Raw genomic sequence first — 288,358 nt, forward strand, 5'->3', positions numbered from 1 at the left:
GGATTTTATAATTGTACTACAAGAATAGAGGTACTAATGTATGTCTTGATTTCATTTTACTAGCCACCCTTTTTTGAGTAGCAGAAAGGAATGACCCTCTGGGACATTGGTAGGAATGCATCTGACAGACTGCCAGTGTCTGTACTGTTGTTAAGGCAGGGACAGAGCAGAACAATCCTTATGATTGATTATGGTCACCCTTTTGTTTTAGGATAAGTTATAATGTCTACTATGCTTTCCTATATGTTTTACAAATTAGGCACTCTGGTTAAATATACAATTCATTGTTTTTAAGGTTTAGTTAGTAAAAGACAGGATCTTGTATTGTGTCTATGTTAAGAAGATTCAAAATAAACTGACACTGTTTGTATTCTCAAAGGTCTTTGTAAAAAAACTTTGTGTGAATGAGGAATGTATGCATCAGGAAAAGATAAGGTGTGAAGGCCATTGTTATAGCCAGATGGTCAAGGAAAAGGGAGTAAGGAGAACTAATGACACTAGAAAATCATCAACGCGCATCCATAATGAAGGAAGGGCAAATTGACAACCCTGAGGTGAAGCCTGGCACCCCTAAAGACAGGACAATTGATTAAATCGGACCAGGACCGGATAACCCTCTTGGAGGTGTATTGGAATGTTTACATCAAAAGATACACCAATTAAGGAGTAACCTGTCACAAACTGACACAGCAAAATCCATAGACTTCAACAGAGAAAAAGAACTATAAGAACTGGGTGCTTTGCCATGGGATTTTGGGTTCGTCTTGCCACTACTTCAGGAGCTTCGGATCGCAACTGACAAAGCCTGGCTTCCCTGTGCGACCAATCTGGCTGGCCACTAGATTGATCCAGACTCCAGATTAGTAACTATAAAAACATCAACTGGCAGGACTGTGTGCATGATGTGTATGTGTGTGTGACTGAAAAGGATATGCTAACTGTTGTATTCTCAATAAATATGGCGTATTTGCCGTCTCTCTTATAAAAGATCCCGTACAGCATCACAGTAACCACACTGTAAATCCTGCACTTGGTATCTGGCAGAACTTAGTTAGTTTCTACAGGTTTTCTGTTGTGAAGATGAAAAGGAAGTTGGGCTGGAGCAAATCCAGTTACATTGTATGACATGCTGCAACTTAATCTAAGTTAATTGCAGCAACAACACACATTGCAACAGAAATGTAAAGAAATCACATTGATTTTGTTCATTGTGTATGTAAACTCTGTGCATAAATATCATTCTATGACAAAAGGCATCAAATTATTTGTATGTGTATTCAGCACCATAAATGTGTGAGTGTAACCTGATCTGGACAAAAATCCACATCTTTTTTGTCTTTAGGATGGATTACCTGGTCAACTGCTGAATTTCATGTGACAAAGAAATAAAAAAGTGGGCTGGGGAGGGAAACTTCTAGGGCCATCCCTACCCTGTTCCAGGATTTTGTAATAGGGAAATTGCAAGGGGAATGAGGAAGACAGCCACTGAGGAAGTGTTCTTGGGAAAGCATTAGAGTTTTGAAAGTAAATTCATACCTGGGTTCTATTCTTAGCTCTGCCACTGACTTCCTATGTAAGCTTGGACAAGTCACTTAGTCTCTGTCTGTCTGAATCTGTAAAACAGGGATCATTTATACTTAGGAGAGCTGAGTAAGTGATTGTCGATAAACAACTTACTCAACTGTCTAAATGGGCCATCTTGATTATCAGCTCCCAAAGCCACTCTAAATTGTGCTTCTGTTTCAGTGGTCCCAATGGACCATTATTGGAGTGCAGGTCCACCCCATACACTCTGCATTCCTTTGAAATAACTCTGCTCTGGCCAACGACCCTGAGCCACAGGATTCTTGCAGAAGTGGGGCAGAGCTTTGCACAGCCAGTTTTGCACATAGTACAGGGGCCCCATGTCAGTAGTATCTCTGGGGGGAAGACCCTATGCCTTTCAGCTAATGCAAAGGGGCCATAGAACAAGGATGAACTGGGCCCCTTGCTGTGTGAAGCAGAGTCCTTTCCCATCTAAAAGGTATCACTTACAGAGTGAACCTGCAAGTTTTTGCACTTGTTACCTGCAAGCATTCGAGCGAGTAAAACTTGATGGCTGAAATATCTGCAGAAAGTGAATGCAAAGATGGTGTGAGCATAGCTACAGCATTTTAAAATTTGAGCTGATGCTTCTGGAAAGCTTCCTGCAGTATTCACCCACCTCCAGCACTTACCCTCCTTTGAAAACTGCGTTGAGATCTTTAGATAAAAGGTGAAACATACTTTTCAGATTTGTTTATTGTTATCATGTTTGTGCTTTGGCATATTCTCCTTCTCAGCCTCATGGGGTGGATCTTATTCAAGCTGATCTCTCATTGCTATGTCTGCTCCAGCAGTATTTCTTCTGATCAATGCTCTGACTTTACTATCCATGTGAAGCAGAGACCTAGTTACTCTATATAACTACTGGTTTCAGAGTAGCAGCTGTGTTAGTCTGTATTCGCAAAAAGAAAAGGAGTACTTGTGGCACCTTAGAGACTAACAAATTTATTTGAGCATAAGCTTTCGTGAGCTACAGCTCACTTCACCGAATGCATCCGATGAAGTGAGCTGTAGCTCACGAAAGTTTATGCTCAAATAAATTTGTTAGTCTCTAAGGTGCCACAAGTACTCCTTTTCTATATAACTACTGTAGAAGTAGACCTGGTGATGTTGGAGCAGTGTGAAAGTGCTTCCAGTACCATGGGCCCTATAAAGTGAATTTTTAAAATAGCTACATAAGCAGGAAAAAGAAAGTAAGAAAGGTGAAGTAAAGGCTGGCTAGTTCTGGGAATAGAGGGAAGTTCTTATTTTGCCAAAATGAATTGTAGTTTTAGTGCTCCTCTTTCCTTTTTCTTTTCTAAATTCTGAATAGTCCTGCTTCATGGTTCTCTCTCTCTCTCTCTCTCTCTCTCCCCTCCCCCATTCCCGCCCCCTCAGATCAGGAAGGTGTTATCTTGCTCTGAATGTTCCCTTGTGTTCTCTCTCAGAAGAAATTTAAATTTCCTCCTAGTTCAAATGCATTGGCTCCTTTTCAGGCTAATGATGAAAGGTCAGGCTGAACTGAGCAAAAAGACTAAGTCCTTGGCTCTGAGTGGCAGTACCTTCTTCAGGAACAGCAAAGAATTCTAGCGAACAGCTCCTGAAGCTTTGTTAGATCAAAGTGGAATTCCTATAGAAATGCTTGTGACATCCACACAAGCCCCAAAGGTGAAATCTTGCAGCCTTTACTGATGCAAATAGTCTTTTTTCTCATGTGTTCTGTCTTGTTATCACCAATAACATTACTAATGTTAGTAAGACCTACTTCCATGAGTAAAGTTTGCAGCAGTGGGTTCCAAAGGAGTTAACTGTGATTTATATAATTATACCATATACTAGAGATGTAACTGGAACCTGGATCCAAACTCTCCTGAAGTTTAGGAATTTTTAGATTGTTTCCAAATTTTGTGTCCTGGACCCATCTCCAAAGGCATTATTAATGCTTAGGATATTATTCTAAATAGTTATCACAATGTTTTTACTAAGGAGGTGCTATGAGGAATTGCTACATAGAATCACGGAATTATAGACGTGTAGGACTGGAAGGGACCTCAACAGGTCATCTAGTGCAGTCAAGGAAGGACTACCTAATAATATATTATATGATATAACATACACAAAATAATAAAACATATAATGAGGAATGCCAATATAATCCATGCAAACTTTCAGACTGGTAGAAATGTTTTCCATGAGACCACTGAACGTACACTGTTCCAAATAACACCCTTATATATTCTGGCTAGCACATCCAACTATTATTTTTTTAATTATCGATATTATTCTAGTCATGGAACATGCAGACATACCACTCTTCTGTGGAGCACATTCTGAATGTTGTTTGGCAGTTCTGATTTCAAGCTCTGTCTTGTACAGAGAATCTCTGTAAATTCTGCTCAGAAATGTCATTGTAAAAAAAAAAAAAGAACCTGGGGAGGGGCAGTTAAATATTAATATTTTCCGGAAGTGTCAGCCTTCTGACTTATCATTCTCTAACGGAAACAAGCCAATACCTAGTTACTGAATATTTTAATTTTCAGTGCTCTGTATATTTACTGAGGGATTACAACAAACTTCTACACTTTATCTACATTTTAATAGGTCAGTGGGAACATAGGAAGTATATTAAGGTGGACTGCCCCACTTATTAAACTTATGTGAATCCGTCAAAAGCAGTTATATGCAGTAGGGACCTGACAGCCATACGTGATTGAAGTCATGCATCTAGCCAGTTTGTAAGATGATCCCTCTATACTGAGCCATCAACCGTCCTTAGCATAGGGGCGCACTCATACACACATTCCTGTCAAGTCATCTTGTGAAAGGCAGCCTGCTTCCAGCTTGGCTTGAATGTGCAACCTTAATAAAACTCTCTGAGGTCTGAGAGAAAATAGCAGTTCTGCAGCAGATAGTGTAGGGGAAAGAGACTAGGACATGCATATGCAGCTAACTAAGGAAGGCTACATGCTGGACTGTAACAGAGAGGAAACAATAAATCTTAGCTACTATGCAATAAATATTTCTAATTTTAACTAAGGAAGCTATCATTATAGTGAAATAAAAACCATTTTAGCCAAAGCTGATATTTAAATACTCTTCTCCAATTCTCTTTCCAAAGATTTTTTTTTCTATAAAATAAAGAGCAAATTAAAAGACAGAGGAGGTAAAAGTTTCTATAAGAGCAGGAAAGGAAAGTAGTAATAACATGACAATTTTTTTTTCTTTTGCTTTCCTGGCTGCTCTTCTGGCTCACATAGGATGCAGTAACCAGCGCCGGAGTCCAGAAACCACTGGTAGAAGATACAACCGGATTCAGCATGGGCAGTGCACCTATACTTTCATTCTTCCAGAACAAGACGGGAACTGTCGTGAAAGCACGACAGACCAATACAACACAAATGCTCTTCAGAGAGATGCTCCTCACGTGGAACAGGATTTCTCTTCCCAGAAACTTCAACATCTGGAACATGTGATGGAAAATTACACACAGTGGCTGCAAAAAGTAAGAGTTTCCCTTGAATTCTCATTGAACTGATTATTTATCGTGCTTCCCTGTGTTGTTCACAGTTTGCATGTCCTTCTCTGAGAACTGAGATAATGTGGATTTGTCTATTTCCATGTTATACATGGTGAGAAATGTTGCAGCTAGAACTCACCCTTTCTTCTTTGGGCTTGCTTTTGGGAGCAAAACTTTCTTCACTTTGCTGGGCTATGCATCTTTTTTAAAGTGTGATCCCAGGGGACTAAGAATGTTTTGAGAGCCACAGTGTATAATAATCCTTCAGAGACTTCTAATGATGGAACACTTTTCATTAAGTATTCTCATAACCTCTATTTATAGTTCTGGGCTTCAGATCAGATGTCATGAAGGATACCTGGTACCCACAGCAAATGTGCGCACTTTTAAAGAAATACTAACATGACTGCCTAAATGTGATTAATAATTTGAAGGCAATGTAATGAGAATATTATTATTCTCCCCAAAACAGATTCAGTTGTATTACCACAATCAGCTAATTAGTAAAAAGTAACAATATGATATTTTTAAAAAATCAAGTATGACTTTTTAAAATGTATGGATTACATTGGACATGAAATAGTCTATATAAACTAGTACTGAAGGAATATCAGGAGCTTTTCTGAGTAATACAAAAATAAATTCTTTTTAGTAATTTGTGCTAAAAGTGTAAACTTTCAAATGAACTTTTTTGTAGTTAAAATATAATTTGGGGCTTTGGTCCTGCAAACTGATGCAGGGCTTTGGTCCTGCAGACTGATGCAGGTGAATAACTTTACTCATATGAGTAATCCCATTGACTTCAATAGAACTACTCATGGGAGTAAAGTTACCTGTGGAAATCTTTGCAGGATCAAGCCCACAGCTTGGTAATGAGAATTGGCAGTGAGTTATGATCCTGCACAACTGATAATTTCTATCAAAAACATATATTTTTCTCTGTATTGGTGGACACACAGTTATTACTGCTGTCCCTAAGACCTGCTTAATGTTACTTTGCCAAGACTCTGCAAGCCACTTAAACAATTGGTGAAATGTTTAATCAGCTAAGACTGCACTAAAAAAATTGTCTACATCTTTTGTATTCCATGAGTTACATGTTTCAGTTGTAATAAGAGTTCACATTTAGAACAAATACTGGATATACAATAAAAATGCATATTAGTGTAACTGTTGACAGCTGTATCATTTACAATTCAAATCCCTGTCCGCCACTGCAGAAAAGATTTAATGCCTTTTGTTTACAGTTCTGTAGTTAGTGTGCTTATTTTCTTATCGATTGAACTGTAGTTACTATGTGTTTTGTGCTAACGATATAAGGATGGTTATGTGCAGTAAACTCGTGTGTAAAAGAAAATATACATAATAAGATAAACCCAGTTATGTATCTTTCATTTTTATTTCAATCTTTCTTTCTTTCAACTGTACATGGAATTCTTTAGAAAGATGAAAGATTAGAATTGGAGGCTTATCTCTTTCTAGAGCGTAAGATTTCTCATTCAGTTATCACTCTACCTTTCAAAGCAAATGCTATGGAAAGGAGAAATGTCGTCTGTGTTCCCGCACTCATGATTTTACTTGAGCAACTGCCTGCTGAATCATGCTTATGAGATTGTTACTTATTCAGCATTTGTCCACTAGGGACTGAACTAAGATCACTGTTTCACTTGTGAATTGAACAAGAAGAAAAATCTATTAGAGTATAAGTTTTTGTGTGCTACAGACCACTTCATCGGATGCATGAAAGCTTATGCTCTAATAAATTTTAACAGGTTTCAGAGTAGCAGCTGTGTTAGTCTGTATTCGCAAAAAAAGAAAAGGAGTACTTGTGGCACCTTAGAGACTAACAAATTTATTTGAGCATAAGCTTTTGTGAGCTACAGCTCACTTCATGTTAGTCTCTAAAGTGGCACAAGTACTCCTGTTCTTTTTGCGGAGACAGACTAACACGGCTGCTACTCTGAAACCTGTCAAGAAGAAAAATGAGTCTCTAGAGTTTTAAAGTCTGAATTAGAGCTAGTATTCACATTTTAGGGGGAGATGGATTAACAGGTAGATAGTCAGTGTAAATGTTACATTTGAGGTCTGTGCACTTTGTCAATGATCAGAACTTGGACTGCAGGTGAAACCTTCCCCATAGTTTACATGATACATGCAGCAGTGAGCACTTATCTGAATGTGTCAGTTTTCCACTAGAATGAAAGGACCTGTTTCTCATTGTGAAGGCAAATGACTCTGACCTGACTACATTATTACAACTCTGAATATTGAATTTGCTTTGTTGGTGCTGCCATTGCAGGGCATTTCAGCAATAACTCACCTCCCTTTCAAAACAAGGAACATATAAAAAAAACCTCAGTTCTATCTCCCCTAATGATTTTCCCCTAAATTTGTAATGTAAGATGTAGTTAATATACTATTTGTCCAATGTTTTCTAATGCACCTGCTATGAACATGGTAAATGAGAAATATTAGTAGTTATATGGCTATGACCTAAATCATGCAATTATAATCATTAGAAAATATATGTAGAACTGAGCATTTATATCTTGACTTATGTAAAAGAAATGTGTTCATTACTCTACAAAGTAATATATAACATTCATTAAACTCTGTATAGGCAATGTTTGCCAGAACACTGTATTTGTAATAGAATATATAGAAAACACTAACTTGATCATTTTGGAAGACAGATTGCTAGCAATGTTTAGTATAAAAAGAATTCAGTATACATTGTTTAATTAGTAAGTGGGTGCTTTTAGTTTATCTAATCAAGGATAAATGTATTTTTATCTTTTTTTTTAAAATTAGCAGATTTCTGAAAACAAAATAAATCTTAGAAAAACTTTCTTGCAATGAACCACCAGTTCAAATCTAGCTGAAAATGCCCTTGCCTGGAAAGCTAACTACAGGCAATTAAGTTTCAGCATTGTCCAATGGAATTTACATATGTATTGTTAGCATTACTGTGATTCATTGGCAATCCAAGGATGCAGCAAAATGCTCTCCATAGAAATTACTAAGAAGATAGCTTGGTAAACATTTTCAGAGGTTTTCTTAGAACTGTTTATTTGAATACTGGATAACGTTCCTCATTGTGTAAGCTTGGGTTTCATTTCTGCGATATGTTTATTTTAATAGTTGAAAACAGACAGTGCATGTCATTTTTTTTCCTAACAGTAACTGGCTGGCACGCTTGGTATTGAACTGTTCAGTACTTAATGATGGTATTTAAATATTCTCAGAGGAGTCACATAAAATTTTATCTTGGTAATCTACTCAGGAAATATTTTTCATAGTCAACTAGTGTAAATTTATGGTATTGATGGGATAAAAATACATTCAGAATGGCTGCAGATTTATGTGTATGGAATCCATTTAGCAGTCACTATGCATAATAGTGGTAATAGCTTTGAGTGGGTGAAGCTTGGCACCATAAACAGTCTATATATCTTCTTTGTTCTCTCACTTACTTAAACTATTTTATAGTATGTTGAAATGGCATATTTGATCATTATACATTATAAAATTCTAATGCCAAATTATAGCCTTGGATTTAAAGGTCAATCAAAATCTTTCTAACCTGCCAAGACCCAAATTCATGATTTTGTCTTTCTCTTGCAACTGTTGATTAACCCCACCTAAAGCAGATGCAGGGAACTTCTTCTTTCATTTCTCTCATTTATTAGTGCTGTCATCAGCTGTAGTGGAGGCATGCTGAACTTGGGCCCTGGCAAGTAAGTAGCAGAAGAAAGAATCTGCAACTATATTATCTTAGTATGTATTTATTTAAAATCTACTCTATTTATTTAAAGACTATCCTTACTGTATGTCTGGCAAGTTATTTGTACAAGACAATTGCTATCCTCACAGTTCATCATAACATTTTCCAACAGCTTCTGACCAATGTGCTCAGATTTTAAGTGCCTTTCCTACAGTGTGAAAAGAGGCTGGCTTTTAGGTGTGGCCTTACAGGACAAGTAGAGGAGGCTGACTTTTGAGAAAGTGGCCTTATTTGCAATTTACATGTAGCCTGATTACCTTTAAAGGGCTCAGCTTAGTTGCCACCTGTCCTGTTTTTCCATGTAGCTTTTTTGTGGTAGCTGTCCTGAGAAATCTGTCCTGTTTTTTTGTACCTCAGAGGTGGCAACCATAAATGCAGAATGCTCTCCTTTGTCCCCATGCCAATACACCATGGCCATCAAGGTCCACTTTCCATCATGGAAAGATGGAGTTATGGCTCCATATGCTCTCTATCCCTCTCTGCTCTCTTTGGGGCCTTGTGCACTGCCAGTAATGTGTTAGTAACCCTGCACTTCCCTGAATGCACCAGCTGGAATTCCGTTTGGCCCGCCTATGGGGTACTCAAAAGTGGAGGAGGCTCCTTATACACTGACCCTGCAGAGCGGCCATTCAAGGGCCAATCAACATGTAACACTAGGAGCACAATGTCTTAAAAGCTGGTGTAATTGACTGAGAAAATGTGTACTACCATGCAATGGCTATCTTAAGTATAAGGACAGAAATGTGAGTCATGGCTACTGTTGTGACTTACCTATGAATCCCATTTTCCCAGGTGTCCACAAAGATTCCTGAGATCCCTGGGGTTTGCTTTAGCTGAAGTCTTGGGCAAGTAAACAATGTGGTTCTTTCATTTTGCAATTTAAATGCTATACAAGTGTACTTGCATATGCTTCAGGCATTTAATACAATAAAAAGTATTCCTCTTAAACGAGATTTCCATGTTTTGGGAAGACATTTACTTATGAGATTTTTCAGCACCCTTCTGATGTTTGTTTGTTTAATGTGGAACTTTTAAATGGTAACCTGTTTATGTGCAAAAAGTAAAGTCATATACTGCAAAAATGTATATTTTACTCATGTGAGTAGTGGGTTCTGCTTCAGTTACTCATGTGCCTAAATGTTTATAGGATCATCCCTTAAAAGTTCTGAATGTGCATCATCCCTGGTGAAGTGACTCAACTACTAATTTTCACATGCGCAGAGCAGGCCCTTCATGGACAGATTCTGTCACCCTTAGTATTGTGTTAATAGGCCCATAGGGTGAAGTCCTGGGCCTATTGAAATCAATGGCAAAATTCCCACTGACTTCAATGAAGTCAGGATTTCACCTTTAGTTCCATTGAAATCAATAGGATTACTTGCATAGTAAGGTTCTATGCAGTGGAAGTAGGGATTTAGGAATCTGGCCCTTAAAGAGCAACGACAACTATCTGGAAACAAAACTGTTCTATTTGTGTCCAAAAATAAAACTGGCTTTTTTACCCTTTAAAAAATATATTTTTCTTGCATTCATATGCCTGCATTTTGTTAAGAGCTTTATATATTCAAATTCCTGTAAACCCTAGAGATGCATGGAGGTACCCACAAGAAAGACATGGGACCTCAAACATGGAAACGTCTGAGAACTGCTAAGTATTGGGGAGTTATATATTTAGCAATATTAAAAAACAAACAAACAGAATAGTAAAATTCAAGCCAGTCTCTCTTTTTTGCCACATTTTCTAGCAAATGACTTTTTAAAATAGTTCCCCGGCTTTGATAGAAAGCTGTGTCATACTGTGCAATGTAACCTAAATGTATGTATTTTCATAAATAACAGCCATAGTTAGGAACTTTGGTAATAATAAAGCATTAAAAGTATTGGTCATCCTTAAAAATGTCCCACCAACTTTCCCTTTGGAAGATCTCACCTGCTTAAGAGCACTGGTATATTTTAAAAATTATATAGAGATATAACATAAGGCCACATGATATTTCAGGTGCTCTGAGCATTCACAGTTGCCATTGACTTTAGTACCTGCTGCAGGCAGGCAGTACCTTTGACAGGCTTGTGTGCCTCGGAAAAAGGGCTAGTCCATGCGAGAAGAGGATAGAACTGGGTGTCAGCAGATTTAGTTTCCATTCCTGGTGACCTTAGGCAAGTCATGGTCTGTAACCTCTTCATGTTTCCCCGTCTGTAAAATGGATCTAATGATAATTCCCTACTTTCTAAGGGTGATGTGAGACTTAATTCATGAATATTTGTAAAAAGTTTTGAGATTATAGCACTATTAGCAGTATTACTTATTATAAAGACGTGTCTAGTGTTTACTGAAAATGATCATTTGAGATTAGGAATTTTTTGGAGGGGAAAATAATTAAAATTATGTTCACTGCAAACAAATAAGAATTAAAATCTGTGGCTGATTCTGTAACACTGAATCAGATTATCAATATGTTCTATAGGTAAACCTTGATTAAATGGCCTCTGGCTAATGTGTCCCTGCTGTCTCTGAAGGCAGGGGTGCTGAATCAATTTGTATATTGCAGGTGCTAAGAGCCAATGATCCAAACTGTAAACCCCTGTTTATGATGGAAACCACTTTAAGATAGGGGATGCGGCAGTACCCACAGCACCCCCTAGTTCCAGCACCTATGTCTGCAGGAGTAATCTTCAGCCTGCTGGAGACTTAACCCTAGGAGAGCTGTTGCCTGCTCCTTCCTATATAGCATGTATGTGTTATGGGAGGAGAACAGGAACATAGTTTAGCCTCGCAAAGTTTAGGTGCTCCACAGATCTGGAACTTCCAAGTTCTCCAACCTGCTACTTTGAAAGTTTTGAATGTACTTTAAAATCTTCAGATAATTGGGATTCACCTATATACTTTATCAAAGGGTAAATCCTGAAGCACATTTAGATCAGCTTGTTATTAGCCACGAAATCTACAATCCAGCATGGCTTGATTATTTTTCTGTGCTTGCAATATCATCAACCAAAGTCAGATGCTAGTAAATAAAAACTGATAGAAACTTTTTAAAATAACATCACAGTCTTTAGCAATGTCATGAACCTGATCCTCAGGAGCAACAGCTTAATCTGAAATAGGCATTTTGGATTGAAAGCCTTCCCAGTGGGATGAGGTTTTCACTCTTGTTCAAGAGGTTAAGAGTTGATCAGGAAAAGGAAATTGAAATAGTATCAAATTTCTTAGGAGGTTTTTCTTATGAAACATCTTGTTATTTTAAAACAAGGTTTTTCTTCTGTAACCTGAAGTACATATTTTAGGAAGTATTATGAAACATCAGGGTGTCTTGTATACAAGGGTGATGGATTCATTAGAAATAAAATGCCATAGACAAATTGTACTTTTACACTGCTGTACCATTTTTCATTATTGTTGTTGCATAAGGATCAAACTTTGCTAAGATAATGTTAGTCTTTTCAAAACAACTCATATTTTAAAAAAGGGAACAAAGAGGGCTAATACACAAAATATATATTGTAAAATATATAATTGTGCCATTAATGAAGTCTCTTCTGAACACTTCAGTCCATTAAAGGTAGCAATATCCTGAATAATCTGGGTAGATATTTAATTCTAATTGTATTTATGAGAAATTGCTCTTAACATGTGCTGCAGTGTCAAATCTCATGTCAACATTTTATTTGTAGTCATTGTTTATATGACAGTACTGTCTAGAGACCCCAATCAGAGGGTTGTCTATATGAGAAAGTTGCACTGGTTTAACTAAAGATCAAATTTAAAATCAATTTTAAATTGATTTTAAAAAGTTAAACTGGTACAAAAGGCTGTGTAGAAACTTATTCTGGTTTAAACCAGACATTGTTCTGGTTTATCTTAAGTCAATTGGGAATCACTTTAAGTCAAACCAAAATAAGCCACTCCTAAATTGAAATGAGTGTCTACCCAGGGGGATGCACTGGTTTAACTAATCTAGTTTAGCAACTGATTTAAGTTGAACTGGTGCAATTTTCTTGTGCACACAAAACCCAAGATTGGGGTCAGTGGGGAAAGATGCACAAGCCGCATTATTGCACATTTATTTAAATATATTTTGCTTCCTGAAAACTGTTTGCCTATGAGAATTTTACAAATAGAGCTAGAGAATTTTTTTTAACCGAAACCTGGTTCATCAAAAAATGCAGGTTCAGCAACACTGAAACATTTTTGCTAATTTTTTGTTATATTTAAAAAAAAACAATTTTGTGGGGGTTTAAAATGACTTTTTGTTTACAAATTTCCTTTCATTTTATTTTTAAACATTAAAAAAAACATTTTAAAATGCTTGATATCAAACTTTGTGAAATTTCCACCAAACAGAAAAATCCATTATTCACCCTGCTCTGCAAATGAAAGTAGCGAGGAGTACCAATATTCAAAGCTTTGGAGGTACGTAATTGAAACACATTGCTTGTGGGCTTGTGACAAGGTGAAAGGGTAAAAAATGCAAGACACTCCATGGACAAAAGGGGGCAGTGTTAGAAAACGCTGTGGATTTGTGTAAGTAGGAGATGAGTGTTTTGGTGAGTCACTTTGAAGGCCTGTAACAATTTCACCTCTTCATAACAATTTCATACCCCTCTCCCTTTCTTTTAAGGGCCAAAAATAAACCAAACTTCCAAATCTGACCATACCTGAACTTGGAAGAAATTCTGAAGTAGATCCAAACTCCGTGACTAACCCCTGTTTAAATAACAGGCCAAAGCAAAACTCTGGAAGAGCATTCCCCCTCACATACCCCTCAACACAACCCCTCCCCCACACACCTGAGCTTTGGGGGAAAAATCTGCTTCTAAACTTTGTGGCTTAACTCCAGTTCTACTTTTTATGCAAGCTTGACTGCTATGAATCACTTGTCATCTTGGCATTGGTTCTTTGGCTCAAAAATGTAACAGAAGAGTTGTCAGTAAGATGAGACCTTTGCATTTAGAATATGCATTAATCCTATCTGTTCTAGTTCTCTTTCTATACTGCCTATAAATTAAAAGCATGCTTTTCATGTAGCCCATTTCATATTACAAATGGGTGCAGATATTCTAATTCTTTATGGAAAAAATACTGAAACCTTGTGCTCTCCATTCCTTGATGTGCAGTTGTCCATATAAAGCTGTGGACATGTCCCAAATGTTGTGTACAACTTTTGTGATTCACATCTTCTTTACAGAATGGAGCTCAAGATAATGCAAATGTGTATGTGTTTCCTGAGGGTACTCGGCATAAAATACCTTTAAATATTTTTTGGTATTTGCTTTTTAGTTGTTGGAATCAGATTTTGTCATTTGTCAGATTTTTTGACTGTTTACAAATAATAACCCAGGCATACCTTCTGCAGGCCAAACCCATGGAGAGGAATGAAAATTCTTGAGTTTCAACTCACAGAATTGCCATCTGATCAGACATTCCATCTAAAGGTCTTGGTTAAAAATTTCTTAATGTGGATTGAAGAGGGGACATGGCCTCAGGAGGACTTGTAGAAAGAGGATAAGCACTATGGGTCAGATCTGTAAAGTTATTGATGCCTAAATCAATGGGAGTCAAGTGTCAGAATATCTTTAAAAATCTGTCATTGTGTGCTCCCCAGGTCATAACAGCAAATCTATGGCACTGTGGAAGTGCAATGGAAGGTGTAGGGGGAGAAAAACTGACCAGGATATTTTGGTCCTTCCTGATAGCACATTTTCTTTAAGATTTCAACACTGGCAGTCAGATTGGAACCAATTTAGCTGAGTGCTAAACAATTTGGAAAATTGGGCCCAGCAACAACACTTCTATGTGCTGTGTGTTGTTATGGGACCCCACTGCCAAACCTCCAACAAGGCCAGTGTTTAATTTGTAATGAAAGAGGTGCCAGGGCTCAAGCAATTAGGTGCTGTGGCATAACTGGTGCAGCAAGCCCAGAAGTGCTGGGGCTATGAACTGCCAAGCCTAGAGGTGCCAGGGATCAGCCCTGGTAAGCCCTGGCACAAATTAAGCCCTGATCAAGGGTTTCCTGTGTGAAAGGGTTTTTTCTTGTAAGATATTATCAGCATTATAGTAGGAGATGTATTTTCACGGGGCCTGAGGGGGATAACATTGTAGGATGGCCATTCTTCTCACAGAGCGTCCTTCTGCCCACATCATAGTCCTGAACCTGCAGAAGGAACTTCCATGAGCAACAGGAGGACAGTGCTGATGCCATTTCAAAGCTTCTACCCACCCATTCGTGGCATAATGGCCAATTACATGATTTAAGGCCCAGGGTCTGCAAAATGGTACTGGATTGAGGGCCCATGGTCTTCAAAGTAGAACTGGCGCTTGCCCTAAATGGGTAAATTTATTTGATTATTTTGAGATGTACTTTAAGTCTTGACCTTTAGGATATTCCAGATCCATGGAACACATTTTAACAACCTAAAATGTCATAGGAATAACTTTGTGCAATCTCCAAAGCAGCTTTTTAATTTGCCCTTTGGGTAGGTGGCGAGGGGAGGTGCGGTACCTGTTTCCCCTTTGGTTCATGTTATTTATGAATGCTCTAAAATTGTCAGCCAACATGTAGAAAAGTTATCTTCTTTCCTGAGATACCATGTCATCATTAAATACTGCCATACCCAAAGTAGTAGAGAGCAGTTGTCTGTGGATATCAGTTCACTCTTCACAATGTAGAAATGGAGCCTTTTGAATGAGGGCATTGATCAAATTCCAATATAGTGAAAGGCTTTCATTTACTAGGAGACTATTCTTTTTCTAAGTGGAGATATAAAGTGGGGAAAAATCAAAGTAATTGCTGTTAAATTGTGATTCTATAGTATTAAGAATGTATTTGTCCTTGAATGGATTTTGCTGCGATTGGAGGAAACTTCAGGTTAGGTTAAATCACTTATATCCTCTGTTTAAATGTTGATTTTTAGTTTCCTATGTGGATAGCTCTGGGTAGCTATAGCAACAAACTTTTCTCTTATAAGTTAACTCTCATGCAAAGAACTTTTGCAAAGGGGGAAAAAAGCTGCCTTACAAATCAGTTAGTTGTTTTAAATTCTCTCATCAGCTTAGTACTTGGGTAACAGTGAAAGGAGATGAGTTAAATGAATAGATATACCAAGCCAAAGTTTTCCAGCAATGTATCATTTGCTTTTGGCCAAAAGTTTTAAACGTAGCAGCCCAGATGTAGGCTCTTTATAAGTAAGAATTTCAAAAGTGAATAGTGATTCTGAGTGTGTCAATTTCTGGGTGCCCAATTTGGGACATTTTAAAGGGGTCTGATTTTTGAGAGGGTGGGTGCTATTCTTTCTGAAAATGAGGTCCTCTACGGTGTCTCAGTTTAAGCATGCAAAATCACTAATGGCTGTTAAAAAACATGGCTTTATTTCAACACCTAAATAAAAGTGGCCTGATTTTCTAAAGAGTTAGGCAGCTATCAAAGCCCACAGAAGTCAATGGGAACTGGAGTTGCCTTTGAAAAAAATCAAGCTACTTTTACCTTTGTGTTGATACCTATGAGTGGATTTAGATAGGTTTGAAAATGTTGGCTTTTTGTAAAGAATTTTTCTACTATTATCTGTTAAGTGCTGAGTCCATTTATGAGGGGAATAGTCACATACTGCACGTTACTGTGCCAATTCAACAGGAAATTCCTGTGGCCTGCTGGGCCACACAAGCCTCAGCTGACCAATCCATTAAAGGGCAAACCCCTGCATACAATGCCTCCAGCAGGAAGTTGAGGAGCTACTTGGAAGGGAAGAGAGCTCAAAAAAAGACCTCATCCTCTCTATTTTAAAGCCATTCCTCTATGTTCCTTGTGCAGGAACTGTAAATCCCACAGGATTTTCTGCAGCCCTGGGATCATCATTCTCTGTGTGGCTTACCAATGTGGAGGGGAATAGGAAAGAGACATTCCCACATCACTGGTCTGCTGCTAATAGAAAAGGTGTTTCCTCCATCAATGATCTGCTAAAGAAGCTTCCCAGTGGCCAATCTTCTTCATCAGTCTGGCTGTCAGCTCTACAACGATCAGCCAGGGAGATCTTAATTTAGGCTGTAGCCCTTCAGATTTATTCTCTCAATGACACATACAGACAGCCTGCCGGGCGAGGGGAGGAGGGGACATTTCCCATATTGGGAATTTTGGCAGACTTGTTGAACATATGTAATAAGTTCCCTGATGTCATTCCAATGACGCCAGTAGAGGACAGTAATAAGGGACTGTGTAACACCATTTCAAGCATCACATGGCTGCTACTAATTACCTAGAAAGATGTGTGAAATGTTCACAGTGTCACTTGATTCATTTTCATGGCTTGAGGATTTTCTTGCATTTCATTACAAATGCAAAAATTATCCTGTAATTTGTCCAATTTGTAACTTGTACTAATCACGGGTGACACAACAATAGTCCCTTCGTCTAATTAAGTAGCTCAAGTTTCCAGCTAGAGATATTCATGCCATGCTCTCTGGGAAAATAAATCAAAAGAGTCAGCCTTCCCAATTTGGTATTTCCTAATTCCACCAGCTATGAAAGATAATATATTCCCAAACTGGGACACAATGAAGTATGTACTTGACATCAACACCACTTTCTCAAATGATCTTGTGTTTGCCTGGAACACAAGGACAAGCAATATCTAACCATCCATACCACTGGAGCACATGATGAATGACCTGTCTTTTTTAGGATCCTTCAAGGAATTATTATTTTTTAACATATTGAAGTAGCACCTAAAGACCTCAATCAACTATTGCCCCAGTGTGCTAGACACTGTACAAACATATAATAAATCATAGTCTCTGCCCCAAAGAGTTTACAGTCTAAAGGACAAGATGCAATAAGCAGATGAAGAACACAGGGTGGCTGGAGCTGGTTTGTGGAGATTCAGAGATGCCAAGGCCAGAAGTGACTCATCTAGTCTGACCCCCTGTATAACACAGACGATAGAACTTCCCAAAAATAATTCCTAGAGCTACATATCTTTTAGAGAAACATCCAGTCTTGATTTAAAAATTGACAGTGATGGAGACTCCAACATGACCATTGGTAAGTTGTTCCAGTGGACAACAAGTAGATATAATAGGATATACGGAATTCTGAGCTAGTCAGAGGTAGCTCCCCACCTGCCTAGCCTTTATTAGAATGTACATTACTGTATGTATCATGGCACAGGTGAGTTTGAAGAATGACTTGAATGAGAATAAAGTGGTGGTTTTGACAGGGAGCTTTTCCCACTCGTAAAGGGCAGCATGGAAGAAATTGCGCAAATGTTTGTCAGAGGTGGAGAATCAGGTAACCTAGGCTGGCATCAGTGGCAGAGAGAAAGCAGGAGATGACCTTGTGATAAGATAATAGGTTGGATTGATAGGAAGGGATTAACCTATGGAGGGGTTTAAAGTAAGGACAAGGAGCTTGAAGTTGATGTGGTGGAAGAGGGAGTTAATGGAAGGATTTAGAAGTGGTGAAAGTTGTTGTGATTTATTTCCTAAATTTGTTTTCTGCCCTACTAAATACCCTGTTTAAGGTATACGGAAATAAATTAGGCACAGAGTAGATCTGAGGTGTGGTAAAAGAACCCCGAGTGCAGCGACAGAAGAGTCAGAGCAAAATATTCAGGTGCGTAACAGGACAATCCCAGTGCCTGTCTCACTCTGTTCTTGCAGAAATACAGATAGAGCCCATTTATGGGCTGAGTCATTTTACAAATGCTCTAGTAGCTGCAAATCTGAGCAGGACTATAGTCTATTTAAAAAGAAAATTAGGAAATTTGGGGAATTTTTTTCTCAAAAATAGAGCTATTTTGAATAAAAATAGACCAGTTTTTCAGCAGAAAGAGCATGTTTCCAGGTGAAAATATTTGGGGGCAAAGTAATCTTTTCAGCGAAAATATACAGATATGTATTTGTATGATTACAATGAGAACAGTGGCCATTTTTCCAAATTTCTGGAAAAGCCAGAGATTCAAAGGAGCAAAATCCCTCAGAATGAAATGAAATTCACATTTAATAATGTGAAAAAAGTTCACTGCTTTTGTACAGCTCTAGTGTTCCCCTTGTCAGGATAAAGAACACCATTTGTGATAGCACATAGTTCATGGACTGTTAATATGTTTATTTCTGCTAACCAAGCATGTCACTGCCCCATGTGATATTGCTTCCCTATCCACTTCCTGTTAAACTAATGGTATCTAGAAGAGTCAAAATTCAATTCTGGTTTTTTTAAAGTAGATAATTCTAAAAAAGCACATAATTTACAAGCAGATAATTTAGCAATGACCTTCCAGAGTTTGTGGAGAATAAGAAGGCCAACCGCTATAGGAGGTGCATTTGGGCTGAATAGGGCTCCCTCAGTTGTTTTTGTTTGTTTGTTTTCCCCAATATATAGGGGTTCAATGTTCAAGGATGCCAAGTGCCTCCTATTGAGTGGAGGATGCTTAGCACTTCACAACAGGGTTGGTCTATATATAACAGATTGCTCACAGTACTTGTATGTGATAACAACTGTGCCTCACTATAACAAGACTGCAAATTGTTCAGTATCATGAGCTATGAGAGACATTTCAGTATTGCTGAGTTTTTGTTAGGGTTGAACTGAGAGGACATGGAGGGTTCCACAAGTATTTGGTGTTTAGATCCCGTGACATTAATGTGCTTAGCAGGTTGTACCCAACCCAAGTTCTGTAGCAGGACATGGTGACATACTCCCAACGGAATAAAGCCAAAGTATTTCAATGAGTCAAAATCCATGGAATTTCAGTTTCTTACATAATTCACATTGGAGATAACTTGACCCAAATATCTATACTCCTAATGCGTTCCAACCATGTTGGTACATATTGTTCTTACCGCTTTGCCTCTAAGAACAGTTTTCAAAACGGTTTGTTTTCTACAAATCCAGTGGATACTTTTTAAAACACATCCACATGTGCCAAGAAAAAAGAGCTGTAAAATTTAACACTGAGAGAAATGAAGGAATTGCTGTGAAATCCAAACCTTTACAGCTAGCTTTATTGCATTCATTTTAGAATTAACCAGACACCCCAAAAAAGCAGCAGCTCTTACCTTTATAAACTTTTTGGAGACTTTAAGCATTTTTGCCCTTTCACTGCAACCCTCCCTCCCCCAAATAAAAAAAAAACTGTATTGTGATCTCTAGAATGAGAAAGCATGTTGCTAGATTCAGTATTGCAAATAAACACTTTGCACTCCCACGCATCTTGGAAACATTTAGTAACTTAGCCCTCTGACCCTCTGGGGTATTTCACAAAAACAGAATTAAGAAAGACTGAAAATGTCTTTGTCACTGTGGTACAAATATAACAACATGATATGCATGTTTTAGAAATTATGTGAAATATGGTACTTTTTTTGTAGATTTCAAAGGTCACTTTACCATTGTCATTCACTATATTGTTGCCAAAATCATGCTGAAGATATGAAATTTATGAACAAAAATCTCTTGTCCTGAGTCACTAAAGTTTTCTTTGTTCTTTATCTCTGAGCAATAAGTTAATCTGTTGAGAAATTAGAAATATGTTTTAGAACAAATATCCTATTTTAAATTCTTGCTAAGCTCCAAACTGGATTTCCTCAGTCTTAGATATGGCAGTGTGGTTTTGAATGTTGTCATGTTTTCACTCCCACTATAAAGTAATTCTGAAAGAGTACAAGAAAGTTGCAGTGAGACTATTTTTATAATATTATATGCATTGCAATACAAGCTTTCTATTTTACAGACCACTTTCCACCATAAATCAGAATGATTTTTATGCATGCATAACAGAAAGGTAGTTGCTTTTGGATTTTTTCTAAAACTTTCAATACATTTGGTACTTTATAAGGTGATCCTACTAGGAAAACTTCTGAGAACCTTAATAAAAACGTACAACTAAGGAAAAAAATAATTTCCTTTAGTCATCCTTAAATAACCCCCTGACAAACTCACAAACTGAAAAGGAAATAAAAATGTCTTAAGTCTTACCAAGAAGGATGAGACTGGCAAACCCTGGTGTATTAAGACCTGATTTTGCTCACAATCAATCTGTGGCAAAACTCCTGTTGACTTCAGCTGGGTCTGGACCATAGAGAAGGAAGCATTCCAAAATTGCAAACCTTTAACGAAGATGATCCCGCCTGCACTGCTTTCTGGAGTGTATCATGGGATGGCAAGTAGTTCCAATCCTACTTTTTTTCAAGTGCTGTCCCTTTAAACCCAGACCCTTTAATATCCCTGTGTCCTACAGTAAAGGAATGTCTTATTATTGGAACTCAGTGCTGTTCAAATTAATTGACAGGACAGGAAATCCCCTGGTAGTAAGGAGGAATTTTAAAGGGCCAAGACTGAATATGGCAGGATGCTAGTCCGACAGTTATGGATTCTGAAGTCCATCCACAGAACAGTACTGGCTGGACACCACCAGCGTATGCGTTCCCACAGTCTTCTCTACATCTGCACCGGTGTGTTTTAATAATACTCTACTGAGGCCATCTCAGAGGGAGAGAGGATAGTTCAGTCTCCATCCCTGTTCAGTTCTCTCCCAAAAATGCCCACAAGGTTTCCAGTTAATGACAGTTGCGGTGGCAGTTTTATAACATGGACACCTGACTACTGAAAACTAGATTGTATCTGACACTTACACCACGTAAATTAGAAGTAACCTCACTGACTTCAATGGAGTGACTGCGGTGTCGAACTGGTGAAGCTGAAAGGAGACTCAAGCCCTATCTGTTAAATGCAGAAGTACACAGATAATAATAAGAAAAGGAGTACTTGTGGCACCTTAGAGACTAACAAATTTATTAGAGCATAAGCTTTCGTGAGCTACAGCTCACTTCATCGCATCCGATGAAGTGAGCTGTAGCTCACGAAAGCTTATGTTCTAATAAATTTGTTAGTCTCTAAGGTGCCACAAGTACTCCTTTTCTTTTTGCGAATACAAACTAACACGGCTGCTACTCTGAAACAGATAATAATGCAGCTTTTTCTCGACTTAGGAAACAAAGGCTTGTGCATAACTTGTGTGTTCTGTGAACATCAGACCATTTGGAGGTTTAATTCCGATAACCATCCAAAATGTCCATGCTTCTCCTAACCCTCCTTGGTCTTGAAAATGGGCTGCATTTTCTTATGAAAACAATCTTTCTTTAGAGATTTTCAGAATTTCCTCATTTTAGTCACATCAGAAATACCATAAAAACAACTTTGCTTGTGATCTTTTTCAGTATTTCTGTTTCCTAACCCAGAAAACCCAGGAGGATCTGAGGTGCACATTATAATTCTGTTCCGGATGTGACCCATACCGCTAGCTGTCCACCAGATTGCAGTGAAGGCTCCCTTTGTGATGGATCCCCAAACACTTCAGACGTCTGGAACCTGAATGGAGCTCAGCCAATAGAGAAGGCAAAAGGGCTGCACAGTCAAAATGGTGTCTGTAACTTGACATAGGTACATTCAGGGAGTTAATAATCTCATTCAGAATTAATAATTGATACAGACAAATCCCCCAAATCTTCACATATGCACATAAACAAAATAAACCAGAATCTTTTCAACGTGAAAAACCTTTTGGATACCATTTACTTTGAGATTTTAGAGAAGATTTATGTTGGTTCTGATTGTACCTGGGCTTGTTTGGCCTCTCATGCTAAAGCTGGTCAGAAAAATGTTTGGTTTTTTTCCTTCTAGAATATTCTAAAATATTTGTTATCATTGAAATTTTTCCCAGTAAATGCTGACTGAATATTTTTTGAGAGATGTAGTCTTGCCAGGAAGCCTGACACGTAGAGAATGGAGACCCGAGGCATTCAAATTGCAGTTCCCATGAGGCACCAGGGCAACATTCTCAATAAGAAATTTTCAACTAAAACTTTACAGTTGTCAGGTTTTGGTTTTTTTTGAGAAAGAGTCAAAAGCAGACATCTTTCATGGGAATTTTCATTTTGTTGAAAACCCAATTTTCCCAAAACAAAAAAATGTTTCAACAGAAAATTTTTGACTAGCCCTGTTTCATGACCATGTGGATGAATGAACAGACTTGGACTTCAGTGAACTATGACTCTCTAGTATCAATGTATAGTACTAGGCCAATAACTGAGATTTTAAAGAGGGATGCACTGCATTGCTCTATACTTGGGCTCACTTTCCTGCCTTTTAGCTGGGAGTGTTTGCCTCTGTGTAGCTCTTTTTAGAGAGAAATATGCATATGGAATGTTGTTGATATAGAAAAGATTATGCAAACTATCCCTATTGAACTAAAGGCATCCAGTTCAGAGAGAACTATTTGTAACTTTTCATCCGCTGCCCTGGTTTTTGTTTTAATTAAGAAAAATATTCTTTAGCTGACTTATTTAGCTCATGTTAAAGAGAGAAATGCACCATACTGCCTAAGAAAAACCTCCCCTAAATGTGTGGAGAAATAAACAAGTAGATGAATGATGAGTGTGCAGTAATATGTCGCAGCTCTGTTCAGTGCTGTTCTGAAAATGCATACTTGGACTTGTTGGAGAAAATCTGAAAATGAAGGGCCATATTCTGAATGAAATTGCATCATATAAATCTGGAAAACTCATTAATTTTAGTAGAGATTCTCTGTGTTTACACCAGTATAATTCAGATTGGAACAGATGCAGTGTGGAAACTCCAGGACAAGAAGCAATGAATATCATCTTTCTGGCACCTTTTTCTTATGAACATGTCCCTTTTAATGCTTCATTTCAATCACAAAGCCATGCACGTTTTGCCTCTCTGTTTCCCCACTGCAAAAATATTGACAAAAGAACCTAATGTGGGGGAGGCTTTCAAGCCAGATACAATCAAAAAGATGAAAAGAATCACTTGTGCAGAATGATTCTCCCAACTAACTATCCCTTTTAGCACTCTAGCACTTTAGATTCTTATTCTTGTTTTTCATCTTGTGTATCCTTGCTCACAGGAAAGGGAATGCAGACACTTTCCAATAGCTTCTGAGATTCTCTAATGGATATAATGGCTTTTTGCAAAATGACTGCTTGGCAAAAGCAGCATCTGCCAAACAAAGCCTATCCATTAACACCTTCCTTTAGTAAAATGTTTGCCCAATTGAGAAAATAACCCCTTAAAATAATCTGGTCCCTTGAAGCAAGTAACTATTTTCCTATTTGCTTGATTTTGACACCATGAAAGGTCAGAATTACCTTTTACACACGACAGTTCAGAACAATTAAATAATGTACGTTAAATACAACATGTGGGAGGCATGAACACCTCTCCTGCTAATCCTGGTGATTTGAAATCACAATAACAATTTTAAGGATTTTACCCTAGTACAAAGTATAGTTATAGCCACATTTTGAGTTTAAATATGATAGGAAAAAGGTTAGACTGATTGTGTCTCAGATTAAAAAAAACAATTTACTCATATTTTCTAATTTATTAAAATACAAGAGGTGAAATATTCCTCCCAAAGAAATCAATGGCAAAACTCCCAATGATTTCACTGAGGTCAGGATTTCATCTTAGGGTTTGCCAATTTAATTCCAGGCTTTTAAAAAGAAATAATGCTCATGCCCCATTCTCAGTGCGTGTGCATTATACAATTCTTGTTAGTTTTAATGGAAGTTCTGAACTCGCATTGAAATTTTATCCTTATTGTCCTATATTCAGTTTATGATTTTTATAATAGCCACAATATTTTACACTTATATAAAGCATTTTGCCATCGAGGATCTCCACACACTACAAACATGAATGAATTAAGTTTCACATTCCCCCTGTCAAGTAAGTATTTTATTACTCCCCATTTTCCAGCCAGAAAAACAGTGGCATAGAGAGGTTAGCTGACTTGTCCAAGTCATACACACAATCCATGGTGCAGCCAGGAATAAAATTTAGATCATTGGAGTCCACTTTTGGGACCTTAACTGTAAAGTGCATTTTCTATCCCTTTTAGCATTTAAAATCTTTGCCTACGCTGAAAATATTGTATTGTATAACAACTCATTGCTTACTATCACTGTGTAGTACATTCAGAATCAGCTCCATCAGGATTAATCCTTAAGCTTTTAAAATGAAAGGCAAAACCTGGAACTTGTTGACAATGCTTTACAATATGCTGTATAATTTATTATAAGCAATGAAATTATTCTCAACAGTGGTTAAATGTGGTGACAGATAAAATATAGAGTATTTGCAGCCTCACACAAATCACACAACTTCTCAAAATGATTCATAAAATTAAGAGACTCACTGTAATGTAACCTAAAATATGTATAGTGTAGCTCTAATTAATCAACTCTAGGAAAATTACACAGTTCAGCTGCATTTTTAAAGCAACTTTTAATTTTTCTTTTTAATTTGTACTGGTTTTGGTTTGGGACTATTTAAAGAAGATCCCATCAGGTCAAAAAGCATGAAATCTGTGAGGTAAAAAACAATATAGAGCATGATTTTCAGAGATGTTCCTGTGACTTCAACTGAAATGTTGGGTGTTCTGCACTTCTGAAAATCAGGAACATAGGCTTCAATTTTCAAATATTACTAGTGATTTATGCATGTCCTACCTTAAATGGTTTTAAGCAGGCTGACCATCAGAAGGTAGGTGTGAGCAGTTTCTGAAAATAAGGCCCTTGAAGAACTCTCAGGTTGGGAACCCAAAAACAAAGGCACTCAAAATCACAAGTCCCTTTTGAAACCTTAGACCATCATGCAAATCTTGCAACTGTGTGGGTTTACTTATACCTGTTAGTTTTATTGCTTGGTTCTCAATTTTTTAAAAATGTATACATGTGTATGAAAAACTGTTTTAAAAATTAATGCTGGACATAATTGTCAGGATGTATACTCCCTCTACTGCACAGAGCAGAGTGGGAAAGCAAACATAGCCTAATTGTGGAGACTGGGCCAGGAAGTTTTCATAAAGCACAATGGTGGCTACCCCAAAGCCTCCACAAGACTGAATTCACACAATGCCTTTTGCTGGCTTCCCATCTATGTTAAGGGGATTGAAGCAAGCATTGGGTAAGGACTGTAAACTGCACAGTCTGTGGATCTATGAACAAATCTCTCTGGTCATAGAGTCCAGCACCAGGAGATACTCCCTGGTCCTCCACTTCTCAAATTGGAGAAAGTCCAGAGAAAAGCAACAAAAATTAATAAGGGTCTAGAAAACATAACCTGTGAGGAAAGATTGAAAAAAACTGGGTTTTGTTTAATTGGGAGAAGAGAAGACTGAGAGGAGACAGTTTTTAAGTTTTAAAATGTTGTTACCAGGAGGAGGGTGAAATTTTTTTCTCCTTACCCTCTGAGGATAGGACAAGTAGCAATGGGCTTAAATTGCAGCAAGGAAAGTTGAGGTGGGACATTAGGAAAAAATTCCTAACTGTGGGTGGTTAAGTACTGGAACAAATTGCCTAGAGGGGGTGTGGAATCTCCATTACAGGAAGTTTTTAAGAATAGGTTGTACAAACACCTGTCAGGAATGGTCTAGCTATTACTTAGTCCTGCCTTGAGTGCAGGGGACTGGACTACAGGGCCTATTGAGGTCCCTTCCAGTCCTTCACTTCTATAATTCTCTTCCTATGGCATGGGAACCATTTTGCCATTACCATCCCTGATCATCCTTGCCCAAAGGTTCCCTCCCTGAAAGGTACAGGCATGCAGAGACCATTACTATGGCTTGAAGATACAGTAACTCCTCATGAATATATGATCTGCTATTTACCTGGTCCCCAGGGGAGCTGCCTTGGAGAGTAGCTGCTTCCCTGGCCATACCCCTGCATACCCCATCTTAACCTGTAGTCCTGCAAAGGAGAGACCTCTATGGACTCAGGGTCAAGGAGGGAGCATGCTGCAGATAAGCTGCCCTCCATTACCTGGTCTCTGCCTCAGTTACTCCTACTTCTGCTCTTCTCAACCCATGAGCTGAAAAGGAGAGGTGAAGTCATGGGGATTTTCCACAAAAAATAAAACGTAACCAAAATGAATTATTTGGACCAAATGCATCCTAGTGCAATTCTTATAAAGTCCACAGAGTTACACCAGGGATGAATCTGGTACATAATGTTTTAAAAAGGCAAAAATCTTTTATGGGACTTAACTCCAGGCATGTTGTGGCCCAAATTCCTCAATATTATTCTACTTAAACACTATTGCCTGATTAATGAAAACAAAAATTAATTTTGTTCCAGGAAAGGAAAAGAAAAACTATAATAGTGTGGAAATTTAATCTAACTTTGTTTCATTTATAAGGGTATCTGAGGAGGGCAGAAATTCCTCCAAGGTCCCCATTAAAGGCATCATATTTAGTGAGTTTTTAGACAGTTATGGGGAAACTATGTATTTCTGTACACAGTTACTGTATACATCTTTCTAAATTAAACATGTTTATTATATCGTGCTCAGTTTCAGCACATACTTCAAATGTGTCCATGTGTATTCTATTATAGCAAGTACATTAGTGTTTCAATGAAGACAATGTCTCTAATGAACTACAGCTCAATTTACAGTATTTTCACAGTGACTTCTGGTTTGGGGAGAAAAAAAGTTTACTTCACTAGGCCAACACATTGTCACATGCCATGAAAGCAAATGAACTGTGTAAAAGCAAATTACCTCAACTCCAGAACACGATGCTAAAACTGTATTGAGCTTCAGCAGACCCTTGGAAAAGATATGGCCCAACTGATGTGTAGAAAACATGTCAAACTGATCCTAACAAAGAAAAAGATAAACAAGTTCCAAATAGTGATGTTTTTCTCAGTCCGAAGAAATGTTAAAAACTTTTCAGCCATCAGTACAAATTTTAGTCTTTTTCTTCCATGTCTCAAGGTTTTCTGTAGAGAGAGTCCTGAATCTGTCCCTATTATTCAATAACCATGTTCATTTTGCCTGCTCAATGGGATGCTAACCCCAGTGTCATTGTGAATAATTTCACAGCGAGAGTAGACATATGCTTTGTATTGGTTTAAATTGTCACTAAAATCAGTGTTTTGTTTCACAATTTACTATTTGCAATGACTCTGCTCCATGTTACCCATGAATCAGTGTATCCAAATTAACATTCTGTGATTTGGCAGGATTCTCATGCCTTGAGATCAGGCACAGAGCTATTACTGGGATGAGGATTCCACTGTACACAGGAAAGTCGCTCACACTTAGGAAAGACCTTCTGATTTTGTATTGGTTTTATTAGCACAGTTAGCAATATCACAAACATTACAAACCAGCAAAGTAGACTGATATAATGCAAATGTCCCCCACCCTCCTTTGGGTGGACCTAAAACCAGTGAGACAGGTGATCGATTCGTCCTATCTTTGGCATGCTAGGAAAATCCCTTTGGGTTAGGTCATGGCTAGTCCTTTTATAGGCTTATATGGCTGCCCCACTATCCATGTCTAAGCTTCCTCACCCTAACAATACTGGGATGTTCTCCTGTCATACTTTATTATGTCATTTACCTGACACTTATTAGCATATATGTCAATTGGTTATAATAGCATTTTTTCAGTTGAACATCTACTGATGTTCTTATCTTAAAACATACAAAACTAGCATCAACTGATATTTTGGGGTTACTTACCAGCAATTTAACCATACTTGTTTGTTACAACATTCTATCTTGTGACATCTTGTGATGTGGGCCACTCTTGGTTAGTTGCTTTTGCTCCTTTTAAGCCTTATGCTTCAATTAGTTTGGTTAACTTATTGTCCTACAAGCTTTAAGACCTGTAGGCTTTTTGTCTGACTGCCTTAACTCACACCTGCATCCAGGGTGAAAGTAAACCGAAGGCTTACTGGTACGGGGGCTGGCTCAGGCCCCCAGAAGAGGATGGGGCCTCAGGTGGAAGGGGCGGGGCTTGGGGGTCAGCTTCCCCCAGCCAGTCCTTCCATGCTGCCTGGCCCGCGCCGCCCTGGTCTCCAGTGGCAGCAGTGGCCGGAGCCCCAGACCCTTTTAAATCGCTGGCCCTGGGGCAGCTCCTCCTTTTGCCCCCACCCCTCATCAGCTGGACTGCTGGGTCCTACCAGCAGGGCCACCAACAGGAGGGTGCAAAAGGGGCAGCGATGTTAAAACACTGCCGTGGCAGCGTTTTAAAGTCAGCTGGGTACAGGCTGGTACTGGCGGCCACTTTTACTGGTATGCCCTAGCGGCCTGTACCGCCTTACTTTCACCCCTGCCACATCCTACCTAGCAAATACTTATACCTATGGCTGCATTCAGCAGCACCCAGGGGACTAAAATGACCATGAAGGGGCATCTGGTGAAATCCATTGAATAGAGGCACCCCCAGCTGGTGTAGAAACAGTACAGTTCTTCTATCATAGGGGAGAATACTGAGGGTGGAGAGATCATAGAATATCAGGGTTGGAAAGGACCTCAGGAGGTCATCTAGTCCAACCCACTGCTCAAAGCAGGACCAACCCCAACTAAATCATCCCAGCCAAGGCTTTTTCAAGCTGGACCTTAAAAACCTCTAAGGATGGAGATTCCACCACCTCCCTAGGTAACCCATTCCAGTGCATCACCACCCTCCTAGTGAAATAGTGTTTCCGAATATCCAACCTAGACCTCCCCCACTGCAACTTGAGACCATTGCTTCTTTTTCTGTCATCTGCCACTACTGAGAACAGCCTAGCTCCATCCTCTTTGGAACCCCCCTTCAGGTAGTTGAAGGCTGCTATCAAATCCCCCCTCACACTTCTCTTCTGCAGACTAAAGAACCCCAGGTCCCTCAGCCTCTCCTCGTAAGTCATGTGCCCCCAGTCCCTAATAATTTTTGTTGCCCTCCGCTGGACTCTCTCCAATTTGTCCACATCCCTTCTGTAGTGGGGGGATCAAAACTGGATGCAGTACTCCAGGTGTGGCCTCACCAGTGCCGAATAGAGGGGAATAATCACTTCACTCAATCTGCTGGCAATGCTCCTACTAATATAGCCCAATATGCCATTGGCCTTCTTGGCAACAAGGGCACACTGCTGACTTGTGTCCAGCTTCTCGTCCACTGTAATTGCCAGGTCCTTTTCTGCAGAACTGCTGCTTAGCCAGTCAGTCCCCAGCCTGTAGCAGTCATGGGATTCTTCCTTCCTAAGTGCTGGACTCTGCACTTGTCCTTGTTGAACCTCATCAGATTTCTTTGCCCAATCCTCCAATTTGTCTAGGTCAATCTGGACCCTATCCCTACCCTCCATCATATCTACCTCTCTTCCCCTCCCCCCCCCAGCTTAGTGTTATGAGTGAACTTGCTGAGGGTGCAATTCATCCCATCATCCAGATCATTAATAAAGATGTTGAACAAAATCAGCCCCAGGACCAACCACTGGGGCACTTGATACCGGCTGCCAACTAGACATCAAGACATTGATCACTACCTGTTGAGCCCAACAAACTAGCCAGCTTTCTATCCAGGCATGTTTGATTTGGCAATCCTCACTAGTATAGCTGCCCCTAGAACACTATTACAAACTAGCCTACATTAAAGCAGCTTGGGGGGCTGCTTTAACTTTCTCTGGGGCTAAACTGATCCCTAGCTGCCCACAGGACCAGGGCATGTGTGTCCATGTAAATATGGTATAACATCAATTTTCAATCCCCATCCTACCAAGATGTGCTAAGCAGAGCTCTGGTATACCCAAGGAGCTCCCAGTTTTAAGGAGATATTTTAAATGTAGGGAACATTTTTCATTTTGGACCAGTGCATCAGAAATATCCAAATTATAGTATGTTAGATGTGCACGCTTTCTATAGGGTCATGGGCAAGAAATTATATACCAAACCTGGGAATGTATGCACATGGTGTAAGGAGACTATTCAGACTGAAGATAAATGTCTAGAATTCTAGATTAAGGACAAATTTTCAATATGTAACTATTAACATGTGCATTTACCTACAAGAAGAAAATCTGGGTCATGAGTGCATGAAAAATATCAGGTTTGAGTCTGAGCATGTCTACTCTTTACCACCTGAGAGTCCATCAATATTGATGCCTGGAGTAATGTTAACCAATCATGTCACAGAGGTGAAGGTGTATCTCTTAATTACAATTCAATGAAAACTGGTATTTAACTCTAAATTAATCAGAAAGTATATGCAAATCTCTGCTTTCTGACTAGTTTATTAGAAGTGAATAATTTGTTTTACTTGTTACACTTAAAATTGAGAGCTGTAATACTGTTTTTTCAGTTACCATTTTAAGAAAAACTTAGGAAATTACATATGAAAATACTATGTTCAAAGAATATTTTTAAGATTGCAAAATCAAGCACTCAAATGTTAGGAAATTCCAGAATTGCCTGGGCAATCACAATTCCATCCCCTTATGTGTATGAGTTATAATGCAGTTGTTAATTAAATGATTCCATAGTATTTCAGATTTTTTCCACAGGACCCCTCTCTTATTCACTGCATAGAATGGACCTGCTCGGGGATGAGACCCCAGAGACTTTGTGGTCAGATTTACATGGGAGCTGGGCATTCACAGCTTCATCTGAAGTCAAATGCAGTGGGGCTTTGAATATATGACGGGCTACAAAGTGCTAAGTACTTTGAAAAAATTAGGTCTGAGGTGTCTCAAATTGGTCACCCAAAATTAGTGGATGCTTTTGACCCCAATCTCTCTGTGACTCAGTTCCCCATTTTTTAAAATAGGGATAATACCAGCCCCTCACCTCACAGGGATGTGGTGGAGATAAATTAATTAATGTTTGTGAAGCACTCAGATACTACAGTGATGAGTGCCACAGAAAAGTCCATGAGGAAATTAATAATTTGGTATTTAGAAAAAGGTTGGAATAGTCTACAGTAAGTAAAGCCTAAGGCTACACATTGAACAATGAACATAAAACAAAATACAGAGTAGCTGCTCATTAATTGAGCACTGTCCATTCTGAGCACTGAATGAGGCTGGGGTCTTGTGGAAAAAATAATGTGTGATCATGTAATTAAAGACCTTGTCAAGAGCTGTGCAGAGAAAGGTCATTCCATGTTATGGAGGATTTTGAAATTGGGCTTTGTTCCGATTTGGAATGAAAACAAAAAATTTCAAAATTCTCCATGAACAGGAACACAGCCACAGATCCAGTAACCCCTAGGATCTCAGGTTCAGAAGTAGTCCATCTGGTGGGTTGCCCTGGAGCCATAGCTCCTGGAGATATGTCTACACTTCAGCTGGGAGTGAGCTTCCCAGCCCAGGTAGACAGACTCGTACTATCTGGACTCAACCTAGCATGCTAGCATACTGTATCTGAGCTATCTAAATCTCTTGAGTCTGTGAAACTTGGGCTGTAACTATCATGAAAAAAGCCTTTTCCCAGCAGCTGAGGGCCTGGTGGGCTTAAGAACGTGAGCTGCAGCCTGAATCACAACATTCACATTGCTATTTTCAGCATACAGCTTGAGCCCAGTTAGTGTGAGTCTGTCTACCTGGACTGGAAGCTCCCTCACAGCTGCAGTGTAGACATACCCGGGGAATCCATGCTGCTGAGTTGCATGACTGTGGAAGCTGCCCCCAGAACATTCAGGCTCCCAGCTCCTCAGCAGCCTGCCTAGCATGGCAGGAAACCAAGGAGGTTCTCTCAGAACCTGGCCTGGGTACCATCATAACTTTGCCAAAATGGAACCATCTCTAGGAAACATTTCAATTTGAATAAATCAGCATTCTCTGGTGGAAAATTGTTCCGCTGAAGAAATTCCAATGGGCACTAGTTGTATCAGAATGCTCACACACAACAGGCTGAATTAAGGTTGTACAGGCAACCTTAATTCTGGCATATCCTAACATTTGAGTGCTTGACTTTGCAACCTTAATAATGTTCTTTTAGCATAGTTTATTTGTGTGTAATAAGTATTTATGTAAGTATTCCACATAAAGGTGCCAATCCTGCTCCTACTGAAGTCAACAGTAATTTAGCAATGTGTAAATGGGATTTCAATTGTAACAGGGTTGGACTTTAATTCAGAAATGAACAGACCATTATTTTGAATTGACAAGCACTTCTTTTCATGGTATGGTTTTGCTGCCGTTTAAATATGGAGTCTGCTTTGTATAAATGTACAGATATAAATAAAATAGGAAACAGCTTGAAAATGGAAATGGTGGGGTTGTTAATGTACCAATCACTTGGATACATACTATTTTTTGAAATAGGGAAGGGAGAGAATGTTTTCTTTTTATGAAATTGAATTGCTATAATTACACATGGGCCAGTCACTCTTCGGGATAGGATCAGAGTTCAACTTCAGTTTGGATGAATATCCAAACATTTGGATGCATACTGTATCTGAGCTATCTAAACCTCTTGAGTCTGTGAAAACTGGGCTGTGACTCTCATGAGAAAAGCCTTTTCCCAGCGCCAGAAACCCTCATGAGAGCAGACTTCCTTGCTGTATTTCAGCGCTCTTACCAATTCTTGCCAGAAACTAGGGAATATGATCTGATGGGGGCAAACAAACCCAGCTTCAGTAAAGATAATTTGTGCCTTTCTGATCTGGGAATTCTTTGAGGGGGGTCAACAGAATAGTGGTATCTGCCAGTGCAGGGCCTTGTGCTCCAAGACCATGCCTTTGGCATCCTACAGCTATCTCCAGCTTCCAAGAGATTCAGGCTGGAGGGGGTCTTCACAGGAAAGTTAATACTACCTATGTATTCCCAGGCAGAGACAATGTGTGCTCGCCTGCTCCACCTCTCTCCGTGCATCCAGTCTACAGCAGCAAGAGCTAGTCAGGGATAGATCTGTGTGAGTAGTGTCCCCTCCAGAAACATCTTGTGACCGAATGCCACTTGTGCTCTCAAACGCAGGCATTTCAATCAAGCTCAGCTAAGAATTGTATTTAGCAAACAGATCACCATCAATTAAAATAGTACTACTCGGGATCTGACTGTTCATGGGCAAACAATCTTTATAAGAAGTTTTAATACAAATAAAAAGGTTTTATTGGACATTTGTTTAAAAATCAGCAACTGGGGAACCAGCTAAAATCCTTGGGAGACACTGAAAACCTGTTCAGAGACCTCATTGGACTTTTTTGGGGGTGGGGGGAGGGGGAAGTGTGATGTAGCGTGAGTGCCTAGAGCAAATGTTCAGGCTGTCCAAGCAAGCAATGTAAGCCCATATATGGAACCCTGAGGAACAGAGGGATAATTGTAGCTTAGAAGAAGCCCCCAGAATTACCTGTGGCAGAATGTGATTATTAAGATGGATATTAAAACAAAGTGCAGGAAATGTACATTTTGTGCAAAAGCAAGGAAAATGGAATTAATTAAACAAAGTGTCTTGGGTAAGCCACAAGTCCAGTGCCAATTGCATCATTTCATCTTTGTTTCTAAGGCCCCAGGTCCGTAAAGTCTTTAAGTACAAGTGTAACATTTAGCATGTGCTTAAGTCCCATTCAAGTCAATGTCATGTGCTTGAGTGATTTGATGAACTGAGGTTCAAATGAATATCAGTTGTAAATTTTAGAATTGCCAGAGTAGTTATAGGGTCTGATTTAAATACAGTTTGATATGTGGGGTGAAATCTTTGAAGTCAGTGGTAAAGCTCTGATTGACTTCAGTAGAGCCAAGATTTCATCCTGGTGTCAGTATAAAAACCTAAGAATATATCCTCTTCCTGTTAAACAAATTCCCATTATCCTGACTTTAATGGAGCACTGTATGCTTCTAATTAAGGATGAAAATAATTCAATGCAAAATTAAGTTTGGAATCAATTGTAATCTCTTCCAGTTTACTCCATGCAAAGCATCAAAAATACTGTGGTCTGGGGGATGGGTTTTTTAAGACCAAAAACAAACAAACAAACAAACAAACATAAACCTGGAAGAAAGATGCAGACCAGATATTACTACCATTATATGTGAGCCAGCACATGCACTTCTTAATTTTCTACACTGGTTTCTTATCAAATCTCTTATTGGCTTAAGAGAGTTTTACTTGAGAAAGGACTGTAACATATGATTAATTACTGTTATGTTTTATACTACCTATAAAAGCATAGAACCAGTGACAGTGCCTTAGGCACTTAGGATGTAAGTTTCCTCTCCATGCAGATCCATATGGCACTACTTTAGCATTGAGCTCAACCTGCATAAGCAAGGATGTCAGTGGTAATATTGTCCAGTATGCAGATGGACATTCTGAAAGACCTGCGGCTGCATCATGGAAAAATGTAGAAATCTGTCTATTGAGAAACAAGTCTGAAAAGGCAGTATATAGCATTCCAAATACTTAGCACACATCTATGCCCTTTAAACCACACAATGGCAAAATAGCTGGTAGAATACACAAGCAGAAAATGAGCACAAAACTCTTAGATGTGTGTGTATAAAGACAAAAGATCACAATGGTGTGTTAGACCCTTAGGTCTTGATCCATTACTACGTTACTTCAGGGGGTTTTTTTGTTTGTTTGTTTGTTTGTTTTTTGCTGATATAACTCCTCCTGTGGTTAAAAACTGGTGTTAAGCAGTGGTGAAGAATCAGGCCCTTAAACATCAAGGTATATTTTAAGGCTGATTTAGACACAAAGAGCTAGATTCTTTCCAGTGCCAAGAACCCAGATACAGGATGTTAAGAAAGCTAGTAAAGGCTCCCTTTGTGGGCTCATCTGCTCCAATCTCTGTATGAGAACAGCCTAGAACCAGCTGGGGTATGGATCCTGAAGGATCAGCCACCAGATGAGAAATAGTGGAGCTTGGGTGTGGCTCCATCACCACCTCCCAGCATGCCTCCTCCTGTTTCTGAACACAGGGCCTAGACTATGGGACCAAGTAAGCCTGCTGGGATTCTCCTTCTGGATGCATTCTGATGGCCAACTATGGCCAGATTTCAGCTTCTGGAGCTGGTTTGGAGGAGAGAGTCTGTCCCCACATCACTTCACTGTATTAAAGCAATCTGCAGCCATTCCCCAGCATTGCTGGAAATAATACCATGATATTTTCTAAACACTCAAGGGAAATTGTTTATATTTAAAGGATTAGATTCCCCTGAATTGGTTTCAAACCAAATGCTGCAGTGTTTTTATAACCCCTACAGATTACTGTGGCAGGAGGCTCTATCCCCAAAGAGCACATTTCCAGATCTTGATGAGTGGAGCAAGATGGTGAACTCTAAGGCAGTGCTCTTTGAGTAGTTAAAAAAAAATGGTGGGGTACTAGTAGCTTTAAAACAGCCCTGAAGTCAATGGGGCTTAGTGCAGATGAAGGGATTTATCTATGTGGAGATCCTTGCAGGATCAGGGCCTAATTTAGCAGTGTACCTTTTTATCCACAGAGGTGAGCATGGAGTTAGAAAAGGGTCTAGGAATTACAGACTGGATTATAAAAAATAGAAAAGAGCAGTGACAAAGACATAGGAGTGACCTAGCATTGGGATAATGATGGCATTTTGAATATTTAGAAGTCTGTGCAAAAACCTCTTTTGATTTGTTGCACCTTGTCAAAATGTATCAGACTATTTCTTTTGTGTAGCATTTCCTCCTGTTTAACATACTGTTGCCAAGTACATAATTGACCAAATATTATACAAACAAAGTAGCAATCCCAAATATTCTTTGAAGTGTGTTTTGTGCCGGATGCCTACATTAATGGATATGTCATTTTTTGTTTGATTGCTATTATTTTGGGTTTTAGAAAAAAGATTACTGTTCAGGAGGACCTTAAGAATTCCTTACATTATTTACAATATTTGCCCTCTGGTTTCTGTCAGTTCAAATAAACAGCAGGAAAACATCCTCCCTCCAGTTCATTTTCAGTATTGTGAGAATGTTAATGAATGGCAATTCCTTTAAAAGTTTCTAGACTATGACCAAAATTTTTGTACACTAATATTAGGTCAATTAAATTTGATTTTGTCTATATTGTATTTTTTTTTTAAAAAAAAGTGGATTGAACAAATACTTTGGTTTAGATGTCATGCGCTCATTGACTGGGACTGAAATCATTTAATGTGTATGGTGCATAAACAGCCAAGTCACTAGGAAATCACTAGCCATGAAGAGATAAGATTACTAGAAAAAACTGAAGAAGCTGTATTTGGGATGCCACTTAAATAACAATAATAAATGTCCACTTTAAATAAGACACAGCATTAACATGCTCCCATACTTCCCATCCGTGGCTATGAAACTACTAAAGGAAGGGAACAGGTTAGTCCTACCTGAATCTTTCTTGACATAGCCATTTAGAAAGTCAATCCTTCTCTTATTTGGCTAATTTTCATACAATAATTAGCATATCTTTAAATAGCAAACTTTTCCTTTTTTAACTTTTTATTGGTCTTGCAGGATTTGAATATAGGAAACACATTTTAAATGATATAATGGGAGAGGATAACATTTTGACTTAACTTCCAAGTTCAAACTAATTATAAAGGGCTACTAATCTTGACCTGCTACAGTTTAAGGTTCATAATATTTTCCATTATAACCATTTGCTTTGAATTGCTCTTCACTTTCTGGCCTACACAGAGTATTATGCAGGGATACATGATACTTATGCATGTTTATTTTAGAAAAAAAATGTTATATTTTATTATTTTAGATGAAATAGTGATCAGTAATGGATATGTGATTTTATATATGATCATATAACCACAGTGTATATTCACACGGAGGCATGTGTAATTGTAGTATTGACCTTCCTGATTTTGGGGAGCTTACTCTCATGTTTGAGTCATGATGTGCAACCTTAACACAGTTGTGGGTTTTGACTATAAAAGGTGATCACAAATGTACTGCAAGTGACTGGTTACTCTTAGACATAAGGGAAAAAAAAGTATTTCTTGGTGTGTATGATAACAGTCCAATATGTTGAAAGATTTCGGAGAGTTATTTTTGGATCCATTTGTTCTGCTTCTATCTGTCAGGAAGCAGGGCCTGCAGCAAAGCCTGTCTCCAGGCAACCTAATGAGTGCAGCTGGCCTGTAGAAGGCTGTCTGATTGGCTGCAGCACTTGATTGGTGGGAAGAGTCAGCAGACCAGCAATAAAGCACAGCAGCAGCAGTTGTTTGGTGGCTGCTCAAAACATTTGCCCATGGCTGTGATTGCTCCTGAGCCTGCTTGTTCCCAGCCTTGCTCCAGTCCCGTTTCAGCCCTGCTTTTGCCTGGGACTCAGCCTTGCCTCACTCCAGGTGACCTGGTTCTGGCACTTGGTTCTGACTCCTGACTTCTGGCTCTGACACTTGGCTCTGCTGTCTGACTTCAACTCTGAATCTGACCGTGGGCTTCTTTCCTATCTATCAACTTGTGCTCCAACTACTAGGAGTGACCTCCCACATCCTGGCCCCTGGCACTATCTGGAAAAATGCAGGATGTTCTTGTGACTAGGCTATGGGACTGAGGGTCAAGATGCCTTGGATCTTTGCCTGGATCTTCAGTAGACTCCTACTTCCTTAGAGAGGTTATTGTGATACTAAATTAATTGATCCCTCTCAACTGCTTAGAGACCTTAGTCTGGAAGGTGCCAAAGAAATGCAAAATATTCTTTTTCTTCACATGGTTGTATTCATGAGTATTGAGTATGTTAGGTCAGATCCCACTTCTTGATGAGAGCATAGTCATTGCGTTAGACAAAGTAAAATGCATAAATTAGGTCTGTTAAAAGGAACTTGTCCCCAAGACAAGTTATATGCTCAACTCACAAGCTTCTCTAACAAAGTCAACTACAGTATCCACTGGGCTACTTACATTCTTCAGTTAAGGGAAGCCACAAACTTTCACATAAATTAACCTCCAGAGAACACCCACATACTGCACAGTAGCCTCATAAACAACTTATTAACAATGCCAAAAATGAAGTTAATTAACTTTCAGTGCTACCGAATGTACTTTATGTACATCTTTATGGACCTGTGATTGTAATGAAATGTAGATATGATGTTATATGTACATAAAGGATTTAATTAGTAAAGAGGTGAAATATTTGGTCTTGGAATTATATAGTTCAAGCAGCATGCACATTAGATTATTACAATTTCTGAATCAATCTGATACTATTCAGTATAACTAAGGGTATCTTACTTGCTAAGTAGATCCACTGAAATCAGTTTTCAGAGTAGCAGCCGTGTTAGTCTGTATTCGCAAAAAGAAAAGGAGTACTTGTGGCACCTTAGAGACTAACAAATCAATGAGACCACTCATGGAGTAAGGTGCTACTTAACATGCACAAAGGTATCCGAATCTGTCCGTCTGTAAGTAGGTGGGCAATTTTATTAAATTCAGACTTAGTTTACTATGTTTACTGCCTTAGAAAAGGGTTAAATTATTTTCATCTAGTACATCAGTTTCTTTTGTTGCTGAAGATAATCCTGCAGCCCAGGTTCCTGTGAATAGTCCCATTGATTTCAACAAGACTTCATGCTATTAGGGGTAGGAATTTTTTTTTTAAAACATACTGCCAATATTCATTCACACTTCAATTAATTAGCTTTGGTTGAAATTTAATTTACTTTGTGATCATTTTAATTTACTTTATGTGATCATTTATGCAATGCGGATTTTCTCATGAATGCTCATGAAATATGAATATGTTTGAATACTCCTGAAAAGGAAAGTTTAAACTGAGTTTCCATGAACATTCATCCTATAAACTTGATTATGTGAACTGTTCTCATCCAATCAGGAAACAGAAATAATATCATGTGACTTATAAGCCAAATCACAAATAAGCAATGCCTCTCAGATTATAATTTTAAAACAGCAACCCACAGTGTAAACAAATTTCCATTGTGTAAACTAATTTCCTGAAAAAAAATTATTGAATGTTTTTAAATAATGGTTATATATGAGCATTCAGATCTGTTCTTAGACATTGTACAAACAGAAAAGGAGGCAAAAATTAGTATTATGCACATATATAGGATTTCACATAGTTTAGTTTTATATTAGTACTATATATATATATATATATATATATATATATATATATATACAGACACACACATATATATTCACATATACAGGATTGAGACCCAAATAATGAGTTTTAAGTCATCCAATATCACATGGTAACAACATCTCCCCCACCCCACTCCACTCAATTTACCCCCCCCCCCCCATAAGGGATTTTGATTAAAAATATAGATCTAACAGGATTTTGATTCACTTAGGTTATGCAGCAATTAGTGAATTTACTGCGAATTTAGTCTTGTTAAACAGCAGAGGGCACCATGTTTTTCTATGAATGCAATAAAAGCATATCTTAATTGCAAAGAAATATTAATAAAAAAGCATATGTGAAAGCTACAGCAAATGAACAAAAACCAATATCAGTACATGTATCATGCTGTATAAATAATGGAAATACTGCCAAGATCCACACACATTTGAAAAAACAGACTTAATTTACTGTATGTTGTGTTTAAAATAAAAAATGCTGAGTAGGAAAAATACTAATATTTACTATTTTTTGGCTACAAGCATCTATATATTCTGTCCAAAAAAGGCTTTTTGCCCATTTAGTTACAGTGAATAGGTTTATACAAAACCACACACACACAAAAGTTCCAAACACTTATTAGTGTCAAAGCAATACATAGATTTCATTTCAAATTCACTCATTATAAAAAGTACAGATGACAGTAGTGTTTAAAAAAACCCACAACAACCCATACACAACCTTGGCAACTGCAGCCAGTAGTGTGACTCAGCTAATTAAGAATTTCATATCATTATTAGCCTTTGGACACAATACTGCAGGTCTCACTCAGGCAAAACTCCTACTGAAATCAGCAGGACTTTTGCCTAACCAAGGGTTTCAGGATCAAGCATGCTGTCAAGCAGACATGCAAAAATTCCTGGAGTCTAATTTTCAAAGCAGAAGGTCTGTGTCCTGTAAATAATCCAATATTTTAACTTATCCATTTATTGGTTTGTAAAATTATAAGTAAAAAAACACATTTATGACTAAATAATTTAGAAATGAACATCTGGAAACTTTGGACAATGGCAATTTGAGAGTAAGGTGGTTGAAGAAACATCTATGTCTGTTCTTTCCATTATCTGATTGGTGTTAGAGGAGATATTGAATTTGCTTCCCAAAGCAGGAATGCAAGCCAGAGCAATGGTTTTCATTTGTGTACAAATGGTGCATGAAGAGCATCATTATTCATCATTATTTAGTTAAGTGAGACCCATAGGTTGTACACGCAGCATGGATTTTTCCTGTTACAAGGGAGGATAAGCACATCAGGTCTGTTAGGTCAGAGGTTGGATCGGAAAGGCAAGAGACCATGCAGGAGTTCCCACCACTGTGCCCCATTTCTAAATTAATAGAAGATTTCAGTCTCCTCTACTATCAAGCCTTCTCTTTTCACAAATGCTTAATTCAGCAGCACAAATAGGGTTGTGTGGGTTTTTTTTTTATCTTTTAAAGGGAAAAAAATATGTAAAGACACCTACAGATCTTCTTCTGTGTCTGCCAGTGCCTATCTGCCTTTCTTTACCATTTGTGATGATTGATTGCTTCTGCGTTTCATCAATTTAAAAATGTTTTTGAGTACAAAGTCTTCAGTGATACTCTTCAGCATGTTTAATAGAGTCTGGTTAAATAAACATCCTCCACGAAACCAGCAAAAGTAGAGCTTAAAATAAATACTGCTACTGTGCCAAGTTCATAATTACTTGCACATTTAGCACTTTACCCATGTCCTAAGCATGTCTGAAGCATCAAAACCAGATTTGTGTACTCACTGTAAGTGTCTTGAAATCATAGTCAGTCTCAAATACTGTAAAATGTTTACATTTTTGGAATATTTGTTCTTCTAGTTTATATAATACCCAGAATTTGTTTCAAAGAGTATCTCTTGGGATGATTGGTGATACAATACCAGAGTGTCGTGAGATTAATTTTTGTTAGCCCAGAAAATATATTTCCAAGGTAAGAATGTGAAATGATCACACATATCTATCACTCTTAGGGCTACAGGGCTTGGTTAAAAATATGGCACCAAGAAGTCAAGGCATAATTTTACCTATTGGTCTCTTTCAGGATTGTCCCTTTCTGGAGGCTTTTCACCTGTTAGGAGTCAGACAGCCCACAGTGATACTGACAATTGGGTTATCGTATTTAAAAATATCTCATTGAGAAGTTTCATGGTTAATTTTTTTATATATATGAGGATACACAAAGTAGAAAGCTGCTTATGCAGAATATTTCATGCCCTTGAAGTAATATAGCTAAATATTAGCCTAATTCTCATTTGCATTACAGCAACCTGGCAATGCAGAGGAGTCTTGGTATATATGTATATATATATATATATAATCTAATCATCTGACCTACTGGGACTTTAATAGTAATTAAGAAACAATTCTAGAATTCAGTCACTTGGGGAAGGGGAATAATTATTAGCTTCTTAAATGAAGTTTTAAATCTGACAGGTTAAAGAAAAAAATTGTTGTTCAGACCCTTTAATAAAAAGGTCTGTAATTAGTATGTGAAATGGGTGGGAATTTAACAGACCTAGTAGTTGTAGGTAATACTTTGATATATTTAGATGTTAGTGTAAAGCATTTGATACTGTGTCACATAAACTTTCACTTGAAAAAATAGATCAGATTGCTTTGGACGAGGACACTGTTAAATAGATTGAAAACACACTGATGGATCTTAAGGCAACAATAATTATGAATGATAGTTTAGTTTAGTTAATGTATAGTGTGTGTAATGCCAGCCTCCTGGGTGGGTTGTTGACAACAGGAACTGAACCTGGCATTTCTTGATCTTAATTCAGGAGCTTCTATGACCTGAGCTAAAACACCCAGCTTTTGTTAGCCAGGCCTGTAGCAGGCTCTTCAGTCTCTACTTGCCTAGCCAGCACTAGAAGGAAACAGAGTGCCACAGTACCAGGAGTGACTTACATACTTCACCTGGCTGGGGATGCACATCCCAAGCTTCAGAGGCATCCCAGTTCAACTCCTCCTACAGGCCACCACTTGTAGCACCAACACCCCTGAGTGGGTCAGCAACAGCAGGGATTGAACCTGGGATTGAGGCATGGCTTACATATGGTACTTAGGTACCGACATATTGGATCATCCCCAAGGTTCATTTAGTCCAGTCTCCTGTCCTTGAGCCTAGCCAGTACCAGATGCTTCAGAGGAAGGTATAAGAACTTCACTGCTGGCAGTTGTGGGATAATCTGCCCTGGATATTGGATCTCATCCTGATCCTTAATAGTTTGACTGGCTGAAGCCTTAAAATTCCTTCCAAAATTTCTTCATCATTAATTATGATGGTAACTCTGAGTATTTATGTTAAACAGTATATGTCCACAAGATACAATGCTGAGTCCTATTTGTTTTGTAAATGCATCAATGAACTGTAAAAAAATTTCAATTAACTTTGCAGATGCTCAAGTAGAAAGAGCTGTAAATAAAGAAAAGTGAAAAGAGACCCCGTAGTTAATTAGAGACACTGGCATAATGCAGTAAATGAGATTAAACCTGGAACAATGTAAAATCATAAATTGGGCAGGAAGCACTGAAATACAATGAGAAGGAGATACTTGAAAATCAGAAATGCCAAGAAAGCACTAAATGTGATATGAAAAAAACAAAGTAGAAATGAGCTAGCAAAGCAATAACATGACACCCAAAAGAGAATGATATATTAAGGTATAGATGCGTTGGTGTGTATATACAGCATGTAAACCAAGGAGCCACTTTTTACAATAAAAGAAAAGGAGTACTAGTGGAACCTTAGAGACTAACGAATTTATTTGAGTATAAGCTTTTGTGAGCTACAGTTCACTTCATCGGATGCATGCAGTGGAAAATACAGTGGGGAGATTTTATATACATAGAGAACATGAAACAATGGGTGTTATCATACACGCTGTAATGAGAGTTATCAGGTAAGGTGAGCTATTACCAGCAGGAGAGACGGGGGATGGGGGGGAACCTTTTGTAGTGATAATCAAGGTGAGCCGTTACCAGCAGTTGACAAGAACATGTGAGGAACAGTGTGGGGAGGAGGGAAAAAAACATGGGGAAATAGCTTTACTTTGTGTAATGACCCATCCACTCCCAGTCTTTATTCAAGCCTAATTTAATGGTGTCCAGTTTGCAAATTAATTCCAATTCAGCAGTCTCTCATTGGAGTCTGTTTTTGAAGTTTTTTTTGTTGAAGAATTGCAACTTTTAGGTCTGTAATCGAGTGACCATAGAGACTGAAGTGTTTTTTGAATGTTATAATTCTTGACATCTGATTTGTATCCATTTATTCTTTTGCGTAGAGACTGTCCGGTTTGGCCAATGTACATGGCAGAGGGGCATTGCTGGCACATGATGGCATATATCACATTGGTAGATGTGCAGGTGAATGAGCTTCTGATAGTGTGGCTGATGTGATTAGGCCGTATGATGCTGTCCCCTGAATAGACATGTGGACACAGTTGGCAACGGGCTTTGTTGCAAGGATAGTTTTCTTGGGTTAGTGTTTTTGTTGTGTGGTGTGTGTTGCTGGAGAGTGAGTATTTGCTTTAGGTTGGGGGGCTGTCTGTAAGCAAGGATTGGCCTGTCTCCCAAGATCTGCGAGAGTGATGGGTCGTCCTTCAGGATAGGTTGTAGATCCTTGATGATGCACTGGAGAGGTTTTAGTTGGGGGCTGAAGGTGATGGCTAGTGGCATTCTGTTATTTTCTTTGTTGGGCCTGTCCTGTAGTAGGTAACTTCTGGGTAATCTTCTGGCTCTGTCACTCTGTTTCTTCACTTCAGCAGGTAGGTACTGTCATTGTAAGAACGCTTGATAGAGATCTTGTAGGTGTTTGTCTCTGTCTGAGGGCTTAGAGCAAATGCGGTTGTATCGCAGAGCTTGGCTGTAGACAATGGATCATGTGGTGTGGTCTGGATGAAAGCTGGAGGCATGTAGGTAAGTATAGCAGTCAGTAGGTTTTCAGTATAGGGTAGTGTTTATGTGACCATCACTTATTAGCACTGTAGTGTCCAGGAAGTGGATCTCTTGTGTGGACTGGTCCAGGCTGAGGTTGATGGTGGGATGGAAATTGCTGAAATCATGGTGGAATTCCTCAAGGGCTTCTTTTCCATGGGTCCAGATGATGAAGATTTCATCAATGTAGCGCAAGTAGAGTAGGGGCATTAGGGGACGAGAACTGAGGAAGCGTTGTTCTAAGTCAGCCATAAAAATGTTGGCATACTGTGGGGCCATGAAGGTACCCATAGCAGTGCCGCTGACTTGAAGGTATACATTGTCCCCAAATGTGAAATAGTTATGGGTGAGGACAAAGTCCCAAAGTTCAGCCACCAGGTTTGCCGTGACATTATCGGGGATACTGTTCCTGACAGCTTGTAGTCCATCTTTGTGTGAAATGTTGGTGTAGAGGGCTTCTACATCCATAGTGGCTAGGATGGTATTTTCAGGAAGATCACCGATGGATTGTAGTTTCCTCAGGAAGTCAGTGGTGTCTCGAAGACTGTAACAGAGACTTTTGGCCAAGATTTTCAAAAGTGACTAGTGATTTTGTGCCTTGATTTTTGGAATGACCAACTGCAGACATGTTAAAGAGACCTGATTTCTGAAAGTTAGGTGCTCAGCATGCTCCACTTTACTTTGGCCCTTAATGTCAGGTAATTTATAAGGACCATTTCCTACATTTTAACTCTGTACAGACCTCCTATTTTTATTATTGGTGAATCTGTTGTGGAACAAGTGTAGTACATAGCACTAATTTTGTAGAGTTTGCCTATGGGCCACATTAAAATCATGCAACTCTGTCGAGTGAGAGTCTGAATTAGTCTCTGGAACAGTGGTAGAATAGCTGACACTGAGGATCTGTGGACCAACTTCATCCCATCTATGGAGTCCTATGTATCCAGGAAAGATGGACCAAAATCAAAACTCCAATGTTGAGAACCCCCCACATTTTATAGAAATTTGCCTGCGATTGAGACCTTTTCTAAATTTAGCAGTTGTAGCTAAATGCCTCTCTGGCATATCTGGCATATGACATGGATGACTCAGTATTCTACTATCATGTGAAACTGAATTTCTCATCTTCCTCTCCCAAAGCTGTCCCACTCTTCCCATTCTTTGTCATTGCTAAGATATCCATTATCCAGAGTTGTAATCTCTCTAGTCCACAAAATGTTGAGATACAAGTAGAGAGTATATAGGGGAATAGAGAGCCAATAGAAATGGGCACAATATACATATCTAGAGTGTGTTACAAGAATACTCTGCAAATTAAACATGTCTGCATATACCTAAGTAGTTAGTTAATAGATCAAGTGCCAGCGGATGGCATTCAAGCACATGTAGTCTAGTTTCTGGGGTTTGTAGAATCAGTAAAACTATTTGTTGTGCACTGCAAATGGCTACTTGTGTGCAGTTTTAGATGGAGACATAAGAGAGAGAGAGTGTATGGAGTGGAATGGAGAGAATTATTAAAAACCAGGAGGACATTAGCTAAAGTGACCAAGTTATACACTTCCTTCTTTCACAGAATCCATGTTAAGAAGCATAGATGCCTCAGGACTGCTCTAACTTGGTCTGCTTGGAACAGCCTTCGTGGGGCCATTTTGCCAGAGCACTCTCCCTTCTCTCCAGTCATGCCTTTCCCATGATGGGGGAGTAGGGAGGAGAAGTTAGTGTCTATGGATTCCTTAGGCTGGGGAAATTAACTGGCCAGCTGGCCCATTAACCATCTAAGCCAAGAATCTAGGCCCAGGTTCACTAAATAATACATCAACTCTTGTCCTAGAAGTCTGTACAAACAAAAATGTAAATGTGAAATTGACTGCTGTTGACCAACTTTATGTTTTTGTTTCTGGTTATGTTGTCAGTGTCCAGTTTCTTACTCATGAATTGAACTCTGTTATACCTTGTGTAATTTGCAATCCAAGGCAGTAGAGGTGGGGAGAGCTGTTTTGCAGCAAAAGCCATTGACAAGTTAATTTAAGACAGCCTAAGATAAAGGAAGAGGATATAAAGATGACTCATTCTATCTTTTACCTTCTTTCAACCTGCTGTCAGCTGCTTCTCCTGCTTTACCAGCTCCTCTTCTACCCTCCCCCCCCCCCGACCTTGGCTTGTAAATTACACTAACTTAAACAGTCCTACCACCAGCAAGACCTAAAACTAGTCACCACACACACCCACACACAAAACCCAGAAGAAACTAAGCAAAAAATTCAGTGTGGGATTGTCTTGACTTTGTCTTACAGCAAGAGAATATATCTCACACGTTTAAATGTCCTCCTGGTAGTTGCTGCTGCTGCTCCACCCTCGTTAGTCCCTCATGTTCAAGTTACACTGAACTACTCATGTGTACCTTACACCACCATTTATCATCACCTCTGAATTTAACCCAGTGAATCAGCGTAGTGTTAGAATACTCTACATTTCCAAATATTCGCAAAAATCCACTTAATAAAAATAATATTGCCCTACAAGCAGGTGCTGTGGGGTTTAAAAGCAATGACGACTCCATGACTTAGCATTCATAAAGACAAAGGAAATCACACACTGATTAGGGATCCAGCACAGGGAGCAGGTTTTCAGATTCTGGGGTAGACCGTCTTACTTTGCTCAGGGTCCCAATTCCTTTCCAAAAGATAATTACAAATGGAAGAGAAATAATTAACTCTGTATTAAAAAGCATTTCACTACAGCCCCTTCCTGCTGTGCCTATGTTACATATACAGAAAAACCTTCTTTAGGAGCTTCTCATTCCTGTCCTCATTGATTAGTGACACTCATTCTCTTGATAAAGGTCCTTGAAACTTTAAGCTGCATGGAACAGGATAATTAGAGAGGCAGTTTTCAGTTGCTTTTTGTAAAAATTTGTTAACTGACCTGTTAAGCAATGCAACTGTGATTGCCAAAGCCTCCGTTCACTGCACTTCACCAATTTCTTTCACTCTGTGACTACTAGCCTCATACTCTTTCTTCTTTGTGCTTTTTTTTTTAAAGCAGATGCATTGTTTCATTGCAGAGCTGTGAAATTGCAAGATACAACATGTACGTGCTTTTTAATTAAAAGAATCAATTGCAATTCTTTCAGTTGTCCTTAACTAACATAATGCTTCCTTCTGCTAACAAAATAGAATGGTAACAATTGGATAGAGGTATTTGTACTACAATTAAGCAAATGGGTAAAAGCACATTGAATAGAAGGCTTTTTTCCCTGACACTTTGTTTTTATATTTGCCAGAAGTTATTGTATATTTAAACCAGTCCCATGGCTAGTGTCCTATATTATCTCTGACTAATATAACTGTCCTATTATTTGGAATGCAGGCCCAGCATACAATGAGCAATGACTTCCCCAAACATGCTTTAGACATTGTCAGTGGGAACTCTTACAGTAGTCTGTATTTGCAGTAGTTGCCTTTGTATTCATGCAGATGCACTCCTGCTTTGCATAAGCACTACCAGATGTGCACGTGTAAATCATTGATTTGGTGAAGTCAGGGTTAGATAGATATTTATCCAGTCAAGTGTGTGCACAAACAGGAAATGTGTGTGCATATGTGTAGGCCTACATCTGTTTGGAAATAAATGGGCACCTACAAACTTACTGGAAGTCACACACAAATATGCTTTTCGCTAAAAGCACCAGAATTGGACATGGAAATAAACACAATTGTCATGCTGGGGATAATAGTTTTTGGGGAACATTGGAGAAAAAATATTTATCTTTGAACTCAAAAGAGGGAGAGATGAGTGAGGAAATTGCTTGGACACAAACTCATGGGGAATGGAGTCTTCTATCTGCTATCATGAATGGTGCCACTAAATAGCTGGCAAAAACCAGTGTGAGGCACAAGGCAATACCAATTACCTGAATTGAGCAAGGCCTTGTTACAGTGTTTACAGATTGCGATTTACGTATTTTATTTGCTGTTTCCTACCTTGCATGCAAACATATGAAGCATAGTGTTATCTACCGAAAGTACAAATTAGAACTTTAAAAGAAGTGACTAAAAGTGGAAACCTGTGTGTGATTCATACTTATATGTAATCAGCTGTAACAAGCCCCTAGATACTAAGGGTCTGAGCCTGCAAACACATGATTAATTTTGTCCCATGTAAATATTCCCATGGAATTCAGTTGTATTGTTAATGAGAAAAGTATACAGATGGTTTCAGGACTCAGCCCTAAATCTGAAACTACAGCAGTCCCCGATGGAACAAAGTCTGGGACTCAATCCTGAATTCTTTGTGTTAGGCCAAAAGTCCTAACTCGAAACCGAGGATGGAGAGACTTTGACCATGCCCAAATTTCCCTTTGAAGTCAAATTGTTACATTTCAGTGGGAATTTTGGGCATTCAAGGAATGCAGGTTGAAGCAGACCTCAGGACAGAACTTGTCACAGTGTCCAGCCAAGCAGCAGCAGTCTGACTCTGGGCCAGACTGGTTCTGAAGTGCAAGTTAGAGCAGCCTTCTTTAAGGTAGAAAGATGCAAAATTGCCCTAAAGATCTGCTCTCTCCTCCCTCCCCCCGATAATGTTTAAAATACTTGAGTTCCTTGGATGAAAGTCATTAAATAAATGTCACTATTGTTTTAACTATCAACAGACAGCCACAAATACAATTTTCATGTATTTTAATTTTATTGTACAAGTGCCCCAGTAATAAGCGGCTTGTGTTTATTATAAATATAAGCAGCAAGTGTTTAGCTGGGCAATGTAGCATACGACAGTGTAGAGCCAATAAGATTAATCCAAAATGCCCACTTCTTGCTTAATACAAATACTGTAATCAAGCCACTTCCTTTATGAATGGTCACAGTGCTGCTCTCTATCTTCTCATTCTGCTTAACAGGAAAGGCCTACTTTGAGTTACGATGAGAATGTGCTAACATGCTACAGACAGTGCTTTTAAGTGTGCAGGGTCACAACAGGTCGCAGACCCAGGAAATACAATGTCTAAGTAGCAAGTCGGGTCACTGAGGGTTGCACGTTTTTCTTACTGTCTGGAGGAAACTTTTCTGACTGCCTTCTTTCCCTGCCTTCTGGGGAAAAGCAGCCAAAGAGGGCTGCTGCAGGAAGCAGTCAGACTCTCTGCTGCCATCAGGAGATGAAACCATTCGCACAGGAGGGGCCCCGGAGAGGAGGGAGCAGAAAATACCCAGCAGCTTCGCTTGCTTCTCCCATCTTGCAAGCAGTGGGACAGCTCCTTTTATCCTCCCCTTTCCTTCCCTGCAACATCTAACCTGGAAAGGATGAGAAGTGGACCCCACTGCAGTCCCACCTCCAGGCCTTGGAGATGGGGTGGGGAACCTTAGGAGCTGCAGGAGGACCAAAAGTGAGGCTGTGGAGGGCAGCTGCAGGACTGATGTATGAGCAGAATTGAAGGGGGAAGATTTGATAGAAGGCTGGGGGGCTGAACAAATGTAGAAGCAGAGTGAATGTGGGGATTGGGGGATTGGATGACTTTGGGGTTGATGGACAAGCAGATGTAGGGGTTATGAAAGTTCTTTTTCAGAAAGCTTTGAGCACTTGGGTGAAGTCTGTTTGTTCTGTGTGTCATTTTTGTGAGTTCAACAAAATCCCACTTTTCTACCTACTTACATGGCCCTCTGCCCTGTAGTATCTGAGTTCCTCATAAATAGGAGTGAAATTGTCCTCATGTCACCCCATGAGGTACGGCAATATTATTTTTCCTATGGGGAAACCAAGGTACTCAGAGATTAAGTTCCTTGCCCAAGGTCACACAGGAAGTCAATGGTAAAGCAGGAGATGGAATCTAAATCTCCTGACTCTCAGTTCAGTGCTTTTAACCACAAGACCACCAAGCGTCAGCCTTGGTCAGACCTTCCTGACTGAAAGAATTCAAAGCAAGCCCCATGAGTTGAAACTTGCAGGGTTTTCAATTTCCGTACACAGTTTATTCCCAAGCAGGGTTGAATGGGACGCTTGGGATAGGAGACTTAAAGGAAAAAAACAAGGGTTCTACAGAAAATGATGTAAGGGATTCAACAGATGTCACTCTTCCTCATGAGACAGCGTATAAACAAGGTTATAGCATGGTTTTCATGGACTCTGCTGCAGAATGTGCCTGCTTTCAGGTGAAATATCAGATTGGTTTCTGACCGACTGCGGTGATTAACAAAAATCCTATTGGACCCAGAATCAATCAGAATGGTAGCATTCTACATCTACTTTGCTCAAGTGTATCTGAGTACACTCGGAAAAGAAGGAGAGAAGCAAGTCCTGGAAGTCTTGCAGCCCTGATGAAAGCTGAAGCTTTTTGAGATTCACCATCTGGCATGCAATGTGGAGTTGAGTGACACACAAGATACACAATATGCTCTGTTTAGGCTCACTGTGAACAATCAAATATTTATTACTTATAAAACACCTGAATCCAAAACTTCCTGGAGAACTTCTGGTTTCAAATTCAGCTTAGACTCTGTAGCCATCATTAGATTGAAGTTTAAGATGTTTTAATTACTAGTTATTTTGATTAATAATTTAGTTCTGGATAGCAGGAGACAAGAAGATACAGCCTGTCCAGATACACTAAATTAACAGAGAACAAATGAGACACTATAGCAGTTTCTCCAGTTTCTTTTTCTGGGACAAGGTTAGTACAACTTGAACCCCTTTTGCTGACCAGCTATTGAATTTTTGTTCTGATTTATAATCTGTGAAATGTAATGTTGTATTTTTATAATACTACGGCAGCTAATTAGTTCTTGGTTGGCTGCAGTGGTTTAATACAGCAGAAAGTGGTGGTTTGTTTTTGTTTTGTTTTGTTTTTCTTAAGAACTGCAGCAAAGTACTAAAATGATTAATCCTTGTCTACGGTGCCCAGGAGATTTGAGGTGACACTGAGAGTCAGTACATTCTCTCTCCATCACATCCCTGAACTTTCTAAAACTAATTAATTGGCAAATTATTGTATCCATAGTACAACCTCACTACATATGGAACAAACTCAAAAAGTGAAGTCGAACACATACAGAAGCAGTGTTCCCAACTCTCATGATTTTATTGCGAGTCTCCCAGTTTTTGATGATTTTTCTCAAAGCCTGAGCTCCTAGTGTCATATGACAACGAAAGCTGATTCTTTCATATACAAATTTAAAGGTAAGTTATCTGACCCTCATGGTTGTGGAGAAAAGCATGAAAAAGTGACCTCTGGGTACCCTAAAATACAGAAGGGCAAACTGAAAAATAACAATCAATTTTCAGTTTTTATCCCATGATTTTTGGAGAATAGACTCTCAATTTCTGAACCATTGTGGTGAGGAATGCTGCAGAGGGTACCATTAACATTCTGTATTTCCTGCACATTATATCTCAGGTACAATAGTATTTTCTTATTTTGAGTATGGGGAAATGTTTTGGTATTTCAGGCACTATCATGTAGTAAATTTTGCTAAACATTAATTTTTAATGGCAACCACTGTGTACGTTGCAGACACATCTTTATATTGTTCCAAAATTCTGTGCATATAATTCCTACCAGAAGCATAGATATTCTGTTCAGAGAATAGGCAAATACACATCATACTTGATCCCTCACAGCTGCCCCAGAATTCTCTCTCATGGCTGCTCCTAGTGCAAAGGCCTGAAAAGTGATCTCTCCATAGATTTTGGGAAGAATCGTGATGAGAAAGGTGGTATCTCCTCGGTAATTCCTCATCAGTGCACAGGTTACCTTATGTTCAGCACCTGCCAGAACTTGTCTCTCTTAAGTGGTGGCTCAATATGAGAACAAACATTACGGTTTAATGTAGTACATTGAAATAATTCCAGACTTTCATTCTATAAACTGAGTTTTACCATCAGTGGAGTCCATCGTTTCCCCATACCGCTCACTGATGACCAGTAATCCTTTTTTTAAAAAAGCTCAGCTACTCATCCAATTGGAGATTGTCTAATTAATTGGAGTGTATTAAATCTTGATGATATACTGAATACTAAAGGTGTCAAGGCCAACTTGATTGCCTCATTGAGAGTCAAAATAGAAGGTTAACACTGTGCACCAAAACACTGAAAATAACACTTTGAAGGATATTTTCTCAATAAAAAGAACAAGAGACTAATTCAAATCCCAGTGACATGAATGGGAGTCTATCCATTCCATATCAAGAGCTGCACCAGGTACTAACTAAGAGGAGAGAGAGGACAGCAGGGATTAACAATGTCAGGTTCATAAAATCGTCAAACATGTGTTTTATACCTTTAATGGAAGCTGTCAATACAGAGATACTGTATAAAATAAAAAATCTAATTAATTCAAATAACAAATTAAAGTCTAACTTAATTGATTTTTTTTAGCTTCCCTTTGGCATTTAAAAAGTCTTCAGTGTTAAGGGACCCAAACCGAAGTTCTAGATCTCAACACCGACGCACTTCTTGGGGTTTGGAATCTGGGTTTGGAATCTGAACCCAAGTCCAAAATCCAAATTCTAAAGTAGAGTAAAAGGTACTTTCTGTGCCCAATGTTTTGGGACAGAAGCACTCAAAATTCAGATCTGGATTTGAATGTTGTATCTTGGCACTGTTTCTGACAGTTGCCAGTACCAGATGCTTCAGAAGAAGGTCTTAGTTTATTTTTAACTCTGTTGATAGGAGCCATCTGGTTCCTGAATATTTGAACTAAAGAATAACTCAGTTGTGTACTTAATAAATAACTGTAATTAGCTTAGCTTAGCTGAGCTGAGCAACTTCAGATTTATCTAAGCATTTTTGAATTGCTATTTTTTTCTTTTGGTTATCTAGCTATATAACTTGTTTTAGTGTATTCATTAAAGACATGATGCTATAGATGTATTCAATATAGCTGAAATTTGGAAAAGAGCAAAACAAGCAAAACTAAAACTTTTTTATATACTGTATAATATTATATCTCAACTGATGTTCTGACCCCTTACTCACATCTAGTGATCACAGTTTGAAGAAGTGTACCAAGGACAAAACAAGCAATTCTGAGTATCTAGTATTTCCCTTAAATTAAGACAATCCCCAACTCTTTATTTAGGAAATACCTCTTTCAAATCCTGATCATGCATCTCAACTTCTAATTTTCTCTATATAGATTGAAATGTGCTCTTTACCTGTAATAGTTCACATGGTCTAGCTGTTGGGGTAAATTGATTAATTTATAAGTATCTGCATGGGGAACAAATAGTTAATAATGGACTCTTCAATCTAGCAAAGTAAGATATTAAATGATTTAATGACTGGAAGTTGAAATAGACAAATTCAAATTGGAAATGAGGCATACATTTTTAACAATGAGGGTAATTAGCCACTGGAACAATTTTCCGAGAGTCATGGGGGATTTTCCATCATGGACAACTTTAAAATCAAGAATGGATGTTTTTCTAAAAGATCTGCTCTAGGAATTATTTTTGGGAAATTGTATACCCTGTGTGGTACAGGAGGTCAGACTAGATGATCAGAATGGTCCTTCTGAAGTTAGAATCTCTGAATGTTCTCTGCTCTTTCTATTGTGTTTGGCAAGTTGCTTTATTCAAATCTGCCCTGGTTTGGAAATTCTCTGCAATGAGTTGTGCAATTCTCACCTAAACCCTGCAAATTTTAACCTTTGTTATTTGAATAAATACTCTATATCAGTGGTTCTCAAAGCCAGTCCTCCGCTTGCTCAGGGAAAGCCCCTGGTGGGCCGGACCGGTTTGTTTACCTGCTGCATCCTCCAGTTTGGCCGATCGCGGCTCCCACTGGCCGTGGTTTGCCGCTCCAGGCCAATGGAGGCTGCAGGAAGTGGCATGGGCCAAGGGACGTGCTGGCTGCCCTTCCCGCAGCCCCCATGGGCCTGGAGCGGCGAACCGCGGCCAGTGGGAGCCGCGATCGGCCAAACCTGCGGACGTGGTAGGTAAACAAACTAGTCCGGCCCACCAGGGGCTTTCCCTGAACAAGCGGCGGACCGGCTTTGAGAACCACTGCTCTATCTGACTCCAGCCAAAGCACAGTAGACTTGTTGAGTCCCATGAAGGAGTCAGTGGCCAGAAGAGGGAAGTGGAGGATGGGAGTATTTGTTGTGGTTATAGACAGGTACATGACCAAACTAAAATGGCCCAATGAAAATACAGAATTGGGGGAACAATAACAATATCATCTGCTCGCAGAACTTCCACTGATCAAGGGCAATTTTTAGTCCTTATTCACAATGTCCACAATATGCAAGATTTCCTAATCTATTTAGAGACTTCTACCCTATATCCATCATGTGATTGAAACTTTTGGTGTAAGTTATTAGGTACTTGATTCTTCAAACACTTAGGGCTTGTCTACACAAACTGTTAGTTTGCAGCAATATGTGGTATGAGTCTATCCTACACTAGGCTGCCATGGACTAACTGTCCATATGGACCCTGCTGATGTGCATCAACTGTTTGTTAATGTGCTTTGACTAGTCCCATTTCCAAAAGGACTAAATGAAAACACATTAACAAACTAAGTGAGCTGTAGCTAATGAAAGCTTATGCTCAAATAAATTTGTTAGTCTCTAAGGTGCCACAAGTACTCCTTTTCTATTAACAAACTGGTAGTGCATGACATAAAGGTCCACACAGTTAGTCTGCAGCAGCCTAGTGCAGGGTAGAGTCACACCCTAACTTGCCATGAACTGTTCCTGTAGACAAGCCCTTATTTAAATGTTTAACTTTAAAGTCAATGGGACTAGTCACATGCTTAAAGTGATATGTGTTTGCTGGATCAGGACACAAGTTAACTGAAGCAGATCCAAAATATTCCCTATTACGCAGCTCCCTCAAATCTGCTACTTAGAAGTTCAAATAGTTAACTTTCCTGTAAAGTTAGATTGACTTTGCAAAATAAGATGGTAGATTCTTAGTACAAGACTGACTATACCAGTGATTGTTCAGCATCTGAACACGCCTAATGTAAACTAGATCTTTCCAGAAGTCTGGGCAAACTTCAGAACGGTTGGATGTTATGTTCAGAGAAGGATTCCAAAGTTTGGATGTTTCTTAACCACTTAGCCTGAAATTTTCAAATTTGGGTGACTAAAGTTAGACACCTACATCCATATGTAGGCACTTAAATAGGTGATCTGATTTTCAAAGGGGCTCCCACTAACTTCAAATAGTGTTGTTGTGTCTCTGAAAATCAGGCCAATTATTTATTGGCCAAGCTTCAGCAAGTTTGAAAAAGTGGCTGCATTGTTCTTAAATATTGGACTGGAAATCTCATGAGAACAGGGAAGATATCTGGCACTTCCATCTCAGAGCCCAGCGGGAGTGGAGGGGAACAAGAAAATACAAATAATAGCAGGAATGCTTGCACAAATCTCCAAAATGGCTTGGTCTGAATTGGGGGTGTAGGTTCAAGTCAGTTATTTCTTTGATGAGAAGTGATTTGCTCATCTATGGATGTTGTCCTCATGATTTGGACATTCCTATAGTTCCTTTTAGTAAGAGAATCTTACTATTCCTGATCTCCTATACTTTTATGCTCTCTGTATATCATATACACCAGGAGCTATATATGGCCTTTTTCGATCTGACCAAAGCCTTAGACTCTATCAGCCATGAGAATCTGTGGAAAATCATGTCAAAATTTGGCTGCCAAAGCAAATTTATCAACATTGTAAGACTCCTCCATGACCAGGTGACTGCCTCTATCCTGTGCAGTGGCTCTGCCTCTGAGCCCTTTGTCATCCGAACTGGCGTAAAACAAAGCTGTGTACTGGCACCTACCCTTTTCTCCATTTTCTTAGTAGCTATGAAAACACTAACCCAAGACCATCTACCGCCGGTCATTGACATCCAGTGTCGGATTGACAGCAACTTCTTCAACCTTTCTTGTCTCCGTGCCAGAACTAAAGAAATATTGGCAACAATAACCAAATTCCAGTACGCAGATTGTACTGCAGTTGCACACTCAAAGGAGGATCTACAAACAGCCCTTAATTGTTTCTATGAAGCTTACAAAAGCCTAGGGCTAACTCTGAACATGGGCAAAACAAAAGTTTTCCAACAGCCAGTCTCCAGTCAATTGTTAGACCCAGCAAGGAAGATCTACATCAACAAAGAAGAACAGGAAAGTGTAGAATACTTTGCCTATCTTGGCAGCCATCTCTCACAGAGGGCAGACATAGACGTCAAGATTCAGCACAGAATTCACTGTGCCAGTCTTGCCTTTGGCAGACTTTCTTGCGGGGTGTTCAACAATCACAACATCAGAACACATACTAGATTCATAAAGCGGTGGTAATCCCAACTCTCCTCTATGGCTGCAAGACTTTGGTGACATATAGAAAACACCTGAAAAACCTGGAACACCAGCACCAGCACTTTCTTCGGAAGATCCTCAACATAAAGTGGGAGGATCGTCACACTAATGTCAGTGTCCTCACAGAGGCCAGTATCTTCAGTGTTGAGACCCTGATTATCCAGCACCAGCTGAGGTGGAGTGGGCACTGTGTACACATGCCTTATGTATGCTTACCAAAACAACTGCTGTATGCCCAACTCACCAAAGAAGAAAGGAAACGATGAGGCCAAAATAAAGGCTTTAAAGACACCATCAAGATAAACATCAAGAGATGTGGCATCAACACCACACACTGGGAGACAGCAGCCCTGGATAGGGATAACTAGTGAAGACTTGTCAGAGAGGGAACATCCACTTTTGAGGAAAATCGCCTTGTCTTGGTCACAGAAAAACTCCAGAAAAGAAGGGAAAGACAACTGTCATGCAGCTATTGCGGCCCACCTCCAATACCACCTGCAATGTCTGCCAATGAGCTTGTGGCTTAAGGATCAGACTCCTCAGTCACCAAAGGACCCATGAAAAATAAAACCTGTGAAAGAGATCATCTTCAACCTCAAGGGATCACTGACAATGATATCATTTTGATTGACCTCATCATCATATGATTGCCATTTTTCAGTTTAATTTTACACTTCATTGTAATTTAAACCAGGAGGGAGATCTTAATACGTAGCACCTTCAGGAGACATGATCCTTCTCCAAATTCCCTGCTGGGCAAGATCAGGTGCTCAGGTCATGCCAACCTCCTGCTGAGCCCCAGCTGAACTGGCAATGTGTATCCCCAACAGTGATAGGGATTGCAGAGATAAGCAGCTATTGTGTGGAGCACAGGGGCAGAGAAAACTCCTTGCACCCTTCCCTACTTTTAAATACCCACACAAAAGCCACTCATGATCTGCCATGTATTTAGCCAACTATTATGGAATCACAAACAGGGAAAAAAAACTCTTCAACTACCCTGAGTTGCCCAGCAATGTCTGGGAATTGCTAAGTGTTCCATAGACTGACACAATAACAGCTCAGTTCTGAAGTCTTTACTCAGGCAAAAGTTTCCATTGGCTTCAATGGGAGTTTTGCCTGACTAAGCACTGCATGATGAAGCCCCAAGGAGATAGAGAGGCAGGTGAGCATGAATAAATACCACGCTGAGCTTTTTTAGTGGTTGGTGTGGACGGTGTATCTGTACAGTAGGATCAAATAGAGAAATTTATGGAGTGAAATCAAGACTGACTTAAACTTGCATAAAAACAATACAGCAGTGGCACACAAGGAATTTCTCTGTATGACAAGTCTCTTTGAAAAACAACTTCAGAAAGGAGCTCTGCATGGAGCTCATTAAAATTCTGCAGTCATGGTCCACAAAGAGAGCAGGACAAATGATGAATAAGAGCCAGCACAAATAAAAAGATTCAGGGGAAAATAAGATATCTCTGTTACAAAATGAGGGGCCCAATTCTAGAGACCATACCCTCCAAGTATTCCATTGGCTTCAATCACATGGGAGAGCCTCAGTATTTGCCTATGAAAAATAACTGTCAGGCTTGCAATATTATCATGAAGATTTGCCAGCCCAAGCAAAATCTACTTGCTACTCTGTCACCATGATAGATAGTTAAAATTTTTTTTTCTCAATCAGCCATAAAAAAGAATTGTTCCAGTTTGAGCATAATTTTGCAAGATAGCTTTATTTTCTGTTGCTCTGTAAAGAAGCAGGAGCAGATTTTTTTTTTAATCACTTAAGTTCTGATCCTGCAACACTAAGTTTCTCATAGAGTCATAGGTTTTTTTTAAGGCACAAAGAGAGCATTGTGATCATCATTCTGACCATTTGCCCAATGCAGGCCAGGAATTCCTGCATCAAGCCCATATCTTATGAGTAAGCTAGAACATATTCTTAGAAAGACATCCGGGCTCCCCTTGACTTCAGAGTAGCCACCATCTGACTCCTCATCCTGATTTAAACACTTCATGTGATAGAGAATCCACATCTCTTGACAATGGCTTCATTGGGAGAAGGGTTAGATCCATGCATTGGCATAAATCATAATGGTGACATTTTGCAGTTACTTTGTACAGGCACAAATAACTACACAAGATGCAAGGTAGTGAAGAATCAGCCTCAGTGATTTTGCTTTGGTTTAACTGAGGATAGAATCTGTCCCTTAATTATATTATAATAAACCAAGCAGAATAATAGTTGGTATAAGTAAAACATTTTTCTGACAACTAATACACAACAGGGTCCTGGAAGTCCCATTCCTGTTTTCTTCACTCAAGCAAAACCCCCATTGATTTCATCTGGATTTTGTGTGAATAAAAGATCGCAAGATCTGATCCTATGGACTGCAGATGAAATAAATCCAACAGGATATCTCAGTAAGAAAACAAGTCAAAGATAATTTTTCTCTTAGTACTATGGGAGATATTGACAGAAGCTAACCTTACCAGCAAGGCTGTTTCAATGTGAGACTGTTCTCGGTAAGACTTTTTGGAGTATGTTGCTAGAGGGTTTTGGCAAAGACTCTGGACTTGCCACTGCTGCTACATTTTAACAAGGTTTGTAGGCTCTTTGAAAGTTGTGAAGCAAAGTCAGACTGCTTTTTTTCCCATTTTGCCAATTTCATTCTGGTTTGGCTGGTGGTAAGGGTCAGTTTCAAAGCCTAGTGGACATTTTTATTAGGTTTTCTACAGAAGCATTGCTTTCTTTTCCTGGCAGAGTTCCATGCCTCCTGTGTCTAATGCAGCCTCCATTGTTATTTGACAACGAGAAAAGGGGGGGGGAAGACAATCATTTTCATTCCCAAATGAGAGAAGCTGTCAGCTACCAGAAGAATAAAGACTTCAGTGTTTACCTTTCCACACAGTCCAGTGATTGCATAGCAACAACAGGACATTTTTAATGGGTTGAATGGAAGAATATGCAAAATGGCATCAATGGACTGAAAAAGTAAATAATTAACATATTCATACTAGCCATTCCACCTTTTAGTCTGTGGCACGTTGCTATGGAGACTGGGAAATATCAAATCCGAGTGGATAGAATTTAGCATTTACAATAAAAATGATCACCTTTAGGCAAACCCACAAGGCAGGTCGTTATCTCAAATGAATGTACTAAAATGAATGCCAAAGTGTCCATGCTGCTTTTCCCATTTGATTGATCTTTTTATGGCCTAGCCATTTAATCTTTACCTAGGCAAAACTCCCACTGAAATCAATGGGGCACTCTGACTGACAGGTGCTGGAACAATTTGTATAGTGGGGGTGCTGTCAATCCTGTGTATAATGAAGTCCAGTTCAAGCCACAGGGTATGGCAGCACCTCTAGCACTCCTAGTTCCAGGACCTATGCTGAGTGATCATCTACTCAGTGCCCAGCCCTAGTAACTGGTTTGGACACTGGACAGATAAATGCAGGTGGGGAATCTCAGCTCCTAGGCCACAGAGCAGCGCTACTGCTGCTAGATTAAGGCTAATTCATTCATGCACATGGAGGAAAGGATGGGGAAACAGGATTTGCACAGTAGTAGATCCCCGCTTCCAGACTCATTCCCTTCCACTTCCATGCATGCCTCTGCTTAGGGATTTTACATGGAACAGAGTTCCTAACCCTCTAGGGGCCGTGCACCCTTGTGCATTCCATATCCCCATCCAGACCTTTTCCTCTTGCCCAATGGAACTGCATCAGTTCCGCTACAAGGGGCCATGTGCCACTGGAGAAGCTGGACTTGCTCCTTAGTGTGACTATGTAGGGACTGGTTTCATCAATCACCATTGAAAACAATGGGAATTTTGCCCTAAGTAAAGCAGTGGAGGATCAGACACTTTAATTTGGGAGAGTAGATAGGACAGGTATACAATTAAATAAAAGAATCATTCAGATGAATTTATGATCTCTTTTCTTTACATTCCTGTGGGAAAATTGTATTCTTAGAGGCTAGGCTGTGGCAGGTTCTATACATGTGAGCAACAGAAAGGACATGAAGAATAGTTGTACTGGGTCAGACCTATGGTCCATCTAGCCCAGTATCTTGTCTTCCAACAGTGGCCAATGTCAGGTGCCCCAGAGGGAATGAACAGAAGAGGTGATCCATCCCATGTTGCCCATTATCAGCTTCTGGCAAAAAGAACCTAGGGACATTTCAGAGCATGGTTTTGCATCCCTGTCCATCCTGGCTAGTAGCCATTGATGGACCTATCCTCCATGACCTTATCTAGTTCTTTTTTTAACCCAGTTATACTTTTGGCCTTCACATCATCCCCTGGCAACAAGTTCCACAGGGTGACTGTGCGTTGTGTGAAGAAGTTCTTCCTTTTGTTTGTTTTAAACCTGCTGCCTGTTAATTTCATTGGATGAGTCTTTTGTTCTGTGAGTTTCTCCTTTCCCTGCACAAGAGCACAACTGCAGTCCTTACGCCCCCTGAGTTCCCCTGCACACTACTTACCCTGCAATGGAAGTAGAGTAGTCAGGACTCTTGGCTCCACTCCATTTTTCGTTCCTGGGGTAGTTACCCAGGAACAGAAGCATGTGCTGTATGGCTCCTATGATGTGTAGCAGTGTGTGCACTTCTCTTGCATGCTCGGGAGCTCCCAAAGGTACAGTGCCTCCTGCATCTCTTGCTGAGTATGCCCCACACAATGCAAGTGCCTTACATGCAGTCCTATGGCAGGGCTTTTCAGAGCCAGTTTTAGATTTTATCGAAATGATTTTTAGGGCTGAGAAGCTGTCCCGTTATTGAGACACTCTTTGTGTTGCCAGTTCTTATTCAGACAAAACTGCTGATTGGCAGGGGCAGGGAAATTTGCCTGAGTAGGATGTGGCAGGCTGGGTCCACAGTGTTTATATTCTGGCGCTCAAGCTACTTGCTGGCACCATGCCAGCGTTCGGGTAAATCGTTGGTGTTCCACCATCTTTGCACCCATATGGAACCGGGAAAGGAAATGAGGCTGGTGTAGGTTCAAATATTCCAGTACATTGTACTAACATGTGTCTTGGGTGGTTTGTTTTTGCATTTATTACAATTCAGAAGAACTTTTATTATTTAACAAAAAGAAACTCCTTTATACTTAAAAAAAAAAAAGGGAAATGCAGTTTTAAACAGTCACAGCTTATCATCGTTTCTATAGAGCCCTTCTGCCAGGTGGAGGCAGCAGCAGCAAGGGCCAGGGGTCCTCTTAACAATACAAAACAGAACCAGATTGAGCCCCCAGCCAGTACTCTGGGACAACTTACCACGACCCCGGTGCTCCTCTCAGAGGCAAAACGTCCCATCTCTCAAGCTCAGAGTCTGTGTATAACAATACAGAACTTTTATGAAAAGGGAAAAGGAGCCAAGCATTTATTTGTGAGAATACCACAGTCACCTTCAAAATCATATGACCATAAGCAAACCTGACCTCATAACACATTAGGCAGTGTCCTTTGCCTCAGTTTCCCACCTGCAATGGGAGAGTCTGACAAATTTATTTGAGCATAAGCTTTCGTGAGCTACAGCTCACTTCATCGGATGCATTTGGTGGAAAATACCGTGGGGAGATTTATATACACACACAGAGAACGTGAAACAATGGGTTTTATCATACACACTGTAAGGAGAGTGATCACTTAAGATGAGCCATCACCAGCAGCGGGGGGGGGGGGGGAGTGAAGGAGGAAACCTTTCATGTGACAAGCAAGGTGGGCCATTTCCAGCAGTTAACAAGAACATCTGAGGAACAGTGGGGGGTGGGGTGGGGTGGGGTGGGAGAAATAACATGGGGAAATAGTTTTACTTTGTGTAATGACTCATCCATTCCCAGTCTCTATTCAAGCCTAAATTAATTGTATCCAGTTTGCAAATTAATTCCAATTCAGCAGTCTCTCCTTGGAGTCTGTTTTTTTAGCATCCGATGAAGTGAGCTGTAGCTCATGAAAGCTTTATGCTCAAATAAATTTGTTAGTCTCTAAGGTGCCACAAGTCCTCCTTTTCTTTTTGCGAATACAGACTAACACGGCTGCTACTCTGAAACCCTATTGAAAAGAGGGATCCTTAACTGAGTCTACTCTTCCTCTGCCATTAAACACTGGCGAGGAAGAGGTCAAATAGTGTCTCTTTAGGAGAGTCCCACCACCAGTTCAGAACAGCTGTTCCCACCCTCTCTCCTCCTCACTGGGGGTCTGATATCCCTACTCCCTGCTTACCCCCTCCATCAGGCTAAGCACACTTCTGCTGCCTTTTACTCCTACAGTAAGGATAAAACCATTTCATTACCCCTGCATTCAAATACTAGAGTGATTTGTAACCCCAAACCAGCCAAAATGGATCATTTTGGCAAAGCAGCTCCATCTGCTGCACACCTAGGAAGGGTAGGCGCATGTATGGAAACAGTGTGTTCCTGAAGTCTTTTCCCCAAGGTCTTCACTAGATGTCAGGGGAAAGCTCATTCAGACTCGGCTGTTCTAAAGTTTGCACTGTACAACTATTAAAAAATGCCCAAATCTTAGCTATGGAGCTTATTCGGCACTATTCCTTTTAGGTTGGTTTAACAATGAGACAGGAGAAGTATTTGTCTCCAAACTAATTTCTATAGTTTGTCACTTTAAATATGTGCTAATTACTATTGGCAGATTGTTGAGAAATTGACACAATTAAAGTGAAAGATTTTTCATGATCAGTGTTCATTTAGTTACAAAAACCGTGTTCCAGAATTGCCGTTCAAGCTTGTACCACAGAGTTTTACGTTCAGTTTAAGAACCCACTTGGGTGATTACTTCATGGTGTTTCAGCACTCCAGCAGTTCAAATATACTGGTGTGGAGAAGAAATGAAACTCATCCAAGCATAATGCACTCATGTCAGTGTTAGAAATGGCTTGCTATATGTTTTGTCTGCTTCAATTCACTTATTTTGTATCTCTGGCTGCAAGTTATAAATGTGTTTTGCTGAGATGTAGAGCATACCTATAAATGGAAGCCTCCCTAACTTTCAATTTTTTGGGGTGTTGTGTGTGAAATTGCCTACATGTTAGTGCCATGCCAGTTTGATTTTGACAACATATAGTTTTAACTGTCAGAATAGTTTGAATGTTATTGCAAAATGCTAGTAAATCTGCTCCATTCTGGGATTTGGACTCCAAATGTTTGGTCCCTTGCTAATTATATTTACAGAAAAATATAGTGGATCCAAATTCCTTGAAAATATATATAGCTACAATCATATTGATGTTATTTACTACAGAGTTGATCCCCTGTTCTTAGGGGAGGAATATGTCTCCATAGCTAAAGTTATTGAATCAGTCAGATTTCTGTTCACTATTCTGTGTCTCTTGCCTGTTTTCCATGGAGTAATGGTGTTCTGTCTGACAAACGTAGGAAGATGTAACATTTTACCTGTATCAGAATACAGCTGCTAGCCAATTCTTATGTCCCGTTTCAGCAGCATGGGTAAGTTGAAGGATGATCCAGCAGTGAGGGCAATAGCCAAGGATTTGGGAGATCTAGGTTCAAGTTCCTCCTCTGCCATAGACTTCCTGTATATCTTGGTGATGTCAGGTATGTCTATGCTGCAATAATAGGCCTGTGGCTGGCCCATGTCAGCTGGCTTGGGCTTTGGAGCTATGAAATTGCAGTGGAGATGCTGGGGCCTGGGCTCTGAGACCCCACAAGAGTGAGGTCCAGCCCGAATAGCTACACTGCAATTTTTATAGCCCCACAAGCCTGAGTCAGCTGACCTGGGCTCTGAGACTCAATGCCATGGGATTTTAAACACAGTGTAGATGTACCCTGTAAAATGGAGATAGTAGCATGTCGCTACTTCATGAAGATAAATATATTAAAAAATGTTGTGAAGATAAATACATTAAAGAATGTGAGGTGCTCAGATCCTACAGTAATGGGTGCCACATATACACCTAAGATAGATAAGTATCTAGCTGATAGTGTAGGAGCATATCTTAATGAGATATTGTAATATTACTTGTGGCACCTTAGAGACTAACAAATTTATTAGAGCATAAGCTTTCGTGAGCTACAGCTCACTTCATCGGATGCATCCGATGAAGTGAGCTGTAGCTCACGAAAGCTTATGCTCTAATAAATTTGTTAGTCTCTAAGGTGCCACAAGTACTCCTTTTCTTTTTGCGAATACAGACTAACACGGCTGCTACTCTGAAACCTGTAATATTACTGTGGGAGTGTTTAAGCTGGTGCCTGTAACAAGCCTGAAGTACGGGGCAATGGAATCATGCAGAAGGCCAATTGCTTTTGCAGATGTAAGGGGACTGTTGCCCCCTTACTAACATTCAGTGAGGGTGTTTTGGTTGCCTAGCTCCCAGTTCTAAAAGGGGAAGGGTCGATGGGGAATCAGGACCCTGAGACTGACAGTCCTCAGGAACAATGGGGAGAGGCCAGTGCTCCAGGTCACACTGAATGATAGGGCAGGCAGGCTAATCAGGGAGTCGGGAGTCCAGAAGCGGGTCCCGTCCTCCCTTTGAGCTGGAATTGCCTTGGTCAGACAGAGTGAGGCAGAGCTAAGGAGAGAGCAGGGGCCCAAGCTAAGGAACAGAGCCGTGCCAGCCAGTGGGGCCAGAAAAACAGCCCAGAGAGAGCAGATCCGGTGCAGCCACAGAGCCAGAGGGGCCAGAGAAGCAGCCCAGGGGGCTTGAGGCAGAGCGGAGCTGGGGCTGGAGCTGGAGCCTGGTGTGGGGAGCAACTGGGGCCAGCCAAGATGGGACCCTGGGTAAAGGGCCCAGCGCAGAAAGACACCCCAAGCCAAGGGTCCTTGCAGGCCTGACGGGGAAGGGAATCTTAACCTGATGGGAGGCTGACGCTCGGAAGAAGGGTCCCACCACCCAAAGCCCGGAGGTGTGTGGCCACCATCAGAGCAAGTGTCCAACGCCTCAGCATCCCTGCAGCAAAGCCAAGGCCTGAGAAGGAGGCCTGGGTCCTACAAGGAACAGACTGTGAACTGCCCGGACGTTCCAGAGACACTGTTTGTGATGTTCCCTGCCACAGAGTGGGGTGATGTGTTTCCTTTAACCTTTCCCATTTTTCCTTATTATTTTTTTAATTAATTGTTGATTAAATAACTTGCATTTGCTTTAAATTGTATGTATTGATCAGTGGGTCAGAGAAGTGCCCAGTGCAGAGAGAGTACCCCGGAGTGGGGACACTTTAGCCCCTGTGGCCCCTAGGTAACCATAGCAGGGTTGGGGGTCGAGCCCCCCAGTAATCCTGGGTCCAGCCTTGTTGGGGTTACGAGGACTCTGCCAGACAGGAGAGTGGAAGGGGAGTCCTCAAGGGCAGGGAGGCCTCTGGGTAAAGGAAGTGGGAGCGAGGACTCAGATCCTTTCGCTAGCCCACCTCACCGGGGTAGTGCAGAAGCCAGGAAAGTTCCCCAAAGTAGCGGGACCATTCCCCTGCTTACACAGGGAATGGAGTGAAGAAGCAGGCACAGCTCACAGCATGCACTGATATAGGTCTGGTTGCATGTACTGGGTATGACTTTAACAGACTGTCAATATGCCCCCTGCTGTGCTCCATGCAATTGCGCTCTCTATTGCACAGTCCATTCTTCCTCCTTCGCAGTAGAAATGTGGAGTTTGCTGTGTCTGAGGGACGTTGGGGGTTGCAGGATTGGTCTGTATGTATGCAGAGCCACACTTTGGATCTAAAGTTCCTCTTCTCCAGATATTCATTCTTTGACTTCCTTTCATTTTCTGATATGAAAAGTGCAGAGTTATCCTATCTGCGTACTTGCATGGCCCTTGTCATCATAGCATCTGAGGACCTCGTAATCGCTCATGGATTTTTATCCTCACTCACCCCTCTGAGGTAGGGAAGTACTATCCCAGTTTGAAAACTGGGGGATGGAGATACAGGGTAGGGTTAATTGCCCAAGGTTACACAGAAAGATGTCTGAGCTCGGAACTAACCCCAAGTCTCTTGAGTCCCAGCTATTAAAACAAATTGTTAAATGACAGGCTAGTCATGGAAACTGATGCAGTTGTGAAATGTGGAACTGCTTTTTTGATGGTTCACTTTACGTGCCTTTGGGTTTCATTGTATTGCATATTTGTTAAATTGCTTCCCATCAAATGATGACATGCCATGACAAATGGAACACAATGTGAAGTGAACAGTTGTGACATTATTACCAAAAAGTGAAGCAGAGTGTGGTTATTATCAGACTTCAGCTACAGATTTAGACAAGGAACCCCTGATCTGCATTGTAAGTGGATTTTTAATGGATAAAGCCAAGTATTTTTAAGGAGGGTTTCACAAAGTTTTTGAACTCATTCATCATGCAACATACAAATCTCTATTAGGGAAAATTGGAGTATGGTCACTAAAAGATTAAAGATATATTCTGATGTTTAATGCAATATTTAATTAGGCTAAGATGTCATTCCATGAAATACTACTCTCATCTAGAAAATATAAAACATATTCCGTACTCTTGTGATATTTGGAGAGTACAGTGAAGCTGCACATTTATTTATAGTGCAATAAAAGTGTCAAAGATGCAGCCACTTTTGCAAGTTTTATGTGTCCTTTGTGAAATATATTATTCTTGATCAGAAGAAGTACTGAAAAATTATTTACCTTATTTTGATTTTGATATGAAGTGTTCTGTAGTAATATTAATAATAAATTACATATACTTCAAAATATCTATTTAGATAGTATGGCAATGGATGCTTTACAAAACTCTACAATAGTCTGAATGATTTGGCAAATGTTGAAAGTTTTGGGGCAAAACTTCTTTTCACCAAAGAATGCAGATGTGGGTTGATTGAAACATTTAATGAATCTGGGTCAGTTTTGACAATTCGTTTCAGCTGAAACAAAAAAAAAGAAAGAAAAAGTTTTGGAAATTTTGGATTTTTTTTGACAATTATCAAAACATAATATTTTTATTTTTCAGCTAGATTCACAAGACGAATAGCCCAATGATTAGGCCGTTCACCTAGGATGTAGGCGACCTCTTAGGCATCTTGGTGTCCTTTCTACAAGGTGTCTGCCCTAACTACAAGACTTTAGAGTCATTCTTGCTCTTTTTCTCTGGCCCAATGACTCAAGTATTTTATACAAAGTGGAACAGGAGAGATTGAGAAATACTCACCCCAGAATACCCTATCGACTGATGGTTAGGATGCTAACCTGACGGGGAGAAAGGTAGGTGTAAGTCACTGCTTCAGAATGAGGATTCATCTGTGGGTCTCCCACATCCCAGGTGAGTGCCCTAGGTGGGGAATAGAGTGCTCACTAGAGTTTGGAAATAAATGGGATTATGTCAATCACTAATTCTTATTTTCTAAGCAGACTAAATGATCCAGACAGCGTAGAGAAAATTAATATCCAGGGGTTAAAAAAGAAAATGCTTTAGAGTTGTTACTGGTTCTCCAGGGCTATCAGGATATGCCTATACAGCTCGCAGAATGAGTCTCAGAGCCTAGCTGGACAGACGCAAGCTCTCAGGGCTGTGTAGACATTGTGGTTTGTGCTGGAGCTCGAGCTCTAAAGCCTATGAACAGAAGTGGGCTTTCAGCACCAGAGCACAAGCCCTGCAAACCTGTTGACCCCATCTCCCTGGTTATGTCTACAGTGGGTATGTCTACAGTTCAATTAATCACCCATGTCTGGCCCATGCCAGCTGACTTGGGCTCATGGGGCTTGGGCTAAGGGGCTATTTAATTGAGGTGTAGAGGTTTGGACTTGGGGTACAGTCTGAGATCTGGGACCTTCCCACCTTGCAAGATCCTAGAGCCCAGGTTCCAACCCAAGCCTGAATGTCTATGCGGCAGTTAAACAGCCTCTTACCCTGAGCCCCATGAGCCCCAGTCAGCTGGCATGGGCCAGCTGTGGGTTTTTAACTGCAACGTAGACATATCCTCTGACTTGCTGCCACGGGCTGCTGCTGGCTGTTTAGACGTATCCTAAGTGTCTTTAAAAGCTCAAGTGTTTTAAGTCTAAACATACCTTTTGATATATTTTAGGAGGAAATCTTCAGTGTCTGAAACTCTACTGTACATTGATGTTGGCACTTAAAGCTATTTGCAAGGGCCAATTAAAACATTTTAAAGATTTTTTTTTAAACGGATCTGGTTTGTTTTGAGAGCCTTGGTCCCCCAAGTTCTTATTCAGGGACAAATTAATTTTTAAAAGGTTGCTAAACTTGGTAGTCATTTCATTGCCACTAGCTACATCAGAGAAATGCCCAGTTCTGAATAACAGCATTTAATAAGAGCTTTTTAATCGTACTTAGCACTCACATTCAGTCTTACATTTTCAGATGGCTGATCCAAATGTTAACCAGTTAATCTTCATTGTTTCAGATGGGAAATGGAGGCTAATAAAGCTAAGTGAGTAGCTTAAGACCACATAGGGAGACAGTAGCAAAGTCTGGTTTAGAACTCAGGAGATGCTGACCTGTGCTGCAACCACTAGACCATACTGCTGCTTCCCGCTAGGTAAAGATATAATTTGCATTTCTATAATGCCTTTCCATGTCAAAAAAATCACAATTTTAACAAACTATACGCAAGGATCCCTACTCCCCCTCTTCCTCCATCCATGCAGATATCTCTGGTGACACATGTAGCAACAATTAACAACACATGATAACATTACACAACAGGTTAACACAGGAGATGACTAACAGCTTATCTATGTGTAAACATAGAGGGATTTAGGAAAGCAGAATGTAATTACCCAGATGAAATTTACAAGGACAACAGAGTTAACACATTCATACACTTGTGAAAAGTGCTATCAGATCTTTAATGAAGGCAAGTAATCAGAATGTCAGTTTTCCATCCCCTCCAATCATGGGAGTCTTCGATTTGGAATCTTTCCGCATTACATATTGAAGATAGAGTCTTTGCTGTTCATCCACCTAGCGAAAGCTCTCCTCCAGGCTCTCATTATTTTGAGTTCTGATTACTGTAACATCCTTCTCTCTGGCCTTGAGAAATGCAGTCTTGCTCTGCCCATATCCATATCATAAAGATCATTTTCCTAGCCTGTTGCTTTAACCTCAGGACAACTCTCTCTTTGCATCCCTCCCCTGGCTCCCTCATCTCTATCACCTGAAACATATGTTACCTGTCTTCACTTTCAAGGCCCTTCTCAATCTATTCCCATCCCACCTGTCATCTCACATCTAGTATCAAAAGGTCAGTTCCCACCTCTGTTCAGCCCATGATGCCAGCCTCCATTGTCCATGTTCCATTTACAATCAAGCATCTTTGTGATTTCTCCCATACTCAGTAGAAGAAATGTAGAGAAGAATGGCTTGAAGAGAAGTACTGCTTTACAAGCAATCCTTGTGAGTGTTACGCTACTGCTGTCCACTTACCAAGTCACACATCTGCGAGCGGAAATTAAGTAAAATCAAAGTCTCACATGTATATTTATTGTACTAAAACACATGGATTTTTTTGGTTCATTATGTGACTTCAAAAAGGACAGACAGTAGTATGGGAAAACGTGCTACTTACTGCACTGGAGGCTCTCTTCTGATCTGCCGTTAAGGTCTATGTTGCCTGTTCGTGTATTTCAATAGAGAAAAGTTTATAATGGGACTGTCCCATCAAATTGCCATGATATCAGGATATATTTAGCCACTTGAATTTTTGATTGCGCTGGATGCACATCTGGCACTTGTTATGAGCTACAGATGTCCAAAAAGAAGAGAGAATGATGACAAGGCTCCAAGACACATTACAGCTGTGTAGACCTCCTCTCCTTATTGAACATTGTCAGCTAAACCCTCTGGGCCAGATTTGGAGTGACCTCTGCAAGGTTACAGAGTCATGATCAAAATCAGCACCCCCTTTAAGCAGCATTGCAAGCACCTCCCACAATAGCAATGCCTGTCCTCAGGGTGGGGTAGGGAGGGGACATAGGGATTTCTCACTCATTCCTACCCCCCTCTGGGGACGTCAAGAAGTTTTAATTTATGAATGACCTAATGTATTTGAACATTAACAAGAGAACAACCTCATACACTGTAACAAAAATAGTCAAATCTGTAACTGCATATAGTGGTGATATTATATATCACAGAATCATAGAATATCAGGGTTGGAAGGGACCCCAGGAGGTCATCTAGTCCAACCCCCTGCTCAGAGCAGGACCAATCCCCAACTAAATCATCCCAGCCAGGGCTTTGTTAAGCCTGATCTTAAAAACCTCTAAGGAAGGAGATTCCACCACCTCCCTAGGTAACCCATTCCAGTGCTTCACCACCCTCCTAGTGAAAAAGTTTTTCCTAATATCCAACCTAAACCTACCCTACTGCAACTTGAGACCATTACTCCTTGTTCTCTCATCTGCTATCACTGAGAACAGTCTAGATCCATCCTCTTTAGAACCCCCTTTCAGGGAGTTGAAAGCAGCTATCAAATCGCCCCTCATTCTTCTCTTCTGCAGACTAAATAATCCCAGTTCCCTCAGCTTCTCCTCATAAATCCTGTGCTCCAGACCCCTAATCATTTTTGTTGCCCTCCACTGGAATCTTTCCAATTTTTCCACATCCTTCTTGTAATATGAGGCCCAAAACTGGACACAGTACTCCAGATGAGGCCTCACCAATGCCGAATAAAGGGGAACGATCACATCCCTCGATCTGCTGGCAATGCTCCTACTTATACAGCCCAAAATGCCATTAGCCTTCTTGGCAACAAGGGCACACTGTTGACTCATATCCAGCTTCTCATCCACTGTAACCCCTACATCCTTTTCTGCAGAACTGCTACCTAGCCACTTGGTCCCTAGTCTGTAGCAGTGCATAGGATTCTTCCATCCTAAATGCAGGACTCTGCACTTGTCCTTGTTGAACCTCATCAGATTTCTTTTGGTCCAATCCTCTAATTTGTCTAGGTCCCTCTATATCCTACCCTCCAACGTATCTACACTCCTCCCAATTTAGTGTCACTGCAAACTTGCTGAGGGTGCAATCCACGCCATCCTCCAGATCATTAATGAAAATATTGAACAAAACCAGTCCCAGGACCGACCCTTGGGGCACTCCACTTGATACCGGCTGCCAACTAGACATGGAGCCATTGATCACTACCCGTTGAGCCCAATGATCTAGCCAGCTTTCTATCCACCTTATAGTCCATGCATCCAGACCATACTTCTTTAACTTGCTGGCAAGAATACTGTGGGAGACCATATCATAAGCTTTGCTAAAGTCAAGGAATAGCACATCCACTGCTTTCCCCTCATCCACAGAGCCAGTTATCTCATCATAGAAGGCAATTAGGTTAGTCAGGCATTACTTGGTGAATCCATGTTGACTGTTCCTGATCACTTTCCTCTCCTCTAAGTGCTTCAGAACTGATTCCTTGAGGACCTGCTCCATGATTTTTCCAGGGACTGAGGTGAGGCTGACTGGCCTGTAGTTCCCTGGATCCTCCTCCTTCCCTTTTTTAAAGATGGGCACTACATTTGCCTTTTTCCAGTCACCCGGGACCTCCCCCAATTGCCATGAGTTTTCAAAGCTAATGGCCAATGGCTCTGCAATCAAATCTGCCAACTTTTTTAGCACTCTCGGATGCAGCGCATCTGGCCCCATGGACTTGTGCTCGTCCAGCTTTTCTAAATAGTCCTGAACCACTTCTTTCTCCACAGGGGGCTGGTAACCTCCTCCCCATACTGTGCTGCCTAGTGCAATAGTCTGGTTCTATTTTATGGATATTTGTGGATTGGAATTTATTCTGAGCAAAAGACAGTTTCAGTTGAAGTGCTAGAAGCAGCAGCAGTAAAGTAACCCTGGGAACCATGCTTATGTGTAATACCTGAATAAATTATTGGACCTGAGCAGTTCATAGGGAGGCATCAGAAATCTTACAAAAGCAAATTGCATAACACTTGCAAATAGGGTGACCAGACGTCCCAATATTGGGAGCTTTGTCTTATATAGGTGTCTATTGCCCTTCATCCCTGTCCCAATTTTTCACCCTTGCTATCTCATCACCCTATTTGCAAAGGTTTTTTTAGAATGTTTCACCCCAAACAGCTGTAATTTTTTGCAGCTGTTTACATAGTGCCAGGCTGTAAGTCCCTTAATCACATTAGTGAGCAGTTATCCATCTGATTTCTTTTTCAAATGAAGCCAGTGGCAGTACTCATGATAGTTAGGAGTCACAATCTGGCCATTGCAGATACAACACAATTGCAATTGTGTTGATCTTGACAGCATTTCATGAGCATAAACTCTTCTAGAATAAAATTCCTCCAACATATTAGGCTGCAAGCAGATTTTTTTTGATCAGGCCTGAATATCTTCTGTTCTAGCTTTTTATTATTTATTATTATATTTTTGTTTTTATTTATTTATTCCTTTATTTCTTAAGAAAACATTTTTATTGTTGCCAATGCTAAACTTCCACAGTGAGTTTTTTTCTTTAGCTTCTCCTTTGCCCTACTTACTTTTTCCCAAAGCAATGATGTAACAGAGAATCTTACTAAATGTCTGTCTGTTTTTTAAAGCTTCCCAGCTTCCCAGGCTGTCACTTTGAGTCTGACTGGTAGCAGCAGCCATCTTGCTGAAAAAGTGCTGTCATCAGCAGTAAACACGTTTCTATGCTGAGGCAACAGTTTAATCAGAAGAAATGCTTCCGCGTTTAAAGAAATCAAATATTTTGTTATATTATTAAACATTAAATTTGTCCATAACATGGAAGTTTGTCTAAGGTCTCTGTACATTGCCCACCCTCTACTCAGTGAAAAGAATGAAATCACATGTTTAAGTCAAAAGGCTGCTACTGGCTGTAATTCAAGGGGTAGATCCTTAGCTTCTGCAAATCAACATAGCTCCATTGACTTCAGCTGAGCTATGCAGATTTATACCACTAAAATTTTAATCATCAAATATTTTCTAGTTTTTTCATGACACTTCATAACTTTCAAAGGTGGGAGAATACTTGGGTGAGTAAATATTACAAATATTTTTAAATTTTACAAAAATGTACAATAGATTACAAAATTTAAGAGTAGAATTATTAGCATGAAAACACCAGTTGGAGAATTTTAGGGTGAGCACCTAAGGGTATGTCTATGCTGCACACTAACCAGGTCTGTGGGATCCTGGCTTGTGGACTCGGTGTTTCCAAGCTCTTGCCTGAGCGTCCACAGTGCATTGTAAACCTGGGTTTACCATTGTTGGCTCTCAGAGGTGCCAACATACCCAGACTGCACTATGCAGATCTTCTGACTCGGGTCTGACCTGTATCAGTGCTGCAAAATAACAGTGCTTGGAAGCAGGTCTCAGCGGGAGTCAGGCTTTGACCTCTCCATCGCCAGCAGTGTCCTGAGCCACTCAGGATCTGGGTCCTGAGTGCTTGCTCACCTGAGTCAAGCTGAGTTGTGTGTAGATGAAAGGGGGGCTTTGGCTCAAACCTGAGCCAGAGCCTGGATTTAGGTAACCTTGTGTATGTCTACACTACACACTATTTGTTAAGTTCTTCGCCACCAATGGCTCACTTCTTAGGCCCCACTTCTTCTACCATTAAATACAATCTCTCTCTTGTTCTTGCACCATTATAGTAACTTAATTTTCAAACTCCCATTGATTTTAATGGGAGCAGAATTAGGCCTTTAGTCTCTCTTTGCTCTTGTAATAGAATCTTTGGGCTCTGTTTTTTTAGAATTGAAGGGCCATAGGTTGGCTTCCGTCCTTACAAGGAGAGTGCTCCCATTAACATCAGTGGGAATTCTGCATGTGGTTGCAGGATGCTACTCTGAAACCTGATGCTAGCTATGTAACTCTTATTGGCATTAATGGGATTTGCTCTGTAAATCCCCATGCCATGATTGGAGAGTAGATTCTTTTGTTGGGTATTTAATTAAAATAGCAAACACCTAATCCAAATGTCCCCTAGAAGGCAGAATAAGTAATTCACAAGAGTGAGTAAAGTATTTGGTATTCAGAGATACAGTAAAGGCAACATATTCCATGATTATGCACGTAAACAAAAGCTTTTCATTCTTAGTACATTTTTCCATTAAATACAATTTCTGTCTTGTTCTCACACCGTTATAATAAATTTGTTTTCAAGATAACAAATTGTGCTTTCACTAAGAAGTGACAAAGAGATCCCTACATAAAGAGAGATAATGATGTGTTGGAAGATAGTGGGAAACATTTTTGTTTAAACACACAAATTTGGATAGATAACTGGAGAGATAACCAAGGACAGAATGTAAGGGGGGAACTAGAGAGAGACGCTTGCCTTAAAGAAAGGAATCTAAAACAATAATTGTTAATTTCATCAGAGACATTATAAATAGCAGGGGGCCAATGATCTCTTGAGTCAAATGCCAGTAAATTCATCCTTTAAATTCAATCAGCATATCTTCTAAATGCAACTGTCCTGGCAGCCAAGAACAGGGGAAAACAGCACATGTGCCCACCCAGTTTGGCACAGCCTTCTTTCAAAATTCAAACTAAAACCTCCTAGGTTCAACTAGCCCGCTCAAACCCAAATCCTGTACACATCATCCCAAGGCCTAATCAAGTCCTCCAGCTTGTCCAATGCCTACTCAAGGCCTGCAGCCCCAATCATGAGAACTCAGGTCTCCATGTGAATTCATCCTCTTTTTGGCACTGGAGGCGTGATGCTACCTAATTCTTAGGAACGGGCTTTACCTGCAATTTTGTGAGGTCTGAAGAATCCACAACGACCCAATAATTTTGTCTCCATGGAGAACATCTGCTCATTGCTGCTAGGGTCTTAGGATAAATTTTTCAAAATCTTCCAAAACACTTTGGAGCCTAAGTGCCTATGCTGTATTTCTTCTTTTACCTTTGAAACCGTGTAGGGACTTTACACCTTTGGGGGTGGGAGCAACATGCAGAAATCCAACATATCTAGAATCTCCTTTTTGTAATGAAAATATATTTAATATAATAAGGGACTATAGCATAAAGCCGCATGATGGACAACAGATCAAGGTCCAGTGCATAGGAATCTTATGTCAAAAACATTGATGTTGAATGACAGAGTAACCTATGACGTACTGATCTGCTGATTACAGTGCTGCAATCCACTAAAGGTTTTGACCTACATTTTGTAATCCAATTTGGGGATTTAAAATTAAGCCATGATTACACTTTCAGCAGCGTGTCACCTTTTTCATAAGATACCAACTATTGTGCAGTGATTTTTAAAAATTGCCTTTTTGCTATGAAAGAACAATCAATATTTTTACAGTACTGCTTTGATAGCTGAAAGAAGCCATTAATTTCTAGTGGTCCTGAGAGTATTTTTATTTGGAAGGGAAGGGGATGGAAAGAAAAGTTCAGGCCTGTTTTACATTTAGTGCAGAGTAAAGGAATGCTCAGGAAAATGCATGTTCCACATTTGTTTTAATGACAGATGATCATCTGATATATATATAGATAGATAGATAGATATAGATATATGAATTATACAGAAATACAAGAAAAAAAATAAGCAGAAGAAAAACTGTATTATCCAGAAAAGCTGTTAGAAAGACCGTTGTTGAAAATGTCTGTATTTTGTGCTCCAATGGGAAATTCCTATGGGCTTTAGGCTTTCTGCCATCAACAAGCTGCAATATGTATTACTGATACAGCCTGAAACATTTTACAGTATTATTAGAGATGGTTTCAAATTAGGCACTTTCTTTTTTCAGGTCAAATAAATTATTATTGTGCCAGGAAAAAGGTTTTGATAGTTTTCATTCCAATTGGTAAATTCCTAATCCATATTATGGTCAAATGCTGAGCTGATCTATCCTTGATGCACTTTGGCCCCTTTATTTGGTACAGTAGGCAAACTTTTAAAGTTACTTCCATTTCTGGAGAAAATCCGCATTTCCATGTACAGTACTTGCTAATGGGTAGTAGAGGTGTATAATGAGTTTATGGATTGTTCTGTATGTCGAGAAGGTCACATCTCTCATCCGAGCCACATCCTAAACTAGTGTAAATTGGCTTAGATTCACAGAGTTCAATGGCACTACACAGATTTACACCAGCAGATGATCTGGCTCTATCAATAATTTCACAAACCAGCCCTTTGATAACTTGTTCAGCAGTAATCCTGCTTTCATGCTGAAGTTGAATGATTTAGCTACAGTCTGGTACTCTGCTCATAGTTATTTTCCTCCACATTGAGTATCTGAATCACAGGAAACAAAAGCCCCCCTACACATTGACTACTGAATGTCTTTAAAAAATTACATGGATATTTTGAATCATAGTGAAATCTTTTACATACGAAATCTAGACAACTGATGTCAGTTTGGTTTCCAGAGGGTAGTCTTATGTTGATAACATAACTTTATAAAAGATCCCACACAAGGAATTACACTATTTGGAAAAAAGAAAGTCTGCAGCTCTTTTTCATAAAATGTTAACTGATAAAGGGCAGTTCATCTGAAATCTGTTTGTACTGGCCATATCTAGCCTACCCTTTCAATGCCCCTTTTGTACAGAGAAACTGTGTTTTAGTAAAAATAGATGCTGGATCTCTTCAATTGATACGTGCGTGACTCACTACAGAATGCTGTATATCTTGGAAGGTGGACATTTCTGATGCTGATTCTCCTGGTCTGAATATGAGTGGGAGTATAGATAGGCTGATATTTCAAAGGAACCTGTAGGAGTTGTGTGCCCAACTCCATTTGAATCTCTCTGGCTAACTTCCCCAGGCTCCTTTGAAAATTCCAGCCACAATAATAAATATGTTTGTGACTGTTTGTTTGTTACCCTATTCATCCCGGATATTTTCATGAGACAGTATTGTTAAAAATGACTGAAATGCATATGTTGAATGTGAGAACTTGAGATCACACAATTGCAAGCTGAAGTTTGAATTTTGCTAAATTGATCTGCAAAAATATGTTTGGGGTCCTCTTCTCATAATCTATCCACTTCTTCTGATGCCTAACTAGGAATTTAGCTCTTTTGGAAACCTGCACCTAAAAGCTTATCCTTTTTCTTGCTAATTATCCTTTTGCATTCTATGTAAAAACTTTGACCATTTTTTTAGCAAGTTGCTTCTTGTTTGTGATAAGAGGTACTGATTAGAATATCTTTTGTGCAAAAATGGAATATTTCATTCATTCTAATGACAGATAATGGAGACTTTCCTTTAAGTTAATCAGTAGAAGCCTGTTCTTTGGCAAAAAGGCCACGTATTCTATAATCAATGCAATTTAGCTTGCTGCTATAATATATGTATGTATCTGGAAACTTATTTTTACAACATAACTCACTAGCCAACAATAGTTTTCCAGCTTTAGCCCAGCTACTTTATCACTACAGGATTTCAGTAATTGTCTCTGAAGCAAGTAATCCAATCAGTGCTAGTACTGCCTGTGCCCATCAGTGTGTACTACTGTGAGGATCATACTACTACTGAGTAGATCCAGTAAAAAGAGGGGGAAGGAAATAGTTGAACAAATTAATTAAACATTAAAAAACAGTAATTTAAATGAATATCCTTGCAAAGGAGGTGAATTAAGAGAAATGATTATGACCAAATTTATCATCATGACTCACATCATTTCTCTGTTTAGAAAAGCAAACAGCATGGGCAAAACTCTACCCTTTGTTGCCCTCTTGCATAGCATCAGCAGAACTTAGTAGAATTTGGTCCCAAGTGTACTTTTGCATTAAGTTACATGATGATTAAACTAGTTCTGACACATTTTGAAATCATGACAGATGCTGAAAGTTACCGATCATTTTCAGTGGATTTCCAGGATGTAAGATAGAAAAGATGTATTATGCCAAATAACACAACATTTAATTATTTTTATCTGTTATTCAAAAGAAGCAGACAGATTTGTGGTCACCAAAGAAGTATTTGCATCTGTTGTTTATGTTCTGACATCTTACATCAAAGCAAAGCTCTAAACTTTGACTTTGAGCTTTCCAAATTAATAATGAAACTGTGGAAAAATTATTCAGACTGAAGATAAATGGATGAAAGAGCCACAGAATATCAAATATATCAGGTGCAAGTATGAAGTTAAGGGATTGTATAGGATAAGGAGATAGGTCTCAATCCTGCAACGGTGCTGAATGCTCTGGCCCTGATCCAGCAAATCATTTAATCCCATTCTCACCTTTAAGTACATAAATAGTCCCATTGATTTCAATGGGACTACTCATATCCTTAAAGTTAACCACGTGCTTACGTGCTTTGCTAGATCAGGACCAGAATGTTCAGCACCTAGCAGGATCATATCTAGGTACCTAATTCTGCTCTCATTTAAATCCACAAAATCCTGGTGTAACTCCACATAATGGAGTTACTCTGGAATTATAGTGGTGAGAGTGAGATCAGAAACAGGCCCAAGATCTGAGTCCAGATTATCTCATGTATTTTACCATAGGAGGGGACTTTTTAATTAGTAAATGAAGTCCACCCCCTGAAACACAAAGAGAAGACACACCAAAATACGGTGGCTGCCCCAAACTCCACAGCTCCATGACTCCAATGGAACCATACTACGAGGGATTCACTAACTAGCTTCCCAGGTTTCCAAGGTAGGTAGATGAGAAAATTTTGAATTGTATTAATATTTTCATGGGTCAGAGAGAGGACAATGTGCAATTCTCTCCCTTCTGCCACTCTGGATTCCTCGTACTCAATGCCCTTCCCTCCATGGGTCCTGGCTTGCCAAGGAGATCCAGGCCTTACTAGTATTAGGGCCCCCTTTCTACACAGATGAGGGGAGATCCATGCTGGAGGGGTCCTTTGTGTGGAGATCTTGGGTATCGTGCCCTTGACATTCCTCTGTTTGTTTAGCAATGGTAGAATCTCCATCCTCCCCCCTAGATCCAAACATCCCTGAACTTTGGGAAAGTTTGGATCTGGATTCAGTTTTATGGCTTGTGGTCATCTTCACATTTGTTACTGGATGAAGTTATGACTTGGCTGGCCTTTGCCTCTACTGCAGTTTTAATAATAGTTCATGAAATCTAGCTGGAGTAGGTAGGACTGTTCACACAACTGTGATTAAAATCTTAGTTGGCCTGATTCCCATTTATACTAATGCTACTTTACACCATTCTGGAGTATAAAGTAGCCTTAAAGTGGATAAAACAACATTTACAGTCACTTCATGGATGCTTTACACTGCTAGAAAGGTGTAAAGCTGCCTTAGTCTACATTAGAATTTGGCTTAATTTCCTTTTCCTTTATAATTTTCCAGTTGCTAGCATTGAAAACAGTAAACTAAATGTACCCATGGTTATGAATTCCTTTTTGCTCTTTCCTAATTTGAGCGAAACATAATATTCTCCCCCCCCAGCTTATTGCAAATGTTTCTGTCTGAATGTTAGATTATATCTTTATAGATTTAGAGGTTCTTAGCTTATTCATACTTAATAAAAAGAAAAGGAGTACTTGTGGCACCTTAGAGACTAACAAATTTATTAGAGCATAAGCTTTCATGAGCTACAGCTCACTTCATCGGATGCATTTGGTGGAAAAAACAGAGGAGAGATTTATATACACACACAGAGAACATGAAACAATGGGTTTATCATACACACTGTAAGGAGAGTGATCACTTAAGATAAGCCATCACCAGCAGCAGCGAGGGGGAAAGGAGGAAAACCTTTCATGGTGACAAGCAAGGTAGGCTAATTCCAGCAGTTAACAAGAATATCAGAGGAACAGTGGGGGGTGGGGTGGGGGGAGAAATACCATGGGGAAATAGTTTTACTTTGTGTAATGACTCATCCATTCCCAGTCTCTATTCAAGCCTAAGTTAATTGTATCCAGTTTGCAAATTAATTCCAATTCAGCAGTCTCTCGTTGGAGTCTGTTTTTGAAGCTTTTTTGTTGAAGGATAGCCACTCTTAGGTCTGTAATCGAGTGACCAGAGAGATTGAAGTGTTCTCCAACTGGTTTTTGAATGTTATAATTCTTGACATCTGATTTGTGTCCTTTCATTCTTTTACGTAGAGACTGTCCAGTTTGGCCAATGTACATGGCAGAGGGGCATTGCTGGCACATGATGGCATATATCACATTGGTAGATGCGCAGGTGAAGGAGCCTCTGATAGTGTGGCTGATGTGATTAGGCCCTATGATGGTATCCCCTGAATAGATATGTGGACAGAGTTGGCAACAGGCTTTGTTGCAAGGATAGGTTCCTGGGTTAGTGGTTCTGTTGTGTGGTGTGTGGTTGCTGGTGAGTATTTGCTTCAGATTGGGGGGCTGTCTGTAAGCAAGGACTGGCCTGTCTCCCAAGATCTGTGAGAGTGATGGGTCGTCCTTCAGGATAGGTTGTAGATCCTTGATGATGCGTTGGAGAGGTTTTAGTTGGGGGCTGAAGGTGATGGCTAGTGGCGTTCTGTTATTTTCTTTGTTGGGCCTGTCCTGTAGTAGGTGACTTCTGGGTACTCTTCTGGCTCTGTCAATCTGTTTCTTCACTTCAGCAGGTGAGTATTGTAGTTGTAGGAATGCATGATAGAGATCTTGTAGGTGTTTGTCTCTGTCTGAGGGGTTGGAGCAAATGCGGTTATATCGTAGAGCTTGGCTGTAGACAATGGATCGAGTGGTATGATCTGGATGAAAGCTAGAGGCATGTAGGTAGGAATAGCGGTCAGTAGGTTTCCGATATAGGGTGGTGTTTATGTGACCATCGCTTATTATATACTTAATAATGCAACCGTCTCCACCATCAGTTGACACACAAGTAAGAAGCTGTCTCTCCCCACCTCTCATCAAGGCTGACTAGCAGATGCTGTTTTTCCCAGTAAATATAAATTAGTGAAGTTCTACTTGGTCTTTTTTAATAACTCTTTTTCTATGGATATCTAGAGTCAGAAAAGTTGTATAAAAGTACCTTATAAAAAATGAAGATGACTAGTAAAGAAAAAATCACTTGCTCCATTTAGATTGGTGGGATTTTGCCATTGTCTTCAGTGGGATTAGACCTTCAGGATTAGACCTTTTATGCAGAGAAATAAGAAAAAAGAAAGCAATGCATAACTTCATGACTCAAGGAGATTATTAATGGGCTAGAGATCCTTTCACAATCTAGCTCTCCAGTTAAAGTCCAAGCCAGGTCAGTAGTGGCCAAAAGTCTTTTCCATCTAGTAGTTATCAGATGGCTTTAATGCAATGAGTTGGTGGTCTAACTTCCGTTCACAGAGCACAGTCCTGTGATGAGATATGCAGGGGTGGGCCCTGCACATGTGCATGTGCATTCACACACATACATGGAGTTCATTGCAGATTGGGCCCATAGGGGAAAATAACCATCATACATGATAGTAATTTGTACCCTTGTTGGCAGTGTGAATAGAAATAGCAAGTACAGAACGGACATAGAGTCTGATGCTGCCAATTTAGGATTAAGTGTGGCATATCTGAGGCACACTGACATGGAGTAGATACATAATGCCCAAGCATATAAAGTAAACAAAATGAAAATGCTGCAATTTTCCCCTCTTCTCTTTCACATATATCCAGTTTTTGATGTTTTAACCTACTAAGGACAGTAGGTTAAAAAAAAGTTCCAAACAAAAGTATGATTTCTAAGCTGATGGCAAAATAGGGACTTAAATTCCTACAAAATGTTCAGTTCTGTTCATTGGTGATCCTATTTTTTGAATGAAAATATTGGGTTATTTATTTATGTTGGATAAACTGTACACATTTAATCTTCTTTAAGTTATTTTCATGAACAGATTTAATTTCCCTTAGTTACAGTAGGATCTTGATGTTTTTACTGAACTTGTGGGAACAAATGCAATTTTAAACAAATTTTAAGGTACAAATTTTCATAGCTTATTTGATCCCGGTTTGAGCATATTGAAGTAGCGTGGCAGGCAAGTCTTCAGCAGCAGCTGTGGTCTTCTGTGATAATATATTAAAAATAGAAATATCTTGTTTCTATTAGAAACAATGACCTCTCCTTTGCATTTTACATATTTACATATGATTTTCTATCCAGTTCTAGAATCATTAGAAAGTTATTATAATTTATAATATAATATTTAGGACTCATTTTCTTTTCCATGTTTTTTCTTAAAATAACTTTGTAATTATTTAAAATTAACTGAGGTGTCCAAGCAAGAGAAGGTAAAATTTGTGTCATTCTCTGGTCACATTTTATATAAAATTATTTTTTTTGAATTCTTTTTCAATTAACAGTACTTCCTTAAATCAAGCTTTTTAAGTATTCCTTTTGTTGATGTACTAAAAAGCAACTATTCATAGTATCCTAGAAATTAGACATGAACTAGACCTATTAGGTCATTAGTTCATCCCCTGCCAATGCAGGATTATTCCCTTTAGTATATTCCCAAATTGCCAACTCCACTGGAGCCAATTATATACTGTACATTTATTTTCTAACATTCATCTTACTCCTTTCCCAATAAAAGCTGTACAGCATATGCAAGAATTCAATAGACTTTAAATAAAAGGGAAATAACATGAAATGCCAAACTTATTAACATTTCAAAGATAGTTTATATTAAAAATCCTTTTTACTACTCTTGCTCTCCAAACCATGTGTTAAAAGATGGAGATTAGCAAGAGCCTTTGCAGTAAAGGATTTGAACGTTCTTCTTTGTGCTGGTTCGGCTGATCTACAGTATGATCTGAGCCAAGTCTCTGGCTTTGTTAAAAGCATAAATCAAATGTATCCTAGAATTTAGCCATACTTCACATTTGCCACTGGTGGCTTCATTGTTATTAAGATGGGAAATAATATTTAAAGGGGCTGGGTTTATATCTGAATCAAAAACAAAGTACTGTTTGAGACTATTTACAAACCATGCCAAAACAATATATGGCTAAGTAACAAATCTAGTCTCTTATCACCACTTACGTGGCATGTTACTCAGGTTGTGTGATTGTGTGTGTATGTGTCACTCCACACAGTGTTGATCATTAGGAAGTCAGCTTTTACCCTATATTTTGAAAAAGGAAATCAGAGCTCTCAAGTGTATTACAATTTGTGGGATGTTCCAGGTTCCTGTTCCACAAGAGAAACAGAGCCAGACTCTTCATCAAACTAACTTTTAGGCACGAGAAAAGTTCAGTGACAGAGCTAGGAGCCAAGAGTTCAAATCTCACCTATTCTTCAAACCGCTGCTTATATTTCTGTGCACTTCATAGCCCTTCTTACTATGCAAGGCCCAATTTAGGAGGTGGCCAGGTATCAGTATGAGCTTCCCTACTCCATTTTACAAATACAGTGAAAGAGCTATTGCACAAAATCATTTCTGGCAGGGCTGGAAATAGAAGTCGAACTGTCTAATATAACAGAATCAAGTCTCTTCCACTCCGTCATATTGCCATTCACATGGAATGTGCCAAATCCATGTGCTTGGTTAACTCAAGTTTAATCACAGCTCTAACCACCAAACTACACTCCCCTCCCACAGCCAGGAATAGAACCTAGAAATCCTGATCCCCAACAATGCATTAGAGTCTTTCAAAAAGACCACTATGATTATGAATTAATTGTATTTAATTTGGTAAGCTGCTATCTTGAATACTCATTAACAGGTCTCTGGAATGGGTGTCAGGAATCCTATAAGGGCTAGGGGAAGAGTGGCTGGATTCTTCTCACTCTTCTCTCCCAAAGAGGGCCAATTGAAATCTGGAGGGAATTAGGACAGGATCTGTGAGGCCTTTTCCTTCTACAGCTCTTGAATTTCGGCTTTCACAAATGCCAGCTGAGTGGTTCCTCAAAAAATGTATGTGTGACATGGTGAGGAGACCCTGCCCTGTTCCTGGTCATGTAGGCTCACACAAGTGCTCATAACAGCAGCAGAACAGAAAGCAAGAAATGCCACGTCCTCTGATCCCAGGGCTGTAGGCCTAGATAAGGAGCTTCAAGTTTGGGAACATATTTTTGTTACATCTTGAGGTTTGTTATCTGTCTTTCTGTGGCCATGCGATAGAGTCCTCCCTAGAAATGAGGATTTGATTGGCTGACCTTATGTTTTCTTCTTGCTGAATTGCTTCTTCAGCTAACAGTATGTTATCAGCATAATGTTAGAAAAAAATATATCAATTTCTTGCCCTGCTGATCTGTAGATGTGGTGGCTGCTGTTGGAATGGACCCTGTTTTGGCTGAAAGAAAAAAAAAACAGGGTAATTGCTGCTGCCAGCTGTGTTAAAGGGCTGCCAAGAGAGCTGCAGAGTGTCTAGAGACTGGCCTTAACCCCGACCCAGGATCCAAACACCATTGAACTTTGGGGAAGTTCAGATACAGTCTGGAACTTTGCAGCTCCGGCTCATCTCTATATAATCATCTCTATAGTCTTCCCTTTTAAAGAAACCCCCTGAATGGTGGACCCTCCAGTCTGTGAATAAATTAAATTAAATCCTGCTTGGTAGCATGATTTGCTGCAGATTTGGATCAGGGTAACATTCCATAAACATTGCCACCACCTTCGTCTTCATGATGGTGAAAGTCATGAACCATTTTGCACTGCATGCAGAAATTTGCCTTTCCCCTCTTCTCACAGCTGGGAATTCATGGAAGGACTATAACTTACTTCAGCTGGAACAGAAGTACTTACTGTCTAGCTTCCTTTTCATGTTTATTCCAAATGTAATAATGGTTAAAAATCCCTGTGCAAACATTTGCACTAATGTTAACAGCATCCAGTGTAGGAGAAAATAATCCTGGATAACACGGTAATAGATTTACAGTAGGATGAGAAAACTCATTACCAAATACATTATACTGTAATGAGGAAGATGGGAATTGCAGAGGGTTCACTGTATATTAAAACAATGGCATTCTGCTAATCTTTGAGAAATTATTTGGGCCAGGTTTAGAACAGAAACTAAAATGCAAATAGCGTAAAGCATGAAGAATGAAGTCCTGACCTTACTGAAGTCAGTGGCAAAATTCCTAGTGACTTCCATGGGGCTAAGATTTCACCCCTTGTTTATCTTTCATGTCTTGCTCTGATACAGAGGCCACTTGCTTGCTTTCCACAGATACATTCATAACTAATGTAAGCAGACTCCCCAAATTTAGAACACACAGAGCTGAAATCACACCTTCCTCTTAATGCAGAGGACTTTGAGCCAGCACGGAAAAGGAACCACAGAACCATATGTCCCTGGCCTATGTACATTTAGGGCCATGCTCTCCAATTCTCTCCTCCAACAGCATGGCTTCCTTGGCTCTGGTACATGCACTCCATGTTCTCCTCCAAGAGGTGCTGCAGGCATAAAGGCGAGTTAATGCTAGTTCTATCAGCAATGACACCAATGTAGATTTTTGCTGGAAAAAGTATTCTCTGTAGAATGGAGCATGCTGTGTCCAGCGGCTAATCCCTGTCCCTGGAATACCACCTTTAGTCTCTCAGAACCCTGTGGATCTCATACTCAGGGTCTTCCACTGAATCTGGAAGCAAGAGGGATATTGATGAAGGAGACGTGGTTTCCTTTTCCACAGTTTATGGACCTTTTCTGAACCACTTTGCTGCTTAGGGCCATCAACAATATGTGGTTTGCAAAAACAAAAGAAAAACTAATATACAGCTTGCCTGGGGTACCTCAGAGAGGACAGAAAGTATTGAGACAACATTCCTTCGAGAGATTTCATGTATCAGCAGTGAAGGGGTTAGCATGCCTTAAAGTTCTAACTAATGGGCATGCATATTACTGCCATCTAATGGGCAGTATGCATAAGTATTAGTGAGTAGGCAAACTACTGCTTTCATTAGGATTCATGATCACATTCTCTCTCTTTTTGTTTGTTTGTTTGTTTTTGTTTTTTGTTTAGCCAATAAAGAAGACACAAATGGTTTTAAACCCAATGCTAGTGAGCAGTAGAAATGGAGATTCTTCTTTAGCTGACATGGCTGTAGCCATAAGAATTTTAGTCCTAATTCCTAGCCTTGATATTGAATGTGTGTGGTTTAGCTGATGACCATGACATTTGCATTTATGTACTGCATTCACAGATTCAATGAAATCAAAACTAGCAGCTGTTACTCATAAAAAAGCTCAGTGCAACATGGCTATTGTTATAGAAATGAGGCAGTGCCACAGTCCTGCATCCAAACACCTAGAACTGTAAGAATATCTGGATGTGATTCTGAACTTTGCTACTCAGGGCATCTATGATTCTGAAGTGTAACAGTGAGCTTCAAGGGCTTTGAATGTTTTCTTTTTATGTAACAGTCCTATTATCTTGAAACAGTGTTTTATGTATTTCCGATTACATTGTAAATGGTTCTGAGTGATTACAAAATGGATCGTCTGGATGAGGTTTTACTTGGCAGTATAAAATAGTTTTATTATTACACACTATCTAGTTTTGGTGTATAGTAAAATTGAAACAGACTGTAGGAGAAGGGTCCAGGAAAGTGAAGCCAATTATAAAAGCTAGATGTTTATACAAGATCCAAGTGAAGGACTGAATTGAAATATCAGTGACCTGTATCATCTTTAACTTTTAGCTCTGTCAAGTTGTTGTCACATTAATAATGTCACAGGGACTCTTTTATTCTATATTTGTAAACTGTGTGGCACAATGGGACCCTGAACTTACTGAAATACAAACGATAAAGGCGTCCTCATTATCACTGAGAGATCATTAGAAATGTGAAGATTCAAAAAACAAATGTGTAGCATCTAAATAATTGGTTGAGTAGGTTTTGATGACTCGCCTTCCTGCTTACCTATGAACAGTAGGAAGATGGTTGATGACAGCAAAGCTGTGAACCTATTTCTTTGTTCAGTGGGAAGATGCTCACATTTAGAATGATATTTGGAATAGATTTCACTAAAGAGCTGACAGCTGGATGCCCATAGTCTCCTCTTACTGCAGCAACACATAGCCAGTGACTTTCATAGATCTCAAGTAGATTTATACAGCTGTTACCCAACAAATCTCCTTATTTCTTATGTTGAGTAATGGCCTGATTGCTATTTTAGAAGCCAATCTGCTGTACATTTAATTAGAATGTATTGATGTTTTATGGAGTCATGTCTCAATTTGAGTTTATTTACGGATGATTATTTTCCACCTTTTCTTGCTATGCACAGATCTGATAAATGAGAGACTGGAATCAATCTTTTTATTTTTCCTGATAAAACCGGATGTTTTCCAACAGTTACATGCCAGAAATGTGTGAGAGAGAGAGAGAGAGAGAGAGAGAGAGAGAGAGTAATCTATATCTTTGTGAAACTGTATTGATGTTCACAATAGTAACAGGAACCACACATCAATATCAATGAGGGAAAGAAAAGACCATTAGCAGTGGGAGACCAGATATGGTATTGGAGCCTAAAAGCTTTAGCTCTCTAGCATGGGATTCCATGTGATGCAAGGTGAATTTCATGGACTAACAGGAATTCCAGGTAAAATTTTAAGGCTTCTGGACCAATTGTTAAAGTGGGTTGAAATTTAGGGGGAAGTTCTCATCACCAACAGTCAAGGGAAAGGGGAAGTTGTTGAGAGGGTGCTGTTCTCCTGAGCCAGGGAGAGGAGGAGGTGACCTCTCCTTCCTTCCCCTGCACTTCAGCCACTGCTCACAGGATTCCCCTGGTACAGTCCTGAGGTACATAAGAGGTTTGTGTGCCTCTCCAATTATATTTTGAGTTTGCAGAACTTACGTAAATTCATAGACCTTACTAAAAGGCAAGAAGGAAGGCAGGAAGGAATGAAAACTGCCAAACCAAATTTCTCCTAGTTAAAAGAAAGTCTGTGCTAAGAGTTGGGCATAGATGAAAACCACCACTCTCTCACAAGCTTAATGGAGAGCTCACAGAGCCCAGACACAGGGCTATTAGCACCTTTCAGCATAATACAACTTTCTTTGCCTTTTTGAACCATCATATAGAATTTAATTGAGATGAGAGCTTTTTAAACCTATTGGAGGGTTGTCATTTTCTATTAAACTCTTCCAGTTCTATGGAATCCTACTGGTTTCATCCTTATTAAATTCTGTAGCCTTTTCCCTACAAGAATTGGGTGCTTGATATTCTGATTGTGTAGCTCAGCAAACTTCAGGTCTATACCTCCTGATTGTACAGGGATTTTCCAATCCATCAGCCTATACCCATTGATGCACGTGTGCGCTTGCTTATTTTATACAAATCTGCAAATCTGACCCAGCAAGTCCAGCAGGTAGAATAAGCTGAATTCACAATATTGATTTCAGCACTTTTAGATTTATATGCATGTTTCTCATTCTAATAGTTATAAAATTATATTTGGCTGTATAATTACAATGAAATTCTCTTAACTCATCAATTATCACAGACTTAGGAAATGGACTCCACAAGGGTATAAAAAAAGTTGTTTCTATGGTACTGTGTGTTATAACACTGGGCAAAGAATTACACACACAGTTTTCATTAAAAGTAAATGAAGTGAGGTCTGGCACTTAGAGGCTAATGTAAAAATGTAGAATTTTTGAGAATGAGAAGAAAAGGTACTGTGATTGCTACTAGTATTTAACTTTTTTATCGTTCTGTGGAAAGCTGAAATTACTAGTTTACTGCTATAGTCATTTCTGGAAGTGTTTAGTTTATTTGTGCCTTAAATTTATAAAGTGATTCCAGCAGAGGTGTTTTGAATTTGATACCATTTTCAAATATTTCTCGTAGAACTGATGTAAACATTAACATGTATCTAGGACATTCGTCATTAAACAATTTGTGCTTCAAATTGTTGTATCAAAAGTTGAGACCCATTAATATGTGCAGGCTTTACAGGACACCAACAAATATTACTATACACCAGTTTTAAGAAACTATAATTAAGGTGTGTTACGTATAAATTCATGAAATTATATGTGCACATAAATACTGTGAGAATAAATAATCCTTTGCCTAAATGTTCATTGCTGATAATCTGAAGTAGTTCAGCAAAGTACCTATGTACCTCCAGGGATTGAATAGAGGCAAGAATTTTACAATCTATGCAGCCTCTACCCATTGCCATATTAGGTGCTAACAGACAAGAAGGTCAGTCTTCAATGCTAAGTGAAATTCAAGCAAGTGTTGAGTGAGAAAGAGACTTGCTTACCATAAGATTAAACTGGTGAGCATTATGCAAGGATAAGGAGCATAAGTGAGCAGGGTTCTTTATTAAAGACCTCTTTTTCTCATGCACTGTATGAGAAAGTTTTTTCCTGGGCATTAGATTCTTGAACCTACCAACCAACCTACACTTATTGAGCAGAGGAGAGCTCAGTTGCCTACAAATACTTCGGCTGCTATGATATTTCCTAGCTTGTTTAGGGCTTTGCCACAGGGAAGCAGAAATATGGTGTGCTGCCCCAGGAGCAGACTATGAATCACATTGTGACTCTGAATCACATTCTGTTCCCCCATTTCCTATGTGAAAAAAAAGTTATCTGTACCAACACTATGCCTAGCAAAGATAACTTCCCCTGATATGCCAGCTCTGCTGTCCTGCCTGACACATTTGGGTTGGCAGTGGACACAACCCCAAAATGTTTCGACGCTTTTCAGGTCATTATGGACCAGTGGGGATGTCACACACCAATGCCAGTCCTGCATGGCTCCATAATAAGGATAAGAACTCCATCTCTGGCAACCCAGTGGCATTAGGGAACTGAATTTGTTCATGTATTGTGGTAAATGGTATGAACCAACAGCACTTTTGCTTTGAAAATTACAAATGATTAATCATAGAAACACATTCAAGAGTGAACTATAGGCTGTAACTGTGGCATGTAGATGGGGCTGTATCTGGCTGGGGTGCATTCTGTTCACACATTCCTACATTGCACTAGCGTTACAGTATTTGTAAGGTGGGACTTGTACAATTAAGCTTCTTTCTTATTTATACTTCAGCAGGTACTCAAAACTGAGACTGTAGTCTGCTGGTAATCATCATCACTTAATATTGGTATTGTGTTAATGTCTACAGGCCTCAGCTGAGTTTGGGGTCCTGTTGTGCAAGGCACTGTACAAATGTACAGGAAGACAAATCTTTGTCCGAAGGAGGCTGCAGTCTAAATATCAAAACAGGCAAAAGGGTAGCAGAAAGGGAGCATTATTCTCTCCATTCTATAGACTGGGATCTCAAGTACAGATTATTTAAAAGCCTGATCCAAAGTCCATTGAAGACAATGGAAAAACTCCCATTGGCTTCAGTAGAGTTTGGATCAGGCCCATCACATAGGAAGACTTTGGCAGAGCCAGGAATTGAACCCAAATCTGAATCTTAGTACAGTGCCTTACTTACAGGCTAGCCTCCTTTGTCTATGCTATGAGCTAGGCATGTGAATCGCCTGTGAATCCCCTGCTCGTGTACACAAAGTCATGACAGCTCTCATTGAGCTAGCACAAGTATAAGTAGCCACAGTAGCACAGGTAGTGGGAATGGAGGCATGGCTGATCTGTGCTGAGCACAAACCTGCCTGAAACCACAGTGAGGAGTATGTACTCGGCACAGCTCAGCCATACCTTCGCTCTGACTACCTCTGCTACCGTGTCTACACTGCTATGTACACTCATGCTAGCCTGATGACAGCTTGCATGAGTGTGTGTACACGAGCAGGGAAATTCAAACCCTAGCTCAGAGTGTAAACATAGCCTCTGAAAGCGTTTGCAAACATCCTTTGGATGTCAACAAGGCACTTAGATGCCATGGTAATCAGCATGGCATAAGAACCGGAACAGAATAAAAAACAGCAGCAGCAGCAAAAACTGGCGGTGCTATGTTAGCAAGTACAACATAAACTATCATCAACCAAAAGTTACATTTGGTAGTCCAAACTATGCTAAAATTCTCCCTGGTTCAATGGAAGTTTAGATATAAGTTAATAATGCTGTATGGCAGCCAAAACAACATATGCAGCTTGGGACTCACACAGGCCTCACACAGTGAAGCAAGGAGGTGATTTCATTTGGACTAACCTGGTAGTAAGCACTACATTCAGTAGCAAGCATTTGCAGGATCAGGACCTAAGCTATTCAATATTCATTTATGTGGAATTCATTCCAGAATAAGTCACTTTCAAAAAACTATTCTTGCCATATATTTTGAGTATCTTTGCCAAAGGGAATTGGTTCTTTGTTGTAGTGGATAAATACTGTGTGAAATAAAACAACTGTTCTTCTTATTTATTCAGGGTGAGATGTTAGGCATGTTGCCTCATCTACACTTAATGCCTCCCACTTCATCATATACTAGTGATGGGTCATACTTGCAGCCAACTGTATAATCAGAGATGAGCTGTGTTTATATAATTAAGTGGTTTGGAACGTTAGATGAAGAAAAATATAGTTGGCCCTCTAGCAGAATTTGTAAAGGTTAATATTAAACTGGAAATTTCTTTAAACCATAAATTTACTAATAGCAGGATAAATATGAACATGTTGTTCTGATTTCTTTTTTTAAAAAATGGCTCCCATACGGGACCATTTCATCACGTCTGACATGATTCTCAATTATGCTGCTCATTGATTTTATTACACTTTAATGATAAATAAATAAGAGATGCAATATTCTAATAAAGGTCATTGAAACTGGCCCTTTTAGCGTTTCATATGCTGCTTGTAATAACCGCAGTTAATCATAATTTAGAAATGGCAAATAGTCTCCCAGTTTTCTAGCTATTAGCCCAAAATCAAGGAGGCTTTCTGAGTGTATTTCCCTTCTCCTGAATAATTGGGTACCTACTGAAGATGTCCAGATTCCTTAGAGACTTACACAGAAAAGAAAAGATTGAATCATCAAACTGGTACAGACCAATACTCCATCTAGTTCAGTGGCCTGTCCTTGGACGTGCCAGATGCTTTGAGAGGAAGTGAAACTCAACCTACCCAAACTCATAAAGTATCCAATTATTATACCACAGGGTGAACCAAGCTGGGGATCTACTCATATCCTGAAACAAGAGGATTGATATTCCTTCATAACTTTATCCTGGCTAGTGTTACTAGAGGTGCTGTTAAGACATTGAAGTCTAATGATTAAATAAAAAGCACAAGGGGTCATATTACAATACCTTTACTCGCTTTGAGTAGTACTTTTACCCATGCATACTGACTTCAGTGGGGTACTCTTTGGTGTGAGTAAAGTTATCACGATCTGACCCCAATGCATTGGATCAATAACATTCTGCGGCAGAAAATTTTACCCATTAGTCTTGTGTATTGTATAAAACAGTATCCTTTTATCCACTTAATATTTGTTGTGTTTTCAGTTCATTGAGAGTTCTCTTCTTGTATTACATACAACAGGGTAAATAAAGGCTCCTTATTGTCTTCTCCATGGCAATTTTTTGGGGTCAAAATACTTTTGGTGTCAAATTTATCAGATTTGTTCTTAGTTTAAAGATGATTTTATTGTGGCTTTATTGTGGAAATTTTGGTTTTCAACTTTGAAACTCTGAACTTTGGACTGAAATAAATCAAAAATGACCAAACAGAACTATTTATCTGGGCCTTAAAAAAATTGATTGTTTTGCATGATTTTTTTTCTTTCATAACAAAAGTTTTACTTAATTCAAACTTACTATGGATTTAAGTTAGTTCTCAATGAGGACAAGTGCCTTTAATATATTGGAAGTCATCTGGCTTAGAAATAACAAAGCAATATGTGGTTGAAAATCACATATTGCAAATGCAGCTGTGTTTATTGCAGTGATTACTTATTAAAGTAATCACAAAGTGATTATTTGTACATCTGATCCCATATACATATGAAAATATTCAGACAAATGCACTCAGTGTGTTTATTTAAATCTCACATTAGAGATACAAATCAAGCATGTGTGATGAAACACCACTTTTTTTTTTTGGTAAACTAATTGTAATTCTACATTGATGCAATAGTATGAGTGTGATTTTAAACATACATAATGCCAAGGACTTAGTTCTTCCTAGGAGCAAGTGCCCTTGATACATCTGAAGACACTAGGCTTAGAAATAACAAAGTTATGAAAGTTTCCATTCCGATGTGTATGGATTTAAATTTGCAGTGGCATGGACATTCAAGCACACTTCATGCATTTATTTAAATCTTAACATAAAGATGTAGCCACACTGGGCCAGATACTCAGTTGGTGTATACCATGCTCCACTAAAGGCAAGGTAGTGACATAATTTACATTGGCTGAAGTAGCGAGTCTATTTATTTGAATAGGTAAATGACAGTTCATTTTTTTTCTCATAGAATATCATTTGGAAAACTACATTATTGTAGACTAGGGCTATGTTTTTTAATGCAGAAAAGCAAGGTAATTTGAAGTTATGGTTCTCTCAACAGTATTACACATATTTATTAAGGTATTAGAGCGAATAGCAATGCAAAATAATACGTGGCTTGAGTACTTTAAAAATAATCTAATATCATAAAAGAATAACTCACACAATCCAACAAGGCTTACTTTTATTATTACCTTAATAAAAACTTTGTACTCTGGGTATATTACAGTCAATAGAAGTCAAAAGTAAATAGAGTTTCTATAGCCAAACCTCTCCCAAAGCAGGAGTTCGGCTATAGTTGGAGTTACTGATTGATTGGAGTGGTTCTTTTCCTGAAATCCTGGAACTCAAAAACACAAACACTTAGGTAATGTTTCATAATCAACCATTCCTTTCTAGTACTATGCACACTATATATTCCAATCATCCTTTCTTAGAGTCTAATTTGCATATTAGTCCAGTCATAATTTAGTCCCAACAGCGATAAATACATTGGAGTATAGTTAGTGTGCATCTCCTTCTTGCACTTTAAACTGGGGCCTGATCATCAAATGCTTTCTTCCTCATATGGAACTTTCCCTGCTTCATCTGCATCCCTTCAATGGACACCCCCATGAGTCCAGGAGGGGGGCACATAGGAAAGGAATGAGAACTAATTGTTCTCTGTGATCATCACTTGCTGACCCCACAGATTTCCCATCACTTGCTGACCCCAGAGCGGATACCTCAGAAGGAGTCAGTGGTGCTTGAAGGATCATTAACTGTCTTTATATGCCCTCCATGGAGCACATGCAGTGGGTGGAATGAATAGCAGGATGGGTTCTGCTCTATGCATCAAGCTGGTCCTTTCCATGTGGATCTGCCAAACTGGTTAGCCTCATCGCCAGTGAACTCCAAACCCCTTACTCTTGAGGGGATACTTTGCAAAGAAGTGCATTGGAAACCTCAGGGCACTTTCCTGTCTTTGGCACATGGTAATTGCCATCCATGCCTTTCTGATAAACATATGACCAAGGTTCCATTTCTCAGTTTTAAATTCCTTCCCCAACCCGTACAGTTCTAAAAAAGCTTTGAATACTTCAGCCCATTAAATTCTATAGATCTCTACATTTTACCTTTCATGTTCTCCCATCTCACTTTTGAGATAATCAGGGTAGTGATTGTAAGCTTATCATTAATGCATGTTCTTCATTATACTCTCTGAAATTCTGTGTGGTGCCTGGTTAGTGGCAGTAATTTGATACATTAACCTACATTCTCATACACAGGCACTGTGTGAATATAACATCATTGGGATACCATAGCAGTACTTACAATATAATTACTATGAGTAAACTACAATAAATAGTCCCATGATCAAAGCAAGAGAAAAATATCTCATTTTATTTATAAGTCATCTGCCAGAAGTTATGATCATTTACTTATGTCCAAAGTTACTGTTTCCATTTTAATATTCCTATTAGTATTTGGATGGTTTCTATGAAGACTATTCAATAAACATCATTCAGTAAAAGTTAGATAGTCCTAATGCAAAATCCTCTGGAATTTTTATTAAACAATTATGCTGAACTTCCTGACAGTTTTATTTCTGAGAAAGTTACAACCTTATTATGCATCCAACTGAGTAATCCCACATTGCTGAAAATTCCTATAACAATTTAGTGAGTAGTACTGAAAGCAGATGCAGCTGAATTAATAGAAAGAGTAACCATTCTGGATATAAAGAGATATTCCAGGAAAGAAGGATATAGCAAAAAAGAAAAAAAAAGAAAAAGAGCTGCATTTATTTTTTAAGACACAGGGCAACTTAAATAAAGAGTGTAAAGCGGTAGTGTGCAAACAAGGAAATATTAGAGAAATAAAGAACACATAAAGTATCTTGAGCTGCTAAAATGATTCTTTCATGCATGTGTTATTTATATATTTGAAGCTTAATGGAGAATCTTTATGGAGAATGTTGTTAAGTTAAATGTGTGATTAATTAGTTCTTGAAGAGTATTAAACCCCAAATGGTTGAAGTTTGTTTGCTTTTCTGAATGTGATTTTGTGTGTTGCTTGCTATAAATCCATTCAGATGGTGTTTCGTATAAGTATCCCTTTAATCAGTGGCTAACTAATAGCTGCTATTCCTCTTAGTCAATAATACATACATGGTCCAATCCAAAATTCCCTGAGACAACAAAACAATTTCAATGGGCATTGGATCAGGCCCATAGTGTTTGACGTGAATAAATCTAATTAATTCTGGTTTTCTGTAATAAAAATAATGGGTGAAATACTGGCCCTTTTTAAGTCAATGGGAGTTATGCCAGTGATTTCAGTGGGACCAGGATTGTAGTTAGTCAGCAAGCTAAAAGAAATGGGAGAAAGTGGGACGGGAATTAATTTAATGAAACCTTCAGGGCAGGCTGATTCATTTTATGACCAAATTACTGTAATCCTAGATTCCTCCTTTCCTAATCTCAGCAAATAGTTCCTAACAATCCAAGGGCTGAGATATGTTCACAAAACTACTGTTGAGTCGTCTTGAATAACAAACATTTTTTAAAAGATGAAGTCTTTTTGTGGCTAATTTCTGAACAGGAAAAACAGCTGTATACATTCAATATATCGTTGCTGCAATAATTTACCTGGCTGTAGTCAATTTTCACTCCCATAAGGGCCAAGTTCCCCATTTCAAGTTTAGTTCTTCATATAGTTTGTGCAAACAGTCTATTTATTCAGCAATATAAACAGTGCAGTCAACTCTCATGGTTTTGCCTTGTATTGCCATAGTTGATGTTTTTCTCAAAGTCCTGTCTCCTGGAGTCAGATGAATATATGATACTCTCTGCTTCCATTTAAAAAAAAATTCTCACCATCAGAATGTGGAGAAGAGCTTGAAAACATGACCCTAAAAAGCCATAAAAATTCAGAAACTAGAAGACAGATTAAAAAGAATACTGCATTTATTTATTTTTTTAACAGTGATTTTAAGCCAAACTTCTGATTTGTGTGTGTTTGTGTGGCCTGACTCTGGATTTTTTGAATACATAGGGTGAACAATAGTATATAAACTATACACAGTTTAATGAATGCAGGAAGCAACCAATGAACAATCTGTTCAGCCTGTTCTTGTTTATAGTGACTGTCAAATAAAGATTCTGTGATGTACTGAAGAATTCTTCATTTAAACAACCCTCTCCCCACCCCCTTCACAGGGTTTCAAAGATTTTTTCCTCACAACAGCTTTTTCATCTTCTCTGTTCATTGGACTGTGACCCTCACAACAATTTTAGATGCCTAGTTCCAGCTCTGCTCTCCCAGCAGCTGTAGAAACCTGGTCTCCCAACTTGGCTTCTTGGAGGAGGTCAACACAGAAGGAAATTTCTGTTGTGATAGCATCCCATTATAACTTGTACTGTAACTTCCCTGCATTTGAACTCATCACCTGAGAATCTTCCCTTTCAGTCAGGAGGTGGAGGAGAGGAAGGAAGTTGGACATCCTATTTAGGGGCCCAATGTTTCAGATGCATCTCATTCCAGTGGCATTTTCATGTGGAATATTTATAACCATTCTGTCAGGGGACAGGTTGGAGAGAAGTAAATGTACTGGTTAAAGAAAGCCAAACAGGAACAAGAGCCTGGCTAAAAACACAATGGCCCTGGCTCATGTGCTGCATAAGATGTACCTTCAAAATATTTCTGAACATAAAGCACTGTGTAAAATCATCATGGCCCACTAAAACCATCTTTGGACTAGCTCAAAATCTTTAGCCTCTACAGTGTCCTAGTTGTGACGAGAACAAACTCATTCTGGTAATGGACACCTGGAACCTTCCATTGCGAACACGCACACATACACGAATTGTGCATCTGTTGTTAATCACTTATTACATTATTCAGTGGTAAAACTATAAATATTTTGACCATTACACTCAAACGCTCTATTAATACCCAAATCAAAGGGGCAACTTGGCAGCTCAGGCAAATATTTTTGTGGGCTGGGATTCTGAGACATCTACTTTATAACTCTGTCAGGCCAAGTGCTCAGCACTTTTCCAGGCTGAAAAATCAGATCTTAATCATTCTTACTCATAAAATATTTAACCTTGAGGTAGCAATCTTTTTCTGTAAACATGTTAAGATCAGTAGGAGATGTATGTGGACAATCAAATTTGTTGCAAATCTTTTCTGAGCTCAGCTGATGTAGCTCATCAGAATGTGTTTAACAGTTATCCATCTCCACAGGAATGTTTATAGATAAGATGAAAGCAGCCCTGCTTATTAATCACACATTGTATGTTTGACTCCTGCTCCCTTCCTCAGTCTCTAAATCAACTACATCTGGTTCTTACAGCTTAGCTGTGCAGCTTACCTTTCACAATGAAACATGCTCACTGCTACGGAAGCAGGTCCAATTTGATTAAAAATGAATTACTGAGTCAAATAGTCGTGACTAAGATCTGGGCATCAGCTAACCATAAATATGATCAGTTATAGAAAAAAGCAGTGATGGGTGTACAAGAAACCCCAATGGGTTCAATTGTCATAGTTCCATTGACTTCAATAGAGATGCATCTATCTATACCAGCTGGATTCAGGCCAGTGCATTTTCATGTTAATACTCTATAGAAGACATTAAACAAGATGTTAGTACAATGCTTGTGTAAGTCAGAAATAAAGTCAGCATTTTCTAGTGTGGCACTGTCTTTGTTGTGTGTTATGGCAGGGCCCGGGTCTAAGCAGCTAGAAAGAACAATCCAGGCCCAACTAAAAATAACAAATCAAACCAAACCAACCAGTCTTTGGGGTTTCCAGTTTATTTGGACAGTCCTTGTTCAAACAGATTACACAGCCAGCAACAACTCTGGCCACATCCCCTTCATTCAGTTCAACGGCTGTAAACTGTACACAGACAATATCAAAGCAACAACAACAGACAGTAACAATGAAGTGGCCCATGTCTTCAAAAATCCCTGTTCTGGTTTCTGGTCAACAATGCCCATCTTTCTCTCTCATTAGTATGGCCCAGCTCCTTTTTAAGCTTCTGAGCCTGGCTAGAGTCAGCTGCTTTCCCCACTGAGACTTTGAGATCCTCAGCTGGGATTTAACCCAGTGAAACCACATTGCTGACTGGCTTGGGGCCTGGGACCAAGCAGCGTCCCTTCCAGGAGATTTTGAGCAACATATACATTTCTATACATGTACAAGGCTTGATTTCTCCCCTGTAGTGAGCTCTTCAGGGCAGGGGCCATTTTGGAGCCAGTTACAGCCCCTGCCTCTCCACCACAGCTGCTCCAGCATCAGCATAATTTAGAGCAATTTAGGGGCTGCTTTCTCTTATTCCAGTTAATTATGGCACCTAAGGGATGGTAGGCCAGCTGAGAATTGGGAGACTAAAACTGCATACTCCACATGCCTCTTTCCCCCTATAATATGCCCCTTCTGCTGGGATCAAGGGGAAGAACTGAGAGCTAAGAACTGAGAGCTCCCTCATGACAGGGAAATTCTCAGCTAGGCACTGGAGCAGACTTCAGTGCTTTTATACTTCTTGAGAGACATAAAGTGGCTCAAAGAGGGGAAGACAACCAAGTCCCTTCTCCCATGCATAGATAAGAAACTTGCAGTGCTTTAAAGTCCTGATGTACTGTCATTTAGATCCGGTTAGGTGTTGTTGCATATCTATACAATTACAATAGATTCTAAAAAATAAATTAATCTATTAAAGGTTGCACAAGAGATGCACATCTGCAATAGCTGTTAATACTCTGTGGCTATTGTTTGTAACAAACAATTGTTTTGCAACAGCTCATAAAATCATTAGACTGGTCACCTATAAAAGTAGCATTCACATGTACTTTATGAATCACTTACTAATATTAACTTCAGCAATTGTCAGTCTTCAGTCAAATGTGGTGTTAATTATCAGCATGTCTTCATTTAACATATGGACAACTCTAAAATAAATTCATTTTTATTTGGGAGGCCTTGAGCGACAGTGAAAGTGTATTGAAGTAATCCACAAGGCCCCCTGCTTCTCTGATCACTCCTTGACTCCAGTGTCTCCTATCACCATCCTCTGCTCTTTGAAGTTCCCCCTTAAAACACTCTCCTGCTCTGAACCCTCTAAACCCTAGTCTTTCTGTCAAAGATGTGTTAACAAAACAGATGCACATGCACATTTTAAAAATCCTGGAGCTAACCAAACACATGCTGAATGTCACTGCTCAATTACTTTTCATAATGCCCTACTCTCCTGATCCTGTTTCCATTCATTATCTATTTAGACTGTGAGCTTTTCAGGACAGGGACTATGTTGTATAGACAGGTTTCAAAGTAGCAGCCGTGTTAGTCTGTATTCGCAAAAAGAAAAGGAGTACTTGTGGCACCTTAGAGACTAACAAATTTATTAGAGCATAAGCTTTCGTGAGCTACAGCTCACTTCATCAGATGCATTTGATGGAAATCTCCCCTCTGTTTAGCTTATGCTCTAATAAATTTGTTAGTCTCTAAGGTGCCACAAGTACTCCTTTTCTTTTTATGTTGTATAGAGTTTCACATACTTTTGGCACTATGTAAATGATAATAATATTGTTACATGTTATATTGCAAGAAGAACATGTGGTATCATCGGTAGTCATTGAGGCAATATGTAGGCTATTAAAAAGATTAGAAAAAGATAGGAGCTTATTCACACCATCTGATTTTTGTATATGAATTAACATGTTCTTTGTCACTTAGCAAGTTGTGTGTGATTGTTTGCAAGGCAAATTGCAACAAACTCCTGTTTCTGTAAAGGAAGGATTGAACCCTAAAGAACCACTCTTAGTGAGGTGATAGATGGGCTCAACACAGGGTAACTGGGTGTGGTTTAGAGTCTGTGGTATGGAGGAGGCCAGACTAGATGGTCTAGTTGTCCTTTCAGGCCATGAACACTATGACAAATGGCCCTATTATGTTATAGATTTTTATCTCCCATTGACTTCAGAAGAAGTGCCATGCACAGAATGATGGGAAGGGATGGCTTCGGTGAGAGATCTGAAACTTCTTCTAACAGTAGGATTTCTAGCTAATCATTACCCTGTCATTACAAGTGTGCACAACTGATACCTTTTCCTTAAAATGCCCTTGTTGTTACCTTTTCTTTTTCACAGCTCGAGAACTACATTGTGGAAAATATGAAGTCGGAGATGGCCCAGATACAGCAAAGTGCAGTTCAGAACCACACAGCCACCATGCTTGAGATAGGAACCAGTCTCCTAAGTCAGACGGCAGAGCAGACGAGAAAACTCACAGATGTTGAAACCCAGGTCTGTCCCGAGGGCCATATTCTAAGAATTTACTGCGGAGAACCTTCCCCACCACCTCCTTTTACCACATCATCACAAAGTAGATTTCAACACTTTCTGTTTATTGGTAGCAACAGCAATGATGACTGATTCTTGTTATGTATTTTTCTTTATACTTAATGAGGATTGGTTGGTATATTTAGCTTTTTATGTGTTTGTCAGGCTGGACTGACCAAAAAACTAACAAGCATTTGATTTCAAATAAACAGCCCAACTACAACAGTGAAAGATACAAGTGTCAAGCTAAATAAATAATTTTAGGTTAAAATATCTCCTTTGATCTATGTTATTACTTGCCACTTTATTCTGAGAAATGTTATTTATTTTCTCTGACGTGTTTCCAGACATTTGAAAAGTATTGTACATGTGGAGTTTTTTATAGGTCCAAGAGAGAGGGACAAACATTCATTCATTTGTCAAATGCTATGCAGTTGTACAATTTGTTATTCTACAAAGTTTTACAATGTGGCATGAATATAAGACCATTTCAAAGGACATAGTTTACAGAGGGCTCCCCCCATCGCCCCCCCCGTATGGTACTGAGTATTAATAACTTCAATGCAAACTAGCGGACAAATGTGCTGTTCTTATAACCAGCAATTTATCCAGAATACCATATCAGCTGAGGTCTAATGCTTATCATAGGGCAGTATATACTAATTCTTTTCTTTTGTCTTTTCTATCAGTTTACAGTTCACATTACATTATTTTTCTTTCTCCAGGGACTTCCCCTTGCAATTTGTAGTCTGTGGTATCTTTGACAGTTGCAATGCATTCAAACTGTTTATTTAAAACAAATGTATTCATGTATTGTTTTTATTTGGTTTGTTGTAGCAAACTGTTTGAGATAGATCATACTGTTTGCACTCAAGTCCTGACCCAAGTTTACAATATCATTCCCAAATTATTACATAATCACATTACAATATAAAGAAGAACAATAGCAATTACCAAAGGGAGGACACTTAATTTACTCTAGCTAGAGATGACATGCACATGGTGATGACAAAATAGTTTTACTCAGCTGCTTATTTTTTTCATACATTGGTTAATAAAAGTCACCTTCTCAAATGACCTTAGCTTTTATGTAACGGAGTATAGATTCATGAAAATGTTGGAGCAAATCAGTTCTATTGCACATAGCGTTACACATAGCAGTCTAGTATCGAACTGCAACAATACAAGTCTAGATTTTGACTTTGGACTACATGCCCTGCAGGGGAACAATGGGGTGTAGAAATGCTTCCTTATGCCTCTGCATGCGCTACCTAGACTTTGGTCTGCCCAGGGTGCAGTGGGTACTATGTGCCCATTTACTCCCTCCTGACGCAGATGGGTGGGCAAGGGCAGGGAGTAGTGGAGCCTTGGCTCTGCCCCACTTAGAATAATAGAATCTTAGAAATAGAGGGCTGGAAGATACCTTGTGAGTGCTCAGAGGCAGGACCAAGTAAACATATCCCATCCCTGACTGTGTTTGCCCAACCTGTTCTTAAAAACCTCCAATAAGGGGGGATTCCACAACCTCCCTTGGAAGCTGTTCCACAGTTTAGCTACCCTTATAGTTATATTTTTTTTTCATAATATCTAACCTAACTCTCCCTTGCTGTTGATTAAACCCATGACTTCTTGTCCTACCTTCACTTCTCCGTGGCATACCTCCCAACTAAGGCAGAAAAGACATCTCAGAATGGGTCTTAACATTTTCAAATAAATGGAGACATTATTAGACTGACTCTTCTGCTTTGTGCTTTCTCACGTGAGTTAGATTCTATTGGGAAGCATTGCCATAGAATCATATGATGATATTGACAATTACCCATCTAAAAATCTTTTTATAGTGTTATTGTGCACTTTTAAATTGACACTGCATTCATAGATTCATAGATACTAAGGTCAGAAGGGACCATTCTGATCATCTAGTCCGACCTCCTGCACAGCGCAGGCCACAGAATCTCACCCACCCACTCCTACGAAAAACCTCACCTATGTCTGAGCTATTGAAGTCCTCAAATCATGGTTTAAAGACTTCAAGGAGCAGAGAAGCCTCCCTCAAGTGACCTGTGCCCCATGCTACAGAGGAAGGCGAAAAACCTCCAGGGCCTCTCCAATCTGCCCTGGAGGAAAATTCCTTCCCGACCCCAAATATGGCAATCAGCTAAACCCTGAGCATATGGGCAAGATTCACCAGCCAGATACTACAGAAAATTCTTTCCTGGATAACTCAGATCCCATCCATCTAATATCCTATCTCAGGGGATTAGTTCTATTTACCCTGAATATTTAAAGATCAATTACTTACCAAAATCACATTATCCCATCATACCATCTCCTCCATAAACTTATCAAGTAGAATCTTAAAACCAGATAGATCTTTTGCCCCTACTGCTTCCCTTGGAAGGCTATTCCAAAACTTCACTCCTCTGATGGTTAGAAACCTTCGTCTAATTTCAAGTCTAAACTTCCTGGTGGCCAGTTTATACCCATTTGTTCTTGTGTCCACATTGGTGCTGAGCTGAAATAATTCCTCTCCCTCTCCTGTATTTATCCCTGTGATATATTTATAGAGAGCAATCATATCTCCCCTCAACCTTCTTTTACTTAGGCTAAACAAGCCAAGCTCCTTAAGTCTCCTTTCATAAGACAAGTTTTCCATTCCTCGGATCATCCTAGTAGCCCTTCTCTGTACCTGCTCCAGTTTGACTTCATCCTTTTTAAACATGGGAGACCAGAACTGCACACAGTATTCTAGGTGAAGTCTCACCAGTGCCTTGTATAATGGTACTAAAACCTCCTTATCCCTACTGGAAATGCCTCTCCTGATGCATCCCAAAACCGCATTAGCTTTTTTCACAGCCATATCACATTGGCAGCTCATAGTCATCCTATACTCCAAGGTCCTTCTCCTCTTCTGTTACTTCTAATTGATGCGTCCCCAACTTATAACTAAAATTCTTGTTATTAATCCCTAAGTGCATAACCTTACACTTCTCACTATTAAATTTCATCCTATTACTATTACTCCAGTTTACAAGGTCATCCAGATCCTCCGGTATAATATCCCGATCCTTCTCTGAATTGGCAATACCTCCCAGCTTTGTATCATTTGCAAACTTTATTAGCACACTCCCACTTTTTGTGCCAAGGTCAGTAATAAAAAGATTAAATAAGATTGGTCCCAAAACCGATCCCTGAGGAACTCCACTGGTAACCTCCCTCCAACCTGACAGTTCGCCTTTCAATAGGACCCGTTGCAGTCTCCCCTTTAACCAATTCCTTATCCACCTTTTGATGTTCATACTGATCCCCAACTTCTCCAATTTAACTAATAATTCCCCATGTGGCACAGTATCAAACGCCTTACTGAAATCGAGGTAAATTAGATCCACTGCATTTCCTTTATCTAAAAAATCTGTTACTTTTTCAAAAAAGGAGATTAGGTTGGTTTGGCACGATCTACCTTTTGTAAAACCATGTTGTATTTTATCCCATTTACCATTGACTTCGATGTCCTTAACTAATTTCTCCTTCAAAATTTTTTCCAGGACCTTGCATACTACAGATGTCAAACTAACTGGCCTGTAGTTACCCGGATCACTTTTTTTTCCTTTCTTAAAAATAGGAACTATATTAGCAATTCTCCAATCATTCGGTACAACTCCTGAGTTTACAGATTCATTAAAAATTCTTGCTAATGGGCTTGCAATTTCAGGTGCCAATTCCTTTAATATTCTTGGATGAAGATTATCTGGGCCCCCCAATTTAGTCCCATTAAGCTGTTTGAGTTTCACTTCTACCTCAGATATGGTAATATCTACCTCCATATCCTCATTCCCATTTGTCATGCTACCATTATCCCTAAGATCCTCTTTAGCCTTATTAAAGACTGAGGCAAAGTATTTGTTTAGATATTGGGCCATGCCTAGATTATCTTTAACCTCCACTCCATCCTCAGTGTTTAGCAGCCCCACTTCTTCTTTCTTAGTTTTCTTCTTATTTATATGGCTATAGAACCTTTTACTATTGGTTTTAATTTCCTTTGCAAGGTCCAACTCTACTCGACTTTTAGCCTGTCTCACTTTATCCCTACATGTTCTGACCTCAATTAGGTGGTAGCTTTCCTTGCTGATCCCTTCCATCTTCCACTCCCTGTATGCTTTCTGCTTCTTCTTAATCACCTCTCTAAGATGCTTGCTCATCCCGCTTGGTCTACAACACCTTCCTATGAATTTTTTCCCCTTTCATTCATTTTAGTGCTTGCATTTCAGCAGTGGTCTTCCCTCTCTTATATGTACTCTTGTACATGCTTTAGAACCTGGTGGGATGGAAGTTGCCACATCAATGTAAGAAATTATTACTGTCATTCTGACTGAATGTTTCCTTTTTCATTTAAGTTTTGAGCTGCAAAAATATACTTGAGTTGCTAGAATCTGTTACTTTCCATTTAAAAATGTCATTGCCATTTCAATTATACCCATTAGGGCCTGAATCTGTAAATTTTTCCATGAGGGAGATCCTTGACCCTGAGTAGAACCCCAGCAAAGTCAAAGATAACTGCCTGGAACAACTTGCAGGATCAGGGCCTCTATTATTTACACAATCTGTGTAACGATGCAATGGAGTTGACGTAAGCCAGGGGTGGGCAAACTTTTTGGCCCAAGAGCCACATCTAGACATGGAAATTGTATGGTGGGCCATGAATGCTCACAAAATTGGGGTTGGGGTGTGGGAGGAAGTGAGGTCTCCAGCTGGGGGTGAGGGCTCTGCGGTGGGGCTGTGGATGAAGGGTTTGGGGTGCAGGAGAGGGATCAGGGCTGGGGCAAGGGATTGGGATGCGGGGTGGGGGGATGAGGGCTCTGACTGGGGATATGGGCTCTGAAGGGGTGGAGCCAGGGATGAGGGTTTGGAGGTATAGGAGGGTGCACCAGGCTCGGACCAAGGGATTTGGAGACTGGGAGGGGGATCAGGGCTGGGGGAGGGTGTTGAGGTGTGTGAGGGGGTCAGGGGTGCAGGCTCCGGGCGGTGCTTACCTCAAGCAGCTTCCAAAAGCACCAGCATGTTCCCCCTCTGGCTCCTACACGGAGGCGCAGTCGTGTAGCTCTGCACGCTGCCCCATCTGCAGAAGCCACCCCTGCAGCTCCCATTGACTGCGATTCCCAGCCAATGGGACCTGCGGGGGTGGCGCTTGGAGAGGGGGCAGCGTGCGGAGCCCCCTGGCTGCCCCTATGCATAGGAGTCAGAGAGGGGACATGCTGCTGCTTCCGGGAGCTGCACGGAGCATGGCAAACCCCAGATCCCACTTCCTGGCGGGAGCTCGAGAGCCAAATTAAAACATCTGATGGTACAGAAGTGGCCTGCGTGTCATAGTTTGCCCACCCCAACATATGCAGATACTGAGTGCATGCCAACATTGCAAAAAGAGAAATCTTGAGGGAATTCTGTCATAGAAGCTCTTGTTACAAAACATCATATGCAACAGTTTGGCATGTGTTCAAATCCTGTCCAAGTACTCTTATGATCTATTCATGTGTTGTATATATTTAATCTGAGGTTTTGTATACAGTTTCCCTCCTTTTAATGGCATATTATTATTCTGCAACAACTATCACTTCAGCCTGTGTTTACTAGCACAGCTCCACTGACTTCAGTTTACACCAGGTCAGGATCTGGCCCCATGTTTAAAACATATTTTAAAACATGAACTGACCATTTCAATTAGACATCATGCAAACTGACATAAAGTAGAATAAACATGTAACTCATTCTTTGAGTCTTCAGAATGGTAATACTAGAACATTGCAAGTTTTAACGCTTTTATTTATCCTTAAGGTACTAAATCAAACATCCCGTCTTGAAATTCAGCTGCTGGAAAATTCATTATCTACTTACAAGCTGGAAAAACAACTTCTGCAGCAGACACATGAAATACTGAAAATTAATGAGAAAAACAGGTGAGAGAAAATTATTAACACCTTAAATGCTTTCTCTGTTTACCACAAATACTCTCCATTTCCACTCCTTTAAACCGCTGGGGCAAATGGTTGTTCTGAGCCTTGAATAAACAAAAACATGTAGATGGAAAGTCTAAGTAAAATCTAGATTGACAGATACTGGGAAGCATAAGGAAATACCAGCAAATCAGCAAAACCAATTCTATATGGTACTAAGGTGTGGTAGTCCCTTAAGTTTTCAGACAATTAAATATACATAACTGGGTGAAAAGGCATAAGGAAAAGAGAAGTCTTCCGAAGTACATTTATAATATTGAAGTGGAAGAACTACCATGTTATGGGCTAAATTTTTCTCTTCAGTCCTTAGTGTTGCACTCCAATTTAGTTAGTACTTGTTCTGTATGCAGAACTCCTACTTACAGCAATGGGACACTACTTATGTAATGACTGAAGGATGTACATTGAAGATCTGACTGTAGTCCAGAAGTTGAGGAGAATTTTGTCCCCTTTTTAACACTATAAAGAAATAAGGAGACAGTAGCTAGTCCTCTAAATTTGGGGGTGAAAGAAATAATATAACTTTGGGGTTACATGCAAGAAGCACTCCACATCATAGCAGCCATCTGGGTTCATGTAGTCAAAAATGAACTAAGGTTTGTGCAAGGATGTCACAATAGGGTTAGAGTTTATTATGTGTCTGGCACCAGAGGCATGAGTGACATTTCACAGAAAAATAAAATAAAAGGTTCCTGCCCTGACGAGCCTAAAATCAAAATCGACAACAAGAAGGAGTTTTTAAAGTATGTCAGGAACAAAAGGAATCTTAACAATGGTACTGGTCCATTACTAGATGGAAATGGTAAAATTGTCCATAATAATGCAGAAAAAAGTAGAAGTGTTCAATAAATAGTTCTATTATCTTTTTTGGGGGAAAAAGAGATGATGATTAAATACTTACCATTTCAATAGTAGCTAAGGATGGTTTTAAATAGCAGCTATTCATCTTAGAAATTTTTAAATCAGCAGATAACTTGCACCCAAGAGTTTTTAAAAAGTTGGTTGTGGAGCTCTCTGGACTATTAATGTTGATTTTTTATAAGTCTTGAACACCAGAGAAGTTCCAGATGACTGAAAGAAATCTAATGTTATGCCAATATTTTAAAAGGGTAAATCGGATGACCAGGGTAACTTATAGGCCCATCACCCTTACATCGATCTTGGACAAAATAATGGAACAGCTGATATGGGACTCAATTAATAAAGTATTAAAAGAGGTCATATAATTAATGTCAATCAATATGGGTTTATGGGAATTAGATTTTATCAAACTAATTTGATATCATTTTTTGATAAGATTACAAGATTGATTGAAAGCACTTAGACTCCTGTAAGGCATTTTTCTTGGTATTGCATTATATTTTAATTAAAAAAACAAGAACAATGCAAAATAAATTTGTCACACATTAAATAAATTAAAAATTGGCTAACTGATAGATCACAAAATGTAACTGTATATAGGGAATAATCATTGAATGGATGTTTCTACTTGGGTCACGCATTGATCAGTTCTTGGCACAACACTTTAACATTTTTATCAATGACTGGGCAGAAAACATAAATTTGTAACTGATATAGGTTGTGGATGACACAAAGATTGGGGGAAGTGGTAAATAATGAGGAGGAAAGGTCACTGAAACAGAGTGATCTGGTATGATAGGTAAGCTAGGCATATTCAAACTTTATATGTTTTGATGCTGCCAAATGTCAGGGTGTACATTTAGGAGCAAAGAATGCAGGCATACTTACTGGATGGGAGACTCTCTCTGGGAAAAAGTGACTCTGAAAAGGACTTAGTAGTCCTCAAATATAATCAGCTGAACGTGAGCTCCCAGTGAGATGCTGTGGTCAAAAGAGCTGAGCAATCCTTGTATAAATAAACAGAGGAATATCCATTAACAGTGTGGAGGTTCTTATAACTCTGTATTTGACACTGGTGCAACCACTGTTGAAATACTGACAGGTTTCAGAGTAGCAGCCATGTTAGTCTGTATTCACAAAAAGAAAAAGAATACTTGTGGCACCTTAGAGACTAACAAATTTATTTGAGCATAAGCTTTCGTGAGCTACAGCTCACTTCGTCGGATGCATTTGGTGGAAAATACAGTGGGGAGATTTATATACACACACAGAGAACATGAAACAATGGATTTTATCATACACACTGGAAGGAGAGTGATCACTTAAGATGAGCCATCACCAGCAGCAGGGGAGGGAAAGGAGGAAAACCTTTCATGGTGACAAGCAAGGTAGGCCATTTCCAGCAGTTAAAAAGAACATCTGAGGAACAGTGGGGGGTGGGGTGAGGGGGAGAAATAACATGGGGAAATAGTTTTACTTTGTGTAATGACTCATCCATTCCCAGTCTCTATTCAAGCCTAAGTTAATTGTATCCAGTTTACAAATTAATTCCAATTCAGCAGTCTCTCGTTGGAGTCTGTTTTTGAAGTTTTTTTGTTGAAGGATAGCCACCCTCAGGTCTGTAATCGAGTGACCGGAGAGATTGAAATGTTCTCCGACTGGTTTTTGAATGTTATAATTCTTGACGTCTGATTTGTGTCCATTTATTCTTTTACGTAGAGACTGTCCAGTTTGACCAATGTACATGGCAGAGGGGCATTGCTGGCACATGATGGCATATATCACATTGGTAGATGCGCAGGTGAATGAGCCTCTGATAGTGTGGCTGGTGCGATTAGGCCCTATGATGGTATCCCCGAATAGATATGTGCACAGAGTTGGCAACGGGCTTTGTTGCAAGGATAGGTTCCTGGGTTAGTGGTTCTGTTGTGTGGTGTGTGGTTGCTGGTGAGTATTTGCTTCAGGTTGGGGGGTTGTCTGTAAGCAAGGACTGGCCTGTCTCCCAAGATCTGTGAGAGTGATGGGTCGTCCTTCAGGATAGGTTGTAGATCCCTGATGATTTACAATTAGAATACCCACCTGCTGAAGTGAAAAAACAGATTGAGAAAGCCAGAAGAGTACCCAGAAGTCACCTACTACAGGACAGGCCCAACAAAGAAAATAACAGAACGCCACTAGCCATCACCTTCAGCCCCCAACTAAAACCTCTCCAACGCATCATCAAGGATCTACAACCTATCCTGAAGGACGACCCATCACTCTCACAGATCTTGGATTAGAAAAATTCCTTATACTGAGACACTCCAGTAGCTCAATGTCTTTAGTTTATCTTAAGGGCTGACTTGATCACAGTCTGCAAGTACCTACAAGGGGAACAGAAATGAGGGCTCTTTAATCTAACAGACAAAGGTATAACAAGATCCAATGGCTGAAAGCTGAAGCTAGACAAATTCAGATTAGAAATACGGTGCACATTTTTAACAGTGAGGAGTATTAACCATTGGAACAATTTACCAAGGGTTGTGGTGGATTCTGTGTTACTGAAAATCCTTAAATCAAGATTGGATGTTTTTTTAGTAGATATGCTGAAGTTCAACCACAACTATTGGACTTGAAGCAGGCTTAATTCAGGGAAGTCCTATGATCTGTGTTATACATGAGTTCAGATTAGATTATCACAGTGGTCCCTTCCAGCCTTAAAATCTATGAATCTACAAAATTAGATGGATCACATAATGAGCAATGGCAACAAACTATTGGAAGATAGAAGGAAAGGAAACTGATGATGGTGGAGAAAGGAAAAGATGCCCCTGAGAGTACATTACTATAAAGAAATGATTGCTAATTTTGATGCCTTTGCAGAAATGGTCAAATAATTCATTGTCAATAGTATTTGTTGTGAATGTTGGTAATTTATCAAATCTAATAATTATTTGTGCATAATTTTTTCATTTAGAAGAAGTTTAATTGAATTGAGGATTGATTAAATGAGTTTCATAGATTTATAAAATTGGAAATATGTATGTTTTAATTTCACTTTTAATTGACTGAACAAATAATTGTATTTCCATTATCTGCTTAGCTGCAAGTATTTATTTAGAATGTGCAAGGGACAGAGTCATTTATGTGATGTCTTGTGTATTTAATGTTCTTTCTTTATTTATGTATCTTAACAATGTGTCAGGGTGCAAGGCATGTGTGGCAGTAAATAAACTTGACTTGACTTGACCTTTGGGTGGCTACACTGACATTCATGATGAAATGGTCTGTGACATGATGAAATAGTCTGAGTTTGTATATGGAAATAAAGAATGTGTTGAAAAGCAACATTTAAATTGTATTGTCTCCCTTTAGAAACATTGCTGTATGGGGCAAACAGAAAAATAGGAAGGAATGTGGTCTAGTGATTAAAGCAGGGACCTGGAGTGAGGGCTTCTGGGTTCTGTCACCGACTCTTTTAGTAGCTGAAAGGAAGCATGGTATTGTGGTTCATAGATTCCAAAGCCAGCAGGGCCACTGTGCTCATTCAATCTGGCCTTCTGTATAACAGAGGCCATAGAACTGCCCTGAATTAATTCCTGTTTGAACTACAGCAGATCTTTTAGAAAAACATCCAATCTTGATTTAAAAATTGCCAGGGACAGAGAGTCCACTGTGACAGTGACTAAATTGTTCCAATATTTAATTACTTTCACTTTTAAAAATGTGCACGCTATTTCCAGTCTGAATGTGTCTAGCTTCAACTTCCTGTCTGCTAGAGTGAGGAATCCATTATTAAATTTCTGTTCCTTAGGTAGGTACTTACAGACTCTGATCAAGTCACCTTTTAACCTTCTCTTTGTTATCTTAAACAGATTGAGTTCCTTGAGTCTATCACTATAAAGCATGTTTTCCAGTCCTCTAATCATTCTCATGGCTCTATGTAGTTAAGGCCCTGGATTGGGACTCAGGAGATCTCAACAGATGGGGGCTGCTAGGAGTTGTTTCCCCAGAATATGCCTGGAACCTTTGGATTCAACTGCTGCTTCCCTTCTCGGGAACCTATCCTAGTCTGTGACAACCTATTCTTGTTGCATCCATTGTTTGGGAGATATGCACATCCCATCTAAGTGCAAAATCTGTTCAGCATTCAAGAGTAGATCCAGAAAAAGTCTATTGGTACCGGAATGTTCTAGGCCATTAAACCATACCATTTTCTGGTACTTCCTTTCTCACCAGTATTGTCAAAAAGGGACAGACAATCAACGCCACCTCTGTCTGGTCCCCCAGGACTAGGCTGAGGACATCTCTTTGACTCTCAGATTGTAGTACAGGGATCACCTTGTTATCAGCCTACAGCCATCTCTTCAGACATTTTTTCTGAGAGACTTCTAGACCCAGACAGACTCATGATCTTGATTATTTGTCCTGGTATGAGCAACACTGGTTGCCCCTCCCATTCCTTATGGACCCCTCAGTGGCCATACTGGGGCCCATAGGGTGCTTATTGTCAACAGTTTTGTAGAGTTCCCAACTACATATGGGGATCACCACAGGAAACAGTCTCCTGCTAGACCTATTCATCAACAATCTCAAACCAAGATGAGTCTTTCAAGGGACAAGAGGTGGGAGCTCATAAAGAAGTAACATCACAAACTCATATCTCCTTATACTTACCAGATGAGACTGTGTTGCCCCCTTCCCTTAGTTGTTGTGCAGATGATTTTTATACAATTTCAGGAGCTTATGAAAAGGATCACCAAATCACTTCAGATCCTTGTAGAGAAAGTTAAAGAAGAGTGCCCATATATATGAAAAAAGCCATGCTTGAACCTGCCAAAGCTATCTGGCAAACCGCAGCCACCATATACCCAGCATGTAAAAGAGACAGCCAAAAGCTCTTACGTTCCAGCTAACTACTCTGGTGGAGGGTGTGTAAATAAAAATTCAAACTTTTTGGTTTCTGATGCCATCAACAAGCGTGGCAGGCAACATCATTCTAAAGCAACATCATGATAAAGATAAAATGTCTAGATCTCTTTGGTTGCAGAAGCTACTCACCCATGAGTTCAGGATTGCTGTCACGGGATCCCAGGCTCGGTACTGTCAAACAGCTCTGAATTAACACTTGGCTTGATTCATCTCACTTCTTATCTAGCATTACAACTTCCAATTATTCCCTACTAGTTAAATCAGGACTCAGGTAGGATTCTCTACCCTGATGTGAACATTCTGCAGCTCAGGGTTTTTTTTCCTAATGGTCCTCTGGGACAGAAGTTTTCTGTTCCACAGAAGTGCCACAGGTTTTGTTAAACAGCAGAAAGGAGTTCACCATGAAGACTTATTTGCAAAAATGGAAGAGATTTTGGCATTGGTGTGTACAACAACAAGTCTTTCTTGTCTATTCTTCCCTCTGAGCTAATGTAGTTTACCTGTTGAATTTGAAGAAGCCTAGATTTCTTCTAAATTCCATTAAAGCTCATTTAGTGGTTATCATAGTCTTCCATTCTCCGTGGAGGAGTTTTCAGCATTTGCCCACTCCAAGACTTCCAGGTTCATTAAAGGGTTGATTAACCTTTTCCTACAAAACAGAAAGCCAACCCCAATGTGGGATTTAAATTTGGTCCACAATTGTTTGATGAAACCAAACTTTGAGCCAATAGCTAAGTGCTCCTATCTACACTTGCTTATGAAGATGGCCTTTTTAGTGGCTGTAACCTCTGCCCAATGAATTGAAGAACCAGGGCCATTAGTGGCACATTCCCCCCTTTACAGGTTTTTACAAGTGGAAAGATTTCCTTTAGCCACATCCCAAGTTTGTACCTAAAATATCCTCAGAATTCCATATCAGTCAGGTCATCTTTCTTCCCTAACCCACATCAAAACAAGGAGGAAGCCACCCTCCATAACTGAGATGTTAGAAGGGCATTCTATTTGGACATAACCAAACCAATTAGAAAGTCTCTCAGACTGTTGCTTTTGTGGACAGAACTAAAGGATCCATGATTTCCATCCAAAGACTATCAAAGTGGGATTTGGGATGCATCCTCTCTTGCTATGAAACCCTCCTACAATAATAGCCTATTTTACCAGATGTCAGTCTACATTCATGGCACTGTTAAAAGACATACCAATTGCAGAAATTTGTAGAGGTGCCACTTGGGCTTCTGTTCACATCTTCCCAAACACTATGTTTTAGTGCACGCTTCTAAGGCAGATGCTGCTTTTGGTACTGCAGTTCTGTTGTCACTCTTAGATCTGGCTTCAAAGCTCCCATCTCCTTGAAAGAGCACTGCTCATGAATCACTTGAAGTGGAGCACCTATAGGGGCCTTGCATAAAAAAAGGGGATAAAAAAGGAGAGTGTGACAGTCTTTACTCCTATGTTCACCCTTTTTACAAGCCTATGATACTTTTTGTATAAAGTATGCCTTGTGAGGTATCATTTCAAAAATCATAATCTGCTAAACATTATTGTCCTGGTAAAAGATGTGTGGTAACATTGTATAGAAAGTTGTAAAATTCTGCTGTATAAGACATGTTCCAAGTCTGCAGAAACAGCTTCAGAGCATTTCCCTAGAGACAAAAAGCTAGCCAACACCTCAGCCAGATGTCAACAAAATCAAATGGACTATCACTTGGTTAAGTGGCCATTCTTTGGCAGGAAGAAGGATGTGAGCAAGAAATTTACATATTGGCAAAGAAAACAGCTGCAGTTTCCCATCTCTCAAACCTCCTGTCTCCTGAACCCCAGCTGAAGATGATCTTCAAAGGGAAAAGAGAACTATGAGAAATGGGAAGAGAGGCCCCAAAACACTCCTACCTTTCTCTCTCTTCACAACATTCACAATACATGAAAGGCAAAGAAACAGTCTTGGTTGAAAGGATTCCAACCAGCGAGACTGCAAAAGCATGTGGTGAGAGAGACATTTCACTTTGAATTCACTTAGCTTGTTAAATTACGTTAGTTGTGTTTTACCTTTTATTTTCTTTGTCACCAATTCTGACTTTTATGCCTCATTACCTGTAATCACTTAAAATCTATCTTTCTTTAGTTAATAAACTTGTTTAATTGTTTTATCTAAACCAGTGAGTTTGAATTCAAGTGTTTGGAAACCTCCGTTTGAGATATCAGGGTTTGTGCATATCATCTTCTATTAATGAAATGACAGACTTTCTATGGGCTTGCATTATCCAAAAGAAAAGAGCTGTGTACTGCAAGATTTACATTTCTGGTGACAAGTCTGTGACTTGCAATTTTCTGTTGTCACTCTGCAGTATAATTCAGAAGTGTCTGACTAGAGCATTTATGTAATTCAGCTGGGAGTAATTTACATGCTAGAGGCTGTGTGTGGAGCAGATCAGGAGTGGTTGCTCTCACAGCAAAGCAGTGTAAAAGGCTGGAGAACTGAGGGGAAACAGCTGTTCAGCAGTCCAGATTATACGCTGGGTAATGTTACAAAGAGTTTACTTACCTTGTACAGTAACTGGAATTTTTCAAGATGTTTGTCTCTATGTGTGCTCCACTACTAGTCCTCCTTCCCCTCTGCCTCGGAGTCGTGGCTCATGGGACTTTGCAGTAGATAAGGAAATGAGGAAAGTTCATCCATGCTGCTCTATATACCCTTTGTATGGCACAAGGGTGTCAAGAGCATATTAGCAAACCAAATGGGCACTGAAACAAAAAATCTCTGATCAAAGGTGCATGGAGTGAATGCGTGTCTGAAGTGGATATGGTTGCCAACATCCAGGATTGCCCTGGAGTCTCCAGGAATTAAAGATGAATGTTTAATTAAAGATTATGTCATGTGATGAAAACTCCAGGAATATATCCCACCAAAATTGGCAACCATAGAAGTACCTATAGGGATAAATATCTCCAAGAACTCCAGTCACTGTACAAAGTAACCTCTCCTTCCTTTATCTATCTTGTCTTTTTAGATTCTAAGCTCTTTTGAACAGGGAGAGTCTCTTACTATGTACATATACAGCACCTACTGCAATTTGTCCCACAATCTTATAGTACATATTGGGATGATCTTGTGAAATGCAGTAACTGAAGGTTCATCTACATGGTGAGTTAGTACACAGCAAGCCTTGGTGTGAATCTATAACACAGCACTGTCCACACACTAACTCATTGTATAGACAAGTCCTTAATATTATGGTTTCCCAATAACTGTAAATATAAATGATTGTTTACGTCAGTGCAACTTATTCTTTCACAGGACATTTTAAAATAATGTGTTACATTTTGAGAATGTTCCTTGCTTTCAGTGCTTTCACTTTAAACTTTTTCGAGGAGGATGCAGGGTTACTGATGCCCATAATTGATTGCCTGCTATCTCATTTAGTATGCAACTGTTGGAGGAAAAAGGAGAATCAGAGAAATGAGCATAGACATAGCAGACTTGCCAATCTAGGCATTACACAGGAATAGGTAAACCAAGTGAAGTTTGTTTACCAAGTGTTAGCAGATTCAGCACAAGAACAGTCATACCATATACAAGGAAGATTATGATCATTTCTCCAGGAATACTTTTATTGGACACTACCTCCACTCTTGTGTGCCAGAAGTAATGAAAAACACAGTACCACTGGATGGAATTTTAGACACATATTTTGGTTTCAGTGAAGAGCTTGATTTTTCTACTCCATTATACTAGCTTTATTTCCTATGCCTTACTGTAATTCCATTGACTTCAACAGATTAAATGAAGTGGAGAATGAGGCCCCAGCATTTTACTGGATTTAAAGAAATATGGGAATATAGGTAATACCAGACCAGACCAGTGCTCCATCTACTTCTCTGGCAATGTCCAGTGCTTGATACTAGACAGGAAGTTTCAAGAAAACTTGTAGTGGACAACTATAGAATAACCTGTCCCACAGGGGATTTCTCCCTAACCTCTCACAGCTAGAAGAATACAGCTGGAGAATAAGGATTTAAATCCAATTTCTCTCTCTCTCTCTCTCTCTCTGTGTATATGGATGTGATTACATATTTGGCCAGACTTTTCTTAGTACAATGATAATACTTGTCTTTACCTGTTGAATAGATCAAAGGCAAAGTAAATCACACTGTCTATGGTTAAAATGTCCAGACTTTTTAAAGATTACTTTTAATGCGAGTGGTTAAGATAATTTTTGATGCAAGAGATTCCCATCTCCCTGACCTGATTCATACCATGTTCCCAAACACATCTAAACTGAGGCATCTCAAAATATAAGTAAAAATCCCCTTTAAGATGCTATGGTCTGGATTGGATTAGTAAAAAAACTGTGTAACTTGCAATGCAGTTTGCCTAAATAAAGCTTTCCTTCTTCCCAGGAGAGTTTCAAGAGTGCTGTCTCCATGTTCTACTTCATCACCTTTCAAAATGACATTAGCCCTCACTGGAAGTCTGTGTGTTGGCTTCGGTACTGGCCTGCTAACCTCTCTAGAATTACCAGGAAGGTTTACGAATAATGTTATACATGATGCAGTCATGCTGAACTGTCCTGCTGGCTTACATCCTGACAAATGTAACACAGCATTTGTATGGTAGAAAATAGATTACTGCCTACACTAATACAATAGAATAGACAATATACAGAAGTATGCTTAAAATGTAAGGCAAATTGAAGTTGGCTTTTTTCTGTATTGTAACTAACAACTCTAAAGATTCCCTGTCAACATGCCCAATATGTAACCTACAATAACAATAATATCCTTTTCTTTATACTATTATTCTGATACCAGAAAGACTATTTGAGCTCCTAGCTGAAGGCTGCAACATGTAAAGAAATCAACTTGCTCACAGGGTAACTTTACAGTGAACAGGTTTCAGAGTAGCAGCCGTGTTAGTCTGTATTCACAAAAAGAAAAGAAGTACTTGTGGCACCTTAGAGACTAACAAATTTATTTGAGCATAAGCTTTCGTGAGCTACAGCTCACTTCATCGGATGCATTTGGTCCAAATGCATCCGATAAAGTGAGCTGTAGCTCACGAAAGCTTATGCTCAAATAAATTTGTTAGTCTCTAAGGTGCCACAAGTACTCCTTTTCTTTTTACAGTGAACAGTGGTTTATTTTTATCAGTGTTGTGCACTAGCTGTACTTTCCTAGACTATTCCATTCTAATGAGTAGATAGGATTTAAAAATGTACAGGGAAGTCATATTCTCTGTCTACTCACACACAAAAAAAGGAGCAGAGTCATTCAAGTCACAGCTATGGCATTTTGATTGAAAGAATTATCAAGGAATAGTACTGCATAATTACTGCAATAATCAATTATAGATCATTTGGATGGTAAAGTCCATTAGAACAAGGACTATATATCCCCTTTTTGTCTTGCAGAGCACAAGGCCTTTACTTAACCAACAATAAATCATTGATATTGGTTTCATTTTAACCACAATGTCCTTGTTAGTGCCCCTTTAAAATACAGTGATGATTGAAAACTTGGTAAACTCTTTGTTCACAGACCTTCCATGAGGGTAACCTGTTAATGGTGAATGAACTTTTGAAGGTTTGTGGAATTAGGCTCGTTCTGATAAACCTTTAAAATTATCTGAATTTCTTTGAAATTGTTTGGTCTCAACACCAGGCTAAAAAAAACCCAAATAAGATTTTTGTGAGCAATTTCTACAACTTCCTTGCTGTTAAATCATGGGTGAAACTCTGGCCCCACTGGAGTGAAAGGTCATGACAGCAACCTTTCTCATGCTATTTAGATAATTCTGTCTTTTCAGACCAGTCAATTCAGAAACCTCCAATCTAAATAAAGTTTTGAGTTTTGCTCAGTTTTGAGAGATGGTTCTCCCTGGTTCTTAACAAAACTGAACCAAATTCTGTGGGCTTACATCATTGGTGAATTTGTCACAGGGAGTTCACCTGTCCTCAGAGCATATTCTTGTCCTTCATATCTTTGAGGCCTTTATATCTACGAGAAAAAAAAAAACATTGTAGAGATACAGGTCACTACATACACATTCCTTAACAATTTACGAGTTTTGCAGTATATAATACTATTTTCATCTACATAGCAAAGCATAAAGTAACCAGGCACTATGTCACCCCATCTTTGCACCACATGTTGTTGACACTATACTCATAAATATAAAGATGTGTTATTGCTAAAGCAATAAAACATCTGCAGACTGCCTCTCTGCATAGACTCCAAACAGGGAAGCTCTATGCATTGTCATCTTATTCTTCCTTGCCTGACATGGGCAATGTTACTATAAATAAGACACAGTGAACTGTCATCACTATGGATTCATTTACTGTTATGTTAAGAAACGTATGATGTAAAACAAACAATGCAGCAATCCATGTTGTGGCAGTCAACCCTTCTTTTCTATGAAAACATTAAGACATAGACACAGATGTAAAATGTTGTATGGTAAGAACTAAATTCTGTCCTATGCTGCCTGGGTGGCCTGATGGGAATTTAGAGAGCATCTAGTCTTCCCTTACACTTCAGCCTCGCAGAAAAATTCCAAACTAGCAATCTCGAGAATGCTACCAGTTACTACCCTGTCCAGCACAGCATGGCCATAACAGACGTGTTCCAGACAGGGCACATGATTCTCGTTTTCAAACTAGTTACATTATTATAAATTATAACATAATATACCATAAAAGTTGAAATGAGAAAGTCAAAATGAAACATTTCGGCCATATTGAAATGAACCATTTTGATAATTTCCCAGGAAGATTTTGATGGAATTTACAAGTTCCTGCCAAATGTTAAGTTTTGTTGCATCATCATTTTCTGACATAAAACTGTTCAGTCTTAAAATTTTTGGTGAGCCCTGGCTAGAGGAGACCTTTAAAATCATCTAGTCAGACTTAGTACATTATATGAGGCATAGAATATCACCAAATGATTCCTGAATAAGTTGTAGCTGAGCTAGAGCACCCATCAGTGTTGTTTAACTTGCAGTGATGGAGAATTAACCACATCCTTTGGCAATGTATTAAAACAGTTTATTACCTTCACAGTTAAAAATGTGCACATTGTTTTCATTCTGAATATTTCTAGCTTCAACTTCCAATATACTGTATCTTTTTATATATTTGTCAATGAGATTAAAGAGCCTTGAGTATCAGTCAACTTCTCCCTTCCAGCTGGGGGCAAGGATGATGCCAAGAAAGTGGTACTCTGCTTATGTAGCTCTGCTTGGCTTTCACAGAAAAGGATGGGACAAGCTTGCACAATATATTTTCTTGAGTGTCCTGTTAAGTACAAAATTCATAACGTTTGGGGAAAAGAGATTTGCTATTGGTTTTACTTAGGGGTTTGTTTTGTTTTATTTTTAAGCTTTATATTACTCTAGTGTGTACAGCAAATCCAGGGTCTGAGTTTAATCTTTACACTGTTATCATTTGTAACAACTCACATTAAGACCCCATGATATTTAATAGAAACAACTCCATAAGAATTTTATTACATTTCTCCGTTAGCTTAAATGACCTGAAATAAAATAGGCATTTTGCCACTCATCTATTACCCAGCAGTAAAAACCAAGGTGCGGGAAAAGAGAAAATAAATAAAATCTAGGATTAACTTGGATAGGAAGTGGCCTATTGGTAAGTTTGAGACCAATGGTGGGTTCATGATATGAGAAACACCTCCTTTGGCATATACAGTAGAATCACTGATCAGAAGTTCAGCAGTTGGGAGGTTTTCATTTCTTTATCTAATATTAATAAAAACCTTGATTTGCTGAACTCCTACAATAATGCCAAAGTGTCGGTACTGACAAGATTATAGGATGGTAGTTATATATATCCTAGCTGTCCTGTTGCATCTACAACTCCTTTTGATCTTTATAAAATGAACATGGGGCGGGGGTTGGGGGGAGAGGAAGGAGTACAAGGAGGGGGAAAGTGTTTGCATACAAACAAAAGGAGTACTTGTGGCACCTCAGAGACTAACAAATTTATTTGAGCATAAGCTTTTGTGAGCTACAGGTCGCTTCATCGGATGCATTTGGTGGAAAATACAGTGGGGAGATTTATATACACACACAGAGAACATGAAACAATGGGTTTTATCATACACACTGGAAGGAGAGTGATCACTTAAGATGAGCCATCAGCAGAAGCGGGGGGGCGGGGAAGGAGGAAAACCTTTCATGGTGACAAGCAATGTAGGCCATTTCCAGCAGTTAACAAGAACATCTGAGGAACAGTGGGGGGTGGGGTGGGGGGGGAGAAATAACTTGGGGAAATAGTTTTACTTTGTGTAATGACTCATCCACTCCCAGTCTCTATTCAAGCCTAAGTTAATTGTATCCAGTTTGCAAATTAATTCCAATTCAGCAGTCTCTCATTGGAGTCTGTTTTTGAAGGTTTTTTGTTGAAGAATTGCAACTTTTAAGTCTATAATCGAGTGACCAGAGAGATTGAAGTGTTCTCTGACTGGTTTTTGAATGTTATAATTCTTGACGTCTGATTTGTGTCCATTTATTCTTGTATGTAGAGACTGTCTAGTTTGACCAACGTACATGGCAGAGGGGCATTGCTGGCACATGATGGCATATATCACATGATGGCATATATCTTCTGGTTCTGTCAATCTGTTTGTCAATCTGAAACAGACAGAGCCAGAAGAGTACCCAGAAGTCACCTACTACAGGACAGGCCCAAAAAAGAAAATAACAGAACGCCACTAGCCATCACCTTCAGCCCCCAACTAAAACCTCTCCAACGCATCATCAAGGATCTACAACCTATCCTGAAGGATGACCCATCACTCTCACAGATCTTGGGAGACAGGCCAGTCCGTGCTTACAGACAGCCCCCCAACCTGAGGCAAATACTCACCAGCAACCACACACCAGACAACAGAACCACTAACCCAGGAACCTATCCTTGCAACAAAGCCCGTTGCCAGCTCTGTCCACATATCTATTCAGGGGACATCATCATAGGGCCTAATCACATCAGCCACACTATAAGAGGCTCGTTCACCTGTGCATCTACCAATTTGATATATGCATCCGATGAAGTGAGCTGTAGCTCACAAAAGTTTATGCTCAAATAAATTTGTTAGTCTCTAAGGTGCCACAAGTACTCCTTTTCTTTTTGCGAACACAGACTAACACGGCTGCTACTCTGAAACCTGTTTGCATACATTTATTCTAAAATTAGCCATAACGTTTGATGAAAGTAAGTCAGTTATTTTTCTACAGTTGTACTAAAGATTTTCCTGGCTGAGGAGATATAAACGATGAGAATTCAGAAGGCCTCTGGGTTACCGTATGAGTCATCATCTTCATTTTTTTGTTGTGGAAGGAAAGTTCCTTATGAGGGATTTTGACAAAATAGGGATCCCACATTAAGAATCCAACTTCCTGATTTACCTTTTGGGAAAAGAAATTCATTTGCGATATGGAAGTGGGTACTGCTCACCTGTGCAAATTTTCCTTTCCCATCTTCACAAGCCACTTAAAATCTCCCAGGACCCTACAAGTTGAGAATCACAATTATGACATCAAACAACATTTTATTAAAATTATACAAAAGTTTATAAAAGTACTGAATTGATTATTGGTTATTTTTAACTAAAGTTGTCCTATAATGCATTACATTCTAATGATCTGGAAGTTATTTGCACTGGATTGATTATTCCAAGTTTATATAAGATGTCTATATCTTGTTAGCATGCCTAGACACAAACCAGTTAAACTATCTCTTTTTCAGTACATTTTCAGCATCATTTTCTTCACTACAAAGGTGTGTAAATTTGTCAGCTGTAACTCTAATTTTCCATTTAATTATTATAAGAGACAGTGTCTTTCATATTAGACAGACTGCAGGCTACATTTCTTTGTTTCTCTCAATATTTTAGAATATCAAATCTCATGTGAAGCAATTAGAAGAGTTCACAGGAGTCTTTGAGAGGAAAACATAAGACAATGGCATGAGGGAACAATGTTACAGTTTTAGGCACTGGTCCTAAAGTCTTTGTAGAATCAAGGCCTTAGATTGCAATTTAGGAGCCTCCTGCTCTGCAAATGTAACGCACTGCTAATAATCCAAAGTTTAGGGGAGGATTCCATATGAGACCATATGATAAAAATAGATGCAAGTAGTCCAGGGATTATTCTGTGTTTCTCTTATATTCTTTCAAAGATGCTTTCCTGAATCCATCAGACTGTTGTTTAGATTTTTTGAGTATTGGCTCCATATCCCTTGGCTGGTTCCCCATTGTTCCCAAGTTTTTACCTTCTTGTGCTCACAGCTCTACACAATTCTGCTCCAGCCTACCCCACTGAGCCCATCTCTTATCACATTGCCCCATCCACTCAACCAACAACTTCCATGCCCTGTTCATCTTTTCTCCCTCTCCTGACTCTACAACATTTTTGCACATGCAAAAAATATAGTTGGAACTGCATGCCTAATTTGGATGCTTAACTATCTGCCCAAAGTGGATAACTACATGTACAAATTGCCAGCTAGGTACATAACCCACCATTTGTGCATGCAGTTCCCTAAGGTGGGTGTACAAATTAGGAATGCAATCAAGTGTACTTTTGCACATGTAACATACTTTGCACTGTTTAGAAAGCAAGATCCTAGATGGAATATACCAACCCCTTGGCTAACATTTTAAAGTGAAGTTATGGCCATGAGTTTATTGCCTTTTTTAAACATGAGTAATTCATGTGCTGAACTCTGCATACAACCAAACGATAAAATTAACACCAGCTTCTGTATCAATGTATATTAATACTAATTAATGTCTGCTGTTTTTTTTTAAAGTTTACTTGAGCATAAAATATTAGAAATGGAAGAAAGGCATAAAGAAGAGTTGGATACTTTGAAGGAGGAAAAAGAGAACCTTCAAGGCTTAGTCTCACGCCAAAGTTACATAATCCAGGAGCTAGAGAAGCAATTAAACAAGGCAACTAACAACAACAGTGTCCTGCAGAAACAACAGCTGGAATTGATGGACACAGTTCACAGTCTGGTCAATCTTTGCTCCAAAGAAGGAGGTAAGAGAGTAAAATCTTTAAAAGTCTCAGAAATTTCTTACTAGAGCAGTGGTTCCCAAACTTGTTCCGCCACCTGTGCAGGGAAAGCCCCTGGCGGGCTGGGCCGGTTTGTTTACCTGCCGTGTCCGCAGGTTTGGCTGATCACGGCTCCCAGTGGCCACGGTTCGCTGCTCCAGGCCAATGGGAGCTGCTGGAAGCAGCAGCCAGTACATCCCTCAGCCTGCAGGCAGGTAAACAAACCGGCCCGGCCCGCCAAGGGCTTTCCCTGCACAAGCGGCGGAACAAGTTTGGGAACCATGGCACTAGAGTGACACATTGGCGAGGGAGGGTCAAATTTACTTGTATAGGTCCAAAAAGAAAAGAGACTCTGACATTCTGAACTAATCAAGGACAAAATAGCTTAGGAGAACATTTGAACATGGATAGTTCTTGAGATATTGCTGAGAGTGAACCTGATGCCAACAAGTATGTTTGACTTTTTGGTTGAATAACACAGAGCTCTTGTGCCAAATCTTCTGTTGATGTAAATTGGCTCCATTGACTTAGTGATACCAAATTATAGCCACGGAGGATCTGACTCCTTATGACTTGTTGTTTTTCAGATATTGTCTGAATATTACGTTTCTCTTTGTTTTTCTACTTTTTTATTACTTGTTTGTTTCCAGTTGCACCCATAGTGTGGTACGTACTGAACAAACATGGAAGATGGAATAGGTGCTGCCTTGAAGACATTACAATTCAAACCCAGGCAGACAAAAATGGCAGAGGCAATAGGTAGACTATATGGCCAGTCATCAGGGTTATCATTGGTTACATCTTAATAAAGCATTTTAAAATTTATTATTATTAGATGTCTAGCTCTTGAGGGGCAATCTCTAGTTGCTTAACATGCTTGCAATTATTAGTCAACGCATTCTTGTAGTATCATGAAAAAATTCTTCTTCAGGAGTGATTTTAATTCTCAGAGGGAAGTGGCCTTGCAGACCAATTCAGGAGAGGCATTCCATGCATCAAAAGTAGCATGGAAGAAAACATAGAGTTGTTGTAGGAAAAAAGGACAAACAGTTTGTCAAAGGGTGACATCATGAGGTGAGGAGGTGGCGGCAGAGTGTGAAAAGGACTCAGAAGAAGATAGGCTAAGCAGAGTCTTGCAGAACAAGGACAAGAGTTGCTGAGGAGGAGGAGATGGATTCAAAGAGAAATTCCAGTGAGAATTCAAGGGGAAGATGACATGATCAGAACAATGCGTAAGGGAGATGATCTTTGTAGATGTGTTCTATATGGACTGTTGAGGAGATATTGTGGATGTCAGGGAGGTCAAAGCGGAGGTTGAAATTAAAGATATGTGATTTGGCTAGGAAGAGGTAATCAAAAACCTTACCAAGAAAATCCAGGAGCAAGTTGGAGGAGAGGTACACAAGGCAAAGGTAGCAAATTGCACATTCAGAAAGTTTAGAGATGAAGGGAAGAAAGAAGATGGGCCAATAGCTGAACAGGCAAGTAAGGCTGAGGGATGACATTCTAGAGAGAAAGTCCAAAGCATATGTGAATTGTGGTTATATAACTGATTCCTGTACCAGTGCAAGTAGATGCATAGAGATGTGCAGGTAAAAAAAAAAAAACTGGCACCTGCATCATTATAGTCTGATAGAACTAAGAGTCGAAAAGATCTAATAGATGATCCAGTCTAGTTTGTTCCCTAGAGAACATTCCCATGCCCCTTGTGATGCTTGTATCTGAATAGTTCCAGTGACTAGGATTCCACCTTCTTCCCTTGGAAGATTTTTTTCACATTCCGATCTTATTGATGGCATGCTTTTTTCTCATGTCCATTCTATATCTTCCCTTTCTCTGTTGCTTTGACTTATTCCATGCTAAACAGTTCTTCAGCACCTTAAATTAAATAAAATCTTTTTTAAACAGTATGCTCTCATACCAATAGTTCAGCATTGTGAAGCAATTCAAATCCTCTAATGTATTTTATGGTCTTCTGGCAAGGAAATCTGGCAAAGTTTTGCTCAGGCTGTTTTAACAGCGCTCAGGAGCATTTTGAAATTAATATCAATGTGAGAGAGATATTATTTTCATACAGAGATGAACTGCAAGCTGTTGTAAAGACTGAAAACAGATTTTCTAGCCATCTTGAATTAGATTCAAACAAAATATTTTCCCCCTTAATTATGGAGATTTCAGACATCAATTGGTTCTTATAAAGACTTTGAACCAGGATTTTCAAAAAAATCAGAACTTAGGCTACTGGGTCCAAATATAGGTACCGGATAAGTGAATTTTCAAAAGTGCTCAGCACCAAACAACTCCCACTAAATTCAATGAAAGCTACTACGTGCTCAGTGCTTTTGAAACTCAAGCTATTTACATATCTAAATGTAGACTTAGTAGCCTAAGTTTAGACACCTCCATCTCATTCCCCATATCTCTTTGTATTTAGTATCTGACTCTGATTCATGCTTGGATACTATGTTGATTGGCATATTGTAAATTCCTAGATCAGTTTACATAGAGATAGAGCACTTTCACAGAAATATCTGTTTGCTATATATTTAAATCTATCTGACTTACAAGTTTTAGGAAATAAATTATTTCTCAGAATTAAAAAAAGCCACAGAAAAACTTTTGTTAAAATAACAACGTTAACATAAAACACCAGACCATTTTAAAGAAATCTTGGACACTAACACATACGCTGATTTTTTAAAAAATTATTACCAGCATCAATTTGTGAAAATAATTATTATACATACTGAAGACTGTGTCAAGTACAAGGTATGCATGCTGGGAAAAAACAATTGGAACTACTGTAATTTAGCCATAACCACTCAGGGAAAATATGTAAAGTACCCTTTAGTTAGTTAAACACAAATATCTGCTATCTGTGTACTAGCATTCAAAACATAGAGTTAGGGTAAGATTTTTGAGTGATAGATAATAACAATTAAAATATTATTTATAAATTAATGGTATGCCCATATCTTTTATACTGTGCTCAGTTCTGGTTATCTGATCTCATAAAGGATATTGAAGAAATGGAAATGCTCCAGAATAGGGCAATGAAAATTATTAGAGACATGGAAAGACTTCTATTTGAGGAGACAGTATAAATATAGGTCTATTTTGTCAAAAGTGAGAGGAATAAGTTGACATGATATAGGTATATAAAATAATGAATGGTAGAAAGAAGAGCAACTGGACACTCCCTTCTTACCTCTTATTATAAACAAAAAACACGGGAGTAACTAATAAAATTAAAAGGCAATTTTTTTCACTGATAAAAGAAAATACTTAATTAACTTGTGGAACTCATTGCCACGTGATATTATTGAAACAAAGATCTCAGTAGGATTTTAAAATGATTAGACAGTTATATGAATAACAACAATATCTACACTAAAATTAGGTAGGGTGAGAATTGACAAGGGATATAAATCTTCAAACTTCAGGACAAGAATTAACTAACTATCCATTCTTGGGACTGAGTTGAAATTTACCCAATGGACATGTTATTCCATAAACGATTATAGGCAGATCACAGTTTCTTCTGAACAGAGCCAGCCTTCATAGTCCCAAAAAGTTTTAGTCACAGAATCCCTTTAATTTGACAGACCTAATAATGCAAAAGACAATCTCAGCTTTCATTTAAAAAGAATAGTTTCTAGTCTTTTTCCTTATAACAATAGCATTGTAAATGTGAATCGATGTGAACCTATTCACACTGGAGGGCCAGTGCTGTCCATACTGCTGCTGATGGTGCTAGGACCACTGCAAATTCACCCCAGCCATCTGAGTCAGCAACTCTGCTGAGCAGCTAGCATAAACTCTGCACACCGGGGGGGGCGGTAATTTAATATTTTCAAAGGCAGCATGCCTATTTGATTAAACAAGGCCCCAAGGGCCAGATTTTCAAAGACATATCAGTGCCCAAAGATGCAATAGGTGCCTAATGAGATTTTCAATAGTGCCTAACCTCTTTGGGTGCTTTTGAAAATCCCACTAGGTACCTATCTGCTTCTCTAGATGCCAAAATACCTTTGAAAATATGGTCCTAAGAGAATAAGCTCTGATACTGCCTGCCTGTTTGGCTTTTGTCAAGGTCAGATGACATGAGCCAAGTTAGATGACATGGTGATAACAATTCTTATGGTTGGTCTACAGCAGTATTTCCACTATTGCTAGGCCAAGGGGAGGAATTTCTGAAAGTTCTCAGTTTGTAAAGGCAAATGAGAGAATGGGAGTAAAGGTCACACTGCTAATCACTTCAAAAAGTAGAGTTGAACCTAAGTTGCAAAATTTGGATCTAGATCTGAATTTCAAACTCCCCAAATACCTGGGGTGTTTACATCTCTGGTTTTGGTACAGACTACATTTGAGACAGGGACCACCTGTAAAATTTCCAACCAGTTCTGAGTCTGGATTCCAAAACCAACCACTCAGGGTTGCCAGTGTGATCAATTCTATGGCTTTAGTTTATGCTGATCTGTAAAAATATATTCTCCACTAGATCAGAAAACCTATGCATAGGACAAATATACATGATATCACAGGGCCCCAGACATCTCAAGTTTGTCCCATATTTATTGCTAACAGAGTTGTCATATAGTTTGTTTAAACTTTTTTTTTTTAATGTGGCAGTGGGAATCTTGGCACCAATTCATTTCTAAAATAACAGGGCTTTCAAAAACTAGCCTTCCTGTTAAAAGACTGTGGTGCATTATGGAATTTTAAGGGAACTTGTTTAGGATTAAATCATTTTCAAATCCAGCCATAGATAAGGGCCAGAGGCTTCCCTCCCATCCACAATGCAGAGAGGAGCAAAGGAACAGGAAACTAGGGCCAAAGGCCCCCAAATCTATTGGTGACAAAGATGCATCCTCACCACTGCAGAAGCCCCTTCCACATGCAGAGATGGGGTGGAGTTGGAGCAGTGGTTGTACATGACATCGTTTGAGGATTTGGTGGATTTCTGATGAAATTCATACATGAATTAATGCCAGCAAGATCAGCTTCAAAGGAGGTATTGCCATCTGGAGAGGGGAAGCCAGTGACTGACTAGTAGATTGTAGAATTTGTCCCAACAGAAAGCAATAGAAAATCCTTGCCTAGCAAAAAATAGCCTATTATTGTATTGTGCCTATAATATTAAATTTAGTTTGCATATTATAAACAAATTTAAATATGATAGGTGGCCTACTCCTTTCCCCTCCCCCACTTAAAAGGGAGTCTAAAAACCCCCAAAGGACTGGTAGGTTCTTTATCAATGTGGTTATTCATTTTTCCTGTTGTTGTTTTTTCTTTTGTGTATCAGACTACATAATAACATAGTTGTTAAAATGTTAGGTCTAACGCTGTGTGTTTCAGAGGACTAATGCAATAGGAAAGAAAGTTTGTTCACTAATGTCTGGTTTTGTGGCCTCCTAACGAGAGAAATGAGGCATTAGCTTCCTCTTGAATGCTGACAAGAAGTTTGGCTTAAGTCTCAAAACAATACACACATATGCGAGGAATTTACTTCCCTAGAAGTGCCTACTGAGTTCACAAACTAAATCATTCAGTGAGTGGGTGAGATATTTAGGTTTCTGAAAATCACAAGTCTCCTGGGTTATGAGTAGTTTTCATATCTTACCAAATTATGCAAGAAAATGAAGTAGGGGCAAATCTTTGTTTTAACAGGATATATGTTAAAAAAGACAAATTATTTATTTATTCAAACCCCTTAACTGTAAATAGTTATTCTTTTTTCTTTGCCTTCAGTAGCTGTGATGTAACTTTAGTGTAAGCTTAAGACTGTGGGAAATGAACTGAAACTTCAAGGAAGTGACCTAAAGGTTACCACAGACACAGGGCCAAAGTTTTGGCTGGCATAACTCTGTTGACATCAGTAGAGTTACACCAACAGAGATGTTGGCCCAGTTTTCTATAGGACTTCAAAAAGAACATAGATAACATAAACCAGTGGTATAGAAAGATCCCAATCAGAAGAGTTAGTAGAATTTAGGTGACCCAAGAGGTTATTTTCAATCCTAGTATCAAAGCTATGTTTATAAAGGCAAATTTGTTATAGTAAATTGATGACAGTGTCTCTGGAATAGAATTAACTGAGAGTTGTTGTGGTTAATATGGTCAGAATGGAAAAGGAAATAGATTGAATGACATAGACAAGAACATTTGTATTCTTCTGAAACCCCTTTTTAAAATGACGATAGATTTAATTACTTTCTTCTCTGGTTAGCACCATTTCCCTAGTTATTTGTTTCCTCTCATTAAACTGTTGACTCCACTGCCCAGCCCAACCTTAATACCAGTGAGCCAAAAGTTTTTTGTTTTGTTTTTGTTTTGTTTTGTTTTGTTTTGCGGCACAGCTAGAGCTTTGCCAGCTAGACAGGGACCTGTAGCACATCCAGAGACATCATTCTTTTTTGGAAGAAACAAAATACATTTCTTTCCTGCTTCACTGACATCTATAAGATTATATTATATTTGATTGCAGCTATGAGGTACATTAGCAGTGCTGGAAACAAATTGACTTAAATGTTATTACTAATAATAAATAACACTTTGCAATTATTAATAAAACTTGGCACTCTTCATCCATAAATATCAAAACACTTTATAAAAGTGATAAGTTTAATTACTTTCCCCCATCTCATTCTTTTTTTGTATACAGATGGGGAAAGAACAGAGAAATTAAGTGACTTGCCAAAGTCACACAGTGGCTCAGTGCCTGAGCTACGAACAGTACCCATGTCTTCTGACTTCATTTCCTGTGTCCAAGTCATTCTGCCTGCCACATTAGCTCTTTTATCTTTAAACCTGACATTGATCCCCACAGTTAGAAGCAAATTACTTTTGGATGCCTAGTGTGTGTGTGTGTAAGGAGCATAAAAGCTGCCCTCTGCTCTACTTTCACAGAGTCATAAAAGCATAGGACTGGAAGGGACCTCGAGAGGCCATTGTCTAACCCGTTCTTAAAAAGCTCTAATGATGGGGATTCCACTCTTTTAGAGGTTCATAATCTATAGATAACTGGTTATACTGTTAAAAAAATAATCAATAGATGTTAAAGGGACCAAAGAAGCAACACCTGAAGCATTAACATTTTTTAAAAATACATTCCCCAAAGAGAAAATGTATGTATTGGAATCTGATGTTTACAAAAATAAAAGTAGACTTTGGTTAAAAAAGGAGAAATAAAAATATCACCTTCTGAATAAGTTTTAATGAGTTTTTCACATAGAATTCCCAAAGCTTATAGTATTCCTAGTCTGAAAGCTGTGCAAAAATGTAGGCCTAGATATCACAATGAGAGCCATTCAGATTCAGGTAGACTCCTCTACCTAACTGCAACCCCACTGACTTGGATGAGTTCCATGGCGATGTAGGTGTCAGCCCACATGAAGTGTATTACATGATCACACAGTCTGAGTCAGGACTCCATAGGTGCAATTTAGCTATGTACAGCACTGGGCACCATCAGCACTTCTGTGTGTGTGTTTCCTAGTTATCTGGTATTGGATGATATAGGACTGCTGTTTCTTTTTTGATTTATTGTATTGGTATTTGTAAGAACTGCCTAGAGGGCTCTGATAAGTACCACTTGTTTTGTATGTTAAAAAACCAATATAAATGATGATTAATAATAGCTACAAATGAAAACTTCACAGCCTCTCAGGCACGGGCAAATTTTCTTCCCAAATTGCGAACTATATAACAAATATAACAAAGCAGAGTAGTTATGTATCGCGATCTGTTCATACTGCAGGTTAGTAAAGAAACAGTAATTAAATAAATTGTACAGTGCTAAAATGTACAGTATCTAGTATTTCTGTCAGTGTCTCACTTGAGAAGCCAGGATTCAGCTGTTGTACCTGTGCTAACTTGCAAATGGTGACAGCTAGTGGTCAATATTTATTAGTGTTGGAGCAGAAATGGCTTAATAGTTTTATCTTTTCCTCATTTCAGTTAACTGCTAATTCTGAAATCAATTGCCCATTCAGTCTCAGAGAACATAACAACCAGTATCTAATCTCTCTCAGATCTGTCTTGTGAAAACAGTATTATTCACTCATGCTGAAGACATTACATGGAATATTAACATACATGAAACAACTAACAACATTGACAATATCACTCATTGCCTTGTTAATGAAACATTACTTTGTGTAAATATCATGGTTCAGTCAGAAAAATTAAATGAACGTGAGGGTGTCTGTGTGGAAACACTTTAAATGAATTAAAGAAATAGGGACACAAGATATTAAACAAAGCCTGTGCCTTTATCTCTCTTGTAGCAGCTTGTAAAAGTATCCTTCAATTTTCAGTTCTCAGCGAATGGCTGGTTACTTACAAATTTGCTGTCTCAGGCAGAAACTTACAGAATTATATTGCAGCTGGATAATTAAGTGTCTTTATATCTTTGTAAATGGGCCTTTAGGCATTCTATTTAAACTTTTTAATGAGGACCATTTCATGATATTCCTAAGTGATCTCTGTCAAATGCACTGTGAATTTAAGTATTATTGTTTTTAGCAGTCATCAAGGCTAAATGTATTGGACAACAAACTTGATAACTGTTGACAATTCTTTAGGTAGCAAATAATTATGGTCCAAGGGTGAAAGCTGAGTGTGTTAAAATAGTTTTACAAGACCAAGTCAATTTCTGCGAAGAAAGAAGGGGCATATTGTTATATATGGTATAGTTGATAGGTGGTTGGACAGCTGAGTGTTCTTTTTATGGCCTTGCTTGTTTTTCTCACTTCAGTGGTGGTGGGGGGTAATGAATGTGATTTTCTCTTCAGCTGCTAAAACTCTTTTATAAATGTTCATTTCAAGAAAGTAATCAGTGAAACCTTTCTTTCTTTCTTTCTTTCTTTCTTTCTTTCTTTCTTTCTTTCTTTCTTTCTTTCTTTCTTTCTTTTAAATGAATATGGGTCTCAAATTCTGAGATGTGAGGAACTTGCTCAACTCCTACTGCAACCAGTATTGATGAAGTGAGCTGTAGCTCACGAAAGCTTATGCTCAAATAAATTTGTTCGTCTCTAAGGTGCCACAAGTACTCCTTTTCTTTTTAGTATTGAACTGAATACTTAGCTGGAGGAGATCAGCATAGCTCCTTTGACTTTAATGGTGCTAAGCCAATTTCCACCAGCTGAGAATCAGGCCAATGTGTTCAGCACCTATCACAATCAGACCATGGATTTTTTTATAGCATGTAATACCTTAACTCCTCGTGTGCTCTGAATGATTAAATTTAGGGCCAAATCTTGCAGTCCTATTCTTTCGAAGCTCTCACTGATTCAGCAGCTGCTTGTATTTGACTAAGTATTATAGAATGTGGCCCTAAATTCACACTGTGTTCTACTTTCCCCCAAATTTTAAATACCTGTCTCACTTCAAGGCCAAATCCTGCAGTTTTAACTCAAGATGTACTCTGACAAAACTTCCATTGACTTTGTCAGGCTGTCTGGAATGGCTCATGACCCAGGAGTGCCAACATCAGGGCATACAGTTAAGAAACATGGCATAAACCCCAAATTGGTTGTGTGTTCTACAATTAGATTTGACCAACCAGGTATCAAGTGTGAACTCCTCAAGCACTCTAAAAGCCTTACACGGAGTCACAGACAGTCCCCCTGATCTACCTTGTCACCTAGGCAATCTTGCCTTTGTACCAAAAATCACAATAATATTCAGGTTACTCTGAGTCACAATCATTCCCCCCAGATCGAGTGCATCCTAGGTCTTTCACCAAAGGCAGGGCTTGTAGTCAGTCCTACAAGAAAGGTGTATTAACTATGAAAAAGAAATGAGTGTTATTTACAAGGTGAAACCAGGTAAACATTCACACACAAAGAGAGAGAAAGAGTACTTGTGGCACCTTAGAGACTAACAAATTTATTTGAGCATAAGCTTTCGTGAGCTATCCGATAAAGTGAGCTATAGCTCACAAAAGCTTATGCTCAAATAAATTTGTTAGTCTCTAAGGTGCCACAAGTACTCCTTTTCTCTTTTTTGCGAATACAGACTAACTCGGCTGCTACTCTGAAACCTGTTACAAAGAGAGAGAGAGAGAGCTTTAGGTTTCAAAAAGTAGTAGAAACTGCTGTAATGTGCAAGCTCTATATGTCTTCTAGGGCTAACCCAAGCTAAACAGCCGGAGGAGAGACAGGAACTGTTTGGTTACATTTGTCTAACATCTAGCAGTATATATGTAAATCCACAAAACCCACAATCATTATCTACTAATGTGTCTCTAAAGATTGAATCTGGGTCAATTAGCCTGCTAGTTGTAAAAAGAAAAGGAGTACTTGTGGCACCGTAGAGACTAACAAATTTAGTCTCTAAGGTGCCACAAGTACTCCTTTTCTTTTTGCGAATACAGACTAACACGGCTGCTACTCTGAAACCTGCTAGTTGTATGACCCTTTCTGGCCCTGCATCACAGACCTATTCACAGGGCTTGGGCCATGGGCTGTAGTACTTTATCTAGTCCAGTTTTAAACTCCTCATGTGATGGGGCTACCATCCGCTTCCTTTAGAAAATAATTGCATAGTCTAATTTCATCATCATTTCCTGATATACCTCTTATATTAACCTTTTGCTAGCCTAATTTAATTACCATGAATTGTATTCTGCTATCATATTAATGGGAGATCTGTTTGTGGGTATATGGCAGTAGAATACCACACAGGGAAAATCATTATCACATGAAGCCTTTCCACCGTAAGAATGACACAACACCAACACCGCTTCCTACTTCTGAATCACTAACAAACACAAAAGACTCCATGTAGCCTATTAGGGTCTTTGCTATTGCTATTGATTACAAGTGGAAGATGCTCTGAAACTATGGTGATGGGTGGCAGTATAAATCCCTAAAATATATAGATTTGTTAAAAAAGCCAAGTACTAGCTGATCAGTAATAAACCAAAACCATAAACAATGATTTTTTTTAACTGTTACCTTTGACATCCCGGAACAGAAATTTAAGTCCCAGTATAAATTGTATAAATTAAGAGTAACTCACTAGTGGTGTGCGTGCAATACAGGACTTCCTTTGTTCAGATCCACAGAAGACATGAGTTAATTCAGTCACCAGCTAAAGAGCTTTGGCTCCAGATATATCACCTCATAAACTCCATGGAGTAGCACAGAGGGGACCTTGTAACGCATGCTCACCAGTGGGTTACATAATTCCGCTTCTCAACAAAAAGCTTGTCCTACAGCAATCCATGAATCCCAGACAAGCCCTGACTTATGTGATGGCTATCATATTAGTTGGCACACAGTGAATTGAACGGGGAGCCTCCAGAGCTGAAAGCAGGAGCAGTTAGAGCTAAAGAGCCAATGTTCCGTAGCTGTAGATTTTTGTGGATTAGCATAGGGGAGGACTTGTAAGACACATTGACAAGTGGGTTACGTAAGTAGGAGAAATCTCAACATGTCATTGTAATAGTACATTTTATAGTCTTAACATAGAAAAGTCAGCTATGGAAATTATGATCAAATCTGAAAGGTTCCCATTCAGAAATACAAAATCCTTCAGGTATATTTTCTAGATTTTAACCTTATCTTTTGATTTTCAGTGTGCTTAGTGCACTATTATTAGGGCTACATTTTAATCACGGGTATTTTTAGTAAAAGTCATGGACAGGTCACGGGCAGAAAATAAAAATTCACAGCCAGTGACCTGTCCGTGACTTTTACTATATACTCCTGACTAAAATTTGGGGGTGCCACAGTTGCTCTGGGAGGGGGCATGGCCCGGGGGCACCGCAGGTGCTGGAGAGGGTGTTGGCGAGGCTGGGCCAGATTCTCTACCTGGCTCCTGGGAAGTGGTGATCTCCAGCTCCTAGCATCAGGTGCTTCCTCCACTCTGCCCCAAGCCCTGGTTCTGCTGCTCCCATTGGCTGGGAACCATGGCCAATGAGAACAGTGGGGGCAGTGCCTGTGGGTAGGTCAGAGCTGGGGAGGAGAGCAGGGGGTGGAGCAGGGGAGGCCCTGCAAGCTGCTTCCCCATGTATGCAAACCCCCATGGCTGGCCCCATCCAACCCCCCCCCCCATCCCCCCCGGCTCCTTCTGCCCACCTCCAGGCTAAGCAGTGCTCTGGATATCCTCTGGCAGCACTTGGCACCTTAGAGACTAACAAATTTATTAGAGCATAAGCTTTCGTGAGCTACAGCTCACTTCATCGGATGCATTTGTTAGTCTCTTATGTGCCACAAGTACTCCTTTTCTTTTTGCGAATACAGACTAACACGGCTGCTACTCTGAAATCTGGCAGCACTATACACCTGCCCAAAAGACAGGCAACTGGCACATGCCCATGCCTTCCCAGGCATATATATTGAGAACCTCTGCTCTAGACCCTGACCCTGCTTTTAGACCCTCTGGCTTCTGTTACAGGTAGCAGTGGATCTACAGACAACCCTCTCCTCAAATTTTTGGAAACACCAAAACTAGGTAGGGAGATTTCTAATCTGAGACTTCTTCTGCCCACATTGTTTTTTATGGGCACCTGCGTACATATGGCAGCCAGAATTTGGCCAATGAATATTTCCTGAACATATAGCGAATAAGGTTTTCTCCTTTTGGACTTCCACTTTCATGAAGATCATTTAGGAATTTTCTTTTGCTATGGATTAATTGTTGGACATTAAAAGTAGATTAAATACAAAGCATGTAGGATATTATTAAGAGTATGAAAATATAAAGATTCATTGCAGAAATCTCTACATTTCTGTTCATTTATATCACCATTGTACTAAAACATACAGCTTCCTTTCATCTGTCATTTATTGGCATTGTCATATGGAGATATAATTAGCACCTGTGGGATTAACTCATTTAGTCTTTGTGGAATTTATGAATGCGTCAGTTCAGATACTATGGGAAGTATGAATGTGACTCCATGAATTTAGGCAACATAATCAATTGCCTTTGCCTGTAAGCACTATTGAACATCAGGGTGTAATTAAGGAATGTCCATTTTAGGTTGCTGGAGTAACAGGCACACATATTTCATTTTCTCAAAGCCTAATTAGAAATGACAGTATACACTGAAATATATTAATTTTAAGATAATTATATTTTCCATAGTGCTGAGATCAGTTAATTTGGATCAAATTAGAAAAGGGCAAATATGTGTCTAATATATTTTTGTTCATAGCACCAAATATATCAAATTAATTTATTTTGCTTGACACAGACTTTTGTCAGCAACCTCAGCTACATAATATATTGGTATGATCATGTATTTAAAAATATCCGAACTAACTTTAGGCATTTAGATAGTCAAAGAAAGGGTAATAGCTACACATGATGTCTGTGGCCCATCCATGACTGTTGTTAGCAAATTTCTCCAACAGCCGGAGGTGGGACACTAGATGGGGAGGGCTCTGAATTACTATAGAGAATTATTTCCCAAGTGTCTGGCTGGTGGATCTTGCCCACATGCTTAGGATCCAACTGATCACCATATTTGGGTTTGGGAAGGAATTTCCCCCTAGTCAGATTAGCTGAGATTCTGGGTTGTTGTCTTCCTCTGCAACATGGGGCACAGGTCACTTGCTGGTTTGAAATAGAATAAATGGTGGACTTTTTATAACTTGAAGTCTTTAATTCAAAATTTGTGGATGTCAGTGAGATATTACAGAAGTGGACAGGGGGATTCTATAGCCTGTGATATAAGTCTATGAGAACTAATCATTCCCTTTGGGTTCTATTTAGGGTGGGGTTTTTTTAAAATTATGTACACACTGGCAGTATGCCAGTCAATGTTTTATTCAGGAACTTCAACTGATGTATAAGGAATTCATAGTTCGTGTAATGTTCAGCAGAAAATACCCAGTCAAGCACTATGGAATGTGGAAAAAGTTTAGAAACATCATGGGTTTCAAATATGAACAAAATGAGAAGAATTCCCTGTTACTTTACTGTAAAAGAACATCAGCGATAAAGTTCACAGGGATTAATTTTCTGATAATTTAGGGCTTGTTCTTTATAGTTTCTTGGAATATAATGGGAGAATCGTCTGGTGTCAGTGAAGGAAGGTTATCATCAGAATGTATAATTAATTCTCCAGCATTCATGGTTTTATAATCTAAACGTTTATATCAGGCATTAATACGAGGATTCTTTATAACTTCAAGGCAGTACCTTAGCCTAGGGATGCTGTAGAGTCTCACTGCCACATTGGGAGCTCCAGGAGCTATTGTGATTCCCAGAGAATGCAACCGCTATGCAGCATCTGCTCCTTTCCGTGCTTGGGTAGGTCTACTGACTGGTGAAGACAGTGGACCTACCCAAGGGAGGGAGGTAGAGGGCATAGCCAAGGCACTGCCACTTCCCTGTTAGCCTTCCAAAGGCTAACACTACAGTGGTACCAGCCCTTTGAATCTCTTCCACACCCTGAACACAGGTAATAATGTTGTGCCCAGCCATTACATCTCAAAAACCAGCTCCTGTGCCTGCATGCCCATGCACCAAGCAATTCTTTTCAGAGATGAAACTCTGAGTGGCTCCCATTGGAGATTAAAACCCTAAAGAAAGCCTAAAGAATCACAAAGATTTAGAGCACTCTTGTCTAAGGAGAGCTATTGCCTTTTGTTTCTTTGTTTTTTACCCACCTCAGACAGATGAACTATATGTGCATTTTACTAAATATACAATCTGAATATTGTTGTGAGGTTCTTTGGTGATTGAAATGTCAAGTGCTTTATTGAATGGACTGATTTTATTTCATTTGCTGTAAAAACAATTATTTTGTTATTGGCTATTGAGATACCTATTTAAAAATTTCATGTCCCTTAGTTATGACATCCAAGGATATTAATGCTATTTCTGTTTAAGTTTTACTGCTCACTCTAAACCCAAACCTTGTAGATACATACAGTATATAAATAAATCAGGATTGCTTATGTTATAATATGATGGTTTATATGATAGCATGTTGGCCGTGTAACCATATATGATCTCCTGCTGTCTTGTTCAAAAAAGATATTTATGTATTAGTCCAGCTAAAAATAGCTTAAAGAGCCAGGGCTACCTCCTGAAAAAAATGCATAACATTCAGTTGAAAAATAACTGAACTAGTTTCTGATCTCAGTAACACTGGTGTAAATCTACAGCAATTCCAGTGACTTCAAAATATTTTGCAGATTGTGTGTGTGAGAGGAGAGGCAGGTAAGCTGATCTCTGTGTGTGTATTACATAAATGTATGTTGAAATGTTGTCACTTTTAGCATGGAAGCAGTAGTGATTCTCACTCAGCAAGGAAGGCTAACTTCTCTCATTTGAAAAACTCAGGGTAGGCAAGATGGACCTGATCTGAAGTCCACTGAAGTCAATGGGAATCTTTCCTTTGACTTCAGTGGCCTTTGGCTCAGATCCCAAGTAATTACTCAAGTTGGAATTTGGCCATTGAAGCTAATACTCCTCTACTTACAAAAAATACCACTGAATCTTTAATGAACACAAATTGCCAGGGCCCAGTTTTATGTTTCATCTGAAAAATGGCACCTGCAAGAGTGCATTGTTACTTAATACCATGCTGAGGGCCTAATTCAGCACTGACTCAAAGGGAAGTGTGTCACCTGCTGAGTCACTAACATCACTTTTCTTTTCCTAATAGGGCCAAGCCTCCAAGAAGTTTCTTTTCCAACTAGAGTTCACATATGTATGTGAGCCAGGAATTACTTTTATGGACGCTATGGAAGAAGAGAGAAAAGAGATGATGCATAAATTCACTCAAAAGAAAAATAAATCCACCTTTTTGTTGTAAAATTCAAATTTTAAAAGAAAAAAACACAGCAAATTACATCTGTTTTATTCAAGATAAAATGCAAATGCTGTGCTATGAGAGTAGTTTTGTGAAATGCAGTATACATTCTCTACGTGGGGAGGAAGGATGGTCTTATGGTTAAAGCAACTGATTGTGCATTAGAAATCTTGGGTTCTATTTCTGCCTCTCCCCAGGACTTCCTTTGTGATGTTGGGCAAATCACTTAACCACTCTAGCTTTCTGTTTCTTCAGCTGCGAAATGGGATTAATAATAGCTACAGCCTATCTCATAGGAATTTGTGATGCTAGAATTATTGCCCATAAGGTTCATGAAAATGCTCAAATGGAAGGTGGTATATATAGGTGTGAAGTGTTTGTGTCATTATATATTTAACATACAGCTTTGAACCTGCAAGTCCTTGTGTGGTGTGCAACAGCTGTGCAAGGTTGCTACTCTCTAGTGGAAGTGGAGGTACACCACTGTGTCCTAGGTACACAGTGCCATCTTCTTCATTGAGAGGGAGTAAGTTGCTATCCCCTTTTGCACCCACTGTTTACTTTCCCGTGCCCAAAGTGAAAAAAAGGTGGATTGCAGACAGACAATGGGCATGTCTATAGAGAACTTCAGTGCAATTTGCATATGTATTTATGTAGTCCTCATCACTGTGGAGCTTAATACTGCAAGGTGCTGAGAACTCTGGCCTGGATCCTGCAAAGCACTTAAGCACATGCTTAACTTTACGCATATGAATAGTCTCATAGATTTCAATGGGACTACTCAAGTGCTTAAAGCTTGTGTTCCTGGATTGGGTCAATAGTGCAGGATCAAGCCCCTGTTGTTTGGAGAGCTACAGGTTCCCCCTTAGGTCTTACTCGTTCTGTTAGGGAGGAGTTACTTCCTGGCCAATTTAGCAGGGTGCTCATTACTGCAGGATTGGGATTGCCAGCACACCGTGTTCTCCTCATGTCTTAATCTCACACTCATGCACAATACTTCGTACCCTGTGATGTGCAGAATCAAGTGCTATGCTGTAGCTGGAATATTAATTCTTTTGCTTTGTTGTTGAAATGTCACAAAATGAAATAAACCCAGAAATTAAAACCCACCATTAAAACTATTTATTAAGTATCCATTTTTTACAAGTTGCTTTTAATAGCAATTAGTAGGTGGAAAATTTTTGGTTTTTACACTATTGTTTGCAGTGATTTATACAATTTAAAAAGCAATATGGCCTGGGGAATGGGAAGAGATTGGAGAATCAAGGGGTCATAGGTTCTATTTCTGGCTTTGTCAATGATGATTGACTCCATGGCCTTGAGAAAGTCTCTTTGCCTCAGATCCCGAAAGGCATTTAGGCACTTAACTCCCATTGAAATCAATGGGTGTTCTGCCTAAAAACATTTGAGGATTTGGGCCTTTGCCTCTTCGCCTCAGTACTCCTATCATTAAAATAGGGATAATAATAATTTGTTACCATCCTCAGAGGGACATGTTAATTATTAAGTATTTGCGGTTTGTAAAATGCGGTGGACATGTAAGGACTAATATTTAGATGTTATGTCTAATACTGAGGTGTTATGTAGGTATAACAGGCGTAATACTTAAATGTTAGCCTAGAATGATGTGGAAAAGTGGAAAAGCTAACAAGAAATAAAGCCGCTTTGATATAGTAATTCCTAAGGTTGCTATTGTAATCTGCATTATCGTATTTTCTGTTTTGCAGTTTTACTAAAGAATGCAAAAAGAGAGGAGGACAAGCCATTCAGAGACTGTGCAGATGTGTACCAAGCTGGTTTTAACAAAAGTGGGGTCTACACTATTTATATTAATAATGTATCAGAGCCTAAAAAGGTAAAAATATATGTGTTTGTGTTTGTTTTTGCTTGTTGATGTAGATGTTGCTCTTGGCGTGAGGGAGCATTCTGCATGGTTATGGAATCTTTACATTGGCAAAGTGCTGTATTAATATAAATCACTTGGTCCACCTTCACCCTTAGGAAGATACTGGAAGGTGAAGTAAATGGAGTATCTTGCCTGGAGTGAGTCCCAACCCATCCTTTCTCTCCACTGACTGAGGATCCTCCCTAAATCTGAGCATATACCTACAAAATATGATCTGTCTTCTACTCCTCAGCAAATGGCTGGTCTTTACAGTTGAGTCAGATACCTGGCCAGCAGTTCTGTCAGAAATACATGTCTCCGAAGATTAAGGAGAGAATCAGGGATACCCAAGAGATCATATTTTATTAATTAATGATCCACAGTCAAAAACAATCATCTGTTTATAATTAATCACTGATAAATAGTTCCCATTACATTCCAGAAATATTGTTCAGGATGAGAAATGGGGAAAAGGATAAACCAACACTGGAAGAATACTGTTAAGGCAAATATTGATATAGTGATATATGAGAGGTGAATACAGAAGATAATTGAGATGTCTATAATGAAAATTGGAAAATCTTCTTAGATGTTATGAAGCAGAATTAGAGAGACCTGAATAGAGGTGTTGAAACTGTTAAACTGGAATTGTAAAAGACTTGAAAATAACTGGCAAATTGACAGTGAGTTGCACTTGCATTAGTTTTGTTCAAGTTCACAAGCTGTCCATGGAAGCTTTGTTACAAACTTTTAAATTGTATCTGAATATCCACAAGGTTTACTAGGTTACTGATCTTGGTGTGTTTAGTTTGAGACTAGCACTGGGATAGGTAAAATAGGGAAAACCACATTGTGCAAGTCATGTTTTATTTCTCTGGTATCCCTGATTGGAAGAGCTAACCAATGCAATCAGGATAGTCACCCCAGAAACTATTCCATTTGGTTTTTCAGAGAGGCTGCATTTTAGTTTTCTTTCTGTTTCAGAATATATATATTCTGCTGGCTCCTGTGTCTGTCTACCTCTGGTAGCAAGGGCCTGATACAAAGTCCACTGAAGACAGTGGGAAAATTCCTATTGTCTTAAGGGACGTGGAATCAGGCACGTAATCCGTAAATCTAAAATGAGCCTAATTAAACTGATGTGTGTTATGAATTAGTAGTTTTTTCATCCATGCATCTAAGCAGAGGCAAATACTTAGTGCATTTGGAGTCCTCTTCATCTGAATCCGCAGAAAAATAATAAAGTCCATCACCACCACTCATCATAAGAAGTCCACCACTCACAGATGCATAAAAATAGTTATTAAAATTATCACCTCTTTTTTGTTCAGGATTAAACCTCAAAACATGTTAAAAGGTGTTTAATGGCTGAATGCCTTGACCTTATCTGGGACAGGAGCCAGTTCAAGGCTTTTGTTGGCTAGAATTATGCAAAGCTAATATTGATAATCAACTTGATACTCCTTTTAGTATGGCAGGTGTTCACATCCACCCCCATGGAAAGTGCCAGACCACGCAAGGCTGGCTAATGCATAATTAGGTGCTGTAATTTGCTACACCTCTCAAAGAGCATGAAAACTTGTTTTATAAGGCTTTTTATTACAGGAAAAAATTATATTATGTTCCTTTTCCATATTAAAATATTAACACTCAAGACATGAGAAAGGCTTAATGCATTAGAAAAATGAAAACTGGATTCCTGGGTTCTAGAGTTGAATTTTAAATAAGGTACATCCATCAGTTAGAAATGTTCACTGAAAATAAGACTAAGACTAAGAAAACTAAATCCTGTAGATAAATGGTTTGACTTGCAGTATCTTTGCTGAAGGAGGACAAGAGCCAAAATGTTTGTCTAACAAATCATGTTTCTTTAATTGTTATTCTGAATCTGGTTTACATGTCTGCAGTGGTCAACATTCTCCTTTCCTCCTACATGTGCAAGCGGACTTAGCAAATTCAAACAATGAAACAATCACAAAGCATCAACATGAACAATAAATCTTAGAGTGAAAAGCATGGAACTGATTTGTCTGAGGATGAATTATTGTTTTTTTATTGACTGATGTATAATAATTTTTATTTAAAGGAAGTGGATAATGACCATCAATTGACAGAGCAAAAAAAACCATTAAATTACTGGGCAACATTGTCCATGCTGATGGATGTGATCACAAAATACTAGGTTGATTGATCAGAATTCTTCAACTCTCTGTATAAATACATACCTTATTTCATAGGCAAATGTAGCTTTATTAAAGAGCACAGAAATGAAAACCTGGAACAATCACAGTGCCAATAGGGGAAATGTATCTGATCATGAAAATAATGCTTCAAGTAATAATGCTTCAAGTAATAGTGTTAAAATGGTGGAACAGAAAAGAAGAAATAATAATAAATGACAGTTTTAACCTTTCCTTGCAGTATCCCAAGAAAAATGAAAAGGCTGCACAATAGGATGCATTTGAAAGTTGTGTCATTTATAAGCACTACTGTATACACATAAAACATAAAATATCTGTTGATTATTATGTGCATTGTCTTGTTCTATTTAAGGATCACATTGCTATTTATGTATAAATATGGAACTTAATGAGAGCTTTATTGTGAAATCATGGTAGGATGCTGGTCTACAATTTCAGTACGGGTCATACACTCTCCAGGGATAGTCCTACATAGCCCCATCCTTAGTCTTTCCACTTTATCTATACCTTTTGTATGTTGCTTGTCTTCTTAGATTGCAAACTCTTTGGGGCAATGATTATGTCACTATCTGTGTTGGGACACTGCCCGGTATATTGTGGGTACAACCTGGATTTAAATAAGAAATACATGCGTTTATAAATAATGTATCATCTTTTCTACATTTTGGCTTCACTGTATCTCATTTTCCTGCAAGAATCTATGATAATTTCTTCCGATCCTGTGTAACACTGTGCTACAAGCACTAGGTAATACTTGATCAACTGAAAAAGTACTAATGTTGGAAGACTATTAAGGAAAGTTGTCTTTTTTTGAGTGGACATAATTTTGAAACTAGTATCATTATTTTCATTATTACCTAGGTCTTTTGTAATATGGAGATCACAGGAGGAGGATGGACAGTTATACAACACCGAGAAGATGGGAGTCTGGATTTTCAAAAAAACTGGAAAGAATACAAAATGGTAAGGGTGAAGAATTTACAGTAAAGTTAGAAAAGTAATCCCTTGAACATTAGATTTTAAGCTCTATGTGCCCTAACATTCAATTAAAATTACAGTATAACCCTGGCAGCATTAAGGAATCAGGCGTATGGACTGGGTAAATGTAACCTCAGGACAGGATGCAGAGAGAAAATTTCTAGACACATTAAATGACTTCTTCTTGGAGCAGCTTGTCCTGGAACCCTTAATGGGAGAGGCAATTCTTAATTTAGTCCTAAATGGAGCACAGGATCTGGTCCAAGAGGTGAGCTGAACTGCCTGATAATAGCAACCACATTATAATTAAATTTAACATCCTTGTAGGAGGGAAATGCCAAAGAAACCTACCAAAATAGTATTTTAACTTCAAAAAAGGGAACTATACTAAAATGAGGAAGGTCATTAAACAGAAATTAAAAGGAACAATCACAAGGCTGAAATGCCTGAAAACTGCATGAAAATTATTTAGAAACACCATAAAAGAGGCTCAAACTAAATGTATACCCAAAATTTAAAAAAAACAAAACAGTAAGAGGATCATAAAAATGCTACCATGGCTAAACAGCAGAGTAAAAGAGGCAGTTAAAGGCAAAAAGTCACCCTTTAAAAATTGGAAGTCAAATCCTAGTGAAGAAAATAGAAAGAAGCATAAACTCCAGCAAACCAAGTGTAAAAGTATAATAAGGCAGGCCAAGAAAGAAAAGAGCAACACAAGACATAAAAACTAAGAGCAAAAAATTATGTGGGGCCACTGGATGATCAAGGTATTGACAGAGCACTCAAGGGAGACAAGACCACTGTGAACATAAGAACAGCCATACTGGGTCAGACCAAAGGTCCATCTAGCCCAGTATTCTGTCTTTTGACAGTGGCCAATCCCAGGAGCCACAGAGGGAAAGAACAGAACAGATAGTCATCAACAGATCCATCCCGTCGTCTTCTCGCAAAGAGGGCCTAGAGACACCATCCCTGCCCATTCTGGATAATAGCCATTGATGGACCTATCCTCCATGAAGTTATTTAGCTCTTTTTTGAACCCTGTTATAGTCTTGGCCTTCACAACATCCTCTGGCAAGGAGTTCCACAGGTTGACTGTGCATTCTGTGAAAAAAATACTTCCTTTTTGGTTTTTTAAACCAGCTACCTTTTATTAATTTAATTTGGTGACCCCTAGTTCCTGTGTTATGAGAAGGAGCAAATAACACTTCTTTATTTACTTTCACCACACCAGTCATGATTTTATAGACCACTATCATATTCCCCCTGCCCCCTGAGTTGTCTTTTTTCCAATCTGAAAAGTCCCGGTCTCATTAATCTCTCCTCATATGGCCTCCGTTCCATACCCCTAATCATTTTTGTTGCCCTTTTCTGAACCTTTTCCAATTCCAATATATCTTTATTGAGATGGGACGACATCTGCGCACAGTATTCAAGATATGGGCGTACCATGGATTTATATACAGGCAATATGATATTTTCTGTCTCATTATCTATCCCTTTCTTAATGATTCCTAATATTTTATTAGCTTTTTTGACTGCTGCTGCACATTGAGTGGATGTTTTCAGAGAAGTAGCCATGATGACTCCAAGATCTCTTTCTTGAGTGGTAACAGCTAATTTAGACTCCATCATTTTATATGTATAGTTGGGATTATATTTTCCAGTGTGCATTACTTTGCATTTATCAACATTGAATTTCATCTGCCATTTTGTTGCCTAGTCATCTGGTTTTGTGAGATTCTTTTGTAGCTCTTTGCAGTCTGCTTGGAACTTAACTATCTTGAGTAGTTTTATATCATCTGCAAATTTTGCCACCTTTTTGTTTACCCCTTTTCCCAGATCTTTTATGAACACATTGAATAGAACTAGTCCCAGTAAAGACCCCGGTGGGACACCAGTATTTATCTCTCTCCATTCTGAAAACTGCCCATTTATTCCTACCATTTGTTTCCTATCTTTTAACCAGTTACCAGTCCATTAGAGGACCTTCTCTCTTAGCCCATGACAGCTTACTTTGCTTAAGAGTCTTTGGTAAGGGATCTTGTGAAGAATCTAAATGCATTCTTTGCATTACTCTTTACTGCAGAGCATGCAGGGGAGAACCCCAAACCCAAGCCATTCTTTTTAGGTGACAGATTGAAGGAACTGTCCCAGATTGAGGTGTCAATACACGAGGTTTTGGAACAAATTGATAAATTAAGCAGTAATATGACAGTAGGACCAGATGGTATTCACACAAGAGTTCTGAAGGAACTCATATATGAAACTGCAGAACTACTAACTGTGGTATCAAGTATCAGAGGGGTAGCCGTGTTAGTCTGGATCTGTAAAAGCGGCAAAGAGTCCTGCGGCACCCTATAGACTAACAGACGTATCGGAGCATAAGCTTTTGTGGGTGAAGACCCACTTTGGACATGCATCCGATGAAGTGGGTATTCACCCATGAAAACTTATGCTTCAATATGTCTGTTAGTCTATAAGGTGCCACAGGACTCTTTGCCGCTCTAACTGTGGTATGTAACCTATTGCTTAAATCAGCCTCTGTACCAGATGACTGGAGGATAGCCAATGTAATGCCAGTTTTTGAAAAAGGCACCAGAGGCAATCCTGGCAATTTCACATTGGTAAACCTAACTTTAGTAACAGCAAATTGGGTGAAACTGTAGTAAAGAATAGAATTATCAGACATATAGATGAACACAATTTGTTGGGGAAGAGTCAACACAGCTTTTGTAAAGGAAAATCATGCCTCACCAATATATTAGAATTCTTTGAGCGTGTCCACAAGCATATGGACAAGGGTGTCCTAGTCAGTATAGTGTATTGGACTTGGAGAAAGCCTTTGAGAATGTCCCCACCAAAAGTTCCTAAGAAAAGTAAGCAGCTGTGGAATAAGAGGGAAGGTCCTTTCATGGATCAGTAACTGGCTAAAAGATACAATACAAACAGTAGGGATAATTCATCAGTTGTTTGTCAGAAGTGGGGAATGGGCGAAAGAGGATGGATCACTTGGTGATTACTTATTCTGTTCATTCCCTCTGGGACACCTGGCACTGGCCACTGTCAGAAGACAGAATACTGGCTAGATGGACCTTTGATCCTACCCAGTATGGCTGTTCTTATGTTCAGTTTTCACAATGCAGAGAGGTAAAAATGTGCACTGTTGTTTTTTGTGTGGGTCTGGCACCCAGTCAGGGTACCGGTACTGGAGATATGCCACGCTCTCTGGGTTTCAAGTTCTGCCACTTCTGTTGTAAGGCAATGCCTGATCGTGACCCTCACTGTCACTGCCCTAAGTGCTTGGAGGAGGCTTACATGAGCATGCAGTTCTGGTCACCCCATCTCAAAATTGGAAAAGCTTCAGAAAAGGGGAACAAAAATAATTAGGGGTATGAAACAGCTTCCATATGAGGAGAGATTTAAAAGACTAGGACTGTTCAGCTTAGAAAAGAGACAACTGAGGGGGGATATGATAGAGGTCATAACATTACAAATGGTGTGGAAAAACTGAATAGGGAAGTGTTATTTACTCCTTCATATAACATTGGGTCACCCAGTGAAATTAATAGGCTGCAGGTTTAAAACAAACAAAAGGAAGTACTTCTTCACACAATGCACTGTCAACCCGTGGAACTTGTTGTCATGGGATGTTGTGAAGGCCAAAAAATTGGGTTAAAAAAAGAATTAGATAAGTTCATGGAGGACAGGTCTATCAATGGCTATTAGCCACAATGGTCAGGGACACCCCATAACCTCCAATTGCTAGAAGTTGATACTGGACAACAGGGGATGGACTGTTCAAAATTGCCCGGTTGTGTTCATTCCTTCTGAAGCATCTGGAATTGGCCACTGTCAGAAGGCAAGACATTGGGCTAGATGGACCATTGGTCTGACCCAGTATGGCTGTTTTAATAGGAATTTGCTGGCCTGCCGTCTACAAAGAGCTTCTTTTCACCCCCTTCCAGGTTCAAAGATCACACCCTCAGCCTTCTCCCAAAGCCTTATCAAACAAATGTGTTTTGTAGCATGCCTGGAAAGTCACCCATTTCTGCCTATTTCAGACCCGGGGGCAGAGCAAATTCCAGAGTTCTTGAGCCCTCATGGAGAAGACACACCAGCAGCCCCCTCTTTTTTATAATGAGAGTGATCTAGCTTGAATGCCAGTATTGACTACAAATGTGCTAGTTTGGCCAGGAGAGAGGCAGCCTCTCAGGTAGGCTAGTCAGAGGCTAGTCATAGCCAACGCCTTAAATTCCATCTGGAAACCAATGGACAGCCAATGTAGATCTTGGAGCACTGATGTCTTATGCTATAAGGAAGTCCAAGAAGCTTTGTCTAAACCAGGAGTAACTGTTATTATGGAGTCACAGGCTGATGCTGTTGATGTCAATGGGAGTTGCACTCAGCACTTTGCAGGATCAGACCCTTAGTTCTGATAGGAGTCTGAAGTTAGAGAGCCTAGTATACTTTGTGTATGGGACACAGACACACACACACCTACAGGACAGCTGGAGACTGAACTTTACAGTCATCCGTTAACCTTACCATTTTATGAAAATCAGGGATTTTTCCATTTGATTTGGTTTGAGTTACTATATTTTCTGTCTTTCCCCCAAAAATGAGCTAGATACATCCAAAAGATGCAAATTGCTGACAAAATTTTATGCATGTGTTCCCAAATATAATCCCCAAATCTAGGTATATCGACTGGTGCCACAGTCACAAGGAGAGCACATCTTCCCTGCGCAACAGTCCTCCCTGCCCTTGTGTCCCTTATAAAGATACACTGCAGTATTCTCAAGCAATACTCAAAATGCTGCATTTTACAATTGTAATATTGCACAATTCTGGGCCACTTCTCCTATAATATGGCCAGCATTGGCATTATTATAGCTGAGAGGGACAACTTTCAGCCTGGTATGGGACAACACAGCTATCCTCCTGCCAAATTTTGGCTGGCTGTGATGGTCCAGCAGGGAGGACAGTCTGAGGCTGCCATTGCCAATTCTATTTAGCTAACAAAGAAAGAAGTTGCAATTGACACTTCCTACCAGCAGGGGCCCAGTCTGATATAGCTGTGGCTCCTACGTACATCTGGCTTGGGTCCTTCCCAGGCTGAACCCCAGCCCTGTAGGCTCTGAAAGTCTGCAGAGCAGTAGGAGCGTGTCCAGGACACGTGGGAAATGCCAGGCACAGGGAGGCCACTGTGAAGGGAATTTGAGAAGAGGGGAAAGAAGATGGAAGGATTTGAAGAAGAGGGAAGTGACTGGGGAAGTGCCACTTGAGGAGACACTGAAGCTAAATCGACATTGCACAGTTAACCTGGCATCCAGGTCTCAGCACCCAGGTTAGCCAAGCCAGGGGTGAGCATTCCCATGGCAAAGCCATACCCACTTTGCTGTGTCCTCACTGTTTCTTCTCTCACCTGCCTATGTCTGGAGGCTTAGCCCATTGGTCTATGTGCTGAGACGGCTGGGATTGTTTTCCTAATAAATTATGGGGCAACTTGTCTGTCCTTTGTGGAGGATGTAGGAAGGGCATTGAAAGGCTAGCAGCACTTGAGTGATTTAGCCAGCATCCTGCCAGCAAAGTAAGGGGTTTGGGGGTGAGATTGGAGTCTGGGGGAAAGGGAGGTTCTTGCAGAGATGAGACTGGGATATGGGGACAGAACAGTCTTGGTTTTGTACTAGAACCCTGAGGCAGGGTTTTTGCAAACTATGTTAAAATCAATAAGATGATGGAAGTGAGCTAAGGATAAATGACAGGAAAACAGTATGCTGCAACTTTATAAGTAGTATATTAATATATGTGCTCAAATTTCTCATGCTGGAGGCATTATAAATCGCTTATGTGTTGGAAAATTTATTTATGTTCAGCAAGTGGGGTATAAGACGTAGAAGTGATCCACTTCTTTCAAGTATTTACTAAAAAACTTGGGTTTTAGGAAATCAGTTTTAGTTCCTGAAATGTGGATCATATATTCTCTGGAGCATAGCCTTTTATGGAAATCAACCCCTCCTTGATAAAGAATTGTGTGACATACCACTTTACTAAATAAACATTTGTCTTTTTAACTGAAGTGATTACTCAGAAACTTGTTGCATTCAGTGGGTGTTATAGAAAAAGAAAGCATGTTCGCATGTTCTCATTTCTTGTCCTGAGGAGAGAATCTAGTAGGATTTGTAGTGCCCAGTGACAGTAGGTATGGTATGAAAGTAGGTGGATGAGAGTTATGGTGGATATGTATTTATATGTTGCTTTGTATGGTGATTGTTAACTTACTTATCATCAGCATTTGAACCCGGGACCTCTGGAATTAAAGTATAACTTTTTATAGCTTGAGCTAAAGGATAGATTCAAAACCTATTTGACTTCACTAGGCTTTGGATCAGGCCCAAAGCCCCCTAGCTGGCAGATATCACAGATTCATATCTTTTGAGTACCAAGGGAGATTTCTGCCACACTGGAAGCAAAATACATTTGTTTCCTTAATTTATAGTATATTTTTGCTACTGAATGGAAAGTTAAATATATTCTTTTGTTTGAATTCAGTCATGCTTTAATTATGCTTTAAAATCCTATCTAGCACTGTCCTCCCTGCACAACTTTTACTGGATAACATCTGTTTCAGGAATTGTGTTGATATGTGGCTATATATTCATATGTCTACTTTGCCTACAATATTTCAATATGACACTATTAATGTATGTTAACAACACCCAGATGGTGGTCTTTTCAAATCAGAAAGAACAGGAAAAGTTCATTTATACAAAAAACTGTTAGCTGTTGAATAAAGCAAACTATTATGTATTCCTTACATGTTATGCATCTAATAAATGTTGTTTAATGACATAATGATCCATATATCACCTTACTGTAGCTCCCGCTCTTTACTGGAGCACTGCAGATATTGATTGGATTACTTTTTGGTTGGTTAAAAAAAAAGGTTAAACAACAGATCATAATGTTATTTTACAACTAAACTATTTTCTGACACCAAAGTGACAAGTCCAGTTTGCCTTTTTTTCACACTCCACACACACTTACAAAGAGCCCATACAGAGCTTTCCCTTCTACAGAAATCCAGTAGTACTTGGGAAAGAGTATGAACAGAGTAGCCTTCTGTAGGATCCTCAGCACCTTACAGTGGAATTGAGCTCTGTGTCCATTCCAGTTAAGCAGTATGGAAGGTAGCATTTAATGCAGGCCTGGGGAAGGGTCAGTAGATGTCACATAGGGATCTTGGAGGGTCAGCGGCTAATATTCCGTCTAGGCAGAAGTAGCAGTTGTTGAAGATCTGTACTTCAAATCTGGATTTCTGTCCTTATGACCCCTGCATAAATTCTGTTTTCCCAGGCTTTGTATGGGAAGTGGGGAATTTAAGTTTTGATTAATCCACTTAAAATAAAAAGTTGTTGCTACCTACCAAATGCCGCACCACATGACCAAGAGTGTGGGCCCCCAGTGTTCAAACACCCGTGCTTAAATCACGGTATTCAGTTCTGCACTGGGAGATGAAACTGACTTTCCAGTCTCATTTTAGTCATTACAAGGTAAATTACAATGTTTAACTCTGAATACCTCCCCAGAAAATCACAGTATTACTTTAACAAACTGTTTTATCAAAATATCTTATCTTTGGTGCTGTGAAGGACATAAAAGATACAACTACAGACCAGAACATAATTTTCAATAAGAAGAACGTTGCATAACCCAATGTGTTGGAAATGGAGAAGTCTATTGACTTTATCCCAAAATAATTTTCACAAACATTCAAAGTCCATTCTGTATTCTCAGCTAAGGCACCCGGAGCTGATTATTCTTTATGGCTTCTGGGAAGACATCCCCGCTGTAAAACACTGAATTATTAGATGTTTTCTTCAGTGAGTTGTCTGACAGGAGATGAACCCACAGGATATACTGACTGTGTCTGGTTTCAATTTTTGTTTTGTCTATAAAAAGTCAAAGCTTCCTATGAGCATTATCAGACAAAATAAATAAAGTAAGAGAGATAATTGTTTAATGAACTTGGAGTAACATGATTCAAGTAGAATACGCCTACAGATTTTGCCAAAGCTAATAAAACTCTTTTGCACCATACTTATTATTTTTGAATAAACGTCAACTTTGTGAATTCTGAAGGTCACTTTTAAAAGTTGTCTTCAATTCAGTTTTTTTGTACTCCTGACTGCTTTTGTTATTTTGACTCTGTTAATCACAGTGCACTCAGAGGTGAAGCAAGGCAGACCTTGGGTGGTATTTGTTAACTGGTGTAAATATTATAAAATATTATAATATCGCCTCTGATTCCTAGTAAAATTGCTTTATGGATCAGTGCTGCAGTGAATTATTATTATTATTATTACTATTATTGCTTTTTAGAAAGCAGTTGTGCAGTATATCAGAATCTATAGTATTTGCTCTGCTATAGGACAGTAGTCACGAACTTTTTTTTAATCAAATGTATGCAATGGTGGGCAAGTAATTACAGGGAGTATTACATCATGTCATTTCTACGCTACAGAGACAAACATTAAACTCATGTTACTAACACATGTATAAGAGCTACCTAATGAAAACCATCCGATGCATCCAATGAAGTGAGCTGTAGCTCACGAAAGCTTATGCTCAAATAAATTTGTTAGTCTCTAAGGTGCCACAAGTACTCCTTTTCTTCTAATGAAAACCAGAAATGTCCCAAAAAATATCACCCGCTTACCCCTCAATTGGGTGAATATTCATTAACCTGACACTTACTCATGAGCCCTTTTCTTTCACTGAACTAGGAGTAACTTTTCCTAAAATACAATCTTTTCTCACATGTAAAGCTTCCATACGTGACATTTCAGCACCAGAAATACAGATTCATTGATGCTGAAATAATAAACAATGGCGCGGGACAGGTAGGCACTGCCAAATTTCTAACCTATATCTGTGACTTAAAGATCTCTATGTTAATTTATATGGATAAGTAATGTTTATTCTTCGATCAATTAGATGGCTCATTGGCTCTTAAAATGGTAAAGAGCAAATTCAAGTACTATTGTTACTATATATTTCATAGCAACTTGCAGTGTTGCCAACTCACATGATTTTTGGTGTGTTTCCACATTCCCTGGAGTTATTTTATTAGGTGAGTCTCAGTTTTCATCTAAAAAAATAAGTAATAATTTCTCATGATTGCAGAGAATAACTAGAAAATGTGACCTGAGTGCACTCTGAAAACTCAAATCTTAGTAGGCAAATAAAAAGAATCTGACATTTACTATTTAGTTAAAGTCTTGTGATATTTAGGCCAATCCCATGGTTTTGGGGGCCTGACTTGTGGTTTTTAAATGCTTGGACTTGGCAATACCACATTTTTGCTTCACGCACCGAAGCCCTAGGTTTTCAAATGCGCCATGCAAGATTTCTAAACCTACATCTTTAGCCATATGCATGTCATGCTTCCGAAGGGAATCTTTGCCTTCTATTTGCGTCCCTAGCTGTGTAATGCTTTGCTGTACAAAAGAAATGCAAAACAGCAGACAGTTTAATTCCCAAGAAAACCCCATCCATCACACTCAGTATTTATTATGATGGTTTAATTAGTTAGGATTCATGGATTATTTAAATTACCAAGAGAAATGTCTTGTATGAAGTGAACATATCTTATTCAGCATGGCTTCAAGAAGACCTTCTCTAATAGATCAAACATATTAGGCAGGTCAGGCTCAGTAACACAACTGATCATTTAAATGATCCTGAGATTTCTAATCTAACTTTCAGTAATACATTACAATATGTCTTTCTAATAGGATTCAGCTTCTGAAAACTAACATGACCACCTCTTTCTTCTCTTTTTTCTTCTTTTGCCCTTCCATTAGCTTCTATTGCAACTTAATTTCCTCTGGTCAGGAGAGCAAACCACTGAGCAATAGATTTTCATTCCAATCTGATGTCTAACGTGAGAGGAGAGAAGGAAGTGTAAATCCTTTCCTACTGGGAATGTAAAGAATTACAGTAGAACCTCAGCGTTCGAACACCTTGGGAACGGAGGTTGTTCTTAACTCTGAAATGTTCGTAACTCTGAACAAAATGTTAAGGCTGTTCTTTCAAAAGTACATTGACTTAATACAGCTTTGAAGCTTTACTAAACAGAACAGAAGGAAAATGCTTCATTTAGCCATCTTAACTTAAATGAGACAAGCATAGAAACAATTTCCTTAGCTTGTCAAATCTTTTTTTAAACTTCCCCTTTATTCTTTTATTGGTTTAGGTTTTACACAGTACTGTACTATTTTTGTGTGTGTATGTGTCTCTGCTGCTGCCAGATTGGGTACTTCCAGTTCCAAATGAGGTGTATGGTTGACTGGTCAGTTCGTAACTCTGGTGTTCATAACTCTGAGGTTCTACTGTATTATTATTAAAAAACAACTTTATGGTGCCTTGTGTTTATACAGATCCAGAATATAAAAAAGGGATATGTTCCATGTCCTGAAAAGGCTACAACCTAAATAAGATAGGATAAGATACACAAACATAAGTTACGAAATAGAGCAACTGTTCAGAACAGATCATGCCTTATGGTTATTAATTATGAGCAAAAGGGAGAAGGGATTTCCTGAAGAGGTCTGTTCCAAAGAGAGCTCAGAGGAGGATAAAGTGTGTGCTCAGTGAACAATAGCAAGGATAACAAAGAAACAAAAATACAAATGTTTTGGATAAACCCTAATGTTGCAAGGCATAAATCAATCACTAACTAGTGGGGTTAGAAAGAAACATTGCTTGTGGGAAGGTTGCTCCATAACTGTGCACTGCAGAGTTTACTGCACCTCCCTCTGAAGCAGGTGGTGCTGGCCACTGTTGAGACAAGACATTAATGAAGATGAACCACTAGTCTGATTCTCTATGGCAACTCCTGAGTTCCTAGAACTGGGATAATGTCCCAGGTGTAGGAGCTAGAAAGGAAAAAGCCAAGAATGTGAGAAGGAGGGTAGAAAAGAGAAATAAGGAGAGAGGACTAAGAGCAACATAAAAGAGAACATGACAGAGATAGGTGGGAATGCAAATATGCAAATAAGGGGGAGAAGCTTGTATTTTATTTGGTAAAATATACGTGCCAATAGTGTGGTTGAAGCAGTAGTTAAGGACAGGCACTAAGGATAGGCTTGAGTATTGGGAGGAGAGAGGCCAGAAGGATGGGCAGTAGTAAGTAAAAGATTACAGTAATCAAGGCAAGCAATGAGGAATGTGGGAAAGAGACAGATTTTGGAATGATTAAAGGGGATGACTTTCTGAGAGATGATATATGGGGTGGTAGAGGAGAGAGAGAGAACGGTCTCCTTTAAGATCACCATGTCATTCCACTTATTCCATCTGTAAGACTGACTGTAGGCTACTTGACTTTGTTTCTTAAAGACTAAGCACTTCATCCCCATGATTCACTTGATCTCCACTGAGGCAAGAGTTCAGAATCACAAGGTTCAACCTGAGCAAATTTCTTCCTGATACTCCTGGGCCAGTCTCAATTAGCTTATAATACCAGTTGGCTCAGTCTTCTGCTCAAATAGCAAGTGGGTACTGGTAGATTTTAAAAGAAAGTGAGTGTTGCTGAAAGTGTTTTATAACATGCTGTAATTATTGATAGGTGATCCAGTTTGGGAATAATCGGAAATCCCTCCCTGCATTCCCAGAACATTGACATATCTTTTAGACCCCATCTCAATCCTTTTAAGCTTAGAATCATAGAATATCAGGGTTGGAAGGGACCTCAGGAGGTCATCTAGTCCAACCCCCTGCTCAAAGCAGGACAAATCCCCAATTTTTTTTGCCCCAGATTCCTAAAGGGCCCCCTCAAGGACTGAACTCACAACCCTAGATTTAGCAGGCCAATGCTCAAACCACTGAATGATCCCTCCCCCCAATAGCTGCTGAACTATTCAGATAGGTTTATTTTTCTTTAGGAGTTTGGTTTTGGAACATCTTTGCATTTCCTGAGTGAAATCTTAGCTCCATTGGAGTCCATGGGAGTTTTGCCACTGACTTCAGAGGAGCTGGGATTTCCCCCCCCCCCCCCCCGAGTCAGCAGCCAGGCCTGGAACCAGACTGTCACAGTACAGAGAAAGAGGCTGCTTTCGCAGTATTTCTTTCTAGGTTCGGAAGCAGGAGTGACTAAAATATCACTCAACGCACAATGATTTGCTGCCAATCTTGCAGAAAAAAATCTCTCACAAAATTGTTCCCCATTTAGTCAATTATAACTCCCCAGTAGCAGGGAAATCTATTCATGGTTCCTCATTTTGCAATAAAATGCACTTTCTGGAGAAGTATACTGAGGCTGTTGATAGCAGAGCATATTGTTCAATTCATCGTCTGAGACTGGGGGGAGGGGAGAGGGGTTGAAGATTTAGGGGCTGAGGGGAGAATAACTTCCTTTGAAAAACGGTCTGTGAAAATACCTGAGATTTGGTGCTGTCGGGTCAATTCCAGAAACAAAAAGGTGTGCTTCAGAAGTGTGGTTATGAGCCCGAGTTGTAATCTCTGGCAGGGACAATTTAGCAATAGGGGGTGAAGTTTATCAGAGGCAAGAAAATCATCCAGTCCTTCATTCTATTGGTGGAGGAATTTTAACCAGGGTTTTTCATAAGCCCTTCCTGGCATATCATTGTGAGAGAGCCATTAGGGTTCCATTTCTGTTTTCCCAACTCAAGAAGTTTGGATAAGCATGAGACAAGCCTGTGATTATCTGAACTGAACCTGAACACAAAACCGTCTCAGGTTTGTTCCTCACTGGCTGAACAGAACTGCAGTACTGTACACCACTTTCATTGTTTTTAGGGTAAAATGGTGAAACAGAGATCTCAGATGTACACAATTAATTACAAACTGTTGCCTAACTTAAATAACATTGGAAGTCATGGAATGGTGTCAAATATCAAAGAACAGAGTAACATGTGGCACAGAAATACCACACATAATACTTAAACCACAATTCATTGGGGGAAATTAGCCAAACTCTTCATTTTATTCTCCCGTTTTCTATATTTTGTACAGTTATTCAGTTTAGTTAGAAAGAAATAAGATAATCTGAGTATGTGGAAGGTTAATAGCACTTGCAACCACCTCTTATTTATTAGTTATTTCTTCATATTTATAAAATAAATTTATAGCCCGACATGCTGTGGTCTGAGCATTGACCTTTAGGTTGAAACAAAAAGTAATACAAAAGGACTGTTAAGGAATATAGTCACCTGAACCCACATCTTAACCCCACCTCAGTAGTCTGAGAAAACATGGCCTGTGATGTAGGTTCAGAAGTTAACAAATCTGGACTCTGATAGGCCAAGGGTGATATGGGTGAGTACCAAAACCAAGGACCAGCTCAGAGAACATCCTGCCCAGCACCTGTCCTTCATTTAAATGGGAAGGCTCCAGCTCGAGCTCCTCTGTTGTTCTCAGTTGAAGCAATATGTTATGGCAAAAAAGACAATCTAGATCTCAAACCATTGAAGGCTTTTAGATTCAAAGCAATTGCATGAATTCCAACCTCAAGTTAATTGGTAGCCAGTGCCAAATTTAGGTGCATGTAGTCCCACGGCACCACTTAATAAATGGGCTGCAAAATATCTGCTGTCTTCAATGTCTGAATGATCCCAAGGTGAAGGCTGATGTGGAGCATATAATAGTTCTCTAGTATTTCAGTAGCAGACAAGGAAATAACATACTACTTTGTCCTTTAAAGTGATTTTGCACCTGAAAACATCAACTAATTTTAAACCACAGAATGTCCTTGCAAGGTATGTATTAATAGATCCATTATACAGATGGGCAAACTGAGGCATAGGAAGGTTAATTAACTTGCCCTTAGAGTATATAAGAAAAATGTAATGATAATTTTATTACAGTACAAATATTACACCAACATTAAGAAAAATAATTAAATTCAATTATTTTACCAACTTTTTTCTAGGGTTTTGGTAGCCCATCTGGTGAACATTGGCTGGGAAATGAGTTTATCTTTGCAATAACCAGTCAGCGGCAGTATTCTCTAAGAATTGAGTTAATGGACTGGGAAGGAAATCGGGCATATTCACAATATGACAGATTTCATATAGGAAATGAAAAGCAGAATTACAGGTAAGCATTTATTGATGTTCTGTTGCCATTGGGTACTAGATCTTGTTCACTGTTTGCAAGTGAAATAAGTGAAAGGATAATAATCTAGTATTAAGCTGCATCCAACTTTTAAATTAAGAGTACAAATATAAACCAAAAATGCAATTTTCCAGAGATAGAAGTTGAGAGAGAAAGTATTACGTATGACGACAAACTGTATGGCACAAGGGTCAGGGCACTCTGAAATTTGTTAGCATTTGGTGAGCAGTGGCCATTATCTGGTAGCCTACTACCCCACCCCTGAAAATCTTGCTAAGGAGAACAACCAGCCAGCACCCCTTGAGGACTCTGGGGAGAGGGTCTACTGTTGGTAGGTGTTAGGCCCTTGCCTCTACCCCAGAAGTCTGCAAAGGTAAAGTTAGGGGTTTCTGGACTCTGGAGGTTCCTGGGAGTGGAAGGCATTGAGGTTTTGTTACTTGAACTTCTAAATAAATTGGCAACCATTCATTGCCTACCCCTGTGAACAGACCTTTCAGGTTCCAGTTTGTGTGGCCCTTAGTCTGTAAGGTTCATTCTCCAACTCGTATTAACAGTGTGGACTTTTCCACCGTCTGTCTAAGCAGGACTATTGCTCCCAGGGGGAAAGGGAGGAACCAAACTGAGATGAGATCCTGATTTCACCATCCAACAGACCCATTTAAAACTTACCACATTTTTTAGCATATCCAAAATCAGCTGTGCCCGCGCAACTTAATCTAGACCATGCTGGTCCCAATGATTTCATATCCATCCCTCACATCTTTTCTAAGCCTAAAATGTCTGCAGACCAAGCCAAGATCTTTATTTCTCTGGGAATGTTGGTACTTAAATGTTATGGTATCTTAACCCTCAGCAACCAATGGAAGAGTTAGTACACTGTTTCTTAGCAAATTCAATGAGATACTGGGCACCTTAGGAGGTCCTGTGCTCAGCAACAGGTGATTTGTCATGCTCTGTAGCACAGTTCCTTTCCTCTTTAATATAAGCTCCTCTCCTAAACCCTGGTATCTGAAGAACCCCACTCCTACAATGGTCTCCATATGGGTTGGCTACACTGCCCCAAAATTCGGACTATGGGCATGTGAATATCAGTGCACGCCAATGTGGTCTGCTGTTCCCCATGTGCACACAAAATAAAAAGTTCCTAGTTTGCTTTAATGAAGTCCTCTTCACACTCAACTACATTAATGCAAACTAGGAACCTTTAAATTTGTTCCCACAGTGTCCACATGGAGGAATTACAGAGCAGTGCTTTGTGTGCACTGCTAGTCATGCCCTTTAGTCTGAACTGCAGGGTAGGATAGACAGAGCCATAGACAGTTTACATTATCCTCACATGTATTTTTTTTTAATTGTATGCATCCAGGAACCATAGTCTATCTTAACATTTTGAGGATTTTAGTGCTTGATTAGGCAAAAAAGGATACAGATCCTTCAAAGAACTGAAAATAACATTGAAGACTATATATTTTACTAAGATCTCTCAAACTTTCAACCCAAGGTGCAGCTGCAAGTGAAGAGGATAGACAGAAGCTAGATTATATTGCAAAGGATTTCAATGCAGATGAAAAGAATAGTTCTATAAACCAATGGCTAGGCCTTGATAAGAATATTGAACATATTAATGTAATAATACTACTAGTTATTATACCTTGAAAAAGCTATGAGTTTATTATACATAGTTGCAACTCCTCCACTTTTCTATCAGGACTTCCAATAGCACTAAGAAGGGGAGATCAGTAAAAAAGAAAGAACACACTAAAATTCAGAATTGCTTAGAGAGAATAGTAACATATATGACTTATGTGGTTTAAAACAATTTAGTAATAAAAAGACTACTTTCTTTGGGCAGAGAGTAAAGCCAAGAAGAAGGGAAATGAGTTTGAAATATATCCTGAATATAAAAGGCAAAACATCCAGCAAGTGAAAGATCTGAGAGAAATGATGCATAATGTTGTTAAATTGTTGTCCAAATGGTTCACATTTGGGTACCTAAAGTTAGACTCCTCAATCCATATTCAGTTGCCTAAATGAAAGTAGCCTAAGCTTCAGAAGTGCTGAGACACCACAATTCTCTTTGAACTTCTAGTGATGGAGAAGTTGCATCTACTTTGCACTTTCTCCTGATAGAACTCTGCATCTAAGTGGTACATGAAGCCTTATCTGCCCTTTGAATATGTCCGTTGACATATTGTATCAAGGACCAGACGTTTCATTTACAATTCTCCTATGTAAAATTAGTCCCTGTGTGGTGAAAAGGATGGTACTGAAATCTCAAAGGACAGCTACAGGGAATCAAGACTGTTATTCATGATCTAGATAATTTGCTCTATTATTTTATCAGAAAGAGTGGTTAGTGGACCTCATTAAGGTATAATAAATAATAATAATGTATGGTCTCTAATGGAATATGAATGACAGAGGCTTCAAGACTGGGTGAACTACTGTCAAACAGAAGAACTAGAAGGTATGAATTTAGGAGGAAGGATGGGCACCAAAAGAATTCAAGTGAAATTTCTTTACACTGAGATAACAGATCAAATACATTTAAAAAAGTAGCAATGGGAGCAACCAATAAAAAAACAGTTTAAAAAAGAGTTGGACAAGTAATTGAAAATGGAAAGTACATGTGGTACAACTATTGCCTCAAAAGGAAGGGTGATCCCAGACATTCCTTTTTATCCTGAAAATGTCTGTGCTATTCCGAGTACATTGCACCTTTCAATGAATTCTGCCACTTGTGAAATGAAACACCCTCCCCCATTCCTTTAATTATTATTGTTTATGGTAACACTCATGATGTGCTAAGCACTTTCCAGACATTCAAGAAGAGGCAGTCTCCCACTCTGAGGAACTCTTCCTGTCAGGATGTAGACAGACAAGCAAAGAGAGGATCAATAAATAGGGAGTGGTAATTCTTGTACAAGTTGTCTGGATTCATTGTAGGGAGCACAGCAGAAGTGAGTCTTTAAAAGAGGTTTATATAGGGGCTGGGCAAAGCTCAATCTATTTAGCTTAACAAAGGGAAGGTTAAGTATCTGCATGGGAGCAAATATTTAAAAATGGGCTCTTCAGTCTAGCAGAGAAAAGTATAACATGATCTAATGGCTGGAAGTTGAAGCTAGACAAATTCAGACTGGAAAGAAGGTGTACATTTTTAACAGGGGGAGTAATAAACCATTGGAACAATTTACCAAGGGCCAAGGTGGATTCTCCATCACTGACAATTTTTCAATCTTGACTGGATATTTTTCTAAAAGATCTGCTCTAGGAATTATTGTGGGGAAGTTCTATAACTGTGTTACACAGGAGATCAGACTAGATGATCACAATGGTTCCTTCTGGCTTTGGATTCTATGAATTGTGTGACATGCTCACAAACAGGAGGAAAAGGTGAGGATGAATCCTTGCCAGGTGAGGATAAGCAGGAAAGGGCAGAGTTACACAGGCAGAGATCCTCAAAGATTTGAAATTTGAAATCAAAGTGAGTCAGGTGCCTAATACCTTTGAGGATCTGGGCTATAGAGCTTTGAAAGTACTGTCAAGAAGCGTAGATTTGATGAGATGGCAGCTGGGGAGCCAGCAGAGGGATTCGAAGGGAGGAGTAACATGATCAAATAGACAGGCAAGAAAGATGGCTGTGTGGCTGCATTTTATATAAACTGAAGGGGTGCAATGTGTGTTTCTGGGAACTTAGAGGCAGATTGAAAATGTTCATTTAAATTTCATTTACATCTGTGTTGGGCGAGATTTTGCAGAGAGCTATTGACAGACCAACAGCTCTTGATAACTATGTATTCACTTATCTTGTGTGATGACAGAATCACACAGAGACTGTTATAAAGAGCCAGACTCTGTCTGTGACAAGGTAAAACAGCAGCCTGGAAAGGGTTGAAAGATCCCTGCCTATCACATGATTGAGTGAGGTATATAAAGAGGAGGAAGGTAGGTCCAGGATGTGGCAGAGAAAGTGTGTCCTCATTACCCCTGGGTGGCTGAGGCAGCAAAAAGCCTCTGGGGATTGGGACCTGCACATTTCAGTTGAGTTGTTTTATTTATTTAGAATTGTTTAAATCCTTTGTTTTAAACAGTAAAGTGTGCCCTGAGGAAAGGGGCTTTAAAGGACTGGGCATGGCATTTGCTTCCCTTCCCAGCTGATGAAACGGCCCACCAGCATAAAAGGCTTGATCCACAAAGGGACTTAGGCATCTAACTTTCACTTTAGGCACCTAAATACAACATTTGGTGACACTAAGATTCTGAAAACCCCTACTCAGCAGCCACCTAAATCTGGAGGTGCCTAAATGACCAGCAGAAATTCAGGCATCTAGGAAAAGTCACCTAGGCACCTGAGTTCCTGACAGTAGGTATGCACAAAACTGCCTAAGTCCTGCAAACTACTTTCAACCTTAGCTCTGGTTTAACAAACTTTTTATTTGACTCTGGAAATACACACACACACACACAGAGTATGTGTATATATATATATACCCATTCTGTATATTTGGAGAGAAAGAGAGATTGGAGATTTTTTTTAATATATGAAGTTTGATATGCAGTTGATGGACGGCAGAGTAGAATAGGAAAACCTTCCAAAATGATTCTAGGTCTCCAGAGTTAAAGTAATATGGAAAATTTTAGGAAAGTACCCCTGCTTTCATTAAAAAAAAAAAGACCAACATGACAACAATTGTTAAATTTGATCCAAGAAAAATCCTCTTGCTGCACATGAAAAACAAAAGGGCTATGTTTCAAAAGTGCAGCAGTGATATCAAAAATAGAGCGTGGGCTGCGTCTTTTTACTCAAAAGGTAAAAAGAACTAGGCAGCCAGGGTTGAATTTTGCAGTTCTTACTCAAGCTAAACTCTCATTGAAATCAGTGGGAGTTTGATTTGAGTAAGGGCTGCAGGACTGGGTCCTAGCTTACCCAACATCCCAATTTAGGAGTAGTTTGTGTGTGACCATCATGCAGGAGCATGAGGAGATAGGAAGGTGCACAAGTCCTACTAGTCCTTATTTGTGGCCTGTTTAAGAGCCAATACATTGAAGTCCCTATGCTCAGGGGAACACAGTGATATCCCCACTCCCAGGGAGCATGCAGTGCTCCAAAAGAGGAAAGAAAGCATGGGGAGGAAATAGGGCCATATCCTTCGACATTGGTTCATGAAGTTTCAAACCATCTCATCCATTTTCCCTCGCATCTGAATACTTAACAAAAGTCAACTAGTGGGAAGCTGACAGCGATTGAAATAATGAAGTGCCAGTGATATGCAAATCTCAGTGGCTATTCATATTTGACAAATTTGCTTGATGCCTACTCCATACAAATATATGTCTACAACCATTTTATAAAACAAAACAATGTTGGTCTCTTTGAGAGGTTATTATAGGAACTCAAATTGCAAAGCTTCCAGAAACATAGAAACACTCTTATTTTCTTTGCCAGCATCACAGTCTCTGATGGTTATAAAAGCAGCCCCGAATCCAAGCCAAGTGAAAGCTTCATTATTGAATCCTAAATAGCTGGCCACCCATTGCAGAATGGTTTTGTCCCTTAATCTGAGAAAGCTACCTTTACTGAGTTAAATAATGCCTATATAAAGTTGAAAAGCACAGTTCTCAGCCTCTCTCACATAATTCCTTTCCTTCACAGTTGTTAGACATTTGTCATGTTTGCTCTCAATACATCAAACAAGGAGCAGTCTACCTTTCCAAAACTTCAGTAACTATTAATCTGCAATTATTCTGCCAAGCAAATTAGATGTTTTGTTTGTGAGCCATTAGGAATTCCTGATGATGACCACGTTACTCTCTCTGCTTATTCAGCACTGTAAATATAAGCAAACATAGGCCAGCTACATTCTAACTTGCTTACTTTCAAATAACACCCATGCAGTCTGAAATAATAACCAGAAATGAATTAGCTTCCAAGTTGGTCTGGGCATTAGATCAAGGAAACCTACAATAGAAAAAGGATAATGAAAGTATGGGAAAAACTCAAGAGGTGGAACATCTTTTGTTAATGTTGCAGTAATACCTTTTACAGGCAGGAGGAGGGCAAAAAATAATAAGGTTCCAGGTCCAGCAATTGAACGTAGTAAGTTATGTAAGAATACAAATACCACTAAGTGATGAATTGTGTCCAAGAAAATATGGAAAATAATTTTTCATGTGTTTTTTCTAAAATCCAGCTTCAACATTAGGCAAAGTTTGAGTCAGCCTGAATTGCTCCCATTTGGTGTTTTCAGAAGGGCTCTGTTTTTTCTCTTAGCTATTTGTATTCTTTCTACTACTTTTTATTAGTCTAAAGAATATATGATTGAAAAAAGGATAATGCTCAGCATATGTATGTGAAAAATATATTTGTTTCCCTTTGTTTCCCTTTCAAAATGATACAGCTCCAAGAGAGTTTCTGGACAAGCAAAATAAAATATATGTAAATATCCCAGATGACTATAAAGAAGAAAAGAAAGAGATTAGAATATAGTATCTAGCTGTAAATATATTATGTTAAATAATAACTTACATGTGGTAATCAATTATTCAAAAAGAAATTTGGCGGTAGAACGAAGTACAAGAGGTGATAAAAAATAAGAGAAAAAAGCTTGAACTCTGGCAAAGGAGTAGGAGCAAACAAGACTTGGAGGAATACAATGAGTATAAGGAAACTGGCCAGGAATATAGTTTCAAAAACAAAAGCAAAGGTCTTTGAGGAATTTTATACAAGACTTGGAACAAGGGAAGGGGGGGGAAGTGTGTATAGACTGGCGAAAGCATGGGACAGAAGTACCAAAGATATAGAGCAGGTATGGGCAAACTACGGCCCGTGGGCTGGATCCAGCCTGCAAGCCATTTTAAGCCAGCCCGCGAGCTCCTGCTGGAAAGTGGGGTCTGGAGCTTGCCCCGCTCTGGTGCTCCAGCCAGGGTTCTGGGTCAGGGGCCACACCACGCGGCATGGCCCCACTCTTGCGCTCCAGCCAGGGCGCGGGGTTGAGGGCCGCACCACGTGGCTCGGTCCCACTCCTGCACTCCAGCCGGGGCACAGAGTTGGGGGCCACCCCACTCAGCTCCTGGAAGCCATGACATGGCCCTGCTCTGGTGCTTCAGATGGGGCACAGGGTTGGGGGCTGCACCATGCGGCTCCCGGAAGCAGCCGCATGGCCCCACTCTAGTAGTCCAGCCAGGGTGTAGTGTCAGGAGCTACACCACATGGCATGGCCCCACGCCAGTGCTCCTACTGGGGCGCAGGGTCAGGGGCTGCCCCATGCAGCTCCTGGAAGCCATGGTGTGGCCCTGCTCCAGTGATCCAGCTGGGGCGCAGGGTTGGGGGCCGCACCATGCAGCTCCTGGAAGCCGCAGCGTGGCCCCGCTCCAGTGATCCAGCTGGGCTGCCACTGCTTCCGGGAGCCACTTGAGGTAAGCGCCACTCGGAGCCTGCACCCCTGAGCCTCTCCACACACCCCAACCTCCTGCCCCAGTCCTGATCCCCCTGCCACCCTCCAAACCCCTCGGTCCCAGCGCAGAGCACCCTCCTACACCCCAAACCCCTCAGTCCCAACCCCATCCCAGAGCCCCACACCCCCAGCCAGAGCCCTCACCCCCCCCCCCCGACACCCCAACCTCAATTTTGTGAGCATTCATAGCCCACCATACAATTTCTATTCCCAGATGTGGCCCTCAGTCCAAAAAGTTTGCCCACCCCTGATACAGAGGAAGTGAGTTTAATCAAAGATGAAACAGATATGGTGTTGACTGGTGGAAGACACATAAAGGATCAGTGGAAAAGGTATTCTGAACAGCTTTTCAATGACGAAATCCTAAGAGAGCAATATGACTTCAAAATTATGAACTTTGTTATAGTGGAAGCCTATCATACCAGATAAAACAGCAAATGCTGTAAAATAAATAAGAAATAATAAGACCCTAGGCCCACACGGAATTCCTATTGAGGCATAGGAAAAAAAGCTGGGAAGGCATCTATCTGCTGATACCCCTGTTCAATTCAATCATGAGATGGGAAAAGATACCAAAAGAGTGGAGGAAAAGTATTTTGGTGCCTATATATAATGGAAAAGGTGTCGCTGGCAGCTGCATGTGATATAAAGTTGATGAGTCGTACAATGAAACTGTGGAAGACAGTCACTGATAAGAGACTGAGAAGTGAAGTAGATATTAGCATCAATCAGTGTGGCTCCATGCCAGGAAGATCAACAGTATATACTGTTTTGACACTGAGGCAGCTAGTGGAAAAATGTAGAGAATAAAGGAAAAATATTCAGATGGTGTCTATTTATTTGAAAAAGGCCTTTGATTGACTTTCAGGAGAATTTACCTGGCAGTGCATGAGGAGAAAATGGTACCAGAACTTTTTGTGCCACTTCTCAAGCCATGTATGTAGATGTAATGTCAATATCAGATCTTCTAGTGGTGAACCAGAAGAATTATTGATAAAGGTGGGAGGACATCAGGGATCAGCACTGAGACTTTTCTTGTTTCTCCATCCTGTGTATCCTCCCAGGAAACATACAGAAGGGGTGCATGCTATTTGCAGAAGATATCATTCTACATAGTAAGAAGATCGTCTAGAAGCGGAGCTTGATAAATGGAGAGCTATGTTGGAGAGATATGGGCTCAAAATAAGCAGAGAAAAAACAGAGTAGATGGTATCTAATTTCAATAATGCGAACTCTCAAGAATTAATCTTGAAACTAGATGGGTAGACAATACCAAAAATGCAAAGTTTCAAATATCTGGGTTCCAGAATCTTGGAAAATGGAAGACAGAAATAGAGGATAATAAATGCCTCAGTAAAATGGAGAGAAGTAAGTGATGTAGTATGTGACAGGAAGATACCACTTCCAATTAAAAGGGAATGTCTATAAAACAGTGGCCTGTTTAAATTTAATGTATGGCTCTGAGTGTTGGGCAACAAAGAAATATAAGCAAATGATCTGCTCCACTGAACTGCAAATGTTGAGATGGATGAGTGGTATAAGCAAGAAAAACCATGTGAGGAATGTGCATGTTAGAGACATGCTCAAAGTAACACCCATAAACCAAAAAATGAGGGAGTGCAGGCTGAGATAGTTTGGTCATATAAAGTGCAGTCATGACAATCACATGGGTGCAAGATTTCAGCAGATCAAGACTGGAGAAAAGGACAGAGAGGCCAACCCAAGAAGAAGTGGTGGGATGTCATAAAGGAAGACATGTTGCATATAGTGTGACAGAGGATATGGTATTGAACAGAGCACATTGGAGGAAGAGGACACAGAGTGTATCCAATTTGATGGGATTGACACAAGGAAGAAGAAGAAGAAGACATGCTAATCAATATTGAATTATTAGGTACTTCCTGCATATTGAACCATTCACTTCATCTGCAGTTCCTATGATACTACTTTACATTTTTTAATACAAAATTATTAAAACCAGAGCTACCTTTAAAGAGAACATAAGAATATAAGAATGGCCCTACTGGGTCAGACCAAAAGTCCATCTAGCCCAGTATTCTGTCTTTCAACAGTGGCCAGTGCCAGGTGCCCCAGAGGGAATGAACAGAACAAGTAATCATCAAATGATCCATCCCCTGTTGCTCATTCCCAGCTTCTGGCAAACAGAGGCCAGGGACACCTTTCTTGCCCATCTCGGCTAATAGTCTTTGATGGACCTATCCTCCATGATTTTATCTAGTTCTTTTTTGAACCCTGTTATAGTCTTGGCCTTCACAACATCTTCTGGCAAGGAGTTCCACAGGTTGACTGTGCATTCTTGAGGGGACCATTTAGGGATTGGGGGCAAAAATTGGGGATTGGTACTGCTTTAAGCAGGGGATTGGACTAGATGACATCCTGAGGTCCCTTCCAACCCTGATATCTATGATTCTATGATTCCGTGAAAAAATACTTCCTTTTTGTTTGTTTTAAACCGGCTACCAATTTAATTTGGTGACCCCTAGTTCCTGTTATGAGAAGGGGCAACACTTCCTTATTTACTTTCACCACACCAGTCATGATTTTATAGACCTCTATCATATTCCGCCTGCCCCCTGAGTCGTCTTTTTTTCCAATCTGAAAAGTCCCGGTCTTATCAATCTCTCCTCATATGGAAGCTGTTCCATACCCCTAATAATTTTTGTTGCCCTTTTCTGAACCTTTTCCAATTCCAAAATATCTTTTTTGAGATAGGATGACCATATCTGCACACAGTATTCACGATGTGGGCGTACCATGGAGTTATATAGAGTCAATATGATATTTTCTGTCCTACTATCTATTCCTTTCTTAATTATTCCCAGCATTCTGTTCCCTTTTTAACTGCCACTGCAAATTGAGTGGATGTTTTCGGAGAACTATCCACAATGACTCCAAGATCTCTTTCTTGAGTGGTAACAGCTAATTTAGTCCCCATTATTTTATATGTATAGTTGGGATTATGCTTTCCAATGTGCATTACTTTGCATTTATCAACATTAAATTTCATCTGCCATTTTGTTGCCGAGTCCTGAGTTTTGAGAGATCCTTTTGTAGCTCTTCGTAGTCTGCCTGGGTCTTAACTATCTTTAGTAATTTTGTATCATCTGCAAATTTTGCCACCTCACTGTTTACCCCTTTTTCCAGATCATTTATGAATATGTTGAATAGTACTGGTCCCAGAACAGACCCCTGGCGGATACCACTATTTACTTCTCTCCATTCTGAAAACTGACAATTTATACCTACCCTTTGTTTCCTATCTTTTAACCAGTTACCAATCCATGAGAGCACCTTCCCTCTTATCCTGTGGCAGCTTACTTTGCGTAAGAGCATCAAAACTAGATAGATAGCCGTTCAAGCTAGTGTCCTTCATGATTCATACTGAGATGTTTCTTATGGTAAAATCTTCTTAGATTTTGAACAATGTGGATATTCAGGACTAAATTTGTGCCTATCTCCATTGAAGTCAGTGGCATTAGACAAGGCCTGTATCTTAGCATTGGGAAGATAGAAGTGGTATCCTGAGTTTTCATGAATGAATAATGCAAATAAGGTGACAGTGATGGTTTGGTGGATTGGAGTAGAGTGGGCATTTCTTGTATAGGGGCTGGTATGAGAAAAGGGAATGGAGACTTCTGTGGGGAAATGGGCAAATGGGGTATGTAGGATGACATCATTGGCAAATGGGCAGGGACAATTTAATAAGTTATTGCATCAGATAAATAGGGAAGGATGGAGTTATATAGACCCTTAAAGGCAAGGAGAAGAAATTTAAACTTGATGTAATGGAGAAGGGGAGCCATTGCAATGATTCAAAGAGAGGATTCACATGGTCTTCTGGTTTATAAAATCCTATGTGATTCAAGTCGTAACTACCTGAGCAACTGTTTCTCTCCCCATGTTATGCTGTGGCAGTCCAGATCAACAGTTGTGTTTGAGCTAACAATCCTTAGACTGTCTGGGACCTGGCAGCTGGGAATTCTCAGTACAGTGAACTGAGTTTTGTAATCTGCTTGGGCCAAAAGAGATTGAGTATATTTATCTTCAGGGTACAGTTTAAAATCCATCTATTTTCTTAGGCCACTAGGATAGAGAAATAGGCTGGAGGTTTGGTGTAGTGTTTAACTCTGATTTTTAGGATGAAATCTATTGATTTTTAAATTAATATTGTTTTAACTCATTTTTTAATTATTCTGTTACCAAAAAATCCCATTTTCCTCCTTGCAAAATGTAGATAATACTTACTTTTGTAAAGGACTTTGACTTTTACAGATGAAAATATTATTGATTAGTAAGTGGGAAGTACTATTATTATTATTCAAAGGTATATGATTTAACAAACATTTTCTTTAAACTGTTGTTGTCACATGGTCTCATGAAATAGTGGGCAAAAGGGCATTGCAGCGCTCATCACCATTGTGAAACTGTATTTTGAGGCGTGATTAGGTTACTTTGCTATCATTGAGATTTGGAGATAACACACTTGCTGCAGTCAACGTCGTTGCTTTTTTGCCACTCCATGGTTTTGATGTAACAGGAGAGTGACACCCACTTGGCAGTGTTGCTGGGTCTCCATCCAGCCTTTCCACTATTACTGATTTTACTACAGTAGCTCCTAATGGTCCCAACTACAGTCTTAGCCTTATTTTGCTGAGTCCTTTATATTCATGTAACAAGAGGCAGTGCCTGCTATGAAAAGCTTAGAATCTGAAAAACAAACAAGACAGACAAAGCATGGAAGGAAGGAAGTATTATTATTATTCATTTACAGATGGGGAACTGAGCACAGAGAGATTAAGTAAGGGCACACAGGATATCTGTGGCAGAGCCAGGAATTGAACGTAAATCTCCTGGCTCCCAGTCCTGTACCCAACCCACAACATGATTCCTGCCAAGTGGGAGACCTATATCGTGACCCAAGAAAAACACAATATTGTGCAAAAAATGTTCCTCCGCACTAATTTACTTTTCTTTGGAAACTTGAAATTCAATTTGCGGTTTTACTTTATGAGGTACATTTTCCAATCCATTCTAAGGATATATCAATGCAGAATCCTGTCAACAATATGATTTGCACCATTTCCATGCTTTGAAAGTTCATCCTGTGGAAGCACATTTTGACCAATGTTACAAGATAGATATTATAACAAATATAAAACAAATATAACAAATATAAAACAAGATATAAAACAAACGTTTAACTTCTATTAAAAGAATGCAAATATGTTTGGCTTGCTAAACTTTATTCATTGAAGACTGTCAAATCAAATTCTATAAAATCTAAATGCTAAAAGTGTAGTAATTTAACCTGATGCCCGTTAACCAGAGGTCTTTTGGGAACCATGCCAATACGCAATATCATTTCAACAACTAGCCCTCACTGGAAATGCGTGAGCTATCTCCAAGTGTAGAATATCTCCAAGTAGAATTTGAAATATAACATTTTGTTTGACTCACTTAAAGTTGATGCAAATATACTTGTATGGCTTATGAATAATGAAATCTAACTTAATGCACTCAAATCTCAATTTACACAATATATCAACAACTAGACATGATGATTCAGTAAACATTTCTCTTCCACCTCTTACTTTCTAAAGCTTATGTGTAGTTCACCATATAATGTCCATGACTGTGGCAGTGGGAATATGTCCTATGATTAGACAATAGCTTTCTCAGTCTAGAAATTATAGAACATGAATATTTATTAACTGGGAACAATGAAGGTCTGCCAGACTAACAGAAGAGAAGGGAAGAGCAAAAGAGGATAAGGCAGAAAGACAGAAGGAGGAGAAGGAATGGGGAGGAGGTTGTTTCAGATTGAGAGGGCTGCTTCTCCCTGGTGCGTGCTCACTTTACAGATGTTGCAGGCAACAAGGTGTGGATCACTTGTGCTTTGTTTGAGAGGCAGGTGAGCTCAGTAACCCAGGGGAATGTGCGCATCTCAGCACTATGGGCTCACTAGGAGGCCCATCACAGAGTAAAACACCTGTCCCTGTCATCCTGCATATGAAATCTGAGATATTATAATTGGCAGTGCGGTAAAAATGAGTATAACAGACTCATTGTCTGCCTTGTTTGATTAGGGAAAGTTGTTATTTTCACAGCAGAAATGGACCTTATCCTGGCATGAAATATGTGGGCATTCAGTGCCACAGAATCCTGTTTCTGCACGTGTGCAGTACAGTAACAGATCTTTCAACACAGGTTGTGCTACATGGGCTTATAAGTGGTCTGAGGTAAACTCCTTTGTACTAGTATAATTAGCTGATATACAACAAAAAGACATACAAGATCACTTTTGCTGCCTTATAACCAAATTTTCCTTAAAAACAAGAAGTTCCAGAATTGTAGTTTAGGATTATATCAAAGAATTTGTTGGTTTACATGAACTCATTTAACACTCTGGAAAAAGGACTTTAGACCGTAACAGATTAATAATTTCCTCTTGTGGTATCAAGCATTTGCACTGTTTACTTCAATGAAGTTAGTTAATCTTAAATTCTCCCATCAAAATTAAATTTTGCTACTAGGCTTCATGCCCTAGCAGTAAAGGAACCATTTTCTGTCCAATAAATCAGCACTCCACACAGCCCAGAAATTCCACCCCAAAGTGGGTAGCAGGGGTATCTTGGCTTTCCACATCTCCCTTCCATCTTTAAGTTCTAAACCTGCATGCCCCAATAAGTACAAATTACATTCCCTAGATGTAAGATGGGCCCTGAAATGCAACATTTGGTCAAACAAAACCTGTTTTGAAAAATAAGTTCTCTTTTTGTCCATTCTTCAGGCCACAGCAATTCCACATAGCATCTAAAGTGACAACCTCTAGGTACATCAGAATCATGATCAGAGATGTCTCTGGCAGAGCCCTCTCTTCAGGTATCAGGGTACACTCTGCCAGATCTATGACAGGACCAAATCCACTGTACTCTTTGGCTGCTTTGCTTTGCTTCAGTGAAGCAAAACATACACAATTGGGTGTGCAGCTTCTTTGCAATACCAGAATGGTTCAAATCAACTGGGCTGGAATGAACTGTCCCAGAGCATTTCATTACAAGATTTTTCAAGCAGCACACCACTATAAGCTGAATATAAAGACATCTGCCTTGGTAATTAGGTCTTTCAAAGTGCCTTTGATCCTTAATTTCTCTGTCCTTCCCATTTTTTTTCTGCTACTGACTAATTTTCAGTAGTCTCCTCCTCTGGGCTGATGGATTGTTATGTGTTAGAATTAACTGGTTCTGTTCTTACCTAAACATTTGCATTCCTGTAACTGCAGAATAAATTAGCCTTAGGGCCTCTTCTCCTTTTGGTATGCAGTTGGCACAGAGCTTGGAATAATTCAAGGTTCAATTTATGATTGGTATTGTTCTTTTTTTGTCATTTTTGGAAACTTCCCCTTGGGGCTGTTGGATAGTTAATCCACAAATCTGCATGGAAACCTGCATTCCAAAATCTTCCAGCAGAGTTTTATCTACGGGACTCAGTGGCATGCCTTTACCAATGGGTTAGGGGTCTATTACAGGAGTGGGTGGGTGAGGTTCTGTGGTCTGCAATGTACAAGAGGTCTACTAGATGATCATGATGGTCCCTTCTGGCTTTAAAGTCTATGAGTCTATGTGTCTTCCAAGCTCCTGGATTCTATTTGTTCTGAAAAAGGAAATGTATGGGTAAAAATCTAATTGTCTCATTTGTCCATAGGGATTACCTACAATAAAATAAATTTAGTATTTCAAGTTACTAATCATTTAAGGGAAGAAATAAAACTGGTACTCGTCAATTTACTGGACTTTTAACATTTCCATGGAATCAGTAACTTTAAACACATGTTCACAAATCAAATTACTTAGATATTTAAGGAATATTAAACAAAGAAACAAAGCAAAATAGTGCATTTTAAACTGTCCCAAAAGGCTTCTCAGTCATCAGTTGAGAATTCCCATTGTAGAATTTTTAACATTTGTTTAGCAAAAGCAAATTGATTTGGTTTATTTGTATAGTTTATTCAGAAGTATAATCATAAAATTCCAGCAACTACATACAATGTTGGAGATATTGCACTTAATGGTCTTTGGCTTATAACTCAAATTGCTTTTAAGTATAATGTTCATTTATCCATTTGAGAAATTAAATAATTTTGTTTATAATAACATAATACTATGTCCCAAAAAGAGAGTTTGTATGAGAATAAAATAATGAGTTTAACTTTTGTGGAACAATCATACAATGTTTTGAATTCTGGAAACTCTTTACAAACATTAATAATGCTCACAACACTCCTGTGATGTATTATAGGTAATATAAGAAAAGGAGTACTTGTGGCACCTTAGAGACTAACAAATTTATTAGAGCATAAGCTTTCGTGAGCTACAGCTCACTTCATCGGATGCATTTGGTGGAAAAAACAGAGGAGAGATTTATATACACACACAGAGAACATGAAACAATGGGTTTATCATACACACTGTAAGGAGAGTGATCACTTAAGATAAGCCATCACCAGCAGCGGGGGGGGGGGGGGAGGAGGAAAACTTTTCATGGTGACAAGCAAGGTAGGCTAATTCCAGCAGTTAACAAGAATATCAGAGGAACAGTGGGGGGTGGGGTGGGGGGGAGAAATACCATGGGGAAATAGTTTTACTTTGTGTAATGACTCATCCATTCCCAGTCTCTATTCAAGCCTAAGTTAATTGTATCCAGTTTGCAAATTAATTCCAATTCAGCAGTCTCTCGTTGGAGTCTGTTTTTGAAGCTTTTTTGTTGAAGGATAGCCACTCTTAGGTCTGTGATCGAGTGACCAGAGAGATTGAAGTGCTCTCCAACTGGTTTTTGAATGTTATAATTCTTGACGTCTGATTTGTGTCCATTCATTCTTTTATGTAGAGACTGTCCAGTTTGGCCAATGTACATGGCAGAGGGGCAATGCTGGCACATGATGGCATATATCACATTGGTAGATGCGCAGGTGAAGGAGCCTCTGATAGTGTGGCTGATGTGATTAGGCCCTATGATGGTATCCCCTGAATAGATATGTGGACAGAGTTGGCAACGGGCTTTGTTGCAAGGATAGGTTCCTGGGTTAGTGGTTCTGTTGTGTGGTGTGTGATTGCTGGTGAGTATTTGCTTCAGATTGGGGGGCTGTCTGTAAGCAAGGACTGGTCCGTCTCCCAAGATCTGTGAGAGTGATGGGTCGTCCTTCAGGATAGGTTGTAGATCCTTGATGATGCGTTGGAGAGGTTTTAGTTGGGGGCTGAAGGTGATGGCTAGTGGCGTTCTGTTGTTTTCTTTGTTGGGCCTGTCCTGTAGTAGGTGACTTCTGGGTACTCTTCTGGCTCTGTCAATCTGTTTCTTCACTTCAGCAGGTGGGTATTGTAGTTGTAGGAATGCATGATAGAGATCTTGTAGGTGTTTGTCTCTGTCTGAGGGATTGGAGCAAATGCGGTTATATCGTAGAGCTTGGCTTAGACAATGGATCGAGTGGTATGATCTGGATGAAAGCTAGAGGCATGTAGGTAGGAATAGCGGTCAGTAGGTTTCCGATATAGGGTGGTGTTTATGTGACCATCGCTTATTAGCACCGTAGTGTCCAGGAAGTGGATCTCTTGTGTGGACTGGTCCAGGCTGAGGTTGATGGTGGGATGGAAATTGTTGAAATCATGGTGGAATTCCTCAAGAGCTTCTTTTCCATGGGTCCAGATGATGAAGATGTCATCAATGTAGCGCAAGTAGAGTAGGGGCATTAGGGGACGAGAGCTGAGGAAGCGTAATATAAGGAAATTGCATCAAAAAGGTTAAGTAATTTGTCCCAGGACACATTACGAGTCAGTGGCAGAGATAAGATTAGAACCCAGAGTTCCAAACTATCTGACCAGTTCTCTAATCTCCAATCACATAACTTCCCATAATATCAATGATCATTTAGCATGACAAGATAGTGAGCATAGTAAAGGAATAAGTCTCAATGGGGCTTCCATTAACTATGCAGGATTGATTCAAAACTGAAATGTAGAATTAGAAATGGACCTAGCTCACACTCCAAGAGACAAATATAGGTGGGAGCTGCCTTGATGCAAATTTCACAGCTGTGTAATGGACCAAAGAAAAACCCTAGAGAGGATCACACATGCACATGGGGAGGTGGGAGGCAGGGGTAATGCTTTCTGGAAACCAAACTCAGGCCCAGTTCTATAATGAGTTAAATCAAAACCAAGAATACCAACACCTTCACATTTTGAAGGAGGGAAGGTTGAAATTCAGATACAAAGATTGTGGCTTGGCTCCAGTCTCTACTCAGCAAAACAGCATCCTTTGCTTTTTCCCTTGTTGAGCAAATTTTCACTGAAAACAAACTGAACCACTTAGCATCGAGGAGTCTATAGGGACTTTAATTAACATCACTAAAATTAAATTCAGCCATTTTTTGGCAGATTTTCTGATATCTTCCCATTTTTCATCCTTTTCTAACCACCCTCCCTCCTTTCCTTTGATGTTCCATCTTGCAGTAGCCTCACCTCCAGCAAAGAAGACACATGCTAGAGTGATGTCAGGTTCTCCCCTCTTTAATTTAGTATTTCAGTAGTTAAAGGCTCCATCATCAAACTTCTAAGCCAACCAGCCATGAGCCATTTCCTTTATACTATCATCAGCTCTTTTGGTCTCTGCATATATGGCCTGACTATGAGAGCACCTGCAGCTCCCATTGAAGCCAATTTAGCATTTTTCCAGATCAAGCCTGCATTGCGATGTGACATATTCTGTGAGCTCAATTCTTTCATGGGTCACTAAGCTAGCAGATTCAGTATTTGGGAACAGATTTATCCCAGTTCTGTTTAGAACTGTAATGATTTGGAAAGAACTCATGAAAATGAGCTTTTGGTTACCAAAGAGGAACATAGCTGAGTTTGGTGCTTTCCCCTCTGACATAACGTTAATACAAATATTATTCATTGTTTCTTCCACAACAGCAGGGTGGCTGATGATTTACAATACAAAGAGAAGGCAAACAACCTAATTAAGGGAGCTCCAAATCAACATAAACAATATAAACAGATAATATGCTGGGGAAACAGCATGTGGAAGATGCAACATCTTTTAATTTGTTTAATTAGAGTAAAAAAATCCTAATAACTGACTTGGGTTTCTGATGAGTGAATTAATCATGGAATAAAGAGGCATTGAATATTTAAGGGCTACCCACAAATGAAAGGAATAAGTGTCTGGTACATAAATCATCCATTCTCCTTTAGAAGAAACAGTTATTTAGTCTGATAGTATAAGGTGATGTGCTTGTGATTACATCACAGGCAAGGTTCACAATACTGCAGCCATGTGCTTGTACAAAATGAGACAATTTTTTTACTAGTTATCATTATTTAACATTGATATTGTGGTAGCACTAAAATAAAACCTCTTTGTGCCTATCATGATACTATTTAAACTGGTGAAATAAGTCAATTCTGAGTCACAGCTTTTACAAGGTCATGACCTGAATTTTTCGGGAAAAAATAGCATGAAAAGCTCAAGCTGAACCCTGTTGGCCTGGCCAGAGTGGCACCAGCAAAGAGCTTGGACCATAAATGGGTGACAGTCAGTGAACCTTTCACTCCTATGTGACTGTTTATCAGCCACAGATGACGCTGAGGGAGTTGAAATATGTTTAACAGTCTGTCTGTATTTTTCTACAGAGGTCTTAGTGTCACATAACTCATTTTGGCATTTTTTTAAACTAAATTTTTCATTTAGAAACCCAAGAAAACACTGAAGCCAGTATTTATTTTTTCAAATGACTGTAAACATGTCATAGAAATGCCTTGCATATTTCTGTCAATTTTATAATAATTGTTACCTTTTTCTAGATAGTTGGCATTTGAATTAAAGCATGCCCTCTGTAGAACAACAGAAAGGAGATGCCAGAGGAGGTACTCAGCATCTCACAGGATTGAGCCACTAATGACTGTCTATGGGCTCAAACCACACTTCTTCCCCTTCTACATTCTCTTGGGCACATGTTTTCAGCACACAGAGAAATCAAAACTGTAGTTAAGAGTCAGCTGAGCATCAGCTCTTCCTCTTAATCCCTCAAATTCATTGGCGGGAGGGCAAATGCTAAGGTGTTTAATTAAGGCTTTTCACTCTATCCTTTCCTGTCCTCACAGTGTCATAGGGCTTTATCCTGTAGCCTTAGTCATACAAATACTCACTTTGATGCCAACTGAATGGCAACTATGAGTAAGGCCTACTCATATAAGTAAGACACATATAATCAGTATTTGATGCTTGAAAACAAGTACACTTAGACACTTACTTAATTTTAAGCATGTACCTTACATGCTTTGCTGAATCAGGACCATAGACATTTTTGTCTGTCATATAAGATTGTGGGGGGGTTAAATCTCTCTCTCTCTCTTTCTCTCTCTCTCCAGGCTAACTTCACATCAAAATAATAACAACAAGAGCAGCAGCTCTGGTCAGAATGAGATTATGACACAGTTATATTTATCTGAACACAACCTTACATTTCAGCAGCTTCATCATTTCCCACCAGCTCGGTGAAGTGGTTCTTTAACATCCCTTTATTAAAAGCTTACTTTTGTCATTAGTCTGAGCATACAGTAATCAAAGACTAGCCCACTAGCCAAGCTACTATAAAGTCATAAACTCTGAAGAGGCTTTCTCATCCAGATTGTGAGTCTAAGATTTGGTTTCTGAAAAGAAAATCCCAAATGAAGATATAATTTTGGAAACAATAGTCCGAAAAAATGGCTCTGTGTTTTCCTTTGAGATGTACTCAGTGGAAAGCACACATCTCCTGACACAGATCCCACCATAAATCTTGAAAATCTCATGGAGAATCCAAAATATTTATTTTAATGTGTTATTCATTAAGCTATTTCTTTAAATCTTAGTCTGTTGGCAGCCACAAACTCATTCCAATCCAGCCACAGTATAGCAATGCTGTAGTATGATTTGAAAAGGCCATTAGGTCATTAACACTGGATAAATTTCAAAAACAGAATCTGCAGATGCCCAAAGGAACATAATTGTAAAACAAAATTACACTATTAGAGCAGAAGAATTCTGAAGTATAAACAATCCAAAAGAGATTAATGAAAATTTAATTTTAGGTCATTTTCAAGTTGCTTGATAATAGTTCATTTCTTTACATTCATGTTTTTTATAGGCAAGAAACACAAATGTTTTAGTACTGCTTCAGACATAGCTTCAATTAGCTATTGAGTCAATGGAAATTTAGGGAAATGATTTCCTAACAATGACTACAGATGACACTCACCACTACTTGTAAGAAAAAAACATTTAATCCACATTTAAGGATTGATTCTGTGATCTGGATTGATTGTGTGCCTCCTTAACTCCCACTGAAGTCAATGGACCTAATTCTTCACTGCCTTGCAGCCCATATAGTCATTTACACCTGTGTAAAATGGGTGAACATCTCTCCCAGATCAGAAAGACAGCACTTTACACCTATGTTGAACAAGTATAAATGACTACACAAGATGAAAGCCAATGAAGAATCAAACTCAATGGAATTAAGGTTGCGCAATACCTTACAGGAGATGATCAGTATCTTGAAGGATTAGGGATTGCCACATATTTTATCCAGAGCCTTAGGAATCTTAAAAAGCAATATAATCTTCAGTATTATTCCATGCCGCCACCTGGTCTTTTGCATTGGTATCTCTGTCCAGCCTCTCACACCTGCTTCTCACAACTGGCTCTCATGATAAACTAAAATAACTCTGAACCCCTCTATACTCCTCAACACCATTTTCAGCAGGCAGGCTTGTCTGAGGATTAGACATCCTGCAGTCTGATTTGTGAGATGAGATGTTATCACAATCATGTAACTTCACAGAAATGGTCTAATATTAGGGGGGCTAGAATCAATTAAAACTTCTTTCAGTTTCCATTGTGTAAAAATCCCCACAAGATAGGGAAAAACCCAAGGATAATGATTTACTTGCAGCCACTGTGCTGGTTTCTGCTGTGCTGATTCAAGGTTTTATTGCATCTTTCAAGCAATAGGATTTAGTGTTCCACTAAACAGGTGAGAAAAAACACTGACACTAACTACAGAATATTTTTATCTTGAGTTAAGAGAAGAGATTTTAGCTGTTGAACCCATTCAACTCTTGCACACATTGGGCACTCATTGTTAAGTCAATGGCAGTCTTTCCACTGCTTTTAATAAACTTTGAATCAGGCCCATTGTGCAGCATCCAGTGATAGATTTCCAATTCAGATTCTAATTCAAACACACAAAACTTCATAATGCTCATAATATAGTTAGGTTTTTACACGCACACACATACTTACTTGAAAACATGATACATTAATTAAACTGTATTTATATTACTGTTGCAATATGCATGACTTAACTTTACTGTAGTTACATTGCTTAGAATTAAAGCAGGTAAACATTTTTCAAATTTCAAGCTTTTCATGAACATTTTCATTTTTCAATTTTTACTAAAATTAAAGGGAAAAAACAGAAAAAAGAAATAGCTAAAAGTCTCTTGCCCCCCCCCCCCCCACACACACACACACACCCTGCATTTTGCAACCAAATATAGAGCAGGTCAGTGCTTTTCAATTTAAAAAATTAGGCAAAAAAAGGTAGGGTGATTTTTCATTTTACACTTTCCCTGTTTTTGCACCCAACTGTATTAGAGGTGGGGCTTGTAGTATTGTCTATTATTAAGTTGCCTGACACGTCTCTTTATAAGACCCTGTTTTCAGTTGCTTATAATTTTGCCAAACTTTAGTCATTCAGGCTAAAATTTTCCATGCTGGGCATCTGCCCCAGGTTGAATTATTTGGGAAAATTATAATTTAGCTGTTTCCAATAAAGTGGCTAGAAAAAAATACATTGTTTTGCCCATATTCAAAAACTCAGAGAACTTTTTTTTAACAGTTGTCCTCAATTGTCCATGTCAGTTGTCCATAAAATATGTTCTCATGGGATTTTCAACACAAAAACACAGGGAACCTCAAAAGAAAACCTACTCTTGAAAAGGTTCCAAGGTTTGGATAAGTAGCCAGACATACTGATGCTTATCTTTACTGAACTGCTGAACTTTTTGAGGTTTGCTTATTATTCTTATTAATAGCTGAAGTCCTCTCATTAAGGGTCCCATCCTACACCCATTGAAATCAATGGAAAAACTTCCATTGGTTTCAATGGGCATGGGATTGGGCTCTTATTTTACTTGTATGTGGCCTAATCCTGCTTCATCTGACTTCAGTAAATCAGGATTAGGTTGAGAGACAAACAACTGTTCGAAAAAGATTCACAAAGCTAGTTTGCTAACACTTATATAGATATATTGTAACTATGGTGGAGATAATGTGATGTCCACTCCAGTTATAGTTTTTCATACAGTAGCAGCCAATTGTCCCCTATTGTCAATGTTTGCCAAACATTATCACAGTCACCTACTTTAAGCACAGTGAAACCACTGGCAATTTCAGATATCACCAGGTGGTAGATGTTAGCAAATGCTAACTTTTACAATGGTGACAACTTCCCAGATACTTACCACAAAAGCCTGTTTATCAACTAGCTCTCTAGTTACCCTGCTGTAACAGGTTTCAGAGTAGCAGCCATATTAGTCTGTATTCGCAAAAAGAAAAGGAGTATTTGTGGCACCTTAGAGACTAACAAATTTATTTGAGCATAAGCTTTTGTGAGCTACATGCATCCATTCATACATGTACATACATACATTCGTGAGTCTGAATGCATCCGATGAAGTGAGCTGTAGCTCATGAAAGCTTATGCTCAAATAAATTTGTTAGTCTCTAAGGTGCCACAAGTACTCCTGCTGTAACAATGTACATGAAAAACAATGTCAATTAAGGTACAGTTACAATAAAAGTACTTATCTCACTATCACAGGCTTCTAATTTTATTGACATAATTGTGCCAATAATATGTGTTTCTTAATAGTTACCGTGTATTGGTATGTATTAAGTAATTAAATTACATCTTTTTTCTGTATATAATCAGTATATGTTACTTCATTGTAATGTGCTACATGAAATTTGCTGAAATGTTAGTGACTAGAAGGAAATTTGCTTATATCATCATATACAGTAGGATTTTAATCATTTACACTTTGCTATGTGTGAAAACTATGGCATGTGGGATAACAAAGTGGTGGACTCTTTCCACTTCTCAGAAAAGATTTAATAGCAGAATCCTGTAGTGATGTACCATAATAATTATTACTTCTAACAAAACATACTACAGAACATTTAGTTGTATTGTATAAAGTATTATCATAAATAATTTGACTTAAATTCATACATGCTGATCAGATAAATGAAATACAGTGCATTTTGGGATGTGTCATCTTCTATTTTTATTATATTTGTTAACTCGTGCATTTATGGCATTCAGTCATTCACTCATACATAGTGGAAAGTAGTGAGGTTCTCCTGTGTATCAGTACATTACTACCCACATACAATAGAGCTGCAAGAAAAAAAATATAGTTTAATATACAACATCTCATTACATCCTATTTTATGTTGTCTATTAATACTGATTATAATTAATAAATCTCATACTGGAAAATAAATTCTTGAAGACTTAAGCCTTAGTTCAGAGAGAAAAAAGTCACTACAGATACTTTCATCACCTACACATTCTTATTAACATTTACACACTGTTACTAAAGTACTGTGGTCACTATTAACAAACTATTATTAGTGCCAATAATAAACATAGCTTTCCATATACTTAGAATAGGGCATGACTGTGTTAATACTATGGCGTCTGAAGGGAAATACTGCCTTTTTAGTTGTGACCATGGTACATGGTAAACCCTACAATTTAAATTTCTGTGGAAAAACTAGTATGTGGTCATGTAATTAAAGATGGCATCATAATGAATAAAACGTAAGAAGAACAGTCATAGTAAGTCAGGCCAATGGCTCATCTAGCCAAGTATCCTGTCTTTCAATTGTGGCCAGTGCCAAAAGCTTGAGAGGGAGTGAACAGAACAGGGAACTTTATGGAATGATCCATCCCCTGTGATCCAGTCATCACTTCCTCCAGTCAGAGGTTTAGGGACATGCAGAGCATGGGGTTGGGTGCCTGACTATCTTGGCTTGTAGCCGTTGATGGACCTATCCTCCATGACCTTATCTAATTTTTTTAAACACAGTTATACTTTTGGACTTCAGAACATCCCTTGACAATGAGTTCCACAGGTTGACACTGTTGTGTGAAGAGGCCTTTCCTTTTGTGTGTATTAAACTTGCTGCCCGTTAACTTCATTGGGTGACTTCATGTGTGTGTTGTGTTATGTGAAGGGGTAAATAACACTTTCCACAACATTTATGATTTTATACACCTCGTCATACCCACACTCAGTCATCTCTTTTCTAAGCTGAATAGTCCCACTCATTTTAATCTCTCCTCCTATGGAAGCTGTCCCATCCCCCTGATCATTTTTTGTTGACCTTCTCCTTACTTTTTCCAATTCTAGTATTTTAGAGGTGGGGCAACCAGAACTGCATGGTGTTCAAGGTGTGGACATAAACTTGGATAATATGGTATTATCATGTTTTCTGTCTTCTCATCTATTGATTTCCCAATATTCTGTTAGTGCTTTTGTCTGCTGCTACATGTTGAGTGGATGTTTTCAGAGAACTAGCCACGATTACTCCAGATCTCTTTCTTGATTGGTAATAGCTAATTTAGATCCCATCACTTTGTAAGTATAGCTGGGATAATATTTCCAATGTGCATTACTTTGCACTTATCAACATTGAATTTCAGCTGCCATTTTGTTGCCCAGCACCCAGTTTAGTGAGAGCCCTACATATATCTACCGATGTGATATATGCCATCATGTGCCGGCGATGCCCCTCTGCCATGTACATTGGTTAGGCTGGACGGTCTCTATGTGGAAAAGTAAATGGATGCGGATCGGACGTCGGGAATTATAGCATTTGGAATCCAGTTGGAGAACATTTCAATCTCTCTGGTCACTCGATTGCAGACTTAGAGGTGGCAATACTTCAACAAAAAAACTTCGGAAACAGACTCCAACGAGAGACTGCTGAGTTGGAATTGATTTGCAAACTGGATACAATTAACTTAGGCTTGGATAGAGACTGGGAGTGGATGAGTCATTACACAAAGTAAGGCTATTTCCCTGTGTTTATTCCCCCACCCCACCCCCTTCACTGTTCCTCAGGCATTCTTGTCAGCTGCTGGAAATGGCCCACCTTGATTATCCTGCTGGTGGTGGTTTTTCCCCCCTGCTCTCCTGCTGGTGGTGGCTCACCTTAAGTGATCGCTCTGGTTGCGGTGTGTGTGGTGGCACCCGTTGTTTCATGTTCTCTATGTATATAAATCTCCCCACTGTATTTTCCACTGAATGCATCCGATGAAGTGAGTTGTAGCTCACAAAAGCTTTTGCTCAAATAAATTTGTTAGTCTCTAAGGTGTCACAAGTACTCCTTTTCTTTTTGAGAGCCCTTTGTAACTCTTTGAAGTCAGTATGCGATTTTTGAATAATTTTGAATCATCTGTAAATCTTGACAATTCACTATTCACCACCTTTTCCAGATCATTTATGAATGTGTTGAACAGCACAAGTTCCAGTACAGTTCTTGCGGGGACCCTGCTATTTACCACTTTTCATTGTGAAAACTGGCCATTTATTCCCACCCTTTGTTTCCTATCTCTTAATCAGTTACTGATTCATCAGAGGCCCTTCCCTCCTAGCCCATGACTCCTTATTTTGCTTGAGAGCCTTTGGTGAGGGGCTTTGTCAAAGGCTTTCTGCATGTGCAAGTACACTATGTCAACTGGCTCACCCTTATCAGCATATTTATTGACAATGCGGCCCCCCAAGAATTCTAATATATTGGCGAGGCATGATTTCCTTTTACAAAACCCCCCAACATATCATGTTCATCTATGGGTCTGATAGTTCTGTTCTTTACTAGGGTTTCAAACAGTTTGCCTGGTACTGAAGTTAGACTTATTGACCTGTAATTGCAAGGATTGCCTCTGGAGCCTTTTAAAAAACTCAGCATTACATTTGCTATTTGCCAGTTATGTGGTGGAGAGGCTAGTTAGTAGTTATTGAATTTCATATTTGAGTTCCTTCAGAACTCTTGGGTGAATACAGTCTGGTCCTGGTGACTTATTATTGCTCAATTTATCAATTTGTTCCAAAACCTCAAGGTTTTGGTACACACAATGGGGGCAAATTAAGTTTGCAGAGGCAACCTTAATTCTGGCATTTCCTAACTTTTGAGTGCTTGACTTTGCAACCTTAATAATGTTCTTTTAATGCAGGTTTTTGGTGTATAATTTCTGAGGGTTTTAATAAAGCAAACTAGGGGGAAAAAACCCCACACCATTCAATCAGATGGCATCATATACTGACACCCAGATGGACTTTGAATCCTTGCTGCAACTGTTGGGGAAGTTGGGGAAGTTGTCACCATTGTAAAAGTTAGCATTTGCTAACATCTACCACCTGGTGATATCTGAAATTACCAGTGGTTTCACTGTGCTTAAAGTAGGTGACTGTGATAATGTTTGGCAAACATTGACAATAGGGGACAATTGGCTGCTACTGTATGAAAAACTATAACTGGAGTGGACATCACATTATCTCCACCATAGTTACAATATATCTATATAAGTGTTAGCAAACTAGCTTTGTGAATCTTTTTCGAACAGTTGTTTGTCTCTCAACATAATTCTGATTTACTGAAGTCAGATGAAGCAGGATTAGGCCACATACAAGTAAAATAAGAGCCCAATCCCATGCCCATTGAAACCAATGGAAGTTTTTCCATTGATTTCAATGGGTGTAGGATGGGACCCTTAATGAGAGGACTTCAGCTATTAATAAGAATAATAAGCAAACCTCAAAAAGTTCAGCAGTTCAGTAAAGATAAGCATCAGTATGTCTGGCTACTTATCCAAACCTTGGAACCTTTTCAAGAGTAGGTTTTCTTTTGAGGTTCCCTGTGTTTTTGTGTTGAAAATCCCATGAGAACATATTTTGGCTTTTCTCCTTCTGGCTCCAGCCACAACCAAGAAGTGTAGAGGGGCAGGGGGGAAATATTGTTATATTAAATTAACCAAACTTCTTCAACTTGGTTTTGTTTGAGTTCTGGGCAAATGTTCAGGTCAGGTTTTTTTTTAACTCGTTCATCCATCTTTAGTACTATCAAAACAATTGGCATCATCTTAGTTTATGTATGTGTTTATGTCTGTGTTTAAGGTACTGCTCATCTACAGTTTCCTGAAGGCTGGAATTTGGACAGACCCCTTACTTTGGAAATTAGTTCAGCCCACAGTACACAGTAATGCATTAGTGCAAAAGCTATAGTTCCTGCAGAACAGGAAGTCCTTGGCTATGGTCAGCACTGATTAGTAGAGCTGGTCAGAAAAATACAGGATTTCTTTCCGTGGAAAATTTCAGATTTCAACCAAAACTTTAGGGGCTTTGAACAAAAAATTGAAATTTTCCACAAAAAAAGTAGATCCATTATGTTAGCCAATTTGCTGTCAAAAAACAGTTTCACCAGAATTTTGTTTTTGTCCAGTCCTGTGCATTAGCTCAAGTCTTTCAGCCTTTGTGGTGGCTGAGAGGCTAGACTATGAGCAGATAGTTCTGTTCTCCAAAGAAATGTGATTGTTACAGTTCTTTAGATAGGGGCTGTTCTAATTAACCCTGGAACATCAGCACTGAAGAATGCTTCTCTTCTAGCCCTGTGATATTGAGATCATCTTGGAACCTAGCAACGTTGTGTATTGCAGTGAACAGTTCTGGAACATCTGTACTGTAGTCTTTAGTACAATTAGTAGGTTTCAGAGTAGCAGCCGTGTTAGTCTGTATTCGCAAAAAGAAAAGGAGTACTTGTGGCACCTTAGAGACTAACAAATTTATTAGAGCATAAGCTTTCGTGAGCTCCCCTCTGTTTTTTCCACCAAATGCATCTGATGAAGTGAGCTGTAGCTCACAAAAGCTTATGCTCTAATAAATTTGTTAGTCTCTAAGGTGCCACAAGTACTCCTTTTCTTTTTGCGAGTACAATGAGTAGAAGCTGTATGTGCTTGCTTCTTCTCTGGCCAGAATAAACCTCATTTTTGTATAAGCAGTGATATAGCTACTTCTGTATCCATTACAGGCCATTCAAATCCTTTTCCTGGATGCCCAATATACAACATGCCCTAAAAAACAAAACAAAACAAAAATACCTTCTCAAGTCATTAATATAATTTCACTGCTGCACATTGCAGGCATGCATTGACTTCCATCTGCAGGCATTATATTATCATTTTACTTTTACAGATGGCATATCCATTTTGTGCCTCAGTATACTAAAGGATATAGAGTGATATATATTTATTGATGGCTCGCAAATTTTGCTTGTATTAACATGCACAAGGGTATGTGCAGGGAGCTGTACTAATGTCAAAGAATTATGTCAAACTGAACCAAGCAGCAGAGAGAAGCATGGTGGTCATTTTGAATTTTCTTTAAATAACTGTGAGAAAGAAAACCCAGTTCCATATACTGCAGCGAGAACGTTCAGGGCCGAAATAAAAAGCTGTTCAACCTGTCAGTACCTAAGATTTTATTGTTCAGATATTTTAATGTTTACAAACCTAAGATTGCCTACTGTTTGCAGAGCTAGAGTACAACAGGAATAAAATAAAGTTACATAAACGTTCTTCTGAACTACCATGAAAACTGTTGCTTGAGGTTGGAGCAATATAGGAAATGGGCAGAATTCAGTGTCACTTGATGTTATTAAGTAATATTACTGGTTTTCTCAAACTGGCAACCAACAGTGACTCTCTTCTGTCCTTCAGCTGGATGGCATCTTCAGTTTAATGACTCTAGCAAGAACAGTAGGAGAGGTACTGAGATATTTTCATAATTCAAAGATGGTAAACAAATTAGGAAAGCCTCAAGATTTTGAGAGAGCAGTGTTGATAGAAATGGCTTTTGACAACTTTCACCTGATTTTCCAGTTTCTTTTCTGCTTCACTCTGATATCTTTCTCCTTTCTCTGATGTGAATGCCCCTTTCTCAGTAAATCCCTTGCTGCTTCCACATCTGGTTTTGAAAGAAAATTGTGGGGTTTTGTTTTAGGTTTACCTACACTAGGACAATTCCTGCATCCCTCACAAAGACTTAGCAGAAGTGTTTTGCCCAGAGCAATTTGGGTAAGTTTGTGGCCAGAGTCCACCTCCTAACACAGAAATGGGATGAAGGTGGGTCACCTGTGCATCCAATACTACAGTCTATGGACAGGACTGCCAACTTCAGTGCTCACCACCTCAAGGCAAAGGTGCTCAGAGCCACAGGCTGCTGCCAGCCCAGTACAGAGAATCACCACTGTATGGTCCATGCTTTTCTCCTGTGGTGGAGGCATGTTAAACTCATCAAACACACTGTGGCTGCAGCTAACTTGTGTATGTTTGGGAGAAGAATTCCAGGTGATCTAATCATTTCAAAAGGCAACATTTGTGGTGTAAATTTGAATTGTTTTTTCAGACTACTCTGCAGATGTTTGAGTAACACTTCAGATCTGTGCTTTCCACACAATATTCTTTGTTTTGGTTTTAAGTACTTGAAGATAATCAAGTTGTGTCACGCAGTAGGAATGATGAAAAGCAAAACATGCTTAGAAGATTGCTTCTTGCTAGCGTGTCTGTTTATATAGACCCAAAGCTGCCAATGCACAAAATCATGTGGAAAAAATGCTGTGATTTCTAAGTAATTTCAGATAAAAGGTAACAGTTGCAGAATTTTGTGTATGAGAATAAAGACTGACATTAAATGCTTGTGGTGGATTCTCTAAATGAATGCTGGTAGCCAGCTGTCTTATAGATTCATAGATTCATAGATACTAAGGTCAGAAGGGACCATTCTGATCATCTAGTCTGACCTCCTGCACAGCGCAGGCCACAGAATCTCACCCACCGACTCCTACGAAAAACCTGTATGAATGAATGCTAACTTTAAAATGGTTCCAAATGTAACCCAGAGATAGGACAACTAACCATTTAGGGGAAAATTCTGATATCCCAGTTCATACTGAATAGTATTTTACTCCTTTGGCTCCTGTATTGTGACCCAAGGCCCACTTGGTGCTAACTGGCAGAGGACATAAGTGCTGCAGAGATTCCTTGGGTCTGGTATTTGCATTTTCGTTCACCAAAGAATGTCATGTAAGGTCTGTAATGAAAGCTTGTTTCATATTGGTCTCTTAACCACTGTAAGCTATATGTACAGGTGATATTTAAGAAGTTCTGTATCTGTACAAAAATTATGTTCTTAATGAATGTAAAGTGACATGTCTTAGAACCATTCCACCAATGAGAAAGTACCAACCTTTATATCTCCGGCTATGTGCAAATTAAGAATTGTAAGCTTTACGATGGAGTCAAATGCTAATAGTAGGATGTGAAAACAACATAGATTCATAGATTCATGGATACTAAGGTCAGAAGGGACCATTCTGATCATCTAGTCTGACCTCCTGCACAGCGCAGGCCACAGAATCTCACCCACCTACTCCTACGAAAAACCTTACCTATGTCTGAGCTATTGAAGTCCTCAAATCATGGTTTAAAGACTTCAAGGAGCAGAGAAGCCTCCCTCAAGTGACCCGTGCCCCATGCTACAGAGGAAGGCGAAAAACCTCCAGGGCCTCTCCAATCTGCCCTGGAGGAAAATTCCTTCCCGACCCCAAATATGGCGATCAGCTAAACCCTGAGCATATGGGCAAGATTCACCAGCCAGATACTACAGAAAATTCTTTCCTGGGTAACTCAGATCTCATCCATCTAATATCCCATCTCAGGGGATTAGTCCTATTTACCCTGAACATTCAAAGATCAACTACTTACCAAAATCACATTATCCCATCATATCATCTCCATAAACTTATCGTGTAGAATCTTAAAACCAGATAGATCTTTTGCCCCCACTGCTTCCCTTGGAAGGCTATTCCAAAACTTCACTCCTCTGATGGTTAGAAACCTTCGTCTAATTTCAAGTCTAAACTTCCTGGTGGCCAGTTTATACCCATTTGTTCTTGTGTCCACATTGGTGCTGAGCTGAAATAATTCCTCTCCCTCTCCTGTATTTATCCCTCTGATATATTTATAGAGAGCAATCATATCTCCCCTCAACCTTCTTTTAGTTAGGCTAAACAAGCCAAGCTCCTTAAGTCTCCTTTCATAAGACAAGTTTTCCATTCCTCGGATCATCCTAGTAGCCCTTCTCTGTACCTGCTCCAGTTTGAATTCATCCTTTTTAAACATGGGAAACCAGAACTGCACACAGTATTCTAGGCGAGGTCTCACCAGTGCCTTGTATAATGGTACTAAAACCTCCTTATCCCTACTGGAAATGCCTCTCCTGATGCATCCCAAAACCGCATTAGCTTTTTTCACAGCCATGTCACATTGGCAGCTCATAGTCATCCTATGATCAACCAATACTCCAAGGTCCTTCTCCTCTTCCGTTACTTCTAATTGATACGTCCCCAACTTATAACTAAAATTCTTGTTATTAATCCCTAAATGCATAACCTTACACTTCTCACTATTAAATTTCATCCTATTACTATTCCTCCAGTTTACAAGGTCATCCAGATCCTCCTGTATAATATCCCGATCCTTCTCTGAATTGGCAATACCTCCCAGCTTTGTATCATCTACAAACTTTATTAGCACACTCCCACTTTTTGTGCCAAGGTCAGTAATAAAAAGATTAAATACGATTGGTCCCAAAACCAATCCCTGAGGAACTCCACTGGTAACCTCCCTGTAGCCTGACAGTTCGCCTTTCAGTAGGACCCGTTGTAGTCTCCCCTTTAACCAATTCCTTATCCACCTTTTGATGTTCATATTGATCCCCATCTTCTCCAATTTAACTAATAATTCTCCATGTGGCACGGTATCAAATGCCTTATTGAAATCTAGGTAAATTAGATCCACTGCATTTCCTTTATCTAAAAAATCTGTTACTTTTTCAAAAAAGGAGATCAGGTTGGTTTGGCATGATCTACCTTTTGTAAAACCATGTTGTATTTTGTCCCATTTACCATTGACTTCAATGTCCTTAACTAATTGCTCCTTCAAAATTTTTTCCAGGACCTTGCATACTACAGATGTCAAACTAACTGGCCTGTAGTTACCTGGATCACTTTTTTTTTCCTTTCTTAAAAATAGGAACTATATTAGCAATTCTCCAATCATTCGGTACTACTCCTGAGTTTACAGATTCATTAAAAATTCTTGCTAATGGGCTTGCAATTTCAGGTGCCAATTCCTTTAATATTCTTGGATGAAGGTTATCTGGGCCCCCCAATTTAGTCCCATTAAGCTGTTTCAGTTTCGCTTCTACCTCAGATATGGTAATATCTACCTCCATATCCTCATTCCCATGTGTCATGCTACCATTATCCCTAAGATCCTCTTTAGCCTTATTAAAGACTGAGGCAAAGTATTTGTTTAGATATTGGGCCATACCTAGATTATCTTTAACCTCCACTCCATCCTCAGTGTTTAGCGGCCCCACTTCTTCTTTCTTAGTTTTTTTCTTATTTATATGGCTATAAATAAATAAACATGAAAGCACACAGGAAAAAACAAGCCATGGAGGTTGTATGTGTTGTGGGGTGGGTATCCTATTTGCAACTAAAACTAAAACAGTGGTGGGGGGACTATTTCTAAGGGGTGCAGATGAATCCCCATTTACTCTTTCAGTCTGTGAGAACAAGCTGTCAGAAGCTTGATCTTATGAGAAGGGATCACGACCAAGTGGCTGAAAACACTGGGGAAAGAACTTGGGGATAGGGTATCATTAGGGCCCTACCAAATTCACGGTCCATTTTGGTCAATTTGATGGTCTAGGATTTTTTAAATTGTAAATTTCATTATTTGAGCTATGTAAATCTGAAATTTCTCGGTGTTGTAATTGTAGGGATCCTGACCCAAAAAGGCATTTGGGGAGATTCACAAGGTTATTGTAGGGAGGGGTTGCAGTACTGCTACTCTTACTTCTGTGCTGCTGCTGGCTGGGCAGCTGGAGAAGGGTGGCTGCTGGCTGGAAGCCTGTCTCTCAAGGCAGAGCCGCCACCAGCAGCAGCAGCACAGAAGTAAGGATGGCATGGTATGGTACCTTGCCTAGCCTTACTTCTGCGCTGCTGCCTTCAGAGCTGGGCCCTCAGTCAGCAGCCGCTACTCTCCCATCGCCCAGCTCTGAAGACATCAGAGCAGAAGTAGGGGTGGCATAGTATGGTATAGCCACCCTCACTTCTGCACTGCTGCTGGAGGGGCACTGCCTTCAGTGCTGGGCACCTGGCCAACAGCTTCTGCTTTCTGGTCACTCAGCTCTGAAAGCAGTGCAGAAGTAAGGCTGGCAATACCATGACCCCCCTAAAATAACCTTGTGACCCCCCTGTGGGTCGGGCCAGGACCCTCAATTTGAGAAATGCGGGTCTCCCCTGTGAAGTCTGTATAGTATTGGGTAAAAAAAACACAAAAAAGACCAGATTGCATAGGGAGAGACCAGATTTCATGGTCCATGATACATTTTTCATGGCTGTGAATTTGGTAGGGCCCTAGCTATCATATAGGAGATAGGGGAATGCCTTGTTAATTAAGTTTAGCCTCTAGAAAGCGCGTTATAATTTTGTTTTAATCATTTGTTTCCAATGGTCTCACTCTCTTTCACTGGAATCTCTGTTCTTTGATAATAAACTTATTCTTGTTTGCACTATAACTACATTGAAATTATAGCTCACAAAAGCTTATGCTCAAATAAATTTGTTAGTCTCTAAGGTGCCACAAGTACTCCTTTTCTTTTTGCGAATACAGACTAACACGGCTGCTACTCTGAAACCTGTCATTGAAATTAGATGAAGGTTTCTAACCATCAGAGGAGTGAAGTTTTGGAATAGCATTCCAAGGGAAGCAGTGGGGGCAAAAGATCTATCTGTCTTTAAGATTAAACTCGATAAGTTTATGGATCTTAATTGATCTTTAAATATTAATGGTAAATAGGCCTAATCCCCGGAGATGGGATATTAGATGGGTGGGATCTGAGTTTCCCAGGAAAGAATTTTCTGTAGTATCTGGCTGGTGAATCTTGCCCATATGCTCAGGGTTTAGCTGATTGCCATATTTGGGGTCAGGAAGGAATTTTCCTCCAAGGCAGATTGGAAGAGGCCCTGGAGATTTTTCGCCTTCCTCTGTAGCATGGGGCATGGTTGACTTGAGGGAGGCTTCTCTGCTCCTTGAAGTCTTTAAACCACGATTTGAGGACTTCAATAGCTCAGACATAGGTGAGGTTTTTCGTAGGAGTTGGTGGGTGAGATTCTGTAGCCTGCGTTGTGCAGGAGATCGGACTAGATGATCAGAATGGTCCCTTCTGACCTTGGTATCTATGAATCTATGAATCTACATCTCAGTGCTGTATGCTGAGTAAAATGATGATCCTGAGCTGACTTTTACAAGCTGGTGTGTGTACTATTCCTTTGGGGATAGTGGATCTAAGAGGTCTGAGAGTGTTACATGGAACAGGTCTGAGCACCCGAGAGGAACACACGGAGGACTTGGGGGTTGGTGTGTGCCTTTCACTAACCTGTACAGAGAGAGCAAGGTCTGCCAAGACCTAGAAGGCAGAGCTTGTGTTGCCAGGGAGCTTATCCATAGCATGCATGCATAAGACTTCCTAACACTACGGCAAGTGGTGTTGAGGTGCCGCACAACTGTGGAACATAGTACTGAATCTACTGAATCTGTAATACTGAATATGAGACCCCAGCCTATCATATCTGCTCACTTCTGTTTTATAGTTAAGCTTTACCCTCCTCTAGCTACTAAACAAATGGAGCCATGGAAAAGTCAGATCACAATGCTGAGGTCTAAATCTTACTGAGTAGGATGTTTATAAAATATCAGCATAGGAGCATAAGCTTGTAAATAACCCTAATACCCTGCTTCTCCAAGGAAAAGCAAACCACAGATAGCTCCTGTTGCTCAGTGATTTGTAGTATATGTATGATTTTATTGGGACTAAGTGGGTTTTATGGTGTGGTTTGTTAATAAAATGATCTGTCCAGCACTGTCTCTACTGATGGAGGAAAACAGCATTCACTGTCCTTTTTAACAGACATAACCCATCTGTGAGCTCGGTGATGCTGCTGCTGCACTGATGGTGGGTGGCTGTTGAAAGTAAGCTCAGAGACATCATGCACTGGAATCATTTTTCTATCAACACAACCTCAGGGAAATGTATTTTGCTCTGCAAACAATTAAGCACAACTAGCAAAATAAGTTATCAGTGCCCAGCCTAATGAATGTAGACAGCACTAATTCCAGCCTTTTGGTTGTTGATATGAAACAAAGAAATAAATGTGAGCAAAGCCAGCACTTAGACTAAATTGCCCCAAAGCTCAGATATCCCTAGGTGAAGTAATATGCTAAAGGAAAATCAGCTAACTGATACAGTGATTGAACAACAGCACAAGGCATTGACATTTCTGTTTCTCTGACATTAGGTATATTTTAAATTTTCTAGGATGTTTTAGTCTTTTCTCAGTTTTTTTCAGTGTTGGTACCAGGGAATGAGAGAAACAAGGTAGGTGAGGTAATATCTTTTACTGGACCAACTTCAGTTAATGGAAGATACAAGCTTTTGAATGACACAGAGCTCTCTTTTAGGCTTGGGAAAGAAAGCAGAGTTTCTGAGCTAAATACAAATTGGGACAAATTGTTGAGCAAAAGGGGTAATGCTTGTTGGAGGTGATCACTTGAAATGAAGTGGGCAATTGGGGGTTAGATTGTTATGCTTGATGTTAGCAATTAAGGATAGCAGGCAGTGTGATGTGTTACAAATTGTTGTAATGAGCCATAACGCCAATGTCCCTATTAAGCCCATAGTTTTTGCTGTCTAGCAGAATAATGAATTTAAATTCCCAGGCTCACCTTTTGAAGGTATTTAGCAGGTTTCTTTTTAGGACAAGTATTGAAAGATCAGATCTTGTGAGAGCACTTTGTGAAAGTGTTGGCCGATAGATGATAGATGATGGTATTTTTGTCTTTTTAACATTTTTCTGTGGCAGAGCAAGGAATTGAGCCCAGGTGTCTGGCTAGTTCATTAACCATGGATTATCTGTCTCTTCTAAAAAAATTTGAACTATTTCAAACCATGAAGGGGTAAAGTGTTCAGTGCAATGCCTGGGGATTAGCAGCACCACATCCATTAACATTAATATAAAGCTAAGTGTGTAGCAGAGTTCCTGTGTCATGCTAAAATATACACCCAACTCTAGGTATACTGAGTAGTACCTTATTCTGCAAACAATCACAATTCTTACAGTTCACTGAATCACAATGAATTGTACCTCACTCTGCAATTAGTCCTATTGAAATTACTGGGAAAATTTGCAGCTTAAGGTACTAGTCAGCATGAATAAGAGAAGGGGATAAAGTTCGGCCTGATATGAAAAATGCCACCATATGAATCCATGCCTTCTTTTTCCCTTGCTGTCTCCCTTCACTCAACTTTCTGTCCCCTTCCTCCTCTCCTCTCTGTCTCTCTCTCCACTCTCCTCCTTTTCCCAGTTTAGATCATTTGTAAGGAGTTTTGTTCAGCGACAGAACTTATACCCTAGTGAAGATATGTTGATACACTCTGGATTTCTTCATCTTACCTCTGAAACAACAAATGGATTGAGCCAAAACCCAAGACATTTGTGAGGTTTCTGTAATCTTCAGTGTGTACATCACAGCAGAAGCCAATCCCAGCATGAAGATCTGGAGCTTTTACCATTAACTTTGGTGATATGACTGTTTGCTTTGACTATTTCAGGCTGTATCTAAAAGGACACACAGGAACAGCAGGAAAGCAGAGTAGCCTGATCTTACATGGCGCTGATTTCAGTACTAAAGATGCCGATAATGACAACTGCATGTGCAAATGTGCCCTCATGCTAACAGGAGGTAAGCACAGTCCCACAAAGGCATTCTATAAATTTTAATCTGCTGTGTATTTCTAAACTGACCATGATGAAGCAACTTTGGAGAGAGGGAAAGATGATATGCAGTGCTGTGTGAAACTCCTTGGGAGGTTATTATGGGCATTGTGGTTGTGCCCCCAGGTTCCTGTCAGGTGCTATAGAAACACAGAGCTACACTCTGGCACCCAAAAGTTTACAATCTAATTTGAAACAAGCTGCAACAAGTGGTGGCAAACAATAGAGGAGAAAGGGGGAAGGAAAATGAGAGAGAGGGTGAAGGAGGTGGGGTGAGAGTTTGTGGAAGGAAGAGGAGAAGGAAGAGGTTAAGGGTGTGGGGAAGGAGAGAGATCAGAAATGGGAAGGAGAGAGGGCTTTTTAGAGATGAGAGGCAGAACAGTTCAGGCAAGCGAGGGGATGGAGGAAAACAGGAGAAAAGAAAATGCTGGAAGAAAAGCCTATCAAGATATTAAGGCCTGGTTTACCCCCAGTTTTTGTATCGGTATAACTGTTTCACTTTAGAGGTGTGATTTTTTAACTTAAATGGTGATACTGATACAACCCCTAGTAGGGACACAATCATAGTGGTATAGAGGTGACAAACTGCTATAGCTTATTCTTCTTCCCATACTAGGAATATTTATACTGATATATAGAATTTGGGGCAATGCAGGAGGAATGCTCTCCTTTCCGAAGCAGTTGCCTCTGGGGACCTAAGTCAGTCATCCCTGCTAAGCGTAGGCTATGTCCACCCTGGCACTTTTGTCAGTAAACCTTTTGTTGGTCAGGCATGTGAAAAAACAAACCCCATGACCATCATACGTTTCACTGACAAAAGTGCCAGGATGGACAGTGCTGTGTTGGCGGGAGATGCTCTCCCACTGACACAGATGCCACCGCTCGTTGGGGGTGGTTTAATTATGCCGACAAGAAAGCTCTTTCCCCTCGGCATAGAGCGGCTAGACGGGAGGCCCTACGGCAGGCAGCTGCAGCGGTACAGCTGTGCCACTGTAAGGTCCAGTGTGTAGACATAGCCTTAGTCTGCTGTAGAGCTATCATTCCACAGGGCTCTGAAAGACACAGGTATTTTCCGCTGCATCAGGTCTGTAAATTAACAGAAAAATCTCTCTATTGTCTAAGGGTACAAAATTAAGTTGACCTAAGTTATGCTAATATACAGCCACTGCAGTACTTAAATTAAAGATACTTTTGAATGTCCACATTACGCTCCTTGTGTCAGCTGTGTGCGTCCTCACCAAGAGCGACTTACTTGTCAGTGTGGCATATTGTGGGACGGCTTCTGAAAGGCAGCAGTAGTCATTCTATTGGTTGGAGCTACATTTTAGTGTGGACACTTACAGAGTTAGGTCGATGTATGCTGTCTTACATCAGTCTACCTCTGTTGTGAAGACCAGGGCTAAATATACTGGAGAGGCAAATGAAAGGAAAGAGGTGAACTGCCAAACTCCGAGTAAAGTTCAAATAGGAAAAAAGCAAGTAAATGCAATTAGTATTCATGGATAATTTAATCAGTTTTACGAGTAAGATTGTTTGAGTAATTTATTGTTTTATAAAAGAGTCAAGACCTCAATTGCTAATTGTTTTTTCCCTTAATCTCTAAACATTTCACCCTGTTAAATTTCTCCTCACACATTCGACTGCATTTTCCCAATGAGATTGATTTTCTCACTCCCTGAGAATATCAATTAAATCTTTCAAAACAGGAACGTTCAATAGATTGATTCCAATCCTATGTCACAACAAAAGGGCAAAGTAAGAAAAGTGACCATGATGACAGTTTGTTAAAAAAGTCCTCTGTCAAAAACTGGGTATTGAACTATACCGAATATGGTCAAACCCTCTGTTGCTTTTGGCAGCCCCATAGACAGCACTTTAATTATGCATTATATGAAATCTATAATCAGGTTTCTGACTATCTTGAGAGCTTTGGAGATCTTGTAACCTCTGTGAGATGAACCCAATATATTTGTGTCAGGACTGAAATAAACTGCAGACAAAGTTTATGAGATGGTTATAGTCAAGGCTGAAAATAAAGATTTAAAGAATGCCCATGTGGCTCTCTCAATGGTCTCATTAACTGCCACCTCCCATCTGGTCCACATCAAGTGTTATCCCAAAAAAGATTAAATACTGTGCAGCAGCCTCATCAGAAGAATTAATTTAGATGTCACATGCTCTTAGGGGCTGGGTTATGTTTATTGACTCTACTTCAGGTTGACCTTGGGGGGAAGTGTTCAGAGGCACAAATTGGAGTTAGGTATCCAACTCCCATTAATTTAAATAGACAGGTGGGGCCAGTTCCATAGAGGGATTTATTTAAGAGCCTAAGTCCAAAATTTAGATCCTCATACTCTCACTCAGATGTTGCCTAACTTGTAGGCACCTAAAGCCCTTAGGCTCCTAATTTTCCACTGATAAAGTCTCTTAGGCACCTAAATGTCTGGCCCTGTGCATGCACACAGCTACCTAAGTCCTGGCGCCTGGTACCTAGCTTGTACCTAAGCCTCGGCAGGATCCTCAAACTAGGTGCTCCTCTGCCTGCAAGTACATATATTCAGAAGCTATCTTAGATCACATATGCTGGGTCAGGTCCACTCACACAACATAGCTGGAAGAGGTACTATTGCCCTCGTATGCTCTATAGCCCAGTGGTTAGAGCGCTCACTCAGGATGTGGGCGCCTTCAGTTCAAAGCCCCATTTTACCTGGAGCAAGGACTTGAACCCAGGGTCTCCCACCTCCCAAGTGAATGCCCTAGCCCCTGAGCTGTGTGGCATTCTGAGGGTGGCACTCTCAATGTCTATTTTATGTGTGAGAAAGGACTGACCTGGCTTTGTTGCCTAACTCCAGTAGCGGGTTCGTGGCTGTGAATGGAGACAGGCATCTAAGATTAGGCCACACCCGTCTCCTCAGCACTTCCTACTGGCTAGCTTAGGCAGCTCTCCATTCAGCATGCTGGCTTTTGTGAATCCCATTCGTAGGCACCTCACTCTTCCCGTGCATTATACAGAAAGCCTGTGCACCTAACTCAAGGCTGTGAATGCTAGTAGGTGGCAGGGTGCCTAAAGTTAGGCGTTGCAATGCTCAGCCTAAGTCCCCTTTGTGGTTCTACCCCATGGATGCCTAACTACCCTTGTCCCTTTGAAAATCTCCCTGAGTTTTTTGGAAGGTATAAAAGATGCAAGTGTTTTACACTTATTGAAGGTTACACATGTCTAAAACAATATTATTTGTTTCTAAAACATTTATAAAGCAGTTATTGCCATAGTATGTAGGTTGATGTTTCATAAGTAAATGTTTTCAAATAAGGCTGCAGGTCTTTTCTATCCCTTTGTTTGGAATGACAACATTCAAAATGGCAATGTCTACCAGTTTAGAGAAGAATGAGCCATAAAGCTGTTGCAATCGTGCCTTTGAACCCTTGTATCCAAATATCTGTGTTTAAAAGGTTTAAAATTTCTGGGTGAATTTGTTTAATTCATCTCTCTTTCTCACATAGATCTATATGAAGTGGACGCTCATGAAGTATTGTATATAGCAATTATCAATGTATTTATCATTTAGATACAAAATGATTAGCATATGATGACATTTTTCTTTAAAAAGGGGGAATATGAAAAATATTATTAACAAAAGTCAGTTGTATGTTACAGTGCTTAATGATATATAGAAGGATGGACAATAGCACATAAAGTATTTGAATAACAACAAAATGGTGACTGACTTAAATAATCTTCTAATACATTTAATAGAAAAGTCAGAGCACATCTGTCCCTGAACATGCTCCTTGTTAATTTTACCTTGTGGCCCATTAACATTATTCAAAAGGACCCTGCAATCCAGATAATGTGAAAAGCTCATGGGAAGCACATGCTCTTTGATTTTATTTCCTACCAGCAAATTTCTTCTCTACAGTCACAGAGATGTTCATACTTTATACACTTTTATTCGTATCCTACATTATAGTCTTGCTGATACTGCGCTTTACTGAAATTATAAAAACCATCCTGCTCCTCTAAGGTCCAATATAACAGAAAGGTCCAAATCTGGTATAAGAGTAAGTTTAGTGGCTGTCTTTCAAATGGTAAGTAAAATATGGTTCAATAATTTAGGTTAGGGTTTCACTCTCCTGTAGGTGCTCTGCTGCTGAGCACAAATTCTATGGGCGCAAACACGACATACAAGGAACCAGAAAGAGACACTAGATTTTCAAAGGAACCTTTCTTCCAAGAAGGCCACCCACATACTCTCCCCAAATAAGCCACATTTTGAGTCTGTCAGATCAGACTTGAATGCTGCATGTTGTGTTTGATGGACATGAGCTTGCATTCACAGAATTCAGGAAGCAGAAGAGGGATAAAAAGTGTCTGATCACCAAGTGCCCAAATTCCAGAAAGCCATTCCCAGAGTCTGTGAAGAATAAAGCAGTCAAGAGAAGCCCCATTCTGGAACTTGGCCATGATAAACACCCAATATACTACAGAATTACAGTATATCTGGTGAATTGAGGGGCAGTAGCAAATGGACAAGAGGTTTGGGCCACAGTTTCAAACAGGCCTCAACATTCCTATACATTTACGCACATGTGCATGGAAAGCCTGCATTTGTGCATACAAAACAGATAATTAGGAAGGTCCCCAGCAACTACATGCAAATGCTGCCACCATCACCCCTTTGGGGAGTTTTCTTGTTTTGTTTTGTTTGCTTTCACGACTGCAGATTTTACACATACAAAATTTGTGAGTGTGAGTTCAGAGAAATGTGACCAATAAGACAGTCATCCCAGTGTTCACACAGGCAGCTGTTATATTTTTAGGATATTTTGACAAGAATGTTTACTGATGATCTCTCACTCACCCATAGACATTCAGAACACATATAAGGCAGTAGAACAGTAGAAATCTCCCATACAAGGGTAAATGTATCTGAAGTATTCAAATAGATTTAATTTCTTTTAATGAAAATTAGTTGGTTTCAAATTTCACAGCTTTTTACTAGAAGTAACAGCATCATTTAAAAAACACAAGCCACAAAACATATTGCAGATTAGCAGCAGCCCACAGTGGGGATCAATGTTTATTTCTTTAGATGGTTTTAAAACAATGTAGTGATATGGTATCTAAATCATCTTTCGTTTAGACAGTATACTGTATGATGTAAGGTTGCTTGACATTTCCATACAAAAGTAATTATTAGAGATCATTTAACCTCAAAAAATTAGGAAGCTCTTTTCAGTTGACATAAGCAACTACAAGTCTTGATACTTACAGAAACATGTACAAACTATCTATAATTTTGAACACAACCTTTTTTAACCTTCTCAGAGCCTCCTCCCTTCTAGTGCACAAGAGACTTGCTTTTCCTACCTTTTTGCCTACTTCTCTTCATGACGCACTCAGTGGCTGACCTGAAGGACCCAGACATCACTGTAGGCAGTACAGTGAAAATCTTTGCACAGTGTGCAGTAGCCATAAAAAAATCAAACAAAACGTTAGAATCCATGGGATACTAAATAACATGAATATATAATGCCATAATATAAACCAATACTATGCCCTCACCAGGAATACGGATCCCCCATCTCAAAAAGAATATAGCAGGAGAGGGACAGATGGATGATGAAAATGCATGGGAGCATGGAAAAGATTTTAAAGGCGAGAGACAGAAATGATTGGGACTGTTGACCTATGAGACGAGATTACTAAAATGAATAATGAATAGTATAAAGAAGGTAGATTGGGTATTATTGTTAGACCATCTCATAACACAAGAACAAGGGAACAGTCAATGAAATGGAAAAGTAGCCAATTTAAAAGTGAGAAAAGGAAATTAAATTCCTACACAAGTAGCTGTGAAACTCATTGCCACATGATATCCATGAGGCCAAGTGTTTCCTGGAATTCAAAGAGAGATTCAATATTTAAATGGATAACAAGAATATCCAGTGTTGTAGTGTATTAAAAATAAACAAAATCTTTCAAGCTTCAGGTATAAGCCAACCTCTAACTATTGCGGGTTAAGAGGAAGATTGACCTGGGTCAGTCTATCCATACCTGCAGGGTTTCTTCCTCTGAAACATCTGGCATTGGTGTAGACAGGCTATTAGATGAGCTGGACCATTGGTCTGACCCACCATGGCACTTCCTATGTCTTCTTTTGCAACTATATGGGAAGCCTGCACTTCACTCTTCCTTCCCTTCTTCCCTCACAACTCTTCAAAAAAGCCATTCCACCCTCTATTCCAACATACAACTATGCTGAAAATCTGGTCGGTGTCCCAGCATCGCCTCTGCTGAATTCAAAGTAGAGAACTCTGATTTTGGGACACTTACGGGGGCTTATAGAGGGATATGGGAAGAGGCTTCTCAAAAATTGTGAACAGGGAGGGAAAGAAATTAAAAAAACGAAAAGAGGGAAAATAAAAACACGTTATTGTACTAATGAGAAACCTCTCTCTAAAAAAGCCCATATATATAATCATATTTGGAAGCATGTGGTATGATAAAGAGTACTACTAAAAATATTAAAGGGGGAATTAGTCTTAAGAAAAGAAAACTTTGATTGAATGTTTCACAACTCTCCCCCCCCCCCATGATGCCTCTGAGTACTTTTTTTATTAGTACCATTTCAGAATTTTATTTTCTTTGGGCAGCATTTGTAGGACACCGCTGAATGCAAAAACCCCAGATCAAGTCCTACCTTCTTGCTGTTCTTGTTCCTGTAAAACAAAATGGTAACTAATGCAGCTTGCCATGTCTATATTGTGAGACAGTAAACAGAATCCAGCTGCATCTGTGTTCCAACTTTGAAACATGAGCATTAGGTTTTCTCTGTTCGGCTTTGTCTTAAGTTTCTACAAGATTATGCTGTAGTTACAGTAAAACATCAGTTGTACAGCTTTCTGCTTCTTTGGTTATTAGCCCCATAGGTATAAGTTTGTAATCAAAGAGAGGTCAAATGTATCAAAATAAAAGTTTGCCAGAATTTATCTGGCATAAATCCTCCCCCCCAAGAGTTGATTATGGAGTGTTACTTGTGAAAAAAAAAACCACTTAGTATCTAAAATCTAAGAAATTAATTTAAAAGATTAAAAACATAAATAACATAGGTCTGAATGCAAAGGGCAAAGTAAACACTGGATGTGTATACTACTCACTGTCACTATTGTATCCAGTGGTTTAAACCCCCCCAAACAATGGATTATTATAATCAAACATAACTCTAACAGCAGAATCTGCTGACACTGGAGGAAACATCTAGGAAGTATGCACTGCAAAAAAAATCTCGGTTTTTGAATTCCAGCTCAAGAATGGGACTCCCATTGGACTGGGAACAATGAACACTAAACATTAAAAAGCTCCATCTTTGTTTGCAAGACATGGACTTGTACCATAGAGTCAAAGAAACCTCACGTCGCTGAGCTAAATATGTGCACTGCTCGATCATTATCTAGTCCTGGTAGAATTCCACTGGTACTGCTTGCAACAGGTTCACAGATGTGTCTGTGTATGTGGAGGAGCTGAGAAATCAATGACGTCTAAATAGAAAGGGGACAAGGTGATTACCCAATTGAAAAAGGAAAAGATCCAAATTTTATTTTTATCAGGCTAGCCGTGGAACGTTATGAGCTAATTTGACTTGGAACAAATGCTGCCTCTCACCCCCCACACCCCACCCTCACTCCCCATGGGCATGAAAGGCACTGAAGGCAGCAGTCAGTGCACTTGTATTGAGGATTCACACCCCAGGGACACTGCTGATCTTTGTTCTAAGTATGCAACATCCACTCCACAAATAGGGAATCCAGCCACCTAGGCTTTGACAGCCATGGAGAGGGGGTCTTGGCACTCTGCAGCCTGAAGGGGAGGATTCATTCCTTCGCCTCCCTCAGTCTTAGCTGAGCATCTTTATATAATGCATAGGTAAATGGCTGGTAAGCAAAATCCTGATCCTGGCTAAGTCAATGCCAAAACTTTCACTATCTTCAGTGGAGCCAGGATTTTCAGTGTTGCCAATTCCTGTGATATTTGGTGTTTTTCTTAAGGCCTGGCCCCTCTACTCATGAGAATATAAGTTTAATTTTTTTAAAAAACGTTGTAGTAAGTTTTTAGTGCTATAGCTGTGGTGAAAAGCTGGAAAATGAGCACCCTTAAAGTTAAAAAAACAGAACAAAAATAAAAAGTACCCCAAATTTATATTTTTTAAACTCTCATGATTTTTAAGCCAATCTCATTATTTTGAGGGGTCTGACACATGATTTTTGAACAACCTCAAGTTCGCAATACTGTAATTCACAAAAAACACAAATTCAGAACCATCTCCTTGTGCATATAAACTAGTATGAGTGACCATGGATTTCCAACCAGTGTTAGCCTTCTAATCCCTTGCTTGTCCGTTCAATTTTCTGTAACCACCACCTACTGCATCTTCTTTTAAATTAGACTGTAAATTCTTTGGGAGAGAGACTGTTTCTTACTCTGTGTTTCTACAGCACCCAGAACAATGGGCTTCTGCATATTATCACACTGTAAATAAATAATAACAACATAGTCCAATTGCATAGGATGTATGCAGGCTCTAGTATTTAATTTCTTATGGTAACAGTATATTGCCTAAATTGGGTTGATTACACTATATTGGGTTTTTTCAGACCCAGTAATCTGCTTGTTTTGACAAACTGATGCACAAGAAGTTATATTTTTGCAATATTTAAATGAAAAAAAATCCACTAATCCTTGCTCCTCTTTCTTTTGAACATTTAGTTGTAAATCTTCCATTCCACATTTTGAAAGTAAAATTTTACTTTCTGTTTATTCAAGCATTCATACTATCTACCTGAAAAGAATTACATGTATCCAATCAGAGAACAGAAATGAATCATATGACTCATTTGACCAATTAAAACTAAGCAACACAGCTTGAAATGCATACCACAGATTTAACAAATTAGTGAAAGGTTTTGCTGAATAAGGTCAAATGATTAAATTTGAGAAAAAAATCACAAGAGATGAAATTATACATTATGAAGTATTAATTTGACGACTGTACTTACATCAGTCGTGGGAGGTGGAACTTATAATACTATATTAACATGTAATCTAATTTATTTTATCCATAGTTATTTTGTTCCATCACATCAGCCACTGTCATACTATGCATACTCGGTGCACAACTCAATGTGCATTCTCTTGAACACAAAATAACCCAACACAGTGATAAAACAAAACCCTTGCCATACTAACAACATTTACAGGAACCACAAATTGCCAATCAGTTAAAGCTGTAAAACAAAATGGAAATGCTTTGTTAACTGGCAGTTTAATTCCTTTTTTTTAATTGTTTCAGGCTGGTGGTTTGATGCCTGCGGCCCTTCCAATCTGAACGGAATGTTCTATACTGCTGGACAAAACCATGGAAAACTAAACGGGATAAAGTGGCACTACTTCAAAGGCCCCAGCTATTCCTTACATTCAACAACTATGATGATTCGGCCCTTAGACTTTTAAATGCACTCAGCAGCGGATGCAAGAACAAAACACAATATCACTCTTATCTGAAGAACTTCTTGTGTAACCTTCAGATGTAAAAGGCTGGGGCCTTCATGAAAGCAACAAGTAGGAGGTACACAAAGTTGCTCCACTATCACTTCATAGCCTGCAAAAACTCTATACAAGTCAGCCCATATGCTGATGACATTGGGACCGCTTGGCTTATGAGAAAGCAGCTGTAATGATTTTCCAGTGGAGGAGAACAAGTGAACTTTGTGTTCCTGTTACCGTGACTGAATCTAGTGTCTGTTGGCAGATGTCTTTTCTTTTGTGTAAAAAATGCAAAAATATACTGGATAATACTGAAGAACAGAAGCAAATCTTCCATAATCTATTGAGAAGAATAGTTTTCAGCAGTGAAATGGCATCACATCTATGCAAAAGTATTACAGATAAGCTTTTATTAATGCACATCTTAAACTATCCAAAATGACCACTCCAATCATTGTCTTTCTTAAGTGAACTGAAGTTAGATGGATGGATTTCTCTTAAACCCAGAATCAAATAGTTTACCCTAGAGTTATTTTTCATTCAGCCCTTTTCAAATGTAAAACATGTTCCTGATAAACATACTGAGTCACACTGCATGAAGAATGATAAGGATAATGTGCAGAAAATCATCAGTTGCTCAGCACTGTTAGGGCAAAGTAAGAGTAGGTAATCCAGATAATTGGCATAATCCTTGAGCTAGGATTTTTAGCATGATAACAAAAGTAACCATGTTTTTTCCCCTTCAGCTTTCGCCTGCATTAAAAACAATGTGGATGTCACATTGAAAAATTGGAGGAAAGTTTAAAGAACGTGAAATATATCATGAAGAAATATGTTCTTTTGCGTATATGATTTCCTTTCAAAGTACACAGGAAAGCAGACTGTTAGGGTGTATAAAAATGGCATAAACATGTAGTTTACCTGGATGGATTCATTTTAAAATATCTTTGCATGTGCACACTTTAGCGCTAATTATTTTAAATTGTTATTAGATCTTCATTTCTTCACTATATTATTTCACCTATTTTGTGAATAACTGAAGCAAGCCAGCTTTACACTCTGCTTCAGCTATTACTATAAAAAGTATTCATCACAATGTTATAGAAAATAAAGGAATAATTATGAATTGTAAATAGCATGTGTATATCTCTACAGTAAGAATAATGGCCATTTAATTTGTACATGCTGCATTGACCCTATTAAATGTACATGAATACAAAACTACAACAGGATATAATATTAAACTAACTCTAGAAAGGTGCTACACATGTTACTTCCCATAGCAATGTGTCATATCAAGTAATTTCTTTTATACTAAAAATGTGGCATGGGTGCAGGGTGAGCTGCACATTTCAAATATTGGAATATTTAAAAAAAAAGAAAGTTTGTAACAAAGAGGTTTGGTTGCTCCCACCTTAAAACTATTATACTTTCTATTTAAAAACCTGTGTTGACATAATCTGATGGGGAAATCAATTTTGGAAATTAGTCTCTACATTCAGTTCCTGCTTTGAGAAAAATAAAGAGGCTGAGCCTTCTCCAACTGAACTCAAATGTAAAATGTCCATTGATTGAAATGGGAACAAGATCAGACTCATTCAGCATATGTGGCTGGGGTTGTTTGTTTTTGTTTTATTTTTAAAAAAAAAGCTATTGTTGAAATCAGGCAAAACAACTATTGGTTGTGGGGTTTAGTTTTGTTTTTTATAGATTTTTTTAAAACAACATGAAAGAACAAGGAACACCACAGGATTCTTTTGTAATTTTGGTTTCAGAGTAGCAGCCGTGTTAGTCTGTATTCGCAAAAAGAAAAGGAGTACTTGTGGCACCTTAGAGACTAACAAATTTATTAGAGCATAAGCTTTCGTGAGCTACAGCTCACTTCATCGGATGCATTTGGTGGAAAAAACAGAGGGGAGATTTATATACACACACACAGAGAACATGAAACAATGGGTTTATCATACACACTGTAAGGAGAGTGATCACTTAAGATAAGCCATCACCAACAGCAGGGGGGGGAAGGAGGAAAACCTTTCATGGTGACAAGCAGGTAGGCTAATTCCAGCAATTAACAAGAATATCAGAGGAACAGTGGGGGGTGGGGTGGGAGGGAGAAATACCATGGGGAAATAGTTTTACTTTGTGTAATGACTCATCCATTCCCAGTCTCTATTCAAGCCTAAGTTAATTGTATCCAGTTTGCAAATTAATTCCAATTCAGCAGTCTCTCGTTGGAGTCTGTTTTTGAAGCTTTTTTGTTGAAGGATAGCCACTCTTAGGTCTGTGATCGAGTGACCAGAGAGATTGAAGTGTTCTCCAACTGGTTTTTGAATGTTATAATTCTTGACGTCTGATTTGTGTCCATTCATTCTTTTACGTAGAGACTGTCCAGTTTGGCCAATGTACATGGCAGAGGGGCATTGCTGGCACATGATGGCATATATCACATTGGTAGATGCGCAGGTGAACGAGCCTCTGATAGTGTGGCTGATGTGATTAGGCCCTATGATGGTATCCCCTGAATAGATATGTGGACAGAGTTGGCAACGGGCTTTGTTGCAAGGATAGGTTCCTGGGTTAGTGGTTCTGTTGTGTGGTGTGTGGTTGCTGGTGAGTATTTGCTTCAGATTGGGGGGCTGTCTGTAAGCAAGGACTGGTCTGTCTCCCAAGATCTGAGAGAGCGATGGCTCGTCCTTCAGGATAGGTTGTAGATCCTTGATGATGCGTTGGAGGGGTTTTAGTTGGGGGCTGAAGGTGATGGCTAGTGGCGTTCTGTTGTTTTCTTTGTTGGGCCTGTCCTGTAGTAGGTGACTTCTGGGTACTCTTCTGGCTCTGTCAATCTGTTTCTTCACTTCAGCAGGTGGGTACTGTAGTTGTAGGAATGCATGATAGAGATCTTGTAGGTGTTTGTCTCTGTCTGAGGGGTTGGAGCAAATGCGGTTATATCGTAGCGCTTGGCTGTAGACAATGGATCGAGTGGTATGATCTGGATGAAAGCTAGAGGCATGTAGGTAGGAATAGCGGTCAGTAGGTTTCCGATATAGGGTGGTGTTTATGTGACCATCGCTTATTAGCACCGTAGTGTCCAGGAAGTGGATCTCTTGTGTGGACTGGTCCAGGCTGAGGTTGATGGTGGGATGGAAATTGTTGAAATCATGGTGGAATTCCTCAAGAGCTTCTTTTCCATGGGTCCAGATGATGAAGATGTCATCAATGTAGCGCAAGTAGAGTAGGGGCATTAGGGAACGAGAGCTGAGGAAGCGTTGTTCTAAGTCAGCCATAAAAATGTTGGCATACTGTGGGGCCATGCGGGTACCCATCGCAGTGCCGCTGATTTGAAGGTATACATTGTCACCAAATGTGAAATAGTTATGGGTCAGGACAAAGTCACAAAGTTCTGCCACCAGGTTAGCCGTGACAGTATCGGGGATACTGTTCCTGACGGCTTGTAGTCCATCTTTGTGTGGAATGTTGGTGTAGAGGGCTTCTACATCCATAGTGGCTAGGATGGTGTTTTTAGGAAGATCACCAATGGACTGTAGTTTCCTCAGGAAATCGGTGGTGTCTCGAAGATAGCTGGGAGTGCTGGTAACGAAGGGCCTGAGGAGGGAGTCTACATAGCCAGACAATCCTGCTGTCAGGGTGCCAATGCCTGAGATGATGGGGCGTCCAGGATTTCCAGGTTTATGGATCTTGGGTAGCAGATAGAATACCCCAGGTCCTGGCTCCAGGGGTGTGTCTGTGCGGATTTGTTCTTGTGCTTTTTCAGGGAGTTTCTTGAGCAAATGCTGTAGTTTCTTTTGGTAACTCTCAGTGGGATCAGAGGGTAATGGCTTGTAGAAAGTGGTGTTGGAGAGCTGCCTAGTAGCCTCTTGTTCATACTCTGACCTATTCATGATGACGACAGCACCTCCTTTGTCAGCCTTTTTGATTATGATGTCAGAGTTGTTTCTGAGGCTGTGGATGGCACTGTGTTCTGCATGGCTGAGGTTCCCCGATACTGTCACGGCTAACCTGGTGGCAGAAGTTTGTGACTTTGTCCTGACCCATAACTATTTCACATTTGGTGACAATGTATACCTTCAAATCAGCGGCACTGCGATGGGTACCCGCATGGCCCCACAGTATGCCAACATTTTTATGGCTGACTTAGAACAACGCTTCCTCAGCTCTCGTTCCCTAATGCCCCTACTCTACTTGCGCTACATTGATGACATCTTCATCATCTGGACCCATGGAAAAGAAGCTCTTGAGGAATTCCACCATGATTTCAACAATTTCCATCCCACCATCAACCTCAGCCTGGACCAGTCCACACAAGAGATCCACTTCCTGGACACTACGGTGCTAATAAGCGATGGTCACATAAACACCACCCTATATCGGAAACCTACTGACCGCTATTCCTACCTACATGCCTCTAGCTTTCATCCAGATCATACCACTCGATCCATTGTCTACAGCCAAGCGCTACGATATAACCGCATTTGCTCCAACCCCTCAGACAGAGACAAACACCTACAAGATCTCTATCATGCATTCCTACAACTACAGTACCCACCTGCTGAAGTGAAGAAACAGATTGACAGAGCCAGAAGAGTACCCAGAAGTCACCTACTACAGGACAGGCCCAACAAAGAAAACAACAGAACGCCACTAGCCATCACCTTCAGCCCCCAACTAAAACCCCTCCAACGCATCATCAAGGATCTACAACCTATCCTGAAGGACGAGCCATCGCTCTCTCAGATCTTGGGAGACAGACCAGTCCTTGCTTACAGACAACCCCCCAATCTGAAGCAAATACTCACCAGCAACCACACACCACACAACAGAACCACTAACCCAGGAACCTATCCTTGCAACAAAGCCCGTTGCCAACTCTGTCCACATATCTATTCAGGGGATACCATCATAGGGCCTAATCACATCAGCCACACTATCAGAGGCTCGTTCACCTGCGCATCTACCAATGTGATATATGCCATCATGTGCCAGCAATGCCCCTCTGCCATGTACATTGGCCAAACTGGACAGTCTCTACGTAAAAGAATGAATGGACACAAATCAGACGTCAAGAATTATAACATTCAAAAACCAGTTGGAGAACACTTCAATCTCTCTGGTCACTCGATCACAGACCTAAGAGTGGCTATCCTTCAACAAAAAAGCTTCAAAAACAGACTCCAACGAGAGACTGCTGAATTGGAATTAATTTGCAAACTGGATACAATTAACTTAGGCTTGAATAGAGACTGGGAATGGATGAGTCATTACACAAAGTAAAACTATTTCCCCATGGTATTTCTCCCTCCCACCCCACCCCCCACTGTTCCTCTGATATTCTTGTTAACTGCTGGAATTAGCCTACCTGCTTGTCACCATGAAAGGTTTTCCTCCTTCCCCCCCCTGCTGTTGGTGATGGCTTATCTTAAGTGATCACTCTCCTTACAGTGTGTATGATAAACCCATTGTTTCATGTTCTCTGTGTGTGTGTATATAAATCTCCCCTCTGTTTTTTCCACCAAATGCATCCGATGAAGTGAGCTGTAGCTCACGAAAGCTTATGCTCTAATAAATTTTGTAGTCTCTAAGGTGCCACAAGTACTCCTTTTCTTTTTGTAATTTTGATAGCTCAAAGATTTCCAAGTAGGAAGGGCTTTGTTTTTATGCATCTGTATGATTTTTTTTAATAATTTGCCCAAGGGATTAATTTGTTGTGTTCTGTGGGTTAAATTACCCAACTATTTTTTGCTCAGCAGTTCTCCATAGTTCTGCTTTGTCTCTGTTTCCAGCAGTCTTCGCATTGTGTGCAGTCATCAGTTGGGTGCAAAAACTGTGGTCTGCCTTCCTCTGTGTTCTGACATGATTTTTTTTTCCAGGTCTCTGAGTTAGGAATGCCATTTTGTAGATACTGTTGCAAAAGACAAAATACATAACACCCCCCCCAAAGCATGATATATATTGTTTATTTATCTGGGTTTGAAAAAAAAATGGGGACATGGGTTCCTATCCTTTATAATAAAACATTTTAAAAATATTTGCTGACTCTGTCCTTTGTTTTGAGCGTGCATTTTTGTGGCAGAATGATATATCGTTTAACATAGTGACATCTCTCCCTCTCAATAATGTTCAAATGTTCAGACTATTCTTATGCAGGGACCCTCACTAGTTTTTGTGCATAAATGAATATCTTCTTACCTTTAAAATATGTATCTGGGTTTTTATTTTACTCATTTTTCTTGGTTGAAATAATCAGGTTATATTTCACATTCTTAGTCTGACAAATACAACTTGCTTTCAATTTTTGTTTAATCTCTCACATTCCACTGGCCAAGATACAAATTAAAGTGCACTGGTTGTTTCTCTTGCCCTTATGACTGTTTGTTCTTTAATCACCCTTTGGTTTATGATGTCTGGCAGTGGCAAATCTCAACTGATTTTTATTCTCTTAGCCTAGAAATGCCTCTTGTTCCATTTGTATGCCTCTCAACAATTGAGGGACCAGTTTCAACCTCTCTTTGTAGTCCATTTTATCCTCATTTTCCCAGGAACTTCAGCTTAATTAGACTTGTTCATTGTACATATTCAGATCAACCTAGCTTTCTAAATCAATACCAAACCCAGGGTGTAATAAATCCATAAGACCATATTTTATCCTTCAAAAATGCTGCAGTATGCAATTGAAGAGGCACAATGAATGAAAAGGCTTTTATTTGGCTTTGATTTACATCAAAAGAGCAATTACCTTGAAAATGAGTAAGAAGACTGCTTGTTCAAAACCTATCAGTGATAATAGCAACATCACTTCTACTCTCGATTTCACCCTTTTTATTGTGACAAATACACAGAGAGCAGATAAATTAGGTGAGATGTATTTCACAACAGGTAGAATCTGAAATGATTTCTAATTCTGTCTCGCACATCACCAAATTGTTGTCTTACATCAACTCTTCTTCTGATATTATCCAGCATTCAAGAATTCAGAAATATACATCCTAAACTGATGAAAATATGGAGAAATCAGTCATTTGCTAAAAAAGAGATTCAACATAAAAAGCCAGATAGTGGAGAACATCTACTTCTTAAAAACAAGCAAATAATAGATCAAGGTATTGGGGAGATACTGGGAGGAAGTGGCTGGCTCAGGAAATTGTTAATGAGATATGGAGCCTTTTACAATTAGGACACCAGTATGATTCTAGCCCAGATGACTATTGATCAAGTCTGTATTAATCAATAGCCTATATGAAATGAGTTGACAGTTTCAATCTAGTTTCTAACACAATGTCACAAAACACACCCTCTTAATCCAGCTCTTTTTTGGTAAATCATAGGACTGAATGGTCATGGAGACTGATCTAACCATTAGCCACAGACAGAGGGCCTCCTAGGACAAGACTGCAGCAAACTGGGAGGGAGACATGATAAATCCTGCTCAGAAACCAAATGAAGAACAATTCAAATATCATGGAGGCGGTTTTAGTTGTTTTATTTTTGGAGGAAGTTGCATTTTTAACTCAAAAACCTGATGGACAATTGCTTTTTTTTTTTTTTTGAGCAAATATGTGTCTATCTTCAGGCTAAGATGGCTTCACATCAACCACTTGAGAAAATGCATGGTGTTTGGATATGAAAAATGCTATTTAATAATATATCGTGAAATTACAGAAGTTGGGAAACAGCAAAATTCTTCAAGCAAAATGTGTAACTAAAAGTTTTAGTTTTGCATGCTACAGAACATCCTCTCACTGACTGTAAGTGTATCTGTTTTGTGGAAAATAGCGCTTGTGACACTGCATCCCATATTCTTCACAGTGATATTGTTATGATTATGACATCTTGCATAAATACATTATGATTATAAGACATGTGAGGTGTCATTGGAAAGATTATGATTTACTGAATATGATTATCCTATTTGTATGCATGTATCATTTTTGTATCTGAAGTTAGGAATATTGATTATATATTTGTATTACAAATGTGTTTACACCTGGGGAATGCTCACTAGACAAAAGGCTCTCAGTCTAGATGGCTGGCTGGGAAGGGCCCATTCATGTTAATGAGCCATTAGGAGAAAACAATAGGCTTTAGGAGAAGCTTATCTCCCACCTGGGAGCCTTCCTGAGTATGCTGCAGACAGCCTCCAACACATGGTTGCTGTGACACTACAAGGACAGGTGACCAGGTCACCTGGTGCTGGACTCCATCTTGGGATACCAGTGTTTTTCCACTGACCAGGCGTGGGAACCATGCTTTGAAACAAAGGATTCCCGCCATATGCAAAGGCTATTTAAGGCAGGGGAGTGACATTGTCATGGCTCTTCACTGACTTCCCACCCAAAGAGAGTCCTGGAAACACCTGAGGAACAAAGACTGAACTGAACTGAAGTGCTGGACCCAGGCTAAAGACCCAGTGAACAGGATGGGGCAAGGGGGTTTGGTTTTATGTGATTAGAAAGTTGGCAACTGTAGCCTCTATTTCTAGGTAGGGAGAACTTTATGTACAAAAATATGCTCCTGTTCTCTTTCTTGTCAGGAGCCCAGTCTGAGCCACTCATCATGACATGGGGGTGCCAACGCAGTAAGGGTGGGTCTGTTTCACTTCTAAGCTACTCACAGCGTTCAGCAGGAGTCAAGCTCCACAAGGCCTGAAGGTCCGATGAAGTGAGCTGAAGCTCACGAAAGTTTATGCTCAAATAAATTTGTTAGTCTCTAAGGTGCCACAAGTACTCCTTTTCTTTTTACAAGGCCTGAGGACATTGGGCTGCCTCACAACAGCAATAAAAGTGCTATCAAAGCACACTGCTGCCCAGGCAAGTGAGCTGGAGAGAAGGTGCCATTGCCAGCTACCCCTCTATGCTCTATGGGTAAAAAATTGAGGCTCTCCAAGGATATCCTTCAGTTAGATGCAAAGGTAGGAGGTAGACTGAGCTCCTCCCTGTGGACCTCTTCCAGGGAGAGAAGAGAGCGGGGAGGGGGGAAAGAAAAGGAGAAGTTGACAGAATATTGTAGTTGGGGGTATTGAAGGGTGAGATGAAGAATCAGAGGGCATGGGCAAAGAAAAAAAAGGACAGTGAGACCGAAAAAGAATGTATAGGAAAGACTGAGGTGAGAGCACAAGAACAGAAAGAGAAGAAGGGGAAAGAAGATGAAGAGAGAGATGAAGGAAGCAGAGCAAATAATTTGTAGGAAGATGAAAATCAGCATGTCTTTGAAGAGATTAAATGAAATGGTTGTGGATAAAAAATAATCTGAAAATTTTAACACTAGAAAAAAAAGAGAAAATAGTATTAAAGGAAGAGGAATGAAAAGATATTTCAAGACAATGAAAATGAGAAAAGGAAGGGAAAAGGAAGAAGGAACTAAAAGAAGGGAGACAATTTTATTATTGTTATTTTTATACAGAGTGTTGTGCCAAAACGTTACAATAAGAAACAATAAACATAGTGTTTCACATGATGGGCCAGAACCCATAGTGGCATACAAGCAGCTTGATTACATATGGATTGCAGATCTGGTCCAATATTATTAAATTAAATTCACATACCCATAAGCATGTTTGGAGAGCCTGTAGTTGTGGTGGATCTGCCTCTATTTAGCCTGCATAATTTCCCATTTGCACAGTTAGATTACAATTGTTTTATTCTGTAATCATTATCGGGTAGTTAGCCAATGTATGAATGCAAAACAATAGCATTTTTAATTTATTCTTCTTATTTAATACTTCTAGTGCAAAGTAGATGCCGACAGTGTTTTACATCTTGCAAAACATAAAACAAGGCCCGGAGAAGTGTCCCCCTGCCTTGTGGACATTGTCTGTAAGAAATAGTCTATTCTCTTAACGTGAGACAAGAATCCGTCAGTCAGATAAATCAGCTTCAGATAATATTTATTCTTCCACTAAAGACAAGGATCTCCCTGCCTTCACAGCCCCCTCATGCTTATATTTAGAATCACTATCTGCTCTCAAGGAAACTACAAATCTCAGATCTGTTTCCATTCAGATGCATCACTGAGCTGCAGGTTTATTTTCTTTTGGGTAATGGAGCAGAACTCCCTGGTGAATATTTTGCTTTTGAAGCAAAATTCTTTACTTTATTTTCATTTACAGTTTTCTGCTTTAGAGTTCACCTTCCACCCACCAGTGATTATTATTTGATTCCTCTTCTGAGAGCCTCACCCAACACAATTAGTGCTGTAAATTCTTTGGGAAAATTCTCCTATCTAGGGCTATGTCTACACTTTGCACCATTTAGCAACACAGCTGTGCCACTACAGCCGTGCCACTAAAAAGCGCACAGTGTAGCGGCTCTTTGGCAGCAGGAGAGAGCTCTCCCGCTTTTTTGAGAGCTGTCCCACTGACTCATAGATTCATAGATAGATTCATAGATACTAAGGTCAGAAGGGACCATTCTGATCATCTAGTCTGACCTCCTGCACAGTTCAGGCCACAGAACCTCACCCACCCACTCCTATGAAAAACCTCACCCATGTCTGAGCTATTGAAGTCCTTAAATCATGGTTTAAAGACTTCAAGGAGCAGAGAAGCCTCCCTCAAGTCAACCATGCCCCATGCTACAGAGGAAGGCGAAAAACCTCCAGGGCCTCTCCAATCTGCCCTGGAGGAAAATTCCTTCCCGACCCCAAATATGGCAATCAGCTAAACCCTGAGCATATGGGCAAGATTCACCAGCCAGATACTACAGACAATTCTTTCCTGGGTAACTCAGATCCCATCCATCTAATATCCCATCTCAGGGGATTTGGCCTATTTACCCTGAATATTTAAAGATCAGTTACTTACCAAAATCCCATTATCCCATCATACCATCTCCTCCATAAACTTATCAAGTAGAATCTTAAAACCAGATAGATCTTTTGCCCCCACTGCTTCCCTTGGAAGGCTATTCCAAAACTTCACTTCTCTGATGGTTAAAAACCTTCGTCTGATTTCAAGTCTAAACTTCCTGGTGGCCATTTTATACCCATTTGTTCTTGTGTCCACATTGGTGCTGAGCTGAAATAATTCCTCTCCCTCTCCTGTATTTATCCCTCTGATATATTTATAGAGAGCAATCATATCTCCCCTCAACCTTCTTTTAGTTAGGCTAAACAAGCCAAGCTCCTTAAGTCTCCTTTCATAAGACAAGTTTTCCATTGCTCGGATCATCCTAGTAGCCCTTCTCTGTACCTGCTCCAGCTTGAATTCATCCTTTTTAAACATGGGAGACCAGAACTGCACACAGTATTCTAGGTGAGGTCTCACCAGTGCCTTGTATAACGGTACTAAAACCTCCTTATCCCTACTGGAAATGCCTCTCCTGATGCATCCCAACACCGCATTAGCTTTTTTCACAGCCATATCACATTGGCAGCTCATAGTCATCCTATGATCAACCAATACTCCAAGGTCCTTCTCCTCTTCCGTTACTTCTAATTGATACGTCCCCAACTTATAACTAAAATTCTTGTTATTAATCCCTAAATGCATAACCTTACACTTCTCACTATTAAATTTCATCCTATTACTATTACTCCAGTTTACCAGGTAATCCAGATCCTCCTGTATAATACCCCGATCCTTCTCTGAATTGGCAATACCTCCCACCTTTGTATCATCTGCAAACTTTAATAGCACACTCCCACTTTTTGTGCCAAGGTCAGTAATAAAAAGATTAAATAAGATTGGTCCCAAAACCGATCCCTGAGGAACTCCACTGGTAACCTCCCTCCAACCTGACAGTTCGCCTTTCAGTAGGACCCGTTGCAGTCTCCCCTTTAACCAATTCCTTATTCACCTTTTGATGTTCATATTGATCCCCATCTTCTCCAATTTAACTAATAATTCCCCATGTGGCACGGTATCAAATGCCTTACTGAAATCTAGGTAAATTAGATCCACTGCATTTCCTTTATCTAAAAAATCTGTTACTTTTTCAAAAAAGGAGATTAGGTTGGTTTGGCACGATCTACCTTTTGTAAAACTATGTTGTATTTTGTCCCATTTACCATTGACTTCAATATCCTTAACTAATTGCTCCTTCAAAATTTTTTCCAGGACCTTGCATACTACAGATGTCAAACTAACTGGCCTGTAGTTACCCGGATCACTTTTTTTTCCTTTCTTAAAAATAGGAACTATATTAGCAATTCTCCAATCATTCGGTACTACTCCTGAGTTTACAGATTCATTAAAAATTCTTGCTAATGGGCTTGCAATTTCAGGTGCCAATTCCTTTAATATTCTTGGATGAAGATTATCTGGGCCCCCCGATTTAGTCCCATTAAGCTGTTTCAGTTTTGCTTCTACCTCAGATATGGTAATATCTATCTCTATATCCTCCTTCCATTTGTCATGCTACCATTATCCCCAAGATCCTCTTTAGCCTTATTAAAGACTGAGGCAAAGTATTTGTTTAGATATTGGGCCATGCCTAGATTATCTTTAACCTCCACTCCATCTTCAGTGTTAAGCGGCCCCACTTCTTCTTTCTTAGTTTTCTTCTTATTTATATGGCTATAGAACCTTTTACTATTGGTTTTAATTCCTTTTGCAAGGTCCAACTCTACTCGACTTTTAGCCCGTCTCACTTTATCCCTACATGTTCTGACCTCAATTAGGTAGCTTTCCTTGCTGATCCCTCCCATCTTCCACTCCCTGTATGCTTTCTGCTTCTTCTTAATCACCTCTCTAAAATGCTTGCTCATCCAGCTTGGTCTACAACACCTTCCTATGAATTTTTTCCCCTTTCTTGGGATACAGGCTTCTGATAGCTTCTGCAGTTTTGATTTAAAGTAATCTCAGGCCTCCTCTACCTTTAGATCCACAAGTTCTTCAGTCCAATCCACTTCCCTAACTAATTTCCTTAGTTTTTGAAAGTCAGCCCTTTTGAAATCAAAAACCCTAGTTGCAGATTTATTTTTGTTAATCCTTCCATTTAGTTTGAACTGAATTAGCTCATGATCACTTGAGCCAAGATTGTCCCCTACAACCATTTCTTCTATGAGGTCCTCGCTACTCACCAAAATTAAATCTAAAATGGCATCCCCCCTAATCGGTTCAGCAACTACTTGATGAAGGAATCCATCAGCTATCGCATCTAGGAAAATCTGAGCCCTATTATTATTACTAGCACTGGTCCTCCAGTCTATATCTGGGAAGTTAAAGTCTCCCATGATCACGCAGTTTCCATTAGTATTTACTTTATTAAAGACATTAAAAAGGGCTCTATCCATATCCAAATTAGATCCCGGAGGTCTATAGCACACCCCAAGCACTATCGTAGGAGAGGCTTTACTAGTTTTCTTCCCCAATGTAATTTTTGCCCAGACGGACTCTGTCTTATCCATTGCATCGCTTCTTATTTCTTTACATTCTACCTCATCATTGATATACAATGCTACTCCACCCCCTTTACCTTTGTTTCTGTCTTTCCTAAAGAGCACATACCCTTCAATACCCTTCAATTCAAGTCCAGTCATGACTACTATTCCACCATGTTTCTGTTATCCCTATAATATCTGGTTTCACTTCCTGCACCAGTAGCTCTAGTTCCTCCATTTTGTTACCTAGGCTCCTCGCATTGGTGTATAAACATCTTAATTTTTGCAGTTTGGCCTTGCTCACATTTTGTACCCTATTAGGCACAGTCATTCTACAGGCAGTATAACCTATTAGACTAGTATCCACACCGCCCTTGCTCCTTATATACATTCTCCTACCCACGGCTGTATCCTTTCTTACTTCATCTTCTTCCCTCTCAATGCTAAAATCTGGCTTGGAGATTTTCTGGACATCTCCCATCCATCTCCCCCTAATTCCTAGTTTAAAGCTCTCTTTATCAGTTGTGCCAACCTCCATCCTAGAAGTCTATTTCCTTCCCTACTCAGATGAAGTCCATCCCGAGAGAACTGTCCTCTGTCCGTGAATGCCTCCCAGTGGCCATATATCCCAAAGCCCTCCTTATAGCACCACTGCCTAAGCCATCTGTTGACAGTCATAATCTTGTCACACCTTTGTTGCCCTTCTCTAGGAACAGGAAGGATCCCGCTAAAGATCATCTGAGCCTCAGTTTCCTTAAGCGTCTTCCCCAGCCTAGCATAATCTCCCTTAATACTTTCCAGCGAGAATCTAGCCGTATCATTTGTTCCCACATGAAGGATAATTAGGGGATTCTTTCCCGCTCCCTTTAGGATCCTTTTCAACCTCAGGTCTACATCCCGTATCTTAGCACCCGGAAGACAGCACACCCTTCTATTCTCAGGATCCGCTCTAGTTACAGGCCTGTCTATTCTTCTCAATAAAGAGTCCCCGATCACATACACCTGCCTTTTCCTGGTGACGGTGCTATTCTCCAGTCTCTCCCCTGTTCCCTCTGGCTGCAAGTTCTTTCCATTCCTATTTTCCCTTATAATCTTCTTCAACCCATCCTGTATCCTTCTGGGGCTCATATTTGGTGTAGTCTCCCTTGACTCTTCCCCTTTTCCTATAGGACTAGCCTCTCTTCTCTTCTTCCTTACCCTTCCACCTTCAACAAGTACCTGCTGAGCCCCTTCTTCATTTTCCAACTCTGCAAACCTGTTCCTAAGCTCTATTGCTCCTTCACTAGCCCGTCTTTTCCTCTGCCTGGTTCTTTGAGTCACATGTTTCCACTGACCACTTTCCTCACCCAGTCTCTCCTCAAAATTCCCCAGCCCTGCTTCCATCTGTGAGTCTGAGCTTTTCCCTTCAGATACCTCATATCTTTGCTCCATCATCTGCTCAAACCCCTTCCTAAACTCAACCAGACTTTCCACCTGCATCTCCAAACCTCGGATCTTTTCCTCCATCAGCTCTATCAGACGCCATTTCATGCAGAAAAAACTCTTACCAGGTCCCCACTCCAGGATCACGTACATACCACAGCTTCCACATCCAGCCATCCTCAATGTGTCTTCCACTACAGGAGTAACTCCCACAGCTGCCTCCATATCTGTCATCACCTTCCCACCTAAATCCTGTTAATCTGGGAAACACAAGGCACACCAAAAAGACCACCCCCCCAGCAAAAGCAAACCCCAAACAAGCACCACAATCCAAACTCCCCTTTCAAACTCCCATTCAAACTCCCCTGTTTAGAGGTCTGTTTGCTAGCTCCTATGCTGCTGCAGCTGTCTGTGTGTCTGTGATACAAAGTATCACACTGGTGTTTTTCAACAATAAAGCTTTTGTTGTTCAGCGGGGGTGTTTTTTCACACCTCTGAATGACAAAAGTCCAGTGTACACAAAGCCTAAGTCATATAGTGGTCCTTCACTCCAATATGCTGCTCTCCCTTCGTGCCTGCAGCTCTCATGGGGGGAAAAGCACCAAACCACCACACATTCCTTATTGTCCCTTCTGTACCCTTCATTTTGACTTCTGGGGAGTTATTATGCCATAAAAATTCACTCCTGAGACAAACACGGTTCCAGGGCCTGCTTTACATCAAAGCTGCACTTTGAGCAGCTCCAGTGTGAGTAGCTCAATGTGGTTTTAAAGTCATCTTTGTGCTCCTCAGTCCTGGGGTCAACTGAGGCCCAGCCACCCTGCACCCAAAGCAAATCAGCTTCATGGTTACTTACTTGGTACTAGCTGCCTGTGTTCCCCAGAAGCTATTACAACAGCTAGGGACCATAGGAGCATAGACGCATCCTGGCTATGCCCCCTGCTCCTGGGAAAGCTCCATGCCCAAGGGTCTGGGAATAATATGGTTTAGAAGCCACCTGGAGTGGCCCTTTGCCAGCAGCGGATTCTGCTGCACAGGAGGATCTATCAGTTGGCTTTAGGGCTTTGTGCCCTTGGAGCAGCTCAAAACAGCCTTAATGGTGCTTAGCCTCTGGCCCTTTGTCTGCCAGGTCTCAGGTCAGTTGGGAATCAGTGATCTAAGGTGGCACAACTATGTTTTATTTACTGTTTAATAGTTACAATTCTGTTAGCTGAAGAACACCACACAGGAGGATTGTGTTTGTTGCTTTATCAAAATATAGGTATATATGTAAAATAGAAAGCAACTGCCAGTTTCCTGAATGCTAAGGGGAGGCTATGACCATTTACACCAACAGAGCACCTGGCCTCAAGCCTTTTGCAGAATCTGCCTATTAATTGGCAATGTGATCTCTTGCCATTGGAGCTTTGGGGAAAACAATGAATTCCCTACAATCTGTAAAAAAAATTAGCTGACATCATGTTGAACTTGGCTTGCTAGCAAGGAACATTGTATTGCCAAGTATCATGCCACAATGAAGGGACAGAAATGTACTTCTGTATGTCAGATGGTTGCAGTTTTATTACAAGAGAATCAATAAGTAGCAGGCAAGTATGGCACCATTACTCCCCCACTGTTTGAAACAGGCAAACTCAGATTACACTGGCATCTCTCCTGACACCTCTGTTTCATCACAGGCTACCTGTGAGCTGTCCCCAAGACCCATACCACAGAACCTGATTCCATTTGATGTAACCCAGTATAGAGAGGACCAGACCCTGCACAAAGCCAGTACCAAGATTTAGAGAACACAAAGATGAATTTTAAACCACTGTTGTACTTGCACCACTGTTCAGCTCAGCCAGCCCACAACATATCACTCTACAAGATGAGATGCTTGGAAACAGATATTTCTTCCGTTTCAAATATACTGAAATAAACAGTGAATAAACCATGTTAAATAATGGTGTGGAGGTAGAAGTGGGTGTGGGTGTATATATATATAAATTCATCTTATGATAAAGCAAGAAGTTTAAAAAAAAGGAAGACTTGTGGCACCTGAGAGACTAACAAATTTATTTGAGCATAAGCTTTCGTGAGCTACCGCTCACTTCATCGGATGCATTCAGTTGACAAGAAGTTTAAATGATCTAGCAGCCACAATCCACTCTGAAATATATTACATTCCTTATCCTTGATGTTTTTGACATTTGCTGCCACCTGTAGTTCAATATGCAGGTTTTACATGAACACCAAAGAGGCTGAGCTGGAATGAAGGAATGCTGATCTAAAAATCCTAAAAGACTGATAAGGCCAGGATTTTCAAACATGAATGCCCAAAGTTGTCTATAATTAGGTACCTAAATAAGTGCTTTCAGTTTTAAATATACTAAGCTCCCACCGACTTCATCTTACTTCAAATGTATTAAAAATAAAATGGTATTGTAAGAATATGGACTTTGCCAAAGGGGAATACAGATGTGATGAGAACAGAGAAATGTATAGTGTATTCCAGAAAATACAGGTGCTGGCGCAAAGACAGGCACACAAATCAATATTTTGAAGATACTGGCAATCTTCTTAGTCTGTATTTTGTGCTTTCAGAGTTTGAGACTAAAAAGCAATGTCATGTGTATGCATGAAAGCAGGAAGCCAACACCTTTAAAAGGTCAGGTAGTATCTACTAAACGTTGAATGGACCTGGAGTCAGCAAATGTCACATACATGAGGAGGCTTAAGGAGGGTGCAGAAAGAGAAAGGCAAGATGGTAGAGGCATGTTATATTTTCTGGGTACTATTGTCATAAATATAAAGGGAAGGGTAACCACCTTTCTGTAAAAAGAAAAGGAGTACTTGTGGCACCTTAGCGACTAAGTCTCTAAGATGCCACAAGTACTCCTTTTCTTTTTGAGAATACAGACTAACACGGCTGCTACTCTGACACCTTTCTGTATACAGTGCTATAAAATCCCTCCTGGCCAGAGGCAAAATCCTTTCACCTGTAAAGGGTTAAGAAGCTAAGGTAACCTCGCTGGCACCTGACCCAAAATGACCAATAGGGGACAAGATACTTTCAGATCTGGAGTGGGGGGAAAAGGCTTTTGTCTGTCTATGTGATATCTTTGCTGGAAACAGATCAAGGATGCAAGCCCTTCAACTCCTGTAAAGCTAGTAAGTAATCTGGCTAGAAAATGTGTTAGGTTTTCTTTGTTTTGGCTTGTAAATTGTCTGTGCTGGAGGGAATGTGTATTCCTGTTTTTGTGTCTTTTTGTAACTTAAAGTTTTGCCTAGAGGGGAATCCTCTGTGGTTTGAATCAGATTACCCTGTAAAGTATCTACCATCCTGATATTACAGAGGTGATTCTTTTACCTTTTTTTTAAATAAAATCCTTCTTTTAAGAACCTGAGTGATTTTTCCATTGTTTCAAGACTCAGGGGTTTAGGTCTTTGATCATTTTGTAACCAATTGGTTAGGATATATGCTCAAGCTTTCCCTAGGAAAGGGGGTGTAGGCGTGGGGGAATATTTTGGGGGAATAGGACTCCAAGTGGTCCCTTCACTGACCCTGATTGTTTGTTAAATCACTTGGTGGTGGCAGCGATCCCAAGGCAAGAAAGGATTCTGTGCCTCGGGGAAGTTTTAACCTAACCTGGTAAGAATAAGCTTAGGGGGTCTTTCATGCGGGTCCCCACATCTGTACCAAGAGTTCAGAGTAGGGAAGGAACCTTGACAACTGTTAAATCAGATTTTAAAAATAAGTACAGTAAAGGAATGTTCATGTTACAATGTCAAGCACTCAGAAAATGCAAGAATGCAGCTTGTCCTTTCCCCCTTAGTTCAATTCTCTGATGTATAATGCATTATGACACAGTCTTTAATTACACAATCCCAAATTGTTTCTTCCACAGGGTCCCTGAATCATTCAGTGCCCAAAGGTCACACTGAAATACCAGTTTTGAATTGTGGAGAACGTTTAACACCCTAAGAGTACTTCCCTATCTGTCAAATTGAAAAAGGATCTGTCTATTCCGAGGTCTGTATTTACTCTGGAAAACATTCATAAATCAATTAGAAATATAAAAATACAATTTCTTTTCAAAATGAAAACACATGTTTTCCTCTTTGTGGCACCTGAACAACATTTGTTATAAGATAAGGCCCTGGTTCAAATTAATAACTGCAGAACAGCCAAAGCTGCTAATCCTGTTGCTATACGTAAGGTATCTAGTTTCTTTGACCTCTCACTTTCCACTGTACCAACCACAGTTGCATAGCGGTTAGGATTCAGAGGCCACAAGACCATAGATAACCTTTAGACTCTACTGGGACTCTACATACAATTATTTTCTTAAAGGAACTAGTGGTGAATCAATATTTAGAGAGCTGAAGAAATCCAGTCATTCATAGTATTTTTTTTTCCATTTTCAGTTTTAAAAGTCATGAACTTAGAAGCTCTAAACAAGTAAAAATGAACAGCAATGAAGACAAAAGCAGAAACACATCACGTATTCTCATGTCCTATAACCCAGCAAGTGAGCACTGTGGGCACAATTTACTCATCACTGCCTCTGGGGTATCTATGCTGCACATCCAGCTTTATTCAATTTCATCTATACAGTAGTGAGCACCTGGTACTCCATAGTATACTGCAGCTAAGATCCCAGTTTGAATTGCTCATTTGTAAAGAAAATGACAATCATGTACCATGTATCCCAGCAGGAATGTCGCTTTTAGAACAGACAGTACTTTTAGAGGAAGGATCGTCTTCTTATTAAAGCAGTGAGCCAGGGATCAGGAGGCTTGGATTTAATACCCAGCTGTATCCCAGACTTCCTGTGTGACCAGTCATGTAAGCGCTCTGTGCCTCAGTTCTCTGTCTGTCAAAATAGGGATAATAATACATACTTCCTCCCATTCTTTCAATACTCTGTCTATTTGGACAAAGTTCTTCGGGGCATGGAGTGTCTCCTCCTGTGTTGGTTCAGTACCTAGCACAATGGGGGTCCTGATCTTGGCTGGGGCCAATAAACACGACCAAAATACAAGCTGATAATAAATAACCAAAGCATCAAATTCCATGTTTCAAACATGGACACCCTGAACCTGGGAAGGCATTAACTTCATTTTTTGGCATCTTTTTAGTGCCTCTGAAAGCAAAAGTGAAGCAGTTTATCACACCGATGTGCCCCGCCTTTAATTACAGAGCTGATTTTACAGTCCGTTGATTCCCTCATCATGCACAGATTACAGAAAAAAAAAATATTCATGACTGCAGCCTTCTGCTTCCCTTGCGGGCATTGTCAGATCAGATGGGAAGGAATATTAGCTGGAACATACCCAATATGTTAAAACACTGAATGGATTATTAAATAAATCTAATTTGTAAAAGTGATCTTTAGTATTCAGCCAGTGAATTATGAGATTAGTGTCACAGACGGGTTAAATTTAGTATCCCACCAGGAAATATTTACAGTACTATGAAATGAACCCCAATGACAAGATTTAAACATTTCACTCTCCTCCCTTAAAAAAGGCTATATCCTGGAGGGAATCATTTTGAACACCACTATCTTGCTTGTTTATAGTTGTCTACACTAAATTCAAGCTTTGCTGGGTTAGGTGCGGGGACGGTTTAAGTAAATTATTAGGGCCTGATCCTAAAGTAGCAACCTACCGCCTTTGAAAGCCATTAATATTGCACCCAATGCACAACCCTATAACAGAGTAAATTTCACCCAATAATTTTGCAAACTGTCTGAATTTAGCTTCACGTGGGACCTGAAAATTCCTTCACATGGAAAATAAATGGACAGTTAGCCTGCGGAAGGAGCTTAGGCTATGTCTATACTATGTACCTTACAGTGGCACAGCTGTGCTGCTACAGCAGTGCCTCTATGATACACAGTGTAGCTGCTCTTTGTCAGCAGGAGAGAATTCTCCTGCTGACAAAATAAACCCACCTCCAATGAGTGTCTCCCATCAACAAAGCACTGTCCACAGCAACACTTTCCGTCGGTAAAACTTTTGTTGGTCTGGGGGCGGGGGGTTCACACCCCTGACCGACAAATGTTTTACTGATGAAAGTGCAGTGTAAACATTGCCTAAATTTTAAGAAGTTGAGGGTCAGAACATTATCGGCTCCATTACAGCCCTTGGTGCCAAAGGTGAGTAGGTGCAACTTATTGCAGCCGGGGCCAACCAGCCCCAAGATCAGGAAGCTACAAAGACTGTATAAAACTATCTTTCCCTCCCTCTTTCCCCTCTTATCCTGAGCAGCGCACAGCTCAGTTGGACCAGAGGCTCCAAACTGAAATTGACAAACAACTCATCATGTAGCAGTGCAATTTCATAGTTCACTGAACCATTAAATGATCCAAATTATTTAATCTTGGTTCCCAAGGAAGCCACAATCTTTTTGCCAAAAAAAAACTTGCTGCTGACTTGTGTTCCTTAAATTAATTCATTTTCTTGCATATGCCCAGGTGGAACATGGCAAACTGTTGCAGTGACTCATTACTCCCCATTGCAAACAGAGCAGTGTCTAATATAATCAACAGGGCAAAATTCCGAGATTGGGCATGGAAGGGTCAGGCAACACCATGAGGTTCACCTTGTGGAGTTTCTTACTAACTCTCCCTTCAATCAGAAGGGATGGAAAATAAGGGGCAGGATTTGGCAGCTACCAGCTAATAAGCAACTTATTTAACTGGTAAGGATTGCCAATGATGGTGTGAAAAGAGTCCCATGCAGCAGCATGATGGTGACTGCGTTCTGGTTCATCAGGGTGGGTGAAGGGGAGGTTAAAGTAAGGAGAGCCTCAGAGCATTGAAGCTGCCCTGTAATAGAAAAGATTTAAAAAAAAACCCAGTGAGACTGTTTATCTGATGGCCTGACCATTTTAGTGCAGGGAGAAAATCCTAAGGGTGATCAAGCAACAAGGCCTTTGTGGGCAAGCTCCCTGACCCAGTGACTGATATTAACGGGGCTAGTGGTTGAGTTGTCTGTGAGTGGTTTGTACTCACTAGACCCCCAGAAGCACTCTCTCTCTCACACACGCACACACAGAAGCACTCTCTCTCTCTCTCTCACTAACACACACACACACACACACACACACACAGTTAGAAGATGAAGCAGTAAATCAGGAAATTTCCAAACACAGCAGGGGTCAGTTTACAATATGGAAAGGTTATGGTTGAAAACCAAAGTATTCTCAGTGTATTTTCAGAATTCAGTACCTAGTGCAGGATTATATTTAATGACAGACAGCACGGTGTCAAAGGACTGTGTCAGATTTCAGACCTTTTCATAGTTTAAATTCCAGCGTTTAATCAAAGGTTAACTGAATCATTGCTGGTGGCAACAAGCTACTTCAATATGCCATTATTGTGGGTGGCCTACAATCATGATACTATGTTAGAGACATGATCTCCTGTATACAAAATATATTTTCATGGTCTCCTTGTCCAGATATGTCTCCAAGTATGTAAAATATATGTGACGATAGACACATGGCACCTCTGAAAAGGGTGAACAAATCAGTTCTATCTGAAGCTTGTGTTTAAATCCTTCACCCTTTTAAATGAGTAACCACTGTTTACTGTACAGTTTTGTTTTGATTCTTCAAATACCTATTACTTTTAAATACAATAACATTAGAACAATTACTTTTATCTCACCCCGAGGTGACTGAGCCAATATCACTGGTATTTTCTCTCAGCAAGGGTTATGTATGACTACATTTTCTTACTCTCCCGATGAGCTGCAGGACAGCTCATTTTTAAGATGACAAAGCAACACCACAGCCTCATGAATTTCAGTCATTCATTGGTTGAAGGATAGTCATATACAACTAAAGTAATCAAAGAGGGGGACTAAATAGACAATAATTACTTTTGCTTATCTTGAAAATATGTGACTTCTCAATTCTAGTAAATGCTACATTTGTGGTAACCAATCTCTGTAAAGGGTGATAAAAAATGACTGCAATGTCCCAAAGGTATTTCCCAACTAGAAATAACATTCTAACCAATATTTTAGGGGACGGGGGTCATCCTTTATTTCAGCATTAGCTAAAATTAGCTGTCCCAAGTTTTATTTGTTTTCATTGAAGTTTAATCTTTTTGGGTTAGCTTTATCCAGAAAGATTCTGTTTTGGGGCAAGTCCATGCTATCACACCTTATGGTTTCAACTTCCTGTTTTTTAGCTTGCCTTTTATATAAAATAATTTTCATCAGACATCATTACTTTTGTTTAAAAAGGTCCCTATTCAGGAAAATACTTCTTATAGCTGGTTGAAAAATGTTCACTGAAAAAAATTAAGTAAAAAATGCCTTTTTGACTCAACAGAAGTTTTCCACAAGGAAATTTCCATTTTGAAATATTTTGAGTTTTAATCAGAAACCCCAAAAGGAAGTGTTTCAGTTTTCAACAATCAAAATTAAAAATGTCACAGTTTATGACACATTTTCTATTTTGGGGATTTTGCTCTTTTTTTAAAAAAAAACAACCGCTCACCTCACCAAAAAAAAAAAAAATCCACCAAAAATTTCAATCCAAACAAAATATTTTCTTTTCCTTCAAAATGTTTGTAGAATGTAAAATATGTTTCCAACCAGCTTTAGCGCTTAAATCTAATTCACATACTTAAAGTTGAGTAAGTGCTTGAATTTGAACCGATGGATTCTGAACTCAATGTCTTTGCAAGATTAAGGTACTAGCCAACAGCCTAATTTTGGTTGTCATTATGTAAACATGGAGTATTGAATTAAGCACAGCAAGGCTTTCCTAGTGTTTTCTGAAGACAACAAGGACATTGTGAAAATCATAAGGCAAAAAGCATCCGGTTATATGGGGTGCAAAATTATGGGGTGTGATCACTAGTCCATATCAGAGCTACAGTAATATTGCATTGTGTGTGTTTTTATTACATACAAAGTAAAAGATTATGAGAATGAATATTTTCCCGACATTCATTCAGTAACAGTCTATGATTTGTATAACAGGGTATGGCTGGTTACTGGGAGATATATAAGAAATGGGGAGGTATCATTCTTCAAACCAATTGTAGCCAAATGGCTGGAGTAGGAAAGACTGAGGGGCTATGTTAGAGTGGGGCAAAGGACTGATTTTTAGTTTCAGACAATGGGAAAAAAACCTGGTTCGAGTCAAACCAAATCTGGAGTTCTCTGGAACTTTCAGTGAATCGAAAGAGTCTGTTTTGAGCCTGTTCTAGATCAGGAATTCAAATGTGAGTGTAGGCCACACATCCCAGTTGAGTGCCCTAACCACTGGGCTAAATGAAGGCCTCACCACCTCTTCCACTGGCCATTTTATGAATGGCAGAAACTATTCTTGTGAAATTCATGAAGAGTTTCAGGACAACCAAACTGGCATTTTTCAGTGAATACATTATTTCTCAATTTTTTTTGTCCAGCTCTAAGCTAGGTAATGTCAGACTTTCTTGTGATACCTCCCTGTTGCTACTGTCTTGGCCCTCTTTTCAAACATTCGCCTCCATGCACTGCCAGCCAGGAAGCTCACATGCATGGAATTTGATCTGTTCAGGGAGCGTACAATCTCACTATGGCCTCCTGAAGCAATGCTCCTTTGTGCCATGAAACCAAAGGATTCATCTCATAAACAACGTTTCAATGTTTAGTATTGCCAAGACAACACACACTAGATTCCTCACTAAACTTGTTACAATATAGAGCGTAAATATAGGCACCTAATCCAGAAGGTGTTTATAAGGCTATATGGTGTGTGTAAGCCCCAGAAGGCCATGTAAACTGACTGCATATCAAGCCAATCTATCCTAAGGAAGTGAGGCCGGTATGTTGGGGGAGAAGAGGAGAAAGGGCCTCTGTAAGAACTCGTAGCTAATATGATCCAATATAGATATGAATCCCTGCAGGTATCCAAGGAATTAGTTTCAGTTCTGAAGAAGACTTGATATATACACAGTGCCATTTTCTGTTCTAAATAACAATTAAACCATTAAAACTGAATAACTAAAGCCAACTAAAGCCACCCCTGCACCCTCTCCCCAGACCATAACATAGGCTAATTCATATAACAAAGTAAATCATCCAAAACTTCACTCATCAAAAAGGCCTGATTTAAAATCGAATCCAAAAATTACATCTGCAATTTTAAGCAAAGCTGTGTTAGCTGAGAGATTAGATCTAATGTTTGACTGTCAGGAATTCAAGGCCTCCCCTTGTTTCAAGAGCCATCTAAGCTGCGAATTTACTCTACTTATTTGTTCAGTATTTTAGTCTGCCCTGAAAGTAATGAAATGTTTCAATAATTTGTTACTTTAGATTCCCTTCCTCAAAAATCTGGTTTCAATTCCATTTGGACTAATATCTACATCTAATAAGCTTAAGTGTTTCAGTACATACAAAGCCAAAAATGGGTCTGGTGCTAAATCAAAAATCTGGGGAACAATTTAGTAAATCAATCAAAAGATGAGAATCATTAGAAGTCACATTTTCTACTCTGTTCAGGAGTTCATCCAAAAACTTATCAAAATACCACTTAGAAGCTGTGAGGCCCAGGATTGGGCGCCTAGTTTCAATGGTGTGGATTCTGCATGGACAATGAGGTGTACCCGGGTTCCACATTCACAAAGGCTACTCCATATCCTGAGTAAGAAAATTCCTACTTAGGCAGATGCATTGTCTTCCATCTTCCCTGGGTTAGTGCTATTTTGGTGCTTCCCAACTGCCATTTTGGGCAATGGAGCCTAGGGAAAATATATCAAGGGAAGAGCAGAACATTCTTGGTGCCTCTCTGACATCTCCTAGAGGGGACTGGTTCCCCCATCAACTGACAGTCATTCTGACAAGAGAGCTGACAGAAAGGTATAAAGATACTTTGATGGCAGTCAGATGAGAGAAGAAAGGTGTGAAGAGAGGGTTGAGAGCACTTGCATGCATAGGCATAGTTTGATTTCTATATGTGGGGTAGCTCCAGTCAGGCCAATGGGTCTGTGCGGGGGAGGGGCAAATTCTAAGCCTGCCCAAGGCGTGCAGTTTTGGGGGGGGGGCAACATCCCCACAGTTGCCCCTCTCCCCCAACAGCCATGTTGGCATGTGCTTTAGCTCTGCCAGTAGGCCAAATCCTGCAAGATGTTGAGAATCCAAACCTCAAACAAAGTCTATGACTCACAGAGTCTGACAAGGTTAGTCAGATAATAACCTGGAAATCTCTCATAATCAAAAGAATTTCAGAGGTGTGCAAAGTTCTGTGCACCAGATGAGCTCTGCTTTAAGGCAGAGTCTGACACTTTACACATTCACCAATATCAGTTTAAGGAGTGTTTACATGATCTGAATATGTATGCTGAATAACAACCAGGCAAACCTTATGTTTTTTGTCTTCCACTCCTGCAAACCACTCTGCACCTCTGCAGTAATAATACTGTCAAAGAATTCCAACCAGCTAAAGCATGATCTTCACTTCCTGAAAACATGTGGCTGGTCTCAATCAAGCTGTGGGCTTTTCCAAGTTTATCTCCATTTGATCTCCTGAAATACTAGCAACACTTTCCTCCCAAATTAGGTTAAATGGATTGATGTATAATTTCAGTCCCATGGCCATTTTTTCATAATGGGGTTATGCTAACCATGTTCCAGTCCTTGGGGATCTTGTCTGAACCAAACAAACTTGTGAAAATATCTGCTAACGCTTCTCCAATTTCTACCCAACATCTTTTATCAGTCTTGGACGTATATTGTTTGGCTTGTTGCCTTGTCAACTATAACATCCCCTAACTCTTTAATAATCATTGCCAAAGTTGATAGCACGGTCTCTAATTTTTTGTTTGATACCCATAGAAACATCATCTTCACTCTTGGCTTGTCCCCCCACCTTCTGCAGTTGGAATGGCAGATGCAAAATAATAATCTGCCTTCTTCATCATTTGGACCCATTGGAAGGAGGCCCTTGAGAAATTCCACCAGGATTTCAACAATTTCCACCTCACCATCAACCTTAGGACCAGTCCACACAAGAGATCCACTTCCTGGACACTACAGTGCAAATAAGTGATGGTCACATAAACACCACCATACACCAGAAACCTAATGACCGCTATACTTACCTACATGCCTCCAGCTTTCATCCAGACCACATCACATGATCCATTGTCTACAGCCAAGCTCTAAAATACAACCGCATATGCTCCAATCCCTCAGACAGAGACAAACACCTACAGGATTTATCAAGCATTCTTAAAACTACAGTACCCACCTGGGAAGGTGAAGAAACAGACTGGCAGAGCCAGAAGAGTACCAGAAGTAACCTACTGTAGGACAGGCCCAACAAAGAAAGTAACAGAACACTACTAGCCATCACCTACAGCCCCCAACTAAAACCTCTCCGGACATCATCAAGGATCTACAACCTATTCTGAAGAATGAACCCTCACTCTCACAGACCTTGGGAGACAGATAGGCAGCCCCCCAACCTTAAGCAAATAGTCACCATCAACCACACACCACGCAACAGAAACATTAACCCAGGAACCAATCCCTGCAACAAACCCCGTTGCCAACTCTGTCAGCATATCTATTCTAGGGACACCATCACATCAGCTACACCATCAGGGGCTCATTCACCTGCACATCTACCAATGTGATATATGCCATCATGTGCCAGCAATGCCCTCAGTCATGTACATTGGCGAAACCAGACAGTCTCTATGCAAAAGAATAAATGGACACAAATCAGACATCAAGAGTTGTAACATTCAAAACCAGGAGAAGAGCACTTCAATCCCCCTGCACACTCAGTAACAGACTTAAAAGTTGCCATTCTTCAACAAAAAAACTTCAAAAACAGACTTCAGTGAGAAACTGCAGAATTGGAATTAATTTGCAAACTTGACACCATCAAATTAGGCCTGAATAAAGACTGGGAGTGGCTGGATCACGACAAAAAATAATTTTCCCTCTGTTGATATTCACACCTTCTCGTCAACTGTTGGTAATGGGCCATATCAACCATGATTAAATTGGCCTCGTTAGCACTACAAAAAGTAATTTTCCCTCTGTTGATATTCACCCCTTCTTGTCAACTATTGGGAATGGGCCACATCTACCCTGATTGGGCTTAGTTAGCACTAACCCGCCAATTGGTAAGGCAACTCCCATCTTTTCATGTGCTGCATATTTATACCTGCCTACTTTTAGCTCATGAAAGCTTATGCTCAAATAAATGTGTTTAGTTTCTAAGGTACCATTAGGACTCCTCGTTGTTTTTGCTGTTATAGACTAACACGGCTACCTCTCTGAAACCAGTCTATGCTGACACTGTACCTATTTTAGACAGTACAAACATGATAAATGCAGACTTTTAATAGAAAATCTATTCTGGCAAGAGGTGCATTCTTTCAACATATAACTATTGTAGTTATAAGTGACATAATATACATTAGGATATGAGTTTTGGTTTGGTGCACAATACATTTTTCCTGAGTGCTATCCCTACTGATGGACAGTTTATTGTTGTAATTAACTGCATTCTTTTCACATATTTTTGCCGCTAAATTATTTGAGACTTTCATCATTCTTATTTCTAGAATGGTCAAAAGGCCATACATGTATTATTATTATTTAATGTTTATGTTACAGTAACACCTACAGACCAACCATGCCACAGTCCTATCATGCTAAGCACTGTACAAATATATAGAAATGACATTATCTGCCCCAAACAACTTGCAATCTAAAAAAACAAGAGATAACAGGTAAATTAGACAAACATGTGAGCTGGGGTAGGAGGCAGGGAAGAAACAGTAGCAAAAATAAGAATGTGTAATTTATTGAAGTGACTTTAAACAACATAATATGTGAGGAGAATACATCCTAGCAGTGACTCGGGTGACAGCAGCCTGTATTTTGTCACTAGCCTCCTCCCCATTTTAATATCCAAATTATGCTAATTTCTAATCATACAAGGCTTAAACCGAAAGTCTAACTAAGCACAGCCTATTTTAAGATTAAAACAGGTCTTCCGTCCTCTAACAAACTACTGCACCAAGAAATCCCCAAATCTCATGCCATGTTCCCACCACCCCATTGGTACAGAAAAGTAGGCTCAGAATATTTCTCCCTCATTCTCCGAGGTCCTAAGCACAGCAGGGATAGGAGACCAAACTACCAGACACCATTAATTTGTAATCTCAGTCAAGAGGACAACTTAAACTCTGTAACCAGTATCACACACAGCCTCAGAGGCTATCTATGGAGCCTGACTAGGGTGATTCACTTATATTGAAAGGAAAATAAGTACAAACATATGAAAAAATGAAAGTTCTCTTACACATAGACATAATTCCACATTCTTACAAAATCATACTGTACATTTGTATCTTGCTGTGTGATACTTGATAGATGACAGATTTTTCCTTGCATAATTATTGCGGTAGCAATTTTTATATGACATAATGCTTCTTGTGGCTCCTAACCTGATATGGGTCACAGACCATTAGACACCAAATAAGGGACCATACTTAAAATACAGGCCTGGCAGTCATTCTTTGTTTAGTCATTATATCCCTCACTCGAGAAGCCAGCCTGAGACTCAGTCCACATTCTTGTTTGTATACACATCTGAGAGTTGTAACAGACTCACATTCTCTGTGGATCAGACCAGAGAACACTGTCAGTTATCTACATCCTTTGGAAAGAGGAAGCTAATATTCTTTGAAAGTCTTTGGAAGTCGTTTGAATCCCAGATTAAACCCCACTTCTGTGACAGCTATCATCTTGGCTGACCCATGTGGGCCTGAACCAAAGACCTCCAGAGTTAAAAGCATGAGTTGCTACAGTTCGAGCGAAAGAGCCAGATGCCATAGTGGGGGCTGTGGCACACTTACATACTCTGTAAATTGGGCACAGAGGGAGACACCCAACACACACTGACTAGTGGGTTACTTGGGCACACAAGGCCAGATTCTTAAGGTATTTAGGTGCCTAAAGATGCAGGTGAATGCTTCATGGGATTTTATAGAAGCCTTACCAATGGGAGTTAGGTGCTTAGGCACATTTAAAAATCCTACTAGTGCATATCTGCATCTTTAGGTACCTAAATACCTTTAAAAATCTGGCTCACAATTTCTTGAGGCATACGTTCATCCAGCACAGTCTCTATTTGTACTGACAACAGTCTTTACTCATATTAGACAATGTAAAGATTGTTCTATTTCTAGCACCAATTAATTCAGGTAAATCCTATGGCCTGTATTATACCAGAGGTCAGACTAGAAGATCAAAGTGGTCCATTCTGGGATTACCTATTGGTGTTTCACTTTTCTACCTGGATCTCTGTTTAAAATGCAGGAGGGTTGTGGAATTAGAGTAAGACAGCAGCCTTACTGGGTGAATGATGTGTAAAATCAAATCTGCACAACTTGTACGTTCCAGAATGCCTGCTGTTCCTTAAGAATCTCACACTTGTTATATAAACCAGTTGCACAGATTTAAAAATCCATTTCTAATGAGGATTAATATGATAAAGTTCCATCCTATTGAAAAGCATCCCTTATCTAAATACAGATTTCCGGATCTGTCTTATCAAAGACCCAATTCCTCTGTAATATTTTCCTGTGATCTTTCTTTAACACTTTGTACCTTTCATTTTAATCCAAAATATCTCTACTGTGCTAGCCAAATAGTCTATGTCATTTCCTATGCCAAATACAAAACTTCTCCCTCCTGCTTTGCCTCCTGTTAGGTTGTGCCTATGGGCCATGATTTTAAGGAGTGGATACTGAAAGTCAGACTCCTAATTCCATATTTGAGAGCCTAAATAGCTGGTTTGATTTTTCAAAGGTTCTGAACTGCTGGATATGGAGATCAAAACCAAAGAAAACGTTCCTCCAACCCCACATTAACTGAAAAGCAAGTCTGTGCATATCTAGTCACAAGTGCAGAATTTAAAAAATCTTGTTAATTGGAACTTGAAACCCCAAGCTCCTAAAGCAGAAAGAAATATTTCTGCACCAAATGTTTTAATGTTAACAGTTTGAGGGTTTTTAAATGGTTTCAGATGCATTTCTATAACACATGCTTAAATAAAAGGTCTTGAGTTCTTTAAAGCAAACCTTTGTCTAGATTATCTCTTTAAAAGAGGCAATTCTTGCTTATTTTACTCAAATGAGTAGTCCCGTTAGGTTGGATTCTGCTCTCACACTGGTGTAAATCCAGAGTAACATCATTGACTTAAGTGAAGTTACCCTGTATTTACACTACATAATGAGGTCAGAGTTTGGCTAAGACATTCAGTGGAACTATTTGCTAATAACTTTGAAACTTTGAACAAACCCTTTAAAGTGGCCAAAGCATTCTTCTTTAAACAGTCATAGCTGAATATATAGTGACACTTTTCATTCAAAAGGTCTTTTAGGATCTGATCAAAAGCCCACTGAAGTCAATGGGGCAAACTCTAGGCCATATTCTATCTTCAGAAATCAACATACAAATCTGATTGACATCAATGGGCCAAAGTCTGTTTTCATTTCCTCCGATATTAGTGTTGTGTAATTCCACTGAATAACAGTCAGAATTCAAGGCCAGAAGAGACCACCAGATCATCTAGTCTGACCTCTTCTATATCACAGGCCACCAGCTCCACCCAGCACCCTCATGCTAAACCCAAAAAACAAAATGAAACCAAAGTATTACTGCCCACAGAAGATTAGACTATTATGTGCCACACGCAGAATATAGGAGAAATTGAGATGCACCAGTTCCCAAGGCCCCCACAATAGCAGAGAACTGATTAGGTGAGATATACCCAGATAATCCTGGCAAGTGATCCATGCTCCATGTTGCAGAGGAAAGCAAAAAAAAGCCCTGGAGTCACTGCCAATCTGACTTGGGGGACAATACTTTCACAAGCCCCCATATGGCAATATCTCAGACTCCAAGCATGTGAACAAAAACCAGCCAACTAAGCACATGAAAAAGGCAATGCTCAGTGTCATCTCGGAGCCATGAAGCCCAGTGTCCCACCTCCAGCCATGGCCATCTCCGATGCTTCAGAGGATGGAGACCAAAAAAACCCCCAAAACCACAGATTACATTTGGGAGGGGAATCCCTTCCGGACCCCTTCTGCTGACTGGCTGATGCCCCTGAGCCATGAGCTCTAGGAACCTAAGGCATAAATCAGAATGGAACCCAAGGGCTGTCAATCCTACCATCACAAGCATCCCCATCATACAATCCCACTCTTATCTAAGGCTAGAATTTGGCACTAAACTAAGACTGTGTCTAAAGATATTGCACAGTTTTTCCCAATAATGTATTGCTAAAAAATGAATTTCTCTAGGAACAAGTCCAGATTGCTATATCATTACTTACAAATAGGAGTGGAAGGTTTTTTTCAGTAAAGCATTGTCCTTTCACATCATACACTCCACTAAAGGTCACTTTGTGGCCAGAACTGAAATGAGGCGTTTCAGATTTAGTGTCCACATTACACAATTGCCTTATAAAGTTCATTAAAAGTTGGCATATTTGGCAACTTCAACTCACTAGAGAACTGGTACTTAGATGGCACTTGGCTTGGTTTCCTCCATGCATCAGCTACCCTGGAGATCAATTTCTCATTCTTGATAGTGAAATATGTAGAAACTGGCATTTTAAATAATCTGTCATATTTATCCAACAGGCAAGCTGTAGTTTGTAGTTCCATCAGCATTAGCCTTTCAAGGGAAAAAGATACAGAGGTGGGATATTACATTAAAATACATATGATCATTTACTGGAAAAAATATAATTTTAAATTCAGCTACTGGGCACTAGTGGAAAAGATCTCCCTTCTTGATTTATCTGTCTATTTTAGAATTTTATACTGCCACCTATCTGAGTGTCTATTATTGCTGAAAACATCCGCAAGAGGATCAGTGCTCAGAAGTATGGAGGTAGTCATGGGTGTTATCCTGTACTTCTTCATCTCATCAGCAGAGATCTATTGTAATTACAGAGAGAAAGTTGTTAAGCCTATATAGGGCCATTTAAAATAGCTATAGAATAGCCTTCCACCACATCTATTTGCATCTGTTATGTTATCATGTTCACAGTTATGTTAAACACTAATAGACACAGCTGGTTATTGTTATTATTGCAGCTGCACCTCATTCACCTGCCTCTATCCTCAGGCTAGTGTAGAAATTACAGCAATTGATATGCAGAACACACATGGACAAAGGGGAGTGGGATTCTTTCACTTCGCTACTATTCACAATAAAACAGCAAGCTACAGTCCACATAACCTATAATACAGTACATCCAAATAAGGCAGGAGCAGGACAAGAATTATATTTGGGTTTTATATTAAACTGTATAGAGCACACTTATCAAATGGTCTGCTTTATTTAAGGCAACCTGTAAAGCAAATAAGTTAGACATCATTAGACACAAGAGGAATATAATTCATATTATATTCTAAACACATAGGACTGTAGCCACTTAGTGGTTTTAACTCTACTGGCAGCCCCTGTTAGTAGAAAGACCACTGAAGAAAGAAGGATGAAAAGATAAGTTAAAAATTATTTAGACAAGCTAGTTGACTTCAAGTCACAATGGCCTGATGAAATACATCCTAGAATACTCAAGGAGCTGACTGAGGAGGTATCTGAGCCATTAGTGATTATCTTTGAAAAGTCATGGAAGATGGGATAGATTCCAGAGGACTGGAAAAGAGAATATAGTGCCAATCTATAAAAAGGGAAATAAGGACAACTTGGGGAATTATAGATCAGTCGTCTTAACTTCAGTACCTGGAAAGATAATGGAGTAAATAAGCAATCAATTTGCAAATACCTAGACGATAATAAGATGATAAGTAACAGTCAGCATGGATTTGTCAAGACTAAATCATGTCAAAACAACCTAATAGCTTTCTTCTACAGGACAACAAGCCTTGTGGAGGAGGTGGGGGAGAGGGGGGGAGAAAGGAGTGGTAGATGTGGTATATCTTGACTTTAGTAAGGCTTTTGATATTGTCTTGTATGACCTTCTCATAAACAAATTAAAGAAAAACAACCTGGATGGATCTATTCTAATGTGGGTGCATACATGGTTGGAAAAACATTCGCAGAGAGTAGTTATCAATGGTTCACAGTCAACCTGGAAAAGCATATCAAGTGAGGTCCTGCAGGAATCAGTTCTGTTGAATATCTTCATCAGTGATTAGGATAATGGCAAAGAGAGTATACTTATAAAGTTTGCAGACAATACTAAGCTGGTAGGGGTTGCAAGTGCTTTGGAGGATAGGATTAAGATTCAAAATGATCTGGACAAACTGGAGAAATTGTCTGAAATAAATAGGATGAAACTCAATAAGGACAAATGCAAAGTACTCCATTTAAGAAGGAAAAATCAGTTGCACACATACAAAATGGGAAACGACTGCCTAGGAAGCAGTACTGCAGAAAGAGATCTGGTGGTCATAGTGGACCACAAGCTAAATATGAGTCAACAGTAGAACATTGTTGTCAAAAAACAAACATCATTCTATGATGTATTAGCCGGAGTGTTGTAAGCAAGACACAAGAAGTAATTCTTCCACTGTACTCCACACTGATTAGGCCTTAACTGGAGTATTGTGTCTAGTTCTGGGCACCACATTTGAGGAAAGATGTGGACAAACTGGATAAAGTCCAGAGAAGAGCAACAAAAAATGATTAAAGGTGTAGAAAACATGACCTAGAGAAGAGAAAACTGAAAGGGGATATGATAACTGTTTTCAAGTATATATATGGGTGTTACAAGAAGGAGGGAGAAAATTTGTTCTCCTTAACCCCTGAGGATAGTACAAGAAACAATTGGCTTACATTGCAGCAAGGGCAGTTTATGCTGGACATTAGGGAAAAACTTCCTAAATGTCAGGGTGGTTAAGCATAATAAATTGGAATAAATTGCCTAGGGAGGTTGTGTAATCTCCATCATTGGAGATTTTTAAATGGAGGTTAGTGAAACACCTGTCAGGAATGGTCTAGAAGATAATACTTAGTCCTGCCATGAGTGAAGGGGACTGGACTAGATGACCTCTTGAGGTCCCTTGCAGTCCTATGATTCTAAGGGCATAAAGCAACCTGCTTATGCCAACAGGGCCACAAGGGACTATTGCAATTGGAAGGATTGGTGGCACTGGCAGGAAATGGGACTAGTCAGAATACTTAGGGATTGTGTCGATTCAGCATGTTCCACCAGCAGAACTGCTATAGAACTAATCCAGCACATAGTCAAGCTCTCCCAGGTGGAAACTGTTGAGAGCAACCTCACTACCAACCATCCTCTAAAAAATAAATTCCTCCTGAAGTGCCAAGAGTTCAAAGTTAGTAGAGAAATTGAAAGAGAGAGATCATTCATACCTCCTTGCTTCAGCTTTACTGAATTTGTCACCTACCTAGGTATTGTTTATGTCTGTTTTTCAAAATTTTTGCAATGTGTTTTCATTATAGTTCTTTACAAATAGAGCAGCTGAGAGATCTTTAGCTAAATGACAAACTATGAACTTTATATTTTGCCTCTATTATCTTGAAATATCTTTCCTGTCATTCATGGAGAGACATTTTCATTATCCAATGTGTCCTACATCATTTTGGTAACTGCATGTTAACGTTTTCCAGGTCTCCAGACAAACTTTTTCTGGGTCAAAATAATAAAATTACTATTTCCTGCAGTATTTTTTTTATAAATGAAAGTTAATAGATCAGCAAGAATTGCAGAACTGTATAGCATTGTAATTTTATTACTGTATGCAGTGTTGTTGCCATGTTGGTCCTAGGATATTAGAGAGACAAGGTGGCTGAGGTAATATCTTTTATAGGACCAGAAGAAGAGCAGTGTGTAAACTCAAAAGGTTGGCTCTCTCACCAACAAAAGTTAGTCCAATCAAAGATGTTATCTCCCCCACCTTGTCTCTCTAACCTTATTACTATCAGCCATAACACAATAAAAAATCAGTGGGACTCAAGCAATACCCTTGAATAGACCTTTAAACCCAAGACAATATTGCTTGCATTTGCATCCAAATTAGGGGACTGTAAGCAAAGTATGCTCTGGAGATATATGGCAATAGTCTTGTGAGTCAGTGAAATAAAATAAGGTGATGGAAGCAATCAAACAAATCGACTTTGGATAGTTCTCTGAAAAAATCCGCTCAACATGCAGCGGCAGTCAAAAAAAGCTAACAGAATGTTAGGAACCATTAGGAAAGGGATAGATAATAAGACAGAAAATATCATAATGCCACTGTATAAATCTATGATACATCCACACCTAGAATACTGTGTGCAGTTCTGGTCACCCCATCTCAAAAAAGATATATTAGAATTGGAAAAGATATGAGGACAGATTAAAAAAACTGAGACTTTGCAGCTTGAAAGAGACAATTAAGATGGGCTATGATAAAGGTCTATAAAATCGTAATTGATGTGAAGGAAATGTTATCTACCCCTTGACATAACACAGGATTTACAGGTTACCCAATGAAATTAATAGGCAAACAAACAAAAGGAAGTACTTCTTCACTCAATGCACATTCAACCTGTGGAACCCATTACCAGGAGATGTTAAGGCCAAAACTACAATGGAGTTAAAAAAAAACCTATATAAGTTCATGATAGGTCCATCAATGGCTATTAGCCAAGATGGTCAGGAATGCAACCGCATCCTCTGAGTGTCGCTAGCCTCTGATTTCCAGAAGCTGGGAGTGGAAGACGGGATGAATCACTCGGTAATTGCCCTGTTCTGTTCATTTCCTCTGAAGCACCTGGTATTGGCCACTGTCAGGAGACAGGATACTGGGCTAGATGGACCATTGGTGTGACCCAATATGGCTGTTCTTTTCTTCTCTAACTAATTAGCTTCTTTACTCCGCACTCAGCAAGTGGACTTTCCAAACTCTGGGAAGTCACATAATTCTAACTGTTAGTTAAAGTGTAAGGGGACTGTTGCCCCCTTGCTAATATTCAGTGGAGGTATTTTAGTTGCTAGCTCCCAGTACTCAAAGGGGAAGGGTCGATGGGGAATCAGGACCCTGAGACTGACAGCCCCCAGGAACAATGGGGAGAGGCCAATGTTCCAGGTCAGCCTGAATGACAGGGCGGGCAGGCTAATCAGGGAGTCAGGAGGCCAGAGAGGTCCCGTTCTCTGTGTGAGCTGGAATTGCCTGTGTCAGACAGAGTGGGGCCGAGCTAAGGAGAAAGCAGGGGCCCAAGCTGAGCTGGGGAGCAGAGCTGTGCCGGATCCATAGAGAGCAGACCCTGTCCTGGGAGCAGAGATGCAGCCCCAAAGCCAGAGGCACAGCCCAGAGAGAGCAGACTTGCCCTGGGAGCAGAGCTGCAGCAACTAGAGCCAGAGGGGCCAGAAAAGCAGCCCACTAAGTAGATCAGTGCTGGGAGCAGAGTCACAGAAGTAGCCTGCAGAGCAGACCTGTCCTGGGAGCAGAGCTGTAGCAACCAGAGGCAGAGGGGCCAAAGAAGCAGCCCAGGGAGCTGGAGGCAGAGCAGCAGCAGCAGCAGTGCTGAGACAGAGTGGTGGAGCTGGGGCTGGAGCAGTCTGGAGCTGGGTGTGGTGAGCAGCTGGGGAGAGCTAGGGGGACTCTGGGCAGCAGGCCCAGCACAGGCAGATGCCTCAGCCAAGAGGCTCTGCAGGCCAGGCTTGGATTGTAACCCCAACAGGGTAGGGAGCGACACTGGGAAGAAGGGCCCTGCCACCTAGAGCCTGAGAGCGTGTGGCCACCACCAGAGCAAGTGTCCAATCCACAGCATCCCTGAAGCACAGCCAGGGCCTGAGAAAAGGCCTGGGACTTACAAGGAACAGACTGTGAACTGCCCTGACATTCCAGAGACACTGTTTGTGATGTTCCCTGCCACAGAACGGGGTGATGTGTTTCCTTTAACCTTCCCCATTATTCCTTATTCTTTTTAAAATTAATTGTTGATTAAATAACTTGCATTTGCTTAAATTGTATGTAATAGTCAGTGGGTCAGAGAAGTGCCCAGTGCAGAGAGAGTACCCTGGAGTGGGGACACCCTAGCCCCTGTCCTAGGTGACCACAGCAGGGTTGGGGGACGAGCCCCCCAGGAATCCAGGGCCCAGCCTTGTTGGGGTTACGAGGACTCTGCCAGACAGGAGAGTGGAAGGGGAGTCCTCAAGGGCAGGGAGACCACTGGGTAAAGGAAGTGGGAGCAAGGACTCCTTTCGCTAGCCCACTTCACTGGGGTAGTGCAGAAGCCAGGAAAGTTCCCACAATAGCGGGACTATTCCCCCACTTACAAAAGCAATATCAGACTAAAGATCAATGCACCAGATCCCCTGATGGTGTAAATTGGAGCTATGCTGATGAGGTAGGCCAATATACATCAGCTGAGGATCTAGCTCACTAGGTATTTTCTTTTTTGCTAAAATTAGAAAACAAAAAAGTATATCTAAAATAATCCTGTGTTTCCCTGTAGCTACAGAGTGAGGACAAAGCTGACCAACTAGATGGACTCAAGAAAAGCCTGATTCTGTTATCCATATTCACACTGAATAATACCTTACTCCCTGTGTAGTCCCACTGTTTCAATCAGTAAAGGTATTAGAATCAGGCCTGCAAACAAACATTTTCTATTATTATCTAGGCAGCCAGATACTTAGGACCAAGTTTTGACCATTTTACTTATGCAAGTCATCCCAGTGAAGTCAATTAGACCACTGTGTGAATCAGGACCTTAGAATAAAGCCTCTCTTCCTCTCTGCTTAATAAAGTGCTGAGCACATTGTCAGAAGTCAATAATTAAGTACAAAATTCAAGTATAAATTACCGTAACGGGAGGGCTGCCTTTATTTTTTAATGGCCTGATCCAAAAATCAAAGGACTTCACTACTGACTTCATTGGACAGTGGATGGAGCCCTTGGGCAAGATTTACTATAGGTAAATGTACATGCCAATTAAGCACCACACACAGACTCCTGTTAAGCTGCCAATGCAGCCTTTTATGAAACAGAATTTTGTTCCCCTTCTTCGGATCTAATCCTCTGAGATGTTCAACAAATTCCACTCCTGCAGAGATGACAACAGGAGTAGAGGGCATTTAGCAATCCCCAGAATCAGACTATGTATATGCCATACACTGTCATAGATTGTTGAAGGAGAAACCAAGAGTCAATATAGACTGGATTTCAAATTTGCCTTTATTTCTCCCCACTGAATTTTTAATGGGAAGGAGGATATTCACCTCTCCCTTCTTCGAGGCTGGGTATATAGGATTTTCAATCAACAAACTCTGGCTCACAGAAATAGATTCTTTCAAGAATAATCTCCAAGTGTCCTATTCAACAATAAATACTACCTAACTTCTACTAGTAGGAAACAGGGCAAGGACACAAGCAATATCAAAATTGACTCTGCACTTGCCCAGCTGATTTGCCAAGACAACAGCCAACGTACGCAAGGTGGCCTCTTTTTGTTTTGTTTTTTCCTCTTAATCTCTCTCATTGCTAAAGCCACAGTTGTGGCGCAGTCTAGGAAGAGGAGAAATGGTTTAAATGAACTTATTTTCTTACCACAAATCCACTGAATGAACCAGGATATTTGCTTGAACTGGCTGAGCAACCAGTATTCTGGTTGCAAGAGGTATTTTAGCCCAAGGCCACATTAACTCAGGCAGGGTGGGTGGCTGTGAAAGTGGGCTCAGCAATCACAGTATAATAATTTTTATGCTGAAAAACAACTTCAGATTTTTTTCCTCATTGGGGAATCTTCTCCTTTTCATTGGAAGGCTCATGGCCCTTGATGTTCTTATTGTTTTTTTTCCCTTGTTCCTTTTTGTTTGCTTACATCTTTAAACAGCTCTCTGGCTGGCCTAAATGGCTGTTGGCTGACATCAACTAGGAGAGTTGGAGTGTCTTGAGAATACCCTCTTCTGTAGAGTTGTGATGTTAAAATTACAGTAGATGAGCCAAATAAATTTTGCACACTAAAATACAGATGGACAAAGTGGTTTGAATAAATTGGATAAAGAACCAACTCATACATTTACCAAAAACTCATACCAAGCACAACGAGAAACAAGAATAGTTTGTGAGGGTTGAAAAAGTTCACATATAATTTTTAATTATTATTAATTATTGTTTCACTTTTGCTAGCCTCTCCATTTTCTGGTTCCATTGGAGCCAGAAGGCACAAATGACAAAATATTACAATAAAAAGACAGCTGTCATGGTTTTTCCAATCCAAGCAGAAGCAGGAAGTAACTGAAATCTCACATGATTTCCACCCCAAATTTGCAGTTTTTGATATGATTCAGAAAAGTATCTGAACTTAAAAAAAGGCATCCAGAAATCAGATGTATGCCAGCAAAGGAGGGACTTAGCATATCTCAGAAATCAAAGAACCTGAAAGTTACAAGCCATGACTCAGAACCTCATCTAATGTAAACTGATGCGACACCAAGCATAAATCTGTGAAGTGCTATTGACTTCAGTAGAGCAACACCAACGTACACATGGAGCTATAACAACTTACACTAGCTGAGGATCTGAACCCATACCATCAGACAATATTTAGGGCATGAAAGGGCTCCATCATCACTGTCTATCTGAGGCTGTTCTTTGCTTTTCCTCTATGTTGTTACGTCCCATAAATGTTCTCCCTCTGAGTACTGTTACATGGAGGGATTCTTTTGGTTTGTCCTTTTTGCAGGTTCCCACAGCTGCCAGTGGCACACCTGGCATGGTAGACTCAGGCTTCATTCTTAACATGTCCCAGATATTTCCAACTTCTTTTTCTGGACAACTTTGGAGATTAGAAGTTGTCGAACTCTGATGAATCTTGGCATTTGTTATAAATTTATTCTATTTAATACTGAATATTTCTCTAAGGTATTTCAAAGACATTTAGACATTGGTGTGTAGGATCTGCCCCAACATGAAGATCTGGTCCAAAAGGAAAAATAAATTTGTGGTTTCCTTGCCTAAAACTGAAAATTTTGCCAATGGATGTAACAACCATTACAGTAACTCCTAACACTGGATCTCTCTCAAGCCTCAAGGGAGAGTTTTAATAGCTGTGGTATTCATAATTACAAACAGATCACTGGAGGTAATGCACAACTATCATCTGACATTTTTTAAGGAGTGAGATAGCAGGTAACATTTAACAGAAAACAGTCACTGGGCCAGAGAGAAAGAGCACACAAGCATGAGAATGACTCTGTAACCTGGAAGTCAGAGCACTCACATGGGAGGCACAATCCCCTGTGCCAATGAGTCTTTTATTAATTATTATTATGTATACAGTGGAAAGCTTTGACATAGCCCCAGGGTTAGAGCATGCTGCAAATAGGTGGCCGAACCTTGTTCAAATCCCTTCTCATCCTCTGTCAGAGCAGGGACTTAAACTGGGGGTCTTCCACTCCCAGGTGAGTACCCTAACCACTGGACTAAAACTTGTGAGGAAGATTCTCCTGCTACTCCTTCTCCTTGCTCTTCTGGTTGTTTTGCATAAGCTCACCTATAGTGACCCGACCCAATAGGCGAGTTTTGAGCATGCTTACCAGATCAGGCCCCACAGATGACTTAGATGGCGGAATATCCATTTTCTTCTGGTTCATGCATTGCTCTGGACACTTTTTTGGTCTTGGTTCCTCCTGTGTTCGGAGAAGCAGGACTTTGTACATTCCTTATAAACAAACAAGATTGCAACCAAAAATACCAGTCTCCATCAAATTCTACTTCCAACTAGAACACCCACAGAACCCCAAAATTTGGTTAGCTTCTCAGGTTGAAAAGGGGCAACAGTATTTTTCCCCTTTAATATGGGATCCCATCTAGCTAAGCTACATTTTTAAAGGGCCTATCAAATTTTAAAAAGCAGTTTCTACAACTGTCATGCTATGACAACTCTTTGAGCCTCCTGTACTTCTTCACCTTAGGAGAGATCACAGTTCTAAAAAACAACCCCTTTGGTTTTCAGTAGAGTGCTTCATTAGATATTCCGTGTTGGAGCATAGTGCCTGTGACTCCATTTACCCTAGATCAAGCAAATAACAATGATTAGAGGTACATGAAAACTCTATCACCCAAAGTAAAATGGACACATTTTTGGCTTGTTCATCAGTTCTGCCTTGGGTGTGAAATTTCAAGTATTTTGCAATTGCTACAAGCAGATTGAATGCTGAAAGCTCCTTTTTTTCTACTTACTAATTTCTTTCTCCTGTTTGGCACTTGAAATCAGACGAAGGTTTTTAACCATCAGAGAAGTGAAGTTTTGGAATAGCCTTCCAAGGGAAGCAGTGGGGGCAAAAGATCTATCTGGTTTTAAGATTCTACTTGATAAGTTTATGGAGGAGATGGTATGATGGGATAATGGGATTTTGGTAAGTAATTGATCTTTAAATATTCAGGGTAAATAGGCCAAATCCCCTGAGATGGGATATTAGATGGATGGGATCTGAGTTACCCAGGAAAGAATTGTCTGTAGTATCTGGCTGGTGAATCTTGCCCATATGCTCAGGGTTTAGCTGATTGCCATATTTGGGGTCGGGAAGGAATTTTCCTCCAGGGCAGATTGGAGAGGCCCTGGAGGTTTTTCGCCTTCCTCTGTAGCATGGGGCATGGTTGACTTGAGGGAGGCTTCTCTGCTCCTTGAAGTCTTTAAACCATGATTTAAGGACTTCAATAGCTCAGACATGGGTGAGGTTTTTCATAGGAGCGGGTGGGTGAGATTCTGTGGCCTGCGCTGTGCAGGAGGTTGGACTAGATGATCAGAATGGTCCCTTCTGACCTTAGTATCTATGAATCTATGAATCTATGAAAGTACCAGGGGTCTACCTGACTAGGAAGGAAAATAAACTTCTGGGAAGGAGGTTGGCACAGTTGATTAAAAGACCTTTAACTAGCAATTCAGGGGAAAAAGTTGGGAGATGCTCATGTAATCTCTATGTTGCATCTCTCATAGAGCAAGAGGAAAATCAAGTAAAAGAGGATATAGCGATGGACAAAGGAACAACAGACTGTAGGACACTGGACAACAAGAGGAAAGATAGTGCCAAGGACACTGACAGTAACAGTGAAGTAGGCAGTACTGGCAATAAAATAACTGTACCTAATCAGGCAAGCAATCTGGGTGAAGCCAAGAAACAATTAAGATGTCTATACACCCGCGCAAGAAGCCTAGGTTACAAAAGAGAGGAACTAGAACTATTGATACAGGAAGTGAAACCAGGTATTATAGGGGTAATGGAAACATGGTGGAATAGTAGCAATGACTGAAATACAGATATTGAAGTGTATTACGTGCTGTTCAGGAAGCACAGAAATAAAGGTAAAGGTGGTGGAGTAGCATTGTATATTAACGATGAGGTAGAGTGTAAAGAAATTAGAAGTGATGGAATGCATAAAACGGAATCTGTTTGGTTCAAAAGCACTTTGGGGAAGAAAAGTAACAAAGGCTCCACTGGGACGGTGCTTGGGATCTACTGCAGACCCGCCAAAATCCAATTAGGACATGGATAAAGACCTCTTTAATATTTACAATAAAATAAATATTGCTGGGAATTTTATGATTATGAGAGACTTTAATTTCCCATATGTAGATTGGAGGACAAGTGCTACTAATAATGGTGGGACCCAGATAATCCTGGATGCAATAGCTAACAGATTTCTTCACCAAATAGTCACTGAACCAAAAAGAGAAGATGTAGTTTTAGATTTAGTACTGGTAAGTAGTGAGGACCTCATAGAAGAACTGGTTGTAGAGGACAATTTTAGTTCGAGTGATCATGAGTTAATTCAGTTTAAACTAAATGGAAGAATAAACAAAAATTAGGTTTGCAACTGGGGTCCTTGATTTGAAAAGGGCAAACTTTAAAACTTAAGATAATTGGTTCAGGAAGTGGACTTGCCTGAAGAACTCAAGGATTTGATTGTGGAGGAGGCTTGGAATTACTTTAAGTCAAAGTTGCAGAAACTATCTGAAGCTATATATCACTATGTGATATATGCCATCATGTGCCAGCAATGCCCCTCTGCCATGTACATTGGCCAAACTGGACAGTCTCTATGTAAAAGAAAGAATGGACACAAATCAGACGTCAAGAATTATAACATTCAAAAACCCGTTGGAGAACACTTCAATCTCTCTGGTCACTCGATCACAGACCTAAGAGTGGCTATCCTTCAACAAAAAAGCTTCAAAAACAGACTCCAATGAGAGACTGCTGAATTGGAATTAATTTGCAAACTGGATACAATTAACTTAGGCTTGAATAGAGACTGGGAATGGATGAGTCATTACACAAAGTAAAACTATTTCCCCATGGTATTTCTCCCCCCCCACTCCACCCCCCACTGTTTGTCTGATATTCTTGTTAACTGCTGGAATTAGCCTACCTTGCTTGTCACCATGAAAGGTTTTCCTCCTTTCCCCCCCCTGCTGCTGGTGATGGCTTATCTTAAGTGATCACTCTCCTTACAGTGTGTATGATAAACCCATTGTTTCATGTTCTCTGTGTGTGTGTATATAAATCTCTCCTCTGTTTTTTCCACCAAATGCATCCGATGAAGTGAGCTGTAGCTCACGAAAGCTTGTGCTCTAATAAATTTGTTAGTCTCTAAGGTGCCACAAGTACTCCTTTTCTTTTTGCGAATACAGATTAACACGGCTGCTACTCTGAAACCTATCTGAAGCTTGCATCCCAAGCAAGAGGAAAAAATCATAGGGAAGGGTTGTAGACTAAACTGGATGAATCGGCATCTCAGACAGGATATAAATAGAAAGCAGAAAGTCTATAAGGAATGGAAGAAGGGATGAATCAGCAAGGAAAGCTACTACCTCTTGGAAGTCAGAAAGCATATGGGAAAAGTGAAAACTGCCAAAAATGAAGCAGAGTTGAACTTTGCAAAGGAAATTAAAACCAATACTAAAAGATTCTTTAGACATATAAATAAAAAGAAAAGAAAACAAGGAAAGAGAAAGTGGTACTGGTAAACACTGAAGATGGCATGGAGATTAAAACTAATCTAGATCTGTCCCAACATCTAAAGAAAATACTTTTTGTCTCAATTTTTAATAAGGGTAATCAGGAGCTTGGAGGGAGCGGCAGGGTGGCTAATGGGAATGAGGATATGGAAGTAAAAATTACCACATCTGAGGAGAAAGCCAAACTCAAAAAGCTTAATGGGACCAAACCAGGGCTGTAGATAATCTCCATCCAAGAATATTAAAGGAATTGGCACATGAAATTGCAAGTCAAATGTTAGTGAATCTATAAACTCAGGGGTCAGGCCCTGTGACAGGAGAATTGCAAATATACTACTTATATTTAAGAGAGGAAGCAAAAGTGATTTGGGAAACTTCAGGCTCATTTGTTACCCTCAGTTGTGTGCAAGGACTTAGAACAAATTTTGAAAGAGAGAGTAATTAGAGACAAAGGTAAACAGTCACTGGGATAAAACACGACCTAGTTTTACAAAAAGTAGATTGTGCCAAACCAACCTGGTCTCTTTTTTTGAGAAGACAACCAATTTTCCAGACAGAGGAAATGTACCTGAATTTCAGTAAAGCATTTGATACAGTTCCACATGGGAAATTATTAGTTACGTTGGAGAAGATGGGGATTAATATGTAAATCAAAGGTTGGTAAACAATAATTAAAGAGGAGGTTACAATGGGTCATACTGAAACCTGAAGTCTTTATATCGTGATTTGAGGACCTCAGTAACTCAGCCAGAGGGCTATTGCAGGAGTGGGTAGGTGGGTAGGTGGCCTGTGATATGCAGGAGATCAGACTAGATGATCATGATGGTCACTTCTGGGCTTAAAGTCTCTGAAAGGGAAACTTTCTCTGGGGAAGTGTGCTGTGCTTTGTAATGGCTACTGGTAAAATAATAACTAATACTGTACATTTAACGTCACGTAGCCTAATGCAGAAGACTGAGGGTAATAGAAAGCACCACAGAAACTAGTGCATTGATAGTTGTGTGCACATAAGGCTCAAACACATTGTATGGAAAGGAGAATAATGGTGGGTCTCTATTCCAGAGAACAACGAAGACACAGGATATATGTTTCCACTCTGGCCATCTCAAAGTAAATCTTGATACCAAGCAAAATACATAACTATTTCTAAACTGCATTGTAGCCTAACCACTAACCATGGAGTAATTAATGTCTTATCTTCATGGAGTAGATCAATTCTATATAGTCTCAAAATTCAGAGAGAAACATTCTATTATATTTATTGTGAATATATTGCCAAGGATAGACAAGGTTCAATTGTGCTGAATGGTGCCTGAGGTCATGGAACATCATTCTTCTAAGCCTTCCAGCTGACAACTTCATTCTCTTACTCTCTCATCTACTCCCTTGTGTTTATTTTATAATTATGACAGCAGAATTACTGAATCCATCCATGCAGGCTCAAGCTGGTTGTTTTTAGCAGAGTGCACATGGAAATTATTAATTGGATCCACAATCCGGGGCTTTGAACTAGCAATTTAAACTTTCAGCTCATGTTTATGACTCATTTCTCACCTGTAATCTCCATTTTACATTATTTAGTATGTATATAGCACCCCTGTTGTACAGAGTCGGGGTTTTTAAAGTTTTATGGAAAACCTACTAGCCAGATGACTAAACCTACTTTTTTGAGATAAAGATGAAAGACAAGGGTAGGGGGGCTCCACTAATGTAGTCCAAAAACCAGGCCTTGGTCAGAAACCCAACCGCCTGGGAACCTCTTCCCATCTGTGAATAGTTTGTGGGTGTGAGTGAGAGAGGGAGGGAAAGGATTTCTTCCACAGCTCTCCCTGCCTGCTGCTGGAGGGACTCTCATTTTCAATTCAGCCTCTGGCTAATAGAAGTCTGATACATTTTAAACCCAACCCATCTAGGGAAGGGAAGGGAAGGGAAAAGCAATTTTCTGTCTTACTGACTGCTACAGGAGCAGGGAGTCCTCCATTGCTCTACTAGAGGTTCCTGGAAGTAGCAAGTAGAGGAGGTCTTCCTGCAGCTAGGAAGAGTGGAAGGAGATTAATTTTCTCTACTGCACGCTTGCCTATTCTCTCCTATTCTGCTATTTTTCAGTTTCGTAAGTAGAGTTCTGAATAGCTGTATTGAAACTGACCTGTTTCTTGTTCATTTCATTTTTCCGATGTTTGGGGCAACTCTGAGCAGCAACAGAGATACTGCCTATCTGCTGAGTTAGGAAAAACCACATTGCCCCAGTTTTCATTCACTTTAACATTTGAAGGATTATCTTCACCATTCCCTGGGGCTAGAAACTTAATATTGTAATTAAAATTTAAATTGTTTAGAAATTGATGCTGCAAGCGAGACCTCAAAGAAACGGACATGGATGTGGATAGCTGGGAAAATCACACTTAGGACCACAACCTTTGGAAACAGGAGTTTAACAAATGTCTCCCGAGTTACGAGAGGAAGTAGTTCAGCTTAGTAGAGGAGAAAAGAACTCGCAGAAGACAGAGCCCAGAAGTTTGAAACACCGCCTTTAAATGCGACAGATGCAGCGGAGACTGTCTCTCTCGAGTGGGTCTCTTCAGCCAGAGCCAGGGCTGTCATAAAACCAACTGAGTCAATTATTTTCTTCTCAGGAGTGCATATCCATGGTCTCTTGAGGGCGCAATACTCATGAGGATGAGCTTCACAGGAGACACCAGACAAAAGTAACGTAATCTTTTACATGCAAAATATTCTAACATAGATGGCATTTCTTAGAAAGATTAAAGAAAAGGAAGCTAATTTTGACACACAGAGCTCTCATAAATATCTAAAAATATACATAAAACTGTAATTACAAGGATAAAGATGCAACAATTGAACTTCTTACTCTGGTGTTCATTAGAAAAATATATCAGTATAGCCAACTTTCCATTTAAAGGAAAGTACGGTGAAAGGCTTGACAGGCAATAATGACATTATTCAAGACTCATAGGGTCATACTATTTTAGAGCAAAGGCCTGATACTCATTTACACTAAGGCCACTTTCTACCACTCTTGTAAATACAATTTACCCTCATTGTAAGGTCACTTTACGCTGCCAGAGAGATGTAAAATGGCCATAGCATAAATGAGAATCCAGTCTCAAAGATTTAAATTTCAACATATTTTTGTATTGAGTTTGGTCATTTGGTGCCTATCACAGATCCAGCTTGGTGCCCCCTTTCGGCCACCCATAGGAGTTCTGTCAGGGGAATCCAAACCTCTGGACTTTGCATACCACAGGTGTTTTAAGCCCCTAGATCTTGAATGGAATCCTGCCACTGTCTCACTCTTGGCGGTCCCTAGACACACACTCAGAGTACAGACCTTCCATCTGGCACCCCTTTCTGAGACCCAAAGACTGCTATCCAGCAGCTTAACTGCTCTGGGAGTAGTAGTATCATTATCTTCTTTAGAACAGCCCTTAATATATTTGAAGACTTATCAGGTCCTCACCACCCCCACCCCCTTCCCCCAGTCTTCTTTTGTCAAGACTAAACTTGCCCAGTTTTTTAACGTTTCCTCATAGGTAATGTTCTCTAAAACTTTTATCATTTTTATTGCTCTTCTCTGGGCTCTTTCCAATTTGTTTGAATCTTTCCACAGCTTGTGTGATCATGCTCTCTTCTGTTGAGTTAGAGACAAAATGGCCTCAGAGCAGAACATCTTCTGCCATTTAAAAACCTTCTAGCCCCTTCTATCAGGTGGCACCTCTGCCCACCTCCCCACATGAACCCAACTTTCTGTTAGGTTTCAGAGTAGCAGCCGTGTTAGTCTGTATTCGCAAAAAGAAAAGGAGTACTTGTGGCACCTTAGAGACTAACAAATTTATTAGAGCATAAGCTTTCGTGAGCATTGCCAAGGCAATCTCCCCCATTTTAAACCAGTTCTTCTGGGCAGGGGTCCAGTCTTTTTTCGAGAGTGAATAGGTTTCCAGTGGCTAGGTACTTACAGTCAACTATCTTCTATTGTCAGCCCTGTATCTCTACATGTTGGGACTTCAGACCAACATGGAAGCAAACAGGCAATAGTGAAGAGTTTGCAGCCTGACACAGACATGAAGAGGTCATAATCTCACACGAAATTCATAAATTGTACAGAAATATTTCAAATCACCACAGTGCCTGATCCAGTTTTTTTGTGCAAACAGGAGTTTAGGGTGCAGAAGGAATGTAACATCAGGCTGTTAAGAGTATAATATTTTCCCATTTAATTTATCCTTGTACTCTCCCAAAAGTAACATTTTCAAAAGTCAGTAATCATACCTGACTACTCAGCAAACTGAGAACTAACTCTCTAGCACTATAATAAAAACTCTTAAATGCATTTAGGTTAAGTATATAAGTGCAGTTAAAGTTGGATCAGCATTTCACTAAACCTCTACTTCCTAAAAAGATATAAAAAATCACTCAATGGAAAAACTAAAACTGCCAGGTCATGGAACCAGAGGGCACTCTATATTTTTGTAACCAAGTTTATTTTAAATCAAAGAAATGGGAGAGAATGAAGATTGAGAGTTTCATGTTGTAAGCATCTAAATAATTTAGAGGTTGCTTTGATTTAAAAGAGATGGAAATAGGCACAATTTTTGTATTTTGGAAATTGGGGCAAGCACTTAAGATAAAGGTGTTAAAGTAAATCAGGTATACATATCCGCCAATCTTAAACATGTTATAATCTGGGGAGACAGTCCATTGGATTTTGCCATCCAATTCTCCCATGTTTATAAATTCATGTGGCATCAGGCTGACATCCACTGAAACTTTCAACCAGTCAGGCCTGGTTTCCTGCCAGCTCACCTGCCTGGCAGCCTGTCTGGCGGGGATCTTGATAAACAGGGCTCCCCAGGTTCTGATGCTCTCAGGCTCTTCAGCTACTCACCTGATGGGAAGTTTGGGAGATGGGGAAGTTTGGACTAGACATTTTTGAAAAATTCCATTTTGGTTCCAATTTTTTTTTAAGTCCCTCACATGGAAAAATTTGCATGTACAACTTTTCATTCTAATTCGGAGCAGCTTTTGTGCTTCAGAAATTCCAGTTCCCACACAGCTCAAGTAAAGAGCATAACCATGATCCAAAATGCTTAACAGGTAATTTATTATTTGTGAAATTACCCCCATCAAAAATGGTTAAGTCCAGATTAGATGGTCTCCTTTGTTGGTGAAGCTCCAGAAAGTGGTGCTGAGTTAGCCTCCCTCCATTTTCACTCATCACTTCAACCAAACCTAACTTATTTGAGATTTAAGAAAATTCTATTTCCCCTCCTCCATTTCCTTCTACAGAAAGTGGGAGAGGGCAGTCCCAACTTTCATCACCCCTCACCCCAAATGTGGTGGAGAATCTTCTTAGAAGAAAGAGAAATCTGATAGCCTCAACCATTGAAGATGAGGTGCTTGGACTATGTTATCTGACAAACATCTCTTGTTTCTCTTATTCCCTGTCATTACAGTGACAAATGGTCTCTGGAGAAAGCTTGGTGGCTCCCCACCCCAATTTATGACTCCTTCTCTCCAGATGTATACCAATGTAACTGAAACATGAATCTGGCTCGGAGTTCATAAGACACCAGCCTTAATATAATGCACTCTAAACAGCATGCCCATCTCCTTTATTTTGAATGAGGTTGCTTTCCCATTCAATACTGACTGATTGTTTAGTATTGATGAGATCACAGCTTGAGATGGGAGAGCTGCAGTTTTGGGAGAGCAAAGATTACCTTCACAAATGGTGGTATATGATCAGTTTCTCCTCTAACTCCATTGACTTTAAAGGAATTATTCTAATGTAACTGAAACAGAAATTTGCTGCCAGTTTATAAAACACTGGCCATAACATTGTATAGTTCAGCAGTTTAATTTGAACCAAAAATGAAATGAAATGAAATTTACAAATTACTGTAGGCCAATTTTTGCTCTGAAGCCCATTCACGTGTAGATTTTTGGTCACTACAGATGAAATTCATCCATATTAGAGCCAGTGTAAGCTACATACCTCCTGGGTGTTGTGTTCTGTCCCATCTAAAGCCAGCTCAGCCCCATTTAAACCCTAAAAGAAGCTCATAAAACAGACTGAAGTGGAGCATTGGCTTTGCATGGCTGTGACCATTGCACAGGGGTAAATTCTCACTCTATGATTAGCTATTATACTACATTAGCTCATGTCCCTGACATTCATCAAATAGTTCTTTCACACTTTGCTACACTTCAATTGCTATCCAGTACCGCCACAGGTATAATATTTCAGTTTTAATAAGTTTGGACCCCATCTGCCCACCCAAGCTAAGGATATGCTAACTGAACAAGAATGTTTCCCTCAAATTTTTTGTTTATGAATTAGAATATAAAATTGCCATTAGTCTGTTTTATATGAGATTAAGTAACATATATAAAGATTTTATTTCCTGGGGAGGCTTGATTCAAAGTATGAACAACTGTTAATTCCCAGTTTACAAATCCAACAGTACAACCAGGGAATCACTGATATTGGTGAGAAGCAGACAATGCCTGATTCTATTGGCCATCTGGGCTGGCTTGTCAGTATGTGAATCATTAGAAGACTTTCATTATGATATAATTCTTGGAATTCATGATAATTTTTTCATTTTCTCTCTCTGCTCCTTACTGAATATCTCTATGCACTCTCTTTTCAAAATAGTGTCCCAAATTTTCAATTATAGGTGCCTTAAGTCAGGCTCCTAAACCAAACGGTCTTGTTTTCATAAGGGCTGGTCACTCACTGCACCCACAGAAATAAATTCAGCCACACAAGGTGGAAAAAATTTGACCAGAAGGTTTTTATATTTTTTGTTTCATTCCATCAGGATTTTGTGGTAAGTGGGAGTTTAGTGAGCAAGTGGATTGGATGTTTGTGAGGTGAAGGTGAATTTTATATGCTCAGCCCTTTTTTATAAGGATAAAACCAGGTGTTGGGCCCTTCTGGGGAAAATTTATTTTCCTGGCATTTTTAAAAGATACAGACTGAGAGTTTCCTATTTCTCTTTCCTTCTTTTTGGGCAGCAATTCTTTTTCTACTAACTAGTGGGACTTCAATCTGAGGGGACTTATACTGCAATTGGTCTCAGTGATAAAACTAGCTTTTAAAATCAGCTACAGAATAGGATGCCAATACAAACTTCACCGAATTATTATTTTGGGTTAAAACAGAGCATAGAGACCTCAGTATCATACACTGTACATAAACATAATAAGACTGTCTTTGCCCTGAAGACCTTACAGAAAAGAAAAGAAAAGAAAAGAAAAGAAAAGAAGGTAATACTAGTATTAGCGTCATTTATAGAAGGGGAACTCAGGACTTGTGATACTTAGACCTTGTCTACACTTGCAAGTTAGAGCGTATTAAATCAGCCCCGGGCGCCCTAACTCCTGAGTTGTCCACATTGGAAAGGCGCGTAGAGCGCCCAGATTCCGTGGCTGGAGCACTCCTGGTAATCCACCTCCACGAGAAGCATAAAGCTTGCTGTGCCCTGGCTGGAGCGGTGCCAGTGTGGATGCTGTGATGTTATTGACATAATCTGGGACCGTATAGATCATCGTTGCAACCACGGTCCTGTAGTGGCACCAAATCTTATATAAAGGGGGTCAAATGAGGTATCTAAGACAAGGTTATGTTTGCTGATTATGATTAAGCTGTCTATATGTGTGTATTATTTTTATAGTTGAAGTTATGAATATTGGCTCTATACTGTCTGTAGTTCAAACTTGTGCTATGCTTCTGGGTGACACCCCAAACAAGTTGGTGTCAGCTCTGCCTAGCCTACTTGATGGCCCATTAAGGACCATCAGCTATACAATTGATCCACTGAGAGAAGGCAGACACCTTGCGACTCAGCAAGATATGTAGGGACATGCCTATGGACAGAACTCTGAGGTTTTTCCAGGCCACGTGATGGACAGCTTGTCTTTGGAACAAAGAAAGAAAGACCACATGGCGAGAGAATATAAAAAGCTGCTGCAGCTCCTCCATCTTGTCTTCAATCCTGCTTCTTACCTTTGGAGGAAATTTGCTACACTGAAGCTTTGAACGAAGGACTGAATGACCCATCCCAGCTATGGATGTACTCCAGAGACTTGATTTGAACCTGCAGTTTATTCTATCACTGCTGCAAGCCTGAACCAAGAACTTTGCCATTACTGTATGTAATAGATTCCATTTAACCAATTCTAGCTCTTCCTTTTATGAATAAACCTTTAGATTTTAGATTCTAAAGGATTGGCAGCAGCGTGATTTGTGGGTAAGATCTGATTTGTATATTGACCTGGGTCTGGGGCTTAGTCCTTTGGGATCAAGAGAACCTCTTTTCTTTTACTGGGGTATTGGTTTTCATAACCATTTGTCCCCATAATGAGTGGCACTAGTGGTGATACTGGGAAACTGGAGTGTCTAAGGGCATTGCTTGTGTGACTTGTGATTAGCCAGTGGGGTAAAACCAAAGTCTTCTCTGTTTGGCTGGTTTGGTTTGCCTTGGTGTGCATAGAAACCCCAGCCTTGGGCTGTAATTGCCCTGCTTTAAGCAATTTGTCCTGAATTGGCACTCTCAGTTCCGTCCTGCCAGAACCAGCCTCGTTACAGAAGCCCTGGTCTATTAATGCGCTCTGATCGGCCTCCAGAACTGTCCCACAATGCCTGTTCTAGCCACTCTGGTCATCACTTTGAACTCTACTGCCCTCCCCTCAGGTGACCAACTGTCAGACCCGCCCTTTAAATTCTCTGAGAATTTTGAAATTCCCCTTCCTGTTTGCTCAGCCAGGCGTGGAGTGCTCTCAGCACACCTTTCCAGGTGACCGTGCCTCCACGTGCCAGGTGATCCCCAAAACGGAGCAATAGTGAGGTTCTGGACCTCATCAGTATTTGGGGGGAGGAAGCTTTCCAGTCCCAGCTGTGCTCCAGCCATAGGAATTACAATATCTATGGGCAGATATCAAAGGCCATGATGGAAAGGGGCCATGACTGGGATGCATAGCAGTGCAGGGTTAAAGTGGTGGAGCTGCAGAATGCCTACCACAAAGTGCGGGAGGCAAACCGCTGCTCCAGTGCTGCCCCCACGACCTGCCATTTCTACAAAGAGCTGGAAGCGATACTTGGGGGCGACCCCACCTCCACTCCGAAGACGACCATGGACACTTCACAGGCCGTAGTAGCACAGAGTTCAACAAAGCAGGAGGAGGAAAGCGGGATCAAGGGTGCTGAGGAGGAGCGGGGCCCAGAGCCAGAGGATGGCCTGGCATCCCTAGATACATGCAGCCAAGAGGTGTTTTCAAACCAGGAGGAAGGCAGCCACTCGCAGCAGACAGTGCGTGGGGAAAAACAAACAGCAGCAGAGGTACCCAGTAAGTGGTTTTTATTCTGGGAAGGTAGTTGTTTGGTGTGGGCTCTTGAGGTGAGGAGAATTAGGGCTGCGAGCATGCCTACATGCAGAATAGGGTATTGATGTGTTCTCTCACATCACGGTAATTGGCCTCAGTGATCTCTTCTAGGGTCTCATGCAGAAGCTAACCAATCTGCTTGCGCAGGTTCCTTGGCAGAGCTACTGTGCTCCTTGTCCCAGTAAGGCTAACATGTCCATGCCACTGTGCCGTGAGGGGCGGAGGAACCATTGCTGCACACAGGCAAGCGGCATAAGGATCAGGGCAGAAACTGCATTGTAGTAGAAGACCCTCCCTTGCTTCCCAAGTCACCCTCAGCAGCGAGATATCTTCCAGGACAATCTCATCCTGTGGTAAATGTGGGGACAGTGTTCAGTATAGTGTTCAGGGGCCCCCTGCAGCTGTTGGCTCTCCCAAAAGCACAGAACCAACCCCAGAGGACACTATGGCCCTGAAACAATAAGTCCCCCTTGCCCCTGTGCTTACTTACCATTTTGGGGCCCCTGTGGGTTATATGCACTCGTTTTGGGACGGGCACGTTCTGCTATTGTGTACACCGTACTTGCCTTTAAATAAGGCCGAATAATTGCTCTGTCTAGTGTGAACAATGCTGACTCTGTTAAGTGTTGCATTTTGGTTTTACAGATGCAACCTTGAGATCCCACCCATCCTTGTTATCAATGGCCGAAAGACTCCAAAGGATCAGGAAGCTTCCATGAAAAAGCAAAGAGGACATGCTGCATGAAGTCATGCAGCAGTCCCTTTCTGAAAATCAAAATGTACAGGAGTGGCAGGAGACTGAAAGGAGGCTCCGCCAGCAGAATGCAGATCGCTGGCACCAAAGCACTGAGCAGCCCAGAAGCATTATAGAGTGCCAAGCGCACTCGATACAAGTACTCATAGCATTGCAGACATAGCAGATCCGCACCCGCCTTCCCCTCCCACGCCCCGCAGCCCTTGTCCCAAAACGCTTTCCCTTGTGCCCCCATGTCACCACCAACCCATTTCCCCCAACATCCGGTTTCTTACTGCCACCAGCTGTCTCCAACACCTGTAGCTTCACCACCCAGCCCTACAAACTACAATCCTTACCCACTGTACTCAAGCCCCATCACCATGCATTTTAGCCAGCCTGCACCACTCATTGTGCGGTACTCCAGACAGGAAGGCTGAATATGATAACAGGACATATGCAAATCTGTGATTGTCCGACTCCACACCCCACCCCTTTCTGTCCTCCCACACAGCACAGATGTGTCACGCCCTTTCTGTTTCCCCAGCAGTTGTGTTTCTTTTCAATAAATGCATTTTTTGGCATTGAAAATATTCTTTATTACATTAAGTAAAAGATACCATAGCCTAGGAAAGCAACAGGCACTGCAAGTCAGTGCATCATACATAGCAAACACAGTTGCCTACTACCCTTGGAGTCACTGCACTTCACTCCCGTGCAGGACACCAAACATTAGGGTGACTTTCAGCATTGAATTGCTCCCTCAAGGCATCCCTAATCTTTACAGCCCCGCGCTGGGCCCCTCTAATAGGCCTGGTCTCTGGCTGTTCAAATTCAGCCTCCAGATGTTGAACCTCCATGGTCCATGCCTGAGTGAAGGTTTCACCCTTCCTTTCACAAATGTTATGGAGCGTACAGCACGCGACTATAACTGTGGGAATGTTGTCATCGGCCAGGTCCAGCTTCCCATATAGACAGCACTAGCGGCCCTTTAAACAGCCAAAAGCACACTCAACAATCATTCTGCACCGACTCAGCCTGTTGTTGAACTGCTCCTTACTGCTGTCAAGGCTCCCTGTGTAGGGTTTCATGAGCCATGGCATTGAAGGGTAAGCGGGCTCTCCAAGGATCACAATGGGCATTTTGACTTCCCCATGGTGATCTGGGAAGAAAGTCCCAGCTTGCAGCTTCCTGAACAGGCCTGTGCTCTGAAAGATGAATGTGTCATGCACCTTTCTGGACCAGCCTGCGTTAATAACCATGAAACGTCCATGATGATCCACAAGCACCTGAACAACCATAGAGAAATACCCCTTCCGATTTATGTACTCAAAGGCTAGGTGGTCTGGTGCCAGAACTGGAATATGCATCCCATCTATTGCCCCTCCACAGTTAGGGAAACCCATTTGTGCAAAGCCAGCCACAATGTCACACATGTTGCCCAGAGTCATGGTTCTTCTGAGCAGGATGTGATTAATGGTCTTGCAAACTTGCATCAACACAATTCCAACAGTTGACTTTCCCACTCCAAATTGGTTAGCGACCTATCGATAGCTGTCTGGAGTTGCCAGCTTCCAGATTGCAATAGCCACCCACTTTTCCACCTGCAGGGCAGCTCTCAATCTTGTGTCCTTGCACCGCAGGGTGAGGGCGAGCTCAGCACGCAGTCCCATGAAAGTGGTTTTCCTCATCCGAAAGTTCTGCAGCCGCTACTCATCATCCCAGACTTTCATGACAATGTAATCCCACCACTCAGTGCTTGTTTCCCGAGCCCAAAAGCGGTGTTCCACTATAGTGAGCATGTCCGTGAATGCCACAAGCAATCTCTTGTCATATGCATTATGCAAGTCAACATCATAGTCGGACTCCTCACTGTCAGTTTGTAGCTTAAGGAGTAACTCGACTGCAATTCATGATGTGCTGGCGAGACCCATCAGCATATTCCTCACAAGTTCAGGATCCATTCCAGCAGACCGAAAGGGAAGACAGAGCACACAGTACAAAAAACATTGAAAGATGGAGCCAAATGTGGATGGAAGCACAGGGATTGCTGGGATGCGAAGTGATGCATCACAGGGCATTGGGACAGGACCCAGAATGCCCCTGCATTCCCCCATCCCCTTCCCAGAAGCCACAGTGCCAGAGTGGGAAGAGGTGCTCTGTGGGATAGCTGCCCATAATGCACCACTCCCAATGCTGCTTCAAATGCCACAAATGTGGCCACGCCACTGCGCTTGCAGCTGACAGTGTGTATACAGGGCAGCGCTTTCCTTGCTGCGTCTCCAAGGGCTGGTTTAACTCAAAGTATTCTACATCTGCAAGTGTAGCCATGCCCTAAGTTACCTACCCAAATACACACAGAAAGCTTGTGGCAGACCACGGAACTGAACCCAGATCACTTGAGTCTGCGTCTAATGTCTTAACTGCCCAAAACCTTCTCCCCTCAATTTTTTAGTTGCCATGAAGTGGACCAGCTACAAATTGAAGGCAGGTCTGTGAAGAGCACCAAAATACTTAAGGGACTGGGCTGGACATATGAAGAAATATTATAAATTGGATAAAACTTGATCCCACTAAAACCAATGGGAATTTTTTCAGAGACTTCAAGGAGATCAGAATTTCATTCAACACATGTAACTTGAACAAATGATGACTAAGTCATTGCTATGTACAAGTATTTGAGGGCATACACTCTATGGAGGGGGAAGGAAATATTGAGGGTTGGACAAGGAAATACCTAGATAAACATTGGACAAACTTCCTCATTGTGGAATAGTGGTGGAAGCACATTACATGAGACATTGAAAACTAGACCTGATAAAGCTCTATAAATGAACTGATGAGAACAATCCTGCATTTGCAGGGGAACGGAATACCAAGCAGGTCTTTCCATTTCTGACTTCTATGATCTTATGTAGAAGCTTCCAACAGGGCTGTCTCATTCAAATTCTTTCCCAACCTCAAATCAGCCGCTGGATAATTACTCTATGCCCCAGGTATAAAAATTTGTAAATATTGAATGAACATCAATCATTAAGGTTTTTCCCTCATGCATAAATGTGTTGATTACAGTTGTTAGGTGCGTCATAAAACAGAATTAGCCACTTTGCAAGATTTATGTAACATTCTCACATATACTATAACCACCCACAATATTTTTATAATTTTTACAGTTTTGTATATCTATACATCTGGCAATGAATGCAGCATGGACAAAAGAATGCTCCTCATTTCATCTTCAAAGCCATTATGCTACTAAACCAGCAATAAAAAGTTCATTGCATTTTTACTGTAAATGAAAAATATGCTAACTTAGTTACAGAAAAAAAAATCTATTTTTTTCAGTAAAACACTAATCCCATATTGCAACAAATTACAGCTGCAGTATCAGTGCATAAGATTTCTTATAGCTATAGAAAGTTATGACATCTAAAACATTCAGATTTGTTCAATAGCGTCTTGTTCAAAACTGTCTATTATTAGAGATGATAGAGTAATGCACAAAAGGATAGGTGTTCTAGGATCAATTAAATGATAACATCTAAGTGATACTTGAAAGAACAAGCACCTTGGAGTGCCTTAAGGTATTGATAAAAGAAGATTTCGACTCCACTTAGCACACTGATTTAACTACACTGAGATTATAGCCAGCAACAGTTTAATGATTCTTAATTCTTTATCTAACATCCGTAAAGATTAAACAAGGCCTTAGGAAATAACTGCAAATAATCTTACAATTTCCATCTGAAACATCTGTCAGAATTTCCTCTAAGAGGAGTGAACTCATGAAGTACAAGATCAAGTCTTTCCCTTTTCTTTTAAATCTATAACCCTTAATTTTTCCACCTTTACATAAAAAAGAATATACTTCATCAAACATTACATTTATTTTGTGTGGGCTTTGACAAGTCACCATACCGTCAATTTCCCATTTCAAAATTCTTACATTTCTATTTTACTTCTTTACTGTTTAGATTATGTGAAATAGGGTCACAATCTTGTTCAGAATTGTAATGCCCTGAGAATATTTGGGGTGTGTTTTTGAGTCAGTCAGGCTGACGGAGGAGCTAGTTTTTGTTTAAAGGAAGGGAATGAGATCCCAGGGAATAAAGAATTAGTGGTACATACAGAGAATGAGGCCTGAGTAATCTTGGGTACTGAGGGTGGAGTAAAAATTAAAATTCTTAAGCCACAGTGAGAGCACTTCAACAGCATATCAGATGAAGTTTCCAGCTCTTGTAACAGACACAAAGCTATTCTATTCTATATAGGATTTTATACTCTTTTGGCACAGAAATATCTGAGCTGCTTCCAGCTGTGCATTAAACAACATGACTAACAGCTGTCTCTGTGGTTTATTCTCTCTTATCCTCTGCCCAGGGGAAGAATTGTGTGTCCAGTGGAATGTCTGGGTATTTTGTTTGTTTGTTGTAATGAACACACTGCTCTGTATTTACGTTAGACAAGGGAATATTGCAGAAGTGCACCTTGTTGCTGGAGCGGAATGTGAAGAGTTTGGGATGGTCTTTACTTCCTATGGGAGTTTGATCCACAGTTTCAAACCAGTTCCCAAGAAAGCTCTGATTCCTGTGCAGACAGAATTTATCCTTAATGCAGAAAGTTCCATTTTGCCTGATGGCAGGAGTTGTCACCACAGTCTTCATCCCAGAGCTTTAGGCAGTATTTTAGAAATGCTGAGCATAGGCCATTAGAGCACCTTGAAGATAAAGACCAAGACCTTGAAGTTCATTAGATACTCTTTAGGAAACCAGAGCAGAGCATGGAGGACAGGTTTGAAGTGCCTGGAGCATTCCATATTGCTGAGTAGATGCACTGCTACTGTCCTAGATGGAATTTCCTATGGGCTGATGGAGTTGCCAGCTTCCAGATGGCTACATCCCCAGACATTGCTTTGGTACAATTAGGAGCTGATGAAGGCATATATAACTGAGTCTAGATCACTGTCCACCAGGGTAGAATGTAGTCTTCTAGAGAACTGGAGACAGTAGAAAACATTACTCACAGGTTCTGCTATGTGAGAGATTTGTGTCAATAAGAAATCCAGAAGCATTCTTGTCCATGCAGTTGGCTATCTTGGTAGCAGAGGTATGGTTGTGCATGGTGAAGGTAAGTGGATCTGGGAGACAAGACACTGTTTTTTTGAAATTCTAAGTTTCATGATTTATAATGGGTCAGTATACCAGGAAAATTTAAGATATGGAAAGAATTCAGGTTCAAACTAGGGGAAGCTGAAGGTAAACATCAACAACATGACCTTAGAGGGAAGAATAAGCAAAAGAGGTTGAAGTCAAGTGGGATCAAAATGCTTTAGAGTGATAAAAGATGGTCATTTTGTTAGCGGTGTGAGGGTGGAGAGGGTGCTCAAACATAACAGAGAAGTGAAGACAAGATCCGAAACTGGATAGGAGAGGAGAGATGAAGTGTTGCCAATGATATCATGCAAGTGTTTTTTGGGGAGATGACCAACTGGATGACAGACTAAGAGTGTCAGTAAAAAGATGGTCATGAAGCTCATTAGCAGGCACATTGAAACACAGTGAGAATGAAAACAGAGAATGCAAGAGGAAGTCAGAAAACTGACAAAGGAAGGTAAGATCAGCCTTTAGCAGAATGGGCGGGGGAGAACTAACAAGAGATGGAGGCCTAGTCTACACTGGGGGGGATCAATCTAAGTTACATAACTCCAGCTACGTGAATAACGTTGCTGAAGTTGACATACTTAGATCTACTCACCATGGTGTCTTCACTGCGGTGAGTCGACAGCTGACGCTCCCCTGTCGACTACACCTGCACCTCTCGCTCCAGTGGAGTGCCGGAGTTGACAGGAGAGCGCTCGGCAGTCAATTTAGCGCATCTAGACTAGACACAATAAATCAACCCCCACTGAATCGATCGCTGCCCGTTGATCCTGCGGGTAATATAGACAAGCCCTGAGTTTCAAAAGAGAGGTGGAAGGTGAGATGTTTGAAAGAGGAACAAAATAGAATTTGAGTATGCCCTTTCAGATGATCCGTCACTCTTATAGACCTTGGGAGACAGGCCAGTGGTCACTTACAGAAACCCCCTAACCTGAAGCAAATACTCACCAGCAACCACACACCACACAACAAAACCACCGACTCAGGAACCAAACCCTGCAACAAACTCCGCTGCCAACTCTGTCCACATATGTATTCAAGCGACACCATAATAGGACCTAACACATTAGCCACACCGTCAGGGGCTCATTCACCTGCACATCTGCCAATGTGATATAAGCCATCATGTGCCAGCAATGCCCCTCTGCCATGTACATTGGTCAAATCGAACAGTCTCTATGCAAAAAAATAAATGCACACAAATCTGACATCAGGAATCATAACATTCAAAAACCAGTAGGAGAACACTTCAATCTCTCTGGTCACTCAATAACAGACCTAAAAGTGGCAATTCTTCAACAAAAAAACTTCAAAAACAGACTCCAATGTGAAGTTGCAGAACTGGAATTAATTTGCAAACTAGAGACAGATTGGGCCTGAATAAAGACTGGGAGTGGTTGGGTTATTACAAAACCTAAACCTAATTTCCCCAATACTAATTTCCCCCTACTGTTTCTCACACCTTCTTGTCAACCGTCTGTAACGGGCCACTCTCATTACCACTTGAAAAGTTATTTTTCCTCCCTTGGTATCCTGCTGTTAATTGATTTATCTCATTAGACTGACCTCAAACTTGGTAAGGCAACCCCCATCCTTTCATGTATTTATACCTGCTCCTGTATTTTCCACTCTGTGCATCTGATGAAGTGGGTTCTAGCCCACGAAAGCTTATGTTCAAATAAATGTATTAGTCTCTATGGTGCCACAAGGACTCCTCGTTGTTTTTCCCTTTCAGAGAGTTCTCATTGTTCTCTCCTGTGTTTCCATCCCTGGGTTCTATTAAATGTGTTTTTTGTTGATCACTTGATTTTGATGTTCCAGTCCAATTTACTCTGTGTTTTAGTTTGTAAACTAAACTACTTGGCAACAAAGACCACTTTAGCTGCAATATCACTAAGTATGTATATTTTGATACATTCATTTGAATAAACTCTTCCTTTAAATGCTGAACAAAGAAAAATTATGCTTGCCTTTAGTGCAAGAGTTTTAAAACTTAGAAGAGATAAGTCACAATATCTCACCATTTTGATTTCTGGTTGCAAAACTTTAGTAATTATTTCATAGATTGGTAGTATCAGGGAGTGACCCAACTATTGTCAACAAAAGCCTGCAACATGGGGACTTTGTTGTTAATTGCCCACATTATAACCTGAAAAGAGTGAACCTGACTCCCGACTCCTGAGTAGAAGCCTGTGTCGAAGTTAAATCACTAAAGCATTTAGTTTTCAGCAGTCACATATCTTTGGATCTCCCTTTCCTGGTGGGTTTTTTTCCTCAATCAAGTGGCAAATTAAAGCTTCCTGAACCATTTGTAATATACTTGGATCCAAAAAATAAAGTGTTACATGAAAAAAAAACTTATTTAGTTTAATCTTAAAATATGGTATGTTTTATTTACCTAAGGGGGTGCATCTTCCAAAAGTGGATTTATTTTCATTTAAAGTATAAGCGTTAAAATAAAGAAGTTTGTAAAATTAGATTTACTTCCACTTGAACATACAGAAGCTTAATTACAAGAATATCTCACGAGAACGCTGCTAAGGAACACTGTGCTGATGACTTCTCACCGAACGCAAGTTTGTCTCTTGTTTTACAGAGTTATGAAGAGAAGCAATGAGATGTACAGTGCAGCCCCATATAAAAAATAACAGTGTGGCAAAGAGAGAAGTCTCTGCAGGGGTAGCTCCTCCCAGTCCTGCTTAGGTGGTCAGGAAGTGGGCGAGGCCGTGAATGTGCAGATCTATGTTTCTGCCTGACCCTACTTGCAGACTGTGCAGCTGAGCCAGTGTACTGCGGAAAGTAATCTACTACTAGTACAGACAGGATTTATCACTCTCAGAGGCACAATTACCTCCCTGTTCCACTCATCATTGTACTTGTTGTAGTCCAAGAATAAACTCTCACTCTCTTTCTATGTATGGGGAACATAGCCAAACCTTCCCTAAGACTGTGAATACCCCAGTTAGAGAATGGTGAAAATTAATAACAGTTATCCAACCACACAAAGTAGGGAGAGCTGGTGATTAAGATTTGGGATATAATGGAACTTGTTTTTGTAAAACAAAACCCAAATCAACCATAGTTTTCAAAATCACCATCACTCCTAGTTTTGTCTATTTGTCTGAAACACAGATGGGCCAAAACCAGAACCACATACATGAAGCTTCCCAAACATTGTGCCTTTAGTGCAACTGAAGCCCAGATCTGAAGTTTTGAGTTTGCAAAAGATCAATGAGATTTTACAAAACCATAAATACCTCTGGTATTGCCCCACCTCTGATTTAGCCTCAGTATATTTTAAACCTGAATGATGATCTAGAAAATAAAGAGCATTTGTACCCCTTTTGGATTCTGTGTTCTGTAATGGTGCCCCTAGGCTCTGTTTGCCAGAAGCTGGGATTGGGTGACAGGGCATGGATCACTTGATGATAACCTGTCTGTTCATTCCCTTTGGGGCACCTGCCATTGGCCACAATCAGAGGACAAGATACTGGGTTTGATGGACCTTTGCTCTGACCCAGTAGGGCCGTTCTTATGTATAAAGATGGCAAAAAAATGCATTTTGTGTGTGTGTGTGTGTGTGTGTGTGTGTGTGTGTGTGTGTGTGTGTGTTCCTTTAGAAAATCAGATTTTGTCGAGCTTCAAAGACTTTACAGGCTACTAGAGAACTTGCAGTCGTTAAGTTGGTGAAATCTAATTACAGGATGGGATTTTTATTCAGATATTGTTGAAAGACACATCATCTTTGCAGAAGATAGTTGAGATAGCTGAGAGACCACCAACAGGTACTCCAGCAACACCTATGTAGATTACACTCGATATTCCTGATATTTCTAAGGTTAAGAAAAGAAAAAAAAAAGAAAAATACAAACCTTCATCTTCAACATGCTTTCAGGCTTCTTTGACAGAACATATACATATAAAAAAGGGCACAAACTCCCACACACACACTTTGTAAATCACCTTTACATTTTTTCAAATACCACTGGAGATTATAATATTGTAGAGAATTAAATGCAATTTATAAACATATTTTTGATTTTGTCCATTTTGAAATCCTCTAAAGTGACAAGAAACATATTGCTGTCTGAACTGTAGAGAGTATTATTATTCTTTCAAACAGTGCACTTAGAAACAAATGCAACTTAAAACAGATTTCAAATACATCACTGTTATAAATTAGTCCTTCCATAATTAATGATGTTTTTATAAAGCATTGTTCTAAGAAGCTCACACACTTCACAAATATTAAGTACAGCACAAGAGTTAATTAATTATAGAACCTCTGAAGTAGGTATTATTATAACCACTCTGCAGATGAGTAAACTGACATTTAACACATGGGCCAAGTGAGGTAGCAATTCAGAACTACAAACAAAACCCAGGAGTCCTGACTTCACACAGGACTCACAACTTCCTTCCTCCAACTGAAAAACAGTTTCTCTTCTCCTACTTGCAAGTTTTATGAGTGCTCCAGCTTCTACTTATCACATTTTAAGATTATCTATAATTAGCTGAAAGCCTCTTTCATTGCATAAATGTAATTTGTAAAGCCATGTGCCTCCATATAGTGGTTTGTACTGGAACAGACAGCAAATCCAGTGATGACTGAACATGGTGATATTCCAAACAAACAGATCTCTCAGTCATGCTTGTAGCTGCTTCCACCACTTCATACTGCCTCAATAGATATTAAAGGCTCAAGGGTGACATGCAGATGCAGTGACATTAAAAGAATCTTATTATTAAGATAAGGGAAATTCAGCAGGATCTAGTGATAGCAATGCCATCCTGCACCTCTTTTTAGCAGAATCCTAAGGAACTTCATTCAACTTGGCACATAAGCAACCTTTTCCCTTCTCTTTTCCATTTGTCTTCCCACAAGAGAGTTTTACCCATATAGCAGCTGGAGAAGAAAGTTCATAATAGCTAACTTCAGGAATGGTATATCAGTAACCATTAACTATTTAGCAGAGATCGGCGCAAAGCAAAAGTGTGACTCCAAACCTCACAGACTTAGGGAACATCTGAATTTAATGGCTCAGACTCCTTTCTTATATTTAGTTTTGAGATAATTTTCTCCTTTAAATTAGTATATGTTAACCCAACAAGAAAAGCTCTGATTGTGCATTTTTATTTTATAAGACATCGCAAAGTCCAGATATAAGGAAGTGGTAAAATCTTTCCCAGAGCAGAAGGGAATGGTGGCATCAGTAGAAATTAAAAAGATCCACCACATATGAACTGAGAAGAAATCAAGTACCCTCTGTAGGATACAAGAAGGAGAAGCAGCAAGAAAAGCCTTTTAAGGAAGCTACATAGTAGAAACAGAAAAGGGAGGAGAGGGGGAGAAGCCTACATAGGGAATGAATTCAGAAGACAGATCCATGCAATATAACTATATAGGGCCAAATCCTCAGCTGGAGTAAAGAAGTTCCTCTGATGTCAGTGAGGCTACACCTTGTTACACAACTTGAGGGTCTATTCCAAAATTCCATCTTGAAGTTCTGGTGACAACAATTTCACACGAGCTTCACTCTTGTAGAAAAACTCAATGGAATAGTAGCCTCAGAACTCACAATTCCCAGCTGCTCTCTCGCTCTCTCATTTTATTTATATATAAAAAGCTATGTTAAAAGAACAGTACCAAGGTTGCAAAGTCAAGCATTCAGAAGTTAGGAAATGCCAGAATTAAAGTTGCCTGTATGTATACATTGTGACAGTCTTTAATTACATGATCACATACTATTTTTTCCACAGGAACCACTGCCTCATTCAGTGCACTGCTCTGGGACTGAGTCAGGATTCTGTAGTGAAAGAGAGCTATTCATAGGACCCAGGCCTCGCTTATTGTAGCACTTGAAAGGTGTGCAGTGAATAAGGCAGGGGATTGCAGGAAGAGAAAGGGTGGTCTAAAGGCAAAGGCAGTTGAATGCTGCCCTTTGAAACTGTATTCTATGCCTCCCTGTACCATGGAGCTCCTATGTCAGGCTGGGCAAGTCACTTAAACTTTTCATAGGCAGTCACCAACAGTCACCAACACCAACATTTTTTGGGTACCTAGCTTTGCACCCTGATTTGCAGATGTGCTGAGCACCCATAACTGCAAGTGAAGTGAATAGGAAAATGGATATTTCATCATGTGTAAGACTACAATTTAGTCACGGATATTTTTAGTAAAAGTCATGGACAGGTCATGGGCAGTAAACAAAAATTCATGGTCCGTGACCTGTCCATGACTTTTACTATATATTCACAACTAAAACTTGGGGGGGGCGTGGGTGCTCTGGGGGGCTGGTCTGGGGGCACCGTGGTTGCTTGGAGTGGAGGGGGGATGGCCTGGGACCTCTGCTGGTGCTGGGAGGGGGTCTGGGCTGTGGCGCACTGCCTGGGACCCCCACTGGTGCTGAGGAGGGGTTGGCGGGGCTGGCAGGCTCCCTACCCAGCTCCTCATGTCCTTGTAGTTCCTAAGGGCAGAAGCAGCCAGTCGGGTGCGGCGTGCTGCTCCCGACACAAGCGCCGGCTCTGCAGCTCCCACTGGCCAGGAACTGGAGTCAATGGGAGCTGCTGGGGAGGGGTGGCTTCCTGCAGGCATGGGCAGCACACAGAGCCCTCTGGCCCTCTGCCTAGGAGCTTTAGGGACATGCTTTGGGAGCCGGGGAGCCCCCCTACCCTGACCCTCCCTCCCACATATGCAAACTGCTGCTGATGGCCACTGCAGAAGTCATGGAAAGTCATGGAATCCGTGACTTCCATGACCTCCGTGACAGACACGCAGCCTTAATCATGTGGCATCATATTATCCTCACCCACATGGTACACCAGCAGGCTTGGAACCTTTAGGTCCACCACACAGACCTCTGCCACTTGAGCTAATGGCCTAACTCATTCTCTGTGAGGAATAGGACCAGAGGGGCCAAGATACACATTTTGTTTCAACGATATTTTCTGACAGCAGAGCAATAGTGAGACTCAGGAGTCTTGGGTTCCATTGCAAGGGGTGGGGAGTGAATGTACTCTAATGGGTATAGACTCTTCTGCCTGTTTCACCCCAAGCTTGGCCTCTTGTATCCTGTTCCCTCCTACAGGCGGGGGAGTCTCTTTCCCATCCCTAGCTCTTTCTCCCAGTCTCAGTCTCAACTCCTTAAGGCTTCTCATCCTGGTCTCAGTCTCCTTGTCCTGCCAGTCCCAGTTCCCCACCCCCTGCCCCAACTCTTTGTCCCCAGTCTCCTTGCTCAGCTACTCCCAGTTGCTCTTTCCCAGCCCCTCTGATATCTGATCTGTCGCTCCCCTTTCCCCCTTCTGGTTCCCAGTACAAGTCTCCCTCCTAAACTCCTCATCCAATCTCAGTCTCTTCTTCACCATCCTCCTGGTTCTCTGTCTCACCCTTTCCCGGCAACCTTGTTCCAGTCTCTTTGCCCAACCAGTCACAGTTCTCCCCACACAGTCCAGCTCCTTGTCAGATGTCTGCCCACCCAGATCCCACCATCACTAGGTCCTAGTCCCAGTTTCCTTGTCCAGACAGTCCTCTTCCCCCCAGCTCTTTGTCCAGTCTCACTGCCACCTCCCCATCTTCCCTGCAGCCAACTGGCTCCTAATCCCCCAGCACACCATTTCCCTTAATGGCTCCCAATCCCAGTGTTCTCCCCTGTCCACCTCCTAGGCATAATCTCCTTCCCCAATCAGTCCCAGCCTCCCCCTCTACACACACAGCAGTTCCCAGTCCAAGCCTCCCATCTGCCATTCCCAGTCTCTCCCGCAACACCCTCCAGCCTCACCAGACATATTGTCCCAATCTACTTCCTTCCCATCCCTTGATTAGTTTTTCTCTCCCCCTGCATTCAAGTCAGATGATTTTGTCCACCTCATTGCCTGGGTGCCAACAGGCGGGGGTGGGGGGGTTCATTCAAAACACACAAGAGACAGGATCCCTGCTCTTAGTTCCAGTGCTGCCTCCCACCCCCATCACAGCAGCTGAAAGAAGACATTACACAGAAAGTTCCTTTGAGTGCCAGTAGCCCTGGGCTGGACAATGCTCCGTTGCTCTCTGGGGATGGCACACAGCAGGTGTGAGAGGCTGACGTATGCTCCGTGAAGATGGAATCTAGGAAGATTTTAGTTGTTAAAATCTAAGAAGTCTCCCCTGAGCATGTGAGAATTGCGACTTTTCAAAGACTCATAACTTGGCCAAGTTGGGGCAGATTTTCATGGGGATAGCAAAAGGCACATCCCTGAGGGGAAAAAGCCCCTCATTCCCTGATACATTTCAAGTCCCTGATCCAAAGCATGGGGGGTACTAGAGCTTTCCAAGAAAAGGTCACCACAACATTTTAAAAGTCAGGAAAGCAATGTTTTTTTCCATAGCCTCAGTCTCAGAAAGAGCTGAATCATTTTTTCCAAAGGAAAAAAAAATGCAGCCTGAGGCAGACACCTGGCATTTAACATTTCAGCCAAAATGGTTAAGATGTGGCAATAATAAAAGTAACTGAAAACAGGGTCTTATAATGGGAAGTGTCAGGCATTTAGACAACCTTAGTAGTAGGCGGCACGACCAATCCCATATGTGTACACACATATTTGTAAAACAATTCCATGTATTTTATTTGCCGTTTTCTAGGCAATATTTGTGTTGTAGTAGCCAAGCAAAGTACTAACAAACTTCAACAGGACTTTATTTTTTAAAGTGGAAACCTCTTTTCCAAGCTGCTTCTGCACCCTCAGTAGCTCTCCCTCAGCCTCTTCAACTCCTCCCCACTCCTTCCTGTTTCCTGTCCTTTCTGATTCCCAACAGCCAGTGCTCCCAATTCTAATAATTACAAGCAACATCTAAATACCACAATTTGATAGATCATAGAACAAGACAATGTAAATGCAGACTGTTAAACATCACCTGAACAAAAGACACAGCAGGCTTCCAAGTTAGGTCAGAAATATCACTGCTTTTCCCTTGACCTCTGGGCTTCCTTCAGGCTCCAGCATTTGTTTCTGATCTCTCTCTGGCCATGTTATCCTTAGACTCAATGCCAATTTTTTTTTTATATTTTCAACATTTCCTTTTTAAGCTGAAAAATTCTACCTAAAATGCCTTTTAAAAGTTGGTCATTTATTACTATTCTCACAATCAGACTTGTTAAGGGGTCCTCAAAGGCTTGTAAAAGGTTTGGATCAAAGTCAGATGAGTTCCTTTATAATTTTTTTAAACAGATGTTTAAAGGCACAGAGCTTCTTGTTCTCTGACAATGTTGCTTCGGTTTTGTTTCGTCAGGTTTTACAGATCTCTTTGAGCTGTGGCAACCAGTACCTTAAAGGAGGATATCTGCCTTGGGATTCCTTTACAGGTTGCTGTTACACTGTGTATTGATTAGAGATGAGTGTTACAAATGGAAAGCTATCACAGGACAGGTGTAATGTCCAATTCTGTGAAGTGCTGAGAGCCTCCAGAAGGTGATGAGCATTCTCAAATTCCACTAAAGTCAATGGCAACTGAAGGCACTTGTCACCTTACAGAGGGACTTTGTGCTTCACAAGAATGTCCCAAGGTACCAAGTGCTCATTGCCAGTCACTTTTAGCTAAAATGAAAGTTTTCCTGGTAAATTAAAAACTTCATTATGTGCTTCATTATGTGCTTTCGAAAAATGAGCCAAGTGTACAGGCCTTCCCCACACTAGCATCTTCTCTTTTTCTGCTCTCCTTTTCTTGAGCCCTTCTTTCCTTCTACAAGGCTGTAAGCTATTCTTTCCCTATCCTAACAGACCACATTACGCTGTCTCAGACAGAACTGAAGATCTTTTGTTCCAGGTACTTCACACAAGGTTCTGTATGTACCAGTGATGATCTCAAGCATCCCTCAGCCCTATTGGTCCCAACACACGAAGCATCCATTCTTAAGGATCAGCACAAACAGTGAAGAGGATTCTAGCTCATGTCACAACCACTAATACGCCAACTACTACTCAGCTACAGACAGGTTCTTTCTGCATGTTCTATGTAAAACAATATGTATATGTATATATATATATATATATGCAAGAGAGAGAGGAATATGCTGACCACATTAGGGGAAAGTGAAGGTACAGAAAGGGAGAAAGCATGGAGAATACACCGCTAACTGCTCATTTACATCCCTTTGTTAAGGCTTCCATCTTAACCTGACTCAGAGGGCTAAAGTGGGGAGGAACTTGCCAGTTTGTTTTTTCTGTCCAGGTGTTTCAGTTAGAGCATGGAGGTTGGTAGAAGGGGCTTCTGGAAGTGAACATCACACCCCACATGGCTAGCACAATAGAACAAGAACAAGAAGATGAGTAGATAGGGTGTTCAGGAGTGGATGGAAGAAGTGCCAGTGAATGGAGAGAAAAAATGAGAGATGTGGGAGAAGAACTGACAAAAAGGAGGAGGAGTGAAGATGTGATCTGTAATCTCCCCGTCTTGTCCTTTCTCGCCCATTCTCTTTTCTATCAGGAAAGCAGGGCTGGACTACTGTTTGAACCTGCAGGTCGTGCCAACAAAACTCATAAGAAACCAGATAGGAGTTTGTTTAATCTTTTTATTCCCTAAAAACTGTACTGACAGCTCAGAAGGGCCAGGATTCTCTACACGTACCTTAAGCTCCAAAGTGTGAGATCTGTGAGTGCATGTTTGACCTCTATGATTAACTGGACAACTTTGAGCATCTAATAGGCAAGAGAGACAATATTACATTTATAAGGGTATGTCTACACTGGAATTAAACACCCTCAGCTGTCCTGTGACAGCTGACTTAGGCTCATGAGGTTCAATATAAGTGGGTGTTTAATTACGGTATAGACATTCGGGCTCGGATTGGAGCCTGGGCTGTGGGATCGAGCCCAAAAATTGACACCTTATTAAACAGCCCCTTAGCCCTAGCCCCATGAGCCCAAGTCAGCTGACATGGGCCAGCTGCAGGTGTTTAATTATACAATGGACATACCCTCAGATGCTCATACACAGGGACCGATATAGATTCCTTTAGTATGGTCCTTAAAGAAGTTTAATTTATATTGCATGATATTATACCACTTTGCAGAGCCAAAGAGCACAGACCTCACAAAACAGATCTCTTTTTAAGAATTGTAGAGACCAGTAATGAACACACGTGACATAAAATCATACCATGAAACAAGGAATTTCTGTGGATGAATGAGAAGATTATAAAACCAAAATTTTGGTTGGTAAAATATTGTTCTTATGCATTATATTTGTTAGGGCATGGCTAAAGAAGGTGTTTATGGTCCAAAGAGATATTATATGGAATAGATACCGCCCAAGGGTATGCATTAAAGTTCATATAAAAACATGAGTTATTTTTGAATAAATGGCGATGATTGTAGTTGCGTCCCCTGTTACATTTCAAACTGTGTTTTAGTAATTTGGTGAATTCCATTGAAATGAGTGACTGGAAAGTGTGATGGAAGTTAGAAAAACAAAGGAACAATCCAAAATGGGATTTGCCTTCTTTTCTTGTATTGAGGCTTCAGAATTAATGAATTCTACATCTCAGCAGGATCAGATCTGAAGTTAAACACAACAGTGTTAGTTTTCGAGGTATTGAGCGCTCATTGTTCCCACTGACTTCAGTCGAAGACATGAGTGCTCAGCACATCTGAAAATCAAGGATTGAGGAAAGAAAACCAGTTTTACTTATGCATGTGAAAATTTGCACGCAGGCATATGTGCATGCGTACTTGTGCATGTTAGACTGACTCTAACATCTGAATGTTCAAATGATAGAATCTACTGCATCACCTGTGCTTTTAGGTATTGATGCAATAAAGATTATGTTCACACAAGTGGATGCTGCCTGGTGAAAAACAGGCCCTCACTGGTCAAGTAGCACAGTAATAAATCAAGCTCATTGGTTCTTGTTGTTGCTAATGCAACCAATCAAGAAAGAAAGAATAACACCAGAAAATCCCACATTTGGGTTTGTAACAAACCCAAAGCTCAGGCTAGTTTGTCCAGACTGTGCACTTTTGGAGAATCTGAGCCAAGTTTCAAGCAACCACAGGCTGAATTTCAGTCACCTTGAGCCAAATTTGAATCCAACCTGGATTGATTTATGGTTTGATGCCAACCCAAGCAATACCTGATTATTTCAGGTGACTTTCACTTGGACTTTTCAGATGGATAATCAAAGTGAAACTCAATGGGTTGGAGCCATCATGAACCAAAACTAAGAATAGCTCCTCTAACCTCCTGCAGCGCAAAACCAACAAATTTCTCAAAGCCTCATCAATAAGCGATTTGTAGAATACAGTGCAGTAGTGGGATGGTAAACCTGCAGAACCTAAGAATGGATTAAATTTAGTGACCTGAAACCCTAAACTTGGGCTCCTCCTGAGATATAGAGATGGGGTGTTAGAGTGCACAGCACTTCTGAGCCTAAATAAACTAAATATGTACTTTGGTATAGCACTTGTAAAATGTTAAGAAGTGAAAAAGTAAGAGACAAAAGGCAAATATGAAAAATCTACCTAAGATCAGAAGATGGAGAAGATACCTAAACAAAGACACCAAAACCACACTGTGAAGTAAGAAATCATAACGAAAACCGAGAGAAGGATCAAGAAACAGTACTTTAAAACCATAACACACTAAAAAAAGAAAACACAAATGTCTAAACAGAGCATTAATAGTGATCAGGGAAGTCTTTTAAAAAAATATGAAAGGGAAAAATCAGAAACAAATATATAACACAAACAAAGGAAAGAAGAACATACTTAAATTGATAAAGATTTGTTAAGAAAAAACAGATATTTTTTTAAAAAAGAAAAATTACAAATAAGAACAAAAATATAATGAAGGTTGTTATTACTCAGTGTAGTACCTTACTCCATAAGTGGTCCCATTCATTTCAATGGGAACTCTTGAAGGGTCAGATGCTACTCAACGTGAGTAATGGTGACAAAATCTGGCCTAGGGAATATACAAAGAGCCAATATCTTATACTCTTACAGTTGTTGAGTAGCATTTCAGTGCACAAGTAATCTCACTGAAATCACCTGAACTACATGTGGAGTAGGGCTCTGCACCTGTGGCTGATTGCATGGGTGAAACCCCCCCTCTCCCGTTGCACCAATACAGAGCTCTACTGAAGTCAATGTGGCTCCACACATACACAGGCGTCCACCACATTCAAAAAGCTTCATGGTCAGGTCCAACAGTACTACTCCACACGAATAAGGATGGCAGAATCTGGCTCAATATTGGGTTTGTTCATGAAGAACAGTTTACAGAATTACCATCATAGGATGCATAAAATATGATATGACCCTATCTAAATGCCTATCCTCTGTAGAACTCTCACTGGCCCTGTGGGAAATGAGGGTACCCAGAATACCACAGGTTTGGGCCCATAATCTTTAATAAACCATCTAAAAGCAGACACTAAATTTAATATCTTATTAAATCTGACATGCAGAAATAAAAAAACCTTTAAAAGGTACACAAAATATAGAAGGCAAATACAGTAAGTCATGTACATAAAGCAAACTATGGAAACATTAACCAAAATATGTAATACAATTTAAAAATAATACCAAACACAATTATTTGATACCACACTACTTTTAGACAGTAAGCTCTCCAGGTCAGGAACTCTTTCTCCTAGGCACAAAGCAATTATGATGCTGTGGGTCATATAAGGACCCAGATATATTGATTCTTCTGTGTTTGTACAGTATTCAACATAATGGGGTCCTACTCCTGTTTGGGGTTTTTGTGCATTTCTGTAATACAAATTATTGTTGTTGTTGTTGTTGTTATTATTAGTAATAATAATAATAATAATGAAAGAAAAGTCAAAGGGATGTTAAATAGAAGGAATTTTAGAAATACTGGTTACAACAAGAACAATTAAAACAAGAGTTGTATTATTTCATTTACTTTGGTTCTGTAGAATTTGTCAGCAAACTGATAATATAAAGAGTTATTACATCTCACTTTGGTGAGGAAGACATTTTTTATGGATAGAAGATACTGTCCTTTAACCCAGTGGTTCTCAACCTTTCCAGACAACTGTACCCCTTTCAGGAGCCTGATTTGTCTTGTGTACCCCCAAGTTTCACTTCGCAAACTATTTGCTTACAAAAAAGAAAAGGAGTACTTGTGGCACCTTAGAGACTAACAAAATTTGTTCGTCTCTAAGGTGCCACAAGTACTCCTTTTCTTTTTTGCGAATACAGACTAACACGGCTGCTACTCTGAAACCTTTACTTACAAAATCAGACATAAAAATACAAATGTGTCACAGCATACCATTACTGAAAAATTGCTTGCTTTCTCATTTTTACCATATAATTATAAAATAAATCAAATGGAATATAAATATTGTACTTACATGTCAGTGTATAGTATATAGAACAGTATAAACAAGTCATTATCTCTGTCAAATTTTAGTTTGTACTGACTTCACTAGTGCTTTTTTATGTAGCCTGTTGTAAAACTAGGCAAATATCTAGATGAGTTGAGGTACCCCCTGGAAGACCTCTGTATACCCCGGTTCAGAACGGTTCTATGGGGGAGACCTCAAGACCTATGGGGGAGACCTCCCCGGTTCTATGGGGGAGACCTCAAGTGTTTCTAAACAAGATCATGATTCTATTCCCTTTGTGACCTAATTAGCTATGATGCTGGTGCATACATAGGTGTCATTAAAGATCATTAAAAAGATTGGAGAGGTCACAAAAATTAAACTGAACTAAACTAATAAATAACAATCCTCCAGATGCTTGAGTCCAGACATAATGTACAGTACTCTGTGCTGAATAGAACCCTTTGGTAAAAATGTTTTCCTCTAATGAGCTCTTGTTAGGCTCAATGCTAATGCAATTCTGAAAATGATTGTAATTCTCAAAGAAAATGCGAGTTTCTCTGAATAATAGACTTTTGTCAAAATATATCATGTTGGATGCTTCTTGATAAAACTATGTTGATTAGATGACATTTCTTTTAAATCAGCCTGCCACAGAAATTTTATCTCCTTCCCTCCTCAATTGAGAAAATTGCTCCTAAAATTACCTTGGCCTGAGATCCAGGATAGGCAAAACATCAGTCCTACATCAGTGACAGCTTGTACAATTATATCTATCAATCATGATTGTGAAATCTCTTATCTTGGGCCCTGTAGGGTTAGAAATAGGAACTTTATACCATTGGATGGTAGAAATTACAGCTCTTGCTACTAATTCTGGAAGGTCATGATAGAACAGACTTTGAATTCATGACATTTTTAACTGGCATTTAAGGCAATTTTTAGTGTTTTTTAACCACTTCCTGAGTGCTATTCAGTTTGAAGCCTGGTACTTAAGACAACTGACAAATATGAGAATTATGTTTGGGGTTTTTAAACTCTTAAAGGATTCCCAAATTGGGTTTTCTGTAAGGTGTGGCATATACAGAATATAGTTATCTCAAGTGAATTCCAACAAAACCTTTACATAACCTGCATAACTAACTCCTGGTTTCATCACTCATGAGTAATTCAGTCACTCCACATTTATGCAGATATGTATACAGATAGCTGATATTAGTTATGTATTTATATGGCCACTATCACTACAGTATCTCAGTGACACACATACACCCATGCCTTTTTAAAATGTAAACAGCATCTTTTTTAAAATTCCTATAGAAACTCTATTGGTTTCATGATCCTGAAAGACAGAACATGTCATACCCTGAAAATTATGTCTAGACTAGCATTCTTTGTTAAAACTTTGTGTAGAATTTAAGCGAAGATGAAGACAATTAGATTCTATAGAAATTTTAAATAGTTTCTATAGAAATTACTCTAAAAACCTATAGAATTTAATAGAGAAATCTCTTTTTTATAGTTTTTTTTAAATTATCCTACAGAATTCAGCAATAGAGATATCATTCTCTATTAAATACTATAAGAATGTCTATATAATACAGCTTTAATGTATTTGTGAATAATTCAGTAGAAAAATAAAAGGAAAGTGCTCTATTAGTATATCTAACTTTCTCATCCTTAAAAAAGTTATCATAAAAATGGTATAATACAGACGATTTACTATATGTCCGGTGAGAGGTCACTTAATCTCAATGACAAAATGACACCATTAGTTTACAGTTTTGTCAGTCAAGATTTCACAGAGCGGCCCTTTGAGCGGATGTTCTCATTTCTTCCAGTTCTGCTCAACTCACAAAGTTGAACACTAGTATTGTATTAATCACGTCAGTCTAGCCATCCTGCAAAACATGGTGAGTGGGAAAACAGATAAAAATCCTTTGTATTCACAAAAGGCATCTTTTCACCAGATTGGATTCTCCAATTTGCCTATTTCACAACACAAAATAAACTTCAGAGATAGCTGGAGATTTGCATTGGAGAATTTCCCCACAGAGCTGAAATTTCTGCTGATGCAAAGATAGTAGAGGTGGCTTTGTTGCCTCTGCCACCCATAGAGGAATTCAGTCGTGTTCAGGGTACGGCAGGGCACACTGAGGATGGGGAAGGTAGGGCAAAGAGTATGTCTGGGAGGGGAGGATAAGGAACATGGCAGAGTGAGGCTCTATTGTGGCAGATGAGATCTTATGCCAGCTGCATATACTTACTGACTGAAGCTGTCTCTCTGCAGCTTTAATTTTACACTCTGGCCAAGTGTCTGAGAATCACTTGCTCGCTGGTATGTCCCTCTCTCCACTACAGCCATGCCCTGTTTGAATGGTTCTGATCAAACGAGCAATAGTGATATGGTTCATATTGACATGTAAGTTGGCTTCTTTGGATTCAGAATTACTGACCCCATTTGAATGAATATGGCAGTTCACATCTCTGAGCTATTGTTTCAGGCTATCTATAGACCCAAGAAAGCAACACTCTATTGGTCATACTTTGTTCATATTTTCAAGGTTATCTTCAAATCCTATTTGTGGCTGGGGAAGCAGATGATACCTGCTGTAAGATGGCTGAACCTTTCCTTTCCTTACTTTTGTGGTTTGTGTCAAATAAGTTGTGTGTGTAGCAAGTGTAACTGCATCACAACCAAGTTTTTGATGTATGAAGAGTATTAAGGATGTCAGTTTCTCTTTGCAAACTTTCATTTATTTCATTTACATTTACATGTATTTACATTTCTTTTAACTTGATTATAACAACTATTGCACTTAAAAGTAAATCAAAAAACTTCTTTAATTGCCTAAACACCAATGTTAGGAATCTGGGTAACAAATAAGAATTAGCATTGCTCAATTATGAGCATAAATTTGATCTCTTAGTATTACTGAAACCTGGGGGGATGATTCCCATGACTGGATGTTAAAATCAATGGTTATAATCTATTTAGGAAGGATCAAGGGGGCAAAAGTGGAGTGGCACTTCATGTCAAAAATAGTTTCGAAGCACAATTAAGAAGAAAATGATCCCGAATGCTTATGGATCAATGTTCTAACAGATAAAGCACAAGACAGGGAACTAACTGGTGTCTGGTACAGACCAACAAATCACACTAGGGAACAGGATGATCACTTCCTTACACTCCTGTTTATAATGTGTAGGGAAAAAGCTACATAACCATGGGGCACTTCAATTTGAGTGACCTATGCTGCAGGTCTCCTGCTGCCAATTGTCACCGATAGAGATGATGCTTGCTTATGTTATGTAGAAATGTGTTGAAATTTAAATGGACCCACAAATCTATTTCCTAAAAATAGGCTTGACAATAGCCAAGCGAGGCCTGGTATAATATGAACGAAGTAAAGAGAGACAGCTCAGAGGCAGTTAGAGATAAATTAGGACATGACCCCAGGTCATGCTGTAAACATGTTTTGGTCCTAACTGATTTTTACAAGTGTTTAAGATAAAATATTAACACTTTGGGAAATGCTATCTGTATTGATAATTATTGATATGGCACTTATGCAAATGCTAATTACAATGATGCTTAATGTTAAACAGCCAAAATTAGAAATGATGTGATTATGGTAAAAAGGTGGACTTAATGCTAATTAATTAAGGAGCCTTAATATAATTGATTATAAAAAGGGTAATATGCTGATTTTAGTTAGGCAAGCCTGTCCACCATCAAGGTACCATTAGAGAAAGGATTAGACCCATTGTCCTCATTCAAGGACTGATCACTCCTGAATACATCATTTCATTTTAGTGTGTGAGCATAAATGCAATGTATGATTATATTGTAATGCCTGTGTGCTTAACTAATTATTTTATACTAAATAAAGTCTTTAATTTTATCACTCGTGTCACTCAAAGAATCATAATAGAATATCGGGTTGGAAGGGACCTCAGGAGATAATCTAGTCCCACCCCATGCTCAAAGCAGGTCCAATCCCCAATTTTTGCCCCAGATCCTTAAATGGCCTCCTCAAGGATTGAACTCACAACCCTGGATTTAGCAGGCCAATGCTCAAACCACTGAGCTATCATCCAGTAAATTAAATAATCTGTAACCACCCTGGAGGTTTGAACCTTAAAGAATTCAGTTTGGTTTTATTCCTTTATTTTTAAACTACTAATTGGAAATATAAATCAAAGGTTACACAGTACTAAAACTTGTACTTGGAATTTCTAAATATTATGGATGACAATTTCCTAACTCAAAAAGTGTCACCTCCAACCTGGGAAGATTCTATATTAGACCTCACCTTGACACATAATGAGGAACTGATCATAGCACGAAAAATTAATGGTAATTTAGGAACATATGATCATAACATGATCACATTTATCATGTGCAAACAAAATAAAGTCCAGACCAGTGATATATATGGGGAATGGTAATGAATGGAGAGGCCAGATCACAGAAACAGAGCAATCTAGATCGTGTGGTAACCTGGATGCAAGCAAACTACGTGTGTTTCAATATGTCTAAATGTAAAAGTATACATCTAGGAACAAAGAATGTAGGCCATACTTATGGGATAGAGGCTCTATCATGGGAAGCAGTGACTCTGAAAAGATCTGGGGGTCATGGAGGATACTCAGCTGACCATGAGCTCCCAGTCTAGTGCTGTGGCCAAAAGTGCTAATGCAATCCTAGGATGCTTAAAAAGGGGAATCTCAAGAAGGAATAGAGAGGAATAGACCACAGCTGGAATAATGTGTCCTGTTCTGGCATTCATAATCCAAGAAGAATGTTGATAAATTGGAGAGAGTTCAGAGAAGAGCCACGAGAATGATTAAAGGATTAGAAATCAAGCCTTATAGATAGACTCAAGAATCTCAATCTATTTAATTTAACAAAGAGAAGGTTAAGGGTTGACTTGATTACAGTCCATAAGTACCTACCTGGGGAAAAATATTTAATAATGGGCTCTTCAATCTTTCAGAGAAAGGTATACCATGATCTTATGATGGAAGCTGAAGCTAGACAAATTCAGAATGGATATAAGGCATACACTTTTAACAGTGAGTAATTGGAGCAATTTACTAAGGGTTATGGTGGATTCTCCATCACTGACAATCAAGATCAAAATAAAAATCAAGACTGGATGTTTTTCTAAAAGATCTGCTCTAAGAATTATTCCACATGTTAAAAATCTTTTGATACTTTTTAAAAAAAATTACTTTCTTGTCAGATGAAATTTAATGTTGATAAATGCAAAGTAATGCACATTGGAAAGCATAATCCCAACTATACATATAAAATGATGGGGTCTAAATTAGCTGTTACCACTCAAGAAAGAGATCTTGGAGTCATTGTGGATAGTTCTCTGAAAACATCCACTCAATGTGCAGCGGCAGTAAAAAAACCAAACAGAATGCTGGGAATAATTAAGAAAGGGATAGATAATAGGACAGAAAATATCATGTTGCCTCTATATAAATCCATGGTACGCTCACATCTTGAATACTGTGTGCAGATGTGGTCACCCCATCTCAAAAAAGATATATTGGAATTGGAAAAGGTTCAGAAAAGGGCAACAAAAATGATTAGGGGTATGAAAAGGCTTCTGTATGAGGAGAGATTAATAAAACTGGGAATTTTTGGCTTGGAAAAGAGACAGCTAAAGGGGGATATGATAGAGGTCTATAAACTCATGACAGGTGTAGAGAAAGTAGATAAGGAAGTGTTGTTTACTACTTTCTCATAATACAGGAACTAGGGGCATTACAGGAAATTAATAGGCAGCAGGTTTAAAATAAAGAAAAGGAAGTATTTCTTCACACAACGCACAGTCAACCTGTGGAACTCCTTGCCAAGGATGTTGTGAAGGCCAAGACCATAACAGGGTTCAAAAAAACCCTAGATGAATTCATGGAGAATATGTCCATCAATGCCTTTTAGACAGGATGGGCAGGAATGGTGTCCCTAGCCTCTGTTTGCTAGAAGCTGGGAATGAGCGACAGGGGATGAATCACTTGATGATTACTTGTTCTGTTCATTCCCTCTGGGGCACCTGGCACTGGCCACTGTCAGAATACTGAGCTAGATGGACCTTTGCTCTGACCCAGTAGGGCCATTCTTATGTTCTTATGTTCTTTTTAAGGAATTTGTTAAAGAACTCAGCTATTCATGGAAACCATCATAATAATAAGACAGATGAAGTATAAATTAGGTGGTAGGATAACAGTTAAACTGCTATGAAAAATGGCAATGGCAGCCTATAAATAATGTATATTAAATTGTATGATTAACTATATTGTACTCTCTTACATCTTCACAAATTGGTGCTGAGATATGATGCTGTGCTGAAGATGTTCAAAAGCATATACTGTAGGAAATTATAATCATACATTTTGGGAATATTTTAATATAAAAAAATTCTGGAATAATATGTTACACTTAATATTAAAAAAGGAGCAATAATATGCCAACTATGTGTTAATCAATAGATTATTTAACTGTAAAACATATTCCCTAGGAGAAAGACATATAGATTGCCATGAGTCTGAAAGTGGCAAACATAATTAATCTCAGATACTGGAAGGGCATGGCAGGATCGCTGGAGATGAAGCCAGCTACAGATCTGGCAGGAACAAATGGATATGGAAAGGTAATACTTGAGTTAGATAACGGTAGGAATTCAGAAGAATCTGGAAGAACTGAATACTCTATTGTAAAGGAGTCTCTTAATCATGGATGTGGATGCTAAGAAAACTGCCTGGCAGCCTTTCATGTTCCATGGAGGTTTTTATTCTATGAGCTAATAAAGGACCTGATTCAGCAAGTAATGAGCACTCTAAACTCATATTACCACAGCGCGCAATGCATGGTCTCTCCCTTGTTAGTAATATACCATGCACTCTGATGGCAATATATAATTATAAACAGTAATACATTCTGTGAATAGGGAGGCATGCTTGTTGCCTTCATAGCCATAGAAAAAATCCTGTGAGCAACTGGAAATTTGTTGTCATTTTATACAAAATAAAATCTCTCTTACATACATTGCATTCCATCCTATGCTGCTTTTCAGACAGCGACCATCCCCATATATCTGAGCACCGATTTATGCCACTATTTGCTCACAAATTGTGTTTGTACAGTATGCAGAAATTGAACTGTAGATGACAGATGATTCAGAGTAGTAGTACAACTGCTCAAAAGAGTAAAATATAGAGCTCTAGGTCATGCAAGGAGAGCAGGGTGCTGTCATACAAATGCAGAATTAGTGGGAGGTTCAAATAAAATCTGTGATCTTTTTTGCTGATCTTTTTGTTTTATTAAACAGAAGTGATTAATTCCTTTCTTAAGTGTTCACCCAAAATTACTGACATTTGTAACTTGTTATATGTAAATATTTTTGAAATGTTTATGTTCTATGTTAAACCAATTATGCACATTTGAAAGGAAACAAAGCCCACCCTATCAAATAAATCTGTGAGCCAGCTAGTCTTGTTTAACCAATACAACAAGATCTGGATCATCTACACTCAC

At 39.7% G+C, this 288,358-nt stretch overlaps 1 protein-coding gene across 2 annotated transcripts; it reads left to right on the top strand.

The window, feature by feature from the left end:
- The first annotated feature begins 4,356 nt into the window (after positions 1-4,356).
- Positions 4,357-208,217, top strand: ANGPT1 (angiopoietin 1). 2 transcript variants are annotated; one of them, XM_043507427.1, is made up of 10 exons: positions 4,357-4,441; positions 4,821-5,065; positions 101,341-101,496; positions 107,362-107,483; positions 124,142-124,374; positions 141,895-142,022; positions 145,115-145,216; positions 159,186-159,352; positions 196,752-196,882; positions 206,262-208,217. In XM_043507427.1, exons 2-10 carry the CDS (start codon positions 5,036-5,038, stop codon positions 206,420-206,422), a joined length of 1,230 nt encoding a protein of 409 aa, XP_043363362.1. In that variant the 5' UTR covers positions 4,357-4,441; positions 4,821-5,035; the 3' UTR covers positions 206,423-208,217. The 2 variants fall into 2 exon arrangements, with proteins under 2 accessions (XP_043363362.1, XP_038246904.1); XM_038390976.2 differs by lacking the exon at positions 4,357-4,441 and having other exon boundaries at positions 4,454-5,065.
- The last annotated feature ends 80,141 nt before the right edge of the window (positions 208,218-288,358 follow it).

The sequence above is a fragment of the Dermochelys coriacea genome, chromosome 2 (assembly GCF_009764565.3).
Source record: "Dermochelys coriacea isolate rDerCor1 chromosome 2, rDerCor1.pri.v4, whole genome shotgun sequence".
NCBI classification, from domain to species: Eukaryota; Metazoa; Chordata; order Testudines; family Dermochelyidae; genus Dermochelys; species Dermochelys coriacea.

Excerpts from the sequence above, each read along its gene's own strand:
- ANGPT1 (XM_038390976.2), top strand. The coding sequence starts at position 4,769 with ATGACAATTTTTTTTTCTTTTGCTTTCCTGGCTGCTCTTCTGGCTCAC. Across the intron at positions 5,066-101,340 it reads ACACACAGTGGCTGCAAAAA|CTCGAGAACTACATTGTGGA; the intron begins GTAAGAGTTTCC and ends TCTTTTTCACAG. Across the intron at positions 101,497-107,361 it reads TCACAGATGTTGAAACCCAG|GTACTAAATCAAACATCCCG; the intron begins GTCTGTCCCGAG and ends TTTATCCTTAAG.